The following is a 284672-nucleotide window of genomic DNA, read 5'->3' on the forward strand; positions in this document are numbered from 1 at the left end:
TCCGTCGGCAGCCACACATCGATCTGTTTCCTGTAAGATATAATCGCCTCACTTACCGTCAACGACACTAACATCGATGAATCTAGCATATATCTCAACAACACCGTAGGAACCCAACGGCGCTGGGAGAAATGCTTGCCGAACCAAATGTAGCAAATTTTATGTAGATTTTCAGCAAATTCGAACGACGTAACACAAGCGAATCCTGTCATGACAAAATCAGGTAACGGTCCGTTAATTGCTACCCTTGTCATTTCGCTGGTAGGATGGCCGAATTTAGCAAAATACTCGGCACAATCGCCATATCCAAGAAAACTTCCGGGATAACATGCGCTCATATCAACGGAAATCATGTCTTCGAAATCGTACCTGGTATTCCACAATCCGCCATGGCCATACTCGATACAGCTAAGTTGAATATCAGCGAGAAACTCGTTTCTTGTAGGCCTCCACGAGTTTTTCTCTCTAGCGGCATGAGCGGCCACAGACGGAATTGTAAAGCAATTTGTCAGTAACTGATCGGGATTTGACGAATATTTCACCGCGAGATTTCTCATCGACTCGTGTAATATTTCGTTCCTGTAAATATCGCCGCATGGCAGAATAAATTGATCGTATCTTTCCTCGCTCGAAAATAACCATATCGATATTGGATCAGATGCACTTAATTTTTTAATAAATCTGAACATGTCATCGGAATTATTATTCTCCGTAGAATTTTCCACGGAAAATTCCACAGGATAAAATTTGACCATACGATCCCGTGGAAATATCATTACCGATTGCGACCACGCGTGGGAATTGTGATCGACAATCTCGATTGGTGCTCCTCGGGATCTATACGGCGACGAGTATAATATTTCTCCTGATAACGTTTTCACCGTGATCGGAAATTTTCGTTTTTTACTCAACGCAGCTACGTCGTCCACAGATGCACCATCAACGACAGTCTTCGCCCACGCATTAATTTTATCCAACCTTAATTGTGTCAAACCAGATCCACGTCGAGCGTTTTTCATGTGCTCGATAACACGTTCAGCCACGCAATTTATCATCGGTGATTCTTTCATCGCAGGTAGGTTTTTCACACTCGTATTGTTATTTAGCCGATAAATTCCATAAACGACTGCACTAGCTGGATAAGATCTAGCATAATAAGGACCATCGATTCCCAGTAACAATCCAGGCTTAGAATTCTTATCGAGAATAACATTTTTCTTACCGCCACGCACTGGATCTCGTTTATCGCGAATAATCCAAGTATCGTCAGGCATTTGAGCGATAAATTTTATTCCAAAGATAAATCACTCTTCGGAATGTTTGATCTTTATATGTTCGATTATTTTCTTAGCTCGCTCCAGATTCATCGTAGCATCAATGGAATTTGTTTTCCAGGTCGACCAAGTGTGAACCGCTCCATCGTCGAAAAATTCTTTCTTCGCTCGATCAACCTCAGGTATAATATATTCTGCCTCATCAAGATCAAATACATCCATTGATTATATTTTAGACAAATGTTTAAATTATAATGCATTGCAAGTGGATATTAATCGGTTCAACAAATAATTGTGACAAATCCTGCAGAGGCGATTATTGCGGCGCTCACATACATGCGATTCGGCGTGGCAGTAAAGGACCACAGCGATGTTTAGTTTGCCAAGTTGGCACGCGAGGGAAAACTCGATTGTGTCTGGCTTGTGGAGGAAAGAATTACCGGGAATTACGGCGATATTATGAAAAAAAATCTTCCTCAGTTATAACTTGCGAAGAAGATTATATTAATCGATTTCAAGCTAATAACGATTTAGACAAATAGATTATCTTATAATGAATCCAAAATCAGCTATTCCTGAATCAGAGATTCCAGAGAAAATGATTTCCGAGTTTAAAACTCATCCAACGATCACGGGATACGAGTCGTCGTCCGATGGTATCGTTAGGCATATCAAAACGAAGAATCGGGTCGGTTTTGTTTGTAATTCGGGTTATCTGTTATTTACCATTAACAAAAGCAAAAAACGAAGATGCGCAGGTTATTTCTGTCACAGGTTTGTATTCGAATGCTTCTACGGACTTATTAAGAATAAATTAGTTATCGACCACATTGACGGAAATAAACTCAACAATAAATTATCCAATCTCCGCGAGGTAACTCCGAGTGAAAATTCTAAATTTGGTAATACTGGTGGCGTACGGCGACCAGCTAAGGCGGTTAAATCAATAAATAGAGAAACAAGCGAGGAAATTGTATTCACATCGATGAACGCCGCCGCAAAATATTTTAGTATTAATCCAGCATCGGTGCATCGTGCAACAGAAAAAATAATCAATGCAACATTCTCCCACAAATTCGGCGAGTGGATCGAATTTTATTATATTCCGATAATATCAGATTAAAATCTCAAGATTTTCTAAAATTAAATTGAAGATTACAAATATAATATAAATGAACGAGGAAAACGTAAACAATATCATCGAGGCCATCGAGAATTTGAAAAATAAAAACATAAATTTATCTTCTGATTTGGACGCAGGTAAAATCCGGTCCGAATTTGAGACTATCGTCCAGGGAAAACTCGAATACAGGTATACGCTACCATCCGAATATAAGTTTATAAAGAAAATCCAGATTGCGATGTATCAATCACTCGCGATTGTCAGCGATGATCAAATCGAGGATTTTGTTAAATTATCGACGCTGGTAGAAAAAGTAAGGTCGAGTTTATCAGATGAATATGAATCGAGAAAAATTACTAGCTCGCGCGTCAGGCAGCTAAAAAAGCTGGTCGATGAGAGTAAAATTAGAATCGAAGATTCCTAGAATTAGAATCGAAGATTCTCAAGATTCTTGCCGCCAAAAAAAACCCAAAAATTAAAAAATTTACTAATTTTGAAAAATTTCCTGGTTTTTATTTATTTTTTTGGTCATTTTTTTCTGGCGGGCAGATTTTTAAATCCTGAGAATCAGGAAATCGAAGATTTTTACGATCTCACCAGCAAGTTGATACTCAATGTTTCCCCGCGTATATCAAGCAAATTTCCATTCTGATCCGTCAGTTTGAAATTTATCTTCGATAATAATCGATTGTGACATCGCAGATAAAACGGATTTACTGGTTCTTTTATTATCAAAAAACCCGGAGAGGCGCTAGGTGAAAACGAATATAAGATAAATCCCTGCTGCACCTGTTCTGACGTAGACGCATCTGCGTTGTAGCTACCTTCAACAACGTCCGCGTGAAGATTAATCGCGATAACCTCCGTTATATTAACGATACCCGGCGAGATATGCCGTCCCTGCCCGGCAGGATCATTATTGTGTTTGAGAATCGATTCTGATTGTATTTTTTTAGTCCACGCGGCATGTAATTTCGGAAATAAATCATCGATGGTATCAGTAACGGATTTTCTCATTTCATCAACATCATAATCAGGAAATTTGAAATTTGGTAATGTTTCCTCGGTTAATTTGAATACTGTCATGAATTTTTGTTTTTCTCCTGAATTTTTGATCAACTTAAAGCTGCTAATAGGAAGAACGTAATCGGCAATTGATATATCATCAATTATCGCCCGAATGAACATGTCGTGATAATATTCAATATCATTCGCGAGTTGATTTAAAATCTTCACGCGTTCAATAATTTCGCTGCATGAACCTGATTTATTTAAGATACATTCATGAAAGGATCCCCGCAAATAAATTTAATTGTAATTTATGTTCTTGATTAAATTCGTCGATGGTTTTTCTTATCAAGATGCCGTCTATGGGGGCTATTATCCTGTTAATGTTGGTAGCATCGAATATTTCGACATTTGGGGGGATTTTAGGAAGAGGCAACCACGAGAGAATTCTTTCGTCCCTAAAAGTAAAAGCGAATATTACCAGGTTAAATTTGTAGCTTTTCATGAGGTTGATGGCATTGTGGATTATAGGCTTGTGTCTGATAGTTCCGTACCATCCTTCATCGGTAATAAAATCTGATTTTTTTGGCTCCGGTAGTTCTGGAGGAGCTTCTTCGTGCCAACCTGGAATAATAAAATCTGGTTTTTCTGGTTTTACCAGAGGTGCGATTTCGGGCCAACCTAGAACTGTCCTGATCGATGATTGGTAAATATCGACGATATATGGCAATTTTACCTCGATTATCGATGACAACGTTGGTTCGTGCGCAGATATTTTTATTCCTGGCTTATCATCGCCGGTTATATTCGATATTCTACCAGTAAGTTCCTTATCGATTTGCTCAATTTCGTAACTGCCTGTTGGTATGCCAACGACGATCCAATCGGGAGTTCCATCGGGACGGTTTTTATTGGCAAAAACAAGCGAATTATTCGACGATAATCTACCGAATGATTTCGATCTAATATTGGGCCAGCTGTTATAGACGCGTAACTGTGACAGCTCAATTTCTTTAACGCTAATTGGTATTGGAAAATCGATACTAAATTCTGGCCTGGTTGAGCTTGCCGATATCAGCGTTGTTATCGGCGGCGTTGTGTTTGTCACGATTTGAGTTAGTTCCGACATTATTGATATTCATTCGTTCAATCTCAGAGTAGATATTTACCATCATGGAAAATTCAAGATCGGATATAACACCGTCGTTGAGACTTTCAGAAAGCAGCGATGATAATTTCGAATACGCCTCGTTGACCTGGGATAGTTTACTCGTGTACAGGAATAATTTTTCACTCGTGCATGAGGATATTTGTTTTTGCGATAATATTAAGAACACCCGCGATTGTCGTTGTCGATGATATTATTATCGTTGCTACGATCGGCGCGATTGTTGTTACCGCGGATAAGATTATTCCCGCGCCGGCGATTACTGCGCTTACCGCGTATACGGCAACATCGATGGTAACTAATCTACGCTGATATTTTTTTATTTTTATCTGATACTCGTCGAGGAGTTTTTTTAACGAATCCTGCCACGAACGCGCCTGATTGTATCGATAATCCGATGCGGTCATTTATTAGTTAATTTATCTAACCAATTGTGTGTGTTCCGGATAAATATTCGAAAATTGCAAAATAACTGGTTGGTTCTGTCGTGGTTCTATCTGGTGGTTCTAGCGTAAATGTTTCCGTGTCATTTGCAAGTATCAAAATATTTAAAAATTCGTCGTAGATATTATAATATTTGGTTATTATCTTGAATCTTATCACGGAGATAAAATATATTCGATATATGCCAGTAATTGGCGTGGTAAAACTAAATGTGTTATTCTCGGGTGTCCATGTACCTTTGTGTGTTTTTATAACACAAATGGTACATGACAATTAAGATTTTTTGTTTCTACCTCGGATGGTATATTAATACGCGCTAATTTTTCAAGATTCGCTGACGATATTTTTGTGTTAATATCGTTAATTTTTGTAGTTGCGTCAAGAAGTTTCGCGTTTAAATCTCGAATTTCTCCCTCGTGCGATGATATATCTATCTTTTGACGCGCCAAATCACGTATCGTGGAAATTTCCTCGTTAATTTTAATAATATCCTCATCGATTTTTCTTGTTTTTTCGTCAAGGTAATGGTGCGATGTTTTATCGTTTTTCTGACTCATTACGGTTTTTATTTCGGTAATATCGGCGAAAATGTTAGTAATATCCTTGCTAATTTTTCCTACCTTTTCGCTAAGATCATCGTGCGATTCTTGATCAGCTTTTTTCTTTGCTAGCTCGTGTGCGGCGGATGAATTATCGCCGGATGTTTTTATATCCTCGTCAATTTTTTTGCTAAATTTAGCTAAGGCATCGTCGAGTTTTTTAAGATCGTTATTTAGCCTGTTAAATCTCTTTGTCACTCTGTCCTGAATGTCGTCGTGTGATGTTTTATCGGCCTTCAGAAGCAACGTTGCTGATAACTCGTTGTCTTTTTTTTCCACATCCGCGATATCAGCCTTCAAGGGTAACTTCGCTACAAAATCGGAGATATCAGCGATGGATTTTGATACCGATTCTGATAGGCGAGTAAATTGATCAATACGATCGTTATATTCGTCCCGCCTGATTATATCGGTTATTTTGATATTACTTGTTTGTAATCTTCCTTCTTTATTCTGAAAAATGGCAACTTCGCCAGGATCTATCTCTGACAGCGACAGAACATTATTAATATCATCCCTGGTGGCGAATTTTCATAGATCGACGTCGGCTACTTCCTTCTTCCTGTAGAGGAATCTTCCGTAAATATCAACCATGATACTTATTTACGGCATATTCAAATACGATTCTATGATACGGACCGGATGATTTTGAAATTGCATCAAGGACGTTAATTGATTCAGGACCGCATATTGGTGGATCCATTAGTGTCTGCGTCGGAAGTGTCGAGTACCAAATTGGAATATTTAACTTTGACACGTAATTGATGAATTCTTTTGGTGGCGCTAGTCCGTATGAGTCAAAGTAAACAAGTTCGCGAGGATTAATCGCGTAGGCGACCCAATGTGTGCCAGGTCCAGTATTTGAATCGAGATTTATTATTCCTGTCTCGGTGGAATTTGGCTTTTCTGGTAGTTGATCCCGCATAAATACCCTCTGAAAAATTTTATTTTTTTATTCTTGGCTTCGCTGAATAAATCTAAATTCGAATAGGGCGTGCTAATCTTAGGCCGGATCCGTACGGAGGGCGTCTTAGATAAAGGCCGCTTCCCTTTTTTTACCGTATCGCCCTCCTATTTTTTCTAGTAGTTTTTTACCTGCGTATCCAGCCGCGCTTGATGCTAGACCGGTTGCTATCGATGGAGCAATTGCGGCTAATAATCCGGGAATAGCAGCTAGTAGAGGGAAAAATCCACCTGATTTGACCATGTCTCTGATGGCACCTATACTAAGATTCACATGAACGCCGGAATTCGCTGATTTGGCTTTGGTAAAACGTCCATGTTGATTTTTAGTTAGCGATAGTTTGTTAGGCCCGCCCTGAATTTGATCATTTTTCAGGGTTAATTTCACACCGCATCGCTTTGCTATCGCTGACTGGAGCTTTTTCATCTGACCCGAGGTCAGAGTTACGCTGACGTGTTCGTATGGCATATTAATATCGTTTTAATCTAAATTTAGAAATCTTAAAAATCTTCGATTTTCAATCTTCGATGTTACATTTTTTCGACAGGCGCATCGATGACTCTCATTCTGCCACTGATGCCTTCCAGGATCATCGTTCTATCGCTGAGAATCACCGCGATTGCTTTATATAAATTACCTCCCGTGTTAATTCTGGCTTTGAAATGGATATCAACGACGGATTGTTTTACCAAATCAAGATGCTCCAGGGAAAAGTAATAGATAGGATAAAGTTTATTAAAATCCAGCTGTGATATTTGTAATCCGGTATCGATATTTTGATCGCGACCCATAAAACTTAGTAAGCGATGATACGCGCGAGCCGTAGAATGATTTTCAAAATTAATTGATATTTCCTCGGATGGTTCTTGTTGGCCATTTACTCTCAGTGATACATTTGTTGCTTGAATGCTATCAAATATCATGTGACTGTATAATTGATGATATCTTTCGGTACGCAAAAAAGCGATAAAGATATGCCTAGGTGCAGAAGTACCCTGCTGCGATGCAATGCGCCAGGTAAAATCACCATTAATATCGGTATTTGTGGAATCTGTTGTTGTTGTCAGCCATGACATAACAGATTTACCACCCTGGTTCATGAACGATAATAATTTTTCTTCCTCGATTATTGATGGAGTTATCGCTGGCATCCACAAGGTAAATTTAGCTAATCTTACTATACCGTTATTATTCGCGGCATCATTGGGACCTATTACGCCAGTAGCGTAATCGACAGCACCTTCTCGCCAGATAGCATCGTCACTATTTCCCTTTCTGACAAACGTAACGGTATGTTTTGCTCCGTAGATAATTTTCCTGAAATGTCTGCAAAATCCGAATATATGGGATAGCGGAATAGCACAAGAGAATCTTCTGCGATCTGGTGTTAGCATAGACTTTCGCGTGGCAAATCCGAGATTATAATCAGGATAAGGTTTAATGATCATATCTTCGATACCAGCGGGAACAGCAGGATTGGCGCGATCGTTGGGTTGTCTAATATTGAACGGCCTACTTTCGGGACGATTAGAATTATCTTTGGCAAACATCATGCTAGGGCCAGCTGATCTAGTAAAATCATCCGAGCATCTAGCTAGACCTATAATCGTCGTTGCTAAATCAACATCATTGGTAATCGATTCAATTTCTCTTCCGTCGATCATGTAAGTGGCGTTTTTGAATAATGCCATAATGCCGTTGTTAACAAATCCGACTCTAAAATCTGCTGCATAAGCGGTATTATCCGCCTTAACAACTTCCCCGACAACTTCGATATATGCCTCAGATGGAAGAAAATATCTTGTCGTATCGTGAACTTGAATTTCCAAGCGATTAGGTGTATTTGGTTCAACTGCGTCGTACGAGAAATACTGAAAATCACGCACGGATGTGTCCTTACCTACAGGTTCGTCCATGTCAAATACCTCATTTGACACTTGTGCGAACATTTATTATTAAAATTATCATCTAAAACGAAGACCGCTACCCGATATGAAACTTGTATTTGCAACTTCCTTTGCTAGATCATTTATTTTTTTATTTGCTGCGTCATTTATAACTTTACTGACATCGGTAGGCATTTCGCTGGTGCTAGGTAATTTGACAGGCTGATTTTTTTTACGCATTAAATTTGATATTTTGCTTTTGACAACATCGAAACCTTTACTGGCCAAATTACCAACACCGGAGATAACAGTCTCGCCAATTTTTCCTATTGCTTTTGACGCCATTTGCTTAGCTGTGGGTCCAATTTTAGGTACCACTCTTGTGACGAAACTTTTGACGATGTCGCCGAATCCATTGCCGTGGATGTATTTATATACGGGCAATCGAGAGTTAGCCACGCGGACCTGTCTAGGTCTGCGTTGATGTTTATGAACTATCATGTTATCTAAATGTGATTGTTTTAATCGATGAGTTCATCGACGAGCTCTTTATAAATGTAGGAATTGATAACACCGCCGCGGAATAATCGCTGGCAAATATCGGAGGCTTCGTTGATTATTTCAGAAGAGTTATTTCCGGCTCGTTTTCCTCCGATTAATATTTCAAGGCGAGATACGTCGTTGACAACGCTGTCAGGACAAATGGTATATCCGCTTCCTGTTTTTGGTTCTGGTGATTTTCCAATTAGTTTTTTAAATTCATCGACCTCCTCTAGAAATTTTAAATATCCGTGATCGTACAAATTCATCGGCCTCCTTAAACTACCAAAATAAATTACCGCCGGCCATGTTCCTGGTCCGATTGAATCAACGAAATTTTCTCGCAAGAATGTCCTTCTATTCACTGGAGTATAACTCGAAGCAACTTCCAATCTTGTAAAATTATCTTTGAGCTCATTGAAATGGTCTTTTCTCAAATAATTATCAGCAGATATACTACTAGGATCAGATAATCTTCTTGAAAGAGCTGCAATTTCTTCCTCAGTTAATTCTCGATCTTTCTCGTCCACAGGTGTTTTAGGTAATGCTCCTTCCCTTGGTCTTCTTTTCCGCGGTTGAATTTCTTCTTCCTGTGGTTGAACTTTTTCCGGCAATGATCCTAAATCTTTTCGTTCCATTATTTTTGTTAATCTCTCCATTGTTGTCTGAGGTTGAGCTTTTTCCTCCGGTATTGTTCCTAATTCTTGCGGTCGAATTCTTATTATTTCTGATATCGGTCTTGGGTCGCCCTTATTTTTTTTCTGTCTTATCATTTCTCCTCTTGTCCGAGGTTGACTTCTTTCCTCTGGTATTGGTTCCTGGTCGCTCTTATCTTTTTTCGATTTTTTCAATTTTTTTGATTTTTTTTGATTTTTTCCGAGGTTGACTTCTTTCCTTTGGTCTGGCTCCTAATTCCTGTGGTTGAAATTCTTCTTCCAATTCCTGTGGTTGAAATTCTTCTTCCAATTCCTGTGGTTGAATTTCTTCTTCAAACTCCTGTGGTTGAATTTCTTCTTTTAATTTTGCTTTTCCTCTCTGTGGGGATTCAGGTATTTCTGGTAATTCCGCTGCTCGTTGCTCATTATAATTTCTTCTTCCCTTCGCGGCTACCAAAAATCTCCTAAAAAGCGGATCCGTTTCTTTTGCCTGTGATTGTCCTGAGTAGGCTCTATATAACATTCTATACAATTTTTTTTAACCCTTCTTTTGATAGATATTTTTTTTTACTATTAAAATAATCTTCCGCCTTCTCACCAAATTTATCTATTACATAAAGTGTCGAGAGCGGCTGTGATATTGTTGCCCATCCCTCCTCGGTAAAATTGCTGCGTGTATTCTCGAAAAGAGGCCTCCTCCCTACTCCAGTTTATTTTTTACTTACTTTAAAACCAATTGCTCTTGCTGGTTGTGCTTGACCGTGTTGTTGTGCTAGTATTGCTAGTCGTGCCGGTAATACTCGTGAATGTTCCTCAATTCCTCTCAACACAGGAAGAATTCCACGTTTTCTGATATCAGGATCGTCATCGTCACCAAAAAAGACTCTTTCGGTTACTTCCGTGACTGGCTTTAATAATTTTGACGATAATTCGGTAAATCCCTGTTCTGCGTCTTCGTGCTCACGCACTTTTTTCTTGAATAATTCTTTTGCTGGGATAAGTTTCTTTAATGCCGCTAATTGTTCTCGCGCTATTCTAGCAGAATGCGGCTCTCCAACTGTACTAGTTATCGGACTCATATTATTTTTAATTATGTTATTTTTATGTGACGTAAAATGGACCAAAGCAGCCGGACCATGCAACAAAAAATAATAACCAAAATAATATTCCCGCATAATTTATTTTCCTGTCTTGGATGCTATATTCATTGACACACCCGGCGTGACCACCTGATGCACTAAGTCTGGAATGCGCGAAAATTAGTTCTCGTAGAAGGCTTTATTTTTGAATTCCGAGGCTTCTACGGACAAAGTTCTCGTAGGAGCGTTTATTTTGCTTGGAAAAAATGGTCTGTTAAACTTCCCTGCTGCTGTATGTGTGTGTGTGTGTGTGTGTGTGTGTGTGTGTGTGTGTGTGTGTGTGTGTGTGTGTGTGTGTGTGTGTGTGCCTGTGCCTGTGAGTTCGTGCGTGCATGCGTGCGTGCGTGCGTGTGTGTATGTATGTATGTATGTATGTGTGTGTGTGTCTGTGCGTGCGTGCGTGCGTGCGTGCATGCATGCATGTATGCATGTATGTATGTATGTATGTATGTGTGTGTGTGTATGTATGTATGTATGTATGTATGAATGTATGTAAGCCACCTTTGCAATGCAAAATGCAGAAGCATCGTTTTGTCCAATGTAAATTAGGATTCTTACTGTTTTATTGGTGGTTTGTGTTGGGTCAGTATATATAGTATATTCGTTACGTCTTTTGTTAGTGATGTGTACCTCAAGATTCGCATTACTTAAACACTTGTTTGGCGCAAGAAATATTGTTTTTGATCAATAATACTCACATATTTTGTGTTCAATACATGTCTTATGTTACGTGTTTAGTCTCTACTAAACATTAACAAAAGAAAGATCCAAAACAAAAAGCTTTGAAAAGTTAACATGTAATTATTTTTTCCCTGGGGAAGCAATGTAAAAATGAAAAAATTTCAGCAACTTACGGTTTTTAGAATCAAATACAAAAATAATCAAAGAATAAAAATCCACGAATTAAATTTTAGAAGTTCTAGTAATAACATGTTCTAATGAATTCACGTTCGAGTCCGGACGAAAAATCCAAAATGAAAGGCGATGACGTATACTGTAGTCAGTATAGCACTGATGTGTTTACAATTCTTTGTGAACCGAAAAAAAATAATATTCCGGTGTTTGAATTCCGAAAAAATTGTTAAAAAATGTCTTTGTCCAAGATTTCTGTATGAGCACTCAAATATTTCCAGGAGAATGAATTAATCATTTGCAATCCGAATAATTTGAATAAAAATTAAAATGTAACTCCAAACTGGTCACAAATAAACTCTTTTTCCAGTGTCCAAGGTAAAAGCCCAACTTGAAAAATATCTCTCTAAACATCATTATTAAATCTAACTACTGCACACTTTTTGAAAACCCAGAAACGAGAAATAGAAGCTGTTTACAAACTAAGGTCACACACTCCCAGTATGACTTTGATAAAAACCAATCATTTTGCTCCGAGAATACAATAAAAATACAAAGTTGTTTATTTATCCCAGTGATTTCTGAATTAATTTATGGAACTAAGTTAAAAATAGAAACAATTTTTCTATTATTAGGTGTTTATGAAAAGAGTCAAGTCAAACTTAATTTTGTGGAAAATTTCAAATTCCTGGTAAACTAATTTACATTACTTTGACATGTAGTCAAATTAAAAATATTTTAAAACTTACGAACAGTTAAGTTAAATCAAATATAAATTAAATCAAATATATGTAACACTTTGCCATTGCAAATTTTCCGCTTTTTATTTTTTAAAACGATGGAAATATTTGTCTACTTCTTTTTCTCTAAAAGGGGGCACTAACCTAATGTTCTTTGTAACATCAAAACTTGAATTTGTATGTGAAGTGGGAACATGCATTTCACTTATCAGCTTTATTTATTTTATTCTAAATTTATATTCCCTCTCTCCCTTCTCTTGTTGCATTTGCATTTGCATCTGTTTTCTATATTTTTCTTCCTTATCTAATTGCATTTGTTTCTTATCTTTCTGTAACTGCATTTTATTGTTTTGTAACTGCATTCGTTTGTTTTTTTTATAACTGCATTTGTTTTTCTCTCCCCCCTTCTTCCTTATCTAATTGCTTTAGTTTTCTTTTTCTTAAGAACATATTATTTTTCCTCTTTCTGTAATAACATTTGTTTTTCTTCCTTCTGTAAAAACATTTGCTTTTTCTCTTTCTCCAATTGCAACTGAATTTGTTTTATTCTTTATCTGAAGTTTCAGCTTCCTTAACTCTATGTCCATCTTGGATTTTAATTTTAACTCCTTTTCTTTTATGTCAGAGTCTGATACAGACTTACTGATCGAAACCAAAGCACTTTTATCCAAAACATTCCTCTCCACCAAATACTGGACCAAAATATTTTTTTATTTCTTGCTTCCTTAAGTAAACCTATGTCTCAGAAATGTCATATTTTCTGGCAAGTTGAATCATCTTTTTCTAAAAGGTCTAATTGTTCCCGGGTAGGATTTGATAGAAATATCTCCACTTGTGATGAGATTTAATAAGGCTTGCTAATGTTACTAAAGAGTTCAAAAATGTGAAATAATACTAGGGCTTTAATAAATTTCAAAACCTAGGGAAATTTTAAATTTCAAAAACCAAAGTGTTCTAAAAACTTTTAGCCAAATTTTATATACCCCAAGGACAAGGCCCAAGTTTTCTTGTTACATGTTTCGGTTCTTACAGAACGTAACAAGACAAAAGGGAAGACTACAAGCATTGTAAATTTTAACAGATAATTTATTTTCCTAGAAAAACAAGGTAAACATGAGAAAACGAACAAACAGTTTTAGTACTCAAATCCAAAAATAATCCAGGAATAAAAAAATATAAGCCCTAGTAATAAAAAGTCCTAAATAAAACTGAGTTCAAAGCCCGATAAAATCCAAAAATGGAAGGCCATGACGTATGCTGTGGTCAGTGTCGTACTGACGTGTCAACATTTCTTTGTGAATCACAGACAATAATATTTCAGATTGAATTTTGTATAAACTTTGATAACTGTCTTTGTCCAACAATTAATTTAGAGCAGAAGTATTTCCAAGGGAAAATAATCCTCTGGAAAAACCAGAGTTTGTAATAATTTATATATGTTATTTGATGCGTAGGTTAGATATAGCCTTACTTCTACTTTATGAATCTTATTCTGAGAAAGAATAAAGAGTAATTTTGAAAAGGTTGTTTGCTAGAAACCATCACTGGTTCTGAATGAAGGTTAAGAACTAGGTCAGCATTAGATATAAAGATTCTATTATTAGTTGTTTGCTTTGCAAATAAAAAACAAAACAGAACTGCACTTTCTTCCAGTAAATAAAGTTATATTACAATAGCATGTAATGGAATACAAAAATTAAAACTAACAAACAATTAAATTAAATCAAATTTACATAAGAGCATGATTGTGTCATAAACCTAAGTTTAATCACGCACAATCATAGTCAATTAGAAATCTCACTTATGTCCCGTATAACCGGAGCAAGACCTTGTGATCTTCTCCGCCATCTGTATTTACCAGGATTCTTAAAATCCAGAGCTTCTTGACATTTGTCTCTTAGATATTAAATATGTGCAAAGAACGCCAGTGTACTTTCGAAAACAAGCCCTAAATGATTGGTCTTCTTTACAGCAGAAATATGGAGGAACCCTGGAAAACCCTGGGAATTGAAACCAACACAAGAGAAGCTACTGGCAGGCTTTCACGTACCCACATTAGCCGAGCCTGAGACTCGAACCCAGGCGGAACAACATAAATAAGAGAACCGCGGAGGTAGAGCTTTGAAAGGTTATGAGTTCGTTTTAATAGGCTGGTCTGCATGCAAGCAGTGTTTGATTAAAACAATTAAAAAAAAGTTTCTTCTGCAAATTTCCTAATAATGTAGCGGACGTGCAACAGTATCATCACTGTTTGATCAATAGATGATGTGGTCATATAATGAGCATTCGTTTCCAGTATTAAGGCATTTCATTACGCTGTTAATGCATGTGTTGAATACTGTGATTGACAATCTGTTGCTCTGAGGCACACTGTTAAAGACAATATGCTGCTCTGAGGCATACCCGACTTATAAAGAAAATAAGCTGCTCTGAGGTTCACCCGACTCCTAAAGACAAAATGCTGCTATCAGGCACACCCGACGCCTAGGAACATTATGCTGCACTGAGGCACACCCGACTCCTAGGAACACTATGCTGCACTGAGGCACACCCGACTCATAGGAACATTATGCTGCTACGAGGTACACTCGACTCATAAAGACAATGCTGAGGCACACCCAACTTCTAAAGACAATATGCTCTTCTTTGGTACACCCGACTCCTAAAGATTGCTTTCAGATCGTGGTACCTACCTTATCTCTGGAATTCATATACTTCCAGTTAGGTATGCGGAATTTACGGGCTATCTATGTACATGGGGCAATTCAGCACACCTTAGTTTTTTGTGGTGTCATAGGTTTTCTCCAAGTCCACAAGTTGGCAACTACATGTTTCATCTTTATGAAAGGTTTTCTAGTAAATGATTCAAGTCTGGAACGATGATCTATTATGTCTCTACAGCGTCTAACTGAGAACATAACGTCTGATAGTAATTCCGGGATTAAAGTCCCATATGACAGAAACCCACTGATAAAATGCCCTAGAATAAGTCAATATAGGGTAAGGTAAACGCCCTTTGAACTTTGATATTTCAGTATTATTTATTTTCATTGATTATGTTTATATAACTGTTTATGTATTTGATTGAGATTTTATTTACTTTATTTACTTGCTTATTTATATATCTGTTTATTTTTTTTATCTATTTATTTAAGTATTGTTTAATTTATTTATTTACTATAACTGTAATTAGTATGATGTACAATTAATTGTCCACCTTGTACCCTTTAGTAAATCTGTGTAGTGTCTAATGTAATGTGTATCTTGTGTAATGAAGCAATTTAAAATAATATTTTCTAAATTTCATCTTTTGACACAATAATACATATTTTCATAAATATAAAACAAAATAATCCAACTTTCTTGAACCCATCTGTGTATCTCACACTAAGCTTCAACTCATTGCTACACAAAATAATCCAACCTGCATAATACATCTAAACACATTCGCATAACTATTTTAATACCTAATTAAAGAAATCTTCCAAATTAACAGTTTTAACTGCACATCATATGATGCAATCATGACACAATACAATTAGTATCAATATGCTTTTACTTAAACTGTATAACATAGCCGAGCCCACCTGAGAATGTTGGCAGGTCCTTCATTCGGGTGAAAAAGTCACCTCAGAATTTATACAGCCTCAGTGACATGGCCGGACATGGCTGGATGCAGAGTATAGTGGTCCAAATATTGGGATGGAAGTAGCCAGCACGTTTGTTAAATCCAGAGCTGCAAGACCCATTGAAGTTGTGGATGCTAGCCGATCCATCAATGGATATTTTGACCACACTCCATAGTGCTGGAGGAAACAGTGAAAGACTGCTGCGCGTGCCGACTGAAGTCTGAGCCTCGTCTCCACAAGCACCATTGCGAATACATCTATATCTCCTGTGAAATAAGTGGTACTGACGTAGTTTAACAGAGGGATAACGACATTGGGTTCATTATCACGGAGGTAAACCATCGTCTGCTGGAATATCTTCAATAGCGAGGAAAGTTAGCCCATATATTATGCCTCAGAAGTGTTTGAGCGGTACGAGATCGCGTACTTGAATATTTGTCCAGAACGTTTGGGTCAAATAAAATAAACAACCCTTGGAGTTAACATTGTACCCCTTGGATGGATAAAGGGTTGTATTTACAACACCAATAGCAGCTTTATCGAAGATGATCACAACGTATGTTTCCATGTCCGATCTCTATGCGCCACATTAGTTGCTGGTGGTAGATGCGTTCTTCCTATAAGGTCGTGGTCCTGTTGGACAAGAAAGCATAGACATATGTCACATTGGATTCTCCTCGTGGGGCACTTATTTTGTACAGCTGCTGAAAGGGTCTGGGGCAAATGTAATGGGTATCATCCATGAAGAGTACGGTTGCACTTTCTATTTACTTTGAGAGTTTATATGGTTTCAAACAGCAGTATCTTAGAAGCAGATTCGGAACCGCCGTCAAAAAGCAGGGAAGGGCTAAAATTAGGATTCACCAATAGTGCATAACTCGGAAGGGGCGAATTAATTCGTTGATGTTATCGGAGGATGAGAAGTAACTTAAGGTGGTTGTATAGCCTAATACCACGCTTGACTGTGTCTACGTTGCCCACTTCAGCATGAACCTCTGGTGCTGTGTTCACATGCCCCAATGAGAAAGCTTGCGCTAGGCAGCCACGGCTCTTGTTGACCTGGTCACTGAGGTTGGAACACAGCTTGCTGACGTTTACAACATAAAATCATGATGGTGAGTTCTAGAGCCAAGAGCCTGGGTTTTATATATACAAAATATGTGTATAGGTTTGATAAAATTATTTTACTATTCTTGGAATGGTACTAATAAAACCAAATTAAAAATAAAATACATTTAAATTAGTCTCCTAGTTGGCGATAACCTCTCATTGTTGAGGTTTTGCATTATTTGATATAAAACAGGTTTTGAAGTGTGTGTCTTTAATACAAAACAATATGGTTTGAACAGACGTAGGTGTATGTACATAAAAGAATAAACGTATATTGCACAATGATAGTTTTCTATTGACAGATGTTATTGGAGCAAGCGTACTTCCCCATTATTCCTTATGTAAATTTCAGATTGAATTGCAGTTTATAATGCAGTTCTGATTCATTACACTTCGTTCTCAAACAGAGACAATGGCCCACTTTAGCTGGGATAACTACAATTGTAAACAATTGTTTCAACAAGCCAAAGTGTATAATTATATAATTTTAAATATTAAGAATGTAATAAAAGATTATATTTAACTATTAAGTAACTTCGAAACAAATCATAAATATATGTTATATTTTAATAGATCATTCACAGTTATTGTTTGTTAATATTGCTTTGATTTATAGCGAATAAGTAAAACAAAGAAAACCATTGTACAAAAACAATCTCTTTTCACGAAAGGTAATTTGGGTGACTTTTGTTCTCAGGAGCTTTTATCCTAACCCTGTTATAGGGCTTCTATCCTAAGAAGCTTTTGTCCGTACCCCGTCTAATACTAGTAGTAGTTTGTTGAATTATAGATACATCCGCTCCTTGGTTTTAAACAGATACACGTTAGTTAGTGATATAGGTAAATATATTGCGGTAATTGTGTTTTGTGTCCATTTGAATATAAACGGTGAGAAATTGTAATGAAAATTTGACACAATCCTTCATTTCCTAGAGATTCATCGATTATGGCATACGGACGTAAAAATGAGAGATTTTAGAATTATGTTCATCGGCAGAGAATTAAAATGTATTATATATTTTTTTTTCAATAGATACAATGTTTAAGTTTAATGTTAATTCCGTAGTTTTATAATGTGGATAGTTTGCTATTACTCATATATAATAAACATGGAGTCGTACATAAATTTATGAATACCGAAAAAATGAAGAAGAAAAACTGATTCTTGTTTCATAACAAATATTTTTGATACATTTAAATGCAACCTATCAACAGTAAACCAAAATTAAAAATAGAGTAACTTAAAAGGAGTCTTTTTAAAAGGGGTAACTACATTTCTGTTTGTTATGGATTTATTAATTTTGGATAAGCTTACACAATATTACATCTCTGAGCCTACACTTTTCGAATGCAAGTTCTCAACCATAAATAAAAATTATTTGTTCATCGCACCAAACATTCACACACAAACATCTATGTGTGTGTGTGTGTGTGTGTGTGTGTGTGTGTGTGTGTGTGTATGTGTGTCATATCGCTACGATGTCTGCATTGTGGCAGTTTTAGCAATGTCTAGCACAGGGGCAACATTATCCTGACACCAGGAGGACCAGTCCTATCACTAACCAATATAGGCTGAGCTCCAAGCTGCTAGTATCATTTTTGTAAGTCTTTGGGACAGCTCCGGTGGCCTAGTGGTTCGAACCCCGGCCGATTCATACCAAAGACTTACAAAAATGGTACTAACAGCTACCTCGCTTGGCGCTCAGCATTAAGAGGTTAGTGTTAGGACTGGTCGGCCTGGTGTCAGGATAATGTGGCTGGGTGGGACATCATGCTACGTGTCTGCGGCATGATGCCCCAGTGCTTGATATAAACTGTCACACTGCAGATATCGTTGCGATATGACTGAAATATTGTTAAAGCTACGTTACAAATCCTAATCACACACTCATACACACACATACAAACACACATATGTGTATGTATACACATACATACATACATACATACAGACAGACAGACAGACAGAAATATGTTGACATATTGTAATACACATTTTATTAATATATTTTAAATTACATTGCTGTTCATCAGCATGATGATTCACCGGCACAAGATTGAACAGTCGGCACTTTTCACTAAAAGCAAGAAGCATATCCAAAAGACGCAATGTTGCAAAGATAATTGTTGATCGCAGAAACTGCTAAAAGATCGAAATTACAAAGTTTCCATAAGAAGAAATAACAGTCATATGTCATGAAAAGGACAAATCATTTTTTATATGCATAGCACAAAGGTAGGGATGTGATGAAAGTGGAAAGGAATTTGTAAGCGTATATATTCAAATTAAGGTAGCTCATTGCTCATCAATTCTTACAGTTAAATTATTTTGACCAATGTTACTGGGTTCTGTCTGCGAAGGGTGAATACAATATACTAATACTTGTCATAAAACGCTCTACATTGTCGATAGTTTGGATGCGACATGTTCAAGAAATTATCCGAATAAAGTAAGAATTCGTTTCTGTCTGAGGAATGTTAAGCCTATATGTGAATAATGAATAATAAGTAAAAATAGTAATGTCTTTAATCGGCTTATAAAAAAAATTCCCAATAATATATCCATCTCATGTTATTAAGTTAAAGGTATGCAGAAATTTGTTCTTTTTTACGAAATAGTCATAGTCAAAGTCTCTGAGACATTTTCAGACCAGGCTAGATAGGTTGAAGGCGTTATAACGGTCTTGTCTGCTTGTTGTACTTGAGGGTATATCCTGTGGACCTACCTACACGCGTCCTAAATGTGACTTGAGTTTTGATTTATTTTCGTCATATACGAACATTATTGCATTCGAGTGTCCCTTACAAAATTGTTCTTAATATAAAGATAGTATATTGTTAAGCATTGTACTTTTATCTCCAAAGGTAATTTAGACGAACCTTTACTGGGTCATCATGCGAAGACCTCAGTCCACAAATTGGCTCTGTCCTTAATGGAGTTGGTTTGGGGCCCCGAGTGACGGAGTGGTCTAAAGCGCTCTCCGTTACGGATCACTGCCATCTCACCTCTGTCTGCGTGGGTTCGAGTCTAGGATTCGGCAAATGTGGACATGTGAGAAAGCATGACAGTAGCTTCTCGTGGGTCGGTCGTTCTTCCCGGGGTTTTTCCGGGTTCTTCTTCCACCATTCATACTAGCCGCCATGCATAGCCTATCGTGTGCTGAAAAATGGCGTTAACCCCCACAACAATAACAACAACTTAATGGGGTTATACGTTTACCCGAGACGGGACGGTTATTGCTGCTTTCAACAATACAATGGCTACAGTAACCCGAGGACCCGTGTTTCCGGCGCGAAAAGCTATTACATTTTCCATATGGTTTTCATCAAATGGTATGCTTTATTCTCTATTGCCTGATAGAAATCACGAACTTCTGTTATTAATAAGAAGCCCAAGGACGGCGTTTTATACACTGGAAAAGTTTAGAAACCATTTTATTTGAAGTAATCATTTAGCTTAGCTTAACGACAACATATTTGCACTAAATATTGGGTTTGTTTCATGACAGTATGGAAAGAGTTATGTTTGAATGAGTTTCTGAACCACAATAGATGCCAAAAGTAAACTCACGACTCAAATATCAAAACCAGACATTTGTGTTTGCATGAGGGACTTGCACCTCATGAATTTTACCGTAGTTATTTTAAGCTAAAATAAACACATTATTTAGATCTGTCTTTGTTACCTGGAGAAATTGGCTTGGTGTTTTGCCGGTAATGGTCTTTATTGGCATTTACAGGCCGTCATCGAAAAGATGGAGAAGATCGGAGGGCCTGGGAAGAAGAGAGAAGAGGAAGTAACAGAAGAGTAACGGAGTAACAGAAGAGAGAATTGGACTTTCAGCGCATAAACGCCACCTCGATAAAGATCCAACACATATTTTGCCACTTACAATCAGAAAGAATTATCTCCAAAGTGTTTGCCTTCAGAGACTTAGTCTCCTTTGGAAGTGACACAAGTTTTGCTGTAAACGACAAGTATCACTCTCAATTACAGCTAGTTAATGTCTTGCTGAATTAATCACGTGTTCTCTTTGTCGTGTGACACGTTAATCGTCTGGATCAAACTGTTCAGTTTTCACATTAGGGTTTGATTCCTTCCTACTGAAAGTTGACTCTGTCTCGCAAAGATCCCCATTCATAACCATAGGTAATATTCCTTCCTACTAAAAGTTGACTCTGTCTCGCAAAGATCCCCATTCATAACTATAGGTAATATTCCTTCCTACTAAAAGTTGACTCTGTCTCGCAAAGATCCCCATTCATAACCATAGGTAATAAATGCCAATCTTTTCCATCTTTAATTTATCGGACATCCGAACATCCCGACGGAAAACCATGACACCTGCTGTACTAGACAAACCTGGCATAAATCATGTATATTATCTTCACAATCATATCCAACTTCTACACTTTTTCAATATATATGTAACTGGTAAGTTTATGTTATTCCTGGTCAAGTCTTCTGATATAGTCCTGGTTGGGAACCTGAGATACGTCAAGTCGGGCTGTTACAACGAGAACACGGATTTTGGCATCTCTCTCATAACATGTGTGATAGACATCCTGCGTGATCGTGTACTGAAGGTGTCAACATAGATTCGCATCGGTTGGATCCTCAACCATTTCATAAAACAGCACTAGATACAAGACGATCACTTGCTTTTACTGTTCCTAAATCAGTACGCGTTTTCCAAGAACTAGCCTCAAATATTGAATTTTTTATTATTTGCATATGGGAGGGCCTTTGTAATGTCCACCTCTAACAATCAGCCATCTTGGCTCCCACAAACTGGCGTGTATTATGCAATTCTAATCCCGTTATGATTCAGGTCACAATTATTTATTCCGGTTCGGAAACCAAGAATGTAGCCCCAGTCTATTCAGAGCATTTTACCTCTTTCACTTTGGTGGTGATACAAGAGTTAGATTTAGGCATTTTTGGTATTGCTTTTAAGGTAATTGTTTGTGTATTTCTTAGATGTCTGTGAGTATTTCGACGACCGTGCACAGTAAGTTATGAGGCGTTTATGCTGATCCAAAAGTGAAATGGGTGACCCATTGCACGTTGCTTTGTTTACAAATCAGCCTCTCAAACAAATGCAGGAAAACCTTTATCAAGATGTTTACGATGAATTCATCTTGGAGGGTATTTTATATTAGCATATGATTTATTTGGATTCTGACACAGTGGAAAGTTGAGTATTAAGGAACAAATGTAAAGACCATATAGGAAACATAATTGTCATCTGATGTCGTTAAACATCAAACGGTAGCACTGCTGTTCGTCATGTGAAAATAAGAGAGATACCCACAATAAATAATATATGCTACCCAGCGTTCCTACGCCACATGTGTCATCTGTCTCTTTCAACCTATCGTTGCGTCATATGACGAAGACTCGCTTTCAGTGGTGAGAAAAGAAGACCAATGTGCATTAGCTTACATTCAGAGAGAGTGTTCAGAACCACTGAGGTTTTTAAATCAGACACTGCATATCTACATGACTGGATCAGAGGGAAGAAATTTTGCCTCTAATGCGATTCCACAGCAGCCTTTGGATGGCTACGCACCACACTATTTGCAAAGCGGGCAGGAGCTGCTAATTTTCGGTGTTGGATTCGCACAAATTGCTATAAGGCGTGTCTATCGGTCCCACAAATCGTTCATACGCCACCTATATTTCGGGATGATTTGCCCAAATAAAATCAGTCTTGAAAATTGAATTGTCAGATAAAAATGGCAAGCACTGTATTTAGCCACTGCGATTCTCAGAGGTGGAAAGTATTACGGGACAACGATTAATATTGTGATATGTATTGATTCCAAGAAGGCTTTAATTAAATAAGGCTAAAGATTGATTGTTAAGCTTTAATCTTTAATTAAATAAGGAAGAAACCCGTGGTACTGATTGGCATGGTGGAATTATTCATGCATAATTTATTCCAGACTCAAAGTATATTTGTTCGATACTCAATTTAGGAAGCATACCATTTATCTGGAGAAGTATTCCGTAAGTTACAAATGTTTAGTAATTTAAATCAGCGTTTTTCATTTGGCATGTATCTTTTGTTTCCTATAACACAAAAATAAATGCTTTTGACATCTTTGCAAAAGTATAAAGGAATCAAATTCGTACAAGATGCTCATAAAGAATTGTGCTGAATACATGTATTTTTAATATAAAAATTGTGTTCATTGTACGAGGGATATTTACAACGTTCTGAATGTAAGTGTCGTACAACAAAGTTCTTTGTTACTAAACATGACGATAATGTATCACCTGTAATGCTCCCCATGCACCTCTCTGCAATTTCTCAGTCTGATTTTCTAGTTATTAGGTCATATTTTCGTTTTCACATTACGTATATTATTTATACACTGGAAAGCTGCACTTACAGCTACAAGAATGATTTCAAATCATTTGGAGCTAAAGCAGAGCTGTATGGAGGTCGTGACAAGATTCCCTTACTTTGCTCCTTCGGAAAGTCTCCCACTACAGTGGGATTTGTGTGTGTCGATGCGTTGTCATAGAGTAGACGAATACATCGGTCATCTGTGCACGAACGGCTGGAGGCCGAAAAATGATCAATGACACAAGCAGAGTCAGACAACAGCTTCCAGGATGACCGGGCCATTAGAACTGAAAACAAATGTATGTAAAGCCCTCTTGATAGTCAGACTACGTCGAGCAATTTGTGGACCCTGCTCGTTTTCTCCGATCCAAACGCTATTATGTTTTCTTGAGCTGGGTTCAGAAAGGTAAATCCATGTTTCTGGGACCATGCAAATTGTTAGAAGTAGTCACTAGAGCAAACAAGACAGACCCTGATGGAACCCCGCATTATGAGACGGCAGATCTTTGTCTATGTCTTTTGCAAATGGACTCGACTAATAAGCGCATATATAACAGTTTGTTGTTATTACAAGAATATTTAGCCTTGTATTTGTTCTGCATAATATTATTGTTTTGGTCAATTACTTATAATGATCAAATGCAGAATACGACAATTATTTTGTAAACTGTATTGTATATAACACGGCACGCTAACAACTGAGCCATTGCGGATCCTGCCTCCATTAATTACCTCTTAAGACGCGCAGGAGAGCGCATCGGTTTTTTTTCTACATCCCCAAGCCCGTACCAGGGCAATAAAAATAACAATCATGCTCACTATGTATACCGTCGACATCCGATACCACAATTTTAAACGTCATCTCTGAAAAGGCAACACATCACAATTGCTTACACCTTATTGATTCCACATAGAATGAACCTGTGTTCCTTTGGAAGCCAAACTTACTTTATGGAGTCTTAGTTCATATGCTATCAGTTTTCCCACCATATCGAGCGTGGAATATTATCTCATTTTACGTCAGTCAATATAAAATATGGTAGATCACGTGATTTCTTGACTGACCTGAGTTTAAATGTTATTGATATAGGTTTTATGTAAGTGTCATTGTATACAGTAAAATGTTTGACGTTTCGTTTAACAGGAAATGAATTTGAAATAAACAGCAGACATTTTTCTTTCAGTATCATTTGGTTCATTGTTTTATTCTCATACCTTGGCTGGGATATTGATCCACTATGAGCTGTAACACAGTCAAATCAATTAAGACAATACTAATTAGCGTTTGACATATGCCTTATACCTACTTTGCGCAGATGAAAAACTTTTTGGATGAAACAAATCATGCTTTTGATTTTGCATCATTGTTGTGATTAATGTACGTTCGTGTATATGTGTGGAGTGTTTGTTTATGTATATGTGTGGTGTGTTTGTGTATATGTGTGGGTGTTTGTGTACATGTGTGGGGTGTTTGCTTGTGTATGTTTGTGGGTTGTTTGTTTGTGTATATGTGTGTGGGTGTTTGTTTGTGTATATGTTTGGGGTTGGTCAGTGCTGAAATAATATGACTTATGAAACATAGTAATATATGATTTTTACAAATCTTCGCGGAAAATGTCGATAGATATGTATAGGTTAAGGTAAATACCGTATACTCGATTTTAAAATGAGTCCAACAACAAACTATACCTACCCAGATCAGCCGACACATAATGAGCCATGAGATTTGTGTTTGTCCAGTTTGTTAGGAGTAATTAATAGAACCAACAACATAGACCCTGATCTGCAGGCGCATAATGATACGTCCGATCAGTATTTTTAGTTTGTTTTTCAGTTTGACTCTACTAATAAGGGAGGATATACAAATATACTGACAAATGGATGGACAGTTTATATTTTCTTTTTATTTAAACAGGCTATTACTAATATCATGAAATGGAAAGAAAATAGCATTGAAACATATGAGAGTTTCCCTTATTTTTTTAACACGTTCAGGTTTTCACTTATATTCAATTCGACGAAGTCCATAACAACTCTTATCTTTCTATTCCTATTAGTGTTTAATTGATTCACATACGTGTTTCATTGATTCCTGCTAGTGTTTAATTGACTTATGTTAGCGTTTAATTGAGCCTTTGTGTATGCAGAGACTCAGAATTCAAACACATGCATAAAACAAACACAACACCAAAAAGTAAAACAGAAGAATTTATAACTATTTTTCTCGCCTCGTTTATTGAAGAAATGTATCTTTTATTAAGTTCTTATAAATTTCTCTTGGATCCTAACTTATGGAATAAACAAGATTGTTAAAATATTCATATACGGTAAAATGGGCATTTCCGACACCATTCATATACTTTTTACTTCAGTCTCGTTTCTGTGAAAAACTGAAGTTGTCTTATTAAGTTAAGGTCAATGACGTTGTAAGGCAAACATTAGCAAGTGTGCGTGGGATTATTCGGCCAAACAGTTTGTTTATTTTCCCCAATAGACGCATTTTAGTACGTTGACCGTTCCTATGGAGTCCCCTACTTGTTTGTGCTTTGCAACATCGACGTTTAGAGATGGTGCCATTAAATCACTCTTGTATCTGTATTCGTAAACAAAAAGACCGAGGAAGTGTTTTAATTGAATTCAGTGAAAGCTGGTATGATTAATGAGTGCGGTTCAAGAAAAAAATATTAATATCGGAACTTTCACACAGTTGCCTCGACGACCAATGTTAGGCTACTCTGTGAAGCACCTGCAGTCACGTTAACAGTATTCTGTATCTTCTCCATGAAAATGAAGAACCGGTACTAGTTTGAGCATGAGGTTCAGGGCTGGATCATGCGGTTTGGAGTTCGAATGTTCCCTACTGTTTGTGTTACGTTATTCGCTCTTCGAGTAGGAAGATGGCCATGACATGACTAATTTGTTGTTTGCAGCGAGGACGTGCTCTAGCGTGTTTGCGGCACACTAGACAGGGCATTCCATTTGGGGTTACGTGTTCAACACAGGATGTGCTGCAGTTGCTAAATTTAATTTGCGCTTCTCGCTCTTCAACACTGCCTCTGCAGTTCTCCTCCGTTCGTGATATTTTGGTTGAGGACTCATGGTACTCATTGTATGAAAGAATGGGAACCAGTCATTAAAACAGGTTGAAGAAAAAATGGCTTATAAATGGTGCGTGGACCATGACAGGTTGATCGCCATATGTAAAATTTTAGCAAACAGAGTTTTGTCAAAGATTATTCTATTTTGTAACTTAAAAGTATATTAACAATATTTAGCTGATGGAATTCCAGTCCTTTTGAAGTTAGAGAATACGAAATAATGTTGGCATTATTCTTTTCTCGGTTGAGGTCACAATCCAATACGTGTCAATCAGCCACTAGTCTGGTACCATAACCGTCTTTACTAAGCATCTCTTCATTCGTAATGTACAGGAATGTTATGAAAACGGCAAGGGTACCAGACTAACCAGTCACAACAGGACGGTATGTAAGAATGAATACATTATTAAGTTTCCTTTATACGGTTGGAAGGTATTCTGTTGATCAGCTTTTCAGTCTATAGAATTTTGTAAATTTGTATATAAAAAAACGTATTAGTAAATACTACTAAAAGGTAAAAAAGGGTGTGTCGTAATTTTTTATAATTATCAATTTTTATATATAAATGCAGTGTCCGTACTCTTTACATTGAAAAACGAATAACTCATATAGATAAAGTGGTGATGTCAGAAACGAATACATCAATGTAGAGAGGTATTGTGATTGTTGTATAAAATATATAATCTCCTTATTACCGTAGCTATTAATATGATCCGTTTTGTAGAAGTATAGAAAAATGACATCAGTTTGTACAGCTTTTGCTAAACAGCGTCCAGTTTGTTCGGCAGTTAATAAGATAACGTATGGATTTGGATTTTTTTTAAATTTAGCTTTAACAATTTTTCAGTCATATCGCAACGATGTCTGCAATGTGGCAGTTTATAGTGATGTCTAGCACTGGGGCATCATGCCGCAGACATGTAGCATGATGTCCCACCCAGTCACATTATCCAGACACCGGGCCGACCAGTCCTAACACTAACCTCTTAATGCTGAGCGCCAAGCGAGGCAGCTGTTAGTACCATTTTTGTAAGTCTTTGGTATGTCTCGGAGGAAGCATACCGTATTTTCCTGCTATACATTTGTATATCCTTCCAGTAAAATAATATTATATAGTCTCAGCCCACCCCATACCCACCTGCAAGACTTGTCACTGCACGTTGCCACCATTAAGGTATTGATTATATTTGTTCCTGACCAGAGAAAGACGAAATAAAGAAAGGCGATACACTGATGGTATTTCTGCTGTGCCCGGAGCTGGGTGATAGCATTTTGGTAATAGTAAAATGTCACGTGATATAGTTATGACTGCATCGTTTAAAACCGTAAGGGATATGGTCTATAGGTGCGTACACATAGCTCCTTAGAGCGGTATGTCCAAGAAGTATTTTCTACCTTAATGTCATATGTAGCTTATTCACGTATTCGCTGTTATTCAGAACCCCCGGCCTGTATGGCATAATCACATATAGCCTATGCATGTAGTTGATAAATATATCGAAATCAGTCAAATCGTACCGTACTTAAGCAGATTCACTTACTAATTAAAACTTCTCACTTGAGCGTATTTATGCCAAACACGACAGCCACATGTAAGCATTTGGTGACCACCGTTTGTTGGTTGTTACAAACATAACTTTAAAAATTTAAGGAAAGAATATTACAAAACAGTCGTTACTCGTCTCTGAACTAAAACCCTACATAGGTATGATGGTGCACTGTTAGTAATATGGAGTTAAGATATTTATCGACAGCGAATCGAACTTAGTTAAAACCACAATGTAAACAGACACGAACAACGCAGGTTCAAAACGAGTATCGTACATGTGCAACTTAAATTTGGGTGTAGTCAGTGTATATTCCTAATTGGTTGCTCTATTTCTCGATCAGTCCTTACTTTGTTGGAATAAGTATTTACACTTTTGCAGAACCCGTATGTGCAGTCAAATATGTTTAATCGACATACAAAGATGTTCGCACATACAGATCTTTTCACGTAAGGTTGCCTGCAGAGGATTTTTTGCCCATTTTACGTGGAAGATGGTCAATCAAGCAGTTTATCCTATGTATGACACCAAAATTTTACATTCTTAAACACGGACAGAGTCTAAATCAACTTATAAATTATAAGTATTGATACTGACCGAATCCCTGCATTACGTTCTTTGTATTTTCTATGTATTGTTTGTAATAGTCTTGAGATTAAAAGAATTCATTTCATCTTCTAAACACAATATAAAACCAATATTAAATATGTCAGCATACCACACAAATGGCTCATATGATGTCAGTCGGGATCCATACATTTCCGAGACGCATTCATTCACCGTATAATAAAGTATGGTACTATTTGATTGGCCAGGTCAAAGGTCAAGTGGAAGATCCCATCTTGTAGACAAGGAAATGTGATTTAACAGGTTTTTATATTCCGAGTCATATATTTTTCACCTTTGCATGGTCACTTGACGGAATTAAATAAACTAAATGTCTTTCAAAATAGACTTATTTGAAATAAATGAGCTGTCATTGAGAAAACATAATGTATAGGTATAACAAATGCTTCAACTTCGGCACCTTTGATATAAACAAAAACTGCGTGAGATAAAAATGCTGAAAAGACAATATCTAGTTCGCCCATATTAAAGAATGCATTAACATTCAAGTTGAATCAAATTATGAAACACAATTCAGAAACACGTCATGTATGACGGGACATACGTTCGTCATAATTTAATTAATTTTAAAGGCCATCAATTCAACCAACTCGTCGTATAATTTCAGTCATGTAATAACAGGGGCGAGATCGACTGCCCACTGTAGAAATAAAACGTAAAGTTTTGTTTATTGTACACACATTTGTTTGTTTGCTTGTTTGGTTGTGTGTGTGTGCTTGTGTATGTGTGCATACTTGTTTGTGTGTATATGGGAGAGAGAGAGGGATGGACTTCCTCCGTTTAATGTAGAGTGGATATAAATGATCATAGCAAGTGGTACAAAAGAGTAAACAAATATACTGATTTAAGAATTCTTTTAAAATATAATTTTCCTCCGGCCGAATGATTTCTAAGATAAAGTGTATTTGTTGGTTTTACAAGTTGGCCAATGGTAATTAAAATGACAGTCTTCACATGTCCCAAGAAAGTTAGCTTTCTCTTGTTAATATATTCTTTAATAGGGTTCATACCTAGAAATTGTACTTCTACATCGGAGAGAGAGAGAGAGAGAGAGAGAGAGAGGGAGAGACAGACAGACAGAGACAGTTGTTGTTGTAGGGTTTAACGCCATGTTTCAGCACACGATAGGCTATACATGGCGGTCAGTATTAATGGTGGAGGAAGAACCCGCGAAAACCCTGGAAAGAACCACCGACCCACGAGAAGCTACTGGCAAGCTTTTTAACATACCCACATTTGCTGAATCCGAGACTGGAACCGGCGCAGACAGGTGAGATGACAGTGATCCGTAACGGAGAGCGCTTCAGACCACTCGGCCACTCGGCTACAGACAGAGAGAGACAGACAGAGAGAGAAACACGCACATTTATTTCAAAAGAAATATTATACAAGAACAAGTTCAAAAACATTCAATGTATGAGGACATGTCGCCTTATTGGTATATCTTTAACTAGTTATGAATATTCTTGCACTCTGTCCATAACACTGGTCATATAATTCAACGCATATTCGACATGATGGCAATTGTCTTATGAGACAGCATGTCCTTGTAATGTGTTTATTTAATTATGAAAATGCTTGCACTCTATGCGTGAAACTAGTCATATAACTCAACGCATGTTCTAAAATAGGGTAAATCGATTGTCGTTTCAAAATACAGAGCTTTTTTAAGGTGCACAATCCAACCACTATACAAGCATCAAACATATTTTAGACAGGTGTAACTTAATGTAGCATAACTCAGCAGTCATGCAGCTAAATAAACTTCGATAAATTTTCGCGAACGTTCCTAATTACAAATTGCGTCTTATAAGTAAATGAGAAAGTGGCAGGCAATAGACCTACCTTAATCAATGTTCGAAGCATTTCATCCGGAACACGAAAGGTAACTTACTGAACGACAAGGCTTCATTAATTTCGCGCATCCAAATATAGGACATATGGCTATTGTAACTGCGATATCTCATATCATAATTCATTTGACTCTTCTCGGTTTGTAGTTACGAACTGTATTCATTTTGTCCCGTAGGACGGATAAAAGAATACGTTAGGAATTGGAGGTCTGTGTCCAGCAGTCATCTTCTAGCCAGCCCTGTACAGTAACAGTATCCTATCAGCCATTTTGTTCAAGTTCCAACACCTTTGATATCGTGACAGGATTTGAATCAGGTCCAGTCATTTTATACAGTGAAACACACATACCTATTGCTTTGATACACCAGTAGGTATTTGTCATATGCCTCAAGAATTCTTGTACCATCAGCGTATGAGACTCGATTTTAGATGAATTATCACTGACCAAGTGCGCAAAACGGAAATTAGACTAACGAAAATAATACGAAAAGTCAACAGCGTTTCAGGATGGTGTTGCTGGGGATAATGCCAATAATTTTCATATGTTTCCTCCTGGAACCTGTGTCATCACTTAGCTTTCCTCGTTTAGATGCATTCGATGCTGTTTCAACGGGTAAGTATAAAGTTATAATAATAATAATACATACATACATGCATACATACAAACATACATACATACATACATACATACACGCACACGCACACTCATACAAACATACACACATACATACATATAATGAGGGAGGAAAAAAGGGAATGGGGAAAAGTGAGTAATGGATAAAAGAAAGATGTATTTAGGAATGGATTATAAATTCCTAGAAAGATGAACAGAAAAAAGAATGTTACTGGGGAGGTCTAAAGATATATATTTTCCAAGCATGTTTCCTTATAATAAACGTCTATAATAAAAGTCTTGTGTGAACTTTGTAAAGCAATATGATTTTCAAACCAGTCATTTCACATTGATCTGCTCTTTTAGACTTCTTACTCATGCAAAACTGCTTCGGTGGGCTAAGCGGTTAGAGCACCCGCCTCGGATACGGGACGTCACGGATTTGAATCCTGGCCGAGTCATACCAAAGACTTTTAAAAATGGTACTAGCAGCTGATTCGCTTGGCGCTCAGTATTAAGAATTTAGTGTTAAGACTGATCGGCCTGTTGTCAGGATAATCTGACTGGGTGGGACATGATGCTACATGTCTGCGGCATGCATGATGCCCCAGTGTTAGACATTAATATAAACTGCCACACTACAGACGTCGTAGCGATATGACTGATCTTTTTTAACGCTACCTTATAAATCTAAATCACACACACACAGGCAGACACACTTACAAACACACATGCATCAAAGATTGTGCAATGGGTCTTTATATCTTCATGTATATCTTCACAACTTCAATGAAGTTGTGCTCTGTGTCTTTGTAAATTCACTTACACAGGCATTCAATTGTGTTTTGTGTCTTATAACTTCACTTACACGTGCATTAATATGTGTCTTTGAAGTTTCATTTACACATCAAATTGTGTTCTGGGTCTTTGTAATTATATTTACATATGCATCAATCAGAGTTATTCCGTTTATACTGGCTGTTATTAAGATATTTATTTAAGTAACAACTTGTGCGGGAAACAACAAGTCAGGCAACATGTATTTATTTAATTTTCTTATATAAATGTTTCAACACTCATCTATTAAGACACTTCTTTGCGTACCAAGTTTGTAATTCGTATGATTATTTTCAAGTAAAATGACTATATTATTTTGTGTTCCCCCTCCTCTCGTTAGCCTGAAGACTGTTTCCTATTGACACCCGTAGTAAAGCATTTCTTAAACTTGTTTTTGTATATGGTCAGGTACACGTTACATAGATAAAATTGCCTTTTCTCTTAATCTCACTATATTCCTTTGTATCTTTCACAGCACAGAAAAAATATTACACATTTTAGTAACTTTAATTAATCGATTTGCATATCTTGTGAACACATTTCTTATATTTACTACATATTTTAAAACTTGAGGATGCTTCGGTACACGCTACATTAATCGTCTGATGCACTGTTTTCATCATTTATTAAAGTGTTTTCATTATCGTTTGACAAAACATCTACATAGCTTAAAACACGTTTCCCAATGTTGAGTTTTACCATTTTCATTTTGGGCATGTTTTGAGTTTGTAGTTTTCATTAGTATTGCCTTTATTGCGTCTGAGATGATGTTTAGTATAAATGTAGTTCCTTTATCTGACAGATATGTTTAGAGAAGAACCTTTTTCCTGACAGAGGCTTGGCTGTCAACGTGTACATTTAGCAACTGAAATGTAGAAATTCTGAACTGAAGAATATTTGCTTCCACTGACAGAAGTCTCAATGACTTAGGATATGTACATTCATTACACTGACAGAAGTTTCGGTGACTTAGGATATGTACATTCATTACACTGACAGAAGTCTCGTTGACTTAGGATATGTACATTCATTACACTGACAGAAGTTTCAGTGACTTAGGATATGTACATTCATTACACTGACAGAAGTCTCAGTGACTTAGGATGTGTACATTCATTACACTGACAGAAGTCTCGGTGACTTAGGATATGTACATTTATTACACTGACAGAAGTCTCAGTGACTTAGGATATGTACGTTCATTACACTGACAGAAGTCTCGGTGACTTAGGATATGTACATTTATTACACTGACAGAAGTCTCAGTGACTTAGGATATGTACATTCAGTACACCCATTGAAAACTGTATTATCAACAATAGTAGCCCAACTACCTATTTAAAATTAGTAGTCATTAATACACGGCGTGTAAAAAGCACAAAACAAAATAAAATTAATTTGTTTCATGAAATGTGCAGATTCACTGACTTATTTCACGTAAAATTACAGAGTTGCAATGTTATTATAGCAATCTTGTACAATCCTACACTTAACACAATTCATATTCGATAGATAGACGGACTGACTGCCGGACAAACGGACTACTAAATACAAACAGATAGACATATATAAAAATAAGTAAATAGATACATACTCCATTGTACATAATTATATGCAAAATGTTTAGCTTATTCCGATTATATGCGTATAATCTCCTGTACATACTGAGGACGTTTTATTGAGTAGTATCCATTGGCTACTAGTATTGACACTGGTAATAAAGAGTTTAAGGAAACGACACCCACCCACTATTCTATTTAGGACAGTTCACGCCATGTAGCACCATTTCTGCAGTAGCCCATCGATCCAAAACAGAATAGAATTCTTGGTCATAAACACAGCCAACAGCTCAGAATAATCAAAGACAATATGCCATTATTCTTTTTATGGAACGGAATGGAGACTCAATTACGGATGGCATAATCCGAGAGCACGACCTGTTCTTTTGACTTGTTCTTCCGGATTATTCCAGGGTACAAAATATAGCTTGTTGATTCCACTGAAATAGAAATCGCCAGTTATCTACCATCAATAAGTCTAAATCGCTGAAAATGATTTACACGCATGGATCACTACTGCAGTAGTAATAATAGCAGTATTATTATGGAGGCTTTGGAAATTCATTACTGCTATATATCAATGCCTTCTGTACCTCTTGACTCTATTTTTAAATCACATGCAAGCGCCTGATTCACGCAAGAGCGCGCGAGCTGCTCACCCACAACTCCGTGAGTACCTGTAAACAATATTACTACATTTGTTTCTCTAGTGAAGCCAATGATTCATTATTAATTGTGATTACACTACAGTGCTATGAATTATTGACCATGACTATACTAATTATAACATACTCTACTGATATTTTGCTCTTTTCGTGAGAATATTTTATTTTGATTGTGGCTATTTTTCTATACAAGACTGTTTCCTTTTACTGAGAACACGTTATGTTGGAGAATTACCACAGCATATATTATAGTAATGGCCAAATATTCAGCGAATCGTACTTTGAAAAGAAATTTTAGCATATTCTTTTCAGCGTATTGTATTTTGAAAGGATCTAGGAGCATATTTAATGCGAGATGAATGTTACCGGAACAAATGAACGCTTAGAACGTTAAAGGGAAGATTTAATGGCTATTGCGCTTAAAATGTTCGTATAGTTTTATGAAAGAGGTTCAAAATATGTTTATGATTTGTATAATGCGTATCCGGATCTGATCGATAAATGAACCCAGTTAGCGATCGTATTGGAAGAATAGCGTCTTGGATCTCAACAATCTTATAACACCAAAAACACTCCAGAAATGTATGATATCGTGCAAGGAATCTTCAGATCACGGAGGTTAGCCGAGTCTCCAGTGGGATAACCTAGCGACGGAGACATTGAAGTGAGTAGCGACGACAGTGACATTTAAATGAGCAGTGAAGACAGTGACATTTAAGTGAGCAATGAAGACAGTGACATTTAAATGAGCAGAGTCTCACAAACGTTACGTCTTTGCTCCACATCGAATACAAGCCTCAATGATTGCAACTCAACCATTACGTGCTGAAACTCGCATTGGATTTACGACACGAGTTTTCGTGCGGCCTCACACACATTATGAAGACATGTTTGTCTTATATAACAATTGATATTTAAATTGGCCTTTCAATAAAGGGAATTCTTTGTAATTGACTTCTCTGAGCAGGCAAAGCCCAGATATCCCAAGGACGATGACGTGTTTCAAATTCTGGAATTAATCAATGGCCAGACAAGAAACGGGAAAATGCAACTGCTCTCGATTCTGATCATAGGATATTAATGTGAAATCACCACATGACCTTATCGTACAGAACAAGTTAAATGACTATAATACATATATAATGTCAAACGGCATCAATGTTATTATATCAGTTTATGAAAAGAGAAGCCGAAAATCTGCCCGCAAACACATAGAACTGGTTCGTAATGTTATAGACAGAGGCAAATGTGTCAGAGGATTGTTGTAGTCGCGAGTAGTATATGGGGCCACCCTAGCGACAATGGGAATTAGCATTACAGAACCCCTTGGGCCACTCTAGCGACAAGGGAAATTTAACATGGAGAAAAACCCTGGGTCACTCTAGCGACAAGGGGAATTGAACATGGAAATTGAACATGGGAATGTCACCTGGGGATCAATGGGAATTAAACACTGGTAACGTCATAGGTTTATAGGGTCAAAACCTTTTATAGGGTGAAATGTATTTGTAGGGACAAAGGGTTGATAGGGACAAACATAGACATACAGAAACAAACAAATACACATTGAAACACACAGAAAAGAGGACAGAAATATTCTAAAGAAAGACTCACAGATAGAATAGAGACTCGATAAAGAAAATTCTGTTGTATGGGTTCAAAACATTTATTCAAGTACATATATACATGGGCTCTCTGGCCTGTGCTTTGGTCTAAGCACTATCCATTAAATACATAAACATTTGAACATAAAAGAAACATATTTACGAGTTGTTTAGTTATTGACTCTAGTAAACTAATGTTTAAAATTAACGTTCACTCCTTTCTAAAATCACTTCATATGCAACGAATTTACATTAAATGTTCGTTTATAAGAAAAAGTTAAAACAAAACAAGTAACAAACAATCAAATAAGAGAAAGTTCGTGTTTGTCTCTCTATCCGTTACACACGTTGTTTAAAATCTGGTCAGCTACCACTTGTGTCCCAGCATAGATGTTTCCTATCTCGTATTCCCTGTCAGTCGTAAATCTGCTGTTACGTCCATCGTGCTAGGTACACTTATCGGTAAGCAAATCAAGAGCAGTGATCGTCTTCTTCCCATGGAGGTACAACATATGCCATATGAATAGTCACTTTTCCATCGGTGATGTCAAATTTTTCTCTCACCGACCGCACGTCTTCAATAGCCCTCAAAAGTTTGGAAGAAGTTATTTCTGCAGGTGTGCTAAATCCGAGACATACAGGCGAGTTCAAACTGTCGTGATACATAGATAGGCTCAAACGACCTTCATCTTTGACTTGGCAATGACATTTGAGTTCCTCTAACAGTGAGTCAAGTAGATCCGTAATGAAACCTGATACTTCCTCGGCTGGAACGTCAGACGCGAAGTCTTTAAATTTCACCGTGTAGGTGTAAGTTGTCGTTCTAAATTTTCTCGAGGTCGCTGTCTGGGTCATTTGGATGCTAAAATACTCCTTTAGGTCTATTGAATCCTTTCCCTTCTTGAAGGCACTTTGCTGTGACGGTATGGTGGTGAAAGAGGTCAATGATGTTTGTTCCTTCTCTTTTTTCTTCTGCGTAGAGTTATTCATCTTTCTCGTCGCTTGTCCTCGCAATGAAGTGTCGTTCTTGGAAGTCGTCCCTTTTTATACTGGGTGATATCAGCATGTCCATAAGGTAAAGTTTTGTGGTCTGGAAGTTTCACTGGTTGCACGTAGTTTGTCATGGCATTAGTACATAACAACCAAGATGTGGTATTGCATTGGTGATGTGATCGTGAGGCATAGAATCACACCCGAGTTTCTCGTTGGACTTGAGTCTTACGCTCTATACTTGCTGTTTGAAAGGATTAATTTTTGTCGATTGGTCTTGGTAGTGACAATGAACTATTGGTCTTGGACGTTGTCCCTTTTTATATGCTGACCAATATCGATGTGACCGTACGGCAACGTAAAGTGATTGGGAAGTCTCACTCGCTTCTGGTACACGATTTGATAGATTTTTTCCAGGGGTCGACTGACGATGTGGTGAGTGGGTAAACGTACAATCTTGTTCGGTTGGTGAGTGGTCACTTTAAAGTTTCCATCCTCTCCCGATTGCAAGGCTTCTTTCAATACCCCAAAGTTGACCACTCGACTGGTACGATAATTCAGAGTCAGACCTTTCACTTTGCACTCCGTGTGCACTTCTCCTTGTTTGTCCCGGTATTGGTAGCCGTAATTTTTAGGACCGACACTCGCGAAACTTAGAATCTTGTCGTCGGGGTGTTCGTCTGTCCAGGCTCCTAAACGGTTTTCTTCGATGTTAGGGTGCTGCTGACCCGGTCGATCGATGTAGATGCAACTGTCCGTGTCAAAGTACAGGACGCGTTCCCCTAACAGTTCTAAAGCTTCGTACAATTTTAAGCGAGCATGAGCTGTCACGTAAGCCGCAATGATGACATTTCCAAAAGGGTCGTCTTGTACAAAGTCCAGATCTTCTTCGTAATTGACCAAGATCAAATTCTCTCGAACGACGTCCACGTGTGTCATGTATTTGGTTTTGTCGTGAATCATCTGGAAGTAGCGGGAAGGTTCTGTCAAATATTCCGTCTTGGGTAAACACGGTCGTTGTGCCATTTTACCCCACAAGCAAGTTAACATCACTTTGGCAAACGATCGCCAGCCTTCGTTTTTCTCGATGTGGTCTAAAGAGATGCCTTCTTGTTCATAGTATTTCTCTTTGAATTGTATTTGGTCTTCGGGAGTTTGACACCAGGAAGGATAGCCGCTGGCTTCTTGTTTCAGTTTCAAAAAGGCATCCACGTAGTCAGCGAAAATGCCTTTCTGCGTGGGATCACCCTTGTGGTATTGTTGTGTCTTGGGAAAGTGGCAAATTTCGTACACTTCTAACAGTTCGTATCCCATGTCCAGAGCTTTGAACAATTCTACGCTGACCCAGGTTCCCGTCAAGGCACGTTCTTCCTGGGTGTGCTGACAAGGTTGGTCTTGGTTGCACGTTTCGGCACAAGTACGGCGCAATGGAAACATCAGTTTGCCTTGACAATGGTGAGGTAAGACGGGATGGTATAGGTTCGTGGGAGGCAAAACTTTACACTTGATCAAGCCTTCGTATTGTCGAATGTTTTTCAGGTCGATGTGTTCCGTTAACAATTGCGGGTGCCCTACAGGAAAGCGACAATATTTGCACACGTAGGGATACAGCGAACACACGTCCAAGTATTTGATTTCTTCTCCTTTCTCTTCGTCGGCTTGGTACAGCAAACAGGTGGCATTGGTCCTTCCTCCGTACAAACTATCCCTCGGGTTCAGGGGGTCCATGAACTTGTAACTTTCCACGAGGCGTTTAAGCTCGGGATCGGTTTTCATACGGTGATCGTATTCGTGTTCCCACATTTCCACCACTTGGTATCCTTCCTGTTCTAACTTTAGGCGTCGCTGACAAGTGTCCTGGTACAAGTCTTCCATGGTCCGTTGTAAAAACTGATTTTTAGTGCTACGATCAGGGTAACAGATGGGACATCCGTGAAATAAGCAACCGTTAAACTCGTACACGATCTTTGGGTTTTCTAAGTCCCAGCCATCGACCGAATACGTTCCGATGGTCTTTTCGCCTCCTCCGTTGCGGGCATGCTGAATCCATTTGTCTTCCTTGTCGCACAATTAATGTAACCAACGTAGGGCTTTGACCGAGTATTGACGTTTGACATAGTTGGTCGTTTGAGGGCGATGACAGCCACGGTGTTTTCAGGCATGAATCGTTGTCTGTACACTGAGGAACACGCTTTGGCAATGGTGCAAGCTTCTTTTAAAGGATCGACCCCTCCGTGTTCCATGAACAGTTCTCGAAATTTTCCACAGCAACGCCGTAAAATGTCCACGTCGGAACGACAATACTTTAGCATTTCTTCCTGAAAGTCGAAAGGGTCCGAGGCATGAGCCTGGTACCAAGCGTAGAAAGCTTCTCGTTGTTCGGTACGCATGTTGACGGGGTCGTAATAGTGAGCCTCAGGTAAATGGGGTAGAACGGCGTGTTGATTGGCTTCCGTATTGAAAAAGTGTGGAAAGTACCCTTTAGTCATTTCTGTCATTCCAAACGTTTTAGGCATTCGACTCAAAGGCATGGTCAAATAGCTCATTGAATCTTTAAACTGTACTTGTCCCACTTGCATGAAAATGATTTTGGCTCCGTTCAAAGTCACTTTAGGACGTTCGGTGCCATGTTCCGTATAGTATCTGAGAAGAAACTGTCCATCGTATCCGGAGAAATTGTGAGCCATCGCCGTGGCATGACGATGACAATCTCCGTAACGTTCGATGTCCTCTTGGCTCCACGTCTTGTCGATGTGGTCTAAGACCCATCGAGCGAAATCGGCTAGCGTGTTCGGTCCCCGAAAGATTTTTTCACGTCCTCCAGGAATCTTGCTACAGTGAGGGCAATGACTGAAGATAGGTTCTTGAATGCACTTCTCGCACGCTCGATGAGCCACGCAGAAATTAGGAATGTGAATGCCAGTCTCTTGCATGCATTCGAAATCGAAAAAGATGAAATTGCTTTTCTTCTTGTGACCATCCTCTTTCTCTGGTTGGGGTTGGTATTTTTGAACGTAGCATTCGTGTTTTCAAGTCCACGATGTGATGACAAATGTGACATTTTTTTTTCCTGCACATACGTGTGCCTTGGTACTATTAGTACGTATGCCTTGTCCACACGTAGGGCACAATCTCAGGAGTTGACAAGTACATTTCTGCTGTGAACCTTGCGTCTTCAGATGTTATTGGTAACAGGCAGGGCTGACAAACGTGCGCAGACAAGCATTACAATGCAATGGCTTTTGCCCTTCGCTCAGACAGGGTGGAGAGGCCAAACATCCTGGGCATTTCGATCCACAATGTTTGTGTTGCTCTCGATTATTATAACCACGTCACATTTCTCACAGTAATATCTGTATCCCAGGAATCCGGGGATGGCGGTAATGGTATCCAAATGTTCATCGTGATAATAGACATGAATGTATTTTCCGTCCTTAAAGTCTTGGCCTCGAAACAACAGAGGTCCGCGCACTTCTTGAGGGTACACTTTCAAGGTGTATCGTGGAGCTAGGGCATCTTGCAATTTTTGCATCTCAGGAATGCCACAGGGTGTGTCTTTGGACAGTCCGGCTTGTTGTAACAGGAGTTCTGCTTCAATTCGTTGTTTGGCTCGATCGGATCGTCGAATAGTTTTCCAGGTTCTTTTCCATTCTACCGTGTCGTTCTTGTTGGCATAGGTTCGTCCCACCACGATGGCACGGGCTAAACACATCTGGTCTTGAGGGTTGTTAATTCGGACGAGACTTGTTTTGGTGTTGCGAAGGTCGTCCACCAATAAGACCTTTTTGCGTCCAGTCCCTTGAGGAGGAGAGACGTGGGCCATTTTCAGTGTGGCTTTACCATCGGTGATGTCAAACTGATCATTAGATTGTTGTACGTGTTGAATCTTGTCCATGACTTTGGAAGGGGTTAGTTCTGCGGGTCTGCTAAACTCGATCCAAACAGGGGATTTCAAGCTGTCGTGATCTATGGATAGAGTCAAGAAATCGTCTTCTTTGGGTTGACATTGTCGCTTTAGTGTGGTGAGCAAAGAATCCCACATCTCGGTGACAAACCCTTCTGCTTTCTCCAATGGTACGTCGGACTTGAAATCTTTAAACTTCACCGTGTAGGTGTAAGTCGTGGTTCTGTATTTTCTATAGGGTCGCTTTTCCGTCTCTCGAATGTGATAGTACTTTTCAGGGTTAACTGGTGGACTTTGGTTTGGAGTGGGCTCTCTATGTCTGGTCGCAGACGTGGAAGGTGTTGGTTCAGGTTTGCTCATGTCTTCGTTTTGAGCGAACACTTCTTTTCGTGTGTGAGGCGATACGTCACTTCGCTTCCTCTTACGTTCTTCTTCTCTCTCACTGAAATCGTGCGATCGTTTCATCTCGATTGCTGATTCAGAAATGATTTAACCAAGTTCATTCTCTCCATATATACCCTCTCTACCTCTTGTTGTCACAATGACTTGGTATATTTCACAAGGGCAAGTGAAAGCCAAGCATATAGGAGCCCAACGACAGCGGTGCGTCTTAAACACCTCATGCATCTTGATGACCCTTCGATTCAAACCCTACCACGAAAGAAAAAAGTTGCAAGAAAAAAAACCCAGACAGTTGGTGTCTTCAAGAGAGCTAGAGACGCCGGCACTGTGTCGCTGGGACACGTACGTACTCCAGAAAACTACGCCACTCGACAACGTTGTCTCCTTCTCTCAGTCACTTCTACTTTGTCGCTGAATACATTCTACCAACCCTGTTTTAACACACGTTTCTTCATCTGATATTTTTAAAAAATATACTAAACGCATTTTTAAAAGAACTACCCTTTTTCGACAGCAGTGACGGCGTCTCCTCCTGCTGTTACCACTGTTGCTGCACAAAGATGATCTTTCCTTAAGATCAAAATATGAGACAGAGCAAGTAAGTTGTGAAGTTGAGCGGAGGTGTCTAAACAACAACTGTCAAGCCCCTATGTTCCATTTCTGTTTGTGATAATAACTTGTGATACTTCACATTTTCTAAAATGGAAATCTTTACAAACCGTACAAAAGTTATATGACTTTGGCTTCTGACAGTTGTACAGACTCTTCACTTTATAAGTGTCACGAGAAAATAGTGTATCCAAGTTTTACCATTTTCCAAAACACCCACACACTTGCAACGTGACCAGGATCTGTACTTCTTTATTTGTGGATATCCAACAGACCCGTCCTAGCATATATAGCTGGTTAAGAACTGTAGGAATATCACCTCATTTTTTTCAGAAATATCAAAGCTTTTATGTGTATCTTCCCTGTTCCACCCTTTATTAGTGCTTAGGTATATTCCCTAAAAGGCACAAACAATTTGGAACAAAATTAAATTTTGAATTAAGGTTTCTCTCTGTTTATACATTTTTTTCATGTTGCTGATACATGGCATATGACATCCAAATACTTTCTCAAACTGAGAGGCATTTCTACACATGTCATTGCCTTTGTTAAATTCGGTTTTGTTGGTTAGTCATCGTTAATCTTTAATTCTATTTTTATGATGTATTTCTTTTTTGCTAGAAGATTTAATTTATTTATGTTGTTTAGTCTGTTGCTGAAAAAAAGAAAATGTATGTATCTATAGCAAAGTGTTTAAGTTTGTTCAGTTTTTTATTTCAAGCTCTACAAAAGGTACCAAGTTTGTCTTGCAAGGGGATTGAAACTTTAAGTTACGCGGACGTGAAGGAAAACATACCTTTGTTACTACAATTTGCTGTCTTTGTGTTCGTTCTAATCATGCTTGCCTTATATCTTTTTTTTTTAGGTACATATTTATTCTGATGTAAATACATACATCAATGGATAGACAGCTTGGGTTATCATCCTTGAGGTTCACTGTACTTTTAGTTTCTTTACTTCATACAAACCCCAAAATCACTAGCTTGAAGGGAAAAAAATAACAAAAAACTGACACCTGGTACTGTAACACATCTGTCTCTGTTGATTTGAGTGTGCTTGACAAAATGTTTGAGTAAGATTAAAAATGTTTGTCAGTTTCAAAACTCGAACCAGTACTGTGGCCGTTTAATATTTTCATGTGGCAAGAAGAAATGGTACAATACGCAACAAAGGGATTGTACATTTACACTCCAATCTGTCTGCACTGCAATGGTAACAACGCTCTTGCGTTGACATTATTTTGCCACACTACCTAAGAAGAAACAATTCATCACTCATCATAAACGATTTCATTGGCTATACATATTTTCTTACCGCTTTCGCTTCGAATTGACTTCAGTACCTTTTCGCACAGTGACAAGATCGGACGTGTTTTTTGCTCTCTTTTTTTATTCTGCGGCTGGTCGCTACACTACCTGCTCTGAATTTACAACCAAACATTGTGTTACGCATTGTAAGTGACTTCACTGGGCCAACCGATATTTTACACTTCTGTCTCTATTCATGTGAGTGTGCTTGTCAAAATGTTTGAGTAAGATTAAAAATGTTGTCCTTCTAAGACGAACATTATTACATTTTTTCCTGAATCCATGTTTTGACTTTAGAATTCAGAGTTAACCATAGGCAGGGTTATACAGTGCAATGTCGCTTGCTTCATTCTTGAAAAAGCCGTGTGATTGTCTTTTTTTCTGAAAAACTGTAAATCTAATGTTAGAAGAAAAAAAATTCCGTGACATGTTGCAGTTCCAAAATAGGATAAAGTTAAGATACCAGAATTGTGCAAACTCAAGCTTTTATTTTATCCAAAGATTTACTGATGGAAGAAAAAAAATCGTTCTACAATTTTTTAGAGTGTAAACTTTTGAAAAAAAATAAGATGACAAACGGAACAGTTCGCGTAATTATGGTGACCACTGATCACAATTTTGGAGAGGTATCTTCAAACGGGAACATATTTCATTAGGGTATAAATCAAAACCACAGAGAGAGAGAGAGAGAGAGAGAGAGAGAGAGAGAGAGAGAGAGAAAGCATGTATTCCTACTTTAAAAATATCACGACACGTACGTTTGTTTTTTTACGGTATATTTTCCTTATGAAAGTTTCAAAGAAACACTCATTCCACTTACATAAGATAAGAATTCTTTATTTCAGACTACATAGTCTATACATCTAAATTAAAATACATATATAAAGTAAAATCACTGAAAACATAAAAGAACATATAGAACATAACAATCACATCCATAGAAAAAATACACCCTTTAAAAAATATCACAATAGTGAACTGAAGACGCATGTGATTAAAGAGTGACCACAGAAAAGTACATCCAAACAAGTCGTGATATATTTCGTAACATGACTAACATAATTTCCATGAGTCGCCCATGGCGTGATCATTTGTGTGTTAGTTTTATTGTTTGTGAAGTGACTAATGGTCAGGTACAGAAAAACGCGTCTGATCATCTCGCGGTGCGAATAACAAGTGAAACCAATTTGAAGCTAAGGCGGTAGAAAATATCGACTGACCAATGAAGTCACTTACAATGTGCAACACATTGTTTGGTTGTAAATTCAGGGCAAGTAGAGTAGCGACCAGCCGCAGAATAAAAAAAAAACCAAAACACGTCCGATCTTGTCACTGTGCGAAACGGTACTGAAGTCAATTCGAAGCGAAAGTGGTAAGAAAATAAGTCATCTTGGCATCCGTCCGTCTACGAGAGACGATGGCATAGCTCCAAAGTACGCTTTTGCTTATCCTTCTTTTTAGTTCTCTTTTCAGCTTGCTTTATTCTTCTCTTTTCCTCTGCGTTTTGAGCTCCCTGCCTGACAGCTAGACGCCAGCTGGAACGGTTGTTTGCACAGCTCTCCCAGTCATTGACATTGATGTTTGCTGTCTTCATATTCTTCTTGCAAACATCTTTGTAGCGCAGATTTGGTCGTCCAGTTGGTCGTGCACCTTCTGCTAACTCCCCATATAACAGGTCCTTGGGAATGCGACCTGGGTCCATTCTCTTGACATGGCCGAGCCAGCGAGGGCGCCTCTCGCTGAGTGTGGAGAACATGCTGTTCATGTTGGCGCGTTCTAGAACCTCTGTGTTGGGTACTTTGTCCTGCCACTGGATGTGCAGAATGCGCCGCAGACATCTCAGGTGGAAGCTGTTGAGTTTCTTCTCGTGTCTTGCATAGGTGGTCCATGTTTCGCTGCTGTAGAGAAGTGAGCTGAGCACGCAGGCTTGGTAGACACGCAGTTTGGACTTCTCTGTGAGGTTGGGGTTGTTCCAGACCCTCTGGTTAAGTCTGGCCATCACTGCTGCTGCCTTGGCAATCCTGCCGCCCACCTCAGAATCAATGGAGAGTGAGCTGGAGATGTTAGACCCGAGGTATGTGAAGTTCTCGACAACTTCCAAATTGTACCCATCGATGGAGACAGAGGGAGGGGAGTCTGTGTCCTGTGCCATGACTTTCGTTTTCTTCAAACTGATGGTCAGTCCAAATTCCTTACATGCATGGGAGAGGCAGCATACCAGCTGCTGCAGTCCATCTTCCGTGTGTGATGTCAAGGCTGCATCGTCGGCAAAGAGCAATTCACGGATGAGTACCTCTGTCACTTTAGTCTTAGCACGGAGACGGGCGATGTTGAACAGCTTGCCGTCAGCCCTGGTATGGATGTACACTCCCTCGCTGCAGTCCTTGAATGCGTACTGGAGAAGCATGGAGAAGAAGATGGCAAAGAGCGTCGGTGCAAGGACACAGCCTTGTTTGACTCCGCTAATGACTGAGAATGCTTCAGATGTTGCGCCATTGAAGTACACTGTGCTGTGCATGTTCTCGTGGAACGACATAATGACAGCAAGCAGACGTGGGGGGCAGCCGATCTTCTGCAGGAGTCTGAAGAGTCCACTCCGACTAACCATGTCAAACGCCTTCGTCAGGTCTATGAAGGCAATGTAGAGGGGCATCTGCTGCTCGCGACACTTCTCCTGCAGCTGACGTAGTGAGAAGATCATGTCTACAGTTGACCTGCCGGCTCGAAATCCACACTGGGATTCTGGGTAGACGCGGGAGGCTAGGATCTGCAAGCGCGCCAAGGCAACACGGGCGAAGGCCTTTCCGACGATACTGAGGAGGGAGATGCCCCGATAGTTGTTGCAGTCGCTACGGTCTCCTTTGTTTTTGTACAAAGTGACGATGTTGGCGTCACGCATGTCCTGTGGGATGTATCCCTGTTCCCAGCAAAGGCAGAGGAGTGTGTGTAGGGGCTGAAGCAGTGCTGGTTTTCCGCTCTTGAGGACTTCAGGCGGAATGCCGTCGCTTCCAGGAGCCTTCCCACAGGCAAGGCAATCGATGGCTTTTCCGAGCTCTTCCAGGGTGGGCTGTGTGTCTAGCTCCTCCATGACAGGCAGGTCTGGAATGGCGTCCAGGGCAGTTCCAGTGACATTGTTTTGGGTTGCATATAGCTCGAGATAGTGCTCAACCCATCGCTGCAGTTGTTTCCCCTGGTCTGTGATGACTTCGCCCGTCTTGGACTTGAGGGGGGCGGTCTTGTAGCTGGGGGGGGCCTGTCGCCTTTTTGATACCCTCATACATTCCTCTTGTGTCCCCAGTGTCAGCAGCTGTCTGTATACTGTTGCAAAGGTTCAGACAGTAGGTGTTTGCACAGCGGCGGGCGGTTTTCCGGACGTTATTCCGTGCAATCCTGAGGGCTTGTAGTGTTCTGGGGCTAGGTGCAGCCTTGTATGCCAGGAGGGCTTTCCTCTTTGCCTCAGTCACGGGCTCCATCTCCTCCCAGTTTGCCTCATACCAGTCGACATTCTTTCGCTTCCTCTTCCCGTAAGCTGTGATGGCTGAATTGTACACAGAGGGACGGATATGGGACCACTTGGAATCAATGGTGTCATCAGGTGTCACTTTGGTGAGGGCTTCCTTCAGTTTGCTGATGAACTGCTGTGTTTTCTCTGGGTTGCTTGCACAGCAGGTGTTGATACGTGGGTGACCCTTCTTCTTGGCGTGGTGCAGCTTCTTGGGTAATATTCGCACCTTGCTGGCCACGAGGGAATGGTCCGTGTCACAATCGGCACTGTGGTAGCTGCGGGTAAGGAGGACACTGGCCAGTTCTGCACGCCTGGTGATGACGAGGTCTAGCTGATGTCAGTGGCGTGAACGTAGGTGTCTCCACGACACCTTGTGGATCTCCTTGCATTTGAAGAAAGTGTTGGTCACACATAGGCTGTGGGAGCAGCACATCTCCAGCAGTCGCTGACCATTCTCGTTGATCTTGCCCCTTCCGTAAAAGCCGAGACAGGTGGACCAGGCCTCATGGTCAGCTCCCACTCTAGCATTGAAGTCTCCTAGTAAGTAAAGGCTTTCATTGTTGGGGATACTGGATATTGCCTGATCCAGAGCCTCATAAAACTTGTCTTTCTCCTCGTAGGTGGAGTAGAGGGTTGGGGCGTACACACTGAAGATGTTGACCGGGCCTAAGGATGTTGACAGCCGGAGGGCAAGGATTCTCTCAGTACCTGATGATGGAGGTTCAATGAAGGCGATTAGCGTGTTCTTGACGGCAAAGCCTACACCATGCTGCCTAGGTTCATCCAAGGGCTTCCCCTGCCAAAAGAATGTGTAATTGGCTTCCCTGATGGTGCCGCTGTCAGCCAGTCGGGTCTCCTGGAGGCAGGCAATGTCGATGTTCAGTCGGGAGAGTTCTCTGTCAATGACAGCAGTCTTCCGTGCATCGTCGATCTGCTGTAGGTCAGTGGTCAATCCAGGACACATGGTCCTGATGTTCCAGGTTGCAAAACGAAGAGTTGGAGTCTTTTTATTTCTTCTTTTAGTCTTTCCTGGTGCTTAGTTTTTTGTGGCCCACTTGTCGAGATGGTTCTCTAAGCTCCACGCACCCAGTGAAGCAGACAGGCCATGGCGGGCAGCACCTTGCTGACTGGGGGCTGCCCAGCTTGAGGCGGGCGGTAGCTGTCCAGTGAGACCTGATGATCTCTCCCACCGTCAGAAGTAACCCCTGGCGCCAAGCTCTACGCCAATCGAGCTTTGACTTAGAACCCGTAAACTGCTACTTCTCGTGTTGTGCCGACGCCGTACGACGACGCTGTAGTGTCCTCTCCAGTGGAGCAATGAAGCCTGGGCAGGGTGGTATGGAGAATCAGCTGTTGCCCATGCAGCAGATCCCCCCTCTCCACGCAGCTGGTGTGCCCAAGGGAACGACGAATGCCGATACAGCTTGGCACCAACGGCGTCGCAGGAGTTGCCTGAATGACGTTGAAGTCAATGTCATACTCCTTAGGGACTCCATCTCCGGATTTTCTGTCGGGGTTTACTCCCTTAGCCTTTCCCATGAGTGGGTATAGCCACAAGGCAGCAGAGGTTTGGAATCAGAGTTTTCCTTCTTCTAGATGAGCTACCATCCAAGGTTTACGAGTCCCATCTACCCGAAGCAACTGGTTTTAAGGCGCCAGTGCGCCGCCTTCACCCCTTCTCCTGTTAGTAGAAAACATGGTCTGCCGGGCTTCAAATCTAAGCCACTCGCGAAGGCCAGGAGCTGGATTTTAGTTGACAGAGGTAGTAAGAGACGCAGGCCGTATGGGGCATTTTGGAGGATTGGGGCGCTTGTCTCCCACTCCCACCCCGGGCAATGTCAACCTTAGACCACAATAGACCAAGAAAATAAGTATAGCCAATGAAATCGTTTATGATGAGTAATGCATTGTTTTTTTCTTAGGTAGTGTGGCAAAATAATGCCAACGCAAGAGCGTTGTTGCCATTGCAGTGCAGACAGATTGGAGAGTGTAAACATACAAACCCTTTGATGCGTATTGTACCATTTCTTCTTGCCAGATCAAATACTAAACGGCCACAGTACTGGTTCGAGTTTTGAAACTGACAAACATTTTTAATCTTACTCAAACATTTTGACAAGCACACTCACATGAATAGAGACAGAAGTGTAAAATATCGGTTGGCCCAATGAAGTCACTTACAATGCGTAACACAATGTTTGGTTTTAAATTCAGAGCAAGTAGTGTAACGACCAGCCGCAGAATAAAAAAAAGAGCAAAAAACACGTCCGATCTTGTCACTGTGCGAAAAGGTACTGAAGTCAATTCGAAGCGAAAGCGGTAAGAAAATATGTATAGCCAATGAAATCGTTTATGATGAGTGATGAATTGTTTTTTCTTAGGTAGTGTGGCAAAATAATGTCAACGCAAGAGCGTTGTTACCATTGCAGTGCAGACAGATTGGAGTGTAAATGTACAATCCCTTTGTTGCGTATTGTACCATTTCTTCTTGCCACATGAAAATATTAAACGGCCACAGTACTGGTTCGAGTTTTGAAACTGACAAACATTTTTAATCTTACTCAAACATTTTGTCAAGCACACTCACATCAACAGAGACAGATGTGTTACAGTACCAGGTGTCAGTTTTTTGTTATTTTTTTCCCTTCAAGCTAGTGATTTTGGGGTTTGTATGAAGTAAAGAAACTAAAAGTACAGTGAACCTCAAGGATGATAACCCAAGCTGTCTATCCATTGATGTATGTATTTACATCAGAAGAAATATGATCCTAAAACAAAAAGATATAAGGCAAGCATGATTAGAACGAACACAAAGACAGCAAATTGTAGTAACAAAGGTATGTTTTCCTTCACGTCCGCGTAACTTAAAGTTTCAATCCCCTTGCAAGACAAACTTGGTACCTTTTGTAGAGCTTGAAATAAAAAACTGAACAAACTTAAACACTTTGCTATAGATACATACATTTTCTTTTTTTCAGCAACAGACTAAACAACATAAATAAATTAAATCTTCTAGCAAAAAAGAAATACATCATAAAAATAGAATTAAAGATTAACGATGACTAACCAACAAAACCGAATTTAACAAAGGCAATGACATGTGTAGAAATGCCTCTCAGTTTGAGAAAGTATTTGGATGTCATATGCCATGTATCAGCAACATGAAAAAAATGTATAAACAGAGAGAAACCTTAATTCAAAATTTAATTTTGTTCCAAATTGTTTGTGCCTTTTAGGGAATATACCTAAGCACTAATAAAGGGTGGAACAGGGAAGATACACATAAAAGCTTTGATATTTCTGAAAAAAATGAGGTGATATTCCTACAGTTCTTAACCAGCTATATATGCTGGGACGGGTCTGTTGGATATCCACAAATAAAGAAGTACAGATCCTGGTCACGTTGCAAGTGTGTGGGTGTTTTGGAAAATGGTAAAACTTGGATACACTATTTTCTCGTGACACTTATAAAGTGAAGAGTCTGTACAACTGTCAGAAGCCAAAGTCATATAACTTTTGTACGGTTTGTAAAGATTTCCACTTTAGAAAATGTGAAGTATCACAAGTTATTATCACAAACAGAAATGGAACATAGGGGCTTGACAGTTGTTGTTTAGACACCTCCGCTCAACTTCACAACTTACTTGCTCTGTCTCATATTTTGATCTTAAGGAAAGATCATCTTTGTGCAGCAACAGTGGTAACAGCAGGAGGAGACGCCGTCACTGCTGTCGAAAAAGGGTAGTTCTTTTAAAAATGCGTTTAGTATATTTTTCAAAAATATCAGATGAAGAAACGTGTGTTAAAACAGGATTGGTAGAATGTATTCAGCGACAAAGTAGAAGTGACTGAGAGAAGGAGACAACGTTGTCGAGTGGCGTAGTTTTCTGGAGTACGTACGTGTCCCAGCGACACAGTGCCGGCGTCTCTAGCTCTCTTGAAGACACCAACTGTCTGGGTTTTTTTCTTGCAACTTTTTTCTTTCGTGGTAGGGTTTGAATCGAAGGGTCATCAAGATGCATGAGGTGTTTAAGACGCACCGCTGTCGTTGGGCTCCTATATGCTTGGCTTTCACTTGCCCTTGCAAAATATTCCAAGTCATTGTGACAACAAGAGGTAGAGAGGGTATATATGGAGAGAATGAACTTGGTTAAATCATTTCTGAATCAGCAATCGAGATGAAACGATCGCACGATTTCGGTGAGAGAGAAGAAGAACGTAAGAGGCAGCGAAGTGACGTATCGCCTCACACACGAAAAGAAGTGTTCGCTCAAAACGAAGACATGAGCAAAACCTGAACCAACACCTTCCACGTCTGCGACCAGACATAGAGAGCCCACTCCAAACCAAAGTCCACCAGTTAACCCTGAAAAGTACTATCACATTCGAGATACGGAAAAGCGACCCTATAGAAAGTTTAGAACCACAACTTACACCTACACGGTGAAGTTTAAAGATTTCAAGTCCGACGTACCATTGGAGAAAGCAGAAGGGTTTGTCACCGAGATGTGGGATTCTTTGCTCACCACACTAAAGCGACAATGTCAACCCAAAGAAGACGATTTCTTGACTCTATCCATAGATCACGACAGCTTGAAATCCCCTGTTTGGATCGAGTTTAGCAGACCCGCAGAACTAACCCCTTCCAAAGTCATGGACAAGATTCAACACGTACAACAATCTAATGATCAGTTTGACATCACCGATGGTAAAGCCACACTGAAAATGGCCCACGTCTCTCCTCCTCAAGGGACTGGACGCAAAAAGGTCTTATTGGTGGACGACCTTCGCAACACCAAAACAAGTCTCGTCCGAATTAACAACCCTCAAGACCAGATGTGTTTAGCCCGTGCCATCGTGGTGGGACGAACCTATGCCAACAAGAACGACACGGTAGAATGGAAAAGAACCTGGAAAACTATTCGACGATCCGATCGAGCCAAACAACGAATTGAAGCAGAACTCCTGTTACAACAAGCCGGACTGTCCAAAGACACACCCTGTGGCATTCCTGAGATGCAAAAATTGCAAGATGCCCTAGCTCCACGATACACCTTGAAAGTGTACCCTCAAGAAGTGCGCGGACCTCTGTTGTTTCGAGGCCAAGACTTTAAGGACGGAAAATACATTCATGTCTATTATCACGATGAACATTTGGATACCATTACCGCCATCCCCGGATTCCTGGGATACAGATATTACTGTGAGAAATGTGACCGTGGTTATAATAATCGAGAGCAACACAAACATTGTGGATCGAAATGCCCAGGATGTTTGGCCTCTCCACCCTGTCTGAGCGAAGGGCAAAAGCCATTGCATTGTCCTGCTTGTCTACGCACGTTTGTCAGCCCTGCCTGTTACCAACAACATCTGAAGACGCAAGGTTCACAGCAGAAATGTGCTTGTCAACTCCTGAGATTGTGCCCTACGTGTGGACAAGGCATACGTACCAATAGTACCAAGGCACACGTATGTGCAGGAAAAAAAAATGTCACATTTGTCATCACATCGTGGACTTGAAAACTCCAATGCTACGTGCAAAAATACCAACCCCAACCAGAGAAAGAGGATGGTCACAAGAAGAAAAGCAATTTCATCTTTTTCGATTTCGAATGCATGCAAGAGACTGGCATTCACATTCCTAATTTCTGCGTGGCTCATCGAGCGTGCGAGAAGTGCATTCAAGAACCTATCTTCAGTCATTGCCCTCACTGTAGCAAGATTCCTGGAGGACGTGAAAAAATCTTTCGGGGACCGAACACGCTAGCCGATTTCGCTCGATGGGTCTTAGACCACATCGACAAGACGTGGAGCCAAGAGGACATCGAACGTTACGGAGATTGTCATCGTCATGCCACGGTGATGGCTCACAGTTTCTCCGGATACGACGGACAGTTTCTTCTCAGATACTATACGGAACATGGCACCGAACGTCCTAAAGTGACTTTGAACGGAGCCAAAATCATTTTCATGCAAGTGGGACAAGTACAGTTTAAAGATTCAATGAGCTATTTGACCATGCCTTTGAGTCGAATGCCTAAAACGTTTGGAATGACAGAAATGACTAAAGGGTACTTTCCACACTTTTTCAATACGGAAGCCAATCAACACGCCGTTCTACCCCATTTACCTGAGGCTCACTATTACGACCCCGTCAACATGCGTACCGAACAACGAGAAGCTTTCTACGCTTGGTACCTGGCTCACGCATCGGACCCTTTCGACTTTCAGGAAGAAATGCTAAAGTATTGTCGTTCCGACGTGGACATTTTACGGCGTTGCTGTGGAAAATTTCGAGAACTGTTCATGGAACACGGAGGGGTCGATCCTTTGAAAGAAGCTTGCACCATTGCCAAAGCGTGTTCCTCAGTGTACAGACAACGATTCATGCCTGAAAACACCGTGGCTGTCATCGCCCTCAAACGACCAACTATGTCAAACGTCAATACTCGGTCAAAGCCCTACGTTGGTTACATTACTTGTACGACAAGGAAGACAAATGGATTCAGCATGCCCGCAACGGAGGAGGCGAAAAGACCATCGGAACGTATTCGGTCGATGGCTGGGACTTAGAAAACCCCAAGATCGTGTACGAGTTTAACGGTTGCTTATTTCACGGATGTCCCATCTGTTACCCTGATCGTAGCACTAAAAATCAGTTTTTACAACGGACCATGGAAGACTTGTACCAGGACACTTGTCAGCGACGCCTAAAGTTAGAACAGGAAGGATACCAAGTGGTGGAAATGTGGGAACACGAATACGATCACCGTATGAAAACCGATCCCGAGCTTAAACGCCTCGTGGAAAGTTACAAGTTCATGGACCCCCTGAACCCGAGGGATAGTTTGTACGGAGGAAGGACCAATGCCACCTGTTTGCTGTACCAAGCCGACGAAGAGAAAGGAGAAGAAATCAAATACTTGGACGTGTGTTCGCTGTATCCCTACGTGTGCAAATATTGTCGCTTTCCTGTAGGGCACCCGCAATTGTTAACGGAACACATCGACCTGAAAAACATTCGACAATACGAAGGCTTGATCAAGTGTAAAGTTTTGCCTCCCACGAACCTATACCATCCCGTCTTACCTCACCATTGTCAAGGCAAACTGATGTTTCCATTGTGCCGTACTTGTGCCGAAACGTGCAACCAAGACCAACCTTGTCAGCACACCCAGGAAGAACGTGCCTTGACGGGAACCTGGGTCAGCGTAGAATTGTTCAAAGCTCTGGACATGGGATACGAACTGTTAGAAGTGTACGAAATTTGCCACTTTCCCAAGACACAACAATACCACAAGGGTGATCCCACGCAGAAAGGCATTTTCGCTGACTACGTGGATGCCTTTTTGAAACTGAAACAAGAAGCCAGCGGCTATCCTTCCTGGTGTCACACTCCCGAAGACCAAATACAATTCAAAGAGAAATACTATGAACAAGAAGGCATCTCTTTAGACCACATCGAGAAAAACGAAGGCTGGCGATCGTTTGCCAAAGTGATGTTAACTTGCTTGTGGGGTAAAATGGCACAACGACCGTGTTTACCCAAGACGGAATATTTGACAGAACCTTCCCGCTACTTCCAGATGATTCACGACAAAACCAAATACATGAAACACGTGGACGTCGTTCGAGAGAATTTGATCTTGGTCAATTACGAAGAAGATCTGGACTTTGTACAAGACGACCCTTTTGGAAATGTCATCATTGCGGCTTACGTGACAGCTCATGCTCGCTTAAAATTGTACGAAGCTTTAGAACTGTTAGGGGAACGCGTCCTGTACTTTGACACGGACAGTTGCATCTACATCGATCGACCGGGTCAGCAGCACCCTAACATCGAAGAAAACCGTTTAGGAGCCTGGACAGACGAACACCCCGACGACAAGATTCTAAGTTTCGTCATTGGCGGTCCTAAAAATTACGGCTACCAATACCGGGACAAACAAGGAGAAGTGCACACGGAGTGCAAAGTGAAAGGACTGACTCTGAATTATCGTACCAGTCGAGTGGTCAACTTTGGGGTATTGAAAGAAGCCTTGCAATCGGGAGAGGATGGAAACTTTAAAGTGACCACTCACCAACCGAACAAGATTGTACGTTTACCCACTCACCACATCGTCAGTCGACCCCTGGAAAAAATCTATCAAATCGTGTACCAGAAGCGAGTGAGACTTCCCAATCACTTTACGTTGCCGTACGGTCACATCGATATTGGTCAGCATATAAAAAGGGACAACGTCCAAGACCAATAGTTCATTGTCACTACCAAGACCAATCGACAAAAATTAATCCTTTCAAACAGCAAGTATAGAGCGTAAGACTCAAGTCCAACGAGAAACTCGGGTGTGATTCTATGCCTCACGATCACATCACCAATGCAATACCACATCTTGGTTGTTATGTACTAATGCCATGACAAACTACGTGCAACCAGTGAAACTTCCAGACCACAAAACTTTACCTTATGGACATGCTGATATCACCCAGTATAAAAAGGGACGACTTCCAAGAACGACACTTCATTGCGAGGACAAGCGACGAGAAAGATGAATAACTCTACGCAGAAGAAAAAAGAGAAGGAACAAACATCATTGACCTCTTTCACCACCATACCGTCACAGCAAAGTGCATTCAAGAAGGGAAAGGATTCAATAGACCTAAAGGAGTATTTTAGCATCCAAATGACCCAGACAGCGACCTCGAGAAAATTTAGAACGACAACTTACACCTACACGGTGAAATTTAAAGACTTCGCGTCTGACGTTCCAGCCGAGGAAGTATCAGGTTTCATTACGGATCTACTTGACTCACTGTTAGAGGAACTCAAATGTCATTGCCAAGTCAAAGATGAAGGTCGTTTGAGCCTATCTATGTATTACGACAGTTTGAACTCGCCTGTATGTCTCGGATTTAGCACACCTGCAGAAATAACTTCTTCCAAACTTTTGAGGGCTATTGAAGACGTGCGGTCGGTGAGAGAAAAATTTGACATCACCGATGGAAAAGTGACTATTCATATGGCATATGTTGTACCTCCATGGGAAGAAGACGATCACTGCTCTTGATCTGCTTACCGATAAGTGTACCTAGCACGATGGACGTAACAGCAGATTTACGACTGACAGGGAATACGAGATAGGAAACATCTATGCTGGGACACAAGTGGTAGCTGACCAGATTTTAAACAACGTGTGTAATGGATAGAGAGACAAACACGAACTTTCTCTTATTTGATTGTTTGTTACTTGTCTTGTTTTAACTTTTTCTTATAAACGAACATTTAATGTAAATTCGTTGCATATGAAGTGATTTTAGAAAGGAGTGAACGTTAATTTTAAACATTAGTTTACTAGAGTCAATAACTAAACAACTCGTAAATATGTTTCTTTTATGTTTAAATGTTTATGTATTTAATGGATAGTGCTTAGACCAAAGCACAGGCCAGAGAGCCCATGTATATATGTACTTGAATAAATGTTTTGAACCCATACAACAGACTTTTCTTTATCGAGTCTCTATTCTATCTGTGAGTCTTTCTTTAGAATATTTCTGTACTCTTTTCTGTGTGTTTCAATGTGTATTTGTTTGTTTCTGTATGTCTATGTTTGTCCCTATCAACCCTTTGTCCCTACAAATACATTTCACCCTATAAAAGGTTTTGACCCTATAAACCTATGACGTTACCAGTGTTTAATTCCCATTGATCCCCAGGTGACATTCCCATGTTCAATTTCCATGTTCAATTCCCCTTGTCGCTAGAGTGACCCAGGGTTTTTCTCCATGTTAAATTTCCCTTGTCGCTAGAGTGGCCCAAGGGGTTCTGTAATGCTAATTCCCATTGTCGCTAGGGTGGCCCCATATACTACTGTCGCGACTGTCTGCATGGGAATACCTCATAGTGTGGTTCGAAAAACGTTTTGCACCGCAAATTAAATCAACAAAACCGATTTTAGCTAAGACCACCGCGGAAACAACTGGGAAAGTGGAGAAAGTAGAAGAAACTCCCAAAGTGATGATTGTTACAGAACAACAACCTGGTCCGATCAGGTTTTCGTCAGAACCAATAAAGATAAATTGAACAAAGGTCACAGAGTTTACTTGACAACTTTCTAGAGGCATTTGCGCGTGTCCTACAGTAACAACCATCCGAATACTTATTATAGTAAACACTCTTTGGTATGCAAAATATTAATCAAGAAACACTGAAGGTGATCTTTAATAATCTCCCTTGGTTTTCTGAGAATGTACGTAATGCCAAAGAATTTGTTTTAAAACTAGCTGTTGGAGCCTCAACTACGCAATGAATGACCCGCATGGATTCTCAGGGACTAGACTGGAGTTACAAAAATAAGAAAGGATAATGTTATGTGAAGTTATAAAAATGCTATCGAAGAAAGGATTAAACAATCCAAGAAGATTTTAATTATATATTTAAACTATTTCTTTTGCAAACGTTTTTGTGTTTCATAATCCGGAACCTAACTTGGAAATGCATCCAGAGGAAGAAGAATGTCTCACCCCATGGAAGGGTTCCCCCCTCCATACATCATTCAAGAATGGGAAATATTTCACCCCATGTGCGCCCCCCCCCCCCCCAAACCATTCAAGCATGGGAAATATCTCGGTGGTCGCGAAAGAAGACAGGGCAAAAACAGTGTCATAACAACTAAAGGTTGCATAACACCCAAAGTGTCAATTTTGTATCTGTGGATCAACAACTGATCAATGAAATCATGGATTGATAGGAAACATTCGTGGGATCCGTTCGCGCCTTTAGCAACGCACCATAACTCATTAATGAAGCCGCATCGCTTTGTCAGCGATTGTTCACCAACGACATCATGGACCCAGGGACGATTCGCATGTGAATACATAAAATTATTGAAGACATCGATGATACATATATCACCAAATATATGTACTGATGTGATTCTTAGAGAAATGGTAGCAACGTTGCTGCGTGTCATTGCAATTATAACCCCAAGCATAACATTGATGATCTCGAATATAAAGATCGAATTCTTTTTAGTTTTCTATACACCAGCTACTTTTGGGGAAGTTTGCACACTTGAGATCGTGTTTCCATGTTGAGTGTTCATTACAGTTAGCCTGCTATCCGATCGCTTCCGTTTGAGGTCCTTCCTGTGAATAACTGATTTATGGTTTCTGAAGAGAAAGTCGAAGAACGTACCTGTCAAATTGTTGAAAAGTTCACTCGTGTACGACTTGGAACCGGTCAATGCTGAGATTCGAGTATTGCATGAGACTCTGGTATGTCGGTTGATTTTGTCAGAGGCCACGTCGATAAAAACCCCGCTCATGCCTTCTTAAGTATGAGTAATAAATTCACGGAGAACAATACAAGGCATATTAGCAAACAAAACAAAGGAAACATGATGATGTAGTGAACGCCGACATGTTTTCGCTGTTGTCGTTGATGTTTTGATACACCTAAAACGCACATGTTAAAGATGAGCAAGTCCGGAACATGCTTGTGAATCTTAGCGGGAATTAAAATGTTCGTGGGGTACAATGACAATAGTGGAAAATTATAAGCGGCTTGATAATCTGCAAATAGAACACGTCAATGGTAACGTTGCATAATCTTTCGCATTTATACTAGAAGGGCCATTTGTCGCCGGAAATGAAATTCAGTCTAAAGAAGTCAGCGCATATCGTGATCGGTATTTAACCATATTTGATGTTTGTGTTTTGTGAGATTTGATATTACATATAAGTCATGGATTTTGATTGCGATGACAATGTTGAGGAATTTGCAGACGGGGTATTGGAACAGCTGACGGTGGATGCTAGCATTGATAGCAATTTTGCCCCATCTGTCCACGAAACATATGCTTTGCTTCATTCAGAAACAAATATAAACAACCACAATTTAAAGCGCCTCCTACGCGAGTGTATATGATTTGTTTACAAATCAAAATTGCTGGCGTCCGCGTCCATTGTTTGTTTACAATAGAAATGAGTTCATTTATGCACGTGAATGCAATATGTGTATTTGCACGCGAGTTCAGTATCGGGTAATATTGCACGATTCAGACGATGTAAAGTTGACGGAGAAACAATGAGCATATAATAATGTTGGTTATGTGTCTAAGGAAGGAGCAAGATCGATCATTGAACGGACGTTTTGAGATTTCACCAGAATTATACTATAACATTTCGTTTAAATTTCAAAATGTACACACGTCATCAAATTCAGATAGCTTTACCGAATTCCTACTACACTTTTAAATTGATTTAAGCAAATATTCAAGTGCTCTAAAAATTAACTACTGCACACATTGCCAATTGTTTGGAAATAAGTTATAATTAAATACATGATTTGCTGAAAACCTGTTTAGAAAAAAGGCTAATAAACATATACACATTTTCTCTGTCTAACAGTGATTTTTGATTTCGGCTACATGCTGTTTCATAAATCTTACAAACGTTTTCGGTCCTTTATTCGTAGATGGCTTTGTTGGATTTGCTGTTAACTTAATTAGCTTATACTTCTATATTAAATAACTTATTATAAGTATTACCTATAACATTTTGATGAAAAAACTATTACGTTCTTTTTAATTATTTTCTTATATGTGCATCCTTTCTTGCAATACGCGTAACTTTGATACTGTACAAGGAGTCAGTAATGTATTGCAATTCCTATTAACGTTTGTTGAGATATACTTTGGTATATTTAGCTTTTTTAAAATAGTGATTGTATGGCAATTTCTATTAAAATGTTTTGAGGCATACATTGGTATATACAGCTCTTTTAGATTGCCTGGCTAAAATACCTGTTGAAATAGTTGCAGTTTTGCAGTTTTGTCCAGTTCTGCGTATAGATCTTAAATACTCTATGAAAGCCGTGTATTAAAAGATATATTAATGTATTAAAAGATATATTAATTCCGTAAAAAAAACGCATCTCTTTTCTTCTCTTTAGACTGTACATATTTTCTTTTTCGTGGTATGGAGTGATACATGAAACTATAGATCCTGTAGAACGTGTTTATTTCTTTTGGTTAATTATTTTACACAGTACTATACCCACAATTGGTAGTTTTCGTTTAATTCTGACACGTTGAATACGCGTGACATCATTGGTGCTAAAATAATGTAAATTGTTTTGCCTGCTTGGAAATTTTCGATTAGATATTGCATTTAGTATCTTGTGATTTAGAAAACAAAGTTTTAAAATAAAATAGGAACATAAATCAATGAAGTATGTATGTATGTATGGCTGTATGTATGTATGTATGTATGTATGTATGTATGTAAAAAGAGATTGCTTTCATACATTTACAATATTACATAATATATATGACAATATAGGCTGGCATTATTATACAATATATAAATCATGTCAATACATTTCTCAAGGTACAGGTATTGGCATTAGACTTCTGCATTAAGAATTAAGATTATAACTGTATGCCTAAATTTAAATTATACAGTATCCAGAATGTGCCACACCTGGAAAAATAATGTATACTATATGCAGTACGTACCACAGCTGGAAATTTAAGAGTACAAGCTTCATATTTAACATTTTCAGATTTTTTTTAAACGAACTAAATAAATTTAAATCTAAATATACCGAACACAATCTTACATACACTGTGCAATATATTTTTGGTGTTAAGGAATTATCAGTCACACAAAATTTGATAACACTTTCAATGACATTTCTATTAAACAATGTGGACAAGGATTTAAATGTCGAGCACAGTCATTGACTACCATTCTATGTCAAGCACAGTCATTGACTACGATTCTATATCTAGCACAGTCACTGACTACCATTCAATGTCAAGCACAGTCATTGACTACCATTCAATGTCAAGCGCAGTCACTGACTACCATTCTATGTCTAGCACAGTCATTGACTACCATTCAATGTCAAGCACAGTCATTGACTACCATTCAATGTCAAGCACAGTCATTGACTACCATTCTATATCTAGCACAGTCAGTGACTACCATTCAATGTCGAGCACATTCACTGACTACCATTCAATGTCGAGCAGTCATTGATATCCATTCGATGTCGAATACAGTCACTGACTACCATTCAGTGTCGAATACAGTGACTACCGTTCAATGTCGAGCACATTCATTGACTACCATTCAATGTCGAGCAGTCACTGACTACCATTCGATGTCGAACAATCATTGACTACCATTCAAGCTAACTTTGTACATCACTAAAATAGAGTATAGAAGCTCACGAAAAAGTGAATATTCCAGATCATTCAGCCAAAGCACATTACATAAAAGAAAAGCAACTTATTGAATTGAATTATTGCCAGGCCATTACAGTAACTTCATTCTTATGAAGAAAGAGAGAACTGAATAGCTAGTGAAAAGTTTCAATGGAAGAACATATGAAAAATTTGTCCCTTTATATAGTGCAAAATGAAAAGTTTTTTTCAAATCCGCCAATTAATTCATGTACAAATAGTAAATCATTAGTGTGAAATGAACAGTTTTAATTTATTTCTATATTCAAATAAATAGATTGAAATATTTCACTCCCTCCAAAAGCACAGTAGTAGAAATACTGTCATAGAAACTTATTGACCTGCAGTACAGTTTCTTATTCAATCTAAACGTATATTGCAGGACCTTTGCACGTCTGCTTGATTCATCATTTTCTTGTACAAAGCTTATATAATTATTTGACAATGACACTTTCTATATAAACGCTTCCTACATATAAAGGTGATATGTGTATGTGCGGGGGGGGGGCATGTTTTAAACTTGAACCTAATGTTCAGCCTGAATATGTTTATATTATTATATTATATAAATATAATATAGATGAAACCTTCGAGAATAAGTGAATTGATGTAGGTCTACGATGGATTGATGGATAGATGGTGCACGCAACCATCAATCCTTCCCACCATCCATCCACAAAATAATAGTCACTTGAATAACACCTTTTGATTGTATATTTACTTGACTAACACCTTTTAAAATTACAGTCATTCCATTAGTTCATTTTAAAATTATAGCCATTCAACTAACACCATATAAAATTATAGTCATTTGACAGAGCACCTTTTAAAATTACACCTTTCAAAATTATGATCATTTGACAGCACCTTTCAAATTTACACCTTTTAAATTTTAGTCATTAAAAAACATCCTGCTCTTCTTGGTCGTACTCAAGCGGATATAAATAATGTATTCGGTAGATTATATAAAATATATTCATTAACCTGATCTAGTCTACACGATATTATAAAATATATCCATTAACATGATGTAGTATGTAAGGATATTGTAAAATATATCCAATAACCTGATGTAGTCTGTAAGCATATTGTAAAATATATCAATTAATATTATGTAGCCTGCAAACATGTAAAATATATTCATTATTATGGTGTAGTCTCTGAGTACATTGCAAAAAAATATCCAATAATATGACGTAGCCTGCAAACATGTAAATATATCCATTAATCTGATGTAGCCTGCAAACATGTCAAATATATCCATTAACCCGGTGCAGCCTGCAAACAGGTAAAATATATCCATTAATCTGATCTAGCCTGCAAACATGTAAAAATATATCCTTTAAGCCGACGTAACCTGCAAACATATAAAAAATATTCATTAGCCTGCAAACATTTAAGATATATCCATTAACATGATGTAGTCTACAACCATATTGTAAAATATATGTATAAACTTGATGTAGTATATTGTAAAATATATCCATTAACCCGAAGTAATCTATGCATGTAAGTATATATGTATATATGCATATTTGTATGTATGCATATATGTATGTATGTATATATGTAGTATGCATATACGTATGTATGTATGTATGTATGTATGTATGTACTTGAGCAAGTATGTTTAATTTAATTGTTATTTTATTTTGTATATTGTCAAAATGGCACCAAAGATGTAAAGTTTCTTCCATGCAAATGCAAACCAAATTTAAGTAAAGTTCGTTTTTGACCGTATCTTTTTAACCGTTATCGGGAGACTTCCTACGATGATTTGATCATTGCTGGAAAGTTTATCATCTAAAACAATTCTATGGTTGCAATACTTATTTATTAAATCACTGTAATATCACCTTCTGTTGTAATATATATATATATATATATATATATATATATATATATATATATATATATATATATATATATATATATATATATATATATGGGGGGGGGGTAATTGTCAGCAAAATCACATAGATCTATCCTCTGTTTGACGAATGTGTTTCGAAAAACAGTGTGTTTATGAAAGCATGATTAACTGGCAAGCGCGCAATGACTGTCCTTATTTTGGAAGTGAATAAAACTGTAATCTTCTTTTTACATCTGATGTTTAGCAAGAAGTTGACATTAAGATAAATTATTACCGGTTAATATTAACAATGATGAGCGCTGAATGATGGGCGGCACTTAAATTGACAGCTTGATGAACGTATAAAATTAACATATATATGAAACAAATTGTCAGACACCCGAAACGAATCAAATGATCAAGCAATAAAAATCTCTCGGTGTGTGTTTTAATTTAAACTGCAGAGGAACGTTGTTTAAAAGTCTCAACACATATGTATTATCTTCTTAATTTTAGCAAGATGTTAAATAAGTACTCGTTATTTTCCTTGAGGAAATTTATCATGCCGACAACGTCTGAATTCAAAGCAGTTGTCTGTGCGCTAATAAGTCTCATAATATAAGAAATAAACTGTCTGAAGCAAATAAACTGCAGGAATCATGTCATTTATCTGGCTACCTATTCATGGAGTGGAAACTTGTACTATTGACCTTTGCATCTTTTCAAAGAATCTTCATCCAGCATTGTTCTTCCACCATTCACTATTCAAAATCACTTAAATTTCACTAGTCCTCCTTATCTTTCAGCCGAAAAATTATCACACGACTCGTTTTGGTATTCTGTTGGGAATAATTTCAAAATACATTTTCATTTTGTCAAATATAAATTTCTGAAATTTCAAATTCAGATCTACATGCCAATCAACTAACCTGAAACATGAGTAGACGTCAGTCGATAATTAGAGACAAGAAATGGAACCTAAGACAACCTAAGACAACCTAACACTTGGATCAGATGTACCATGTTTTTCACACGGAAAACATCAGATGAAGCAGCTGTTTGTTTAAATGTTTTGCTCTATTTTCATTCTTTGAAGCTAATGGATCAATCATCACAGCCTATTTTAGAGGAATTTATATATTTAAAAACATTGATTCATTATGTACCCTTAATTCAAAGTCATTTTGAACAGGACATAAATTTCTGAGGCAAAGTGAAGTTTAAAAGTTATTATTTTTAACTTGAAAAATATTCCCGTGTCTGGACTTGCCTCTACTGCAAGTAAACTTTGCGCGAATAATGTTACTGTGAATTACGATTTACATTTTCCTTTAATCGCGTGGTTATACTGCATCAAGGAGATAAAGAAAATTGGTTCTTGGATTAAACTGGAACAATTGTGAGGAATACCCATATTCCTAGAATGAAAGTCAGACCGTGACGAAATCTAGGTACAGTAAATCATATTATGTATGTATTGCAAGAACATCAAACTGCAATATACCAGTATACCTTTGCACCACTAATAGTTCTGACACGCGATTTGATGAGTTGCAGTTGACTGCATCGCATAGTTACGCCATAAGTGCCGTGTACTGAAGGCACACTTTGCACAGGCTTGGCCGATCGACTTTCTTGCTTTAAAATGAAATTTGAACACTGGGTTGACCTCTCTGACCCTGCATATAGCCTGTAAATTATGCAAATGATGCTGGTAACAGAATATATGATATATATAAGGGGTACCAAACAAAACCATTTTCTTGTAGTCTTCTTTCACGCTATCATCAATTTTGTTTGAGGTCGTTCTACATACATACACTCTACTATGTATATACCATGCTTTAGCTCCTTCTCAATTTGTTACAGACCATCAGTTTTTCTGGCATCTTGTTCGGCTCAATAACTAGCATGCTCGGCTCAATAATTAGTATACTCAAACGGTTTTAGTTTGCTTCCCTACATGACGAAGAGACTTACGGCTCTTTCTCGTTTCGGTTTTAATCCGTTTGACAGTAGACTGTAAGTGTTCTTATTTTACAGGGTTTTAATCCGTTTGACAGTAGACTGTAAGTGTTCTTATTTTACAGGGTATTAATCCGTTTGACAGTAGACTGTAAGTGTTCTTATTTTACAGGGTTTTAATCCGTTTGACAGTAGACTGTAAGTGTTCTTATTTTACAGGGTTTTAATCCGTTTGACAGTAGACTGTAAGTGTTCTTATTTTACAGGGTTTTAATCCGTTTGACAGTAGACTGTAAGTGTTCTTATTTTACAGGGTTTTAATCCGTTTGACAGTAGACTGTAAGTGTTCTTATTTTACAGGGTTTTAATCCGTTTGACAGTAGACTGCACGTTTTCTTATTTTGCAGGGTTTTAAACATCTGTTTAAGTACATTTTTGAACTCTAGTTGTTCTTTGTTTTTTGTTGTTTTTTTTTTGTCTTTCCCTTTTCTGTCTAAGTGACGAAAAATGCATATCTGCTACTGCGAATTTAATTGCTCTGTTTCAGTAGGATATTTGCGTTTATTGAGGTTTGAAACACCTCACACATTCCCTCGTGTGATTATAGTAAGGTCATAGTTTGGAAATACCATTGGAATAAGTGGGACAACTGAAGTCACTTTTAGATAGCTACTAAAACTCACTCTCAGACACTAATGGTCATTTTCACCACTTAAATTTATTTGTAGGCATTTGCTTTCGGGCATTAAATGTCACATGGACGCATTCTCTTTCAGGCACTTAACGTCACTTGTAACCAGTCGGTTTCAGTCACTAAATGTCACTTGTAAGGAGTCACTTTCGGTCTCTAAAAGGCACTTGTAAATAGTCGCTTTCAGGCAATTACAATCTTCTTTAGCTCTTTAGGCACTAAATAGCACCAAAAATGGTTTTAAAAAATCATTATTTGTATAGTTTCGAGGCTTAGAAATAGATCGCTGAAATGGATGTTGGTTCCAAGAAAGTGCTCGACGTTAGCAGTGATGAATAGTCATCTTGTATAATGTCAAACTAGCCATCAGACATTTCAATAAACACAACGTAACCTATGAATTGAAGTCAGACTAACCTACAGACATTACAATAAACGCAACGTAACCTATGAATTGAGGTCAGACTAGAATACAGACATTTCAGTAAACACAAGGTAACCTGTGAATTAAAGTCAAACTAACCTACAGACATTTCAATAAACACAACGTAACCTATGAATTGAGGTCAGACTAGAATACAGACATTTCAGTAAACACAAGGTAACCTGTGAATTGAAGTCAAACTAACCTACAGACATTTCAATAAACACAACATAACCTATGAATTGAAGTCAAACTAACCTACAGACAGTACGATAAACACAACAAACCTATGAAATGAAGTCAAACTAACCTACAGACAGTACAATATATGCAACGTAACCTATGAATTGAAGTCAAACTAGCCGACCGACATTTCAATAAACACAACGTAACCTATGAATTGAAGTCAAACTAACCTACAGACATTACTATAAACACAACGTAACCTATGAATTGAAGTCAAACTAGCCGACCGACATTTCAATAAACACAACGTAACCTATGAATTGAAGTCAAACTAACCTACAGACATTACTATAAACACAACGTAACCTATGAATTGAATTCTAACTAACCTACAGACATTTCAATAAACCCAACGTAACCTATGAATTGAAGAAAAGACAAGATAGATGGATGAGATATAAAATAAATACACACAAGTTAAATGCTTCCTGAAATATATAAAATTGGATACTAGGATACAATTTAACTGATAAGTGTAAATATGGAACTTCAATTAAACATTATTAGCTGTGGTGGCATTTCGAATCAAAACGATGTTATAAACGAATATCTGAAGCAAGTTCTACCTTTTAAAATATTTGATAACAATTTTCACTATATAAATTTGAAGATTTATCACTGAAGGATTAATGGACAATACAGTTTGAAATTTCAAGACTGCTAATGCAAATAAAAACATATTTGTATGAACTGAAATTCAAATTAAAAATGTCTAACCATTAGCAAACTCCCAAAACGACAAAATAATGGAAAATTTATAAAGAAACACCAAAACTGAATAAGCCAAAGAATTGATGATGACGCTAAAAGTAAATGAATGGATCAACTTAGAATCATAAGAACACAAAATGGAACACTGACCAAACTGAGCGTCGTGGACAATTACTCAGGCAAGAAATAACTCGGACAATCTGCTACTATCATCGAAAAGAAAACTGTTTGGAGACAAATAACCCAGTTTTTCGGTGGTGTTATCAAAAACGTGTTCGTTGCATTTATTGAGATTTGAAACACCTCACACATTCCCTCGTGTGATTATAGCAAGGTCATAGTTTGGAAATACCAATGGAATAAGTGGGACAACTGAAGTCACTTTTAGATAGCTACTAAAACTCACTCTCAGACACTAATGGTCATTTTCACCACTTAAATTTATTTGTAGGCATTTGCTTTCGGGCATTTTTCAATACACTCGAACTATCTGAACTAACGCCACCTGTCAAGTCATACTGTTCGACTATCAAATCAGCAACTGTAAATTAGATATGCATCCAAGCATTCTTTGCAGTTTGTTTTACAAAATCAGCTATGAACGAATAATCCTCTTTCAAAATTCCATCTCAGAGGATAGAATTCAGTCTTTGAAAAGCGTTCATTTGTTTCATGTTTATACTGAAGCATAAAATGTTAAAAATCTCATTTCATGTTTATGTTCAAATGAGCTATTTTTGTAAAAATGTCTCGCTGTCCTAATAGTAGAGATGTTTAATCACCAATCAAAATTTCACATTAATAACAGTAAAGGAATTTTCTGAAGGCAGCGTATAAATAACTTTAATGTGAATCAAAGCTTTTGATATCTATCTTCAGAGGACGTTCACATTGAAATCTCAGAGCACTTCTTACCAAGCACCAGAGAGAGGCGCTCGTCGTTGCTGTTTCCTGAGAAAATAAGGCTCCAACTAAGATCAAAAAGATTTAGTCCCATTATTACACTCCAGAAAATAATTGATGCTCGGACATGGATCCCTATCCGGTTCCATAATAACGACACCTATGTAAATGAGCCTAACGATGGACGTGAGGTAAGTACGCTTTCCTATACATCATGTATTAGTTTCGTTTTGCTTTTATTGAGTTCTTTTCGAGCCGGTTATGAAAAATATAATTAAAACTTGAACAATGATAAGTTTTAATTAAACTTAAGGTCATTAAAAATATTTCATATTAGCAACATTCAATTTTTCTATCACATGCCATGTATGCATTCGTTTCCGGAGTATGGGTAAAAAAAACTGAATGGATGATGGACAAAATGGCAGACGAAAGGATGAAGTAGGAGACGAATTATGTGATGTGTAGATGATATATAGATGCACGGATGGGTAGAATTATTTGATAAAATATCAATCTTGCTTGAAACCAACGCCCAAAATTAACTTCCTTTATTTGTTATTTTATTAAACTTATAGTCCTATTTTTTCCCCTACACTTTTCTACTCTGACATATTTTCCTGTAAACGTGATCATCTGCATGCATTGAAAAGTATTCTAAAATAAATCAAGATTATTTACGTACACCTCCGCTATTTATTCAAGCAAACTAATTTAATTTGTTTATAGATAAATGCTAATCTTGCCGCTGTGGGCATGCCGTTCTTTTGGGGGGAGATGACTCAGCACAGCTAATCATAACTATGGATCAGAGATGTAAATTAACACCAAATATGGGAAAGTAATAAAATAATAAACGTGATATTTTTTACAGGCAGCACTTTTCGGTCAAATATGATGTCTATTGTCAACCAAACAGCTTGGAAAGTCACGATCGAGATTTCAGACTGGATCATCAACTAATGTTATGCCTAAATAAAGCACACCTTTTAATATTATAATTCAGCTAAAAAACTGTATTTTATGGAAGCCATTGTCTGTGTAGCGTACTAAATATAAGATGAGAATTCGTTATTTTAGAATGTAAAGTCCACACATCGAAAAAAAATTACAATATGAAAGTATTTAAATTTTAAAGATCACTTGTATCTTATGTACGTGTGTACAGACACATCGACAACAAAATAATGTACTCGGAATTGATAAGAATAAACTTATGTAAAACATATGAAAAGTATTTTTTTTCCATCTGTCTATTATTCGAGAATATTAATGAATATCAAAGTTTCACAAGGATTTCAATATACAATTTTTACTAATGGGCATTCTTGTCATCATCAAAAACAAATGCTTTCTCATTAGATCTCAGATAATGTAATTAGTTCATTAAGACTAGCTGGGGCATTACATGCTGAAATAGCATACGCCTCATTAGTATCAGTTTAAACACTGGCAAGGCCTCAAAATGATTTATTTCTCACATGAACGTATGTTTTTTTGGTCATGGCCCCCATCAATATATATTGGTAGCCTACTGATAGTCTTTTACTTAACCTGCTTCTAGAATTAATTTAAATCTAAGTTTACACATTTATTTGCTCATAAAGGTTTTCTTTGCATGTGCAGCTTAACATTAAATTTCGAGCCTTAGTCAGTGTCTTTAGGGTCGACTATCAATATCGTGTTCTCTGTTTGATTAAAACGATTATGACCCATCCGCCATCTTGTACGGAATTCATCATAAATTTATAATCTGTCACCATGTCATCTTCGCTAAGCTTGCAAAGGAATAAAGAAGGTAGGGTACCAGACTACTGATACTGAGGTATATAACGGACTTTTTTCTGCCCATTGCTCTATATACAGACTATTTTTAGATCAGTCTTTTATAAATTCTACCACTGTAATCACAAAGCGCCAGCGCCTCGAGTAAAAAGTGGTCTTAACACTCAAAATGTCGAGAAAACAAGTTGTAGTTAAAGAAAATTAAACATCATTTTATGTTCTTGTCTTATGTGTCCAGCAGTCTTCACGCATACATTCACGGCCAATTCGACATTCTGATAGCTGATGTGGCAACTATTAAATCCATGATGAATCAAGCGTTAAAATCTTGACTTAAGTCTTCCTGAGCATGTGTGTAATCTTAGGGACTTAAGTCTGAGCATGTGTGTAATCTTAGGGACTTAAGTCTGAGCATGTGTGTAGTCTTAGGGACTTAAGTCTGAGTGTACTTGTAGTCTTAGGGACTTAAGTCTGAGTGTACTTGTAGTCTTAGGGACTTAAGTCTGAGTGTACTTGTAGTCTTAGGGACTTAAGTCTGAGAGTAGTGAATAGGGATAGTATAGCCTCAATGGGAATTAGCATTAAAAACACCCCTGGGAACATATAGCCTCAATGGAAATTTAACATGGAGAAAAATCGTGGGAACATATAGCCTCAATGGGAATTTAACATAGAGAAAAATCGTGGGACGATATAGCCTCAAGAGGAATTGAACATGGGAATTGGGACTGTATAGCGTCAAAGGAATTTAAACAGGGTGGGACTGTATAGCGTCAAGGGAAATTGAACATGGGATTTTTTTTTATAAATTTTTTTTAAAAAAAGGGGTAGGCAATTGAAAGGCTATCTCTTTTCGAGAAATATGGCTGGCCCTGAAAAGGGCCTTTGGGTTTTTTCTTCTTCTTTTAACTTCTTAACTTTTTCCACCATCCTCTTATTCTGTTCATCATTCCTTTCTTTTTCTTCTTTTCTGTTTCCGGCATCCAGTCCGGGTGGCCCATGGCCCGGAACTTCTCTTGGATTTTCATCCAGTTTGTGTTCAGTTTTTCTAGTTCATCCTTTTTTTTCTATTTTCTTCTTCTTTTCTTTCCTTTGACCACTTTTCTTTGATCTTCTTGACCTCTTCGGTCAGCACATTCCTCATTAGTTCTTCAGCTTTCTTAAGTTTTTCTAACCCCCACTTCGCGAAACACCAATCTGTCCATTCTGCAATGTCTTCTAGAAAGCACCTTGCACTCGTCACATGATCTATTGCTTCTTTTAACTTACCCACTTTCACATACGGTGGGTTAATTAAACCTCTGATTCTCTTCTCCTCATCCTCTATCATTTCTTTTACAATATTTACGGATAAGTGTAGGCTGTTTACTTGTCTTGAGACGAAGTCTTTTGTCACTGCATACCTCCATTCCTGTTCAACCCTTTCTTCTACACTCAATCCATCCACACCAACTTCCCATAAGATCGTTGTATAAAGCTGAAGCTGCTGGCATCTTCTTGTTTGCTTATTCCGTAGAATGGGCTCCAATGACCAACACTGTTAGTTTTATACTGAAAGCGCGTACGTGAAGGAAAACATCCCCTGAAAACATAAAATTGATCTTACCTCGATCATGACCAAGGAACGCGCGGACGTGAAGGAAAACATCCCCCTACTTTTCTCATTTCATATAATAAAACCCTAACTATACTCTCCACATACGCTAAGAAACCCATAATCTACTATTCACACAAACTTACGTGAACGGTTACAAACAAAAACACACAAACACACAAACACATACACTCTCACTATGAATAAAGAGTTAGTGTTTATATTCACACTACTCTACCTACACACATTCGCAAATTTATCGTTATTTCTTTTCTAGAGTATTGGGTAGCCCTGAAAAGGGCTGTTGGTTTTTTTTGAACTCCAGATGCACCTATCTAATGGTTGCACCTTCCTGGCCTGGCGCCACACACGCATCTTTGACTCCAGTCTCTTTTTACTTTTTGTCTTGAGAGTGCAGAGGCGGGATGATTCGCTTCAACACCCCAGTCCTCTGTCTCGGGAATATTGTACGACATCCTCTCTTCTATTTTCTTTTCCTCTTCTTCCCTCTCTCTTCTCTCCTCCTCTTCTTTCTTTATTCTTGCTTCTTCTACGATAGCCTCCGCTGATAGTTCATTTACTATGCGCCTGGCATATTCCAGGTGCATCTGGAGTTCTAACAGTTTCACAATTCTGGTGTTCATTCTTCTGGTGGTGGTGTTGATCAATCAACAAGGGTAGCTGGACTGTCGAACGAGTTTCAATTTATAGTGAAAGCGCGGACGTGAAGGAAAACATCCCCCTAAAAACATAAAATTGATCTTACCTAGATCATGACCAAAAAACATCAACGCGCGGACCTAAAAGAAACACTCACTCACTTTTTATGCTACCCATTCCAATTCTAAAAAGAAATCACTTCAATAGACTATCCACATACTCAAATCAATCCAATCTAACCCCAAATATACACCTCAAACACCAAAAAGACATCATTTTAATCTACTATCCACACCAGCTTACGTTAGCACCTACAAACACACAAACACATACCCTCACATTTTTTTAAAAAAGAGTTAGTGTTTATATTCACACTACTCTACCTACACACATTGGCAAATCGATCGTTATTTCTTTTCTAGAGTATTGGGTAGCCCTGAAAAGGGCTGTTTTTTTCTGTTTGCTATGGCATTCTTTTTTAGTTTCTAAGAATGCGATGTCCTCTGAGGATAGACTTTCTGGCGATAGGTCTGCTTCTTCGGAAAGAGAAGAAGAACTCTTTGGTGTCGATACGACAATCGACAAAGCCTCTGTCAGCTTCAGGTTGCTGCTGCTGCTGTTGTTGTTGCTGCTGTTGCTGCTGCTGTTGCTGCTGTCTCTGAAGTCTGTACTTCTCTGTCCATTCTTCTTTTTCCCTGTTCATTTCTTCTCTGAAGAGTTCTTCTATCAGATCTTCAGTGATTTTTAACATTCTCACATTTTCGATTTCTTCTGGCTTCGGTATCAGACTGTGTCTGACCCTATGCAAATTCACGTAGGCTTCGTTGAGCTTAGCTAGTTTGGAGCACATCTTCGTAGGAGGATGAGTCGACAATGGATGGTTAGACTGGAAACAACCCCGGTTCTTAAAGTCAAAGCGCGGACGTGAAGGAAAACATCCCCCACACTGTTTTCGAGTCGCAACGTTTAGTGAGTGTCATGAGAGGGATAGTAAGAAATCAAAGAGCATTAATCCAACATTCTTCTAGCTAAACAAAAGACAAAGACATTTTTTTTCAAAACACAACATTTTTTATTCAAAAATCACTTAACACTAAACAACAACTCTAACATTTTTAACAATAATCCAACAATATAACATCAAACAATTTTTTCAATTGACAGTCTACTTTAAACAGGGCTGACAACGTTGTGAATGAAATTGTGATTTCCACTGTTGGAAATCATTAGGCCATTGATGGACACTACGTTTCCTAGCTTGAGACAAAAGATAAGCATAATGGTCACAAAACCATCGATCTACTTTCACATCGTTTCTAGCAGAAGAACGAGGATCAAAATGAGTCACTAAATGTTCTAAGGAATAGCCCAGGCTGCGATGATGCAGAAAATACACACAGTACTGTCCACACACCAAGGAATCTGTGCCTTGTAATTTCACATTATTGAATCGGGTGGTTTGAGCATTTCTTCTCATAAAGTCGATGATATCGTCTTCCAAAGGGGGCAATCCGTACGAATCGAAATATTCCACACATCCTTCTTGAGGAAAGAAGACGGCTACCCAGTGGGTTCCTGGGAGATGACTGTCGTCCGTGTTGATCACGTAAGCTAGATGGTCTTTAGGTTTGCGATGAGGGAGTTCATCTTTAGCACAGACGACAGGATTCCAAGAAGCCGTATACGAACTGTGGTTCAAAAGGTAATAAAGTTCCCAGGTATCCATTTGTGTGGTTTTTTTCTTCACAGGTAATAATAAGTCGTCAATTCGATCCTGACTTTTTGCTTGAAAATGTCTGACGAATAAACGGTTATTCGTTCTGTTTCCTCACTCTGATTCAGGAGAGCTTCGATACGATGGATCTCTTGAGTGGTTAATGGTGGACAAGAATGTTCACGCAAGTCTTTATACCACTGGTGCAACTCGTCTTTGTCCGAGATGAGACTCCAAGCTTCGTCCAGATACTCGTCCAATTTTTCTTCTTGACTCAACATCAGGCATGTATCGTGTTGAATTTGACTGGGATGATCGTTTTGACATCCATAGCAATTTTTCTTGATCAATTCCGTCATTTTGTCGACCAAGTGTTTGGCAAAACAGCAGACTAAATGGGCTTCTTGTTCTGGCCATCTTGACTTCATCATGATCACTTCTTCTTCTTCTTTTTCTACAATCTCCTTACATTCCATGTCCAAAGTTTCTCCACTAGGTAAAGAGGGATAACAGTCTTCCATGACTTCTAGTAATCTAGAATGACTTCTCTCAAAATGTTGATTTCTATCGTATTGTCAAATTCTGCATACAGGATGACGTTCAACGTTGGATCAGCAGGGTCTCGGTTTGCAAACTGAATTTCCACACGAATCTGGCCTGATTTTATAGGGTGGAAATGTCCCTCGTCGCTGCCTTGGTCTGGAGTGAAATCGAAAGCCCACAAAGCATAGCCTCCTGCATAATCGTCGTACGTAATCCCGTGACTGGTGTTGGTCCCTAACTGTCCCGTGGCTTCGTACAGGGACAAGTACGATCTCAAGTAATTGTTCTGGGCAAAGTTAGGCTCAAAGGGTCGGGTACACAAGGTCTTGCCGTCGCGACTGACTTCGATCTTGGACACGCTAGAGTGTCGAAACTCAAAAGGATTTTCGTTGTGAAGTCCATTGAAAGCTGAATTCCTGACGATACCAACGATCAAACGCTTGGGTAACTGTCCTTGGAACAGATGATCTTCGATCATGGATCGCTGTCCAACAGGAATGGTGAACGTTTTCACTTCCACACGTCGTATGGGATACTTGGCGGTCGTTCTGCTCAACGTCTGACTGATGTCGTTTCCCACTTTAGGTAACACTTCCACACGGCGTACGTAAAGTCTGGCTTCTTGGATAACAGTTTTGTATTCGTTGGCATTGGCCATCAAATGGAAAGCGGCAGTGCTACGATTCAGTCTCAGGCGGATATCCACGCCGTTCAGCAAATACTTTTCTTGTAACCACATGTCCAAATGCAAACGATCCATCAGTTCTAAACTTCGCCCTTGCAGAATTTTAGTTCTACGTGTGTTAAACCCCACATTGTGCGGATCGTCATCTGCTGTCAGGACTGTGTCGTTAAACGAGCCTGCCGTGTCAGGTTTCCATACCACGCAAGCATCCAGATGAGTATTCTTGGCTTCTTTTCCGTACGTCAAGAGATTTTCCAGGTAGGCACGATATGGGTAAGTATCCATGCTGCTGCTGACCAGTTTGTTATTCAAGTACAAGTCCATTTCGCTGAACAAGGAATGCATGAAATTGTTAACAGGAGCTACCCTATCATTGGCTCCAGGATTGCTGTTGTCCGTTTTGCTCACTTTGACTTTCAAATACAGGTAACTGCTATTTAGATCGATGTAATCTTCGGGCTGTCCTTTGATTTCAAACTCGATGGGAGCGGAATCGGTCAATGAGGAGACGGGATGAAATTCCACCCACTGGGATTCTTGCATCGTCATCATGGTGGGGGGCATGGCAAACAGATCCAGTTCCGTCTTGGAACAAGCACATGACTCTCGGTGCATCATTTTTTCTGTGTCTCAATAATCGAAAACGTCTAAGTCTCGAACGGTTCTTCTTTTCTTGGCCTTTCTCGCTTGAAGTCTGGTGAAAGGGTGTTTTCTTCGTCGTCTCTTTCTGCCTTGTCCTTGCTGAATGCCTGACTCGGTAGCGTGCAGGGCATTTATAGGTGTGTCTCGTCGGCCTAAAATGTCTTTACCCGTTTGCAGCAAGACATTTTTGCTTGCCCTCATGAAGGCTTCTTTAGGGTTTTGTTTGTCGATGATGACATTTTGGAGAAATTCTTTGCCTTGCGTCAGTGCCGCATCTTTCAAGGCGTGCAATCCGCGTGTCACCATCGGTTTCAAGACTGGGGCCACCGAACGAAAGGCCGATTTTAACATGTCTCCTAAACCGTGTCCTCGCTGTCGAGCAACCCCTCGGTACACTGGATACATGACTTACGAGTCGTGAGAGAACCGTTTTCGAAAATGGAGTTTCACCGTGACTTTTCCTTTGGTGAATGGAATATTTTGTCCCAAATCTCCTTTTATAGTAATGTTGACCGTGTCCAAATACGACTTGCTGACTGGCAAATAGTGAGGATGGACAAATTCGCGGTGGACGTGGTAAGTGTTTCCACCTTCCTCGTCAGCGTTCGCGGCAGAATCCACTTTGAAAGGAATGACACGCAGTAACGGTACGGAGGTGTGTCCCACCACGTTGTATTCCACCACATCGGAATACACGAACATCAAATTCAGTCCTTGGTTCAGTTCTACTTGGGTACGAAATAACTTGCTAAAAGACTCGTTGTCGTAAACGATGGGTAATTCGTTGTTCTTGAGTATGGTCATTCTCATGTTCATGTCTCCGCCCAACATGTCAAACAATTCAGGACAAAATAAAATGGCCATGATTTTACTCCGCTCAAATTTCATCGAGAAGCGACGAGCTACTTTGTGGTACTCCATGGTGACACTTTTGTCGACATTCTCCAAAGCTTTCCCAAACACGCCATTAAACTTGGCAGCTATGGTGTTGACCAAATGTTGACCACTAAAATAATAACCTGGGGGAATGAAAAAGTTGTAGGTCCACGTTTTACTTTTCTCATTATAGGTTTTATTGTCATATATGACTTTCTTATTCAACTCCTGTTGCAATTGCTCGTCATGAACTTCCACCTTAAAAGAATTTTGATTGGGAAGGACATTGAGGACTTGGGTCGGGTGAATCATTTCTACTAAAGCCACTTCCCAATGGGCTTCGTGATCTAAGGGGATGGCTTGAGGTAATTTGGCCGTGTAACAGCACAACGTGTTGTCGGGAAACACCTCCATGGAACTGTCACTGGGTATGGTCAAGTAAAATTGGTTTTGGTGACTCATAATTCTAGAGTTCTGTGGCTGTCCGAGGGGATATTACTGGACGTCAGAGGCGTGTCTCCGCCCAAAATGGGGTTCTGGTTGTGGTTGTTGGAGTGGTGACTGACACTGGCACTGGACACAAGGTTCCCGTTCGAGGAGAATTTCAGGGAGGGATTGGGAAGCAGGTAACCGATGCAACTGCTCAATAAAATGGTCCACAATTGTTTGTCTCCTTGTTGCAAACTCAAATTGGCAATGGCTGCTCCGATGACACAATACACCACGAAGATTTGGCAGAAAAAGACGATTTGCGTTTTAGGCACACGTTCTCCACACCACACCCACAAGGGTTGTTTTTGTAAATCTTGCACAGAAGAACTGGGTGAAGAAGGAGTGGTCGACGTAGCTGCGTCTGATGTGTGAAAGGGCATGATGGTCACTTCTTTTTATAGTCGATGACTTGCGAAGCGTCGATCCAAGAATCGAAACTGGGTGGATATCCTTTCCAACGTACTTTGACTTCTTTGACACGTCGTTTGCCCACTTTACGGGTTCTGCGTTCGAGAATGCTTTCGATGTCGTACACGTCGTCTTCTTTTTTGGTGACACGTTGTAACTCGGGCAAATAAAACGTTCCTTTGAGCACTTCTCCGTTCATGTCTTCCAATTTATAGACTGCAGGATGACGGCCATGCACTCGTCCAGTGACGCGAAACAATTCGGTCGTCCAGTTAGGTAAGTAACCTTTGTCGAAAGTGCGTTTGGTTTTGCCAATGCGCACCCAATCTCCTACGGTGAACTCTCCACTTTTCTTGGGGACAGCCCTCGTCGGGGACGTACCGAACAGGCGCTCAAACACCAGCACTTCGTTGTCGGGAGTCACGTCTTGCGGGGCACGTCCGATGCTTCGATGGTAAGATTGGTTGTACGCTTGCACCAGGTGCGGTAAGATGTCGATGTACTTCAGAGTGTGGTGATGCGTAAAATATTTCCACATGCGTTGTTTCAAAGTCCGTTGAAAACGTTCCACGATGCTGGCTTTGGTTTCGGGATTCTCGGTGGTAAAAAAATGAATGTCACGTTTCTTTAATTCTTTTTGGAAAGCTTGGTTCAGAAATTCGGTGCCTTTGTCCGTTTGCCATCGAAGAGGGTGACGACCGTTTTGTTTCAACACCCGTTGCAGGGCTCGCACTAACTCGCTGCTCGATTTGGAAGTCACGGGTACGACCCAGGCAAATTTGGAAAAGACGTCGATGACACAAAACAAATATTTGTAGCCACGATTGTAGCTGGCCAAATGAGAGACATCGGCTAAATCGGCTTGCCATTGATGATCGATGCCTTCCACTCGGGTGCGACTTCTGGCAAACTTGCGTCGAATGGGTTTGTGTAAAGTGTAGGTAGCTTGTTCTTGTAACCATCGTTGCACTTGAGGTAAACGGAGACTTTTCAGTCGCGTTTTGGCAGCACGATACAATTTTTGAACTCCTGCGTAACCTGCAGGATGCGAGGGATCGTAGTAAATGCTGGCTACGACCTTTTCCATTTTTTGTGTGTTAATAAGTCACCCACTCTTCGGTGATGCTACTTTGGGTTTGTCGAAAGGGTGGTTTGGAAACGGATTTACGTGTCCGATGGGCTACGGGAGTAGAAGTCGAAGGTAGTGGTGGAGGTGGAGGTGGCAATGGAATGGCTTTGGTTTTCTTTTCTTTTTTCACTTCTGGTTTCCCTTGTTTCTTTTTCACTTCTGTCGAAGGAGGCGTGGACATCATCTTTTTAACCCAAGCTTTCATTTCTTCTCGTTGGCGTGTGGGGGACGGGGTCAACAAGGATGCTGCAATCTTACTCGAAATGGGAGCTGCTGACGGTGTTTGAAACACTTCGCGCATCTCTTCTACCTCAGGTCTTTGTGGGGTAGCATCTCTGGTGACCCTTAGGGATGGTAGTGGTGGTGGTAATGATGATGGTGCTGGACTTTTCATCAAGGTCTTAAAATCTTTCAGAGTGGGTAAAGCTGTTTCGTCTAAAGCTTTCTGGTGAAAGTTTTGCAGTCTTTGCAAAAGTTGACCGTACTTTTGAGATTTTTCTGTTTCGGACAAATCTTGGCGATCCATCAAGGACTGCAATTCGTGTTGTAACTGGGACATCTCGCTCAAATTGGGATTGGGAGGTAAATGCGGGGTGCGTTGTTCTTGCCACCGATGGTATTCCATCCATCGTTTGTAAGGCACTAAAGCTAGTTTTCGTCCTTCCATGGGGTTGTCAGGGGTCGATTCAGAGATCTTGGGACTTCCGAGGGTCTTTTTATCTTGCTCCCACCAGTCCTCCCAACATGGTTCCCAAGACTCCTTTCAGTATGGGGCCTAACAAGAGAGGCAAAATGCCTCCACGTTGGACCAACATCTTCTTTTTTTGACGAATGGGAATTTTCTTTCGAACCATTTGGCGAAGAACGTGACGATGTTTGCTTAAGCATTGTTTCTGGTGTTTGGACAAAGGGATCGTGCCTTTCAAAACGTTCAAACAACATTCGCACACGGTATCGATGACCTCTTTGGAGGCCGTTTGAATGAGTTTTTTTCGTAGGGGTGGAGAAGCTTTGGACAGGACAGATAACATGTCCCCATGTTTGGCTAAACGTGGTGGCAGTCCTTTCCTTTTCTTTCCTTGGGGTTTTCTGGAGGGTGACATCTTTGAGTCTTCAGGAGCACCAAAAAAACAGATACCCTACTTGGTCACAGGCCTTTTTTATACTGGAACACGTCGGCACTGATTGTCTTTACGTCGTATTAGTTTGAGGACAGGCATGACACGTCGTGCAGGGTTACGCAACGGGCTAAATAGAGCCAGTTCTTGCTTGGACAAATCTAGTAAACTTTGTAACATGCCCGATCTTTCATGGACTTTGATTTTGGGAGAAGGTACTTTGTGAGCAGCAGCCACTGCCGCTAAATTGGAGGGTCCTGCCACTGGGGAAGTTCTTTTGGGGGTCATCAACGGAGAAGTTCTTGGTGTGATCAACGTCTCCAAGTACTCTTCAGTTCCTGGTGTCATCAACGGAGAAGTGGACAAACGTGAGGATGCCGGAGACGCAGTCACTGCCGTGGCAGGTCGTGGTTTGCGAGTGTAAGGTTGCGTCCTGGCCGAGGTGCCTCTCTTGCGACTAGTTTTCTTCTGTGGACTTTTCTTTTTCTGGGGACTTTTTCTCTGTTTCTTTTTCTGGGGGCTTCTTTTCTTTTTCCGGTGTGGTGGTGGTGTCTGGTCAGAGGAGGGTCCTGCCACTGGAGAAGTTATTCTTTTTGGGGACCTGGTCTTTTTCTTTTTCTTCTTGGGGCTTCGTTGGACTTTTGTCTTGGGTATAACTTTGGGGGCATTAGGATCCCATCTTAAGAGAGAGCGAATGATGACCCCTCCTAGAGTACCGCTCCCTCCAGGTTTCAAAATGATTTGTTTTTTGGTTTGAGTGTCGATGCGGGGATCGGCCAGTTGGACCAAAGCGACTTTGTTTCGATCGAAAAAGCGTTTGGTTTGATGAGGAATCTGAATGATTCCTTGTAGTAATTGACGTGCTATCACCGTGAACCATCGTAAGACTTCTTTGAGACTAGCTTCTATGACACGAGCTCGTGTTTGTGGATTTTTTTCTCGACTGATGCCATACAAGGCACGAATCAGTTTGACGGGAAGATGCGACTGAAGGGACGTCATGTTCACACTGTGTGAGACAGACGAAAAAGGGTCTGAGGTTTTTATAGATTTTTTTATGGGGAGTGAAATGAAGTCGAGGACGGAGACGTGTACAGGACAGGCCCTCCGTCTTGGCACCAGTGGTGAAACAAGTGGGTACGAAATCGCAAATCCTCGGGAGTCGTAGGTTTCAAGTCGACGAGTAAATAGGCGTGTGGCGTTTGAGTGGCATCGTCGTACGCCTGAGTCAGCCAAGGCGTTCCCAAGTGCTTGGCTAAGACTTGCACTTGCGATTTATCTCGAGGGCTTTTAAACAAGACCACGTAATGTGCATTGAGACTGATGGTGCGATGGGCTTTACTTTGTTGAAACAAATTTTGGGTGATGTAAACGACACTGGCATTACGGTGATGCCCTTTGCGCGTGAACCACAGTTTAATTTCTTCTTCGTCTTCTCCTAACATGTCGTCGAAAATGACCAAATGGGTTTGACGGGAGTCAGAGACGATGCCGTCGTCTTCTTTAGGAATGCCTTCCACAAACACGATGGAATCGCCTTGACTTTCTCGCAAGAGGCTGTACGCCGATTGCCACTCTTTGTAACACCACACGATCCGTTGAGGTGGCCGATCGATCAAATGATGTTTATGTTTGATCAAACGTTTGACGAATTCGGTTTTGCCTGAACCGCAAGGTCCGGCAATGAGCATGTTAAAGGGATGGCGAAGATACAAAGCCTCCCAACTGGCACGATCTAAGTGTTCGTCGATGACTTTGACAGTAGAGGAAGAGGGATCAGAGACAGTAGAGGTAGCCATGGTGTGAGAAATGTCACTTGTGACACGAAAACAAACAAGACAAGAGTTTATATACTTTTTCAGAACACGTTTATTAAATGTTTTCTTTTCAAACATGAATACAAAAGACAAAAATACATAAAAGCCAAAGGCTTAAGTACAAGGATAAAAGGCACATGATAACTATGAACGTGGAATAAACACAAGTGTCTGTACAACATGTTTTGGGTAATGTTCTAACCAGTTCTATAGTAGGGAGTAAGGTCACTCAAGTGTCCTCCCGAAAGGGTCTTTCAGGTCTGTCCACGACAGTCCTGTCCTGGGTGACGGGTTCTTCTGGCACCCTCACTAACACGGGTTGAAAAGTAACTTTTTTCCTTGAATAACTCTCGTGCATACTGGGCCACTTCTTGGGTCCAAGCCTCAAAACCCCATTCTTTCCAGGCACGGACATCTGTCCAATGGGGATGTAAGTCACAAGCTACACACACATCGTCATACACGTCTTGGGTAGCTAAAAGTTGACGAATCTTTTTTTCCTGTTGAGGTCGAGAAGTATCCAAATGAAAACGCAAGGCTTTGAGCAAAAGGAGTTTTTCGTGACCATTTAAGGCCATTGAGGTGGTAAGTACTGATCGTAAAGAGTCCACAAAGCATCGGCTGGTAAACGAAATCCCAGAAAACAAGTCACTAAGACACACACCACTTGTCGTCCCAAATTGAATGGATAAAATTCTTGTAATAATTGATGGTAATGATCCACGGTTTTAATATGGTCGTTCAGTTCCTTCCACGGAATCTGTTCGATGACATGTGACATAAACCGTGGCATGGCAGCCTGTTTTTATATTCTCTTTTTTTCGGATGTAATACACGTACTTTCTAGCCAGAGATCTTCGTTCTCCAGTAGGGAATCTAAATCTTGCATACTGTAACCGAAACGTCAGAGTTCGTTTAGAAGTTTCCTCTTCCGCTAAGTAGATTCCACGTAACAAATGTTGGTAATCCTTTAACTTGTCTTCCTCAATGCGTTGCACTAGGTGAATCTCGAAGTAACCATAATTATGAACATGTCGATCATTAGCGACCTCAAAGTTTTGAACAATGTCTGACCATTGAAAGAATTTCTGACGAATCAGTTCTCTTATACCATTCAGGTACCAGTGGTTAAAGATCTGGTGACGTAACGGATGCAATTGTTCTTTACGTTTCACTTGTATTTTCACCAGCTCTCGGTAAATCCTTTCTCTCAACTCCTCAGGCAAGCCCAGAATGTTCTCTTGTAAAGTATCCATAAGTATATACACTGTTTTTGGAATCGTTGGGTGGTGGCCAATAGCCTCGTTTAACTTTGTGCCTAATGTAATATCCACTCATAATCAGTCTTCTTGTACTTTGGAAATTAGCATAATTAAAAAACGGATGAATCACTTTGAGTTTGCGTTTGACTTGTATTTTGACCAGCTCTCGGTAAATGCATTCTCTCAATTCCACAGGCAAAGCACGAATGTTCTCTAGCAAAGTATCCATGAATAGGTCATACTAAATCCTCTTTGGTCTGACACAAGAAATGTACTGTTTGCACAGACATGGTTTCAATTCATTGTCGAATCTAAATCGTTTAGTTACTAATTTACACGTTACAATTCGTTCAGAAGTTTCCTCTTTCACCAAATTGACATTGCGTGAAAGATGTTGGTAATTCGTTAACTCTTCCTCTGGAATTCGATGCAGTACGTTTACAATGTAGTAGATAGAATCGTCCATACCAAACCATTCCTTTTTATAACCAGGAGGTCGTTGATCAATGTCTGTCCAATGGAACACTTTCAACTCAATCAGTCCTTGTATAGCCTGAAGGTACCAGTGGTTCAAACACCGGTGACGTAACGGATGCAATTGTTCTTTACGTTTCACTTGTATTTTGACCAGCTCTCGGTAAATGCGTTCTCTCAACTCCACAGGCAAAGCACAAATGTTCTCTTGTAAAGTATCCATGAACAGATTATGGTAAGAAGTTACTTCAGTGTCTCGGTCCCACTAAGGGTAAGTAATGACAATTCGGTGACCATCGAGCATGTTCTACGTAGGCCGAATCTTGCGGTTCCCAGTGGTTAAGTGACACACCGCAACTGAAGCACTTGACTTTATCTCCTTCGCCCAAGTAGAAAAATCCGGCTCTGGCTAATTCTTCGGGTGTCGGTCCTCCCAGATACTTAGGCCATTTTCCTTTGAACGATTGAACACGATTTTCAAAAGTCGCAGTATTCCGACAAACGCACAGGGAACGAATATTCGTCTTTCACAGGTTCGTTTCGATGAGGGTTGAGTGACATGGGTAGGAGTTTGCTCAGGGCTGGATGACATCCGTAGGGGGGTAGACGTGAAGGTGAACATTCCCCTTTAAAACGAAACCCAGTAAAATGTTCAAGAGGACGAGCGGCATCGCTTTCGGATCCCACAGGTTTGACACGCACAGCATCACTTTCCATGATAGGGGTAGGGACACTAAAGTTCCCATGATGCTTTACGGCATCGCTCAGGTCACAAGGTACAGCATCGTACACATCGCAAGGCTCACAATCGCACTCGTCTGCAAACTCCGTTACGCAATTACAATGGTAACCACATGGACAATCGCAGTTTCCTTCCGAACATTTTCCGTCGCAATGCATGGGTCTTATCCATCCAGTATTAGTCACACTAGAGGAAGATACAACTTTTTTACAATCCCCAAACTGGAACGATGTCTCTTTCAAAGTATTCATCTTGTTCGCTCGGTCTTGGTAGTCACAATGAACTATCGATCTTGGCCATAGCCCCCTTTTTATACTAGTCTCAATGCAGTCTTCAGCTTGTACGTCTTTCCTTTTTTACGTTTTTATGTCCTGTTCTGGAAGGTACCGTCTCTAAGGTACCGTCAACATTGTACCGTAGTGTGATGGGTGGAAAGACCATAGAAAGGTAAGGGCAGTGCGGAGACCATCGAGTATGTTCCAGAATAGCTGAATCTTTATAGATACATAGATCCATTCGTAACTTCAGTCCGCAAGCAAAACACTGTACCTCGTATCCCAATCCTGACTCAGGTCTCAAGTAGACAAATCCTGTTCTAGCTAAAACATGCGAAGAAGGTAATCCTTTCCTATCCGTAGGCCATTTCTGAAACGTGTCCAATCGACGGGCACAATCACAATAGTCAGGTAAGAAGACTGGAAAATGGTAGAGTTTGAACTTGGAGTTCTCATCGGGTTTCTCACTCGATTCTTGCTGTGGCGAAGTCATCCTTCTAGTTTGTGACTATCCTCTTACAACCAATGTTTTATACCAACGTGTCCATACGGTAAGGTGAAATGATTGGGAAGTCGCACTCGCTTCTGGTACACGATTTGATAGACTTTTTCCAAGGGCCGACTGACGATGTGGTGAGTGGGTAAACGTACAATCTTGTTCGGTTGATAGGTGGTCACTTTAAAGTTTCCATCCTCTCCCGATTGCAAGGCTTCTTTCAATACCCCGAAGTTGACCACTCGACTGGTACGATAATTCAGAGTCAGTCCTTTCACTTTGCACGTCGTGTGCACTTCTTCTTGTTTGTCCCGGTATTCGTAGCCGTAATTTTTGGGACCGCCACTGACGAAACTTAGAATCTTGTCGTCGGGATGCTCGTCTGTCCAGGCTCCTAAACGATGTCAGGGTGATGTTGAATCGGGTGATGGATGTAAATGCAACTGTCCGTGTCAAAGTACAGGACGCGTTCCCCTAACAGTTCTAAAGCTTCGTACAATTTTAAGCGAGCATGGGCTGTCACGTAAGCCGCAATGATGACGTTTCCAAAAGGGTCGTCTTGTACAAATTCCAGATCTTCTTCGTAATTGACCAAGATCAAATTCTCTCGAACGACGTCCACGTGTTTCATGTATTTGGTTCTGTCGTGAATCATCTGGAAGTAGCGGGAAGGTTCTGTCAAATATTCCGTCTTGGGTAAACACGGTCGTTGTGCCATTTTACCCCACAAGCAATTTAACATCACTTTGGCAAACGATCGCTTGCCTTCGTTTTTCTCGATGTGGTCTAAAGTGATGCCTTCTTGTTCGTAGTATTTCTCTTTGAATTGTATTTGGTCTTCGGGAGTGTGACACCAGGAAGGATAGCCGCTGGCTTCTTGCTTCAGTTTCAAAAAGGCATCCACGTAGTCTGCGAAAATGCCTTTCTGAGTAGGGTCACCCTTGCGGTATTGTTGTGTCTTGGGAAAGTGACAAATTTCGTACACTTCTAACAGTTGGTATCCCATGTCCAGAGCTTTGAACAATTCTACGCTGACCCAGGTTCCCGTCAAGGCCCGTTCTTCCTGGCTGTGCTGACAAGGTTGGTCTTGGTTGCACGTTTCGGCACAAGTACGGCACAAGGGAAACATCAATTTGCCTTGACAATGGTGAGGTAAGACGGGATGGTATAGGTTCGTGGGAGGCAAAACTTTGCACTTGATCAAGCCTTCGTATTGTCGAATGTTTATCAGGTCGATGTGTTCCGTAAGCAATTGTGGGTGCCCTACATTAAAGCGACAATATTTGCACACGTAGGGATACAGCGAACACACATCCAAGTATTTGATTTCTTCTCCTTTCTCTTCGTCGGCTTGGTACAGCAAACAGGTGGCATTGGTCCTTCCTCCGTACAAACTATCCCTCGGGTTCAGCGGGTCCATGAACTGGTAACTTTCCACGAGGCGTTTAAACTCGGGATCGGTTTTCATACGGTGATCGTACTCGTGTTCCCACATTTCCACCACTTGGTATCCTTGCTATTCTAACTTTAGGCGCCGCTGACAGGTGTCCTGGTACAAGTCTTCCATGGTTCGTTGCAAAAACTGATTTTTAGTGCCACGGTCAGGGTAACAGACGGGACATCCGTGAAATAAGCAACCGTTAAACTCGTACACAATCTTGGGGTTTTCTAAGTCCCAGCCATCGACCGAATACGTTCCGATGGTCTTTTCGCCCCCTCCGTTGCGGGCATGCTGAATCCACTTGTCTTCCTTGTCGCACAAGTAATGTAACCAACGTAGGGCTTTGACCGAGTATTGACGTTTGACAAAGTGGGTCGTTTGAGGACTGATGACAGCCACGGTGTTTTCAGGCATGAATCGTTGTCGATACACTAAGGAACACGCTTTGGCAATAGTGCAAGCTTCTTTCAAAGGATCGACCCCTCCGTGTTCCATGAACAGTTCTCGAAATTTTCCACAGCAACGCCGTAAAATGTCCACGTCGGAACGACAATACTTTAGCATTTCTTCCTGAAAGTCGAAAGGGTCTGAGGCGTGAGCCTGGTACCAAGCGTAGAAGGCTTCTCGTTGTTCGGTACGCATGTTGACGGGGTCGTAATAGTGAGCCTCAGGTAAATGGGGTAGAACGGCGTGTTGATTGGCTTCCGTATTGAAAAAGTGTGGAAAGTACCCTTTAGCCATTTCTGTCATTCCAAACGTTTTAGGCATTCGACTCAAAGGCATGGCCAAATAGCTCATCGAATCTTTAAACTGTACTTGTCCCACTTGCATGAAAATGATTTTGGCTCCGTTCAAAGTCACTTTAGGACGCTCGGTGCCTTGTTCCGTATAGTACCTCAAAAGAAACTGTCCATCGTATCCGGAGAAATTGTGAGCCATCACCGTGGCATGACGATGACAATCTCCGTAACGTTCGATGTCCTCTTGGCTCCACGTCTTGTCGACGGGGTCTAAGACCCATTGGGCAAAATCGGCTAACGTGTTCGGCCCCCGAAAGATTTTTTCACGCCCTCCAGGAATCTTGCTGCAGTGAGGGCAATGACTGAAGATAGGTTCTTGAATGCACTTCTCGCACGCTCGATGAGCCACGCAGAAATTAGGAATGTGAATGCCGGTTTCTTGCATGCATTCGAAATCGAAAAAGATGAAATTGCCTTTCTTCTTGTGACCGTCCTCTTTCTCTGGTGGGGGTTGGTATTTTTGCACGGAACATTGGTGTTCCAAGTCCACGATGTGGTGACAAATGTGACATTTTTTCTTTCCTCGACATACGTGTGCCTTGGCAGCATTGGTACATATGACTTGTTCACACGTAGGGCACAATCTCAGGAGTTGACAAGCACATTTCTTCTGTGAACCTTGCGTTTTCAGATGTTGTTGGTAACAGGTAGGGCTGACAAACGTACGCAGACAAGTTGAACAAGGCACTGGTTCTTCGCTCAGACAGGGTGAAGAGGCCAAACATCCTGAGCATTTCAATCCACAATGCTTGTGTTGCTCTCGATTATTATAACCATGGTCACATTTCTCACAGTAATAACCGTATCCCAGGAATCCGGTGATACTGGTAATGGTATCGAAATGGTCATCGTGATGATAAACATGAATGTATTTTCCGTCCTTAAAATCTTGCCCTCGAAACAACAGAGGCCCGCGCATTTCTTGAGGGTGCACTTTCAAGGTGTATCGTGGAGCTAGGGCATCTTGCAATTTATTCATCTCAGGAATGCCACAGGGTGTGTCTTTGGACAGGCCAGCTTGTTGCAACAGGAGTTCTGCTTCGTTTCGTTGTTTGGCTCTGTCCGATTGTCGAATAGTTTTCCAGGTTCTTTTCCATTGTACCGTGTCGTTCTTGTTGGCATAGGTTCGTCCCACCACGATGGCACGGGCTAAACACATCTGGTCATGAGGATTGTGAATTTGGACAAGGCTACGCTTAATGCTGCGAAGGTCGTTCACGAATAACATCTTTTTGCGTCCGGTCCCTTGAGGAGGAGAGACGTGGGTCATGTCCAATGTGGCTTTTCCATCGGTGATGTCAAACTGGTCATTAGATTTTTGCACGTGTTGAATCTTGTCCATGACTTTGGAAGCGGTCAATTCTGCAGGGCTGCTAAACTCGATCCAAACAGGGGATTTCAAACCGTCGTGTTGTATGGAAAGTCTCAAGCGATCGTCTTGTTTGGGTTGACATTGTCGCTTGAGTGCAGTGAGCAGAGAATCCCACACTCCGGTGATGAACCCTTCTGCTTTCTCTAACGGTACTTCGGACTTGAAATCTTTAAACTTCACCGTGTATTTGTAAGCCGTGGTTCTAAATTTTCTAGAGGAGCGCTTTTCCGTCTCTCGAATGGAATAGTACTTTTCAGGGTTGACTAAGGGTGGTGAACTTGGTTTAGAGGTTTCAAATTCTGGTTCACTCATGTCCTCTTCAAAATCACTGGCATCAATTTGTGCCAAGATTTCAGCCCTGGTTCGAGGCGATAGATCACGTTTCTGCCTCTTACTTTCTTCTTCTTTCTTCTCGAATGAATAGGATCGTTTCATCTTGAGTGCAAAACGTCAAATGACTCAAGTTTAAACACCATAGACTAATTTATAGTCATGGCAGGCCAGCGTATATAAAAGGGTGTGTGTCTTGTCCTTTCACTATTCATTTCACTCTCAAGCCGAGCACAACGATGGAAGAGACTAACCAAATCGAACGTTTCGTCAGAGCTTTGCGAGGGGTCATTAGAAAATTCTCTTCAGACCAGCCGACGGACTACTCTCCTTCCTTTCGAGATAAAAGTCAAGATACTTGCTATATCTGTCAGAAGAAAGGGCATTGGTCTTCAGAGTGTCCAGACCGTCAAAAAAGAAAGAAAACAGAGGCTAAAAAAGACAAAAGTAAAGATACCTGTTATTATTGTAAAGAAAAAGGACATTGGTCTCCAGATTGCCCAAAAAAGAAACAAGAGGAATCAGAAGAAAAGAGGAATTGTTCAGAAGAAGAGAGGGATTCTTCTGAGGAAGAAAGAAGACAGGTGAAGAAAAAGAAACAGGAGAAAAAAAGAAGCAGGGAAGAAAGCGAGGAGGAAGAAGAAGAGGAAAAGAGTGTGACGGTGAAGAAATTCAAAAAACAGAGAGACTAAACAAGGAGAAAAGAAGAAATCAATGAACTTTTAATTAAAGTGTTCTTTGGTGAAGTGTGAATTGGATTGTAACAATGATAAAAGAATAAATTAATGATATAAGGTAAGTGTCTTTGAGTTTTGATTTTAAAATAAGAACGTACACTCACGCACTCATACACAGACACGTACTATAAGGGTAAAATGGGCTGTTTAATATTTTCTTTGAGTTATTGGCAAATTGAAAGGATATCTCTTTTCGAGAAATATGGCTGGCCCTGAAAAGGGCCTTTTTTATTTCGGTGTAGGGGTGAGTTTAACCAATCAACTTTAACTGCCTTATGCCTTTGCCACGGCCAAGGCCTACTTCTGAACTGCGTAATGTTGATGATTGGGTTGAAATCACTAAGGGCGGTACGGTAGGCTTAGTCACAGGGTTGACGTGTTTAGCTCGGGAAGGTCGTATTCTCTTCGGTCGTAATAAAGAAGTCTGATACATTTGTTTCAGACTTCTTAACTCCGCTAAAATGTCCAACAGTACCGTGACCGTTTCATTTTCACCCTCTTGTTTATTTGCTGCTATTTCTTCTTGCTGTTGTTGCTGTTGTTTTTTTCTTACCTCTTCTTCTTGCTGCTGTAGGAGAAAAGCTTGTTCCGCTTCCTTTTGTCGCTGTATAAATTTCTCCAATTCTTCTTTCTGTCTCTGTCTAAAATTCTCCACTTGCGGTAATGAAGAAGGTAACGAAGGTTCCGGAACAAATTCTTGCGAGGAGAGAAAATCCACAAAATCCCAATTCACCTCTTCTGAAAGTAAGTCCGGGTTCCCTTGGGCGGTCTCCCCTGCTGGTGCACCCCATTGGATCGTTTTCTGAGTTTCCGTCATGTTGAATCACTGTCGCATAGATTGACTGCACACAAGCGCTAGCGAATCTATATAGACTACGTGACGTCACAGACTGCTCTCTTCGGATTGGATGGGGGCTGACTGAATTTTGTAACGCGTGTTCGGATTGGTGAATGAACTCAATCCGTTTCAATCCTACCTCTGCCTATAAATAAGCGCAGTTCACTGCATTGATTCACCTGTTCTCGTCGCTTCAAGATGTGGACCAAGTTGAGTCATCCACCCTTGTGTCTTCCATGATGTTTCGGACAGACTTGCTCATGTATGTCCGATCCAAGTGGACCGTTGTCCACAGGACAAACACCAGCCTGTGGATACGTAGGATCTACGTTGAAAGACAAGGATGCCTGAAAAGAGTGCTGATTTACGGACCAACAGTGAGACGCAGCCTAAGGACAAGAAGAAGACCAATGCGGTGCCCTTTATGTTAAGGAATACATTAACTTAAACCCAAAGACCCTTTTCAGGGCCAGCCATATTTCTCGAAAAGAGATAGCCTTTCAATTGCCTACCCCTTTTTTTAAAAAAAATTTAAAAAAAAAAATCCCATGTTCAATTTCCCTTGACGCTATACAGTCCCACCCTGTTTAAATTCCTTTGACGCTATACAGTCCCAATTCCCATGTTCAATTCCTCTTGCGGCTATATCGTCCCACGATTTTTCTCTATGTTAAATTCCCATTGAGGCTATATGTTCCCACGATTTTTCTCCATGTTAAATTTCCATTGAGGCTATATGTTCCCAGGGGTGTTTTTAATGCTAATTCCCATTGAGGCTATACTATCCCTATTCACTACTTCTGAGTGTACTTGTAGTCTTAGGGACTTAAGTCTGAGTGTACTTGTAGTCTTAGAAACTTAAGTCTGAGTGTACTTGTAGTCTTAGGGACTTAAGTCTGAGTGTACTTGTAATATTCGGAAGTTTTCAGCGATGGGGCATATCCATGTAAAATTGCAATGCCTTTGAGAGAATAAGTTTTATGCTTGGATAATTTTCGGTCTTAGCCACATCTTCTCTTGCTTATGAATGAAAAATACATTCAATCCACAGACCGTCTACCAATAAAACGTACTGAAAAGTTACACCATGATTAATGACAGATTTATTTGGCTGCACGTTATGGTCTTAGCAAATCGCTTTCATTTGTGAAGCAGCCTCTGGTATGTCACTGTCTCTTTAAGTAGTAGTTTTCGGAATGTGTTATCATTTAACGAAGAAATGAAAATATCTCTTTATTTTCTTTCTTCACAATACAGCTTTGACATCCATAAATTTTGTGTACCATTGAATATGACACGAATTTATTTGGTTTTTATTACACACCCAAAGACTAAGGCCGTACTTTGTCAACGCCTTGATAGTTAACTGCTCAATTTGTTTGCCACGTTTTTCACAAAGCAATCCAAAGTGTGGCTCAAATTTATAATTCAAAACACAGCGGGTATTTCTTACTGCATCTTCAATCAATCCAGTGTACGAGTGCTTGAAACGGATATTAAATTTACACAAATACAATTACTAATACATTCATATTCTTAGCAAAATTAGATTCCTGATTAAATCAACCTTATTTTATATTGGTCAGTTTAAACGTGACGTCTTTGACAGACTGAATACATACAAGCTTATCAACCATAGGTCTCCTGAGTGTCAGTTCAGCTTGAGACTTCGTTTTGACCAATCACAAAAGACGTAATATTTGAACGTTCGACTTACTGAATGTGGAAGCTATATCTCAAACTATTGATCCATTTATCTTTATATATATATATATATATATATATATATATATATATATATATATATATATATATATATATATATATATATATATATATATATATATATATATCAGATTCGACCACTAAATTGCTTCTATATAAAATGTTTCACATTTCAGTAGTATTTCCACTGAGTAGAACAGTACATTTTAGTGACTGAGTTTTGAATCACTGTCTTCAATTGAAATGTATTACTCAGCCCTGGTTTGAAAAGAACTTTTTATGTGGATAAAATATATTAATTACATTCATTGATATAAGTTATTGAGAAAAGTTGCATGGTAGTGAGGTTTCAGTGAGCAATAAATCATTGTGAAGCTCTGAATCTTCCCTTAATGAGGAACATTCTCGAAAATAATATTTTTCTCGGTTTATCTTCTCTTCAGGAGGCATCCAAAATATACTTTCATTTTGATTCCCCCGCTGTAAGGCAATGCCTGTTGTATTTTTAAGTCATCCATCTTTCAGTGTCTTTGTTTTTCCGTCTGTTCCCTGGTTTGCTTCTGCATCATAACAGCCGTTCCCTACAATCTACAGTTATCAAACTTTGTAGATGGTTTGCAAGTGGGAAAAAAGAAGCCTATTGATTTTGAGCGAAAAGATCAAAAGTCTAAGTCACTCTGACTGTAATAAGAAAAACGGTTTCCACACAGTAGCATTATTTACAGATTATAGACGTCGATCGAACATTGTGCATTCCTTTTTCTTGTGTTATTGACGATGCCTGGGACCAATAATAATAAAAAAACACGATCGCTTTGACTGAAAGAGGAAATTACTTTTCGTACAATGGCTTTAGTGTTACATTAGAGGCCTCCATTAAACTTCATGGATGACATGCAAAATATATATTAATAAATATGTCTGTCGATACTGGTTTGAATATATTCAATTCAAAGTCATTGTCACTGAAGAAATAAAACATGGTTTCTGCACAAAACGCTAACTAGTATATCACGTACTCTCACGAAGGTTTATGGGTGACTTACATGTTGGATTACAAAGAAACCTCTTCATTTCTGGGTCCAATTGTCAAATTTAAAGGTCAATGTGACTGAACCAAAAGATGGTGTTGGCAAAATAACTTTAATTATATAGCATGTACATCGACTAAAGTTTATTAATTGCTTGCAATTAAGATATGGAGGGTGACTGTTGATTTCGGAGTCACAATGTCAAGGGAAAAGGAAATAGCAATTGCAGAATAGTTTTTACCTTAGAGTAAGTTTCTTAACCAAACATTGTGTACTTAAAATTACAAAGAAGCCTTTAGATTCTTGATCTAAAGGTCAAAGGTCACGGTCCAGTGTAATCACCCCTGGAACTTAATATGATTCTAACGTAATGTAATGACCCCATTGGATCTTGACTTAGATAACGCGAGGTATATTTGTCAAAAACTTCTTTCTTTTTGGCATCTTATTCATGCTCTGTCCAGAGGGAGAGGCAGCCTTCTCAAGACTAAAAGTTTTAGTAAAGTTCAGCACGTAATCAACATGTAATTAATTGACATTGACATTTTACGAGCAACTTGCTCGTGTTACGTATATATATATATATATATATATATATATATATATATATGGGTAGATCAAAAAGTACTCCATAAGAAGATGTGTTCTATCAGTGTCTCAAAAAGTACTCGCTACGGAGATGAGTTCTTTGGGTTTATCACAAAGTACTCCCTAAGGAGTTGTGTTCTATAGGTCTCACAAATTACTCCCTACGAAGATGAGTTCTTTGGGTTTTTCAAAACGTACTCCATAATGAGTTGTGTTCTATAGGTGTCAGAAATTACTCCCTACGGAGATGAGTTCTTTGGGTTTATCAAAACGTACTCCATAATGAGTTGTGTTCTATAGGTGTCAGAAATTACTCCCTACGGAGATGAGTTCTTTGGGTAAATCAAAAAGTACTCCATTAGGAGTTGTTTTATATAGGTCTAACAAATTACTCCCTACGAAGATACGTTCTTTGGGTTTATCAAAAGGTACTCCATAAGGAGTTGAGTTCTAAGGATATCTCAAGGTAATCTGTAATTTATAGATCTTAAGAAAATAGGTTTGTGACCCAAACATTTTAAATTCACATCGCAAATAACTAGAATTTGATGGAGCGCGGTGGTATTTATTAAAATTACCTAAGGATTCTAGGACACACACACACACACACACACACACACACAAGTACATGTGTGTGTGTGTGCATTAAAGAGGATGGGACTCGCAACCCTTGCAATGCTGTAATAGTTCTTCATTTCAAAGTATCATTCAGGGAAATTTCTGTTCATCGATATAGCTTAAAGATAGCATAATAATTGTGAAAAGCTATTTAGCCTTTCATATACAACAATATAAGTTCTTCAAATTGGCTTTAACAAATCTTATCTAATACAGTACATTCGCGACGATTTAGGGGGAAATGCTAAACAATCGTATAGATTCATATGTAATATTTCACACAAATGCACAGACACTTTCGTTCGGGTATATGATGACGAGTTAATTCCAGTGATGTTGAAAGAGAAAGGTAAACACATACGAAACCTTTTTAAATGTATCTTCTTCAACTAGGAAAGGAGTAAACATTTAAAAAGAAAATGGGAAAATATCAATCCATAGTATCATATATCATTATGAAAATTGTTTTTATTTTAATTGTGTGGCATTTTGAAATGTTCTAGAAAAACCATTTGTGATAGAGTTAAAAAAAATTGCTATGAAGGAGATTTTATTTTTGGTTGCAGCCGTACCAGACCTATATGGACAACACATACGATGCTTCAGCGTTGGTAACACGTTCCAATGGGCAGTTAGAAGTGGTGAGTGGTTAACGTAGTCTGATTCTTTTTTTCTTGTTACGTTCCATATTTTTGCCTTTCTGAACAAGCAAACTACCTAATGCAAAGTGTGAATATCAAAGGTATCGGTCTACCTTTGCAACCTCTATCTAAATGTGTAAACACTGTCGACAATAGACTTGAAATGAGTCCATTTCTAACAATGCAATTTTAGTGCAGTTGCCGACTCTAAAAGCAATAACAAAATGAAATAATGTCCACGTTTTATGAAGATGCTGGCTACACCTATATCAGTTGCTGTACTATTACCTCTAAAAACCTGTCAGTATTCAAAAAGTTTACTTGTAATCAGTCCTATTTTGAATAACACTATTCATCATCATCATCATCTTTTCTTCTTCTTCTTATTGTTAGTATTATTATTGATGTTTTTATTTAGAAACTACATATATCAATAAGGACTTCATTAACATTTCACTTCTGTGTTGGGTCGAACTGCTAACTGTTGGACTCAATAGGATTAAACTGGCATTTCGTCAGGTATAATCTCAAACTGGCATTTCGTCAGGTATAATCTCAAACTGGAAATTAAGTTGCATTTCCATCACAACACTTAAAAGCTTATCTACAGAAATTAATATGTATATCATGCTAAATGTATGTCTGTATGTATGTATGTATGTATGTATGTATGTATGTATGTGTGTGTGTGTGTATGTGTGTGTGTGTGTATGTATGTATGTATGTGTACGTGTGTATGTATGTATGTATGTATGCGTGCATGTTTATATATATATATATATATATATATATATATATATATATATATATATATATATATATATATATATATATATGTAGCGCTTTGCGGCACTTCAGCACACTAGTGACTATATGTCACCATATGAACGCCGCGCTGTGACTGGTTTTATTATGAGCAGTCGTGTAGTCTCTCTAAGTACTCTGCATGATAGTCATTGTCTGTTATAAATTACAGCTCATTATTAAAAAATATCATGTGGAAAAGAATTATTTCATTTTCGATTTTTGCTTTAAATGAATTTAGAATAATTGCTTGTTAACGATGGCAGATTTCGATAAATTAGGCCAGTCTATGAACAAACGTTTGAGAAAATATACACAAGACTATTGTGGCTAACGGACGTAAAAGTAACTCCTTGCTAAGTAAGTAAATTTAATCATATTTTTTTAATGAGAATCTCCTGTTCGAAGAACATTTACTTCTGCATTTCTCAATACAATAAGGCTAATAGTATATATATATATATATATATATATATATATATATATATATATATATATATATATATATATATATATATATATATATATATATATATATATATATATATACGGTGTGCAATGCATGCATATATATATATATATATATATATATATATATATATATATATATATATATATATATATATATATATATATATATATATATATGCATAGAAAGAGAGAGAGAGATGTCTTCATTTATATAAAGGAATTGATAACATAAGATGAATGAATATCAGAATCAATAACACCCAGACGGATAGTGTAGCCCCTATAGGTCACTTCATAAAAAGCAAGAAAATCATTTGTGTAGAATTCATGCTAAATGAACAAGGCCGTAATCAAGTTTTCTCTTGCATTTTTTAGCTGATGGAATTCTATATTGATGGCAGGCAGTTTTTTGTAGTCACGAAATACGATCCTTCCAACACGGAAGATATTATACACACCTTACTGGAGCCAAGAAATTTGTTTTCCCGGGGAAATGACTATAAACTTGAGGGTAAGCCACCTGTAAAATTGAATTCAAAATAAACGTAACGATCAAGAGGCTGTTTCTTTCATTAAGCGTGAATAAAGAACACTATTAAATGTTTTAACGAGGCGCGTATCTGGAAAGCGGATCTACTAGTGAGCGGTCCTGAAAGTGATGTTCAATAGAAAATGATGGCGACATGTAGCATGACGACGTTTTGATGGCCCAGCAAGATAAAGGCACATGAGTTCTTGTCAACATAGATATATCACATAAAGCCATGTACGCAGTTATCAGTATTTTATCTTTGAAAACAATATTAAAATTACATCCCATTTTATTGATAGACTAATGACATACACTTTTGGATCGTGAATCATACATACCGGGACCCTTATAGTTATTCTATTTACCGCGCTGGGACAACACAGTTGTGATATCGTGCACGTATCTGTTATATTAATGGCAGTAAATAGCAGAATTAAAGACTATGAATAAGTTATATTCCTGATGACAGGTGTGCTATCCTGATGACAGGTGTGCTATTCCTGATGACAGGTGTGCTATTACTGATCATTTTGGTCTATTCACGCAAGATAACAAACATAATTCCCTCATAGTCTGGAACTTCAGCAGCTTCAGCCAATAAAATTGCATGATACTGTATCATTATTTTCAATATAAATGCCATCTTTAATGAACTGAAATTAGTCAGGTACATCTCTCTCTCTCTCTCTCTCTCTCTCTCTCTCTCTCTCTCTTAGGTATGCTGAGTATTTATCTAATTAACCTCGGCAAGAAACATGCGTCGGTATATTTCGACTCACATAATAGTTGTGCATATTACTGCTTATAATAATAATAATAATAATAATAATAATAATAATAATAAAACAGATAGAGCATCATAGCTTAATACCCATATGCTCCTCATGCAAACTACATACGTAAATACATCACTTTAAATAATGATAACATTAATTCAAAATAATAAAAATAGAGGATAATATGTAAATACTTTATAATATGGAGTTTAATGTACATATCATTATCTATTAATCAAAATGCAGTCATTATACAACGACTTGAATTTACAGCCAGAAGTTGAATTTCTGATTTAAATACGAATACCATAATATAACTTTTTATCCGATACTGGGATATTTTTTTAAATATAAAGAACGTGATCGTGGAATAAAACAAGACTGTTTGGAAGAAGAACGAAAATCAATGCACCCTTTTCTAAATTTAGGACCATAGACCAAGTTGTAATTGTATCTGTGTCGCCACAGGTACCGTTGAAAACGTCCCAGAATATGTGTTAAATAACTGCGTACAAGTTGCGTAGCTCGGGGCAATTGTTGTAATATAAATAAAAATATTACCTAATTGTGTAATCCACATTCAATTATGATCTGCTACCAAAAAGATGGACTTTGTGCGTCTGCCTGTCTGTCTCTTTGTTTCTTCCAATGTTATCGACGCTGGAGAGACTTACGTTGCATAAGACTGAAGTTATATATATATATATATATATATATATATATATATATATATATATATATATATATATAGAGAGAGAGAGAGAGAGAGAGAGAGATAGATAGATAGATAGATAGATAGATAGATAGATATTTCATATTAAATTCATCAAGCACAACAGAAGACAAGAAGGGTTGCTTCCCTTGATACAAGTTAGTACCTAGCGCGAGAACACCACGGCTGTTACATCCAAAATGTTAATAACAAAAGAAAGGCTAATGTAATATTTAACGGCATCCATATTATGATCTGATAATCTTGATGATTTTAGCACATGCTCAAGGAATGGAATAAAAACGATTCCTCTTCATGATAACAGTCCACAGTGGAAATGTTTTTACTGTATTTTATTTTAACAAACTTGTATCTGCAAATTCTTCGTGCAAATACGGATCCGTAACTCCTGATAGTTTAAAGAGAAATACTGGATTTCTAAACTGGTTCTAAATTTCAGAATGCTTTGTTTATATCTGCAACTTCTAAAAAAGGATGTCACAATACCCCTTGGAACACGTGCAGAATTTACGCCTCTTTGATTTCCATGTTAGAGGGTACCATTTTCAAGAGTACAGTATAAGTGATGTCAGATAGGTTACGTAGTAACTGGATGGCACATGATATATTTTATTGACATTTTCAGACGAAGCACAAGATTCACAGATAGACCACGAAAGACTGAAAAGAGAAACGACACCAGTCTCAGAAGTGAACAAAATAGAGCTTTTGATCTTCGTAGATTTTTCCCTCTATAAATTGTAAGTGCGTTTTGCCTATTGACCATACAAATTATGCTCACAATATACATGATATATAATAAAATACGAACGGTATACTAGTTTGAAATAGTTGAGTAAAATCTTATTAGAATGGTTATTTTATGTTTTCTACAGACGCAGAGATAAGAACTGCATATATGAACATACGTCGTACCTAGTAAAGCTTGTATAATTTTGGAGGGAAAATATGTATGTTATGTATACGTACTGGACCATAAACTGGCGAAAATGGACAATGCTCTTAAAATAAGTAACAGAAAAGAGTGAAAGACAACAAGCTTTTTAAAATTTAACAAATAATTTATTTCCTGGGAATACAAACTGAAAATGAGGAAAAAAGACCTTACGGTATTGCGAATTAAATACCAAAATAATCAAAGAATTAGATCAGACACAATACCTAGCAATTTAAAGTCCTGAATAAAACTCAGTACAAGTCCCGAAGAGATCCAAAAGTAAAGGCGATGACGTGTTTGTTATAGATTATGGATCGCTGATGTGTCAACAGTCGTTTGTTAAATCACAGTAATATAATTCCAGGTTTTTGAATTCAGTAAAATGTTTAGTGAATTTCTTTATCCAAGATTTTTATCAGAGTACTTTTGTATTTCCAGGAGAAATAATCAATTGAATTCAGTAATTTCAAGAAAATAAAATTCAGCCCTGACTTGTCACAAAATAATATAACTTGAAGGTGATCAAATCCTCACAATCACAAGATTATATAGTTCTCTACTTGACCTCAGGTCACAATTAACATTTTCTTTTTAAAATTAATTACCTAATGGAAAATAACCTTCAAGAATGATCTAATGAATCTTGTTTATTTACAATACAATAACCTGTAAAATTCACTTACTCGGAAACTCCAAAACTCTGAACCAAATCAAAATATTTACTCCTTCTTGTTTACCTGAATAAAAATCCTGACATTATCTTCATAGACATAGAGAATAATGAAGCTAGTATTACCTGTTTAGATAAATGAAAATGGAAAAAAACAAATGTTTTAAAAAACGTCAATCAGGTCAAGCAGAAATTAATTCAGTTTGGACAAAGTCAAGCCCAGCATTCACTGTTACATTACAATCGCATGTAATGAATAATACAAAATTAAACTAACAAACAAGCAATTAAATTAAATATACATAACATAATATAAACTATGAGAGCAAGGTTTGAATTTCACATTTAATGTTTTCAGCTGGAAAGACCTGGCACCCAAAAATGGAACCAACAGAGAGCAATTAGTATTAAAGATGATAGAGCAGTACTATGCCTTCATGGGATCAGCAGTACGTGAGATATTTTTAATAAATGTATTTCCGAGTAGAGATTAAGTAGCTGAGATAGCATATTTCAGAAGACCTCTTGAGGAGGCATTTATTGAAATAAGTAAAGCAATGTTAGCTCAGTCCAGAGGTAAATGTAAACAAAAGAACATGAGACAAAAATCTCATTTGAGTATTTTCAAGAGAAATCACTTCTGAGTAATTTTAAGACAAATCTCTTTGGAGTACTTAATGACTAATTTCTTTTGCGTACTTTTAACGCACGTCTCGTCTGAGTACTTTTAAGACGAATATCTTTTGAGTTCTTGTAAGATAAATCTATTTTGAGTACTTTTAAGAAAAGTCTCTTCTGAGTACTTGTACAAACTAGATAACTTTTTTCCACTAAAAGTATCTAAGGTATTCCAAATTTCATTAGATGTTAACAGTAAATAAAGTAGCTGTCATGGATGGGTCATTCTATTTCGTCATATATTAATGGACATTTAACTATGCTATAAAAAAGGCTCAAGAGAGTAATGACTTATTTGCTAAATCCAACTTTAATGTAAATACTTGTTTTGTGTTTCTTATATGTCATGACCTGTTTTTGCTGAGATTATTTTGAGGCTAGTATTAGCTGTTTACATAAATGAAAATTTAAAAAATAATGTTTTTAAAAACGTCAATCAGGTCAAGCAGAAATTAATTCAGTTTGGACAAAGTCAAGTCCAGCATTCAAAATTAGAACTGAATTGTGTTCCGATCTGCATTTAAACTTATTGTGCTATGTTTTTTTTAACGTGAAATAGATCGGTTGCCTTAAATGATGGACATAATTATCATAGCAACTGCCACTGTATCTAGCAATATAAATTAAATCGTCATGGGTAATTAACATTCGTGCACTGCAAGATTTCACTTATGCACACTTTTTTAAACTCACCAAAACTTTCGGAACTCACCTTCATCAAACAGAGGACGAATCAAACACATTGTATGGACTAATCATATACATTATATGGACTAATCATATGCATTATACGAACTAATCATATAGATGATTAAGACTAATCATATAAATTGTATGGACTAATCATATTCATTATGAGGATTAATCATATACATTATATGGACTAATCATGTACATTATATGGACTAATCATATGAAATATATGGATTAACTGTATACATTATATGAACTAATCATACACATTATTAGACTAATCACTTACATTATTAGGACTAATTATATACATTATATGGACTAATAATATGCATTATACGAACTAATCAGATACATCATTAAGACTATTCATATAAATTGTATGGACTAATCATATTCATTATGAGGACTAATCATATACAGTATTAGGACTAATCATGTATTACCTTACAGCCGTTATTTTTACTTCAGGTCAACCAACGATACCAGAATATTAATGATACAACTTTGAACATTCAAGTGGAGGTTGTCGGCATCATCATTGCACCGGTAAGTTTACTGTGTCTCCAGGTATGTATATCACATATAACGCGCGAAAAAGAAACAAATAGAAAAGCATATAAATATACGCACAAACATACATTCTCAAACACATGCGTATATCTATTCAAGCTCCCATCTACCATCGGTCTTTTCATATATAGATTCTTAGATAAAAGAACTATGGAAATCGATTAGAAAGACAAACCTGTGAGATATTAGATTTATTAACTACATTTATTGTATGCAGAGCCATGAATTACTGGATTTTCCAAACAAATTAAATATGATACTATACTAGAGTGAATTACGATACTTAATTTCACTACCGTATCGAGAACAAGATAATCCTGGAATTCAAAATTATTCTTAAATGCTTACGTGGCCGAGTGGCAAACAAGGCTCGACGACTCGAGTTAAGATCAATTAACGGGCGAATTATAATTATTTTCTTAATGTGCTATGTTACTTTGAATTGGGAAGGAGAATTAAGTAACTGTTTATATTTTCTGTGTGAACAGTTATAAAACAGAGCAGGACATAAACGGTAAACCCGGATATCGCGCGGGATCAAGTAAGAAATGTTTGTTTGATAAGAAGCACAGTAGGCCTACCAGTTTGAGTTGGACTACACAACACAGCGACAGTGTTTACTTTGAAATTTAACATCAAAACTAAACAATACATTGTTGCGATATTTTTGTGAAAAGACTACTGGATGCAGAAATATATATTTACTTTAATGTATTTGTGACCGGATATTTGCAGTATTTGATTTGGAACGCGCGCATGTGTGTGTGTGTGTGATTTGGATTTTTAACGTAGCTTTAACAATGTTTCAGTCATATCGCTACGATGTCTGCAGTGTGGCAGTTTATAGTGATGTCTAGCACTGGGGCATCATGCCGCAAACATGTAGCATGATGTGCCACCCAGTCACATTATCCTGACACCAGGCCGACTAGTACAAAACAGTTTCAGAAATTATATTTTTAAATTGCGTTTCTTTCTTTTAACGGGGTTGGCGGTTGATGGTGCTAGGATCGACAACAACAAACAACAGAGATGATCGGCCGACCAGAAATGCACACGTTTATTGCTGCATCTACGTCTTACATAGGTCTAAGCCTACACCTAACTCACCTTTGTATCTTTCACATCAATGACAAGACGCTGGCACAACACCATTTACTGCAAAATCTATCTCCACGTTAAGAGACCAAAATAATGAAAAGGGTGATAATCGACACATAAATTAATTTTCAAATTTAAGTTACATAAATGATTCCAAAGAACGAAATAGTATTTCAAAATAACGAAATAACATTTCGTTTAAACGAAATAGTATTTCAAAATAACGAAATAGCATTTCGAAATAACGATTTAGTATTTCGTTTAAACGAAATAGTATTTCGCTTAAACGAAACAGCGTTTCGAAATAGTAGTTCGAAATAACCAAATAGTATTTCGTTTAAACGAAATAGAATGGTATTTCGAAATGACGAATTAGTTTTTCGAAATAACGAAATATATTTCGATTAAACGAAATAAAAAATATGCGCATCCATGTCACTTAAGGGGCTCTAAGATTGTACTGAAGACGTAAATACATATCTTTCTGAGTCGGACTTGCATCACATATTAACCGCGTAAATATGATGTGGTGGGATAAAGTTTTGTAAGTTAGGGAGACCGGTTTATGTCAAAATTTTTCCGTGAGCAATGGTGAGTTTATTTACTTCAATAAGTTAACATTTAAACCAGGCTTGTATATCTGGTGGATTCCATGTTACAGATATACCACCCATCCCTCCCTCCCAACACTCGTTACCATCTAACCAATACCGGCAGTTTTACTTATTGTTATTGTTCTTGTCTTTAGCGGTTTTGCCATTTTCATGTTATGTTTTACATGACATAGGAAACCACTTTTGGGGGTAAATTGGCAATATTGAAACAGACGAGACCAGTATTTCCCCATTTGCCTTTCGCGAGTCGAAAAAAATGGCGGCCAAAACTGTTCAATAAAAACAAAACATTCCAGACGGCGGGGTTGAAACAGTTTTCCCACGATCGCAGCCAATCAGTAAAAAGAATAATGCACAATACTTTCATGGGCCTAATTTGGACAAATCACATAAAGTGATATGTTCAATTGTATAATATCAAACATATGAAACTGTACACACTGTAGGCAAAGTGTACCGACTATGTGATACAATTCATTACGTGGGTGAAAAGTTAAATACTGAGTTTACCACCCACTCGATGAAAAATTTCCATTTCAGTCATTTCACGCAAACGTCCTTAATACATTGTCACTTAAGCTGATCGTTGTTGTTGTGTTTGTTGCATTTAACGCAAAATTTCTGCACAGGATATGCTATACATGACGGCCAGTATAAATAGTGGCGGAAGAATCCGGGAAAACCCAAGAAAGAACCACCGACCCACGAGAAGTTACAGGTGATCTTTCTCACATACATACATTGACAGAAACCTAGACTCGAACACACGCAGTCAGAGTGGAGATGGCAATGATCCGCAGTGGTGAGCGTTTTAGACCACTCGGCCACTCGATGCCCCTCAGGTGATCGCACTGACTTGTGAGCAGAAATATGGTAAAGAATTACCGAATATCATTTTGACGTAAAACTCAGCAGAAGTATTTTTATGGTTTAAGCGGAAAATAACACAACAAAAATTTAAAACATAAAAACCCACAAAGGATTATACTACGTCGATATCTCTGGAATACGTAAATGTATTTCCATTGAGTGTTATTATACAAGTACGGGTCAAAACAAATTTCATAACTTAAACTGTTCAATCCTGATTCAAGTGTTTGCTCAAATGCATTGTTTCAAATCCTACATGAAGAGATTCTTTGCAAGAACAAACTTAAAGACCAGTAATGTTTCCTACCTTAAATATTCTCAGCATGTTTTTTATGTTTTCTAATTTCATGGTGTTTGTTTTTGTAATCATATCATTATATGTTTTTTATCTTATAGGTGTTGTCTAATGTTGTAAAGCGCTTAGAGCTTCTAAAGATTAGGCGCTATATAAAGTATTCATTATTATTATTATTGTTATTATTGTTATTATTATTATTATCTCATCTTTTGTTGTTGTTGTTGTTGTTGTTGTGGGGTTTAACGCCATTTTTCAGCACATGATAGGCTATGTATGGCGGCCAGTATTAATGGTGGAGGAAGAACCCGGGAAAACCCCGGGAAGAACCACCGACCCACGAGAAGCTACTGGCAAGCTTTCTCACATATCCACATTGGCCGAATCCTAGACTCGAACCCACGCAGACAGAGGTGAGATGGCAGTGATCAGTAACGGAGAGCGCTTTAGACCATTTTTTAACAAGAATGGTAAATAAGGATCAAACACGCACTCAGTTGCATACTCAATGCTGGGTCCATACCCTAAGTTACAACTTAACATTTCAATTACGTTTGTTTGTTGATGTTGTTATTAAAAGTTTATTCAGTTTAAGGAATCTGAATTTCATACTTATGGTGACATGTAATCGGCTGAACCATCATTTAATTCAGTTTAAGGAGTCTGAATTTCATATCTGCGGTGACATGAAATTGGTTGAACGTTCATATCATTCAGTTTAAGGGGTTTGAATTTCATATTTACGGTGACATGAAATCGGTTAAATATTCAGTATACTCAGTCAAGTAGTCTGCATTTCAGATTCACGCTGACATGAACTCAGTCCATCCTTCAGGTCATTCACCTAAGTAGTCTGCATTTCAGATTAATGGTGACATGAACGCGGTTGAAAATTTAAGAAATTCAGCCTAAGGAGTCTGCATTTTATATTTATGGTTACATGAACTCGGTTGAACATTAAGTTCATTAAACTGAATTAGTCTGAAAGTTCAGATTCATGGTGAAACGAGCTCGTTTGAACATTCAGTTATTTCAGCTTAAGGAGTCTGACGTTCGAATTCATGGTGACATTAACTCGTTTGTAATATGTCAACACAAGCATAAATATGACTTTACAATATTGTTACTTACAGAACGAAGCGGGTTCGCCTTGGACGGAAAAAAGCGGCAATAGTATTGATGCAAATCAGACTCTGGTTGAATTTGGTAACTACATTAAGGCCCATCGTAACTCGCTTATTGGGCATGATCACGCAATGTTACTTACATGGTAAGTTAATAGAATATGTATTGCTGTAAACTCAAATATGTTTGGCTCCAAGACTTGGATAGCTTAAAACTTGTACAATGTTCTCTCTCTCTCTGTCTCTCTATGTATGTCTCTCTGTCTGTCTGTCTCTCTCTCCTGTGAAAGTGCTGTGTAGCGTTAGTTTACAATATGACGTTAGATTGCGTTCGCGTCGTCATAACCAGTATATGACTATACTATCATATATATATATATATATATATATATATATATATATATATATATATATATATATATATATATTATTATTATTATTACGCAATCTAACGTCAAATTGTAAACGTACGCTATACATCATTTTCCCAGGAAATGTCCATACCATTCACGTTGACACATTTTGTAATATGGAAAGAAAATAATTTGCTTTTTGATCCACGTGATACTTTTCCAACCTATTCAGCATCACGGAAAATAGTGTTTGTTTTATATTAAATTACTTAGCGTTGGCCACTTACCAAGATAAATAAGGTTGGGCATGGCACAATAATGCATGAAAGTTTGCTGATCGTAATAGAGAACATAATATTGGTACTATAGGTCATACTGTTGGTATTACAGATCATACTATTGGTACTATAGATCATTATATTGGTATAATAGATCACACTATTGGCATTCTAGCAAACACTATTGGTATTATAGATCATATTGTTGGTACTATATATCATATTATTGGTATTATAGATCACACATTAGGCATCATAGATTGGTATTGCTGATCATAATATTTATAATGATATTGGTACTATACAGCTTAATGTTGGTATTATAGATTATATTATTGGTATTGTAGATCATACTATTGGTATTAAAGATCATACTATTGGTACTATATATCATAATATTGGCATTATAGTTCATACTATTGCTGTTATAGATCATAATACTGTCATTATAGATCATACTGTTGGTATTATAGATCATACTATTGGTATTATTGATCATACTATTGGTATTATAGATCATACTATTGGTATTATAGATCAGAATTTTGACATTATAGATACTACGATTTGTATTGTTGATCATAATATTAATTAATATATTGGTACTATACAGCTTAATGTATGTATTATAGTCTATAATACGGGTATTATGCATTGCACTATTGATATTATTGATTATAATATTGGTATTATACATCCTAATATTGTTATTATGCATTGTACTATATATATTTTAGATTATAATATTGGTATTATCGATCGAGATTGTAACATTGTTATTATAGAGAGAGATAATAATATTGGTATTACAGATCATATAATTTGTATTGTAGATCATAATACTGGTATTATAGATTGTGCTTTTGGTATATATATATATATATATATATATATATATATAGATCACGTTATTGGTATAAACATTATTGTATTTGTATTATAGATCAAATTATTGGTAGTATAAATCATTCTAATTACATTATAGATAATACCAATGGTATTATTAATTTGTATACCATTGATATTTTAGATTATATATAATACTGGATGTTGTGGGCCAGACCGAAGTTAAACGGATCGAGCTTATCACACCTACATGCTTCTGGAGGGCTCACAATATACAAACAATACACTATTAAAATTTAGATTTTATAAACCTTGTCTTTGTTCATAAACAAAATGTATATAATCGACTGTTTCAAATTTTCTTTTTTTTAAATATGAGAATCGTTAAGTCGATCATAAATTTCGTGCATAACAAGACATTTGCTGATGTACATTTAGCGTTATAATGGAATTACTGTGACCTAATGGTACACAGAAACAAACGTATTGGGCTCTACTTGTGCATAACATGACCCATGAAAAACATGACAGCGTCCAGTAAGCTGTATTCTCAAATATAACCGTTATGAAATAATTTCCTCGGTTCGACCAGTCACACCTGTCACTATTAATAAAATTCCGAAAACAATTCCGATTGCTGTACTTTTTGGAGTTGTTGTAATAACAATTCCCGCCACACGCAAGCCATCCGGTGTTGTCTTGGCGAGTACATAATATCATCCACGAAAACACGCGCTCGTTTCTGTGTACTTTGTTGCGCTTAGTTATTTTTTCGCATTGGTAGCTATGATGATCCATCAAGTTCTTCGGTGGAGACGTTGACCTTGTTTAGCGACCCATTATTGCATATATGATATGCATACCGATACATTGTCGTCGTTGTAGAAGAACATTGCGTGAGGGCTTTTTGCGACTTGACCCAGTCCGTCCAATAAGATTTCCTTGTTTTATTCGCACACAGCACGCTATGCGTACACCAACCACCTGCCAGAGTCATTCCGGATGCTTTTCCGACGGCACCATAAGCAGTTGCTTTTGTGACCGCGGGAGATGCTGCCAAACAGTACTGGAAGCGCAGCAAGGAATGGAAATATTCCATCGCTCTGTTGTATTTGCACAACCTCCGGCATCAATAAAATTAATATTACCGAGGTGATGACTCTTAATTTGTCAGCAGCCAGAGTCGCCACGATGAAACACATAGTGGGATATTTCCATTTATCACAGCCGTTAAAACGTTGTTGCCGGATGTGTCTCCTGTGCTTCAAAAGTAGCTGGGTTAGGAGTAGTCGGCACTACATCCAATATGGTTCTGAAAAAGGTGATGATAGTCCGCATAGTGTGTCATGGACGTATGCAAACTACGTTTAATACAATAAGAAATGATTGTTAACATTTACGGATGCAAGGTAGTACCAACCCGACACGCCGATGACATGGATCTGACAACGTTACCCACTAAAGCGGTATTTAACTGAGTTTACCAGTAGGGTTGTTGTTGACGTTGGTCCGGCCAATGATGTGTTTTTCCAAGATCAAACTGCAACAAAATCCAACGTGAACATTCAAGGCCTGCTTTGAAACCGAAAAATGCTGTCGCGAAAACCTTGGCTGAAATCAATGAAAACCGGGGAATTTGAAGTTATGGCGTGCCAATGGCTTTTATCTAAACCTATTCCAGCGATGCTGATGCTGGGATGATAGTAGTCATACCCTCACCAATACGTGTAGTAGTTTTATTTACATGATACATTAGACTGCTGACCAGCAAAGGATAGACATAAACTGGTGACATGGTAACAAATGGTCTACTAGTGTTCACTGACGTGGATAGTTTCGATAATCTTAAAGCTCACACTTCGACGGCGTGCAAGTCCGGATCTTATTTATTTACAGTTACGAACCTCACACTGATCTTCCGAACTCTTTCATACATAAGACATCGGTACTGATGGTTACCAGAGAAGAAAACCAGTTCGAAGTGTTCCACGTCTATTTCTATGGGTACTTAATCGTCATTGGAGCTTGTGTTTAAGATTTATTATTATATGTACGCGATGGATTCTGAATGCAATGATGAAGCTGGTGAATTTAACGACGCAAAGCTGGACCGGGTTATAATCAATGTTAACAAAGATAGAAATTGCATTCCACGCATTGATGAATGTTTGCATGAATACAGTGTTACCGTCACATACACCCAAATAAAATGTATGCGAGAGCCAAAAAGAAATCTACCCTTGGGGCCACCCTGGTGTCACAAAGCCAACTCAAGGCCATCTTAGACTCAATACAACAACACACGAAAAAAAAACTTTCTGGCTCCAGTCGGGAAAACACTCATGGATTGTTTTTAGAATGATAGAGTGTAATTCACGAATAAATTCATCTCAGTAAAAATGAACCACCAACACTGACTCGTCCAGGAAAAGAGCGACCTCGACTTACATTTGCCAAAGACGAACATGTCCGTGTAACAGTTTTTGATAAACAACGATAGCTATTAGGTGCACACAGAAAAGTGTAATACATGTAGTTTTAGGTGAAATTGGCGGTCAGCCCACATACCGTATCATCGCACAGGGGAGATCTGGGTTCATGGTAGTTGTACTATAGAGGTAACTGCCTAGTTTGAAGTGCCTGTCGTGCAATCATACTTCTCGGTGACAAAAAAGTAGAACTACAGTAAGTTCAAAGTGACCGACCCGAGAAAATAATAAAGACGAAACAATAGCTTAGAGATGACATCACCAAGAAAACCGTTTTACTATTGAAATACAAACGTTAGCATAATATCGTTGATGTAGTTTATAGAATTGCGTCGACAGTAGCCGTTTGCATTGTTGTGGAAGGAATCACGACTTTATAAACGGCTACTGGCACAACAAAGATATCGCAGTCCCACTTGGACCACATATTGTTGTTTTGGTGCTGTTTTTATTTTGACCACATAATCAAATATATCAAGTATTAACGCTGGAACAGGCCGGAAAAGATATAGATATAATGTTACCTTGTATATATTGGCTTTACCGTTATATTATTTTATAAACATTTAAACTACTCGATGTTCATGTGGGTCTAACAACTATAAACACACTTAAAACCTTTGTTCATATTAAACGATAATGAGAATATTTAGTTTCTTGAGCTAATTCTAGGTCCGTAATTTAGCGTCCAAATGCCGGTCACCACTGAGTTTTGCACCGCAAGGTGTATTATTCGGATGTTGCTAGATTTGGTTTGAAATCCCTAAAGTAGATAATACAGTTGTAGATATGCGATATACAATACCGAATAATACACTCATGCAAATATACACAAATTAAATATGACAAGTTGTTCATACAATATTGAGCAATATGCTGGATTAACTCTGCAAGTGATTAGTAATATTTGTATAATGCACGTATACCACGTTTAAAATTATTTTAAAATGTTCTGAGGTTTTTTATATTAATGACACATATTTTGCAATTGGAATATTGAAAGTATGCATGACTATTTATCTTTGTAGGTACGACTTACTCGTTAATGGCAATCCGTATGCAGCTGGTAAGGATGCACACATTTGTTGTTCTTCTACGTATCTTATTTGAATGCCACTAAATATTACCGATCATACAGGTGCTCACAGTACTCAGCTGTTTGCATGGTGACAAAATGCAAACTACATTTATACCTTGCTTATTAAGTGGGCAGTGTTCAGAGTTCATTATTCCCGTCCTTCAGTTCGTCGTCTCAGATTGAGCTAGGGTGCTTACACATATTGAGACCAAACTTATACAGACGTGCTTCGTTCTATGAATATGCGTCGCTTACTAAAACTAGGTCACTGTGATAAAATTTTTAACTTGTTTCTAACAGTACTTAAAATTCATACTGGGCTCTAAATCCAACATTTATTTCACAATTGTTGTTGTTGTTGTTGTTCAAATGTTATTGAAGTTCAAATGTTGTTGCAGTTCAAATGTTGTTCTATTTCAAAGCTGAGTGCATCTCGGGATGAACTTATTTTGTGCCAAGTTTAGATGACTCCAACAAAATAATGTGAGTGTTAGTACACATTTATTTCAAACAATCACTTATGCCACAGTTCGCTCAACATTAAGAGGTTAGTGTTATGACTGGCCGGACTGGTGTCAGGATAATGTGACTAGGTGGGACATCATGCTACGTGGCTGCAGCATGATTCCCCACTCCCAGTACTAGACATCACAATAAACTGCCACACTGCAGACATCATCGCGATATGACTGAATATTTTTAAAGTTACGTTAAAAAGTCCAAATCACACACAGACACACACACATACATACACAGACACACACACACACTTATGCTGCAGAAACTGTGGTATTTCGTTGGCCATAGAGGTTAACTGTATTCAGCCACCATCATGCAGTAACTTGCATTATAGTTATTGTGATGTCTGACAGACAAATCATCGCTTCTGCAATATGTATTTAAATTTCTGTTTCAAAAGACGCAACGCGTAATTAAATTATACATTTTAAATGGCCAAACTGAATTTACAACTTAACACATATTTTAAATTGTACATTTAAAATGTGATATTAGCATTTGTAATTTAACATCTTACATTTGTTATGCTATGTTGTGTTTCGATACATAGACAAGATTGTTCAGCATTGTCTAGACATACTATTTAGATAGTTTCCCAATGTTGCCTAATTTGTATTACAGAACGAATTCATACACAGAATTCTCCTGAATAAGAACAAATTTAAATAAGAAAGTTCCCCTGAATATGTTACCATCTACGTCCTGTTTATATATATATATATATATATATATATATATATATATATATATATATATATATATATATATATATATATATATATATATATATATATACGCACAGTCACAACGTAGATAGATAGATAGATACATAGATAGATAGATAGATAGGTAGATAGATAGATAGATAGATAGATAGAGCTTGAATAACATTCTATGACTTATACTTGTTATCATTTAAAGAGACAGGATCCATTCTAGTGTCCGAAAGACCTACTTTAATTATCGAAACAAACTTTGTATATACGTTGAGGTGCTATTTTCCTAGTAAAGCCATCGCTGAGGTCTTCATTTGTCATAAAACAATTTTCTTCTATTTTGGCACATTACACCATAATTTTGTCTAGACTGAGCATTCAACAGCATTAGAATGAAGCATAATTAATGACTTATTTCTTATTGTTGGGGGAGGCGGGATTTGTACTTAAGCCAACAGCACTTCATAATTGCTAGCTTAAAAATGAGATATGAGGAAGGGCTACATTTGACATTCACGAAGAGAGAGAGAGAGAGAGAGAGAAGAAGAAGAGAAGAATAAGAGAAGAAACTAAATATTCACTTACTTTACAGGGTTTGCCTTTTTATCCACCATTTGCCGAGATAACAGTGTATCAGTCGTCGAGGACCATTTTAACTTTGTGTCACTTACTGTTATGACCCATGAAATTGGTCACAGGTAAGTCAAGGCAAGATTTCAGTTTAACTGATTCCATAAAAATATAACATAAAGGCTACATTTTTGTTTGCACTTTGTTTGACTAGTTTTGTTATTCTCTTTAGATTGATTTTTCTATGTTTGTTAATGAATTAAATCTTTTGGGCCTTGGTTCACATTAGCACACTGAGAAAGACAGATGAGGTGTATATATGTGTGTGTGTGTGTGTGTGTGTGTGTGTGTCCGACCAGATATATTACGAACATTTAATTTGTATTGTTTGTTTGTTTTTAAATGTTTTTTTTATTTCATTATGTGCTATTGTAATGTAACATTGTATGTTGGACTAGACCTTATCCAAAATAAAGTTAATTTTTTTTACCTGGCCTGAATTATCGATTATGGTTTTGTAGTTAATATGTTTATCGCTATATGAGTCTTGAGCGTTGGAAATTCCTTTTGAATTGTCGAGTCTGCTTGCTGTTTACTGCACATTCTATGTTATAATTTTAGTAATAGACTGATATTTATAGCAAACGTTTTATTTTCTAAATATTAAGAACTTTCCATTATGTAATAGTTTCTTTTAGAGAATGTGAATTATTTCCTGAGGTGACGTGGAAGACTATACCATCTTTGTTATTAGAATGAGTATTCATTCTTGCTTAACATCTAGCAGAATCAGTATGTGTTATTGTTGTGTCTATTATTAATTTGGGCTGGAATTAATTTTTTCAAATTGTTCAGTGAATGAATTTTCTCTGGAAATGTAGAGTGTTCTTAAAAATAACATTTTTTTAAAGAGCATCTTGCAGATTTTTGTAATACAAATAAAAGGATATATTCTCGGATTGATGAATAGTGTCTCAACAGAAGACTGTTGGCACATAAATACATTACAAGCCCTAACAGGCACATCAACAATTGGATTTCTATTAAAGTTTATTCAGAACTTTAAATTATTAGGACTTGTGTCTGTAATTCTATGATTATTTTGTGGTTTAATTCGCAATACCGCAAGTTATTTTTTCATTTTCACTTTGTATTCTACAAAAATAAATTATTTTTAGAATTTTACAAAGCTTATTGCTTCTCACTGTTACTTATTTTGAGAGCATAGACTCGTAACAACATAAACTTACTACCATGCACAGAAGACTATATATAAAGTGTCCATGCAATTCTCCTTAAATGACAATATTTTTGTATAAATGTTAAAAATCATATTGCAAACAAAACCGGCAAAGACAGATACATGATGTCTTTTATCAGCAGGTGTCTTTATTATAGTCGTGTCCACAAAGGTATATTTCACTTCCCGTTCAGCTAAGTTTAATACTTACGCGTAATGGTAACGAAACCCCAACGAAATAAATCGGTATTTCATTTTGGGTAATGCAATTCTGTGTAAACGTTCAACAAAAGCACGTGGTCATGCATATATGTAAACACATTTTGCCGTTTGGTTTCGGTTTCGGGTCCATTCTTCTATTTTAGAGCGTTAGAGCGTTGGAGAGCCCCAATTGATATTTCCAATATAGTTTTACTTTCTGAGTTCCCGTTGAAAGTTTTTTCTTTTAAATGGCGCCTGTTGTCAGAGCGGAAAAGGACAAATGACGGAATAAAAACATTTTACGACCGGCAGAAAGTATATTTGAATTCCGTCTCCTTCTTTCTTTCAAATCATCAACTCTTATACTTTCTTAAAGCATTACAAGTTCATCAGTTTTAATTTGTTCCTTAATGATAAGATTGAAATTTTCCTGATTGAGATACTAAAGATTCCAGATAAGCGTTTTCCTGATTGAGATACTAAAGATTCCAGATAAGCGTTTTCCTGATTGAGATACTAAAGATTCCAGATAAGCGTTTTCCTGATTGAGATACTAAGAATTCCAGATAAGCGTTTTCCTGATTGAGATACTAAAGATTCCAGAAAAGCGTTTTCATGATTGAGATACTAAAGATTCCAGATAAGCGTTTGCTTGATAACTAATGCACTTATTTACTTAGTTTCTTACGTATTTCTTTAGTTTTATTAAAAACATGCTTCCTTATTGTACTGCTTGTTAGTCTACTTACGCTCAGGTTGATTAAATTACTCTTTTATTTTAGCCTTAGTGCCATCCATGATGGAACCGGTGTCAACACCTGCAATGGATCTTTAGGCTACATTATGGCTAATGTCAACTCTCCAACGACAGGATCCATGGCGTACAATCAGTGGCTATTTTCTGCCTGCTCTAAGACTGAATTCCGGAACTACATTCAAAAATTAGATGAGTAAGTATTATCAAAATTCCCTTTCATCTCGCCTACGTTAATAATTAGGGATAATATATGTTTAACTTGGAACTTGATATTGTTGTTCTTGACGTCAACGGTTTTGGTATACACATGAAAACAAAAGATGGTTTTCGAAATCTGTATTGGTTAATGTAAATATCGAAACATATTGTATGCCCTATGGGCTACAATTAGCAAGATTATTAATTTATAACGTTTTTACATACATCACATTTTTATACATTATGGTAATTTCAGTTGTCTGATCTAAGTAAGTATTCATTAACAACTCGTTAACATTTCCAACCTGTTTCAGAGCAGGATCTTTGCCTCTCTTCTCCAATCTTTGTCAAGGAAAGTTGTATGAATCCTGGCTTATTTTTCAGTATATCTATCCTTTCATTTTTTACAAACATTTTTGTACACTACCATGCATTTTATTACATGAAGAAAATAGACTGATAGATGTATAGATTGTCGGATAGTGAATTCCTCCTATTTGTACAGGACGAGTTCAAACTGTATGAAAAGGGTCGACGGCCTGAATCGTAATAACTATACCGTCATTTTGCCCGGGACCCAGTATACTGCTGACGAACAATGCATAATAATGAGAGATGAGAAGGACTCGTACATGTGCAGGGTATCTCTCTCTCTCTCTCTTTTTTTTTTGAAAACGACGATTCCAAATGAGTAGGCCTACAACAAAAATACAGGTTACGTTGCAAGTGTCCAGTTATCGTTCCAACACTAAATTTTGCTGATTATACATACCGTTGCAACAACACCAGCGTTAAAAATACAGTTCCACAATTAACTTTTAATCCCTGCAATGACAAATAAATCCCGTTTCGTTGACAGAATTAACTTTGCACTAAAATAAATACACAAGCTGCAACAGTACCGGTAATATTACACTTTTAGTGCAAAACATTTGATAAAGGGAAAGAAATACACTATTGGCGTAACCAATCTTGCTACATTTTACATTACTTCATAATTTCTTGTCAAATATCAAATCATTATACAAGCCAGCAAGTTCTAATGTCGCAATAATATTTTTTATAAAAGACAAATGTTCAATTAAAAACTAACGATTTTAATTACAAATACGTCCATAATCAGAGAATTTTAGGTTAAAAGGCATCATAGCCTTGAAAATTTTAAGATTTACTTGAATCGAATATATATAAGATAAGCATCAATTAACCTACTTTTGGATCTGCAACATTGAACATGAATGGGAATTTGGTAATGGGAAGGTCAGTCTTGTCTACAAAGTTTGGACAAAAACCAGTAAAATTTTAAAATGTCAGTTTTTACAATACTTATTAATAGCTTTTAAAAGTATGCGTTTCTCTCTCTCTCTCTCTCTCTCTCTCTCTCTCTCTCTCTATATATATATATATATATATATATATATATATATATATATATATACATATATATATATAATATATATATATATATATATATATATATATATATATATATATATATATATATATATATATATATATATATATATATGTGTGTGTGTGTGTGTGTGTGTGTGTGTGTGTGTGTGTGTGTAAGCTTATTTCCAACACAAAATCTTCGACTTGCTATTTTTTATGGTACTTGAATGAAGAACTATCAACAGTTGCATTTGAAATCGATCAGAATTTGACTTGAATGTTAAACAACAACTTGATCATTAATCAGAACATTTATTACAGACATCCTATATTGTTGATGGAGTCTTCGATTACAGCTCTATTTGCACGGGAATGCTGTGTAGGGTATCTAGCTCGCCTACGTGTAGCATGGCTCTACCTGCCGATGGAACTCCATGTGGATCACAAAAGGTTTATTTGATATTTCTCCTCTTTGGTTCTGCGCGCGTGTGTGTGTGTGTGTGTGTATATATATATATATATATATATATATATATATATATATATATATATATATATATATATTCTACTATGTCATTTCTGTCAATTTGACCATGTATATGCTTGTTTGTCCGTATGTCGCTCTAATTTCTTGGTATAAATTCCAATATCTGACCCAAACATCGCGTTAAGTTAAAGCAAAAATATTTATTAAAATAAGAAACATATCATTTGAGTAAAAGTCAAATATCCCAAACTTCATATTTCTTGATCAGTGCAAGATACTTTGATTCGAACCCACCCATTAGATATATCAGACGAGAACAACTGTTGGATATACAGTTTTAACTGACCACTTGACAGCTAATGGCATCTTTCTATTAATTAGTGTATTCAACTTTGCAACTGATTGCTGACCAATCCAGTCGTTAGCTATACGTGAATCATTACATAAATATATTTGTTCAGTATTTTTACGCTTTCTATTCCCATAAACTTTTCATACTAAAACTATGGGCCGTGTCAATGAATCTTTTCTTTTAATCGGAGGAGGCAATCGCCGATTCCTAAACAAAATAGTATGATAATCAAAGGACGGAACGGTCGTTTTTTTACCTTAAAGAAAAATGAGATGGCTTTGCTGGAACCATTAGTTACGCAATAAATATCTAACCCAAAGTCAAATGAACAAAAAACATCACGATGAGCATCATTGTCCAAATTTAATCTGACCACATCTCAAATTTCTTTCAGTGGTGCATAAATGGCAGATGTGTGCAATCAGACAGTGTTCCTCGTAAGTCTCTCTCTCTCTCTCTCTCTCTCTACTTTTGCAAGTGTCATGGCATGGACTTTCAGCATTAATCTGTATAGAAACAAAACATCTTTAAACTCTAGCTTGGAAATTATGGATAAACGAAGGCGCTACTGTTTTAGTTTCAAGGCTAGATATCTTTCTATGTTATTTACTAAAACATATTTTCGACTGCCGTGTCAAAAACTGAGATTGATAGTATTATTATTATTATTATTATTATTATTATTAAACCATTACATTTCTTCAAAACGAAAGATAAATATTTCGAGGAACATACAATTTTAAATCTTCATCGGTTCCTTCTGATACTTTACACAAGCTGTCGTACAACATTTATTACACAAGCCATCGTGCAACATTTATTACTAAAGCCATCGTGCAACATTTATTACTAAAGCCATCGTGCAACAATTCTTTCCATCATTATAATTGGAGCTATATTTTCTACTACTACTATTACTTCTACTACTACTATCTATCTATCTATCTATCTGTATATAATGTTGCTACTGTTTTATATTCCTCAGCACCAATATTTTGCTGTTGATATTATTATTATTATTATTATTATTACTACTACTATTGTTATTGGCATTATTATTATTACTATTATTTTGTTTTTTATTATGATGATGATTTACTTTTGTTGTTATTATTTCATCAATCAGCTACGTGTATCCATGGTGACCAATTAAACGATGTATATAATGGGACGGGTTGTTCGGCATTAGTGCTTCCATCACGTTATAACTGCAAGGATAGTAATGTACGGGAGATCTGCTGCATGTCATGTCAAAGTAAGTATATATATATATATATATATATATATATATATATATATATATATATATATATATAAATAAGTAGTGAAGTGGGTCACTTTAGCCTCAATGGAAATTAGCATTACAGAGACCCCTGGGTCGTTTTAGCCTCAATGGAAATTTAACATGGAGAAAAATCGTGGGTCGTTTTAGCCTCAAGGGGAATTTAACATGGGGAATAGAGTTTGGGCTTGTCTAGGGACAAGGGGAATTGAACATGGGATTTTTAAAAAAAAAAAAATTTTTTAATTTAAATTTAAATTTAAAAAAGGGGTAGGCAATTGAAAGGCTATCTCTTTTCGAGAAATATGGGTGGCCCTGAAAAGGGCCTTTGGTTTCATCATTATCTTCTTCTTTTATTTCCTCCACTTCTGTAGTCATCTTCTAACTTTTGCCATTATTCCTGTCTTCTTCTTTATTTCTGATTCAGGCATCCTGTCCGGGTGACCCATAGCTCGGAATTTCTCCTGTATTCGTATCCAGTTATTGTTGAGTTTCTCAAAGCTTTCTTTTCTCTTTCTATTTTCTTCTTCTTTTCTTTCCTTAGTCCACTTTTATTTGATGTTCTTTACCTCTTCCGTCATCACTTTCCTCATTACTTCTTCAGTTTTTGTCAGCTGGTCCAACCCCCATTTTACATATCGCCACTCCGTCCAATTCAATATCTTTTCTAAGAAGCACCTGACTTCGATGACATTTTCAAGTGCTTCCTTTAAACTTCCCACTCTTACATAAGGCGGGTCAATCAATCCTCTAAGTCTCTTTTCCTCTTCTTCCATCATTCCTGTTACTATCTCCTTTGCTTCCTTCAAATTATTGAAACAGTCGAGACACTTTTCTAATTTGAATTCTTTCTCTATCGTTTCCATGACAAACGTAACATCTACTATCCAATAATAAATGCCTATCAAATGATTTAGTAACGCTGTTGCTACCACCATTTTCTTTGTCTTTATTCCGTGGAATGGGTTCTAATGGCTAAACTGTTAGCTTTATAGTTAAAGTGCGGACGTGATTGAAAACATCCCCCCAAGACATAAAATTGATCTTACCTTGATCATGACCAAAAACAACAACGCGCGGACGTGAAGGAAAACATCCCCCTACTTTCTAATTTCTTATAATAAAACCCAAACTATACTCTTCACATACGCTAAGAAACAATAAACAAACCCATAATCTACTATTCACACAAACTTACGTGAGCACTTACAAACACACAAACACACATACACTCACACTATGAAAAAAGAGTTAGTGTTTATATTCACACTACTCTACCTACACACATTGGCAAATGGATGGTTATTTCTTTTCTAGAGTATTGGGTAGCCCTTAAAAGGGCTGTTGTTTTTTTAACTCCAGATGCACCTATCTAATGATGGCACCTTCCTGGCCTGGCGCCACACACGCATCTTCTTCCCCAGTCTCCTTTCACCTTTCTTCTTGGGAGTGCAGAGGCAGGATATGTGGCTTCAGAATCCCAATTTTCGGTTTCTGGGATTCTGAAATTTCTTCTTCTCTCCTTTTCCTCCTCCTCTTCTTTGTTTCTTCTCTCCTCCTCTTCTTTTCTTCTTTTTTCCTCCTCCTCCTCCTCCTCCTCCTCTTTCATTCTTGCTTCTTCGACAATGGCCTCCGCGGCCAGTTCATTTAGTATGCGCCTGGCATATTCCAGGTGCATCTGGAGTTCTAGCAGTTTCACAATTCTGGTGTTCATTCTTCTGGTGGTGTTGATCAATCAACAAGGGTAGCTAGACTGCCGAACGAGTTTCAATTTATAGTGAAAGCGCGGAAGTGAAGGAAAACATCCCCTGAAAAACATAAAATTGATCTTACCTAGATCATGACCAAAGAACAACAACGCGCGGACCTAAAAGAAACACTCACTCACTTTTTTATACTGCTCATCACTATTCTAAAAAAAATTTTCATCAATCACTTCAATAGACTATTCACATTACGCAAAGCAATAAAATCAAACCCCCAAATCTACTCTCCCACACCTCAAACACCAAAAAAATCATTTTAATCTACTATCCACATCAACGTACGTGAGCACTTACAAACACATACCCTCACATTTTTTAAAAAAGAGTTAGTGTTTATATTTACACTATTCTACCTACACACATTGGCAAATGGATCGTTATTTCTTTTCTAGAGTATTGGGGTAGCCCTGAAAAGGGCTGTTTTTTGTTTGCTATGGTAATCTTTTTTTAGTTTCTAAGAATGCGATGTCCTCTGAGGATAGACTTTCTGGCGATAGGTCTGCTTCTTCGGAAAGAGAAGAAAAACTCTTTGGTGTCGATACGACAATCGACAAAGCCTCTGTCAGCTTCAGGTTGCTGCTGCTGATGTTGTTGTTGTTGCTGCTGTTGCTGCTGTCTCTGAAGTCTGTACTTCTCTGTCCATTCTTCTTTCTCCCTATTCATTTCTTCTCTGAAGAGCTCTTCTATCAGGTCTTCAGTGACTTTTAACATTCTCACATTCTCTATTTCTTCTGGCTTCGGTATCAGACTGTGTCTGACCCTATGCAAATTCACGTAGGCTTCGTTGAGCTTAGCTAGTTTGGAGCACATCTTCTTAGGAGGATGAGTCGACAATGGATGGTTAGACTGGAAACAACCCCGGTTCTTAAAATCAAAGCGCGGACGTGAAGGAAAACATCCCCACACGGTTTTCGAGCCGCAACGTTCAGTGAGTGTCATGAGAGGGATAGTAAGAAATGAAAGAGTATCAATCCAACATTCTTATAGCTAAACAAAAGACAAAGGCATTTTTTTTTCAAAACACAACATTTTTTATTCAAAAATCACTTAACACTAACCAACAACAACTCTAACATTTTTAACAATAATCCAACAATATAACATCAAACAATTGTTTCAAATCACTAACATTTTTTCTCAATTGACAGTCTACTTTAAACAGGGCTGAAAACGTTGTGAATGAAATTGTGATTTCCACTGTTGGAAATCATTAGGCCATTGATGGACACTACGTTTCCTAGCTTGAGACAAAAGATAAGCATAATGGTCACAAAACCATCGATCTACTTTCACATCGTTTCTAATAGAAGAACGAGGATCAAAATGAGTCACTAAATGTTTTAAGGAATAGTCCAGGCTGCGATGATGCAGAAAATAGACACAGTACTGTCCACACACCAAGGAATCTGTGCCTTGTAATTTCACGTTATTGAATCGGGTGGTCTGAGCATTTCTTCTCATAAAGTCGATGATATCGTCTTCCAAAGGGGGCAATCCGTACGAATCAAAATATTCCACACATCCTTCTTGAGGAAAGTAGACGGCTACCCAGTGGGTTCCTGGGAGATGACTGTCGTCCGTGTTGATCACGTAAGCTTGATGGTCTTTAGGTTTGCGATGAGGGAGTTCATCTTTAGCACAGACGACAGGATTCCAAGAAGCCGTATACGAACTGTGGTTCAAAAGGTAATAAAGTTCCCAGGTATCCATTGATTTGTGTGTTGTTTTCTTCTTCACAGATAATAATAAGTCGTCAATTCGATCCTGACTTTTTGCTTGAAAATGTCTGACAAATAAACGGTTATTCGTTCTGTTTTCTCACTCTGATTCAGGAGAGCTTCGATACGATGGATCTCTTGAGTGGTTAATGGTGGACAAGAATGTTCACGCAAGTCTTTATACCACTGGTGCAACACGTCTTTATCCGAGATGAGACTCCAAGCCTCGTCTAGATACTCGTCCAATTTTTCTTCTTGACTCAACATCAGGCATTTATCGTGTTGAATTTGACTGGGATGATCATTTTGACATCCATAGCAATTTTTCTTGATCAATTCCGTCATTTTTTCCACCAAGTGTTTGGCAAAACAGGAGACTAAATGGGCTTCTTGTTCTGGCCATCTCGATTTCATCATGAGAACTTCTTCGTCTTTGTCTTGAGATTCTTCTCCTTCCACGGTCTCCTCACATTTCATCTCCAAAGTTTCTCCACTAGGTAAAGAGGGATAACAGTCTTCCATGGCTTCTAGTAATCTAGGATGACTTCTCTCAAACTGTTGATTTCTATGGTATTATCGAATTCGGCATACAGGATGACGTTCACTGTCGCTGGCAGTTCTTTTGCAAACTGAAGTTCCACACGAATCTGGCCGGATTTTATAGGGTGGAAATGTCCCTCGTCGCTGCCTTGGTCTGGAGTGAAATCGAAAGCCCACAAAGCATAGCCTCCTGCATACTCGTCGTACGTAATGCCGTGACTGGTGTTGGTTCCTAACTGGCCGGTGGCTTCGTACAGGGACAAGTACGATCTCAAGTAATTTATCTTCTTGTCACTAAAGTCAGGTTCGAAAGGTCGGGTACACAAGGTCTTGCCATCGCGACTGACTTCGATTTTCTTCACGTTGAAGTGTTGAAAGTTGAAAGGATTTTCAGCGAAGGCTCCGTTGAAGGCTGAATTCGAGACCATACCAAGGATTAAACGCTTGGGTAACTGTCCTTGGAACAGATGATCTTCGATCATAGAATGCTGTCCCTTGGGAATGGTGAACGTTTCCACTTCCACACGTCGTATGGGATACTTGGCGGTCGTTCTGCTCAACGTTTGACTGATGTCGTTTCCCACTTTGGGTAACACTCCCACGCGTCGTACGTAGAGTTTGGCCTCTTCGATTTTGCTTTTAGGAGCCTTAGCAGGATCAGCCAGCAAATGGAAAGCGGTACTGCTGCGATTCAGTCTCAAGCGGACATTCACCCCGTTCAGCAAATATTTCTCTTGCAACCACATGTCCAAATGCAAACGATCCATCAGTTCTAAACTCTTCTTATCTATGATTTTGATTTCTCTTTGCTCAAAGCCGGAATTGCTTCCATCCAATGCGTCGAACTTGTTCGCTTCGTCAGGTTCCCATAGCACACAGGCATTGAGATGAGTATCCTTGGCATCTATTCCGTACGTCAAGAGATTTTCCAGGTAGGCACGGTAAGGGTAAGTATCCATGCTGCTGCTGACTAGTTTGTTATTCAAGTACAAATCCACTGAGCTGAACAAGGAATGCATGAAATTGTTGACGGGAGCTATATTCTCAGTGTCTTCTACTCCACCATCATCCTTATCTAGAACTTGGACTTTCAAGTACAAGTAACTGCTATTCAGATCGATGTAATCTTCGGGCTGTCCTTTGATTTCAAACTCGATGGGAGCGGAATCGGTCAATGAGGAGACGGGGTGAAATTCCACCCACTGGGATTCTTGCATGGTCATCATGGTGGGGGGCATGGCAAACAGATCCAGTTCCGTCTTGGAACAAGCGCAATACTCTCGGTGCATCATTTTGTTCTGTTCTTTCTCAATAATCGAAAACGTCTAAGTCTCGAACAGTTCTTCTTTTCTTGACTTTTCTAGCTTGAAGTCTGGTGAAAGGGTGTTTTCTTCGTCGTCTCTTTCTGCCTTGTCCTTGCTGAATGCCTGACTCGGTAGCGTGCAGGGCATTTATAGGTGTGTCTCGTCGGCCTAAAATGTCTTTGCCCGTTTGCAGCAAGACATTTTTGCCAGCCCTCATGAAGGCTTCTTTAGGGTTTTGTTTGTCGATGATGACATTTTGGAGAAATTCTTTGCCTTGCGTCAGTGCCGCATCTTTCAAGGCGTGCAATCCGCGTGTCACCATCGGTTTCAAGACTGGGGCCACCGAACGAAAGGCCGATTTCAGCATATCTCCTAAACCGTGTCCTCGCTGTCGAGCAACCCCTTGGTACACTGGATACATGACTTACGAGTCGTGAGAGAACCGTTTTCGAAAATGGAGTTTCACCGTGACTTTTCCTTTGGTGAATGGAATATTTTGTCCCAAATCTCCTTTTATAGTAATGTTGACCGTATCCAAATACGACTTGCTGACCGGCAAATAGTGAGGATGGACAAATTCGCGGTGGACGTGGTAAGTGTTTCCACCTTCCTCGTCAGCGTTCGTGGCAGAATCCACTTTGAAAGGAATGACACGCAGTAACGGTACGGAGGTGTGTCCCACCACGTTGTACTCCACCACATCGGAATACACAAAGATCAAATTCAGTCCTTGATTCAGTTCTTCCGGGGTACGAAAATACTTGGCAAAAGACTCGTTGTCGTAAATGATTACTTGCTGACCTTTTTGATCAAATTTCTTTCTCATCTCCATGTCTCCGCCCAACATGTCAAACAATTCAGGACAAAATAAAATGGACATGATTTTACTCCGGTCAAATTTCATCGAGAAGCGACGAGCTACTTTGTGGTACTCCATGGTGACACTTTTGTTGTTGACATTCTCAAAAGCTTTCCCAAACATTCCATTAAACCTGGAGGCTATGGCGCTGACCAAATGATGACCACTAAAATAATAGCCTGGGAGAATGGACAAGTGGTAGGTCCACGTTTTAGTTTTCTCATTATAGGTTTTAATGTCAGATATGGTGGCTCTCTTATTCAATTCCTGTTGCAATTGCTCGTCATTAACTTCCACCTTAAAAAAATTTTGATTGGGAAGGACATTGAGGACTTGGGTCGGGTGAATCATTTCTATTAAAGCCACTTCCCAATGGGCTTCGTGATCTAAGGGGATGGCCTGAGGTAATTTGGCCGTGTAACAGCACAACGTGTTGTTGGGAAACACCTCCATGGAACTGTCACTGGGTAAGGTTAAGGAAAATTGGTTTCGGTGACTCATAATTCCAGAGTTCTGTGGGTGTCCGAGGGGTTACTGGACGTCAGAGGCGTGTCTCCGTCTAAAATGGGGTTCTGATTGTGGTTGTTGTTGGAGTGGTGACTGACACTGGCACTGGACACAAGGTTCCCGTTCGAGGAGAATTTCAGGGAGGGATTGGGAAGCAAGTAACCGATGCAACTGCTCAATAAAATGGTCCACAATTGTTTGTCTCCTTGTTGCAAACTCAAATTGGCGATGGCTGCCCCGATGACACAATACACCACGAAGATTTGGCAGAAAAAGACGATTAGCGTTTTAGGCACACGTTCTCCACACCACACCCACAAGGGTTGTTTTTGTAAATCTTGCACAGAAGAACTAGGTGAAGAAGGAGTGGTCGACGTAGCTGCGTCTGCTGTGTGAAAGGGCATGATGGTCACTTCTTTTTATAGTCGATGACTTGCGAAGCGTCGATCCAAGAATCAAAACTGGGCGGATATCCTTTCCAACGTACTTTGACTTCTTTGACACGTCGTTTGCCCACTTTACGGGTTCTGCGTTCGAGAATGCTTTCGATGTCGTACACGTCGTCTTCTTTTTTGGTGACACGTCGTAACTCGGGCATATAAAACGTTCCTTTGAGCACTTCTCCGTTCATGTCTTCCAATTTATAGACGGCAGGATGACGGCCATGCACTCGTCCAGTGACGCGAAACAATTCGGTCGACCAGTTAGGTAAGTAACCTTTGTCGAAAGTGCGTTTGGTTTTGCCAATGCGCACCCAATCTCCTACGGTCAACTCTCCACTTTTCTTGGGGACAGCCCTCGTCGGGGACGTACCAAACAGGCGCTCAAACACCAGCACTTCGTTGTCGGGAGTCACGTCTTGCGGGGCACGTCCGATGCTTCGATGGTAAGATTGGTTGTACGCTTGCACCAGGTGCGGTAAGATGTCGATGTACTTCAGAGTGTGGTGATGCGTAAAATATTTCCACATGCGTTCTTTCAAAGTGCGTTGAAAACGTTCCACGATGCTGGCTTTGGTTTCGGGATTCTCGGTGGTAAAAAAATGAATGTCACGTTTCTTTAATTCTTTTTGGAAAGCTTGGTTCAGAAATTCGGTGCCTTTGTCCGTTTGCCATCGAAGAGGGTGACAACCGCTTTGTTTCAACACCCGTTGCAGGGCTCGCACTAACTCGCTGCTCGATTTGGAAGTCAAGGGCACGACCCAGGCAAATTTGGAAAAGACGTCGATGACACAAAACAAATATTTGTAGCCACGATTGTAGCTGGCCAAATGAGAGACATCGGCTAAATCGGCTTGCCATTGATGATCGATGCCTTCCACTCGGGTGCGACTTCTGGCAAACTTGCGTCGAATGGGTTTGTGTAAAGTGTAGGTAGCTTGTTCTTGTAACCATCGTTGCACTTGAGGTAAACGGAGACTTTTCAGGCGCGTTTTGGCAGCACGATACAATTTTTGAACTCCTGCGTAACCTGCAGGATGGGAGGGATCGTAGTAAATGCTGGCTAAGACTTTTTCCATTTTTTTTGTGTTTGTGTGTTAATAAGGCACCCACTCTTGGAGGATGCTACTCTTTTTCTCTTGGGGTATTTTCTTGGATTGTAATGCTTTGCGTGTGCGACCGGCAATAGGTGTTGAAGAGGAGGATGTCTGAGCGGGGGATATCGGTTCTTGTTTCACTTCTGTCTTCACTTTCTTTTTCTCTTGTGATGAAGAAGGGGTGGCCATCATCTTTTTAATCCATCCAATTCTGGAGGTAGGTGGTGTTGTTAACTTGCGTACTTTTTCTGGTGGAGTTTGAAACCCTTCTTCTTCTTCGTTTCCTTTTTCTGTCTTGGTCACTGGTACTGGTACTGGTACTGGTAATGGTGCTGGACTTTTCATCAAGGTCTTAAAATCTTTCAGAGTGGGTAGAGCTGTTTTGTCCAAAGCTTTCTGGTGAAAGAGTTGCAGTCGTTGCAAGAGTTGACCGTACTTTTGCGATTTTTCTGTTTCGGAAAAATCTTGGCGATCCATCAAGGACTGCAATTCGTGTTGTAACTGGGACATCTCGCTCAAATTGGGATTGGGAGGTAAATGCGGGGTGCGTTGTTCTTGCCACCGATGGTATTCCATCCATCGTTTGTAAGGCACTAAAGCTAGTTTTCGTCCTTCCAAGGGTTGTGAGCGGTCGATTCTGAGATCTTGGGACTTCCGAGGGCCTTTTTATCTTGCTCCCACCAGTCCTCCCAACATGGTTCCCAAGACTCCTTTCAGTATGGGGCCTAACAAGAGAGGCAAAATACCTCCACGTTGCACTAACATCTTCTTTTTTTGACGAATGGGAATTTTCTTTTGAACCATTTGGCGAAGAACGTGACGATGTTTGCCTAAGCATTGTTTCTGGTGTTTGGACAAAGGGATCGTGCCTTTCAAAACGTTCAAACAACATTCGCACACGGTATCAATGACCTCTTTGGAGGCCGTTTGAATGAGCTTTTATCGTAGGGGTGGAGAAGCTTTGGACAGGACAGATAACATGTCCCCATGTTTGGCTAAACGTGGTGGCAGTCCTTTCCTTTTCTTTCCTTGGGGTTTTCTGGAGGGTGACATCTTTGAGTCTTCAGGAGCACCAAAAAAACACTGATACCCTACTCGGTCACAGGCCTTTTTTATACTGGAACGCGTCGCCACTGATTGTCTTCTCGTCGTATCAGTTTGAGGACAGGCATGACACGTCGTGCAGGGGTACGTAACGGACTAAATCGAGCCAGTTCTTGCTTGGACAAATCCAGTAAACTTTGTAACATGCCCGATCTTTCTTGGACTTTGATTTTGGGAGAAGGTACTTTGTGAGCAGCAGCCACTGCCACTAAATTGGAGGGTCCTGCCACTGGGGAAGTTCTTTTGGGGGTCATCAACGGAGAAGTTCTTGGTGACATCAACGTCTCCAAGTACTCTTCAGTTCTGGGTGTCATTAACGGAGAAGTGGATAAACGTGAGGCTGCCGGAGACGCAGTCACCGCTGTGGCAGGTCGTGGTTTGCGAGTGTAAGGTTGCGTCCTGGCCGAAGTACCTCTCTTGCGACTAGTTTTCTTCTGTGGACTTTTCTTTTTCTGGGGACTTTTTTCTGTTTCTTTTTCTGGGGGTTTCTTTTCTTTTTCCGGGGTGGTGTCTGGTAAGAGGAGGGTCCTGCCACTGGAGAAGTTCTCCTTGGGGACCTGGTCTTTTTCTTTTTCTTCTTGGGGCTTCGTTGGACTTTTGTCTTGGGTATAACTTTGGGGGCATTAGGATCCCATCTTAAGAGTGAGCGAATGATGACCCCTCCTAGAGTACCGCTCCCTCCAGGTTTCAAAATGATTTGTTTTTTGGTTTGAGTGTCGATGCGGGGATCGGCCAGTTGGACCAAAGCGACTTTGTTTCGATCGAAAAAGCGTTTGGTTTGATGAGGAATCTGAATGATTCCTTGGAGTATTTGACGTGCCGTCACCGTGAACCATCGTAAGACTTCTTTGAGAGTAGCTTCTAAGACACGGGCTCGTGTTTGTGGATTTTTTTCTCGACTGATGCCATACAAGGCACGAATCAATTTGACGGGAAGATGCGACTGAAGGGACGTCATGTTCACACTGTGTGAGACAGACGAAAAAGGGTCTGAGGTTTTTATAGATTTTTTTATGGGCAGTGAAATGAAGTCGAGGACGGAGACGTGTACAGGACAGGCCCTCCGTCTTGGCACCAGTGGTGAAACAAGTGGGTACGAAATCGCAAATCCTCGGGAGTCGTAGGTTTCAAATCGACGAGTAAATAGGCGTGTGGCGTTTGAGTGGCATCGTCGTACGCCTGAGTCAGCCAAAGCGTTCCTAACTGTTTGGCTAAGACTTGCACTTGCGATTTATCTCGAGGGCTTTTAAACAAGACCACGTAATGCGCATTGAGACTGATGGTGCGATGGGCTTTACTTTGTTGAAACAAATTTTGGGTGATGTAAACGACACTGGCATTACGGTGATGCCCTTTGCGCGTGAACCACAGTTTAATTTCTTCTTCGTCTTCTCCTAACATGTCGTCGAAAATGACCAAATGGGTTTGACGGGAGTCAGAGACGATGCCGTCGTCTTCTTTAGGAATGCCTTCCACAAACACGATGGACTCGCCTTGCCTTTCTCGCAAGAGGTTGTACGCCGATTGCCACTCTTTGTAACACCACACGATCCGTTGAGGTGGCCGATCGATCAAATGATGTTTATGTTCGATCAAACGTTTGACGAATTCGGTTTTGCCTGAACCGCTAGGTCCAGCAATGAGCATGTTAAAGGGATGGCGAAGATACAAAGCCTCCCAACTGGCACGATCTAAGTGTTCGTCGATGACTTTGACAGTAGAGGAAGAGGGAGCAGAGACAGCAGAGGTAGCCATTGTGTGAGAAATGTCACTTGTGACACGAAAAACAAACAAGACAAGAGTTTATATACTTTTTCAGAACACGTTTATTGAATGTTTTTTTTTTCAAACATGAATACGAAAGACAAAAATACATAAAAGCCAAAGGCTTAAGTACAAGAATAAAAGGCATATGATAACCATTAACGTGGAATAAAAACAAGTGTCTGTACAACAACAACATGTTTTGGGTAATGTTCTAACCAGTTCTATAGTAGGGGGTAAGGTCACACAAGTGTCCTCCCGAAAGGGTCTTTCAGGCCTGTCCACGACAGTCCTGTCCTGGGTGACGGGTTCTTCTGGCACCGTCACTAACACGGGTTGAAAAGTAACTTTTTTCCTTGAACAACTCTCGTGCATACTGGGCCACTTCTTGGGTCCAAGCCTCAAAACCCCATTCTTTCCAGGCACGGACATCTGTCCAATGGGGATGTAAGTCACAAGCTACACACACATCGTCATACACGTCTTGGGTAGCTAAAAGTTGACGAATCTTTTTTTCCTGTTGAGGTCGAAAAGTATCGAGATGAAAACGCAAGGCTTTGAGGAAAAGGAGTTTTTCGTGACCATTTAAGGCCATTGAGGTGGTAAGTACTGATCGTAAAGAGTCCACAAAGAATCGGCTGGTAAACGAAATCCCAGAAAACAAGTCACTAAGACACACACCACTTGTCGTCCCAAATTGAATGGATACAGTTCTTGTAATAATTGATGGTAATGATCCACGGTTTGAATATGGTCATTGAGTACCTTCCACGGAATCTGTTCAATAATATGTGACATAATCCGTGGCATGGCAACTTGATTTTATAGTGTCTTTGTTTCGGAAGCAATAAAGGTAATTTCTAACCAAACATGTTCGTTCTCCAGTAGGGAATTTAAATGTTACATACTGTAACTGAAACGTCAGAGTTTGTCTAGATGTTTCGTCTTTTTCTAAGCAGATTCCATGTAACAAATGTTGGTAATCCTTTAACTTGTCTTCCTCAATACGTTGCAGTAAGTGAATCTCGAAGTAACCAAAATTACGAACGTCTGGTCCATCATCATCCCCAAACTGAAAGTGTTCAACAAGGTCTGACCACTGAAAAAATTTCTGACGAATCAGTCCTCTTATACCATTCAGGTACCAGTGGTTAAAGATCTGGTGACGTAACGGATGCAATTGTTCTTTACGTTTCACTTGTATTTTCACCAGCTCTCGGTAAATCCTTTCTCTCAACTCCTCAGGCAAGCCCAAAATGTTCTCTTGTAAAGTATCCATAAGTATATACACTGTTTTTGGAATCGTTGTGTGGTGGCCAATAGCCTCGTTTAACTTTGTGCCTAATGTAATATCCACTCATAATCAGTCTTCTTGTACTTTGGAACAGAGCATAATTTAAAAACGGATGAATCACTTTGAGTTTGCGTTTCACTTGTATTTTGATCAGTTCTCGGTAAATGCGTTCTCTCAACTCCACAGGCAAAGCACGAATGTTCTCTAACAAAGTATCCATGAATAGGTCATACTAAATCCTCTTTGGTCTGACACAAGAAATGTACTGTTTGCACAAACATGGTTTTACTTCAGTGTCGAATTTAAATCCTTTAGTTACTAATTTGCACAATTACAATTCGTTCAGAAGTTTCCTCTTTCACTAAGTTGACATTGTGTTCAAGATGTTGGTAATTCGTTAACTCTTCCTCTGGAATTCGATGCAGTAAGTTTACAATGATGTAGGTAGAATCGTCCATACCAAACCAATCCTTTTTAAAACTAGAGGATCGTTCATCAATGTCTGTCCGATGGAACACTTTCAATTGAATCAATCCTTGTATAGCCTTCAGGTACCAGTGGTTCAAACACCGGTGACGTGACGGATGCAATTGTTCTTTACGTTTCACTTGTATTTTGACCAGCTCTCGGTAAATGCGTTCTCTCAACTCCACAGGCAAAGCACAAATGTTCTCTTGTAAAGTATCCATGAACATATTATGGTAAGTTACTTCAATGTCTCGGTCCCACTAAGGGTAAGTAATGACAATTCGGTGACCATCGAGCATGTTCAACGTAGGCCGAATCTTGCGGTTCCCAGTGGTGAAGTGACACACCGCAACTGAAGCACTTGACTTTATCTCCTTCGCCCAAGTAGAAAAATCCGGCTCTGGCTAATTCTTCGGGGGTCGGTCCTCCCAGATACTTAGGCCATTTTCCTTTGAACGATTGAAGACGATTTTCAAAGTCGCAGTATTCCGACAAACGCACAGGGAACGAATATTCGTCTTTCACAGGTTCGTTTCGATGAGGGTTGAGTGACATGGGCAGGAGTTTGCTCAGGGCTGGATGACATCCGTAGGGGGGTAGACGTGAAGGTGAACATTCCCCTTTAAACCCAGTAAAGTGTCCAAGAGGACGAGCGGCATCACTTTCGCATCCCACAGGTTTGACACGCACAGCATCCCTTTCCATGATAGGGGTAGTGACACTAAAGTTCCCATGATGCTTTACCGCATCGCTCAGGTCACAGCGTACAGCATCGTACCCATCGCAAGGCTCACAATCGCATTCCACTTCCGAAGCCTCACACTTGAATTGTGCCTTTCTAAACAACTTGTTCTGTGTTTCTCTGAAAGTATTCATCTTGTTCGCTCGGTCTTGCTAGTCACAATGAACTATCGATCTTGACCATAGCCCCTTTTTATACTAGTCGCAATGCAGTCTCCAGCTTGTACATCTTTCCTTTTTTACGTTTTTTATGTCCTGTTCTGGAAGGTACCGTCTCTAAGGTACCGTCAACATTGTACCGTAGTGTGATGGGTGGAAAGGCCATAGAACGGTAAGGGCAGTGCGGACACCATCGAGTATGTTCCAGAATAGCTGAATCTTTATAGATACATAGATCCATTCGTAACTTCAGTCCGCAAGCGAAACACTGTACCTCGTATCCCAATCCTGACTCAGGTCCCAAGTAGACAAATCCTGTTCTAGCTAAAACATGCGAAGAAGGTAATCCTTCCCTATCCGTAGGCCATTTCTGAAACGTGTCCAATCGACGGGCACAATCACAATAGTCAGGTAAGAAGACTGGAAAATGGTAGGGTTTGAACTTGGAGTTCTCATCGGGTTTCTCACTCGATTCTTGCTGTGGCGAAGTCATCTTTCTGGTGGGGTAACTATCCTCTTACAACCAATGTGTTATACCATCGAGTCCATACGGTAAGGTGAAATGATTGGGAAGTCGCACTCGCTTCTGGTACACGATTTGATAGACTTTTTCCAAGGGCCGACTGACGATGTGATGAGTGGGTAAACGTAAAATCTTGTTCGGTTGATAGGTGGTCAATTTAAAGTGTCCATCCTCTCCCGATTGCAAGGCTTCTTTCAATACCCCAAAGTTGACCACTCGACTGGTACGATAATTCAGAGTCAGTCCTTTCACTTTGCACTCCGTGTGCACTTCTCCTTGTTTGTCCCGGTATTCGTAGCCGTAATTTTTGGGACCGCCACTGACGAAACTTAGAATCTTGTCGTCGGGATGCTCGTCTGTCCAGGCTCCTAAACGGTCTCCTTCGATGTTAGGGTGCTGTTGACTCGGGTGATGGATGTAAATGCAACTGTCCGTGTCAAAGTACAGGACGCGTTCTTCTAACAGTTCTAAAGCTTCGTACAATTTTAAGCGAGCATGAGCTGTCACGTAAGCCGCAATGATGACATTTCCAAAAGGGTCGTCTTGTACAAAGTCCAGATCTTCTTCGTAATTGACCAAGATCAAATTCTCTCGAACGACGTCCACGTGTTTCATGTATTTGGTTTTGTCGTGAATCATCTGGAAGTAGCGGGAAGGTTCTGTCAAATATTCCGTCTTGGGTAAACACGGTCGTTGTGCCATTTTACCCCACAAGCAATTTAACATCACTTTGGCAAACGATCGCCTGCCTTCGTTTTTCTCGATGTGGTCTAAAGTGATGCCTTCTTGTTCATAGTATTTCTCTTTGAATTGTATTTGGTCTTCGGGAGTGTGACACCAGGAAGGATAGCCGCTGGCTTCTTGTTTCAGTTTCAAAAAGGCATCCACGTAGTCGGCGAAAATGCCTTTCTGACTGGGATCACCCTTGTGGTATTGTTGTGTCTTGGGAAAGTGGCAAATTTCGTACACTTCTAACAGTTGGTATCCCATGTCCAGAGCTTTGAACAATTCTACGCTGACCCAGGTTCCCGTCAAGGCACGTTCTTCCTCGCTGTGCTGACAAGGTTGGCCTTGGTTGCACGTTTCGGCACAAGTACGGCACAATGGAAACATCATTTTGCCTTGACAATGGTGAGGTAAGACGGGATGGTATAGGTTCGTGGGAGGCAAAACTTTACACTTGATCAAGCCTTCGTATTGTCGAATGTTTTTCAGGTCGATGTGTTCCGTCAGCAATTGTAGGTGCCCTACAGGAAAGCGACAATATTTGCATAAGTAGGGATACAGCGAACACACGTCCAAGTATTTGATTTCTTCTCCTTTCTCTTCGTCGGCTTGGTACAGCAAACAGGTGGCATTGGTCCTTCCTCCGTACAAACTATCCCTCGGGTTCAGCGGGTCCATGAACTGGTAACTTTCCACGAGGCGTTTAAACTCGGGATCGGTTTTCATACGGTGATCGTACTCGTGTTCCCACATTTCCACCACTTGGTATCCTTGCTGTTCTAACTTTAGGCGTCGCTGACAAGTGTCCTGGTACAAGTCTTCCATGGTTCGTTGCAAAAACTGATTTCTAGTGCCCCGGTCAGGGTAACAGACGGGACATCCGTGAAATAAGCAACCGTTAAACTCGTACACGATCTTAGGGTTTTCTAAGTCCCAGCCCTCGACTGAATACGTTCCGATGGTCTTTTCACCCCCTCCGTTGCGGGCATGCTGAATCCATTTGTCTTCCTTGTCGCACAAGTAATGTAACCAGCGTAGGGCTTTGACCGAGTATTGACGCTTGACATAGTGGGTCGTTTGTGGGCTGATGACAGCTACGGTTTTTTCAGGCATGAATCGTTGTCGGTACACTAAGGAACACGCTTTGGCAATGGTGCAAGCTTCTTTCAAAGGATCGACCCCTCCGTGTTCCATGAACAGTTCTCGAAATTTTCCACAGCAACGCCGTAAAATGTCCACGTCGGAACGACAATACTTTAGCATTTCTTCCTGAAAGTCGAAAGGGTCGGAGGCGTGAGTCTGGTACCAAGCGTAGAAAGCTTCTCGTTGTTCGGTACGCATGTTGTCGGGGTCGTAATAGTGAGCCTCAGGTAAATGGGGTAGAACGGCGTGTTGATTGGCTTCCGTATTGAAAAAGTGTGGAAAGTACCCTTTAGCCATTTCTGTCATTCCAAACGTTTTAGGCATTCGACTCAAAGGCATGGCCAAGTAACTCATCGAATCTTTAAACTGCACTTGTCCCACTTGCATGACAATGATTTTGGCTCCGTTCAAAGTCACTTTTTAGGACGCTCGGTGCCTTGTTCCGTATAGTATCTCAAAAGAAACTGTCCATCGTATCCGGAAAAATTGTGAGCCATCACCGTGGCATGACGATGACAATCTCCGTAACGTTCGATGTCCTCTTGGCTCCACGTCTTGTCGATGGGGTCTAAGACCCATCGAGCGAACTCGGCTAGCGTGTTCGGTCCCCGAAAGATTTTTTCACGCCCTCCAGGAATCTTGCTGCAGTGAGGGCAATGACTGAAGATAGGTTCTTGAATGCACTTCTCGCACGCTCGATGAGCCACGCAGAAATTAGGAATGTGAATGCCAGTCTCTTGCATGCATTCGAAATCGAAAAAGATGAAATTGCCTTTCTTCTTGTGACCGTCCTCTTTCTCTGGTGGGGGTTGGTATTTTTGCACGTAGCATTCGTGTTCCAAGTCCACGATGTGGTGACAAATGTGACATTTTTTCTTTCCTCGACATACGTGTGCTTTGGCATTATTAGTAAGTATGCCTTGTCCACAGGTAGGGCACAATCTCAGCAGTTGACAAGCACATTTCTTCTGTGAACTTTGCGTCTTCAAATGCTGTTGGTAACAGGTAGGGCTGACAAACGTGCGCAGACAAGTTGAACAAGGCACTGGTTCTTCGCTCAGACAGGGTGGAGAGGCCAAACATCCTGGGCATTTCATTCCACAATGTTTGTGTTGCTCTCGATTGTTATAACCATAATCACATTTCTCACAATAGTAAATACATCCCAGGAATCCGGTGATACTGGTAATGGTATCGAAATGGTCATCGTGATGATAAACATGAATGTATTTTCCGTCCTTAAAGTCTTGGCCTCGAAACAACAGAGGTCCGCGCACTTCTTGAGGGTGCACTTTCAAGGTGTAGCGTGGAGCTAGGACATCTTGCAACTTTTGCATTTCAGGAATGCCACAGGGTGTGTCTTTGGACAGGCCAGCTTGTTGCAACAGGAGTTCTGCTTCGTTTCGTTGTTTGGCTCGGTCCGATTGTCGAATAGTTTTCCAGGCTCTTTTCCATTCTGCCGTGTCGTTCTTGTTGGCATAGGTTCGTCCCACCACGATGGCTCGAGCTAAACACATCTGGTCCTGAGGGTTGTTAATTCGGACGAGACACTTTTTGGTGCTGCGAAGGTCGTCCACCAATGACATCTTTTTGCGTCCAGTCCCTTGAGGAGGAGAGACGTGGGTCATGTCCAGTGTGGCTTTTCCATCGGTGATGTCAAACTGGTCATTAGATTGTTGTACGTGTTGAATCTTGTCCATGACTTTGGAAGCGGTCAATTCTGGAGGGCTGCTAAACTCGATCCAAACAGGGGATTTCAAACCGTCGTGTTGTATGGAAAGTCTCAAGCGATCGTCTTCTTTGGGTTGACATTGTCGCTTGAGTGCAGTGAGCAAAGAATCCCACACCCCAGTGATAAACACTTCTGCTTTCTCTAACGGCACTTCAGCCTTGAAATCTTTAAACTTCACCGTGTATTTGTAAGCCGTGGTTCTAAATTTTCTAGAGGAGCGCTTTTCCGTCTCTCGAATGGAATAGTACTTTTCAGGGTTGACTAAGGGTGGTGAACTTGGTTTAGAGGGTTCTGATTCTGGTTCACTCATGTCCTCTTCAAAATCACTGGCATGCATTTGTGCCAAGATTTCAGCCCTGGTTCGAGGCGATAGATCACGTTTCTGCCTCTTACTTTCTTCTTCTTTCTTCTCGAATGAATAGGATCGTTTCATCTTGAATGGAAAACGTCAAATGACTCAAGTTTAAACACCATAGACTAATTTATAGTCATGGCAGACCAGCGTATATAAAAGGGTGTGCGTCTTGTCCTTTCACTATTCATTTCACTCTCAAGCCGAGCACAACGATGGAAGAGACTAACCAAATCGAACGTTTCGTCAGAGCTTTGCGAGGGGTCATTAGAAAATTCTCTTCAGACCAGCCCACGGACTACTCTCCTTCCTTTCGAGATAAAAGTCAAGATACTTGCTATATCTGTCAGAAGAAAGGGCATTGGTCTTCAGAGTGTCCAGACCGTCAAAAAAGAAAAAAAAAACAAGGGCTAAAAAAGACAAAAGTCAAGATACCTGTTATTATTGTAAAGAAAAAGGACATTGGTCTCCAGATTGCCCAAAAAAGAGACAAGAGGAATCAGAAGAAAAGAGGAATTCTTCAGAAGAAGAGAGGGATTCTTCAGAGGAAGAGAGGGATTCTTCTGAGGAAGAAAGAAGACAGGTGAAGAAAAAGAAACAGGAGAAAAAAAGAAGAAGGGAAGAAAGCGAGGAGGAGTAAGAAGAAGAAGAGGAAAAGAGTGTGACGGTGAAAAAATTCAAAAAACAGAGAGACTATACAAGGAGACAGAAGAAGTCAATGAACCTTTAATTAAAGTGTTGTGTTGTGAATTGTGAATTGGATTGTAACAATGGATAAAAGAATAAATTAATGATATAAGGTAAGTGTCTTTGAGTTGTGATTTTAAAATAAGAAGCTACACTCATGCAGTCATACACAGACACATACTATAAGGGTAAAATGGGTGGGTTTTTTTTTGTGTTATTGGCAAATTGAAATTGTATTTCTTTTCGAGAAATGTGGGTGGCCCTGAAAAGGGCCTTTTTATTTTGGTGTAGGGGTGAGTTTAAGCAATCAACTTTAACTGCCTTAAGCCTTTGCCACGGCCAAGGCCTACTTCTGGACTGCGTAATGTTTGTAACAAGATAACCGGGTGGGATATTTCGGATTAACAACAGAACACGTTTTGACGACACAGATATATGGTTTAATGTGGCGATTTATATGAGTAGTGGATTATGAAGATGTGTGCGTATTTATAATCCAAATATTGGATCTATTTAACAAAAAACGCACAGTTTCAAAGATGAAAAAAATATACAAATAAATTTAGGTCAGTAACCCTAAAACACAGGATAAATGATTTCACAAATGATTCAATAATGGAAAGATGAATATAGTTCACTCAAATAGTAAACAATGTAAGTGTTTACACATAGTAAAAAATGTATTCGCTCAGGTAGCGAAATTATGTCACTAAACAAGAACGGATATACAATCTATCCTTCCAGTCCTGAATAATACACTGGGTCTTACTAACCCAAAATTAGCATACAGCTAAAAATACATGTGTGGAGATGCACTCCGTCACCCGTGCACCTTATCCGCTCCACAGCTCCTCCGAATCAATTTCACAACCAATATAGACTCCGGACCCTCGGAATACTATGATCACTTGAAACATTAGACCCTCCGGACACTTGAAATATTAGACCCTCCGGACCCCCTGTCCTTTAACGGCTCTACAGCTGGGTCACCTTAGTCCCTCTGGACACTCCGGACGCTAGACATTAGACGCTCCGGCACCTTAAACGCTCCGGACACACGGACGTTTCTACCCTCTGATAACACCGGACACCCCGGATATTCCTACCATCAAAACACTCAGCTAACCTTGGTGCTTTGTCAAACGCATCCCTACAGCTGGAGTTGTGCGAATCCTTTTAGCAGGCCGCTTGCTGACAAAACCATTAGTATTGTAAAGGTCCTTTACATGTAGTAACGTATTTATACCTTTAGAATTTTCGTTATTCTTTATCAAAGGCACCTTGCACGTGTGGCACAGGACGAATCGTGCTCACGATTTCGAAATACATAGACCATATTATAATCACCCTCGGGTATCGTTGTACAGAGAAAAGAAACGAAACCCGAGTACATGTATTTAATTAAGAACATTTACACCATTCCGTGACAATACCTCCCCCCTAAAAAAAAGTGGTATCACTTTTAGAACAATCACGGAATGTGAACAATGAATCATTATTAAAACTTCCAATTTTCAGACCGAACGAAATGATTTGCTAATTACACCCTACTTAAAAAATCAGCTCCCACATTTTCTGACCCTCGAATTGCCTCGATTCGAAAACTGTATGGTTGCAAAGACAACGCCCAACGCATCAATCTTGCATTGGTGACCTTTGCTTTATTCAAATATAAAAGCGGCTGATGGTCCGTTTGCAAGGTAAACTCCCTCCCAAAAAGATATGTATGGAATTTTCCTATTCCCCATACTAAACCTAGGCACTCCTTTTCAATCACGGAGTACTTTTCCTCTCTAGGGAGCAATTTCCTACTTGCATAAGCAATGGGCAATTTCATCCCCCCTTGCTCCTGTAGCAAAACAGCCCCAAGACCCGTATCGGACGCATCAGTCCTCAGTACAAAAGGTTTATCTATTTCCGGCAACTTTAAAATTGGTGCACTTACCAGTTTGTGTTTTAGAGTGTTAAACGCTTTTTCCTGGCATACACCCCATGAAACTTTATTCGGTTGCTCCTTCCTAGTCAAATCCGTTAATGGGCTGGCAATAGCCGAAAAGTTGGGGACGAATTTCCTGTAGAACCCGATTAGACCTAGGAAAGACCTTACTTGTTTTTTTGTCTCTGGTCTAGGGGCATCCCTGATTGCTCCTATTTTATCTGGATGAGGTTGCAACTGGCCTAGCCCACTTACCAGATGTCCCAAACATTCCAGACTGGAATACCCTATGCTACACTTAGTAGGCCTAACTGAAAGGTTTGCAATGTGAAGTCTATCGAACAGATCCCGTAATACCTTAACATGTTCATCCCATGTATGCGTGTAAACAAAGATGTCGTCTACGAAGCTGTCGACGTTTTCCGTTCCGTTTAATAATTTGCGCATGAGACGAACGCACGACGCACCGGCGTTGACTAAACCGAAAGGCATAACTTTAAATTGAAACAGTCCTTTGGGAGTCGAGAATGCCGTCAACTCGCGGACATTATCGGCGATGGGTATCTGCCAATATCCCTTGCTTAGATCTAATTTGGAAATGTATTTATGACCTGCCAATTTTGAAAATACACTTTCCATATCTGGCATTGGTTCTGCATCAAATACGGTGATCTTGTTTAATTGCCGAAAGTCGATGCAAAACCGGTTGGTCCCGTCTTTCTTTCTGACTAACACCACGGGGGACGAGTATGGGGAGTTTGAAGGTTCGATCACTCCCTGGTCTAACATTTTCATCACTTCTTCGCTGATTGTCTCCCGTGCATTAAAGGGTATCGGATATCCTTTAATCCTGATAGGCTCAGTGGTATTCAATTTGATCTCGTGTCGAATTAGACCCGTACAGCCTGGTCTGTCCGTGAACACATCTGGATATTTGGACAAAACCTCCATAATCTGTGTACGTTGACCCTCCGATAACTCAGGGCATACATTTATCTGGTCAATACTTTCTTTACCAACGTCCATGGGGTATTCAAGGGGTATTTCTGTGCTGGAGACGAATTCCGCTTCGTCACCAGACCTATCCTCTATCACCGCAACGCATACTACATTCAAAATCCCTTTATCAATCGTTTGTCCAGGTCTCGCTACGTAGAGTTTAAGCATATTGGCATGAAATGTCTTGGACTTCCCCTCCATATCAGTGATATAATCCATTTCGCCTTTCACCTGTCTGACTTCATATGGCCCTTTCCATTGGACTAGCAGCTTGTTGTTATTCGTTGGGAGAAGCACCAACACTTGATCGCCTACGTCAAATTTTTTACTCCGAGTTCCTTGGTTGTAGTACTTGGCGTACCTAAGACTAGATTTCGCGAGTTCGTCTTGCGCCATTTGACAAGTACTTTCTAATCTTTCGCGCAAATCAACTACGTAATGGTATGTGGTCTTAACTTCTTCGTCCGCGACCTCGTCTGTCCACAGTTCACGAAGTATGCGCATAGGACCACGAACTGTCCTACCGTACAATAGTTCAAACGGGGAGAAACCCAAGCTTTCCTGAGGAACCTCACGATATGCGAACAAAAGGGCGTTCATATATCTATCCCAATCCTTCGGTCTTTCCGCACACATTCTCCGCAACATTTGCTTCAATGTGCCGTTGAATTTCTCGACCAATCCATTGCACATAGGATGGTAAGGTGTTGTGCGTAACTGTTTAAGGGACAACAACCTACTAATTTCTGCCATAAGATCTGAGGTGAATTGCGCTCCACAATCCGTAAGAACCTCTTCGGGCACTCCGACCCTGCTGAACATGTCTACGAGCGCTTCGGCTACACGTTCGGTTTCAATTGATGGCAAAGCTATGGCTTCTGGATATCTGGTAGCGTAATCTACCAGTGTCAAGATGTATCGGTTTTTCCGATCTGTATGCGGAAATATTGGTCCTACAATGTCGATGGCTACTCGTTTGAACGGAGTATCTATCAAGGGCATCTGACTTAACGGTACTCTAGTTACCCTGCCCTTAGAGATCGTCTTCTGGCAAACGTCGCACGAGCGACAGAACCGCGCTATGTCGCTATTTACGCCAGGCCAATAAAATTCTCTTAATACCCTATCCGTTGTTTTCTTTACGCCTAAATGACCTGCCATACTCGACTCGTGCGCGACCTTTAGTACATGTGCCCTAAATTTCTGGGGAACCACTAATTGCAAGAACTTCCTATCCGATGTAGAGTATTCCCTGTACATTAAACCCTTTCGAACAAGGAATTTAGAGGAACCCCCGTTCTTACACTTTCTCACGGTACCCGTTAATGCCTTCTCAGAGGTTGCACGTAAAGACGCGTCACGTTTTTGCTCGTTTTGGAATTCTTCGCGGGATATATCAGTAATGGCTTCCGGTACTTTTAACTTACGCAAAGGTTTATTTTCCTCCTTTACCTGAGCCCTAGTTTGCACTGCCTGGATGATAGGGAATCGGAAATCTGCTATGGTTGGGAGTCTAGAACCCGGTACGTTGCCAATCGTCAGTTCATAGATCGGGTTGGCTACGCATAAAGCTTCCACAGTCCCGGTCAAAAAAGGTGTATCTATCATTATCCTTGCAACTGGAACGTGGTCGATTGTCTGGTCAAGCAAAATGCAAGGTGATTTAACCCCAAGCAATTGATCATCGCGGACTAAGCTCCGTTTCACGACTACAGTAGTGCATCCCGTGTCTCGTAGAACGGTGACTTCTTGTCCGTTAACAGTGCCGTTTGCGGTCGGCACCCGTGCCTCTGGAAAAATACACGTGCCGATTGATTGGATCACATCGCCACTGATCTCTGAACGCACCACCGGTTCACGCACCGCTTTCCGCTTAACTTGCTGGGAAACATTAAGTTTTCCATTTACCGATCTTCTGCCTCTAATGGCTACCGCTACTTTCTGGACTTCCTTGCAAATGAAACATTGCATGTCACTCCGCTTCCCCTGGTTACTCCTACCAGATTTTTCAGGTTCCCTGGGTTTTCTGTCGTTGACCTGATTCCCACCTTTGACATCTCGCGTGATGACATTCTGCGAACCTCCCCGAGCTTCGGCGAACAAATCCGCCTGTGTGGCCATTTCATGTACATTTGTGAAGGATCTTTCCTTCAAGAATAAATATAACTCCTTGCCACAAGTTGTTAACAATTGGTCACGAAGCAAGAAATCGACAAGACCCTCAAATGTCTTGACGACTTTACCACATTCCACCCATCGCTGCAAATAATTGCAAGTCCTACTGACGAACTGTGTGAATGTTTCGCCTCTATCTGGTTTACTATACTTAAACTTCTTGCGAAACCCTTGCTCGGTTAGTTCATATTTCTTGAGAAGTGCCTCTTTCAACACCGGGTAATTGAGCGAATCGGCCGTGGATAAACGCGAATACACGTCTAACGCTTTACCTTTCAATAACGCGCTAAGATGGAGCGGCCAATCGTCTTTCTTCCATTTTTGCACCGTAGCATACCTCTCGAACCTATTTAGATAACTATCCATATTATCTTTATCGTCTTCAAATGGGGGCAATTTTGGACCTCTCAGTTTAACATCATGTTCCCCCTCTTTTTTAGCTTGCAATAGCTCAGAATTTCTTAGATGTTCCCTCTGCCGATTTCTATCTTCCCCTTCTAACTTCTCCCTCTCTGCTTCCCTTTCCCATTCTATCCTTTCCCTCTCAGCCTGTTTCTCTAGTTCAATCTTACCCTTCTCTAATTCTATCATTTCCTTCTGGGTTTCCCTTTTTTCCCTTTCTAATTCCCTCTCAAATTCCCTCTCCTTTAATCTTTGGTTCCTCTCCCGGGCTTGTTCTTCACGAACGAAATTTCTAAGGGATTCCCCCTCATAACCAAACTGTTTCCCCAGTTCTACCAGTTCTTTCATAGAAGACATTTCAAAAGTTTGGTGGTGACCAACCTTAAAGTGCAGTTGTATACAAAACACGTAATTACCACAAACAGTATTTTCTTTCACGAAATGCAACAAAAATATTAAATACAAAAAATAAAGTAATATTAGGTATCTACCTAACCTTGGTGCTTTGTCAAACGCATCTGAAACACGCAAAAAGCATACAAATATAATAAAACAATTTCAGTGCTCTGTTATATCCGAAATGATCCCACTTCTGACACCATTTGTAACAAGATAACCGGGTGGGATATTTCGGATTAACAATAGAACACGTTTAGACGACACAGATATATGGTTTAATGTGGCGATTTATATGAGTAGTGGATTATGAAGATGTGTGCGTATTTATAATCCAAATATTGGATCTATTTAACAAAAAACGCACAGTTTCAAAGATGAAAAAAATATACAAATAAATTTAGGTCAGTAACCCTAAAACACAGGATAAATGATTTCACAGATGATTCAATAATGGAAAGATGAATATAGTTCACTCAAATAGTAAACAATGTAAGTGTTTACACATAGTAAAAAATGTATTCGCTCAGGTAGCGAAATTATGTCACTAAACAAGAACGGATATACAATCTATCCTTCCAGTCCTGAATAATACACTGGGTCTTACTAACCCAAAATAAGCATACAGCTAAAAATACATGTGTGGAGATGCACTCCGTCACCCGTGCACCTTATCCGCTCCACAGCTCCTCCGAATCAATTTCACAACCAATATAGACTCCGGACCCTCGGAATACTATGATCACTTGAAACATTAGACCCTCCGGACACTTGAAATATTAGACCCTCCGGACCCCCTGTCCTTTAACGGCTCTACAGCTGGGTCACCTTAGTCCCTCTGGACACTCCGGACGCTAGACATTAGACGCTCCGGCACCTTAAACGCTCCGGACACACGGACGTTTCTACCCTCTGATAACACCGGACACCCCGGATATTCCTACCATCAAAACACTCAGCTAACCTTGGTGCTTTGTCAAACGCATCCCTACAGCTGGAGTTGTGCGAATCCTTTTAGCAGGCCGCTTGCTGACAAAACCATTAGTATTGTAAAGGTCCTTTACATGTAGTAACGTATTTATACCTTTAGAATTTTCGTTATTCTTTATCAAAGGCACCTTGCACGTGTGGCACAGGACGAATCGTACTCACGATTTCGAAATACATAGACCATATTATAATCACCCTCGGGTATCGTTGTACAGAGAAAAGAAACGAAACCCGAGTACATGTATTTAATTAAGAACATTTACACCATTCCGTGACAATATGGTGTATATACATGTTATACATGTTATACAATACTAATGGTTTTGTCAGCCAGCGGCCTGCTTAAAGGATTCGCACAACTCCAGCTGTAGGGCTGTCTGAGGGTAGGAATATCCGGGGTTTCCGGTGTTGTCTGAGGGTGGGAATATCCGGGGCCATTTGTAACAAGATAACCGGGTGGGATATTTCGGATTAACAACAGAACACGTTTTGACGACACAGATATGGTTTAATGTGGCGATTTATATGAGTAGTGGATTATGAAGATGTGTGCGTATTTATAATCCAAATATTGGATCTATTTAACAAAAAACGCACAGTTTCAAAGATGAAAAAAATATACAAATAAATTTAGGTCAGTAACCCTAAAACACAGGATAAATGATTTCACAAATGATTCAATAATGGAAAGATGAATATAGTTCACTCAAATAGTAAACAATGTAAGTATTTACACATAGTAAAAAATGTATTCGCTCAGGTAGCGAAATTATGTCACTAAACAAGAACGGATATACAATCTATCCTTCCAGTCCTGAATAATACACTGGGTCTTACTAACCCAAAATAAGCATACAGCTAAAAATACATGTGTGGAGATGCACTCCGTCACCCGTGCACCTTATCCGCTCCACAGCTCCTCCGAATCAATTTCACAACCAATATAGACTCCGGACCCTCGGAATACTATGATCACTTGAAACATTAGACCCTCCGGACACTTGAAATATTAGACCCTCCGGACCCCCTGTCCTTTGACGGCTCTACAGCTGGGTCACCTTAGTCCCTCTGGACACTCCGGACGCTAGACATTAGACGCTCCGGCACCTTAAACGCTCCGGACACACGGACGTTTCTACCCTCTGATAACACCGGACACCCCGGATATTCCTACCATCAAAACACTCAGCTAACCTTGGTGCTTTGTCAAACGCATCCCTACAGCTGGAGTTGTGCGAATCCTTTTAGCAGGCCGCTTGCTGACAAAACCATTAGTATTGTAAAGGTCCTTTACATGTAGTAACGTATTTATACCTTTAGAATTTTCGTTATTCTTTATCAAAGGCACCTTGCACGTGTGGCACAGGACGAATCGTACTCACGATTTCGAAATACATAGACCATATTATAATCACCCTCGGGCATCGTTGTACAGAGAAAAGAAACGAAACCCGAGTACATGTATTTAATTAAGAACATTTACACCATTCCGTGCTGCGGCGGTTCGAGTCTAAGATTCAGCCAATGTGGGTATGTGAGAAAGCTTGCCAGTAGCTTCTCGTGGGTCGGTGGTTCTTTCCTGGGTTTTCCCAGGTTCTTCCTCCACCATTAATACTGGCCGCCATGTATAGCCAATCAAGTGCTGAAAAATGGCGTTAAACCCCACAACAACAACAACAACAACCATTCCGTGACAATATGGTGTATATACATGTTATACATGTTATACAATACTAATGGTTTTGTCAGCCAGCGGCCTGCTTAAAGGATTCGCACAACTCCAGCTGTAGGGCTGTCTGAGGGTAGGAATATCCGGGGTTTCCGGTGTTGTCTGAGGGTGGGAATATCCGGGGCCATTTGTAACAAGATAACCGGGTGGGATATTTCGGATTAACAACAGAACACGTTTTGACGACACAGATATATGGTTTAATGTGGCGATTTATATGAGTAGTGGATTATGAAGATGTGTGCGTATTTATAATCCAAATATTGGATCTATTTAACAAAAAACGCACAGTTTCAAAGATGAAAAAAATATACAAATAAATTTAGGTCAGTAACCCTAAAACACAGGATAAATGATTTCACAAATGATTCAATAATGGAAAGATGAATATAGTTCACTCAAATAGTAAACAATGTAAGTATTTACACATAGTAAAAAATGTATTCGCTCAGGTAGCGAAATTATGTCACTAAACAAGAACGGATATACAATCTATCCTTCCAGTCCTGAATAATACACTGGGTCTTACTAACCCAAAATAAGCATACAGCTAAAAATACATGTGTGGAGATGCACTCCGTCACCCGTGCACCTTATCCGCTCCACAGCTCCTCCGAATCAATTTCACAACCAATATAGACTCCGGACCCTCGGAATACTATGATCACTTGAAACATTAGACCCTCCGGACACTTGAAATATTAGACCCTCCGGACCCCCTGTCCTTTAACGGCTCTACAGCTGGGTCACCTTAGTCCCTCTGGACACTCCGGACGCTAGACATTAGACGCTCCGGCACCTTAAACGCTCCGGACACACGGACGTTTCTACCCTCTGATAACACCGGACACCCCGGATATTCCTACCATCAAAACACTCAGCTAACCTTGGTGCTTTGTCAAACGCATCCCTACAGCTGGAGTTGTGCGAATCCTTTTAGCAGGCCGCTTGCTGACAAAACCATTAGTATTGTAAAGGTCCTTTACATGTAGTAACGTATTTATACCTTTAGAATTTTCGTTATTCTTTATCAAAGGCACCTTGCACGTGTGGCACAGGACGAATCGTACTCACGATTTCGAAATACATAGACCATATTATAATCACCCTCGGGTATCGTTGTACAGAGAAAAGCAACGAAACCCGAGTACATGTATTTAATTAAGAACATTTAGACCATTCCGTGACAATGTTGATGATGATGATTGGGTTGAAATCACTAAGGGTGGTACGGTAGGCTTAGTCACAGGGTTGACGTGTTTAGCTCGAGAAGGTCGTATTCTCTTCGGTCGTAATAAAGAAGTCTGATACATTTGTTTCAGACTTCTTAACTCTGCTAAAATGTCCAACAGTACCGTGACCGTTTGATTTTCACCCTCTTGTTTCTTTGCTGCTACTTCTTCTTGCTGTTGTTGCTGTTGTTTTTTTCTTACCTCTTCTTCTTGCTGCTGTTGCTGTAGGAGAAAAGCTTGTTCCGCTTCCTTTTGTCGTTGTATAAATTTCTCCAATTCTTCTTTCTGTCTCTGTCTAAAATTCTCCACTTGCGGTAATGAAGAAGGTAACGAAGGTTCCGGAACAAATTCTTGCGAAGAGAGAAAATCCACAAAATCCCAATTCACCTCTTCTGAAAGTAAGTCCGGGTTCCCTTGGGCAGTCTCCCCTGCTGGTGCACCCCAATTGATCGTTTTCTGAATTTCCGTCATGTTGAATCACTGTCGCATAGATTGACTGTACACAAGCACTAGCGAATCTATATAGACCACGTGACGTCACAGACTGCTCTCTTCGTATTGGATGTGGGCTGACTGAATTTTGTAACGCGTGTTCGGATTGGTGAATGAACTCAATCCGTTTCAATCCTTCCCTCTACCTATAAAAATAAGCGCAGTTCACTGCATTGATTCACCTGTTCTCGTCGCTTCAAGATGTGGACCACAGTGGAATCATCCACCCTTGTGTCTTCCATGATGTTTAGGACGGACATGCTCATGTATGTCCGGTCCAAGTGGACCGTTGTCCACAGGACAAACACCAGCCTGTGGATACGTAGGATCTACGTTGAAAGACAAGGATGCCTGAAAAGAGTGCTGATTTACGGGCCAACAGTGAGACGCAGCCTAAGGACAAGAAGAAGACCAATGCGGTGCCCTTTATGTTAATGAATACATTAACATAAACCCAAAGGCCCTTTTCAGGGCCACCCATATTTCTCGAAAAGAGATAGCCTTTCAATTGCCTACCCCTTTTTTAAATTTAAATTTAAATTTAAATTTAAAAATTTTTTTTTTAAAAAAAAATCCCATGTTCAATTCCCCTTGTCCCTAGACAAGCCCAAACTCTATTCCCCATGTTAAATTCCCCTTGAGGCTAAAACGACCCACGATTTTTCTCCATGTTAAATTTCCATTGAGACTAAAACGACCCAGGGGTCTCTGTAATGCTAATTTCCATTGAGGCTAAAGTGACCCACTTCACTACTTATATATATATATATATATATATATATATATATATATATATATATATATATATATATATATATATATATATATATATATACGCTGAGGTTTATCTTGTACTTGCTCACATCAAATTATAAACACTTTAAGTACTGAATGCACTTGTTTGAATCGGGTTTGTAACAACTTTTTTCACACGTATACATTGGTCAATTCCATTTGTTTTTCAAATTATGCCAATGCTTAGACCACATCTACCAATCGCCAAAACTATTATATCATTCAAATGTAATTATTCGAATATTTAACCTTTTTAAAAGTATATTAACTCAGGTGATGATACATTTCGTCAAACTTTGATGCTCGGCCACTATCCTGAGAGAGAGAGAGAGAGGTTATTATGTTATTTTTTAAATTAATTTTTGCAGTTTGCTTGCCTGGGTCTTATCAGCCATCTGTATCATCAGCAATGTGTCTGCCTTGCCCAGCTGGCAGTTACCAAACGATGTCGAATTCTACATCCTGCATACCATGTACACCTGGTACATATCAGAATCAGACTGGTTCCTCTTCTCCGTGCACTCAGTGTCAGGCAGGAACTTTCCAAAATTTGTCCGGTCAAGTGAGCTGTGTATCGTGTCCAGTTGGACATTGTCAACTCAGCAAAGGCTCTCCAACTTGTCTAGCTTGCAATGCCGGATATTATCAACCCCAGACAGGGGCTTCTTCTTGTATTCCGTGTCAGGTTGGATCCTATCAAAATCTCAAGGGTCAAGGTTCCTGCATTGTATGCCCCACTGGTAGAACAACTGATACAACGGGGTCCACATCGGTAGACAACTGTTATCCAGGTAATATCATCATCCGACTGCCTATCTTATTTCTAGAGTAATATTTTCTGTAATCTAATTTAATAATTCATAGTATTCTGTAAACATAGTTTTCTATGTCTGCGAGAGATATTTATCAGTTAAATTAAATAGCTACAGTCTTTTATCTAAATAAATTAAAAGTAAAACATTTAGCGGATCTAAGAAATATAACGGCTGTGAAATAGATTGAAAATAGGAAACTACAAAATTAAAATTACTCGCGAAATGTTTGAACATCAATGTCAACCACATTCGATATACCTACCTTATTTATGAGCACTTGGTAAAACTGGTGCCAAACTATCTTCTTAATTGTCATAAAATGGAGTGAATGCAGCGATTGTTTATCAAGTAAATATTTCGCAAAGTGGATGGCCAAAAATTTTGCGAGATTAGAAGCCGTCAAATGTGACAGCTGCAAAAAAGAGAAGAAAATACAAGGGATGAAAATATGTCAGCAGTGTGTGTATAAACGAATTATTGATCGTGGATATTAGACGGTCTTTTATTACACATAAACTCATTGATAACGAAAATGTTAAAATAAGTACCGTAAGATATAAATGAATAAATACAATTCACTTGACAAACATTGGAAATGAAAATAAACCGAATGTATGTGGATATCAAAAATAAATATATGCAACATGGGGATAAAGAAGCCAAAGAGTAATTAAGCAAACGATTAGAGGACAACGAAGTTGGTAATGAAAGATAAGAGAATAAATGTGCTAAATTTTAAGATTGTGTCACTGTATGAAAAAATTGCAACAATTAAGTAATGAACAACTTTCGATGTGTTTAAAAGTTAATAACCAGTGCACCTTATCCTCTTGCTGAAATTCAGTTTAGTGCTGCAGTTTACCCTAACATTGCATAAATATTTGACAAACTGAAAATCTGCCACGCTCAAAACAATTATATAAAATACACACCAATTAGCAATTCTGATAACTACACACACTATAAGATTTGACAGTGATGATTCGATTGACTTATATAGTGTAATGTGAAAATAGGGCATAATCAATTCAAATTGTCCGTTTGAATTTCAATAACTGAATACGGAATATCGTATTGGCATTTTACAATGTACACCAGAATTAGTGAAATCAGTTTGTAGATTGCAGTGTACGTTCAAATATGAAAATTATTGTCTAACTAAATACTTCTTGATCTTGTGAACATGCATTCACTTCCAATAATAATAACAGCATACCCCCCATATATATATATATATATATATATATATATATATATATATATATATATATATATATATATATACACAATTAGTGTGTATTTTATATAATTGTTTTCAGCGTGGCAGATTTTCAGCTTGTTAAATATTTATGCAATGTTATACATACATACATATATATATATATATATATATATATATATATATATATATATATATATATTGCATTGCATTTGAGATACATAACGGGTGAGAGAAAATTAGCTGCGTTCCAAATGTTAGACTTTGGTGATCTTTGTTATCAACTAACATTGTAAAGAAATTTGATATCAATGTTGGTTACAACAGTAATTTAAAAGAAGTCATAGATAACTTTTAACTTTTAACTGCGACTTAATACTGACACAATTACCTACATGGTAAAAAATTATCCCGGCAGCAGATTTTAAGTCTAAAACAATTCGTCCAGAGACAGATAAGGGCAGAGAAGAAGAGAACGTGGATAAGTTTTATGTAGACAATTATCTCCCTTTGTATGATAGATGCGCTCAGCACCAAGACATTGTTTTCTATACCAAAAAAAAAAAAAAAAAAAGGAAATAAAAAAAAAAAAAAAAAAAAAATTAAACATTATAAAACCATTTCCGGATCAGATCATCTATTCTATGTTCTTCGTTTGTTTGGAACCGTCCCAGTACACAGTCAGTTTATATGTGCCAGACTAAATCAAACAACAGTCTGAATTGTAGAAATAGGAAGTAGTTAAAAGGGTAGCAAAGTAGTTAAGTGGGATACCCTACGGACAATGGAAATTCCAGTCAAAACACCCCTGGGACACTCTACGGACAATGGAAATTTAACATGGCGAAAAATCGTGGGACAATCTACGGACAAGGGGAATTTAACATGGGAATAAATCGTGGGACAATCTACGGACAAGGGGAATTTAACATGGGATTTTTTTTTAAAAATTTTTTTTAAAAAAGGGGTAGGCAATTCAAAGACTATCTCTTTTCGAGAAATATGGCTGGCCCTGAAAAGGGCCTTTGGTTTATGTTAATATGCCCTTAACATAAAGGGCATTTGCGACATCTTCTTGTTCTCAAACTTCGTCTTACAGCAGGGCCATACATCAGAGTCCTCTTGAGGCAACCTTGTCTCTCTATATAGACTCTTCTTATCCACAGGCTGCTGTTGGTCCTGTGGACAACGGTCCACTTGGATCGGACATACATGAGCATGTCCGTCCTGAACATCATTGTTGACACAAGGGTTGAAGATTCAACGTCGGTCCACATGTTGAGGCTCCGAGAATAGGTGAATCAATGCAGTGAACGGCGCTTATTTATAGGGACAGAAAGGATTGAAACGGATTGAGTTCATTCACCAATCCGAACACGCGTTACAGAATTTAGTCAGCCCGCATCCAATCCGAAGAGAGCAGTCTGTGACGTCACGTAGTCAATATAGATTCGCTAGCGCTTGTGTGCAGTCAATCTATGCGACAGTGATTCAACATGACGGAAACTCAGAAAACGATCCAGTGGGGTGCACCAGCAGGGGAGACCGCCCAAGGGAACCCTGACTTACTTTCAGAAGAGGTGAATTGGGATTTTGTGGATTTTCTCTCCTCGCAAGAATTTGTTCCGGAACCTTCGTTACCTTCTTCATTACCACAAGTGGAGAATTTTAGACAGAGACAGAAAGAAGAATTGGAGAAATTTATACAACGACAAAAGGAAGCGGAACAGGCTTTTCTCCTACAGCAACAGCAACAGCAAGAAGAAGAAGAGGTAAGAAAAAAACAACAGCAAGAAGAAGTAGCAGCAAAGAAACAAGAGGATGAAAATCAAACGGTCACGGTACTGTTGGACATTTTAGCGGAGTTAAGAAGTCTGAAACAAATGTATCAGACTTCTTTATCACGACCGAAGAGAATACGACCTTCCCGAGCTAAACACGTTAACCCTGTGACTAAGCCTACCGTACCACCCTTAGTGATTTCAACCCAATCATTATCATCATCAACATTACGCAGTCCAGAAGTAGGCCTTGGCCGTGGCAAAGGCTTAAGGCAGTTAAAGTTGATTGCTTAAACTCACCCCTACACCATAAAGAAAAAAAGGCCCTTTTCAGGGCCACCCACATTTCTCGAAAAGAAATACAATTTCAATTTGCCAATAACTCAAAAAAAACTTACCCATTTTACCCTTATAGTACGTGTCTGTGTATGAGTGCGTGAGTGTAGCTTCTTATTTTAAAATCACAACTCAAAGACACTTACCTTATATCATTCATTTATTCTTTTCTCCATTTTTTACAATCCAATTCACAATTCACAACACAACACTTTAATAAAAAGTTCATTGATTTCTCCTTTTTTAGTCTCTCTGTTTTTTAAATTTCTTCACCGTCACACTCTTTTTATCTTCTTCCTCCTCACTTTCTTCCCTTCTTCTTTTCTTCTCCTGTTTCTTTTTCTTCACCTGTCTGCTTTCTTCCTCAGAAGAATCCCTCTCTTCTTTCAAAGAATCCCTTTCTTCTGAAGAATCCCTCTTTTCTTCTGACTCCTCTTGTTTCTTTTTGGGGCAATCTGGAGACCAATGTCCTTTTTCTTTACAATAATAACAGGTATCTTGACTTTTGTCTTTTTTATCCCCTGTTTTTTTTCGTTTTTCACGGTCTGGACACTCTGAAGACCAATGCCCTTTCTTCTGACAGATATAGCAAGTATCTTGACTTTTATCTCTAAAGGAAGGAGAGTAGTCCGTAGGCTGGTCTGAAGAGAATTTTCTAATGACCCCTCGCAAAGCTCTGACGAAACGTTCCATCTGGTTAGTCTCTTCCATCGTTGTGCTCGGCTTGAGAGTGAAATGAATAGTGAAAGGACAAGACACGCACCCTTTTATATACGCTGGTCTGCTATGACTATAAAGTAGTTTATGGTGTTTGAACTTGAGTCATTTGACTTTTTGCTTTCAAGATGAAACGATCCCATTCATTCGAGAAGAAAGAAGAAGAAGAAAGTAAGAGGCAGAAACGTGATCTATCGCCTCGTACCAGGGCTGAAATCTTGGCACAAATTCATGCCAGTGATTTTGAAGAGGACATGAGTGAACCAGAATCCGAACCCTCTAAACCAAGTTCACCACCCTTAGTCAACCCTGAAAAGTACTATTCCATTCGAGAGACGGAAAAGCGCTCCTCTAGAAAATTTAGAACCACGGCTTACAAATACACGGTGAAGTTTAAAGATTTCAAGTCCGAAGTGCCGTTAGAGAAAGCAGAAGTGTTCATCACCGAGGTGTGGGATTCTTTGCTCACTGCACTCAAGCGACAATGTCAACCCAAAGAAGACGATCGCTTGAGACTTTCCATACAACACGACGGTTTGAAATCCCCTGTTTGGATCGAGTTTAGCACCCCTGCAGAATTGACTGCTTCCAAAGTCATGGACAAGATTCAACACGTACAACAATCCAATGATCAATTTGACATCACCGATGGTAAAGCCACACTGGACATGACCCACGTCTCTCCTCCTCAAGGGACAGGACGCAAAAAGATGTTATTGGTGGACGACCTTCGCAACACCAAAACAAGTCTCGTCCGAATTAACAACCCTCAAGACCAGATGTGTTTAGCCCGTGCCATCGTGGTGGGACGAACCTATGCCAGCAAGAACGACACGGTAGAATGGAAAAGAACCTGGGACACTATTCAACGTTCCGACCGAGCCAAACAACGAAACGAAGCAGAACTCCTGTTACAACAAGCCGGACTGCCCAAAGACACACCCTGTGGCATTCCTGAGATGCAAAAATTGCAAGATGCCCTAGCTCCACGCTACACCTTGAAAGTGCACCCTCAAGAAATGCGCGGGCCTCTATTGTTTCGAGGCCAAGATTTTAAGGACGGAAAATACATTCATGTTTATCATCACGATGACCATTTCGATACCATTACCAGTATCACCGGATTCCTGGGATACGGTTATTACTGTGAGAAATGTGATTATGGTTATAATAATCGAGAGCAACACAAACATTGTGGATGGAAATGCTCAGGATGTTTGGCCTCTCCACCCTGTCTGAGCGAAGAACCAGTGCCTTGTTCCACTTGTCTGCGCACGTTTGTCAGCCCTACCTGTTACCAACAACATTTGAAAACACAAGGTTCACAGAAGAAATGTGCTTGTCAACTCCTGAGATTGTGCTCTACGTGTGGACAAGGCATACTTACCAACAATGCCAAGGCACACGTATGTCGAGGAAAGAAAAAATGTCACATTTGTCACCACATCGTGGACTTGGAACACCAATGTTACGTGCAAAAATACCAACCCCCACCAGAGAAAGAGGACGGTCACAAGAAGAAAGGCAATTTCATCTTTTTCGATTTCGAATGCATGCAAGAGACTGGCATTCACATTCCTAATTTCTGCGTGGCTCATCGAGCGTGCGAGAAGTGCATTCAAGAACCTATCTTCAGTCATTGCCCTCACTGCAGCAAAATTCCTGGAGGACGTGAAAAAATCTTTCGGGGACCGAACACGTTAGCCGATTTTGCCCAATGGGTCTTAGACCCCGTCGACAAGACGTGGAGCCAAGAGGACATCGAACGTTACGGAGATTGTCATCGTCATGCCACGGTGATGGCTCACAATTTTTCCGGATACGATGGACAGTTTCTTTTGAGGTACTATACGGAACATGGCACCGAACGTCCTAAAGTCACTTTGAACGGAGCCAAAATCATTTTCATGCAAGTGGGACAAGTACAGTTTAAAGATTCGATGAGTTACTTGGCCATGCCTTTGAGTCGAATGCCTAAAACGTTTGGAATGACAGAAATGGCTAAAGGGTACTTTCCACACTTTTTCAACACGGAAGCCAATCAACATGCCGTTCTACCCCATTTACCTGAGGCTCACTATTACGACCCCGACAACATGCGTACCGAACAACGAGAAGCTTTCTACGCTTGGTACCAGGCTCATGCCTCGGACCCTTTCGACTTTCAGGAAGAAATGTTAAAGTATTGTCGTTCCGACGTGGACATTTTACGACGTTGCTGTGGAAAATTTCGAGAACTGTTCATGGAACACGGAGGGGTGGATCCTTTGAAAGAAGCTTGCACCATTGCCAAAGCGTGTTCCCTAGTGTATCGACAACGATTCATGCCTGAAAACACCGTGGCTGTCATCAGCCCTCAAACGACCCACTTTGTCAAACGTCAATACTCGGTCAAAGCCCTACGTTGGTTACATTACTTGTGCGACAAGGAAGACAAGTGGATTCAGCATGCCCGCAACGGAGGGGGCGAAAAGACCATCGGAACGTATTCGGTCGATGGTTGGGACTTAGAAAACCCCAAGATCGTGTACGAGTTTAACGGTTGCTTATTTCACGGATGTCCCGTCTGCTACCCTGACCGTGACACTAAAAATCAGTTTTTGCAACGAACCATGGAAGACTTGTACCAGGACACTTGTCAGCGACGCCTAAAGTTAGAACAGCAAGGATACCAAGTGATGGAAATGTGGGAACACGAGTACGATCACCGTATGAAAATCGATCCCGAGTTTAAACGCCTCGTGGAAAGTTACCAGTTCATGGACCCGCTGAACCCGAGGGATAGTTTGTACGGAGGAAGGACCAATGCCACCTGTTTGCTGTACCAAGCCGACGAAGAGAAAGGAGAAGAAATCAAATACTTGGACGTGTGTTCGCTGTATCCCTACGTGTGCAAATATTGTCGCTTTCCTGTAGGGCACCCGCAATTGCTGACGGAACACATCGACCTGAAAAACATTCGACAATACGAAGGCTTGATCAAGTGTAAAGTTTTGCCTCCCACGAACCTATACCATCCCGTCTTACCTCACCATTGTCAAGGCAAACTGATGTTTCCCTTGTGCCGTACTTGTGCCGAAACGTGCAACCAAGACCAACCTTGCCATCACAGCCAGGAAGAACGGACCTTGACGGGAACCTGGGTCAGCGTAGAATTGTTCAAAGCTCTGGACATGGGATACCAACTGTTAGAAGTGTACGAAATTTGCCACTTTCCCAAGACACAACAATACCACAAGGGTGACCCCAGTCAGAAAGGCATTTTCGCCGACTACGTGGATGCCTTTTTGAAACTGAAACAAGAAGCTAGCGGCTATCCTTCCTGGTGTCACACTCCCGAAGACCAAATACAATTCAAAGAGAAATACTACGAACAAGAAGGCATCACTTTAGACCACATCGAGAAAAACGAAGGCAGGCGATCGTTTGCCAAAGTGATGTTAAATTGCTTGTGGGGTAAAATGGCACAACGACCGTGTTTACCCAAGACGGAATATTTGACAGAACCTTCCCGCTACTTCCAGATGATTCACGACAAAACCAAATACATGAAACACGTGAACGTCGTTCGAGAGAATTTGATCTTGGTCAATTACGAAGAAGATCTGGACTTTGTACAAGACGATCCTTTTGGAAATGTCATCATTGCGGCTTACGTGACAGCCCATGCTCGCTTAAAATTGTACGAAGCTTTAGAACTGTTAGAAGAACGCGTCCTGTACTTTGACACGGACAGTTGCATTTACATCCATCACCCGATTCAACATCACCCTAACATCGAAGGAGACCGTTTAGGAGCCTGGACAGACGAGCATCCCGACGACAAGATTCTAAGTTTCGTCAGTGGCGGTCCCAAAAATTACGGCTACGAATACCGGGACACACAAGGAGAAGTGCACACGACGTGCAAAGTGAAAGGACTGACTCTGAATTATCGTACCAGTTGTGTGGTCAACTTTGGGGTATTGAAAGAAGCCTTGCAATCGGGAGAGGATGGAAACTTTAAAGTGACCACCTATCAACCGAACAAGATTGTACGTTTACCCACTCACCACATCGTCAGTCGACCCTTGGAAAAAGTCTATCAAATTGTATACCAGAAGCGAGTTCGACTTCCCAATCATTTCACCTTACCTTACGGTCACGTCGGTATTGGTCTGTATATAAAAAAGGAACCCTAGGCAAGATCGATAGTTCATTGTGACTACCAAGACCGAGCGAACAAGATGAATACTTTGAAAGAGGCATCGTTCCAGTTTGGGGATTGTAAAAAAGTTGTATCTTCCTCTAGTGTGACTAATATTGGATGGATAAGACCCATGCATTGCGACGGAAAATGTTCGGAAGGAAACTGCGATTGTCCATGTGGTTACCATTGTAATTGCGTAACGGAGTTTGCAGACGAGTGCGATTGTGAGCCTTGCGATGGATACGATGCTGTACCTTGTGACCTGAGCGATGCCGTAAAGCATCATGGGAACTTTAGTGCCCCTACCCCTATCATGGAAAGTGATGCTGTGCGTGTCAAACCTGTGGGATGCGAAAGCGATGCTGCTCGTCCTCTTGGACATTTTACTGGGTTTCGTTTTAAAGGGGAATGTTCACCTTCACGTCTACCCCCCTACGGATGTCATCCAGCCCTGAGCAAACTCCTACCCATGTCACTCAACCCTCATCGAAACGAACCTGTGAAAAACGAATATTCTTTTCCTGTGCGTTTGTCGGAATACTGCGACTTTGAAAATCGTCTTCAATCGTTCAAAGGAAAATGGCCAAAGTATCTGGGAGGACCGACCCCCGAAGAATTAGCCAGAGCCGGATTTTTCTACTTGGGCGAAGGAGATAAAGTCAGGTGCTTCAGTTGCGATGTGACACTTCACCACTGGGAACCGCAAGATTCGGCCTACGTAGAACATGCTCGATGGTCACCGAATTGTCATTACTTACCCTTAGTGGGACCGAGACATTGAAGTAACTTCTTACCATAATCATCTGTTCATGGATACTTTACAAGAGAACATTCGTGCTTTGCCTGTGGAGTTGAGAGAACGCATTTACCGAGAGCTGGTCAAAATACAAGTGAAACGTAAAGAACAATTGCATCCGTCACGTCACCGGTGTTTGAACCACTGGTACCTGAAGGCTATACAAGGATTGATTCAATTGAAAGTGTTCCATCGGACAGACATTGATCAACGATCCTCTAGTTTTAAAAAGGATTGGTTTGGTATGGACGATTCTACCTACATCATTGTAAACGTACTGCATCGAATTCCAGAGGAAGAGTTAACGAATTACCAACATCTTGAACACAATGTCAACTTGGTGAAAGAGGAAACTTCTGAACGAATTGTAATGTGTAGATTAGTGACTCAACGATTTAAATTCGACACTGAAGTGAAACCATGTTTGTGCAAAGAGTACATTTCTTGTGTCAGACCAAAGAGGATTTAGTATGACCTATTCATGGATACTTTGCTAGAGAACATTCGTGCTTTGCCTGTGGAGTTGAGAGAACGCATTTACCGAGAGCTGGTGAAAATACAAGTCAAACGTAAAGAACAATTGCATCCGTTACGTCACCAGATCTTTAACCACTGGTACCTGAATGGTATAAGAGAACTGATTCGTCAGAAATTGTTTCAGTGGTCAGACCTTGTTCAACACTTTGAGTTAGTGAATGATCGAAATGTTCATTATTTTGGTTACTTCGAGATTCACCTACAGCAATACATTGAGGAAGACAAGTTAAAGGATTATCAACATATTTTACGTGGAATCTACTTAGAGGAAGAGGAAACTTCTAAACGAACTCTGAAGTTTCGGTTACAGTATGCAAGATTTAGATTCCCTACTGGAGAACGAAGATCTCTGGCTAGAAAGTACGTGTATTGTTTCCGAAACAAAGAGACTATAAAAACAGGCTGCCATGCCACGACTTATGTCACATGTCATCCAACAGATTCCGTGGAAGGAACTCAATGACCATATTCAAACCGTGGATCATTACCATCGATTATTACAAGAACTGTATCCATTCAATTTGGGACGACAAGTGGTGTGTGTCTTAGTGACTTGTTTTTTGGGATTTCGTTTACCAGCCGATTCTTTGTGGACTCTTTACGATCAGTACTTACCACCTCCATGGCCTTAAATGGTCACGAAAAACTCCTTTTGCTCAAAGCCTTGCGTTTTCATCTGGATACTTCTCGACCTCAACAGGAAAAAAAGATTCGTCAACTTTTAGCTACCCAAGACGTGTATGACGATGTGTGTGTAGCTTGTGACTTACATCCCCATTGGACAGATGTCCGTGCCTGGAAAGAATGGGATTTTGAGGCTTGGACCCAAGAAGTGGCCCAGTATGCACGAGAGTTGTTCAAGGAAAAAAGTTACTTTTCAACCCGTGTTAGTGACGGTGCCAGAAGAACCCGTCACCCAAGACAGGACTTTCGTGGACAGACCTGAAAGACCTTTTCGGGAGGACACTTGTGTGACTTTACCCCCTGTTGAACTAGTTAGAACATTACCCAAAACATGTGATTGTTGTACAGACACTTGTGTTTATTCCACGTTCATCGTTATCATGTGCCTCTTATTCTTGTACTTAAGCCTTTGGCTTTTATGTATTTTTGTCTTTCGTATTCATGTTTGATAAAAAACATTCAATAAACGTGTTCTGAAAAAAGTATATAAACTCTTGTCTTGTTCGTTTTCGTGTCACAAGTGACATTTCTCACACCATGGCTACCTCTACTGTCTCTGCTCCCTCTTCCTCTACTGTCAAAGTCATCGACGAACACTTAGATCGTGCCAGTTGGGAGGCTTTGTATCTTCGCCATCCCTTTAACATGCTCATTGCTGGACCTAGCGGTTCAGGCAAAACCGAATTCGTCAAACGTTTGATCGAACATAAACATCATTTGATCGATCGACCCCCTCAACGGATCGTGTGGTGTTACAAAGAGTGGCAATCGGCGTACAGCCTCTTGCGAGAAAGTCAAGGCGATTCCATCGTGTTTGTGGAAGGCATTCCTAAAGAAGACGACGGCATCGTCTCTGACTCCCGTCAAACCCATTTGGTCATTTTCGACGACATGTTAGGAGAAGACGAAGAAGAAATTAAATTGTGGTTCACGCGCAAAGGGCATCACCGTAATGCCAGTGTCATTTACATCACCCAAAATTTGTTTCAACAAAGTAAAGCCCATCGCACCATCAGTCTCAATGCGCATTACGTGGTCTTGTTTAAAAGCCCTCGAGATAAATCGCAAGTGCAAGTCTTAGCCAAACAGTTAGGAACGCCTTGGCTGACTCAGGCGTACGACGATGCCACTCAAACGCCACACGCCTATTTACTCGTCGATTTGAAACCTACGACCCCCGAGGATTTGCGATTTCGTACCCACTTGTTTCACCACTGGTGCCAAGACGGAGGGCCTGTCCTGTACACGTCTCCGTCCTCGACTTCATTTCACTCCCCATCAAAAAATCTATAAAAACCTCAGACCCTTTTTCGTCTGTCTCACACAGTGTGAACATGACGTCCCTTCAGTCGCATCTTCCCGTCAAATTGATTCGTGCCTTGTATGGCATCAGTCGAGAAAAAGATCCACAAACACGAGCTCGTGTCTTAGAAGCTAGTCTCAAAGAAGTCTTACGATGGTTCACGGTGACGGCACGTCAATTACTCCAAGGAATCATTCAGATTCCTCATCAAACCCAACGCTTTTTCGATCGAAACAAAGTCGCTTTGGTCCAACTGGCCGATCCCCGCATCGACACTCAAACCAAAAAACAAATCATTTTGAAACCTGGAGGGAGCGGTACTCTAGGAGGGGTCATCATTCGCTCACTCTTAAGATGGGATCCTAATGCCCCCAAAGTTATCCCTAAGACAAAAGTCCAACGAAGCCCCAAGAAGAAAAAGAAAAAGACCAAGTCCCCAAGAAGAATAACTTCTCCAGTGGCAGGACCCTCCTCTTACCAGACACCACCACCCCGGAAAAAGAAAAGAAGCCCCCAGAAAAAGAAACAGAGAAAAAGTCCCCAGAAAAAGAAAAGTCCACAGAAGAAAACTAGTCGCAAGAGAGGCACTTCGGCCAGGACGCAACCTTACACTCGCAAACCACGACCTGCCACGGCAGTGACTGCGTCTCCGGCATCCTCACGTTCATCCACTTCTCCGTTGATGACACCCAGAACTGAAGAGTACTTGGAGACGTTGATCACACCAAGAACATCTCCGTTGATGACCCCCAAAAGAACTTCCCCAGTGGCAGGACCCTCCAATTTAGTGGCAGTGGCTGCTGCTCACAAAGTACCTTCTCCCAAAATCAAAGTCCAAGAAAGATCGGGCATGTTACAAAGTTTACTGGATTTGTCCAAGCAAGAACTGGCTCGATTTAGTCCGTTGCGTACCCCTGCACGACGTGTCATGCCTGTCCTCAAACTGATAAAACGTAAAGACAATCAGTGGCGACGCGTTCCAGTATAAAAAGAGCCTGTGACCAAGTCGGGGTATCAGTGAACTTGTAAAAAAGATGTCACCTCCAAGAAGCCACAAAAGAAAGAGACAAAGGCAGACGCGTCATCCGACAAAGCGCTTAGCCAAGCATCGACATTACCCTAAGAAAAGACACAGTCGTTCCAAGAAAAAGAGGCGTCAACAAAGGGGAGGATTCCTTGGCGATTTTGGGAAAAACATTGTCACCTTTATGACAAAGCGATAGTCCCAAAAAAAAGATAAAAGGGCGTGCGTTAAGTCATCGACGTTAGTGTCTGTTCGGTGAATGTCCCGGAACCCACAAGCAAAAAATGTCACCCTCCAGAAAACCCCAAGGAAAGAAAAGGAAAGGACTGCCACCACGTTTAGCTAAACATGGGGACCTGTTATCTGTCCTGTCCAAAGCTTCTTCACCCCTACGAAAAAAACTCATTCAAACGGCCTCCAAAGAGGTCATCGATACCGTCTGCGAATGTTGTTTGAACGTTTTGAAAGGCACGATCCCTTTGTCCAAACACCAGAAACAATGCTTAGGAAAACATCGTCACGTTCTTCGCCAAATGGTTCAAAAGAAAATTCCCATTCGTCAAAAAAAGAAGATGTTGGTCCAACGTGGAGGCATTTTACCTCTCTTGTTAGGCCCCATACTGAAAGGAGTCTTGGGAACCATGTTGGGAGGACTGGTGGGAGCAAGATAAAAAGGCCCTCGGAAGTCCCAAGATCTCAGAATCGACCCCTGACAACCCCATGGAAGGACGAAAACTAGCTTTAGTGCCTTACAAACGATGGATGGAATACCATCGGTGGCAAGAACAACACACCCCGCATTTACCTCCCAATCCCCATTTGAGCGAGATGTCCCAGTTACAACACGAATTGCAGTCCTTGATGGATCGCCAAGATTTGTCCGAAACAGAAAAATCGCAAAAGTACGGTCAACTCTTGCAACGACTGCAACTCTTTCACCAGAAAGCTTTAGACGAAACAGCTTTACCCACTCTGAAAGATTTTAAGACCTTGATGAAAAGTCCAGCACCATCATCATCATTACCCCCACCACCACTACCATCCCCAAGGGTCACCAGAGATGCTACCCCACAAAGACCTGAGGAAGAAGAGATGCGCGAAGTGTTTCAAACACCGTCAGCAGCTCCCATTTCGAGTAAGATTGCAGCATCCTTGTTGACCCCGTCCCCCACACCCCAACGAGAAGAAATGAAAGCTTGGGTTAAAAAGATGATGTCCACGCCTCCTTCGACAGAAGTGAAAAAGAAAGAAGGGAAACCAGAAGCGAAAAAAGAAAAGAAGACCAAAGCCATTCCATTGTCACCTCCACCTCCATCACCACTACCTTCGACTTCTACCCCCGTAGCCCATCGGACACGTAAATCCGTTTCCAAACCACCCTTTCGTCCCACCCAAAGTAGCATCACCGAAGAGTGGGTGACTTATTAACACACAAAAAAATGGAAAAAGTCTTAGCCAGCATTTACTACGATCCCTCGCATCCTGCAGGTTACGCAGGAGTTCAAAAATTGTATCGTGCTGCCAAAACGCGACTGAAAAGTCTCCGTTTACCTCAAGTGCAACGATGGTTACAAGAACAAGCTACCTACACTTTACACAAACCCATTCGACGCAAGTTTGCCAGAAGTCGCACCCGAGTGGAAGGCATCGATCATCAATGGCAAGCCGATTTAGCCGATGTCTCTCATTTGACCAGCTACAATCGTGGCTACAAATATTTGTTTTGTGTCATCGACGTCTTTTCCAAATTTGCCTGGGTCGTGCCCTTGTCTTCCAAATCCAGCAGCGAGTTAGTGCGAGCCCTGCAACGAGTGTTGAAACAAAGTGGCCGTCACCCTCTTCGATGGCAAACGGACAAAGGCACCGAATTTCTGAACCAAGCTTTCCAAAAAGAATTAAAGAAACGTGACATTCATTTTTTTACCACCGAGAATCCCGAAACCAAAGCCAGTATCGTGGAACGTTTTCAACGTACTTTGAAAGAACGCATGTGGAAATATTTTACGCATCACCACACTCTGAAGTACATCGACATCTTACCGCACCTGGTGCAAGCGTACAACCAATCTTACCATCGAAGCATCGGACGTGCCCCGCAAGACGTGACTCCCGACAACGAAGTGCTGGTGTTCGAGCGCCTGTTCGGTACGTCCCCGACGAGGGCTGTCCCCAAGAAAAGTGGAGAGTTGACCGTGGGAGATTGGGTGCGCATTGGCAAAACCAAACGCACTTTCGACAAAGGTTACTTACCTAACTGGACGACCGAACTGTTTCGCGTCACTGGACGAGTACATGGCCGTCATCCTGCCGTCTATAAATTGGAAGACATGAACGGAGAAGTACTCAAAGGAACGTTTTATTTGCCCGAGTTACAACGTGTCACCAAAAAAGAAGACGACGTGTACGACATCGAAAGCATTCTCGAACGCAGAACCCGTAAAGTGGGCAAACGACGTGTCAAAGAAGTCAAAGTACGTTGGAAAGGATATCCACCCAGTTTCGATTCTTGGATCGACGCTTCGCAAGTCATCGACTATAAAAAGAAGAAGTGACCATCATGCCCTTTCACACAGCAGCAGACGCAGCTACGTCGACCAGTCCTTCTTCCCCTAGTTCTTCTGTGCAAGATTTACAAAAACAACCCTTGTGGGTGTGGTGTGGAGAACGTGTGCCTAAAACGCAAATCGTCTTTTTCTGCCAAATCTTCGTGGTGTATTGTGTCATCGGGGCAGCCATCGCCAATTTGAGTTTGCAACAAGGAGACAAACAATTGTGGACCATTTTATTGAGCAGTTGCATCGGTTACCTGCTTCCCAATCCCTCCCTGAAATTCTCCTCGAACGGGAACGTTGTGTCCAGTGCCAGTGCCAGTCACCACTCCAACAACCACAACCAGAACCCCATTTTGGGCGGAGACACACCTCTGACATCCACTAATATTCCCTCGGACAGCCACAGAACTCTGGAATTATGAGTCACCAAAACCAATTTTACTTAACCTTACCCAGTGACAGTTCCATGGAGGTGTTTCCCCACAACACGTTGTGCTGTTACACAGCCAAATTACCTCAGGCCATCCCCTTAGATCACGAAGCCCATTGGGAAGTGGCTTTAGTGGAAATCATTCACCCGACCCAAGTCCTCAATGTCATTCCCAATCAAAATTTTTTTAATGTGGAAGTTCATGACGAGTCATTGCAACAGGAGTTGAATAAGAAAGTCACGTATGACAATAAAATCTATAATGAGAAAACTCAAAAATGGACCTACCACTTTTTAATTCCCCCAGGTTATTATTTCAGTGGTCAACATTTGGTCAACGTCATATCTGCCAAGTTTAATGGCGTGTTTGGGAAAGCTTTGGAGCATGCCAAAATAAGTGTCACCATGGAGTACCACAAAGTAGCTCGTCGCTTCTCGATGAAATTTGAGCGGAGTAAAATCATGTCCATTTTATTTTGTCCTGAATTGTTTGACATGTTGGGCGGAGACATGAACCTGAGAATGACCATACTCAAGAACAACGAATTACCCATCGTTTACGACAACGAGTCTTTTAGCAAGTTATTTCGTACCCCAGTAGAACTGAACCAAGGACTGAATTTGATGTTCGTGTACTCCGATGCAGTGGAGTATAACGTGGTGGGACACACCTCCGTACCGTTACTGCGTGTCATTCCTTTCAAAGTGGATTCTGCCGCGAACGCTGACGAGGAAGGTGGAAACACTTACCACGTCCACCGCGAATTTGTCCATCCTCACTATTTGCCAGTCAGCAAGTCGTATTTGGACACGGTCAACATTACTATAAAAGGAGATCTGGGACAAAATATTCCATTTACCAAAGGAAAAGTCACGGTGAAACTCCATTTTAGAAAACGGTTCTCTCACGATTCGTAAGTAAGTCATGTATCCAGTGTACCAAGGGGTTGCACGACAGCGAGGACACGGTTTAGGAGACATGTTAAAATCGGCCTTTCGTTCGGTGGTCCCGGTGTTGAAACCGATGGTGACACGCGGATTGCACGCCTTGAAAGATGCGGCACTGACGCAAGGCAAAGAATTTCTCCAAAATGTCATCATCGACAAACAAAACCCTAAAGAAGCCTCCATGAGGGCAGGCAAAAATGTCCTGCTGCAAACGGGTAAAGACATTTTAGGCCGACGAGACACACCTATAAATGCCCTGCACGCTACCGAGTCAGGCATTCAGCAAGGACAAGGCAGAAAGAGACGACGAAGAAAACACCCTTTCACCAGACTTCAAGCTAGAAAAGCCAAGAAAAGAAGAACCGTTCGAGACTTAGACGTTTTCGATTATTGAGACACAGAAAAAAAATGATGCACCGAGAGTCATGTGCTTGTTCCAAGACGGAACTGGATATGTTTGCCATGCCCCCCACCATGATGACGATGCAAGAATCCCAGTGGGTGGAATTTCATCCCGTCTCCTCTTTGACGGATTCCGCTCCCATCGAGTTCGAAATCAAAGGACAACCCGAAGATTACATCGATCTGAATAGCAGTTACCTGTATTTGAAAGTCAAAGTGATCAAAACTGACAACACCAATCCTGGAGCCAATGATAGGGTAGCGCCCGTCAACAATTTCATGCATTCCTTGTTCAGCGAAGTGGACTTGTACTTGAATAACAAACTGGTCAGCAGCAGCATGGATACTTACCCATATCGTGCCTACTTGGAAAATCTCTTGACGTACGGAAAAGAAGCCAAGAATACTCATCTGGATGCTTGCGTGGTATGGAAACCTGACACGGCAGGTGCAGCCACGTTTAGCGACACAGCCCTGACAGAAGATGACAATCCTCACAATGCGGGGTTTAACACACGTAGAACTAAAATTCTGCAAGGACGTAGTTTAGAACTGATGGATCGTTTGCATTTGGACATGTGGTTACAAGAAAAGTATTTACTGAACGGAGTGGATATTCGCCTGAGACTGAATCGTAGCACTGCCGCTTTCCATTTGATGGCCCATGCCAACGAATACAAAACTGTTATCCAAGAAGCCAGACTTTACGTACGCCGTGTGGAAGTGTTACCTAAAGTGGGAAACGACATCAGTCAAACGTTGAGCAGAACGACCGCCAAGTATCCCATACGACGTGTGGAAGTGAAAACGTTCACCATTCCTGTTGGACAGCGATCCATGATCGAAGATCATCTGTTTCAAGGACAGTTACCCAAGCGTTTGATCGTTGGTATCGTCAGAAATTCAGCTTTCAATGGACTTCACAACGAAAATCCTTTTGAGTTTCGACACTCTAGCGTGTCCAAAATCGAAGTCAGTCGCGACGGCAAGACCTTGTGTACACGACCCTTTGAGCCTAACTTTGCCCAGAACAATTACTTGAGATCGTACTTGTCCCTGTACGAAGCCACCGGTCAGTTAGGAACCAACACCAGTCACGGTATTACGTACGAGGATTATGTAGGAGGCTATGCTTTGTGGGCTTTCGATTTCACTCCAGACCAAGGCAGCGACGAGGGACATTTCCACCCTATAAAATCTGGTCAGATTCGTGTGGAAATTCAGTTTGCAAATCGAGACCCTGCTGATCCAACGTTGAACGTGATCCTGTATGCAGAATTTGACAATACGATAGAAATCAACAGTTTGAGAGAAGTCATTCTAGATTACTAGAAGCCATGGAAGACTGTTATCCCTCTTTACCTAGTGAAGAAACTTTGGACATGAAATGTGAGGAGACCGTGGAAGGAGAATCCCAAGACAAAGACGAAGAAGATATCATGATGAAGTCGAGATGGCCAGAACAAGAAGCCCATTTAGTCTCCTGTTTTGCCAAACACTTGGTCGACAAAATAACGGAATTGATCAAGAAAAATTGTTATGGATGTCAAAACGATCATCCCAGTCAAATTCAACACGATAAATGCCTAATGTTAAGTCAAGAAGAAAAATTGGACGAGTATCTGGACGAAGCTTGGAGCCTCATCTCGAACAAAGACGTGTTGCACCAGTGGTATAAAGACTTGCGTGAACATTCTTGTCCACCATTAACCACTCAAGAGATCCATCGTATCGAAGCTCTCCTGAATCAGAGTGAGGAAACAGAACGAATAACCGTTTATTCGTCAGACATTTTCAAGCAAAAAGTCTGGATCGAATTGACCACTTATCATTACCTGTGAAGAAGAAAAAAAACAAAAAATGGATACCTGGGAACTTTATTACCTTTTGAACCACAGTTCGTATACAGCTTCTTGGAATCCTGTCGTCTGTGCTAAAGATGAACTCCCTCATCGCAAACCTAAAGACCATCAAGCTTACGTGATCAACACGGACGAAAGTCATCTCCCAGGAACCCACTGGGTAGCCGTCTACTTTCCTCAAGAAGGATGTGTGGAATATTTCGATTCGTACGGATTGCCCCCTTTGGAAGACGATATCATTGACTTTATGAGAAGAAATGCTCAAACCACCCGATTCAATAATGTGAAATTACAAGGCACAGATTCCTTGGTGTGTGGACAGTACTGTGTGTATTTTCTGCATCATCGCAGCCTGGGCTATTCCTTAGAACATTTAGTGACTCATTTTGATCCTCGTTCTTCTGCTAGAAACGATGTGAAAGTAGATAGATGGTTTTGTGACCATTATGCTTATCTTTTGTCTCAAGCTAGGAAACGTAGTGTCCATCAATGGCCTAATGATTTCCAACAGTGGAAATCACAATTTCATTCACAACGTTGTCAGCCCTGTTTAAAGTAGATTGTAGATTGAGAAAAAAATGTTTGTGATTTGAAAAAATTGTTTGATGTTATAGTGTTGGATTATTGTTAAAAATGTTAGAGTTGTTGTTTAGTGTTAAGTGATTTTTGAATAAAAAATGTTGTGTTTAGAAAAAAATGCCTTTGTCTTTTGTTTAGCTATAAGAATGTTGAATTGATGCTCTTTCATTTCTTACTATCCCTCTCATGACAATCACTGAACGTTGCGAATCGAAAACCGTGTGGGGGATGTTTTCCTTCACGTCCGCGCTTTCACTTTAAGAACCGGGGTTGTTTCCAGTCTAACCATCCATTGTCGACTCATCCTCCTACGAAGATGTGCTCCAAACTAGCTAAGCTCAACGAAGCCTACGTGAATTTGCATAGGGTCAGACACAATCTGATACCGAAGCCAGAAGAAATAGAGAATGTGAGAATGCTAAAAGTCACTGAAGACCTGATAGAAGAGCTCTTTAGAGAAGAAGTGAACAGGGAGAAAGAAGAATGGACAGAGAAGTACAGACTTCAAAAACAGCAGCAACAGCAACAAGAACAGCAGCAGCAGCAACCTGAACCTGACAGAGGCTTTGTCGATTGCCGTATCGACACCAAAGAGTTCTTCTTCTCTTTCCGAAGAAGCAGACCTATCGCCAGAAAGTCTATCCTCAGAGGACATCGCATTCTTAGAAACTAAAAAAGAATGCCATAGCAAACAAAAAAAACAGCCCTTTTAAGGGCTACCCAATACTCTAGAAAAGAAATAACTATTAATTTGCCAATGTGTGTAGGTGGAGTAGTGTGTATATAAACACTAACACTTTTATAAAAATGTGAGGGTATGTGTTGGTGTGTTTGTGTTTGTAAGAGCTCAAGTAAGTTGGTGTGAATAGTAGATTAAAATGATATCTTTTTTTTGGACTGTTTGAGGTGTATATTTGGGGTTAGATTGGATTGCCTTGAGTATGTGGATAGTCTATTGAAGTGATTTATAAAAAATTTTAAAATAGTGATGGGTAGCATAAAAAGTGAGTGATTGTTTCTTTTAGGTCCGCGCGTTGTTGTTTTTTTGGTCATGATCTAGGTAAGATGAATTTTATGTTATTAGGGGGATGTTTTCCTTCACGTCCGCGCTTTCAGTATAAATTGAAACTCGTTCGGCAGTCCAGCTACCCTTGTTGACTGATCAACACCAAAAAATGAACACGAGACTTGAGAAACTGTTGGAGCTTCATGTGCATCTGGAATATGCCAGGCGCATATTAAATGAACTGGCCGCGGAAGCCATTGTCGAGGAGGGAAGGATAAGAGAGGAGGAAAGAAGAAACAAAGAAGAGGAGGAGAGAAGATATAAAGAAGAAGAAGAAAGAAGATATAAAGAGGAAAGAAGAAACAAAGAAGAGGAGGAGGAAAAGGAGAGAAGAAATTTCAAAATCCCAGAGAGCGAAAATTGGGATTCTGAAGCGACATATCCTGCCTCTGCTCTCTCCCCCCAAAAGGTAAAAAGTAACTGGGGGATAAGATGTGTATGTGGCGCCAGGCCTGGAAGGTGCCACCATTAACCAGGTGCCTATGAAGTTCCAAACAAAACAGCCCTTTTCAGGGCTACCCAATACTCTAGAAAAGAAATAACTATTAATTTGCCAATGTATGTAGGTAGAGTAGTGTGAAAATAAACACTAACTCTTTATTAATAGTGGAAGTGTATGTGTTTGTGTGTTTGTAAGAGCTCAGGTATGTTGGTGTGAATAGTAGATTATGGGTTTCTTAGCAAATGTGGAGAGTATAGTTAGGGTTATATTATATGAAATGAGAAAAGTGGGATGTTTTCCTTCACGTCCGCGCGATGTTCGGTCATCATCTAGGTAAGATCCATTTTATGTTTTAGGGGATGTTTTCCTTCACGTTCGCGCTTTTCGTATAAGAACCCACAGTATTCGTCGTTCAAACCATTCTGCAAAGAATACAAAGAAGATGGCGTCAAACCAAATGGACAAATTACAAACCTTGCAAGACGTTTTAGACAACTTAGGAATAATGGAACAGATGCTATTAAGACTGGTTGAAGACCATTATTCCTATAGTCCCCATCGTGTAAAGATGGAAATTAACAATTTAAGGAAAGCAAAGGACAAGATTAGTGGTGTAATGAAAGAGATCAAGGAGGAGAAGGAGGATGAAGAGGAAAAGATAAGAATAAGAACATGGAACGAAAAAATTGAAAAAGAAGAGGAAAATGAGAAGAGGAAGAAAGAAGAAGAGGAGGAAGAGAAGAAAGAAGAGAAGGAGAAAAAAAAGAAGAGAAAGAGTGTTGGAGATAAAATAAGAAGTTGGTGGAGGAAAAGAAGAAATTAGAAGAAGAAAACCCAAAGGCCCTTTTCAGGGCCAGCCATATTTCTCGAAAAGAGATAGTCTTTGAATTGCCTACCCCTTTTTTAAAAAAAATTTTTAAAAAAAAATCCCATGTTAAATTCCCCTTGTCCGTAGATTGTCCCACGATTTATTCCCATGTTAAATTCCCCTTGTCCGTAGATTGTCCCACGATTTTTCGCCATGTTAAATTTCCATTGTCCGTAGAGTGTCCCAGGGGTGTTTTGACTGGAATTTCCATTGTCCGTAGGGTATCCCACTTAACTACTTAGCAACCTAATTAATGCCTGTTATACACTACTGGCATATTGTATATTGAAAAATGGGAAATCACTACTGGCATATTGTATATTGAATAAGGGGAAATCACTACTGGCATATTGTATATTGAATAATGTGAAATCACTACTGGCATATTGTATATTGAATAAGGGGAAATCACTGCTAATAAAGTACCCATCAATATCTAGAGAAAATGGCTGAAAATCGCCAACCGGAAGACGCAAACTCTGCAAGCATTATTTGTAGCTGTATATAACAAGTGGAATAAAGTGTTCGGACACTTTTGGAACTTCATTGTAGCTCTTTCCCAATCCAATTTAAACATTCGGCTATGTTAGAATCCATGATTTACGTACATAGTTATGATTGTTTATTTTTTAAAATTCTAGAATGGTCTCATTGATGGCCATTAACAACTAAAACTTGCTACAACATTAATAAACGCAATTAAAGAATTGTACTTTTACCAAGAGCTATATTTGATTACCGAATATCACTTTTTATGATCGACCAGTTTCGGTCGCGTTTTAGTCTTTTTGTTTGTCAACTTACATATATTTTACTCATACTGGAAATGACATATGTATTATAGTTGAAGTTATTATATGCGGCTGTAAGACATTTACATCTGGTATCTTTGAACGGATGCTTCTTTAGATAATTATAATGAACAAAAGCCACCAGTGTAGTGCATTTGTGTTAATGAGAGGGACAACATATTGTAGATGTTTCTGGTGACTGCAGTACTGCCAAACTTGCATATGTAGAGACACTCTATCGATGTGGCTGTCTATAGGATTCACGGTACTAATTCAGTTCCCCATAGGAAACCTATTCAAACACCATGATATTAAAAATTCAATAACTTAAAAGATTTGAGTGCTCATGATTAAACCTATACTTATCAGTATAGATGAAACCTGGATGTCAGCTTTTGTGTAGAGGAAAGTATATGAGCCGCTTCATTTTCTGGACATGCATGTATTTGAAACATGTGCTTTCAATTCCGCAGCAAAGAGTCAGGTGCTGATTTTAGTAATGAGTGTTCCAAACTCAAGACTGTTAAAGGACCGAAATTCCATCAATAAAACAATGTCTCTAGTTTTTTCCTCACTTATAATTAAGATAATTAGGATAAGCTCTCAAAAGATTATTTTTTCTAAAACATAACTTACATTATTAACCAATCCTGCTCAGCCAAATCCATATTAACTCTATTTTATGTTTACCCATTTCCAGGATGGTTCCCATTTTTCCATATCATTAGTACCGTGTGTCCTATATCAACCCTTGATTTTCTTGACAGCCCAAGGAATAGTAGTTCAATACATAAGTAAGCAATGTGTATAGTTCTGCTTGTCAGTGATTACAATAGTGAATATTAAATTCTATTGCAAGTTCATGCTCACCTAAACAGCAATGGTACATTTCAGGCAACAGTGAAATATTTGAGCTTTATTTAAGAAAATCAGAAAAATATATTAAAATAAATCTGTCTAATAGGAATCATCTTTTTCAATATCACCATTTATCGCTCTTCAATTTAATATTGCAATATTTTACCAGCCTTGTAATATTATGTAATTAAATGAGTAAAAGGTCAAGGTGACCATCTATGTGTACATGTATTATTATAGAAAAAGAGATTTAAATTTTAAAAAATTACCTAAAATTCCTCTGAGAAGAAATAATTAATAACTAAAGTAAGGTCGACATAATTCTATTAAAATGCAAACTATGAACTTTCAAAACATTCACTGAAAGAAATTAGTGGGATGCAAAGTCATGAAAGATCATCACCATTGAGCATGGTGGAAGAGACCTAAGTAATCATGTCTGAAGCATTATGTTTCAAAACATAACTAGGAAATATCATATTGCTTACTGTAATTACTCTATAAAGAGTAAATCGTCTTAATTGTATATATGTATTGCTTAGATATAAACCAAAGTGCAACACACTCCACCTAACATAGTCAAATCTACGCACTGTTCCCCCTCCGCCTTCTGGCATCTGGTATCTTTGAACGGATGCTTCTTTAGACAAGTACAGTGAACAAAAACCACCAGTGTAGTGCATTTATTTCAGTGAAAGAGACATCATATTGTAACTGTTTGTGGTGACGGCAGTGTTGCCAAACTGGTCTCTGAAATGTAATATCACACAGCCTACACACCGTGAATTATTTATTTTGCTAAAAATGCATTTTCTTTGGTGCATTAATTTATGGATAAGGGAAGGCATTCTATTACTTCCACGTTAGGATCCATTATTAGAGCTATCATTGCATGGATCAGGGAAGCTTCGTATTTTACTGTTTCCACCGAAGGATCCATTTTGTGGGCTTTCAATTCTTGGGTCGAGGAAGGGATTCTTTTGTTTTCACTGAAGGGTCAACAATGTTTATTGAGTCTTTATATTCGAGGCTTGTCGCTTTCACCAAATCCACGACACTTGGGACCTCATAAAAAGACACTGAATTCAAAGTAGTGCATTCGTGTACTTGCAATAGGCATCTGAGCTACAAGAGAAGCAAGCATTCATCCATTGGACCAGAATATGCATTTGGCTGGTTGGACAGCCAGTGTACATCCCTGATTGAATACATTCATCATTATACTTTTGTCAATTTCATCACATTAGATGATGATAAGCACCTAAATCTTTTAGAACATTTACATTTAAGAGTTTTGTTGATAGTTCAGACAAATTATAGGAATCCTCACAATCCTACTATCCAGTTACAATCAAGCTTTACCTGATAAGTTGACGACGTAGAAGTATGAAATCGATGAGCAACTTAAATCAGTAAATCTTCGAGTATAATACATTTCAGATATACAATACGTCCTTAAAGCTTTTGTAACTGTTTCACGCGATGTTGGGAGAAAATATTGTTGAAGATACTTACCTAATTCAGCCAGAAACAAAAAATGTTTCTTGCACGTTATCAGAAGTATTTAAAACCAATGTAGTGGCATAATGGAAGCCTTTATTATAAGTGAGGAAATATCCAGCTATTTTTTTTTTATAAAAAAATCAATCAAGGTGCAGAACAACAACAATAAAATTGCGTTCGGCGTGGTCATTCCTAATTTTGATAAATGACTTAATAGTTTTATTTTAATCGACAAACTGTGTAATACATGTTGATAGTTAGTGTAACCAATGTGTTCTACTACCTGATAATACGGTTCTTCATCATTTAATGACATGGATACAGTACTTCCACACCGCTATTAATTGACAACTAATGGGGACTACGATCGTACGCTAAGAGACTAATATTGTCGTATATTTAAAGGAAGGACTCTTAGCATAAACCGAATTCTTGCTTTCCGCAAAGCATATTTCTATAGTTACAACAAAAACTATATTTGGTGTATTCGTTATACATGCATTGCTAATTCTGTTACAGTGAAAGCTAGTGCGAGAAAAGTAAATCATCATTTTATTCTCTTGTACAAACTGGCGTACATAAGGAAATCATTATTCAAATTAAAGTGCTAAAGTCTAGAGGAAAAAACGTCTGTCTGCTAATATTGTACCAAATACAGATTTGAATTGTGGACAGACTTAAAGCATTAACGGGTAGATGACTTAGAATATTGTCAAATGAAAGCGTCAAGAATAATTCAATAGTTCGATCAGCTGACACCAGTCGAGTTGTGATCTGTTAGTTTCGGACTGTGGTCTGTAGAGGTATATGAGGATAAATCAAATTAGGTTTTTTCAATATACTCTGCCGTGCAAATGATTCATTGACATACAAAATTGTGTTCTACAGATGGATTCGTGATTTTCCGATAAATGGATGTGAGAGTATTGGCTTTGTTTAAAATATTTGCTATAGTCTTGTGCAATACCAACTCCGAGACATTTCCACTTGTATGCGACTATCGCATATTCTTATAACGTATATGGTATGAGACTATTCAAACAAAGAGTCATTGATTCAAAGTGAGATTGTGGAGAGCGAAAAGTCTGATTTAGACCAAATCTTTAACAATATGCAAGTGTTCTTACAGATCTTTAATCATAGACTATCTGAAAGCCTGTGACTATTTGTCTTATAGGATACCAACCTTTGTAAGCAGAGCGTGTGTTCAACATCTTTCAAGATTGTTTTAGGCATGGCATTCGATAGGCCAAGTACATGTTCAATGCTGCCAAAAACCTACATCGTGGGCATTGTATCCTGTGATAAGATATACTAGACTCAACAGACATAAAATATATTGTACTGGCTTCTTTATTCACTCAGAACGACGTAATGTTCATTTTGTGTGTAAGAGAGTGTAAGACTACATAATGTTTTGCTCTTGTTTAAGTGTTAGAACTGATGTACAAATGTGTAAGTGAATTAACCGTGGATTATAATGTCGCATACTTCCCGCATTCACAAAACTCCGCAGCTCAAAAATGTGCCTCTTATAAACATGTCATTGTTTAAAGTTTAATGAAACAAATTTCACGAATTTAATGATAGCATTAATCAATTTTGGTTTCAATGCTTCCAGTCACTCTAAATTAATGTATTTTCGCCATCAGCTACATTAAACTGAGTTTGAGTTTGCATTAAAGTTGAGGATTGTTGCGAATATGGAGCTAGAAGGGTGAATATACCTTAACGTGATATCTGACAATGTTTGTGTATAGCGCATTGGCCAGGGAACTAATTAAATTCTCATAGACCGTAACGGTAATGTTTGGCCAAATCATTTTTACGGTAAGATCGACACATTACGCTTACATCCATTACGAACTGTATGGCAATAAGGATAGAGTCAAAAATGGTTGTTGTTTGTTTGTAGTTGTTTTTGGTTTAACATCATTTTGCGGCGCATTATAGGGCTATACATGGCGGCGAGTATAACTTGTGGATAAAGAAAGCCCCTGTAAGAACCGCGGACCCACCAGAAGCTGCTGGGAAGCTTTCTAACATACCCGCATATGACCAAGCCCAAGACTTGAACCCACGTGGACAGATCGGTGAAGAGAACAGCTCGGCCACCCGGGGCCATTCAAACCTTCTAATAATGCATACAGTTTACCCTAAATCTGACGTCATCTGAACAATTGCATTCATTTTTATTCTGATAATTATTTTGAACCAATTAGCGACCTTTACTTTTGTAGATACGATATTTCTTAAGCTAACGTACATATTCTACTTCCGTAGTTGATTAAAATAAAACTGTTGCAAATGCTCAATCAGTAGTCCCATTTTTGTATCATAGATCATACGTTGTATTCATAACCATAACAGTTGTAATGCTAGTATGAATTAGTATCTATAACTATACAACTTTTAATACTGGTAGGAAGACCTGAAATCATTTATAATGTCAAAGTTCAATAATTCATTTAATTCCTTAAACGCTATCATTTTCTGTAGCAGAATCTTCATGATCATTTCTCTGTTTTGTTTCCTTTTTTGCGAGCCTGCGTTAGAGGTAAGCGAAACAAGGTATGAGCAGTAAATGTTCCTACAGTTACCAACATGTTTTCGATTCTGGAAGCATAAAGATGGAAATAGTGTAGTGAAGATATGAAGTATTTCAGTGCGGTAATGACGACAAGAAGTTGTTATATCCTTACATTGAATCAGTAGAGAGAGAGAGAGAGAAAGAACGTTTGCTGATATACGAAATTTAATATATATTTGCACAGTGTGTTCCGCTGGATCATATCGTCCATCTGGAGTCTCTGATTGCATGACATGCAAAGCAGGCATGTATCAATCGGCAACTGGTCAAAAGTCATGTTTAAACTGCCAACCAGGCACGTACCAGGATCTTACAGGGCAAACGTCTTGCAAATCTTGTGCTGTGGGCACAAACCAAACGAGTTCGGGTTCTACATCCTGCACACCCTGTAAGCCAGGGTATTACCAGCCAAATGAAAGTTCACAGGCATGCATAGCGTGCAGAGCGGGATGGTATCAACCTTCTCCAGGGGCTTCTTCTTGTATTCAGTGTGACATTGGATCTTATCAGAGTCTCCAGGGTCAAGGTTCCTGTATTAAATGTCCAGCTGGTAAAACAACTGATGCAACAGGGTCCACGTCTGCAGACAACTGTTATTCAGGTAATATCATCACACTGCATATCCTGTCTTCAAAACATTGTATTAATTATTGTCTGTCCCCGAATACAAATGATTCAAAGTATTACTGTAAACCTGCTTCTGTTCGAATTTTCTTCGCGGAATTTGCTAGAGCAATCTTCCTACGACACTAAATAGTCGCAAATTTTTATCTTACTAATTGCATGCACGAAAATGAGTATATCCGCGAAATTGTTTAACATCGGGGATCCGCTAAATTAAGTTGGTTGTTAGATTATGGTATCTCCTTATTTGACTATACACATAATAATTTCCGACCAAATGTGCTAAAGTCAATGTTGTGAATTCACCGGTACATTCGTTAAACCAACCTTGATGGTCTCGTGAGAACATGCTGAAACCAAATCGAAGATATCATAGTTGAATCATTATGGCAAACATGAATCCCATGACTGCGATATTTACTTATAGGAATGTGCGATTTTTATTCTTTGCAAGACCTTAATAAGCTACCAATGTTTGAGTTCTTTTGAGAACACGCAAATTTCCTCTGAAAAGGTACTATATTTTATTCCTTTCACGGCCTTAATAAGCAACTGTTGTTTGCCTTTGGGGCAGAAGATAACATTCCTTTGATAACATTATATTTTCTTGTAAGAATCATTGTACTGCTTCTATGTGCGATCTAAGTACGCCATGGTGTTATTTGGATGGTCGTAATATGTTCACTTAATTTGCAGTGAGGGAAGATCATAGCGCTCTTCAGGCACACATTGTATTCTTGTGGGAACATTTTATTTTATGTTTTTTATGGAGGTTTCTGTTTGAAAACCTTAAACAGTTACATATGTGATTCATATAAGAACAAGAGTTGTCTCATATCAACACTATATGTGATCACGGTAACTTGATAATGTATGTGATTGCACAACTTTCATCAGCCACGCTAGCTATAACTTATCGTGCATTATTATCGTGCTGCATTTCATCTGTCTCTCAGCTGTTTATTGTTGCATTTTGCATTGGAATAATCATCACAACTTGTCTTGAAAATCAGCCACAGGTGAAATATTTTGGAAATGTTTTAACTCAACTTTGATACATTTTAGCAGTTGAAAATATTATGTTATGGTTTGCCTCGGAAGCAGTTTGCACGTAAATCATGCTCCACCGACCCACACATCGTGGTTAAGGCACAGTATATTCTTATTAAATTGCATTTGATATTTTTGCTTAACACATATATCAATCTTCGATTCTCTCAGATTAACCATTTTCAACTTGCAGTCGTCCTGCGTAAGGGCAGGTTCATTCATGCTCACCTACGCAAGCATACTTTACATCCAGTAAACAATATCCTGTTTACGGAAATCAGATATCAGGATGGTTACAATCTTAATGATTTCTGGTTGTAACGAATATCACAATATTACTAGAAAAGCTAGAAATCCATTAAACTAATTATTATTCCAGACCAGTTTTCTAGGAAAGCTAACAATCCTTAAACAAATTATTATTCCATGCAAGTTTCATATCGGAATTTATTTTGTTGCTCCTAATTATTTAGGGCGGAAAAAGAATTCCTAGGGAAATGGTAAATATTATTTATACGATTCACTTGTTACTTGTGATGAATAATGCCTGTTTAGTTCTTTAATGGCAAATGAGAAAAACATAGACATGTTTCGCTTTTTATCACAAGAAATTATAATTTAATAAACTAACTTTTGATCTTTGATTACTATAATTACACAAACGTCTGGTAGCCCAAATAAAACAAAATTATGTCTCAAAATTTGTTCAAAGCAAAGACACATCTAAATTTAACAGGAAGGTTCATTTTGATCAACCTTGCGTCGATCGGATAGACCGTACAAGAGTGTAATATTTTATCTGGATAAGACTATGCTAGTCATGTCTGCTTATTTAATGTCTCCCTTAATATCGATATTTCCAACACTAGCAGTGATGGAATAGATGTTATATCAATCATATAATGTATGGAACAAATTGTATAGAAAGTAAATGCAACGGCAGTAAAGAAAGCATACCACTGATAAAGTAAAATCTATCTTGAAGGAAAACGGCTGTGAGAGACCATCTGTTTTGAGAGACCGATTTCTTAACACCACTTGTTTTGAGATACTGATTTCCTAAAGTTCAGATTTATTGATTATGTAGTGTTCTTTTATGTCATAAGAGACAACTAGTCTTGATCATCAATGTGGGAAACAGAGGTTGTCTTTCAATACAAGTTCTAATGTCACAATCATTTAAAATATTGCATACAGAATGCTTGACAATCATAATTGCGTAACGTGTACGGGTTGTCTACCTTTGATATCACATCAGACCATCAGAAAGCCTTTTATTTCTTTAGGATACTTTATTGAATAATATGTTCTCTTCTCAAAACAGTTAAAAGTATTGGGTCCCTATTTCAAGGCATAGATAATGGGTTCTGGAACGAAGTAAAAGAAAACGTGCGAAGGTCAATATTCACTGGTACCATTAGCGTAGTTGAACTGATTTCACATGCGCTCTGCACACTTATGGTACATGTTTCTTCGTGCGAGCCTTGAGCAATATGAAGTGTATTAAATAATCAAACTTGAAACTTAATTTGAAGTAATACTGATTAGTAAGAGAACGTGGTACGATTTAAAGGAAATCACGTGAAATAGAGGAATTACAGCAATCCACTGTTATTGCTTTATGACTTTCTTGTGCAGTGGTTCGCTTTGTTGGCACACTTCAGATCAACCGCGACTACAAAGCAACATACGGGAACAAAAGCAGCACGGATTTCAAAAATTTGGAACAAGAGCTTACAACTGAGGTACAGTAGCATAGTTAGTACTTTTTGATGTGGTAAAATTATTCACTTTTGTCCCCTATTAACTCATTAGTTTCATATCATAATCTAAGAATTTAAATTTCATGAATGGTACAACTCTCCCTAACATTATACATGTGACAGATATCGAAAGAAAATTGCGTTATTTCGTATTTCTAAATATAAGGTTGAAAGTGTTTTAATTTTTTCATTAATTTTACGGTTTCTTTCATTATCTGCTTTACATCATTGCTTTGTTTATCTAAAAATAGTAACTTTAAGAATGTTACAAAAAACATTAGCTATCTTAAATTTATAGAATCAGAAAGCCTTTCCGATATAAAATACTGCCATGACCCTATGATGTCATCTTCTTTCAGTTAGACAAAGCTTGCAGGAATGGGTCCTTGAGAAGTTTCTGCAAATACAGCAAACTGACAAGTACGAGGTAATAAATAAATGTGCATTTTGCCCTTTGAAAACTTGTGTAATAATCAAGTTAACGAGAGGTCTCGGTCTCGCTTTTAATCTGATTCGCTGTCAAAATTTCAAAGGAACACGCCTTTGTCTGGCGTCAGATGGAATGATTCTAACATGTGGTATCTAGACTATTGTTACGTTTCCCCTAGTGACGAAATGTTGCTGGTTGGTAGATATCACCAACATCTGTTTGTGTAATGTAACGATACAAACGTTCGTGTCTAAATGGCACCTATCTTGCCAAATATTGCATATCTTGCTAAGTCAAAGCTTTCTTTTATTTTGCATGTTTACTTTTAGTTCTTAAGCAGACCTTCCTCGGAAAAAAAGAATGTAGAAATGACAGAAGAATTAGTAAAGATGAGGAAATTAAACGTTCAATTCTCGTCTTTTCCAGCAGTTCTAGTTGTCATACTTGATAAATCTATTGTCAAGAATATCAATATATTTTACAATTTGACAATAGCCGGCTAGTGTGATGTACATATTTCTTGAATGTCCATATAATCTGGTTCAGGATTGGATTTTTTCCAACAGAGCATACGAGTATGTCTTGAATAAAGCAAACCGATAGAATGCCTTCAAATCGGACTGAACTTTAGCCTATCAAAATGCTTATTTTTAAAACGAATATATGTCATTTGGTATAAGGCCATCATTATAACCGTAGTGCATCAATGTCGCCACAGCCATTACAAAGTGTCAATGTACTTAAATGTCGCCACAGCCATTACAAAGTGTCAATGTGCTTAAATGTCGCCACAGCCATTACAAAGTGTCAATGTGCTTAAATGTCGCCAGAACCGTTACTAAGTGTCTTTGTTTGTACATGTCACCACAACCATTATAAAATGTCCCACAGCTTAAATTACTATATGTCACCATTTGAAGTTGCTACTTTCCTTCATTTCCATCTTCCTTTTCATCCTTCTAGCAACCTTCTTTCCACCGGCCAAGCGTTTAGAAAAAGAACTAATTCAAGAAGAAAATAAAACAAGCATAAGAAAGCCCTTAAATTACAGAAACAGACTCACAGAAACACACACTACGCACGTATCGAGCTATGTATGCAGTTTGAAAGGGTGGTAACATTTAATATAGAATCGGTGAATTTAAGCAAAGAGACAAGTAACAAGATCGGAGAATTTACGTACTGCATGCCCGAATTTTGTGACATTTAATGATTGGCGACACATAAGCATGTCACAAATAGTTCACCGCTTCAGGAGGAATTTCTCATGAGCAATTAATGAATTGAGAACAACATTGTCGATAGAACACATGAGCCAGCTGGAGGAATAATCTTAGTTCCATTATAGATATTCTTGAGAAATATTTCATTTAAATTTTGATGGATGGTATACCCTTCTCATTTCTGTTACAAAACTTTGATCGATAACGTCGTTTGCCTTGTTTTTATATGTACTAATGTATTTTTTGGTTGAATGTTTAGTATATTCTGCCAGAGCATTCTACTTAACATCTTTCTCTCCATCATTATTTCAGTCATCTATATTTTCTTTGAATTTGGTGCTTTTAAAACAGAAATAACCACACCCTACTTATATGCATAACACAATATATAAAATCAAAGTATTCATTGTTGAATTTGCACAGGCTATACTGTGGCAGTCAGCAAAGGTGACGGACATTAGGCCTTATTGTACCACTGCTAATGCATACGTAAATCTTATGGTATTCAAAGCTTTGCCAGCGATAGTATCATACCTTTTTGGCCGCGCGTCGGGCACTCTAGCCACTGGTCCTTACTGATCACCTCTTATAACGTGAAACAAGGCTCATGGGGCTTATTCTACATTATCAAGCCCGCAGGAGGTTACTCGCTGATGTACTACAAGTTAAATTAACCGAGGCAGGATTAAGAAACTCTTCGTCCAAATTCGAGAGCTCTGTAAAAAATAATAAACCGTTGTCAATATGGTTTTGAAGATGGTTTCATTTCATATAATAAAGATTCGTACAAAAAGACACATGCTTTTATTTCCCATGTATAACTTAAATTCATGAACAAGTAACTTATCATGATATAGTAAAGATATTTACACTCACATTACATCAAGGGATCCGAGGGATTCATGAAAACTACGCCATTATACGCAACAAATATATTTGCGTCAGTGTCTTCCTGTGAATTCGCAGATATGGGATCGTGAGCGTGAACTATTACGGTAGTTCAAAATGAAACATTACACGGTAACTATTAAAATTCCAGCTCGCGGTTAAAATGTCATATAGATTGAATGTATAGTTTCGCCAAGTTACTATGACGCTCTTTTGTTTGAGTTCACAACGGTAGTGTTTTGTAACACATAGGAGTAGCACATGTTAACAGTATAACCTTACTCAGGTCAATACTACGAGAGATTGGGCAATTCAAATTTCCTAACAACCCTAGAAAATCAATGTTTTGTAAAGCATACATAAAATTATTCTTTTTTGGACAGAAATGGAAGCATCGTGGCAGAAACAGAGCTAGGATACCTGGCTAATCCTCTGGTGACAGAAAACTCGGTGACATCATCAATGATGCGGTCCCTCTCCCAGAGTACAAGCTCTATTGCTCAAGCAATAAATACGTCTTTCATAGCATTCAGTCAACTGTCAGGTATTTTTATATGAAAATGTATATATTTGGATATACTTTACAATCTATTTCAATTTGTTTCTTCGCTAAATTCAAATGTATGTCTTTCATGCATTCATTCATGCATACCGATTTTTATTAATATTCTCACCGTGTTTCTGAATCTTTTTATATTTGTAAACCAAAGAAATGGCAACTTCTAAAGTAACTTTTATATTGGAGTTCAACTTTCTTTATCACCTCATTTTTAATTATTTCTTTGTTGATATTTATCTTTATAAATGTATAAAAGTATATCGCTTTAGAATTTCGATATTTGTATTACACACAGAGAGAGAGAGAGAGAGAGAGAGAGAGAGAGAGAGAGAGAGAGATAGCTTGGTTGGTAAGCAAAATTTAATATATTTTGCACAGTGTGTTCGGCTGGATCATATCGTTCGCCTGCAGTCTCCGAGTGTGTGGCCTGCACAGCTGGCAAGTATCAACCGGAGAGTGGTCAAACATCATGTTTACCCTGCCAACCGGGCACGTACCAGAATCTCACAGGGCAAGCCTCTTGCAAATCGTGCACTGTGGGAACCTACCAAACAAATGAAAATTCACAGGTTTGTATAGCTTGCAGTGCTGGATGGTATCAACCTTCTCCAGGTGCGTCTTCTTGTAATCAATGTGAAATTGGATCTTATCAAGGTCTCTCGGGTCAAGGTTCCTGTACTAAATGTCCTAATGGTAAAACAACTGATGCGACAGGATCCACGTCCGTAGACAACTGTTATTCAGGTAATATCATCAGAATGTCTATCCTGACTTCAACACAGTCGCATTCTGTATTTCTGTTTAAACCTGCTCATATTTGGTTGCTATTTATTTTCGCGGAATTTGCTTGAGAAATTGACTTTCGACATTATATAGTCACAATAGATTTGTCCAAGGAATTACAAGTACAAGAGTTTGCATATCCGTGGAGTAATTTGACATCGACAAATCGCGAAATTAAGAAAACACGAATAAGAGTTGGATTGTAGTATATGCTTATTTGAATGTACACTCAAGAGTTTCCGATAAATGGTGCAAAAAGTCAATTTTGGATTTTTTAAACTTGAAAATGAAACTTTATTTATAATAATTAAACACTGCCGTTTACCTTTGGTTTATGTGTGCTCCTTTATTTGACTTCAAACTACCATATGAAGATTCCAGTTGAATTCTTACAATACAAAAAGCTGTATTACATGCATTTAATCTTACATAGTGAATCTAACCTTCGATCCGGAAGGCGATAGAGACAATATATATTTCCTTTGGGAACACAGCCTGATATTTTTACTCTTTGTGACTCCTGAACAATTCATCGTAATTTGATTTTGGAAGCAAGATAACTTTCTTTTTTTTATACACCATATTTTCTTGTGGAAACGTTGTTTTAAAAAAAATGCAAGATAGAATATGCCTTCGTCGCTTGCATTGTAGGAGTAGCATAACCGTCTTTAGGGAACACAGTATTTTCTGTGGGAACATGGTATTTTTTATTTGCTTGACTTTCACCATGTACTTTTGTGCTTCTTACAGGAACAAATTATCATGTAGGAATTTATTCTTTTCGATCTTATCATACCTGTCATTCCAGGACTTATATCAGTCACCGTAGCCATGTGTCCTCATGCATTAGTCGTTTCTCTCTTGGCTATTTATTGTTACAATTTGTATCGAAGTAAATACCATATTTTATCTTGAGAATCAGTGAGGGGCGGAATATTTTAGAAATGTTTTAACTCAACCTTCATATAATGTGGATATTTTATAAATATTGGCACATGCACATTTTTAAGGTAAGCCTGTGTATCATTATGATATGTAATGACGCTCCGCCAACTCATTTCGAAAACTATATTTAGATTTTTGTGACAACGAAGGGGCGTGGTATGATGTAAAGAAATTGGTGTGAATAGAACTATTTTAGCAACTCAGGGGTTATGTGTGATACTGCCTATGAGACTGACGTCTCGCCGAATTGGCAGTACTATTTCTGTGTTTTCGGTGAGTTGCCTTGTCTCTATATTAGAATCATATATTCTTCTTATTAATTCAAATTTTATCCCAAGCAAATGATGAAATCACTCGAGGCTCTTTAATTTACAAGTCATCGATTTACGTCACATGTATATATGGGTATGTTGTTGGTATCTTTCCAATCCATCGTTATTCTTTTATTAAATTTGTATGCAGAGGTTCGCTTTGTTGGCACACTTAAGATTAACCGCGACTACAAAGCAACATACGGGAACAAAAGCAGCACGGATTTCAAAATTTTGGAACAAGAGCTTACAAATGAGGTACAGTAGTTGCTAATTGTAGATGTATGCTAATTGTAGATATGACCAAACTATTCACTTTTATTTCTTATTAACACGTTCTGGCCATATCATAGTCTATAACATTAAGTTGTAAGCATATCACTCCCTTTCCTTCCACATAAGCAAACCAAATCGAAAATTTTTTATGCTATGTCGTATTTCTGAATATGAGGTTGTGACTTTATTTGTACGTTTATTCCCTTTGTCTGCCTTAATGTATTGCTCTCCGTTTGTCTAATCAATTAATTTTAAAACATTTCGTAGCTGCATTGGTTTGTTTCAATCTAAAAGTGTTTCAAATATTAAGTAGTGTCTTGACTCCCTCGTTTATGTTTATATCCTTCTTTCAGTTGGACAAAGCTTGTAGGAATGGATCCTTGAAAAGTTTCTGCAAGAACAGCAAATTGACAAACACGAGGTAATAAAAATACATGTGTATTTGTTACTTGAAACATTTATTCCAATCAAAGTAAATAATAGTTCTCTTTTAATCAGTTATGCTTTGCTGCCACATCTGTAGAAGAACATTCATCTATTACTCTGTCTGTCGCCAGATGGTATGATTCTGATGTGTGATCATGACAATGTTGTTACGCTTTTAAATGTTGCTTGTGCATTTTTGTCGCATGTTCGTAAATGTTACCAAAATCTTGTCACGTGCGTTTACTAAATGTCTCGTCTATATGTCAGCAATATTACTAGACATCGCTTACATTATTTTCCCTTTTGTCTTGCAAAACACTTGTAAACAGAAGAAGGTATAATCCACAGAATAATTAATAATGAATTAACATAAAAAACATTCAATATTCGATTTTCACCAGTTTTTCTTGTCGTACCGGACAAATCTTTTTTATGTCAAGACCATTAATATATTTTAAAATGTTTCAATAGCATTGTTTTCTTTTCAGTTTCGAGTGTGATGCATATATATCTGTAATACCCATAGAATCTGGTTCAGGACTGGAATTTTTCTACAGAATTTTAGATTGGATATTCATTATTTCTTCAATCAAACAATTGGATTATATAAACCTAAAATGTGACTGAAGTTTACTCTGAAGACTTTTAAAACGTATCGATGAGATTAGGACAGGGTCATTATTGTTTCCGTTATGCCTAAATGTCGCCACAATAATGATAAAGTGTCTCTTTGCTTATATGTCGCCACATTCATTACTAGATGTCGCAATTTTTTTGTTCTTCATTTCTTTATCTCTGAATGGCTTAATTATTTCCATCCGTCAATTATTTAGAAAGAACTAATTGAAGACGAAAAGTCTCTCCATCTCTCTGGCTCCCTGTCTCACTATCTCGCTCAATCCATCTATACATCAATCTATCTATATACCTCTCTGTCAGTCTGCTAGTCTGTCTGTCTGCCTCGTGTGTGTGTGTGTGTGTGTGTAGGGAGAAGAGAGTAAACAGTTTCAACTGAAAACTCTCGATAAACTTTAAATTGCATTTAACCACACATTAGCTTTCAAAGAGCAGTGGTTGAAATTGCTATGCTAACTGGTAATACACTGCGTTGGAAATATGTATGGCAGATAGCTTGCGCAATGATACTAATGTTAACAAAACAAAAAGTAAAGTTCACTTTTTCATAAGATTCAAAATGTTTTAAAATGATAACATTTACATCAACGGCGTGTTCTGCTCCAAATGGACTAACGAAGCCGTACTTGTAGCTTGGTCAATCTGTGCAAAATGGCCTGTTTGCGGAACGCTTGATTTCATCCACTCATTGTAGCATGTACATGCCTTGTAATTAATGTTTTTGTTGATTATCGTGAAAGAATGTTCAAGTGATGGTCGAACGTTTTGCTACTTTGTGTACACTATCCTCGCAGTAGAGGTAGAAACAGTCCACGAGTCAAGATAAACGCCACATATCAGGCAGGATATAATTATCTTGCACCTGTGTTCCACATTGGAAAACACGGTCATACACATATAGGAATGTGGGGATCACCACGTCCTACATTCGTCATAGCATGCCGTATCAATTCAAAATATTGTATACTAATACTTACGGCAGGTGATATATTATTATTTTATGACAAATATTTGAATTTTTTATGACGATTTGAATGTATATATTCTGTATAGTAGCGGTCGGAATAGATGACAGACATTGGGCCTAAATGCCCCACAGAGTGCCAATGCTTATGTGAATCGCGTGGTATTACTATACCATTGTGATCGCGAGGGGTGCATGCTAACCGCTAAGCTACAGCGTTCATTGATCGCCTCTTACGACATTTAAGAGAGCGCATAGGTCTTATTCTACTATATCAAGCCATCATGGGGTAATTCCCAACATTATCAACCACACAAAAGATTCATCACTAAGTTGCTTAAGGTTAAATTGACGGAGATGGATTGGTCTTGGTTCGTGGCAATCGAGAGTTCAGCAGAACATAACTATTGCTATTGAAATTTTTTTTCTTCATTTGATAGAATAAAGAAAATTCTATAATTCAACTTACATTATAAACTACTCAATTGACATTACATCAAGGTATGCGAGTATTCCATGAAAGTAAGGATCTGAAATTGATTTAATATTTAATGTATGAATCTCGTTGAATAATGTCCAGCTTTTGCTAGCCTTGGCCAGTTTCATAAACTCAATATTAAATCATTACCTGTTTGAGATAACATTTATCACATAGTTTATATTTTAATGGAAATAGGAAAGAATGAAGGAAAATTATTTCGTTCATTATGACTCAGTAGATGCACCTTTGATATTGTTGCGCATAAAAAGTAGTCCCTGGCTCTATTGGATTTTTGCGTAGTTCTATAACCATTAGTATTTTTACATGATTTACCGAATGTAATTCAAGGAGCAGCTATCCTTCCGAATAAATCGACTATTTGACTCAGATGACATAATTTTTCAACAGAGAATGTCTGCTGCATGTAATTTAAGTACGATGGCACATAGTTTGAATCGAGTTAGATTAGAGTAATGTTTAAAAGCGAAAGTGTCAGCTTCACTATGAAGCATTCCAGTTATTTGATATTCATATGAACTGATTAATAAGGATAGAGATATTACAGATTTACAGTGATGCATTTGTGACCGGACATTTGCATTATTCGATTTGAAACAATAGACGACAAAAGACATAGACACATTTTATTTGGAGTCACACTTGTTTTACATAATAAGAAAAAGACACATTTGATCGTTTGAGCCATTATATGGCGTAAATATGGTCTGGTTGGATAAAGTTATCTAATTTAGAGACAGGTTAATGTCCACATTTTTTTGTTAACAGCTGTGTTTTCTTTTTTTTTTTGCTCCTCTAAACTCACATTGAAATCACTCTTCTATGTATATATTGCGGATTCATCATTACAGATATACCGTCCAGCTCTCTCCCCACTACCGCTATCAATTAACAAAGTTCCTTAGTTGTATTTGTTGTTGTTGTTGTTTTTGTTGTTAGTAGTATATGGGGATACCCTACGGACAATGGGAATTAGCATTACAGAACCCCTTGGGACAATCTACGGACAAGGGAAATTTAACATGGCGAAAAATCGTGGGACAATCTACGGACAAGGGGAATTTAACATGGGAATAAATCGTGGGACAATCTACGGACAAGGGGAATTTAACATGGGAATAAATCGTGGGACAATCTACGGACAAGGGGAATTTAACATGGGAATAAATCGTGGGACAATCTACGGACAAGGGGAATTTAACATGGGATTTTTTTTTAAAAAAATAAAAAAGGGGTAGGCAATTCAAAGACTATCTCTTTTCGAGAAATATGGCTGGCCCTGAAAAGGGCCTTTGGGTTTATGTTAATGTATTCATAAACATAAATGGCACCGCATTGGTCTTCTTCTTCTCCTTAGGCTGCGTCTTACTGTTGGTCCGTACATCAGCACTCTTTTCAGGCATCCTTGTCTTTCGACGTAGATCCTACGTATCCACAGGCTGGTGTTGGTCCTGTGGACAACGGTCCACTTCGATCGGACATACATAAGCAAGTCTGTCCGAAACATCATGGAAGACACAAGGGTGGATGACTCAACTGTAGTCCACATCTTGAAGCGACGAGAATAGGTGAATCAATGCAGTGAACGGCGCTTATTTATAGGGACAGGAGGGATTGAAACGGATTGAGTTCATTCACCAATCCGATCACGCGTTACAGAATTCAGTCAGCCCGCATCCAATCCGAAGAGAGCAGTCTGTGACGTCACGTAGTCAATATAGATTCGCTAACGCTTGTGTGCAGTCAATCTATGCGACAGTGATTCAACATGACGGAAACTCAGAAAACGATCCATTGGGCTGCACCAGCAGGGGAGACTGCCCAAGGGAACTCGGACTTACTTTCAGAAGAAGTGAATTGGGATTTTGTGGATTTTCTCTCCTCGCAAGAATTTGTTCCGGAACCTTCGTTAGCTTCTTCATTACCGCAAGTGGAGAATTTTAGACAGAGACAGAAAGAAGAATTGGAGAAATTTATGCAACGACAAAAGGAAGCGGAACAAGCTTTTCTCCTACAGCAACAGCAACAAGAAGAAGAGGTAAGAAAAAAACAACAGCAGCAACAGCAAGAAGAAGAAGAAGAAGTAGCAGCAAAGAAACAAGAGGGTGAAAATCAAACGGCCACGGTACTGTTGGACATTTTAGCGGAGTTAAGAAGTCTGAAACAAATGTATCAGACTTCTTTATCACGACCGAAGAGAATACGACCTTCCCGAGCTAAACACGTCAACCCTGTGACTAAGCCTACCGTACCACCCTTAGTGATTTCAACCCAATCATCATCAACATTACGCAGTCCAGAAGTAGGCCTTGGCCGTGGCAAAGGCATAAGGCAGTTAAAGTTGATTGCTTAAACTCACCCCTTCACCATGAAGAAAAAAAGGCCCTTTTCAGGGCCACCCACATTTCTCGAAAAGAAATACAATTTCAATTTGCCAATAACTCAAAAAAAAATAACCCACCCATTTTACCCTTATAGTACGTGTCTGTGTATGAGTGCGTGAGTGTATCTTCTTATTTTAAAATCATAACTCAAAGACACTTACCTTATATCATTCATTTATTCTTTTCTCCATTTTTTACAATTCAATTCACAATTCACAACACAACACTTTAATTAAAAGTTCATTGACTTCTTCTTTCTCCTTGTTTAGTCTCTCTCTTTTTTTAATTTCTTCACCGTCTCACTCTTTTCCTCTTCTTCTTCCTCCTCGCTTTCTTCCCTTCTTCTTTTTTTCTCTTGTTTCTTTTTCTTCACCTGTCTTCTTTCTTCCTCAGAAGAATCCCTCTCTTCTTCTGAAGAATTCCTCTTTTCTTCTGACTCCTCTTGTTTCTTTTTTGGGCAATCTGGAGACCAATGTCCTTTTTCTTTACAATAATAACAGGTATCTTGACTTTTGTCTTTTTTATCCCCTGTTTTTTTTCTTTTTTGACGGTCTGGACACTCTGAAGACCAATGCCCTTTCTTCTGACAGATATAGCAAGTATCTTGACTTTTATCTCTAAAGGAAGGAGAGTAGTCCGTAGGCTGGTCTGAAGAGAATTTTCTAATGACCCCTCGCAAAGCTCTGACGAAACGTTCCATCTGGTCAGTCTCTTCCATCGTTGTGTTCGGCTTGAGAGTGAAATGAATAGTGAAAGGACAAGACACACATCCTTTTATATACGCTGGTCTGCTATGACTATAAAGTAGTTTATGGTGTTTGAACTTGAGTCATTTGACTTTTTGCTTTCAAGATGAAACGATCCCATTCATTCGAGAAGAAAGAAGAAGAAAGTAAGAGGCAGAAACGTGATCTATCGCCTCGTACCAGGGCTGAAATCTTGGCACAAATTCATGCCAGTGATTTTGAAGAGGACATGAGTGAACCAGAATCCGAACCCTCTAAACCAAGTTCACCACCCTTAGTCAACCCTGAAAAGTACTATTCCATTCGAGAGACGGAAAAGCGCTCCTCTAGAAAATTTAGAACCACGGCTTACAAATACACGGTGAAGTTTAAAGATTTCAAGGCTGAAGTGCCGTTAGAGAAAGCAGAAGTGTTCATCACCGAGGTGTGGGATTCTTTGCTCACTTCACTCAAGCAGCAATGTCAACCCAAAGAAGACGATCGCTTGAGACTTTCCATACAACACGACGGTTTGAAATCCCCTGTTTGGATCGAGTTTAGCACCCCTGCAGAATTGACTGCTTCCAAAGTCATGGACAAGATTCAACACGTGCAACAATCTAATGACCAGTTTGACATCACCGATGGTAAAGCCACACTGGACATGACCCACGTCTCTCCTCCTCAAGGGACTGGACGCAAAAAGATGTTATTGGTAGACGACCTTCGCAACACCAAAACAAGTCTCGTCCGAATTAACAACCCTCAAGACCAGATGTGTTTAGCCCGTGCCATCGTGGTGGGACGAACCTATGCCAACAAGAACGACACGGTAGAATGGAAAAGAACCTGTGACACTATTCAACGTTCCGACCGAGCCAAACAACGAAACGAAGCAGAACTCTTGTTACAACAAGCCGGATTGCCCAAAGACACACCCTGCGGCATTCCTGAGATGCAAAAATTGCAAGATGTCCTAGCTCCACGCTACACCTTGAAAGTGCACCCTCAAGAAATGCGCGGACCTCTGTTGTTTCGAGGCCAAGATTTTAAGGACGGAAAATACATTCATGTTTATCATCACGATGACCATTTCGATACGATTACCAGTATCACCGGATTTCTGGGATACGGTTATTACTGTGAGAAATGTGACCATGGTTATAATAATCGAGAGCAACACAAGCATTGTGGATGGAAATGCTCAGGATGTTTGGCCTCTTCACCCTGTCTGAGCGAAGAACCAGTGCCTTGTTCCACTTGTCTGCGCACGTTTGTCAGCCCTACCTGTTACCAACAACATCTGAAAACGCAAGGTTCACAGAAGAAATGTGCTTGTCAACTGCTGAGATTGTGCCCCGCGTGTGGACAAGGCATACGTACCAATAGTGTCAAGGCACACGTATGTTCAGGAAAGAAAAAATGTCACATTTGTCACCACATCGTGGACTTGGAACACCAATGCTACGTGCAAAAATACCAACCCCCACCAGAGAAAGAGGACGGTCACAAGAAGAAAGGCAATTTCATCTTTTTCGATTTCGAATGCATGCAAGAGACCGGCATTCACATTCCTAATTTCTGCGTGGCTCATCGAGCGTGCGAGAAGTGCATTCAAGAACCTATCTTCAGTCATTGCCCTCACTGTAGCAAGATACCCGGAGGGCGTGAAAAAATCTTTCGGGGACCAAACACGTTAGCCGATTTTGCCCAATGGGTCTTAGACCCCGTCGACAAGACGTGGAGCCAAGAGGACATCGAACGTTACCGAGATTGTCATTGTCATGCCACGGTGATGGCTCACAATTTCTCCGGATACGATGGACAGTTTCTTTTGAGGTACTATACGGAACAAGGCACCGAGCGTCCTAAAGTGACTTTGAACGGAGCCAAAATCATTTTCATGCAAGTGGGACAAGTACAGTTTAAAGATTCGATGAGCTATTTGGCCATGCCTTTGAGTCGAATGCCTAAAACGTTTGGAATGACAGAAATGGCTAAAGGGTACTTTCCACACTTTTTCAATACGGAAGCCAATCAACATGCCGTTCTACCCCATTTGCCTGAGGCTCACTATTACGACCCCGACAACATGCGTACCGAACAACGAGAAGCTTTCTACGCTTGGTACCAGATTCACGCCTCGGACCCTTTCGACTTTCAGGAAGAAATGCTAAAGTATTGTCGTTCCGACGTGGACATTTTACGGCGTTGCTGTGGAAAATTTCGAGAACTGTTCATGGAACACGGAGGGGTCGATCCTTTGAAAGAAGCTTGCACCATTGCCAAAGCGTGTTCCTTAGTGTACCGCCAACGATTCATGCCTGAAAATACCGTGGCTGTCATCAGTCCTCAAACGACCAACTATGTCAAGCGTCAATACTCGGTCAAAGCCCTACGTTGGTTACATTACTTGTGCGACAAGGAAGACAAATGGATTCAGCATGCCCGCAACGGAGGAGGCGAAAAGACCATTGGAACGTATTCGGTCGATGGCTGGGACTTAGAAAACCCCAAGATCGTGTACGAGTTTAACGGTTGCTTATTTCACGGATGTCCCGTCTGTTACCCTGACCGTGACACTAAAAATCAGTTTTTGCAACGAACCATGGAAGACTTGTACCAGGACACTTGTCAGCGACGCCTAAAGTTAGAACAGCAAGGATACCAAGTGGTGGAAATGTGGGAACACGAGTACGATCACCGTTTGAAAATCGATCCCGAGTTTAAACGCCTCGTGGAAAGTTACCAGTTCATGGACCCGCTGAACCCGAGGGATAGTTTGTACGGAGGAAGGACCAATGCCACCTGTTTGCTGTACCAAGCCGACGAAAAGAAAGGAGAAGAAATCAAATACTTGGACGTGTGTTCGCTGTATCCCTACGTGTGTAAATATTGTCGCTTTCCTGTAGGGCACCCGCAATTGCTGACGGAACACATCGACCTGAAAAACATTCGACAATACGAAGGCTTGATCAAGTGCAAAGTTTTGTCTCCCACGAACCTCTACCATCCCGTCTTACCTCACCATTGTCAAGGCAAACTGATGTTTCCCTTGTGCCGTACTTGTGCCGAAACGTGCAACCAAGATCAGCCTTGTCAGCACAGCCAGGAAGAACGGGCCTTGACGGGAACCTGGGTCAGCGTAGAATTGTTCAAAGCTCTGGACATGGGATACGAACTGTTAGAAGTATACGAGATTTGCCACTTTCCCAAGACACAACAGTACCGCAAGGGTGATCCCAGTCAGAAAGGCATTTTCGCAGACTACGTGGATGCCTTTTTGAAACTGAAGCAAGAAGCCAGCGGCTATCCTTCCTGGTGTCACACTCCCGAAGACCAAATAAAATTCAAAGAGAAATACCTGGAACAAGAAGGCATCACTTTAGACCACATCGAGAAAAACGAAGGCAGGCGATCGTTTGCCAAAGTGATGTTAAATTGCTTGTGGGGTAAAATGGCACAACGACCGTGTTTACCCAAGACGGAATATTTGACAGAACCTTCCCGCTACTTCCAGATGATTCACGACAAAACCAAATACATGAAACACGTGGACGTCGTTCGAGAGAATTTGATCTTGGTCAATTACGAAGAAGATCTGGACTTTGTACAAGACGACCCTTTTGGAAATGTCATCATTGCGGCTTACGTGACAGCCCATGCTCGCTTAAAATTGTACGAAGCTTTAAAACTGTTAGAAGAACGCGTCCTGTACTTTGACACGGACAGTTGCATTTACATCCATCACCCGATTCAACATCACCCTGACATCGAAGGAGACCGTTTAGGAGCCTGGACAGACGAGCATCCCGACGACAAGATTCTAAGTTTCGTCAGTGGCGGTCCCAAAAATTACGGCTACGAATACCGGGACAAACAAGGAGAAGTGCACACGACGTGCAAAGTGAAAGGACTGACTCTGAATTATCGTACCAGTCGAGTGGTCAACTTTGGGGTATTGAAAGAAGCCTTGCAATCGGGAGAGGATGGAAACTTTAAAGTGACCACCTATCAACCTAACAAGATTGTACGTTTACCCACTCACCACATCGTCAGTCGACCCTTGGAAAAAGTCTATCAAATCGTGTACCAGAAGCGAGTTCGACTTCCCAATCATTTCACCTTACCGTATGGACACGTCGGTATAAAACATTGGTTGTAAGAGGATAGCCCCCCCCCCCCCACCAGAAAGATGACTTCGCCACAGCAAGAATCGAGTGAGAAACCCGATGAGAACTCCAAGTTCAAACCCTACCATTTTCCAGTCTTCTTACCTGACTATTGTGATTGTGCCCGTCGATTGGACACGTTTCAGAAATGGCCTACGGATAGGGAAGGATTACTTTCTTCGCATGTTTTAGCTAGAACAGGATTTGTCTACTTGGGACCTGAGTCAGGATTGGGATACGAGGTACAGTGTTTCGCTTGCGGACTGAAGTTACGAATGGATCTATGTATCTATAAAGATTCAGCTATTCTGGAACATACTCGATGGTCTCCGCACTGCCCTTACCTTTCTATGGCCTTTCCACCCATCACACTACGGTACAATGTTGACGGTACCTTAGAGACGGTACCTTCCAGAACAAGACATAAAAAACGTAAAAAAGGAAAGATGTACAAGCTGGAGACTGCATTGCGACTAGTATAAAAAGAGGGCTATGGTCAAGATCGATAGTTCATTGGGACTACCAAGACCGAGCGAACAAGATGAATACTTTGAAAAAGACATCGTTCCAGTTTGGGGATTGTAAAAAAGCTGTATCTTTCTCTACTGGATGGATAAGACCCAGGCATTGCGACGGAAAATGTCCGGAAGGAAACTGCGATTGTCCATGTGGTTACCATTGTAATTGCGTAACGGAGTTTGCAGACGAGTGCGATTGTGAGCCTTGCGATGGGACCGATGCTGTACGTTGTGATCTGAGGGATGCCGTAAAGCATCATGGGAACTTTGTTCTCACTACCCCTGTCATGGAAAGTGATGCTGTGCGTGTCAAACCTGAGGGATGCGAAAGCGATGCCGCTCGTCCTCTTGGACATTTTACTGGGTTTAAAGGGGAATGTCGACCTTCACGTTTACCTCCCTACGGATGTCATCCAGCCCTGAGCAAACTCCTGCCCATGTCACTCAACCCTCATCGAAACGAACCTGTGAAAAACGAATATTCGTTTCCTGTGCGTTCGTCGGAATACTGCGACTTTGAAAATCGTCTTCAATCGTTCAAAGGAAAATGGCCTAAGTATCTGGGAGGACCGACCCCCGAAGAATTAGCCAGAGCCGGATTTTTCTACTTGGGCGAAGGAGATAAAGTCAGGTGCTTCAGTTGCGATGTGACACTTCACCACTGGGAACCGGAAGATTCGGCCTACGTAGAACATGCTCGATGGTCACCGAATTGTCATTACTTACCTTTAGTGGGACCGAGACATTGAAGTAACTTTTTTTACCATAATAATCTGTTCATGAATACTTTACAAGAGAACATTCGTGCTTTGCCTGTGGAGTTGAGAGAACGCATTTACCGAGAGCTGGTCAAAATACAAGTGAAACGTAAAGAACAATTGCATCCGTTACGTCACCGGTGTTTGAACCACTGGTACCTGAAGGCTATACAAGGACTGATTCAATTGAAAGTGTTCCATTGGACAGACATTGATCAACGACCTCCTGGTTATAAAAAGGAATGGTTTGGTATGGACGATTTTATTTACTACATTGTAAACGTACTGCATCGAATTCCAGAGGAAGAGTTAACGAATTACCAACATCTTTCACACAATGTCAACTTGGTGAAAGAGGAAACTTCTGAACGAATTGTAATGTGTAGATTAGTGACTCAACGATTTAAATTCGACACTGAAGTGAAACCATGTTTGTGCAAAGAGTACATTTCTTGTGTCAGACCAAAGAGAATTTAGTATGACCTATTCATGGATACTTTACAAGAGAACATTCGTGCTTTGCCTGTGGAGTTGAGAGAACGCATTTACCGAGAGCTGGTGAAAATACAAGTCAAACGTAAAGAACAATTGCATCCGTTACGTCACCAGATCTTTAACCACTGGTACCTGAATGGTATAAGAGAACTGATTCGTCAGAAATTCTTTCAATGGTCAGACATTGTTCAAAACTTTGAGGTCGCTAATAATCGACATGTTCATGATTATGGTTACTTCGAGATTCACCTACAGCAATACATTGAGGAAGACAAGTTAAAGGATTACCAACATATTTTACGTGGAATCTACTTAGAGGAAGAGGAAACACCTAAACGAACTCTGACGTTTCGGTTACAGTATGCAAGATTTAGATTCCCTACTGGAGAACGAAGATCTCTGGCTAGAAAGTACGTGTATTGCATCCGAAAAAAAGAGAATATAAAAACAGGCTGTCATGCCACGGTTTATGTCACATGTCATCCAACAGATTCCGTGGAAGGAACTCAATGACCATATTCAAACCGTGGATCATTACCATCAATTATTACAAGAACTTTATCCATTCAATTTTGGACGACAAGTGGTGTGTGTCTTAGTGACTTGTTTTCTGGGATTTCGTTTACCAGCCGATTCTTTGTGGACTCTTTACGATCAGTACTTACCACCTCCATGGCCTTAAATGGTCACGAAAAACTCCTTTTGTTCAAAGCCTTGCGTTTTCATCTGGATACTTCTCGACCTCAACAGGAAAAAAAGATTCGTCAACTTTTAGCGACCCAAGACGTGTATGACGATGTGTGTGTAGCTTGTGACTTACACCCTCATTGGACAGATGTTCGTGATTGGAAAAAGGGGGGTTTTGAGGTTTGGACCCAAGAAGTGGCCCAGTATGCACGAGAGTTGTTCAAGGAAAAAAGTTACTTTTCAACCTGTGTTAGTGACGGTGCCAGAAGAACCCGTCACCGAGAACAACCACTCGCTTCAGGACAGGACTGTCATGGACATGCCTGAAAGGTCATTCCGGGAGGACACTTGTGTGACAATACCTCATGTAGAGACTGTAAGAACATTACACACTGTCCCTAGGACATCTTGGTTACCCAAAACATGTTGTACAGACACTTGTTTATATTTCACTTTGATTGTTTTGCTGTGTTTCATATTCCTGTACATCACTATTTGGGTTGTATGTATTTTTGTCTTTCGTGTTCATATTTGAAACATTCAATAAACGTGTTCTGAAAAAGTATATAAACTCTTGTCTTGTTTGTTTTTAGTGTCACAAGTGACATTTCTCACACCATGGCTACCTCTGCTGTCTCTGCTCCCTCTTCCTCTACTGTCAAAGTCATTGACGAACACTTAGATCGTGCCAGTTGGGAGGCTTTGTATCTTCGCCATCCCTTTAACATGCTCATTGCTGGACCTAGCGGTTCAGGCAAAACCGAATTCGTCAAACGTTTGATCGAACATAAACATCATTTGATCGATCGACCCCCTCAACGGATCGTGTGGTGTTACAAAGAGTGGCAATCGGCGTACAGCCTCTTGCGAGAAAGTCAAGGCGATTCCATCGTGTTTGTGGAAGGCATTCCTAAAGAAGACGATGGCATCGTCTCTGACTCCCGTCTAACCCATTTGGTCATTTTCGACGACATGTTAGGAGAAGACGAAGAAGAAATTAAATTGTGGTTTACGCGCAAAGGGCATCACCGTAATGCCAGTGTCGTTTACATCACCCAAAATTTGTTTCAACAAAGTAAAGCCCATCGCACCATCAGTCTCAATGCACATTACGTGGTCTTGTTTAAAAGTCCTCGAGATAAATCGCAAGTGCAAGTCTTAGCCAAACAGTTAGGAACGCCTTGGCTGACTCAGGCGTACGACGATGCCACTCAAACGCCACACGCCTATTTACTCGTCGATTTGAAACCTACGACCCCCGAGGATTTGCGATTTCGTACCCACTTGTTTCACCACTGGTGCCAAGACGGAGGGCCTGTCCTGTACACGTCTCCGTCCTCGACTTCATTTCACTCCCCATGAAAAAAATCTATAAAAACCTCAGACCCTTTTTCGTCTGTCTCACACAGTGTGAACATGACGTCCCTTCAGTCGCATCTTCCCGTCAAATTGATTCGTGCCTTGTATGGCATCAGTCGAGAAAAAGATCCACAAACACGAGCCCGTGTCTTAGAAGCTAGTCTCAAAGAAGTCTTACGATGGTTCACGGTGACGGCACGTCAATTACTCCAAGGAATCATTCAGATTCCTCATCAAACCCAACGCTTTTTCGATCGAAACAAAGTCGCTTTGGTCCAACTGGCCGATCCCCGCATCGACACTCAAACCAAAAAACAAATCATTTTGAAACCTGGAGGGAGCGGTACTCTAGGAGGGGTCATCATTCGCTCACTCTTAAGATGGGATCCTAATGCCCCCAAAGTTATCCCCAAGACAAAAGTCCAACGAAGCCCCAAGAAGAAAAAGAAAAAGACCAGGTCCCCAAGAAGAATAACTTCTCCAGTGGCAGGACCCTCCTCTTACCAGACACCACCCCGAAAAAAGAAAAGAAGCCCCCAGAAAAAGAAACAGAGAAAAAGTCCCCAGAAAAAGAAAAGTCCACAGAAGAAAACTAGTCGCAAGAGAGGCACTTCGGCCAGGACGCAACCTTACACTCGCAAACCACGACCTGCCACGGCAGTGACTGCGTCTCCGGCATCCTCACGTTCATCCACTTCTCCGTTGATGACACCCAGAACTGAAGAGTACTTGGAGACGTTGATCACACCAAGAACATCTCCGTTGATGACCCCCAAAAGAACTTCCCCAGTGGCAGGACCCTCCAATTTAGTGGCAGTGGCTGCTGCTCACAAAGTACCTTCTCCCAAAATCAAAGTCCAAGAAAGATCGGGCATGTTACAAAGTTTACTGGATTTGTCCAAGCAAGAACTGGCTCGATTTAGTCCGTTGCGTACCCCTGCACGACGTGTCATGCCTGTCCTCAAACTGATAAAACGTAAAGACAATCAGTGGCGACGCGTTCCAGTATAAAAAGAGCCTGTGACCAAGTCGGGGTATCAGTGAACTTGTAAAAAAGATGTCACCTCCAAGAAGCCACAAAAGAAAGAGACAAAGGCAGACGCGTCATCCGACAAAGCGCTTAGCCAAGCATCGACATTACCCTAAGAAAAGACACAGTCGTTCCAAGAAAAAGAGGCGTCAACAAAGGGGAGGATTCCTTGGCGATTTTGGGAAAAACATTGTCACCTTTATGACAAAGCGATAGTCCCAAAAAAAGATAAAAGGGTGTGCGTTAAGTCATCGACGTTAGTGTCTGTTCGGTGAATGTCCCGGAACGCACAAGCAAAAATGTCACCCTCCAGAAAACCCCAAGGAAAGAAAAGGAAAGGACTGCCACCACGTTTAGCTAAACATGGGGACCTGTTATCTGTCCTGTCCAAAGCTTCTCCACCCCTACGAAAAAAACTCATTCAAACGGCCTCCAAAGAGGTCATCGATACCGTCTGCGAATGTTGTTTGAACGTTTTGAAAGGCACGATCCCTTTGTCCAAACACCAGAAACAATGCTTAGGCAAACATCGTCACGTTCTTCGCCAAATGGTTCGAAAAAAAATTCCCATTCGTCAAAAAAAGAAGATGTTGGTTCAACGTGGAGGCATTTTGCCTCTCTTGTTAGGCCCCATACTGAAAGGAGTCTTGGGAACCATGTTGGGAGGACTGATGGGAGCAAGATAAAAAGGCCTTCGAAAGTCCCAAGATCTCAGAATCGACCCCTGACAACCCCATGGAAGGACGAAAACTAGCTTTAGTGCCTTACAAACGATGGATGGAATACCATCGGTGGCAAGAACAACGCACCCCGCATTTACCTGCCAATCCCAATTTGAGCGAAATGTCCCAGTTACAACACGAATTGCAATCCTTGATGGATCGCCAAGATTTGTCCGAAACAGAAAAATCGCAAAAGTACGGTCAACTCTTGCAACGATTGCAACTCTTTCACCAGAAAGCTTTAGACGAAACAGCTCTACCCACTCTGAAAGATTTTAAGACCTTGATGAAAAGTCCAGCACCATCACCAGTACCAGTACCAGTACCAGTGGTCAAGACAGAAAAAGGAGAAGAAGAAGAGGAAGGGTTTCTAACTCCACCAGAAAAAGTACGCAAGTTAACAACACCACCTACCTCCAGAATTGGATGGATTAAAAAGATGATGGCCACCCCTTCTTCATCACAAGAGAAAAAGAAAGTGAAGACAGAAGTGAAACAAGAACCCATATCCCCTGCACAGACATCCTCCTCCTCTTCGACACCTATTGCTGGTCGCACACGCAAAGCCTTGCAATCCAAGAAAATACCCCAAGAGAAAAAGAGTAGCCTCTTCCAAGAGTGGGTGCCTTATTAACACATCAACCAACACAAAAAATGGAAAAAGTCTTAGCCAGCATTTACTACGATCCCTCGCATCCTGCAGGTTACGCAGGAGTTCAAAAATTGTATCGTGCTGCCAAAACTCGACTGAAAAGTCTCCGTTTACCTCAAGTGCAACGATGGTTACAAGAACAAGCTACCTACACTTTACACAAACCCATTCGACGCAAGTTTGCCAGAAGTCGCACCCGAGTGGAAGGCATCGATCATCAATGGCAAGCCGATTTAGCCGATGTCTCTCATTTGGCCAGCTACAATCGCGGCTACAAATATTTGTTTTGTGTCATCGACGTCTTTTCCAAATTTGCCTGGGTCGTGCCCTTGACTTCCAAATCGAGCAGCGAGTTAGTGCGAGCCCTGCAACGGGTGTTGAAACAAAGCGGTCGTCGCCCTCTTCGATGGCAAACGGACAAAGGCACCGAATTTCTGAACCAAGCTTTCCAAAAAGAATTAAAGAAACGTGACATTCATTTTTTTACCACCGAGAATCCCGAAACCAAAGCCAGCATCGTGGAACGTTTTCAACGTACTTTGAAAGAACGCATGTGGAAATATTTTACGCATCACCACACTCTGAAGTACATCGACATCTTACCGCACCTGGTGCAAGCGTACAACCAATCTTACCATCGAAGCATCGGACGTGCCCCGCAAGAAGTGACTCCCGACAACGAAGTGCTGGTGTTTGAGCGTCTGTTTGGTACGTCCCCGACGAGGGCTGTCCCCAAGAAAAGTGGAGAGTTGACCGTAGGAGATTGGGTGCGCATTGGCAAAACCAAACGCACTTTCGACAAAGGTTACTTACCTAACTGGACGACCGAATTGTTTCGCGTCACTGGACGAGTGCATGGCCGTCATCCTGCCGTCTATAAATTGGAAGACATGAACGGAGAAGTACTCAAAGGAACGTTTTATTTGCCCGAGTTACAACGTGTCACCAAAAAAGAAGACGACGTGTACGACATCGAAAGCATTCTCGAACGCAGAACCCGTAAAGTGGGCAAACGACGTGTCAAAGAAGTCAAAGTACGTTGGAAAGGATATCCACCCAGTTTCGATTCTTGGATCGACGCTTCGCAAGTCATCGACTATAAAAAGAAGAAGTGACCATCATGCCCTTTCACACAGCAGACGCAGCTACGTCGACCAGTCCTTCTTCCCCTAGTTCTTCTGTGCAAGATTTACAAAAACAACCCTTGTGGGTGTGGTGTGGAGAACGTGTGCCTAAAACGCAAATCGTCTTTTTCTGCCAAATCTTCGTGGTGTATTGTGTCATCGGGGCAGCCATCGCCAATTTGAGTTTGCAACAAGGAGACAAACAATTGTGGACCATTTTATTGAGCAGTTGCATCGGTTACCTGCTTCCCAATCCCTCCCTGAAATTCTCCTCGAACGGAAACGTTGTGTCCAGTGCCAGTGCCAGTCACCACTCCAACCACAACCAGAACCCCATTTTGGGCGGAGACACGCCTCTGACGTCCACTAATATTCCCTCGGACAGCCACAGAACTCTGGAATTATGAGTCACCAAAATCAATTTTACTTAACCTTACCCAGTGACAGTTCCATGGAGGTGTTTCCCCACAACACGTTGTGCTGTTACACGGCCAAATTACCTCAGGCCATCCCCTTAGATCACGAAGCCCATTGGGAAGTGGCTTTAGTGGAAATCATTCACCCGACCCAAGTCCTCAATGTCCTTCCCAATCAAAATTTTTTTCATGTGGAAGTTCATGACGAGTCATTGCAACAGGAGTTGAATAAGAAAGTCATATATGACAATAAAACCTATAATGAGAAAACTCAAAAGTGGACCTACCACTTTTTCATTTCCCCAGGCTATTATTTCAGTGGTCAACATTTGGTCAGCACCATAGCCTCCAGGTTTAATGCCGTGTTTCTGAAAGCTTTGGAGCATGTTAACAAAAGTGTTACCATGGAGTACCACAAAGTAGCTCGTCGCTTCTGGATGAAATTTGAGCGGAGTAAAATCATGTCCATTTTATTTTGTCCTGAATTGTTTGACATGTTGGGCGGAGACATGAACCTGAGAATGAACATACTCAAGAACAACGAATTACCCATCGTTTACGACAACGAGTCTTTTAGCAAGTTATTTCGTACCCCAGTAGAACTGAACCAAGGACTGAATTTGATGTTCGTGTACTCCGATGTGGTGGAGTATAACGTGGTGGGACACACCTCCGTACCGTTACTGCGTGTCATTCCTTTCAAAGTGGATTCTGCCACGCTCGCTGACGAGGAAGGTGGAAACACTTACCACGTCCACCGCGAATTTGTCCATCCTCACTATTTGCCCGTCAGCAAGTCGTATTTGGACACGGTCAACATTACTATAAAAGGAGATCTGGGACAAAATATTCCATTTACCAAAGGAAAAGTCACGGTGAAACTCCATTTTCGAAAACGGTTCTCTCACGATTCGTAAGTAAGTCATGTATCCAGTGTACCAAGGGGTTGCACGACAGCGAGGACACGGTTTAGGAGACATGTTAAAATCGGCCTTTCGTTCGGTGGCCCCGGTGTTGAAACCGATGGTGACACGCGGATTGCACGCCTTGAAAGATGCCGCACTGACGCAAGGCAAAGAATTTCTCCAAAATGTCATCATCGACAAACAAAACCCTAAAGAAGCCTTCATGAGGGCAGGCAAAAATGTCCTGCTGCAAACGGGTAAAGACATTTTAGGCCGACGAGACACACCTATAAATGCCCTGCACGCTACCGAGTCAGGCATTCAGCAAGGACAAGGCAGAAAGAGACGACGAAGAAAACACCCTTTCACCAGACTTCAAGCTAGAAAAACCAAGAAAAGAAGAACCGTTCGAGACTTAGACGTTTTCGATTATTGAGACACAGAAAAAAATGATGCACCGAGAGTCATGTGCTTGTTCCAAGACGGAACTGGATATGTTTGCCATGCCCCCCACCATGATGACGATGCAAGAATCCCAGTGGGTGGAATTTCATCCCGTCTCCTCTTTGACGGATTCCGCTCCCATCGAGTTCGAAATCAAAGGACAACCCGAAGATTACATCGATCTGAATAGCAGTTACCTGTATTTGAAAGTCAAAGTGATCAAAACTGACAACACCAATCCTGGAGCCAATGATAGGGTAGCGCCCGTCAACAATTTCATGCATTCCTTGTTCAGCGAAGTGGACTTGTACTTGAATAACAAACTGGTCAGCAGCAGCATGGATACTTACCCATATCGTGCCTACTTGGAAAATCTCTTGACGTACGGAAAAGAAGCCAAGAATACTCATCTGGATGCTTGCGTGGTATGGAAACCTGACACGGCAGGTGCAGGCACGTTTAGCGACACAGCCCTGACAGAAGATGACAATCCTCACAATGTGGGGTTTAACACACGTAGAACTAAAATTTTGCAAGGACGTAGTTTAGAACTGATGGATCGTTTGCATTTGGACATGTGGTTACAAGAAAAGTATTTACTGAACGGAGTGGATATTCGCCTGAGACTGAATCGTAGCACTGCCGCTTTCCATTTGATGGCCCATGCCAACGAATACAAAACTGTTATCCAAGAAGCCAGACTTTACGTACGCCGTGTGGAAGTGTTACCTAAAGTGGGAAACGACATCAGTCAGACGTTGAGCAGAACGACCGCCAAGTATCCCATACGACGTGTGGAAGTGAAAACGTTCACCATTCCTGTTGGACAGCGATCCATGATCGAAGATCATCTGTTCCAAGGACAGTTACCCAAGCGTTTGATCGTTGGTATCGTCAGGAATTCAGCTTTCAATGGACTTCACAACGAAAATCCTTTTGAGTTTCGACACTCTAGCGTGTCCAAAATCGAAGTCAGTCGCGACGGCAAGACCTTGTGTACACGACCCTTTGAGCCTAACTTTGCCCAGAACAATTACTTGAGATCGTACTTGTCCCTGTACGAAGCCACCGGACAGTTAGGAACCAATACCAGTCACGGTATTACGTACGAAGATTATGCAGGAGGCTACGCTTTGTGGGCTTTCGATTTCACTCCAGACCAAGGCAGCGACGAGGGACATTTCCACCCTATAAAATCTGGTCAGATTCGTGTGGAAATTCAGTTTGCAAATCGAGACCCTGCTGATCCAACGTTGAACGTCATCCTGTATGCAGAATTTGACAATACGATAGAAATCAACAGTTTGAGAGAAGTCATTCTAGATTACTAGAAGCCATGGAAGACTGTTATCCCTCTTTACCTAGTGAAGAAACTTTGGACATGAAATGTGAGGAGACCGTGGAAGGAGAATCCCAAGACAAAGACGAAGAAATTGTCATGATGAAGTCGAGATGGCCAGAACAAGAAGCCCATTTAGTCTCCTGTTTTGCTACAGTCCTGGCAGATATAATGAAAGAATTGATCAAGAAAGAGTGTTATGGATGTCACAACGATCATCCCAGTCAAATTCAACACGACAAATGTCTGATGTTGAGTCAAGAAGAAAAGTTGGACGAATATCTGGACGAAGCTTGGGGTCACATCGAGATAGAATTCGTGTTGAACGAGTGGTATAAAGGGTTGGATAAACATTCTTCTCCTCCATTAACGTCTCTGGAGTGCCGTCGCATCGAATCTCTCTTGGACCAGAGTAAGAAGTCGGATCTAAACGCCTCTTACTTGTCAGACATTTTCAAGCAAAAAGTCAGGATCGAATTGATGACTTATCATTACCTGTGAAGAAGAAAAAAACACAAATCAATGGATACCTGGGAACTTTATTACCTTTTGAACCATAGTTCGTATACGGCTTCTTGGAATCCTGTCGTCTGTGCTAAAGATGAACTCCCTCATCGCAAACCTAAAGACCATCAAGCTTACGTGATCAACACGGACGAAAGTCATCTCCCAGGAACCCACTGGGTAGCCGTCTACTTTCCTCAAGAAGGATGTGTGGAATATTTCGATTCGTACGGATTGCCCCCTTTGGAAGACGATATCATCGACTTTATGAGAAGAAATGCTCAAACCACCCGATTCAATAACGTGAAATTACAAGGCACAGATTCCTTGGTGTGTGGACAGTACTGTGTGTATTTTCTGCATCATCGCAGCCTGGGCTATTCCTTAGAACATTTAGTGACTCATTTCGATCCTCGTTCTTCTGCTAGAAACGATGTGAAAGTAGATCGATGGTTTTGTGACCATTATGCTTATCTTTTGTCTCAAGCTAGGAAACGTAGTGTCCATCAATGGCCTAATGATTTCCAACAGTGGAAATCACAATTTCATTCACAACGTTGTCAGCCCTGTTCTAAGTAGATTGTTAATTGAGAAAAAAATGTTGGATGTTATAGTGTTATATTATTGTTAAAAAATGTTAGAGTTGTTGTTTAGTGTTAAGTGATTTTTGAATAAAAAATGTTGTGTTTTGAAAAAATGCCTTTGTCTTTTGTTTAGCTATAAGAATGTTGAATTGATGCTCTTTCATTTCTTACTATCCCTCTCATGAACGTTGCGGCTCGAAAAAACCGTGTGGGGATGTTTTCCTTCACGTCCGCGCTTTCACTATAATAACCGGGGTTGTTTCCAGTCTAACCATCCATTGTCGACTCATCCTCCTAAGAAGATGTGCTCCAAACTAGCTAAGCTCAACGAAGCCTACGTGAATTTGCATAGGGTCAGACACAGTCTGATACCGAAGCCAGAAGAAATAGAGAATGTGAGAATGTTAAAAATCACTGAAGACCTAATAGAAGAGCTCTTCAGAGAAGAAGTGAACAGGGAAAAAGAAGAATGGACAGAGAAGTACAGACTTCAAAAACAGCAGCAACAGCAACAACAAGAACAGCAGCAGCAGCAGCAGCAGCAGCAACCTGAACCTGACAGAGGCTTTGTAGATTGCCGTATCGACACCAAAGAGTTCTTCTTTTCTTTCCGAAGAAGCAGACCTATTGCCAGAAAGTCTATCCTCAGAGGACATCGCATTCTTAGAAACTAAAAAAGAATGCCATAGCAAAACAAAAAACAGCCCTTTTCAGGGCTACCCCAATACTCTAGAAAAGAAGTAATGATCCATTTGCCAATGTGTGTAGGTAGAGTAGTGTGAAAATAAACACTAACTCTTTCTTAAAAATTTTGAGGGTATGTGTTGGTGTGTTTGTGTTTGTAAGTGATAAAGTAGGTTGGTGTGGATAGTAGATTAAAATGATGTTTGTTTGGTTTTTTTTGGGCTGCTTGAGGTGTATATTTGGGGTTAGATTGGATTGCTTTGAGTATGTGGATAGTCTATTGAAGTGATGGGTAGCATAAAAAAGTGAGCAAGTGTTTCTTTTAGGTCCGCGCGTTGTTGTTGTTTCTTGGTCATGATCTAGGTAAGATGGATTTTATGTTTTTAGGGGATGTTTTCGTTCACGTCCGCGCTTTCAGTATAAATTGAAACTCGTTCGGCAGTCCAGCTACCCTTGTTGATTGATCAACACCAAAAATGAACACGAGACTTGAGAAACTGTTGGAGCTTCATGTGCATCTGGAATATGCCAGGCGCATATTAAATGAACTGGCCGCGGAAGCCATTGTCGAGGAGGGAAGGATAAGAGAGGAGGAAAGAAGAAAAAAAGAAGAAGAAGAAGAAAGAAGATATAAAGAGGAAAGAAGAAACAAAGAAGAGGAGGAGGAAAAGGAGAGAAGAAATTTCAAAATCCCAGAGAGTGAAAATTGGGATTCTGAAGCGACATATCCTGCCTCTGCTCTCTCCCCCAAAAAGGTAAAAAGTAACTGGGGGATAAGATGTGTATGTGGCGCCAGGCCTGGAAGGTGCCACCATTAACCAGGTGCCCATGAAGTTCCAAACAAAACAGCCCTTTTCAGGGCTACCCAATACTCTAGAAAAGAAATAACGATCCATTTGCCAATGTGTGTAGGTAGAGTAGTGTGAAAATAAACACTAACTCTTTATTAATAGTGGAAGTGTATGTGTTTGTGAGTTTGTGTTTGTAAATGATGAAGTAGGTTGGTGTGAATAGTAGATTATGGGTTTCTTTATTGTTTCTTAGAGTATGTGGAGAGTATAGTTAGGGTTTGATTATATGAAATGAGAAAAGTGGGGATGTTTTCCTTCACGTCCGCACGTTGTTAGGTTATGATATAGGTAAGATCCATTTTATGTTTTAGGGGATGTTTTCCATCACGTCCGCGCTTTTTGTATAAGAACCCACAGTATTCGTGGTTCAAACCATTCTGCAAAGAATAAAAAAGAAGATGGCTTCAAACCACCTTAACAAAATGGAAAAATTGCAAAACGTCATGGACAATTTAGGAATGTTTGAGCAAATGTTGGTTAACCTAAACGAGGATCACTACTCATATAGTCCCCATAGAGTGAAGATGGAGATAAACAATTTACGAAAAATGAAGGTAATCATCAGTGATCTGTTAAAAGAAATAAAGGAGGAAAAGGAGGATGAAGAGGAAAGGATAAGGATGAGAGAATGGAATGAAAAAATTGAAAAAGAAGAAGAAAATGAAAAGAGGAAGAAAGAAGAGGAGGAAGAGAAGAAGAAAGAAGAGGAGGAGGAGAAGAAAAAAAAGAAAGAGAAGAAGAGTGTAGGAGATAAAATAAGAAGTTGGTGGAGGAAAAGAAGAAATTAGAAGAAGAAGAAGAAAACCCAAAGGCCCTTTTCAGGGCCAGCCATATTTCTCGAAAAGAGATAGTCTTTGAATTGCCTACCCCTTTTTTATTTTTTAAAAAAAAAATCCCATGTTAAATTCCCCTTGTCCGTAGATTGTCCCACGATTTATTCCCATGTTAAATTCCCCTTGTCCGTAGATTGTCCCACGATTTATTCCCATGTTAAATTCCCCTTGTCCGTAGATTGTCCCACGATTTATTCCCATGTTAAATTCCCCTTGTCCGTAGATTGTCCCACGATTTTTCGCCATGTTAAATTTCCCTTGTCCGTAGATTGTCCCAAGGGGTTCTGTAATGCTAATTCCCATTGTCCGTAGGGTATCCCCATATACTACTGTTGTTATTGTTGTTGTTGTTGGGACTTTAACGCCATTTTTCAGCGCATGAGAATCTCTACATGGTTTTAACGAGCCTCTGTGATGTAAATGAAACATCTACAGACAGACATTACGTTTTTGCCCCAACATCCTTTGGGCAGTTGATTAGAAAATGGCCGCCGAAATACCAATAGTAATGGGAAAAAAAACTTTCCAGAAGGGGGATAATTAAACTTTTCTCACGATCGCAGCCAACCAGTGAAAAGATACTGAGAAAGAATTTCATGTTGTTGGGTTTTTTTGACCCATCAGAATTGAATAAATATATATTTTAACATGTTGTCTAACCGCTCAGGTGGTTTATTGGTTAGAGCATCCTCCCTGGATGCGGGAGGTTGCGGGTTTGAACTCCGGCCGAGGCATACCAAATACTTATAGAAAACGGTACTTACAGCAGCCTCGCTAGGCGCTCAGCATTAATAGGTTAGTGTTAGGACTGGTCGACCTGGTGTCAGGATAATGTGACTGGGTGGGAAATCATGCTACATGTCTGCAGCATGATGCCCCAATGCTAGACATCACTTTAAGCTGCCACACTACAGACATTGTAGCGATATGAGTGGAAAATTGTTTAAGCTATCTTAAAAATCCATATCACAGACACAGATACAGAAATGTTGTCCAACCAAAGATATGAAACTATACGTATTATATGAAAAGTCTATGTGATAATTATATTTACGTCATTGTCTCCCTGTGACGTCACGTGTATGGACTCGTACTGTGATTAACAACTACAAGTATTACAAATGGTCACAGGAAGAAATTAAATAACAAAAATAATCCCAGCTAGCTCTAGTTGAAAATCTCAAATTGATTAAATGTATGATTAAATACAGTATATTTTCTATTGAAGAGCTTGCAACGGCAACATTTTGAAATTCAAGCGTGTAGTTTTAAGTACGTGCACATGTTAACCTTGTCAGAACGCGATAACTATGAACGTTACTCCTACCAGTGCTACCCGCCAATGCTCATTTAACGATGAAATGTAAAACTTGCTTGCTGTTTTGCAAACAGTATGAAAAAGAAATGATTATTTTGCCAGAAATGGAAGCATCTTGGCAGAAACAGAGCTAGGATACATGGCTAATCCTCTGGTGACAGAAAACTCGGTGACATCATCAATGACGAAGGCCCTCTCACAGAGTACAAGTTCTATTGCTCAAGCAATAAATACGTCCTACATGGCATTCAGTCAACTGTCAGGTATTTATGACATGAAAATGTATATATGCGACTACACGTCACACTATATTCCATTCCTTTCTTCGCTAAGTTCAATCTTTATCTCTTTCACGTATTCATTCATTGTGTAAATGCGTGATAAAAATATCTTTAAAAATATTCACCCCAGTACATAATAGTGTCTATAACTATTGTAACTATAACTATTGTAACATTAGAATGTATTCATTCTGTCTTTTTATTGCTGCTTATTTCTTTATTGATCTATTCATCTGTATTTAATGTCAGCAAGTACGTCAGTTTATAATTTTGCTCAGATATGTATGCTGTTGATTAAAACGTTAATGTATAGATCAACTCGCTTTTGGTTTGGATTGGTCTCATTCATTGTGGCGGTCATTATCCTTTGATTTATATATTCGTTTGCATTTTAAGTTGCAATACAAACCAAATAGCGGTTAGCGTATTGTAAGTACATGTACCCATGTACCCATGTATAACAACTTGATGTTGGAGTTTACAAGTCCACAAAGGTGTCATATTGTTGACTGCCTTACAGAGCTGCGACATATAGAGCATGACACAATAAACAGTGATGATTCAAACGTTAGAATGTATTCATACAATTAGTATATTTTTCTGACTGTATCAGTATATAATTTGTAACCAGTCAATGTGCATCTTAATAGTTTTTTTCTATCCTGAGACTAGAAACATAGGTATATATTTTTCGGTGACGAGTGCTATATTGTCAAAAATGATATTTATTTTAATACGCTGTATTAAATGCTTTAAAAGTTGCAAATCTTTAAAATTTGAATTTTTTATTTTAATGTAATGATCAGATAAAAATAATACAAAACAATATTTAACAAAGAAAATATTCTGGTTTTTGATGAATGAGTGCGTACTTTCAGATCCAACAACACCAACATCAGCGAGCAAAGCACCCACATCAACGCCTACGTTTGTTATGGGAAACGAGAAAGGCTTGCCAGGTATATATTGTCGATGTATGAACCGCTAACGTATAGCTGACATCTGCCAGTTAGGAGTATGTTGACTATACAATCGGAGTACAGCTTTTACAGTTTAGTGTTTCCTTCATAGTAACCATTTCGGGCAAACTGAATGAAACACATAGGACTTATGGTAATTTAAACTTGTACATATCATTTAGTGAAATTGGACATGGTGTCAGATCCATGTAATAGTGAACGATGTACTGTATTAATAAATCAATGTTAGCACCTCATGCAATTAATAGCATAGCTCGGCCTGAGATTGGACAGCGATCAAGTGAAATTTAGAATCACCAACAATTTACTAATTAACTAAGATGATATACAGGCGTGACTGTGAATTAGTCCATTGACCAAATTTTGCCCTGTATGTTCTTAGATAAACAAGTCACTTGAAGTTTTCGGGCGTGAGCTGTCTTTCAAGTTGGGCTATCAACATTAAAAAGTCCGTTCGAGAATAGCTTTGCCTTTATACACGTACATATTCGTAGTACATCCAATTAGCAGGATGTTAACAGTTGAGATGGACGCGAGACGTTTTCTCTAGTAAATTGATTAATATACATATACTCTATCAGTTTACAGAGAAAGGTCTCTCCAGATGCCCACTGTAAATCGTCATTATCTGTGGACTGGTCATCTACAAAGTTCCAATATACGCCGATTGAATATTATCTTCCAATACCAATAAAACATTTGTACACTGATCACCTATATAGATCGCTCAAGCTTTTGGGTTTTAACCTTTTACGACTTGGTGATAATAAATAGTATTTGAATTTTCTTTTCATGAAATATACACCAGAGAAATAATTCAAGACAACTAAAGGGGATGTATTTCAATTCTGTTGTAAATTTCCTATGTTTGCCGAAGCATTGCGTGTGGAATTGTTAATGCTTTAGCATTCGCCATAGGGTTCTAAGTGAATAAATAACATGGCAAATTTATTTATGTATTTATTAAAATGGCATATACTTTTTATTTCTCAGAGTGGGTTATACCCGTAGCCGCTAGTATCGGTGGCGCGTTGGTCCTCGGAGTTGTGATTGCCATGTGCTGCTCTTCTTGCAGAAAACAAAAAGAGACCATGGAAGACATAGACTTTCATAATAGACAAGTAAGTATCAATACTGCTCCAGGGGATATTCTCAGATCATTAGGCAGATTGGGCAGAGTGGTGATATATATATATATATATATATATATATATATATATATATATATATATATATATATATATATATATATTGTGTTATATACCGTCTTCGAATGTATTTAATATTTGGCTTGGTTTTTGTTTGAGAGGAACTACTTATTTAAACTATTGGAGTTACAGAGTGTTCATACGACTAAACCACCATCTTTGGATTATTTGGAATTAATTCAAAGACGTTCAGGAAATGCACTTGTGATATATCAAGATTGTTGGTACTTCTTTTGGACTTGTGATAGTATTTCAGCATATCCAAAGATATTGGTACATCAACACATTCAGGTTGTGGAATTATTTCGGAAACCTTGATTGTTTTGGATTTGTGATGGAAACGTTTATTCTTATTTTGGATTTAGTTCACAGCACTGTACGTACCTCTTAAATTTTCATTTTATAACTTACCGAATTAAATTATTTCTCAAGTTTTACAAAACTTGTTGGTTTCGCTTATTTATATTACCATAGAGTCGCATCGCGTATAAAATAAAATTAAGTTGATAAAATGATTCAAGTCTTATAAGAAGTGATCGAGATTGGGACGCTGAGAAATTTATATTTCTTGATTCACAAAGCGTTCGTTAGGTAAAAAAAATGGAATCTTTAAAGCAACCGTGAATACAACAACTTTTAACCTTTTCCGATTGCTAGTTGTTGACATCACGTACCCATTTTCCAAAATGTCAAAACTCATACGAATGTACACAGTTATAACTCTCAGAGCAGACAGACGCTTAATATCAGTACTTTGGTCTTTTCTAAAACATCAACGTGAAGTTGTATGGAGTAACCAGTGCCTGACAAATAGCATAGTCCAATGCCTTGGACCTGTCTAAGTCATGCACGTGACGTGGTATGGAGTAACCAGTGCCCGACAAATAGCATAGTCCAATGTCATGGACCTATTTGAAGTATCCTTAGGTTTATTTCCCTCAGAACTACTTTTCCAAAGATCAGGTTAATATATTTAGAGAATGCGTACAAATAATATTCAAGTAAAGAAGATCTATTCCAGAACCAGGTGATTCTCAAACCCCATATGTCAATGGCCTGTCTACCGAAAACAAATTCAGTGCTAGGTAATTTTCATCCACGGTTTGAGGACATTCTGGGATGTTGTCCATTCTCATTGAAATGTGGAACTCCCTGGGTGTCGTTGTTCTTGGTGGCAGAAGGAAACAAAATACTTTGCATTTCCTCAGCCTACGCACTTTCTAGGTCTGCATATTATAGCACTTTAATACAGAATGGCATACTAAACGGTATCACATTATGTATTATTCATGATTTCCACTGCAGCTAAAATTGTTTTTGAACATCCCAAAGTTTATTTTAAAGAAAGCAATACATATACCATGGAATATTTCTCTAATGTATTACTCGAGCATTATAGACTAACATCATAACCAATGACTAATATAAACACTACAAAATGTGTGAGTGTATGCCAGGATTATGTCAGTTCTATAATTTGAACTACATGTCATGTAGCACATTTTGCTTCTGTAGTATATCCCTTTGACAAAGAGTTCTCTTTTTAGGCCAGCAGTATATTTCCTGTTCTTTGTACGATCCTCTTTGAAACGGTTTTATACATTTTATCACCACTCGCTTCTAAGTAGTTTGTCTTTCAACATTTGTTGTTTTTTTTCCACCACAGTTCAACAGGACATATGCATCTGCCCTCTGTGAGCAACAGTATATCAAGGGCAAACCAGAGACTAAACAACACAAGGGAAAGAAAAATTCAGATCCACATGGCAGACGCTCAAGAGGAGATGAACGTAGCAAACATACAAACAACGATTATGATCCTTATTCTGCACCTCGAATGGGACGTAACAATCGACATAACTCGCATGAGAACCACCATAGCGGACGACCTGTAAAGAATAGAAAAGCCCCATTCTATATAAGTGGAAAAAATGATATCATGTACCCAATCATGGCTGACAATGAAAATGAATATCGTCAGCATATTCCACGCCACCACAAAAAGCATGAAGTTCGTGGCCATCGACAGGAGAATGAGAACGATTGGTAAAAACTGAGATTACCACAGCTACGATGGGCTTCGAAATCGACACGATCTGTTTTTTCGAAAATTGGGGTACCGGGCTCATGATACCACCTAACAACCACCTATCTGAATTTTAATTTAAAAGTTGATATCCGCAGTTGAGTTGTGTCCGAAAGCATTGATTGATTGATTGATTGATTGATTTATTTATTAAGTAGCGTTCAATATCCAGTGAAATCTCTTTGTAAGTTACATTCGAGGACCACACATTTGACCTTCATTTGACCTTTCTGTTGTCTTTGTATTGAGATAAAGTCTAGCTTAAAAATTTAATGGTTTCATAATATCGTCCTCTAAAACCACAAGTCATTTATGCAGACGTTTCCGTTAAAACGGATTTTATTGTAGATTTCTTGAGGCTAATGAAAGGATACGTGTCCTTTGTGATTCCCTTCTTTTCAGATCTCTTTGCGTAAACATATATCTCTTACAACGACAAATCACTAACTCGATAATAAAGTCGATCGAATTAGCACAATCGCCACAAGTCTAAGTCTGGCAAATGCTTAGACTTACTTAATCTAAAGCAAACACATGATCTGTGAGTTTTGAAACACATCCTGTTAAGAAGTTACGGATCACTGCCATCACACATCTGCATTCGTGGGTTCGAGTCTCAGGTTCGGCCAATGTGGGTGTGTGGTGGTTCTTTCTGGGGTTTTCCCAGGTTCTTCCTCCACCATTTATACTGGCTGCCATGTATAGCCTATCTTTTGCTGAAAAATTGCGTTAAACCTTACAACAACAACAACTCTTGACATGTGTGTTTCTTTGTTTTGTTCTCTACAATGTTACCCATACCTGTATAAAGGTGTGATTTTTTCATGGTAACTTCGGAACTTACCATGATATTAATAGACTTATAAATGGGTTCGGAATTCTTAGTGGATGTTTTCCTTCCTAAGTAAACCAACAATATTTCATATCAGAAAAAGGTATTTGTATTTGAGAAATTTCATATTATTCTCCACAAACTCGCGCATTCTCTGAATATCTTTTTTTTTATACTATTCTTCGTATTGAATGCATTCTGGGAAATGCTTATATATTATTTCCCGAAGACACATATGCAAAAAATGAAGTTGTTACTTTTCGTTTTTTAGAGCGTGTTTGTGTGTATACTTCCCAACAAACACGAGCTTGAATAAGGCAGGACCGGGGATGCAGGTTAGATGATGTGAACAAAAAGGTTCAAAGTTTTGTATTAATTAATTTAATACAGTAGATGCTATGATCCAGCCTATATTGTTCGATATGTTTGCTTGGGTTTACAAAGCAAAATGTTCATTCTTTTTTTATTATACATTCGATTTTTAAGTCAACCTGTGTCCCCGATATTATAATGGACTGGCCAAAGCTCTCTGATTTTGTAATCGATATCTATAGATTGCACCCATTACATTTCATACAGCCCTCTCGTACATTCAGTGTATATTAACGGCGACAATCCTGGTAATATTGAAATTCTGTTTTATATTATTTATTAAGTTAATGATATAATTTTGTCCTGAATTTACAACCGCACGCACGTTTTGAATTGACAACACAGTGCCACCTAACTTGTCACCAAAATAGGTACGATTTGATTCTTGCAAACATGATACCGATACATTCCTAAGGAAGGACAATTCTAGATCAGCAACGAATCAGAAAGAAGCTTTAAGCTACATGGTCAACAGTTACTCAACAGCACTTGTTCATTTACTAGGATGATTGAAATGAATTCTCTCTTTCTTTGACACATTGTGAGCTAGTTAACAAGCAAGATTCGTGTTCCATCTTGTCGTGTTGTTCATAATGTTTTATTATACACGCTGAATGTACATGGCTATAATCCCTTAATTCAGATTAAATAGATAAGCTTACTTGAGGACTTGATTCAAATGAAATTGATACAACGAGTTCAACCGTTGCTATCTTAGCGAGCAACGGACTGAAACCATTTGACGAGTTTCATAAATTCCATCTGACCTGAACACAAACGTAAGATCATATTCGTCGTAAGACGAACAATATTGATTTTTTATTCACAACCGCGAATACACATTCAGATGTCTCGGTCGTGACGTCTTTCTTTTGCATGACGTTAAAGATTGATGTATGAATAAGCGTGTTACATATACGAAAACTATTATAAGGGTATATTAATGTAGATAAAGCAGTAGTAGTATGATAAATGAGATTTAGTGCAATCAGGCTTCTGAATCAATCAAATTATATTATCTTTTATGGATTAACAATGCCGTTTCACCTTTTGTAAGTCATTGAAATTCACTGTTTTTATTTTTCATTTTTATACGTTCATGTTTTAATTTTATAATCATTTGTGGTTCCTTCGTATGCCAGCTGTGAGTGCCCTGATAGGATTACCATGCATAAAGATTTGTTCTATTCGAACAAACCTAATGATAGTAATAGGTTACTGCATTTGTATGGGAAAATATGAACGAGTTTTTTGGATTGAATACTGCACGACCTTGGGAGTGTAGTATACCCATCCGACAAAACGAGTTCATATTTTCCCATGCAAATGCAGTAACCTTTTTATTATATGCTCATTTTCTTATCCTACCTAATGCTTAATTACACAAATAAAATACACTACAAGAAACAACGTAAATGAATGTATGCCGTATTCCAAACTAAATACACAAGCGCAGATTCATAATTACACAACAACAACATGATTAACGCGCACATAACTCAGATAAATTTGAACTTGTCGCGCTTGACATAAATTTCAAAAGAAAATGTCGTTTTTGTCTACTTAAAATTGAAATTTGGAGTGATATTGTGTATGAATGCGCATTGCAATAAATTTTCCATTTTATCTGGCATGAATAGATTTTGGTATTTTTGTCGATTCTACGAAATTTCGTGACTATGGACTGGATTCATCTGTGCAAATTGTACATGAAATACATCAGACTGAATCAGCTCGGGAGAAGCGTGTTTACATCTGCAAGTGTGTTTGTTCTGTCATTGACTATTTGAAATCATAATATGGGACAATATGAAGTGTTTCAATTGCAACTATCAAAAAAAACCCCCAAAAAAACAAAAAACAAAAAAACAAACAAACCGCTATTGAATTTAATGTTTCATTTTGAGTGCAGCAAGGAGGATGTAACTGCACTTGGAATATAGTCGAAATTACAGTACACTTTCGAAATGTGTAATCAAGGTTGATAACTCATGACATGCCTCATGTAATTAGGATTTGCAGAACTAAGAAAATACATTTTGAGGAACTTCAGAATGTAAAGCTGCAAGTATGTTTTTTTGCCATTCTTATTACCAGCTGAAGGAGACAGTTTATGCCTTTATAACTTGCATCTTATTTGTAGGTACCAATCAGTTTTATGAAATCTTGCGTCTATCGCCAAAATCCAAAACATTGTATCAAAAAAGTTAACATGGAATGTAGCAAAGCAGCTGGTATGTGGAAGTCCACGAAACATCAGCTTTAATTCAGAAACAAATTTAATCAACCAAAACATAACGCGCCTGCTACACGAGAGTACATGAATTGTTTACAAAGTAGATCCTAATACACTATTCACGTGTCCTGCGCGTGAGTGCAATATGAACGTCTGCATTATCATAAAATACTGAACGATTCTGATAATGTAACATTAACGGAGACAAAAATGAGCATATAATAAAAAAATCATATGGTAATAGATGCCGTCATTACGGCACGTATTCGTCATCATATAGCCAAAAAAATTGCTCAGTATAAAATCTAGTTTGTAGTACAATTCATAATACTCAATTTTGTTACATTCAGGCTGTATGTTGACCTCAATCCCCTGCTTCAATTTACTTAACATAGTTCCCGTATATTCCATGACAGCTGTGTTTGTTTACTCATATTCCATGACAGCTGTGTTTGTTTACTCATATTCCATGACAGCTGTGTTTGTTTACTCATATTCCATGACAGCTGTGTTTGTTTACACTTAGTCATCACAAGAAATCAAAAGATATTAAAGGCAACAATCCTAGTGTTATCAAAATTTAAAACGCAGATGATGATTTAACCATTAGTAACAAGAAAACGATTTTCCTACTTATGTCAGTCCATTTCTATCGTATTTAATTTTAACGCTGACTGATATAAATTCGTGCTAAAATGAAAACAGGCAGATACCAAACTTTTTTCTGTATCAGCTGTCTATAATATATAGACTCACGTTATATATTGATTTTTATAATATATGGACTTTTGTAATGTATGGACTGTTCCTTCAAAGCATACTTTGCTGAATAGAAAAACTCTTACTTTCAAACAAACGATGTCATTTTCACCTTGGTGATGGACAAAATGAGGGTTAGTTCATTTTAATAGTGGCACACAATTGCGTGATTTTTAAAATCGTTTCAAAATATTGATCTGCATTTTCGAATTTTCAGATCAAATTTGGCTTAATAAGTATGTTCCAAAGCAATTGGTTTCCATGTCTGAAAATCTGTCTTCGGCATGGTTTCCATATTCTTTATTGCCCACCAACAAGTCATTGCAATAACCGATCAATAGACCACGTGACGGATTCTGGCTATTGTGTTGTTAGGGTCTAATGGCATTTAACACTGCCCAATTTGATAGTACTTCATTGAAATTCTTGATACTTTGTTGTTTAGAATTGTTAATCAGTAGTATTTCCAGTTACGTTATTGACCACTATAAAAAGACGTTGTTCTTAATTTATGTAAAATTGGATCTGGGAGGAGAACCGAGTTACAACTTACCAAGTAGTTTATAAAACCATAGGACAAGGTCCCTTTTGATTATAACAAGTTTCCGGTCTTTATTTGACTGGTCGAACCAGTCTGTCTGATAATGTGTACACCATATATTCTGTCCGATAAGGTGTGTACCAGTCTGACCGATAAGGTGTGTACCATATATTATCGTATATTTATACCTCTGTTTGCATGATTTTCGCATTGTTCTCATCTTTGCTGACAAATATCGCATTATTATTTAATGTATCCTTTTACTACTATTTAACTGAAAGAATAAAATGTTGTAAACTTCCTTATGGTAATTTGTCAACATACTTTTCTGCATCTTGCTTAACTTACTTTTCTACACATTATATTTGCATCATTTAAACATCGACACCGTAACAGAAACCATGCAATCAAAAGCCGACAGCTGTTCATTTGACGAAATGATTTCCTCTGAGGGTATCTCAAAGTTCTTTCAATTACAATGATAAATTGAAACAGGATAAGCGCGTTTCTTTGTTTTGGGGATAAACTATTGTCGTGAAAGCGATAATGACATTTAACCAATTTTCTTTTACAATTTAGTAACTTGTATATTACTCATATCGACTTTTTAAAAGATGGAGGTTCTAGTAAACGGAATGTTTCCACTTGCAGCGTACCAACACGAATGCTAAACAGTGGACGCAAAGTTCACAGGACACTGGACATTATAACACGAAGTTTAGACTTTGGTTTACAAAACGGTCAATGGTATGCAGTGTTTATACATTATAATCTGTCGTGGAATTCATGACTGTATTTTATAACATAAAAAGAAAAGGGAGAAAACTCGCCCTAAAAATGAAAAATTGGTGCATTTTTAACCTAGACCCAAATTAACAATAACTAAACAGTTTATAAATGGTTTCGACATGAAAATTGTATAAACGTAACAAAATGCAAATTTTTCAATACGTACATTAAGTACCATGTATACTTCTTTATCATCGGTAGCTCATTTTGTAGTATTACAATTATATGGTCTTAAAATAAGCAATAGAAAAGAGTGAGAATTAACTATCTTTCTAGAATACAAAGTGAAAATAGAATAAAGAACTTATGATACTGCGAATTAAATCCTAATATAAACCTAGAATTACAGACACAAGCCTAATACTAAATGTTCTGAGTAATTTTTAGTGGAAATACATATCAAATCCAACGCTAACAATATTGATATATCTGTGGTGGCGTGTATCGTGGTGTTGTTCCAAGAGAAGTAAACAAACATGTGCCAGGATCATCGAGAATAAAACAATCAGCACCGAAATTGGTTGTATACTTTCTTGAGATTCCAAGACTATTTTGTAAATCGGCATGAGATGACGCCAGAATAGCCAGTAAGCTAGATCTGTTTAATTAGGTGCGGATAGTGGGTTGTTTTTATGTCCTGAGGTAAATTAGTACTAGCAGCAGAGAGGGTGAACAGACCACTTGCTTTAAAGTCCATTTATGGACATATAACCTCATACGGAAAAGAACCGAAAACAATAAGGTCAATAATGTCAAACGAAAGCCCTAATTGACCGAGAGTTTCTCTAATTGGGTTACTTTATCTTTGTTGTTCGTGTTTTTCAAAATTTTGTTTATCTGTCGGACACTTATTTGTGGCCACACCCTCTCTGCTTCTGGAATTAAATCATTATTACATCAGTAATGGAATCCTACATTAGTGGATTAGCTAAAGAAAGATTAAAAGCAATCAGAAGATATCTTACTGTTCGTGATGCTCTCAAAAATACCTGCAAGAACGACAAGAAGCACACTTTGAATATGCAGAAGATAAAGAACGATTTTTTAAACCTGCTACAACGGTAACTGAAAGAGTTGCAAAAGTTACTGAAGGTCTTCTTCCAACGTTAAAACAAACGGCTGAGCAAACTGAAAAGATAGCAAGAAGAACCAAACAGACAAGAGAGCTTTTAAGAGATCTTTCAGCTGAAATACCTGCCGCTCAACATCTTGGCAAGGAAGAAGAGATACTTGAAGGTATTGGTGAAATAAAAAAGATCTTGAACCAAAACTAAACCCTAAAGTCAGAAAAGAAAATATTTCATTGATTAAAAACTTAGAGAGGGTGCCGTTGAAGAACTTAGACAAGTTAAGGAGGAAAATTTACCTAATGCTGCAATGGTAGGTTTTCTTTGAAAAAAAGCTTTCAAAACCTGAGTATGCTAGTGTAAATCTTGATATTTTTTAATATGGGTATATGGCATATATTAAAACAAAGGACAAGTTAGAGATGATGACATAATGTATCGTCGGTATATATACATAGATAAATAGATTGCATGCAGAGTCATAAAAGCAACAACCTCCTCAACCTCCTCATGAACTTAAACTACAAGACAAAAGCAACCTAAACCTAAAGTTTCTCTAAGAGATAAATTGACGACGAAAGGTTTTAATGTTATTGAGAATGTAAAAACAGAAGTTTATGATATTGCTGCAATATATCAAAATATAAGTAAATATGCAAGAAAAATATACTGCTGGATCTTGGACAAAAGATGATTGGGTTAGAGATCTATATCTAATTTCTACTAAACAAAGTTCTCTCAAAGCTGATGATCTTAATTTTCAAGAATTTCAAGAAGAAGTAAGAAAAAGAGAACCACAACAAATTGTAACTGAAACTCAACCACAATTTGCTCTTTCTCCTTCACAATCTCCTTCTCCTCGTCGACAACTTCCTACACTTTCTTAGAAGAACAATATAAAAAACAACAACAAGAAAGAGAACAACAAATAATTAAATTTCAAAGTAGATTTACACCTGAGGCTTTATATGAATTAAGATTTACCTTTGGTAATAAATTCACAGATATTGTAGCAAAATTTGATGAAAGAGATAAATATTTAAAACCTGAACATGTTGGATCTTTGTCAGAAAATGATTGGACTAAAGTGTACCTGCTGCTAATGAACCTCTTGCTTCTCTTTATGAAGGAAAGGATGGAGGTATATCTTTTTAAATGTTTTATAATAGTGTAATAAAAAAAAAAAAAAACAAGAATTACAACAAAAGAAGAAGATATAACTGCTCAAGTGCTTAAAGAGATGCAAAGCTCTGAACCGAAAACAGGAAGTGCATTAGAAGCTTGTCCTGACAGTCTTGTTGCCGATGTTGATCGCTTAGAAGTTCTGATCTGAGGAAAACGCGCAGGAAATAATTGTCCAGAAATTATTAATGAAATATGTGATATTTGTCGAAGATTATTTACAAGCGGTGTTATGGATCGTAATGTTTATCATTCTCTGATTAATGAAATTGTCGATGATTATTACAGTGATGAAAGCAATTAATTAATCAACTTGTAAATTTGAAAAATGATAATACACAATGCTCAACGCGTGCCTGAAATGATCAGAGTAGTAAATTCTTGCTTACCAACGTATAAAGTGATTTATGGAGATAGACTTGGTGATATTGTTCAAGGTTTATTCAAGAGGATAGCTCGAAAAGCTGTACCAATTGCAAAACAATTAGGAATGAAAGCTATTGATGCTATTCGCGATACAGGTATCAGTACTGTTGGTAATATTGCCGGTAAAGCATTTTCATCAAACAAAGAAAGATTAGCTTGATTAGTACGAAGACAACCAGAGCCAGTATGATTACCCAGTACTGAAGTTATGCCTGCAAATATCATTAAGATAATATATCAAGCTGCCAATCAAATCCTAACAGAGTTGGCAGTTAATGAAGTTGTTCCTGCAAAGTTGACTTATAAAATTAAGCCAGCAAATACATGTTTTATTTCAGGAAGTGGTCTTCTTTTAATACGATTGAATTATAATAAAAATGTTTAAGGGTATATCTGATCCAGCATTTGATATGGACGCACCAATTCTTATAGATGAATATGTTCGTGATTATCAATATTATTCTTATGAAGCACGTGTATCAAATCCGCTTGGAAGAATTGAAATACAAGTTCAAGATACAAGCAGATATTTCTTACCTACTGAAACATTTATTGAAGTAGACGGAGAACTTGTAACATATATCCCACTTAAAACACCGTATGGAGCTGATGTCATAGTTGGTTTTGTTAACAATGGTAGTATGGCATTGTGTGATAGCACTACATATACGACTGATGGAAGAATTATTGAAATAATTCAAAACGACGTTGATGCTGCTACAACTATTTTAATGTTGGCTATATATTAAGATGAGAGTACAATATCAGCTGGTCCATCAATGATGTTTGCTAAAGATACAACTAATCATCCTGATTCCAGACCACATTTAAAATTACAAGTGGAACGTGATACTGTGACTGATCCACAACCAGCTGGAGCGATAGACGCACCCGGCGCTAATTGTTTGATGATACATAGCACCAACGATATTTATAACCTAGGATTTGTAAATCAATATTAAAAGATAATCGTAGAAGATTTTCATGCGCAATTCCGCTATCACATATTTTTGGATTTTGTAGAAATATCAGAAAAGTTATCTTTGGATCGAAACATACAGTTGTACTTATGAGAAAGGGTAATCATAATGATTCTATTTGGCGATCACCTGCTGCTGCTAATAAAGTAATATTATTTAAAATTTCACTGTGGATGCCAGTAATGACTCCAACAATTGGTGAAGAAGAAACGTTAATTAGTTTTAAGAATTCAGACGGAAAATCATTGTTATTTTGGTTGACAGTAACTACAGATAGCAATCAAGGCAATATTAATACATTATTTACATGGCATATAGCATCACAACAAGGAGTTTCTGCACTGAGGCATATATTTATCGCTTTACAAGATGCTGATCGACTAGATAATCGAGAACGTTGTCATATTTGACATACTTAGTGAAGTCTCTTGACGGATACATGGACCTCAAGAACCATCTGAAGATATAAATTTTGAAACTAACTATGTAGCACGTGCATATCATCGTTTATTGAAATTTATGGGACGTGATCTAAATATAGATACTGGTTTACCAATATCACAGTTCGATTTTACAACACTGTATCAGATCTAGTATTTTTCATTAGAGCATATAAACTTATTCCAACAATCTGTTTTTAATATTCACTTTCGAGGTCGTGTAAATCCCCCACCTGCTATTTCTAATTATAGTGCAATTGCAGTTATACTCAGCGATAAAGCAATGTTAATTGAAGGCACTGGCGGGCGAATGCGAGTTATTGAGACACCGAGAGAAAACATGTAACACTTTCAGTTGAAAATAACATATTACTTATAACAATGTCTTATCTTAGCGTTACTCTGACTCCTGGTCAGATTAATATGCTTTAATCAAATTCAGCAAACAACTATGGAATAAAATTATCACTAAAGCAAGATCAGATCACAGGTGGTCAGAATAGACTATCATTGTCAGAACGCCAACACAGGTATTTTAATGATGCCAAACGATCAAAAACAGGCGTTAAACTAAATCTTTCTGCGACCACCATTAACCGTTCAATCAAGACTGGTGGTATATTTCAACTTCTTGCAGCTATACCAGATTTATTAGCCGCTACAGCCACAGCTGAATCAAAAGCAGTTGCATTTGGTGCTGCTGGAGCTGCTGTTAGATTAGCAGCACAAAAAATATGAGCAGGAAAAGGAATAAATAAGGGTAAGGGGTCTAACATTACCAGGAACCCATTATCGATACGAAAAAGGTCTGAGACTTCCAGGAACACTTCGTTATTTCTTCCTACGTCACATTTTGACTTACTTAATGCTGCTAAAAAATTAATATAACAAAATTTCAGAGGTGTTTTTATGCGTGATCAATTACCAAAACAACCAAACAATATTGAAATTGGTATCATTAATCTCGATAATAGTTCCGGTCCTGGTACTCATTGGATTGCATACGCAATTGATCCATGTGGAATTATTTATTTTGATTCGGATAGACTGGCACCACCAAAAGAATTTTTAAATTACTTAAACAGAGTAAAAACTCGAGTCTAGTATTCAACATTACCAACACAAACAATAACCGATCCGCCAATATGTGGCCGTGAAGTAATTACTGTACTTGACGCTGTGTCATCATCAATGTTACCACCTCATAAAATCGTGTACGATTATACAAGTAGACGCGTCGCTTTAAAAATATCTTAAAGTACAACGGTAGATATTTACGGAAGAGCTTCTTCTAGACAAAAACAAAAAACCGATTAAATAACTCAGGAAAATATAAGTAAACAGATTAGTGATGAAATATCTGGATTATTAAATCTTGCAAGTGTTGATCCAAACGAAGTTACTGTATTTAAAGATAATCAAGGAAAATTAAAAACAAGCAATCTTTCATTGAAAGATGTTATCGCTAAAATTAATGGAATAACTGAAAATAGCAAAGCTGTGTTTGATAGCAATGGAAAAATTAAACCCGGTGTTTTTATGCCAACGATATTTGATAGTATTCGTCGTCGAGTACAAAAATCTGGAGATGCAATGACTGGTTCTCTCACTATGTCTAATAATAAATATATTGGTCTTGGAGAACCAGAAACAATGATTTTGTAACGAAGAAATACATCCTTCCAATGCTGAATTCGTTAGTTTCGGTTAATAATGAAATGACGTCATTTAGAACTGATTATGCTACTCATGTGAACACATTTTTAGGTTTTCGTACAAAAATAAATGGGATTTTTGATGCTTTTTGAGAAAACCACCTGCCATCGATATTAAGCTCTCTGACACAAAATAATTACTAACGATGTAGTATAAAAAGCAGCGTCTGGACAGGTATTATGGTCACCACTTCATGAATCTATCAAACATGAGGTTACCGGTACATACAGGCTCTCAGTACTTGGCGTTATTACATTTACGATATCTACCACAATTTCACGACGTTATCCACTCCTGACTCCGTCAGGTGGATCTCCTGGAAATACGTTAGTGATGTTAGAGCAAAACGACTAGGAAACATTTATCTTGGAACCCGAAGAAACAAAAACTCGACCTGATTTATTTTTGGTGTCTTGAATTAGTCGACAAATTCCCACCTATTAAAATATAATGAGCATTCCAATCAACGTTCAACGTGTAGCGCAACATTACAGATGTAATCAAGCACGTGAATGGCAAAAATACTAAAAAATATCGTTGCGAATATACAGCAAAAATGAAAAAAATTATCGCAGACGTGTCGTTTTTGTTAACATAATTGTTTATTCAGTGTCTGCTTTTATAGCTGGAAGCGGTGTATTATTATCAACAATAATACCATCGCTAGTGATGGCACCAGCAGTTGTAACAATTTGTCTTTCAGCTGCAACAACAATTGCTGGTCTTCTTAATGTCATCGCAAAACAATGCACGTGAACAAACACAAAATTACATGATTATATAACAAAATTAGATACAGCGACACTAGCATACTCCAAATTATCTTCGTTATTATCATCAAGCCTTAGTGATGAAAAAATATCAGATTTTGAGTTCACGGAGATGATTAAAATCTATAAAGAAGCAATGATTGTGATAGAATCCAAGCCTGATTTAAATACTAATAATAATAATAATAATAATAATAATGTCAACGCCGAACGAACTGCTACAACAGATTGTCGTTAATACAACTCCGTCTAAACAACGATGATATCGGTAACCTTATCTAATCCTGAATTTAAAGTTAACTTTCCAACTGCGATTCCAGCGAAATAAATAGCGCTAGCACAAATACGAGTATATTATAGCTGGCTAAATATCCGATCAAAATCATTCGTTGGATTACCGCCAAATAATTCACTTGCATTTGCAAATAAAAATGAAGATGATGGAACTCCCGATTGGCAGGTTGTCTGAATTCAACAGATTGTTATCAAATCGAACAAATCAATCATCAATTCCAGCGCAGAATTAAACAAAGAATCAAAAATAGCTATCACCGTTTACGAACCAACGTTATCATCTGCGATAGAAATATATTCACCAGATAACCTTGTAGATATATATCAATTATCGATCCGATCTGTTTTTGGTTGGCATGAGGTTCCACCAGAATACAAAAAACCACCAGAACCAAACTTAAATGAATTCCTCACAAATGAAAAAAAATTATAACAATTTCAAACTTTTGAGGAAAAGAATCTCTATTACACCCTACTCTTCAATATCTCTATCCTACTTATATGGTCAAACCAGTAGACGGATTTTATGCTGTTGATAAAGAAATATTCAAATCATTAACTAAAAAAATTCGACATGAACGTATAACTATGTCTGCATCATTAGTTTGTCTATTTGAAAATTATATTCTGGAGTATCCTAATGATGATCTAAAAAAGAAAGTCATTGAAACAATACAACATTTAAATCTAGTTGTATGAGACCTTGACTATATTAATCAGAATAGTACTGAGCATATAAGGAAGGCAGAGATTACAATACCACAATATAATAGAATAGAAACGAAACTTATAAAGAAATATTTCTCGATTATTATAGATTAAATGAAGCAGAATTGCCAATGTTTGTAATACCAGGATTCGAAACCGACGGACTAAAAAGAAAACTCAACATCATTATCAGTGAATATTTTCCACAAATTGGTGAGTCATGGAAAAAACACTTTCACCATCAATAATTCTTAAACATAACAATGATCCGTACAGTGGCGGCAGACATATTTCACCAGGAAGTGTAAATATCACATCAACAATCACAGTCAATCTTGTATTCGACGCAATTGATGGCAGCTATCAGATTGATCTTGAAAAATTCAATCAGGCCCAGCAAGGATATATTTTATAAACATTTACACTTCAAGTACCTCCTGGATATTTGATCGTACAAAAGCATATTAATCCTGTTTATCTATGATGTCATAATCCGTTATTATCAAGAATAAATTTCAAACTTACTGACCAGAGCGGACACATTCTTGATTTAAGACAAGATATTGTTAATATTAATTTATATGTAATGTCATAAATCATCAAGTTAATGTATCTTTTACTGATTACAGAAATAACAAAAACTTAAATAAAAAAATGAATAGACAAAGTCAAGGATAAATCTATCCACGACAGGGATCGCAGTTGCCATAAGTTTCATTTTCACTATTTTCAGTTTCAAAATCCCCTTTAACTCTTTCACTTTCATTACTAACTTTGTCACCATTTTTCACGATCTGACATAAACAAAATTAACTGCCTCACGCAAGTGTTCATATTCCTTTCCTTCTCATATTCGTCATCTAATTCTGATCCTATTTTCTCAATCGTGCGTAAAAGAGATACAATTTTTTAAACCTCTGTATCTTTGACCGAATCCAAAGATTGGAATATACTCTATTGGATTTGCTTTATAAATCTTGACTCTGCTGATAGTGTGTATCTATCTTACAACTTTTCTGTTTGCGATGATTCAAAATCAAAAATAATTTTTTCTGGATCAAGCTGAATTTTTATGCCGTCATATTTTAATTTTTAATTGCAGAAATAATATCATTAATATTTTCGTAATTCATTATACAATATGTTATATATATAATTAACAAAACATAAACCGTAATATTCATGGGGTCACTTCATATTAGCTTTTCTACCCTTCCATAGGGTCCTTTTGTGGGATCTTTATTATGGTTTTCTTGGCACAAGGCTTTTCTTTTTGGTTGACATTCTTTCTGAATGTTTTTGTGTGAGATATCCTACAGCGAGATTTAGAGCTCACATCACGCTGCGATATTTTCTGGAGGGCTCCAAACTGCACAGACACCCCACCCCCAGCAAAACGAAACGATATTTTAGAGATCCAGAGGGTTGTCTAGGCTTTTCAATTTCATGTACATATCCCCAATATGAAACCAGGGGGAGAGTGCAAAACAAGCTCACCACGCTGTTTTCACGTGACTTAGAAGTGTACATGAAACTATCGGGGCTATGGAGCCCCCATATTTTTTAAAAATCGCGATTATCAACATCGTCGACAGTCTGTCCAGTCACGGGATCTGAACGCCAACCCTCGAGTATGAGAGTCAGCCGCTCTACCACTGCGCTATGTTCCAATTTTACAGATATATGTTTCAGAAATTATTATGAAGTTACTTTTGCTGGATTTCCTACAAATAACTACAGCGTGGATTTATTTTCCATTTTCCAGAACACATCTAAATCGCGCTAATTACTCACGCAGTAACAAACGGGATAACTAATTAATTACTCTACTAGAGAGAGCTTTTCTTGACAGAGTTACCGTCCTTCATCTGGAGCATTTGTAGATAACACAATCGAGAGGTAATGCAATATTATATTTTATTTATATTTCTTCGAATACGCTGATTTGGTTATATTATTTGCGGAAAGGTATATTGAATGTCACAGAATTAGGCAAAAAATAACTTGGTTTTGCCTTAGAACTATTTGACTATTTTATCTAGGGTGAATAACTGTTTTTCCAGGGAAGCGACTGTATTAACACGTACCTCGCCGGAAATTACTTGTGACGAAGGGACATTAATAACATGATATGCACGGGTATTTTACCCTGACGTTTGCTCACTCTCCTATGGATTTAAGTAAGATCAATTTCTAAAACCGACACTGGTCGTTTTGGATCACGTCAAGGAGTGTACACTCTCCATTGTTCTCCAGCCATAGGGCTGATTGTGACTGTCACTGTGATTGTGACTGTGACTATGACTAGACCTGACTAGAGTTTACTAGAGATGTCTAGAGCTATCTGAAGCTGTTTAGAGTGGTCTGGAGTTTCCAGAGTATTTAAGGCTGCGTGCTGTCGATACGTATGTATGTATGTACGTATGAGCAGCAGAGGGGGCGAATCCGACATTTTGTCCAATCGTCATTTTGCTTAATTATTACTTCTGCACTCAGCGGATCCGGTGTAGTCAGCGCTGGTAAAAAAAAAAACGACGACGTCGTTGGGGGATCGTCGCGTCGTCATTTGGTTTAATTAACACCTTCTGCGCGTCGATCCCCAGCGTCGTCAGCGTCCGGTAAGCACATCGACGACCGCGTCGATGTCATCGCCCCCCTCTGCTGCTAAGTGGTTATTTACAATGATCTTACAAACAGAGTGATCACTAACTCCTCCTCCTGTAGATCAATTAGGTTGTTTGACTGATCGGTGAGTTTAAAATTAATTCTCGTTAAAAACCGATCATGGCATCGCATATAGACCGGATTAATCGGATTCTCAACGATTAAAAATCCCGGAGGGGCTGTTGGTGAAAATGAATAAAGGATATACCCCTGTTGAGCTTGATTTGATTGATTGATATCTACCTGGTAACTCCCTTCGATAACATCACACACTAGATTGATTGCTATCACCGATGCGATATTTACGTTGTATGGAGCAATATGCCTACCACCATCTCCGTTATCGTGTCTGAGGATATAAGTTGATGGACCGAGAAAATCATTAAGAGACTTTCTTAGTTCTGGCGCGTTGTATCCTGGAAACTTGAAATCGGGTAAATCGGCTTCTGTGATATTATACCCGGTTAGGAATTTTTGTTTATTATCATCGCTGCTATCGGATATTGTCTTAACGATTTGCTCATTAATATATTCCATGTCTGATATAAGTTGATTTAACACCTCAACGTGTTTTCGTGCTTTTGTTTTCCGTAGCTGTTCTAGTTGTGATTGGTAATTACGATTAATCTCGGCAAACGCACCAGTGATATCATCTAAACGAACTGTGACCTTGGCTGACAATTCAGGAGTTTTCTTATACGGAAAAAACCATTGCATGGTATTCCTGTCTTGAAATATAAACTCGCTGGGTAATAACGTGTTTCTTATAATAGACAAATCATTCAGATAACTGGGATTAATCTCATGATACGATTGCACATTTGTGTGCAAATCCGCGGGTGGATTCTTAGGCCATCCTAGTATGGTTCTTATTGAACTGTTATAAATATCAACCATATACCCCGGTGTGCTTATTTCAATCGTCGATGATAACGTCGGTTCATGAACCGTAATAGCGATTTTTGATTCCTTTCCTGTGATCGATTTTATTCTGCGTTGAAATTCTTTATTGATTTGCTCTATTTGGTATGACCCAGTTGGTATTGTAACCTCCTCCCAGTCTGGGGTCCCATCGGGTTTATTTTTCCGTGCAAAAACCAGCGAGTTATTAGGTTGTTGTCCGTTAAATGCGTCCGCTCGAATATTAGGCCAACTGTGATATACTCGCAATTTTGCCAGCGCTATTTCCTTCACTGGAACCGGCGACGGGAAGTTCACACTGAATTCGGGTTTCGTTGACGTTATTGATATCATATTTGTTTGTACCGGAGTGGTGTTCTCCGCGATCCGCTGAAGTAATTGAAACCCTTCGGGGTTCAGCGACATTATTATTATTCGTTGTCTTTAGTGTCTAATTTCAGCAACCAGGTGGTTCCGGCTTCCAGTTGAAAATCCTCGATTTTTGACATCGCGGAGCTATACAACTGGACCATTGTGGAGAATTCAACATCGGATACGAACAAATTATCAATTGACAACGAGATCAACCCGGATAATTTCGAGTATGCGTCGGATACTATTTGATGTTTTACTGTATACTCGTTGAGTTTTTTTTGAAAACACGATGATATCTTCTTAGTGATTGCGTTGGCGACTCCAGCAACTGTTGTCATCGCGGAGACAGCGATTGGAACAGCGATCGGGGCTATCGTGGTCATCGTGGTCGCCGTGGATAAAATAACACCGGCGCCAGCTACTATACCCGATACCGAGTACACGACCGCGTCGATGGCGGTTATTTTTCTGCGGTATTTTTTTATTTTTATACGGTATTGTTCGGAAAGCGTTTTCAAATTCGCGGATAATTCTTTTGCGGTATCGAATCGATATTGATGCGACGTCGGTGATACCTCTGATTCAATTTCCTTGGTGGTCATTTTTATTTTAAAAGAACTAGTGTTTTTAATTACTTAGATTCGCTACAAATTCCACATACCATGTAATGTTTGCCCCGGCTAGATTTCTATCAACGGCATAAATTGTAAACTTTTCAGTTGCGTTCTTGTCTATAATTGTTGATATTGTATTGTTAAACCCGGATGAACTCGACGATAATATATTAAACTGCATCATTGAAATCAGTGTCAATTGATAAATACCCTTAACAGTTGCGGTGATATTTACTGTATTCTGTGTAGGAGTCCAATCGAATGATCCATGCCGAATTGTGTATACTGTGTTGATGATGTTCTCATGAGGGATTTTTATTTTTTCAAATTGCTCTGCTACTCTCGGTAGCCCGTCTTTAATCGCTTCAACATCAGTTCTGATTATTCCTACTTCCTGCCAATGCGCGTCTATATTATTCTTGTTCGCTGCAACATTAGTTTTGATTGTTTCTATTTCCCGTGTATTCTCGGTCATACTTTTTTTGTTTGCTGCAACATCAAGTTTGATTGTTCCTATTTCATATGTATGCACGTCTATACCTTTTTTGTTCGCTGCAACATCAGTTTTGATTAATCCTATTCCCCGCCAATACGCGTCTACATTTTTTTTGTTCGCTTCAACATCAGTTTTGATTGTTCCTATTTCCTGTGTATGCGCGTCCACACCCTTTTTGTTCGCTTCAATATCAGTTTTGATTATTCCTATTTCCTGTGTATGCGCGTCTATATTATTTATGATCGTTGTAACATCAGTTTTGATTGTTTCTATTTTCCGTCCATGCGAGTCTACATTATTTATGATCCTTGCAACATTAGCGCCGATTATTTCTATTTCCCGTTCATGCGCGTCTACACCCTTTTTGTTTGTTGCAACATCAGTTTTGATTGTTTCTATTTCCTGTCCATACGCAGTGATATCATTTATAGCTATTGTGATTTCATCCGGCTTGGTATTTTTTTTACCAAGGAATTTATCAAAGTTGTCATCGATCCTGTTAACATTTTTTCGTAACGTGTAAAATTGGCCCGACAGCGTCGTAAACTCCAAAATAGTATTTTTTATTGTTGCAAGATTTGGTTCGAATACTATCGGGTACCCAAAAAATCTATCGATAGTTGTTTTCACATGCCCTTCGAGTTCGATTATTGATCTATTCAACCTTATACCACCGTCTCGGATTAATTCTATCATTCTCTCTATCTCCACTATATTTCGACCCGGTCTGAGTCGTCCGTCGCTGGTATACAGCGCGATAGTGTTCTCGTCGGCATCACGCTGTCGTATTAAAACATCATTCAGTGACACATTACCGGATTTCAATTTACCCTGGCGGTCTTGAAATACAACTATTTCATCTGGGTCAACACTGGTTAAGTTCAACGTATCAGCGATTTCATCCTCAATTAGTTTTTTTATGTCATCGGTGGCGGCTGTTTCCGTGGATTCTTTCAGCGCCGAAACCGATCGTCCCCAAATATCAATCATTATTATTGTAAATGTTATTCTCTAAAATCCGTTGAGCTTCTACGACCCCACTAGTGTATTCGTTTACAACCACATGAGGTGGTTTCCGCGATGATGAAATCGCCGCAAGTACGTTCAATACCTCGCGGCCACATATCGGTGGGTCACTTAATTGCTGTGTTGGCAGCGTGGAATAAAAAACCCGGGCTGAACACGCCGGGGCTGAACACGCCCGGATATACCGCATGAACTCTTTCGGCGGGGCTAACCCGTATGAATCAAAATAGACGATCGCGCGCGGATCAATCGCGTACGCAACCCAATGAGTTCCCGCTCCGGAGGACCCATCGAGGTTAATTATGCCGGTTTCAATATTCCTTGGTGCCGCCGGTAATTGATCCCTCATGAAAACACCTCTGAAGTTTTTTATCGCTAACGCGTTTGCGGCGTCTATTAAATCAAAATTAGACATTGGAGTCATTAACTCAGGAGTCATTGACTCCCGAGTTAATAAACGGTTCCCGGTAGTCTTAGACCCTTTCCCGAGTACCATGAATACGGGGTTCCCGGTAGTCTTAGACCCTTTCCGGCCACGGGTCGTTTTTTTTTGTAGCCTTTCCCGGTTGCCTTCTTCAATGCCATCCCCGCCGCGGTACCAACGGCCCCCAACGCCGCCGCCTTAGCCACTGCTGGTGCGGCCGCGGCAATCAACGCTGGAATCGCAGCTAACAGCGGAAATATCCCACCGGTCTTTTCCATGTTTTTAATTGCTGCGGCTGAAAAATCTATTTGAACACCCTTTTTATTCTTCATCGCATCATTGAAATGTTTTATTTGACGCGCCGTCAACGATATCTTATGATTACCGCCCGCCATCTGCGACGGCTTCAGCGTTATTGTGGTTCCGCATTGTTTAGCCGACTTTGATCGTAATTTCTTGACTTGACCATCAGTCAACTCTACACTGACGACACTATACGACATTTTATTGTAAACGCGTTTGTGTTTTCAATTACATGTTTTCTACTGGTGCATCAATGATTCTCATTCGTCCACCAACACCTTCTAGCAGCATTGATTTATCGCTGAGAATGACAGCAACCGCTCTATAATTAACATTACCCGGGGCTATACGAGCTCGGAAGTGTATATCAACGACGGATTGTCTCGTTAAATCAAGATGTTCCAGCGAAAAGTAATAAATCGGATACAGGTTTTTAAAATCAAGTTGTGATATTTGCAAACCGGTGTCGACGTTTTGATCACGACCCATATATGACAGCAATCGATGATACACACGTGCGATATGGTTGTCACCGTAATTAAGCTGTATATCCTCGGATGGTTCCTGTTGTCCGTTTATTCTCAGCGAAACATCCCTGACTCCTAATTGATCAAATATCATATGGCTGCGTTCTTGATTACCCAATCGATTCCTATTCTGTAGCGCTATGAATATATGACGCGGGGCTGAAACACCCTGTTTTGACGCCAAGTGCCATGTAAACGTATCGGCGACGTTATCCTCTTTAGCATCAGTTGTTACCGCTAGCCAACTCAACAACGATTTCCCTCCCTGTTCCATAAATGCTAACAATCGTGCTTCCGTGGTAACTGATGGAGTCAGCACCGGCATCCACAATGCCATTTTAGTTAAAATGACTTTACCGGCAGCGACGCCAGCAGCACGCCATATTGCATTGTTATCATCACCCCTTCGCGTCAGCGCGATTGTATGCTTAGCCCCATAGATAACCTTCCTGACATTTCTGCAGAATCCAAATATGTGATGGAGTGGAATCGCGCATGAAAACTTTCGGCGTGGTCCTTGCAACATTCCTACTCGTGTTGCGAATCCTAGATTGAAATCATTGTTGGTGCTTTTTATAACAGTGAAATTGTCACCTGGTTTTGCTCTGCGGTCTGGGTTAGCTGCTTCATCCTGGTCAGCTGCGGTATTTCGTGGTGTCAGCACGTTGATGTACTGAATGTGATCAGCATTATCGGCGGCGTCCTTCGCAAACATCATAGATGGGCCCGCCGATCTTGTATAATCATCCGAGTATCTCGCCAACCCAATTATCGTCGTTGCAACATCAACCTCGCGTTCTATTGATTCAATTTCTCGCCCGTCAATAAGATATCTGGCACTCTCAAATAACGCCATGATACCGTTGTTGACGAAACCAACTCGAACACGATGGTCATCTGCGTACGGTGCATTATCGGCAGCATTTGTCACGAGTTCTCCCTCAATTTCGATAAACGCTTCACACGGCAGAAAGTATTTACTGGTATCTTGGACTTGAAGTTCAATTCGCGATCGTAGGTCGGGTTGCGCTGCATAATAAGAATAATATTGATAATCACGGACAGAATCATCCCTGCGCACTGGGGCGTCCATATCAAACGCGGGATCAGCGGTACGCGCAAACATTCTATTATTTATCATGTTGATGTTTTCAATTGCGATTTTTTCGTCGTAGACCACTTCCCGCTATCGCGTTCATGAGCGCGTTGGTTGCCGCATCGGCGGATGGCGAAGTCGCCAACGACGGAGTCGTCGCCAACGACTGAGTCGTCGCCAACGACTCTAATTTTTCTTCCACGGCGTTATCTATTACTTTACTGACATTTGCAGGCATCACTGTCGTTGATGGCATTACCGGTGGTTTCTGTTTTTTTCTCCTGGATTTTACCAACGACATTAGTTTGTCTCGTGCGGCAGAAAACGCCCTTCCGGCAACATCTCCAATGGCACTAATACCCTTATCACGAATAACATCAATAGCCTTCATTCCTAATTGTTTGGCTAACGGCGCTACTTTTGGAGCCATTCTTGTAAATAACCCCGCAATGGTGCTACCGAGACCATCTCCATAGTACGCGCGGTAAATAGGCAATCGCGAGTTTACCACGTAGACGAGTACTGGTTTATCATGGTTGTAGTGTATGATCATCCTTATTAAAAACACCAGTTTTCCAATTAATCATCCACGAGTTCATCTATGAGCGTTCGATATGTATTAATGTCTATGATACCGCCTGCAAATAACCGCTTGCAAATATCAGCAGCCTCATTGATTATTTCCGTAGAGTTATTTCCGGCTCGTTTTCCTCCAATTAATACCTCTAGCCGTGATATATCACTGAGAACACTATTAGGGCAGGTAACACTAGCGTTTTCAACTAGACCACTACCACTTGGATACCCCTCTCCGCTTGTTTTTTTAGAACCAGCTTTTTTTTGACGTTTTTCTCGGACTTCTTCTTTTTGCTGTTGTAGTATTTCTTGTTGTTGTCGTATATCATAATCATCAATTCCTTTTTTAAATTCTTTATATCCCAATTCTTTTGTATCCAAGCGATCAATCTCTTTATTCGTTTTATACAACCAATTAACCCAGTCATCTCGTTTTATATTACTGTTTTTATACTCGTCTTTTAAAAAGTTTTTTCTTGAATGATAGCTTTGAGCGGCAAAATTACCAAAAACCCTATACTCGTCGGATTTCAGTAATTGAGGTCGTTTTATTTGTGCTATAGCCCCTTCAGTGAGTTTATCTATAAAGGGGACTCCTTTTTGAGTGGAAATTTTTTGAAGTTCACCAACATCACCCTATTCAGAATCATCAATATCAGCTAATCGTTCATACTCTCGTTGGGTTTTTATATCACTGGAAAGTTGTTTTATCCGTTGCTGTGTTTGTTCTGTCTCTGCTGCTATCTTTTCAAGTACAGGAAGAAGAGGCGCCTCTTTCCGTTCGCCCTCCTTAGGAATATCCCCGTATATTGCTCGTTCTGTTGCAGCTGTAACATCCTTAGTCGCTTTAGTTACCGGGGCAAAGAGTTGTTCGCTTCCAACAGTAAAATCGGTTTGCATTTGTTGTCGCGTTTGAAGTTTCTCTCTCACTCTGTCTCGTAACGGTATGAACTTTTTAAGCGCTGCTAGCCGCTCTCTGGCTAGCCGAGTAGTAAGTGATTCACCTACCATTATTGTAAATTGATCCGCAATTTTCTAATTTTCCGCCGAGTGTACCATCGGGGGCTCCACGGAGTTTTCGTCTATAATCCTTCTAATGTTTTTGATCTTACTAGAAATCTCCCGGCGTCGTTCATAAACACGTCCGAGTTTTTTTCGTATTATTTCAACGGCAGTGAATAGTCCAATGAATGCATTTGCGTCATTGTGGTACAGGTTCTCATTAATCGTATGTTGTAATCGTTTTATAAAAAAGTACTCGCGGGCCAGGGTAAAACGCCCCCGTTTCGACTGTTCGTTAATAATCTCATAATCGGATAATATTTTTTCACTGTCGAGACCATCAGATAATTCAATTCCTTGATTTTTTAATTTTGAAATCTCAGTTAATATATTATTGATGTCTTCGATATTCATTATTCTTATAAAACATCTTATTTCTAATATCAAAAATTTTAATAAAATTTAATAAAATTATTGGGGGTCATTTTTGACCCCGTTTTTTGTATGGACAGTACAATGCCGTAAATCTCCACTCGAGTGTTGTGGCAGATTACAGGCATACATGGACAGTACAATGCCGTAAATCTCCACTCGAGTGTTGTGGCAGATTACAGGCATACATGGACAGTACAATGCCGTAAATCTCCACTCGAGTGTTGTGGCAGATTACAGGCATATACATATACTTAATTAAGGACATTCACATCTTGGAACCCCAAAGCATACATCTCCGGGAGGGAGGCCTAGGGTGACAAACGTCATCGTAGACCGCCCAGAAGATATGCTTGGGGGACATCACTACATGTACTTAATTAAGGATGAAATGATTGATGGATGATGGGACGGCACAAGACAGCACAAACATAAAACGGCGGGGCGGAACTCTACGGCCAATTCAACCAATCAAAAGCAACCCAATTAAATTAACCCGGTTGCATGATTGTGAACAAAAGACAACCACACGCCCGGGTCAAGAGCGTGGGTTAGTTTTGATTAGTTGAATTGGCTTTCGAAAGCCCCAGGCTTATAACGAGTCATCTTGTATATAAAGTGACTAATACAGCGGCGTCAGTCACAAGGTGTGTGTTAATTTGAATTCCCTTGAATCGTTAAACCCTTAAATACTTATTAATGGTGTTTCACGGCATTTAAATGAAACCAAATATTTGAATAAAACATTAAAAAAAAGAATACAGCTGTTAGATAATAGCGTGTATTTCATTAGTTTTCATCGTAAAATGATTAATTAATCGCAACATTAATTGGACTTCAAGGGACATAACTCTTGTCATGCGACGCTATCACAAAACGAGTTATCTCCCTTTGATGTTATATATGAAAATCGAATTCTATGACCCGTCTTTTTTGAGATCGCTGTTTGATATATTCGTTCTGCAACAAATTGTATTGAGGCGATACAAATGTCAAAATATTTTCCTGCCTCATTCATGGAGTGAAATATTTTTTCCTCGTAAGTTGTTGTATCAAATGACTTTACGGGTTTTGCTTTCTTTGAGTATTTACCAGTTTGGCCTTTTTTACTATTTTCACTCTGAGAGATGGCTTGCAGATTACACAGTCTGTTATTTTGATAATTAGAATCAATGTGATCAATAACGAGACTATCTTTGATCAATCCGTGGAAACATTCATAGATGATTCTGTGACAGAGATATTTTTTCCCTCCAGCAGTAAACATTAAATACCCGTGATTGTTTTTCCATCCAACCGGCTTCTTCAGTCTGCGGTTTCTAACAATACCGTCGCGAGATGCCTCGTAATTGACGAGCAGGGGGTGCGGCTGAAATTCTTGGTCCATTTGTATAATAATACTACTTGTCTAATTTATTATTTGGTTTAATTATGAATCTTTCAACGTAGTCTTGGGGGTTTTTGATGACGGAGTCAGCGGTGGGGTCAATGACGGCGTTTTTAATTCGTTTGTCATAATAGCGTTTTAGTTCCCTGTATCGCTTTCCGCCACAATTAATACACAACTGGGATTTTCCTCTTACACCAACGTGGCAAACCAAGCACGGTAGGGGGCCAAGAGAACCATTACGAACGCTTTGTAAATGATATCCGCAGAATTCACCTCTACATGATTTATTGCACGGGGTTGTCGACCCAATCATCAACCATTTGCAGTGATTCATTATACTATATTCTTTCATTTAAATACTTGTTTTAATTATATGGATGAGTTCGAGAGATTAGCAGCAATTAAGCCCCGGAAAAATATTAAGTTCAATCTCGATAGAGTCCTCAAGGACACACCAAAAGCGTTAATAAACGATAGAACCCTGTTAAATAAAATACGCGATTGTATCAATGAATTCAAACGTGATGGTGCATCTCATAGTTGGTCAACATTTCGAATTGATGGCGTTGTTGATGCTACCATGAACGACAACCGCGCAGCAACGATAATATCACAACTTGACGGTAAAAGGTATTTCTTCAGAGTAAAATTCATTGTCCGGGTGGAATCAGGTGATTGGATCATACGTGATAAATTTGAACCAGTTCTCAGCGACATGAAAACAGTCATTGTTAGCCGCGACTCCAAGCCGGGGTTGTTAACCGGAATTGACAGACCATACTATGAACGAGCGTATCCTGAAACAGCAGTTGTTTATGGAATATACCCGTTAAATAAGAAACCTGATATCGGAAAACTGAAACCAATGAAACAGTCAACGGGGATAAATTGTGTAGCAGAACGAATAATAGAACATTTTACAAATGCATGTCGAGGAAACAAATTGACTGATTTACGACGTAGCAAAATCAACCAGTGGGAACTAACCGTAAAAGAGCGTGGAGCGACCATCAGCGACATAGCGAGATTAGAAACGTCGTTGAGATTTCCAATAACCGTTACAACGATAACCGGTGAAGTATTATACGAATCAAAGTACAAATCAAATGGGGCCCCAATCAAAATTATTGATCATAACGAACACGCATGGACGCCCGCGATCACAATATTTCCACGGGATAGAACAGTAAAGTATATCCCGGGGGAATTTTTAGGAGAGGACGGTTTTCTCGCGGAGAGGAAACTATTTGATGCTATTGCTTGCTTGTGTAAAAATGACCCTGTATCAGTGTGGTTACTTCGCAGCGCTGAAAACGACATGGATACCTTTGATCAGTTTGTAAGACCAAACGGCGAGTTATATCGCACTGAAGCATTTCACAACAGGATGAAAAAAACCGCCATGGAATTTGAAGAGCATGATGAACAACTGCTAACAAATTGTTTTACGATTCCATCGGTTGTAGCTCATGTTGCAGCAAGGAAAAATGCGTGGAGACCAACGCGCAAGGAATTTCTACCGGATGTACAATCCAGTTGTTTGGAATATTATCACGGTGGACTATGGAACACTGAATACAACCGCGACGCTATGATTTCGGTTGATATGGTTGCCTGTTATCCAGCGAGTTTTCTCGGGTATGGATCCGCCGCTGAGTATTTCAAACGATTTGGACACCCCAGACATGAAATGACTCGTGTTGCTATTAATGGACCACTGCCTGATTTTGATTTAACCGGATTCGCTCGCATAGTATCATTTGAATTCGCGGCAGGACTCCATCGCTGTTGTTATATTTGGATCGGTAGACACATGGCTGAAAAGAAGTGGTTGCCAATAGCGCTGCTACGGTATATGATTGATTGTAGCATGCTAGTTTCGTTGATTGTCAGTGACGCGATTATATCATACCGGGCGCAGACTGAAGTCTGGTTACCAGAACCGGAGCGTCTAGATAGCATAATTGACGAGTCCAGAAAAAACATTGATGCCGACGAGGAATATATCATCGAATGGTCCAGGAGGATATTTAACCAACGAAACAGAGAGGCAAAAGATCTCGGTAGAAGAATAATTGGTAAGTTTACACAAGGTGGAAAAAACTGCGATTACAAACGATATTGCTCACGGCTGATTATAGATGACGCAGAATATGATTTCGTAATCAAGGACGCAGTGGCAAAAAATAGATACGTGAACTGCAAAACAGCTTTCTTGTCCAATGGAACAAGGTTGGGTGCAGTTGTTACCTACAGCGACGGAGACAGCCCGGCGTATCCACATTTGAGGGCGTCTATGCTGGGTTATGCCGCTATCAATTTATTCTCGATGATAAATAGATTTCCCGATACCGCGGTTAGAGTAGCCGTTGATTCATTTTATGTTGACGTAGCGTATAAGGAAAACGTAGCCGAGTTTACTAGTCCGGACGAGAGTTGGGGTACATGGAGAATTAAAAATGAAATACGACGCGATTATTCCCCGTCAGCAGATGTCACCGTTGAGAACAACTACTTACGCGGTGATAAATTGTCAGAATGGTCTAATGCACCATCGTGTTCTGATCCAATTTGTAGACACAAGACGGTTTATTTAAGCGGCTGTGGCGGGTCAGGAAAGACGACTCGGGCAATTGAATTATTTCGAACGCGGGCAAGTATAATCGTGCTTACACCGACCCATAGACTAGCGCGAGAGATAAAACAACGAAATGTTGACGCCGTTACTTATCACAGCTTTTTTCGATACAGCGGCGGTGAGTGGACTCCTGATCGAATGGGTGAAAAATTTATTCCCGACATTATCATCTGGGATGAGATATGTACTGTTTCGTTAGATACTTTACAAATGTTTCTTGAGTGGTTGCTGCGCGCGAATACAGCGGTAATCATGTGTGGGGACCATGGCCAACCACCACCATTTGTCGGCGAGGGTCCACATGAGTGGTTGAGCGGGTTCGTAGACTATTATGAAGAAACCGATACTGATTACCGAGCACTTGATGAACAACTGCGCGAGGTTAAAAAACTAATCAGATTACAGCCGGATAGAGTTCAGTGTGAAATAATCCGCGAGGTGATTCCGGAAACGCCGTTGAATGAATTCTGGGAAACATGGAGACCAAACGATTTGATTGTAGCGAGTAGAAAGATAGTCAGAGACACACTTCAGCAAAAGTTGTTTACGTTGCATAAGGAAAAGTTTCCAACGCGTCCAGTGCCGTTATGTTATAGACCCGCGGACACACGGCGGCAGAACATTGAAGTTGAAATTCCAGCCCCGACAGCGTCGGGGACAAAAAAACAAATTCTCGTGCTGAATGATATTGTGCTCGTTGATATCAGCGTCGTCGAGGACGCGCTACGTGCTGATAAATCCCCGTGGACGCTAGGATACGCAACAACAATACATTCCTCGCAGGGACTAACCATCACGGACACAATTGTTTGGATAGTTGATAATCGCATCGAATGGTCGAATCTAGTCTATCTTGCAGTGTCCAGAGTACGAAGGATAAATCAGCTTCGAAGAATTGTTATTGACGAAGCCACCGACGAAGCCGGCGACAAAGTCACCATCGATGCAAGCGTCATTGATAGAAAACTCTCGGGTTACCGCCAACAGGATAAAAAAAAAACAGCGGCGTTTTGATATTGATGCCGAATTAATAATCTCGCTACGACAACAACAGAATAATCACTGCGCGAGTTGCAATTGTATAATGAGTTGGCGTTATTCGGATAAAGACACTCGCCAATTTACCGTGGATAGGATCGATAACAGTCTCGGTCATGTCAAAAACAATGTGAGGTTGACCTGTCTTGAGTGCAATAGACGCAACGGCGCTAGTTAAGACCACGTGGGGGCAATTGAGTATCGTTAGGTATCACTTGTAGTTGCTCGCGTGTAAATCCGCGCTGAGGAGCAGTTGAATCCAGTCTGTAGATCGGTGGTCTACCAGTTGATCGTGTTATCGTTGATATGTTATGTGTGGTAACACTCCAAATAGGATCAGTAGCTCTTTTTTTACCGCCTTCAAGCTCTCCTGGTTCATACAGATATCTGACAGTGACATCGCCGAGAATCGGCTTGGAAACGCTATCTATTTTTGATCTTCCGGGTATATACTCGTATTTAATCGCGTCGCTGGGCTTCATGTTGATTGCTCGGGTAATCTCGTTATTTAACGCTGCAATTACACCTGGCAATCTTTTAACCCATTCACGAGATCGTTTTTCTTGGATGAATTCCTTCGCGTATTGATATCCAAATAACCGTTCAGCGAGAGTCCGATTGAATCGTTCAACAATTGCCTGATCACGATGTAGCGCAGTATGACCTCGTCGTATCGCGACGCTATGATGTTTCAGCGTTGATAAAACAGCGCCGCGAAATTCACTACCGGGATCAACTTGTAATAGATTTGGCCAGCGCAGAGGGCCTCTTCGATAAATTCTTTCAAACGCAGCGGCTACTTCAGTTGCCGACTTTGTTTTTAACGACTCCGCTTGTTTGTATCGACTCGCAACATCAACTACGGTTAGCGCGTATTTGTAACCGTTGTCATGCGGCAAAAATAGTATATCAGCCTGATGAACTTCATTAGGCACGCCGACATCAAAGCGAGAGAAGTTGATTTGTTTAGGCGGTGGTAGATAAATTTGCCATATAGCCTGTTTGGATAACCAATTAGCCGCAGTGGTCTTTGTTACCTTTGCAGCGCTTGCAAGCTTACCAATTGCGGCCTTCCCCTTCCAGTATCCTCTCGGAGAATAATAGATGGAATCCATCGTTTTTCTTGGATGATTGTTATTAATTACCAGCGCCAATCATTAATTTACCTTTCATAGCCGATTTTACCAACCATGAGGCCAATTTTTCTTTCACGGATTTATCAGGAATAGCATTTAGCGCGTGAATTAATTTTACATCCGCGATATGACGCTGTTGCAGATCGCTACTTTTGTAAGCAACATCATGAGCATGACACGCCTTATCGATAGCGTTTATTGGATACTCACCGGGTCGCGGCTGATTTTGATCATCGAGTCTAATATCTAATCGTGTTCCGGGGCCACAGTAGCTATATCCTGGGAGGTGTTTTTCTCCTGGATACTTTGCCCACGGTGTTCCGGGGAGTTTTGCCAATTTGGCTGCAATATCACCTCCTCGCTTTTTTTTAAAACATCCCCGGGTTTAATAGAAATAAATCTAAATTTCTTTGTACCGCATTGTACACACTTACCAGTAAGCGCCGATCTGTTATTTCTTGTTGTAGCGGTTGTCATATCATTTGTGCCAGTACGCACTCTACACTTCACACAATATAGATCCATAATTTATGTATAGAAATATGAATATAATTGATTTTTCGGCGACTAAAACAAGAGAACCAGTTAAGCATGTTGCAGCGTTACCAAACTCGATCCGGATGATTATCATCGGACCATCTGGATCCGGCAAGACGCAATTGTTACTCAATTTAATAATGAGATGGATGAAGTGGGATAAGTTGTATTTGGTTGCTCCTAGCGTAGATGATCAACGATGCTACGAGGTGTTGAAAGATTTCAACGAGAATGCATCAGCGATCGCTAAAAAAAATGTCATCGAGTTTATTACAGATATCAGTGATGCACCGGGTATTGATGATATTGATGGCGACGTTAACAATCTAGTCGTGTACGATGATGTTATGTTAGACAATCAAAAAAACCCAACTAGGATATTTTCCAGAGGCAGGCATAAAAACACTGACGTGATATATGTCACTCAACGATACACTCAGATTCCAAAAGTAATTAGAGACAACTGTAATATTCTTGCTGTGTTCAACGGCGTTGATACACACACGCTACGAAATATTTGGCAGACATGGTGCGGCGGTGACATGGACTTTAATGTTTTTCGAAACTTTTTTAGTCATGCTCAGTCGACCCCACATGGATTCGTAACGATAAATTTACATGATCCTCGGACACGATATCGTATCGGACTTGACCAAATATTCGGTTAGTTGTAAATAATTTTCATTGTAAATAACCACTTAGCAGCAGAGGGGGGCGATGACATCGACGCGGTCGTCGATGTGCTTACCGGACGCTGACGACGCTGGGGATCGACGCGCAGAAGGTGTTAATTAAACCAAATGACGACGCGACGATCCCCCAACGACGTCGTCGTTTTTTTTTTTACCAGCGCTGACTACACCGGATCCGCTGAGTGCAGAAGTAATAATTAAGCAAAATGACGATTGGACAAAATGTCGGATTCGCCCCCTCTGCTGCTGTATGTCTGTGCCACGGACGTAGACGTAGCTAATTCAAAAGGGTGCTGTATGCTGTCTGTACGTGTATGCGTATGACTGTACATGTGGTAGATCCATAAAGGGTGCGAGGGGCCGATAAGAGTGTGGGCCAACCCAAGGAATCGTGCTACTGTACAAGGGGTCTAGAAGCATACGTTTGGTTCAATTGTTGTTCCAATTGCATAGTTGTGTTCATAAGATTATTTTGAATCTTAGTTGTGTTCATAAGATTATTTTGAATCTTAGTTGTGTTCATAAGATAATTTTGAATCTTAGTTGTGTTCAAAGAGATTATGTGAATCTCTCTTATAGTTTATAACATTATTTGGAAACACATTTGAATATCATAAGATTATTTTGAATCTTAATCGGAATTCATACTTGAGATTATGTGAATCTCTCTTGTAGTGTATAATACTGTTTGAAGCGTATCTGCAGTCCATGTACTTCATATTGATTTCATATTTTTGGTTTATTTTCAATGTGTGAATGTTGTGTAGAGTGATTGGGTCAATCGTATGTTGAGAGCGTGAGAGAATCATTGTATTTTTACATCATATATTTTTCTTTATTAATTCATTTTATAAATTTCCATCTTTCTCACATTGTGTTTGTCTTATTCATTTAGTCCAAAACCCCACTCGGTTTCTATTCTTCGACATTGAATATCTGTAAATATCAAAATATTTGCCAGCTGCATATATCGATTGAAATTCTTTTTCTTTTGTGTTGCCTCTATCTGTATTTGTAGATACAACTGCTTTGGCTCTCATATCATTATAGCCAGTCGTAGCAATTTACAATTCTCACTCTGGGTAGTTGCTCGTAAATTACATAATGGGTTATCGAGTTTTTGCCCATTAATATGGTCGATCACATGACTCTTTTCGATTACCTCCCAAAGATATATTTTATTTCCCCCGGTATTACATATAAGATACCCAGTATTAGTGACAGTACCGACTGTTTTTTTAGTCGACAGTGCCTGATTACAACATAACGGGATGCTTCATAATTCTTGATAATAAGATGTTTCACTAATTCATTTTGCTCCATTTATATATAATATTATTTGTATAAATGATTATAGCTAAATAATTATGTTGAAAATCTAGCGATGTAATTTTCTCCATTTCTTATGACCTTGCCATTAATATCAGTATTAAATTTTTATCATAATATCTTTTCAGCTCTCTGTATTTTTACCACTACACTGCACACACAACTGTGTTTTTCCTCTAAATCCAACACCACATTTGAAACACGGTTCAGAGCCTAACCTCCCTCTCTGTACACTTTGTAAGTGAAGTCCACAGAATTCGTTTACGCAAGCTTTGTTTCAGTGGCTTGTAGAGCCTATCACAAGCCAATTGCATGTATTCTTTGTTTGAATAATTATATATATATATATATATATATATATATATATATATATATATATATATATATATATATATATATATATATATATATATATATATATATATATATATATATATATATATATATATATATATATATATATATATATGTGTGTGTGTGTATATGTATGTATGTATGTATGTATGTATGTATGTATATGTATATATATATATATATATATATATATATATATATATATATATATATATATATATATATATATATATATATATATATATATATATATATATATATATATATATGAGTGGTTACGAAACGAATTTGTTTTGTACATTGGTCCTGGTACATACATTTGTTGTTGTTTAACAAATGCTGTGTACTGGAACATACATTCTGTTGTTGCTTTACAAATGCTATGTCCTGGAACATACATTTTGTTGTTGGTTTACAAATGCTGGGTACTGGAACATACATTTTGTTGTTGTTTTGCAAATGCTGTGTCCTGGAACGTATATTCTGTTGTTTTACAAATGCTATTTCCTGGAACATGCATTTTGTTGTTGTTTCGCAAATATTGGTTAAAAGACATGTTACATGTATCTGGAAAATTCAAAATGGCTGACTCCCTACATGATTCATCGTCAGATATAATTTCATTTGGCAAATAATGATAGCGATGATGGTGATGCTTTTTGAACATTATGAAGTAGATTAAATTGATGAAGCTGAGAAATGTTCCTGAAAATGAGTCATTGAATTTTGAGCCCAAAACTGATGTTAATTACATGTCAAGTGTACTTGCTGGCTGGAGAAAAAGAAGTCAGCAAAAGAAATGAATATGGATTTATTTTCTAATATTCCAAGTGTCACAGAATTATGAAAAAAAATAACTTGGTTTTGTCTTAAAACTATTCGACTATTTCTCGTTGTACATGCGTACAACGTTATCTAGGGTGAATGTGTTTTTCCAGGTAAGCGACTGTATTAACATGTACCTAGCCACAGAGATTACTTGTGACGAGGTAACATGACTAACTTGATATGCACTGGTATTATACCCTGACTTGTACTCACTCTCCTATGGATTTAAGTAAGACCAATTTCTAAAACCAGACTGGTTGTTTTTGGATCACGTCAAGGAGTATACACTCTCCATTGTTCTCCAGCCATAGGGACAGGTGTTAAATTTACATTTTCATTTGATATGCGAAGCTTATTCGGTTTGTAATGTCTTATCGCGTAATAATGTATTTATTACAACGCAGATTTAAAGTATTGAATTACAAGTAACTGTTAGAGGTTAAAGTATTATCATATATCTAGAGATTATACAGAAACTATAATTATGAAAAATTTGGTTTTATTGTAGCTGACTGTGTTTGTAGCTGACTGTGTTTGAAGCTCATTCTGACTGTTATTGTAGCTGACTGTTATTGTAGCTGAATGTGACTGTCGCTGTGATTGTGTGTATGAAGTGTGATTGTCAATGTGACTGTGAATATGACTAAAGCGATCTGAAGCTGTCTGAAGCCGTCTAAAGCTGCTAAGAGCTATCTGGAGTTTCCAGAACATTTAATGCTACGTGCTGTCGATACGTATATATGTATGTACGTATGTCTGTGCCACGGACGTAGACGTAGCAAATTAGAAAAAGTGCTGTATGCTGTCTGTACGTGTAACGTATGACTGTACTCGTGGTGGATTCATAAAGGGTGCGAGCGGTCGATAAGAGTGTGAACCAACCCAAGGAATCGTGCGACTGTACAAGGGGTCTAGAAGCATACGTTTGGATCAATTGTTGTTCCATTGCATTTTTTTATATCTATAAGATTATTTTGAATCTTCGTTATGTTCATAAGACTATTTTGAATCTTAGTTGTGTTAAGATTATTTTGAGTCTTAATAGAATTCATATTCGAAATTATGTGAATCTCTTGTTGTGTAAAATACTGTTTGAAGCGTATGTGCAGTCCATGAGGTTTCTTGGATCTGTACTTCATTTTGATTTAATATTTTTGATTTATTTTCGATGTATGAATGTTGTGTAGAGTGATCTGAGTAAATCCTATGTTGAGAGCGTGAGAGATTCATTGTATTTTTACATCATATATTTATCTTTATTAATTCATTCATAAATTTCCATCTTTCTCACATTGTGTTTGTCTTATTCATTTTATCGGCTGAATGATAAACCCAGTGTTCATGATCTAAAACTAATAAAATTTTCGAAAATAAATTCTGTAGCCGAATGAGTAACGGAACATTATCACGATATATGCTTGATGTAAAAATACTGATATCGTTGATTGTAAGTGAAGCAATGCTATCAGAAACATGTTTGGTTACCAAAAAAAATATTCTGATGATGAAAATCCTATTGTAACCGATTTTAAGAAAAAATCGCAAAACATCTTGGCAGAAAAATAATCGGTAAATTCCCCCAAGGAGGATCATATGATCATAAACGACATTGTACAAGATTAATTATGGATGATGATGAACTCGATTTTATAATTGCCGATACAACGAATAGAAAAACGTTTATAAGTCGAAGTAATGTTAACTTAACAGGCGAAACTAAATTAGGTACAATTGTGAGTTAATACTGATGGTGAGTCACCGCAGTTTACTCATTTAAGATCTTCAATGCTCGCGTACGTTTTGATGAATCTATTATCGATGCTAAATAGAGTTTCTGAGTTTGGTGTCAGAGTTGCTACGGATTCATTTTATATCAATAAAAACTCAGGATTGCTAGATCAACTACATATCGGCACTTATGCATCATGGGGCGAAATGGAGAATAAAACAAGAAAATATACTTAATTATTCTGAATCCGCCGACGTTGAAATTAAGGATATTTATTACCCCAAAAAAGTAATATCAAGATAATTTACGGTAGATAGAATTATTGGTAATTTTGGTCATACAGGTGAAAATGTGATGCTGACCTGTCTTGAATGTAATCGACGTCGAGGTACTAGTTTACAAAAGTGAATGCGGTGATGATTGTGTTCTTCAGGAATTACTTGTAATTGTTCACGTACAAATCCCCGTTGAGGAGCAGTTGAATCTAATCTGTAGATTGCAGGTCTACCCGTGGATCTTACCACGCTAGAAATGTTAGGTGTCGTAATACTCCAAATAGGATCAGTCGTTCTTTTTTACCTCCTTCAAGTTCACCAGGTTCATATAAATATCTTACAGTAATATTACCTAGTACTGGTTGTTTTGAAAAGACATGTCGTTGTATTGGTATGTCTTTTTGTAATTGCACTAAAGAGTTTCATAGAAAGTACACTAGTAATGTCATTATTTAACGCAGCTATCACACTTGGTAATCTTGCAACCCACTCTCGAGATCTCATATCTTTCTGAATTATTTCCTTCGCATATTGATATCCAAATAACCGCACACCAATCGTTCGATTAAGTCGTTCAACAATTGCCCGACCACGATGAATTTCGGTATGTCCTCGGCTGATTTTGACATTATGTTTCTTGATGAGAGATGATACTGCACCAAGAAATTCCTTGCCAGGATCAACTTGTAGCATCTGTGGCCATGGAAAGGGTCCTCGTTGATAAATTCGTTCAAAAGCAGATACAACTTCAGCTGCTGTTTTAGTTATATTGGCTCTGTATCCTTATATCTACTTGAAACATCAACGACATTCGATACGTATTTGTATGTACGTGAATGACGTCTACCAATTTTAGCTGTATCGTGTGGTAAAAAAAAATATCTACTTGATGAACTTCATTATGAGTGCTGACATCAAAATGTACATGCGGAATATTTTTAGTTGGTGGTAGATATTTCGGCCATATTGCCTGTCGTGCTAACCAATTTGCTGCAACAGAATGTGTAACATTTTCTGCATCAGTGAGTTTACTAATCGCTGCTCTACCCCTTCAGTATTCTCTTGGGCTATAATAAATCGATTCCATTATTTTATAATAATCGGTTGATTAATTACCGGCTACTAATACTAGTTTACCTTTCATCGCAGATCTTTCAAACTAATTAGCTAATGATTCTCTGAAAGATTTATTTTTTATGGAATTTAATGAATGTCTCAACTTCACATCTGCAACAAGTCTTTGTTGTAAATCTTTACTTTTATAACCTACGTCATGAACGTGAGATGCTTGATCAATAGCATTTACTGGATGCTCTACAGGACCACAATAATTATATGCTGGAAGATGTTTTTTCTTCTGGGTATTTAGCCCATGGATTTCCTGGTAATTATCCTAATAAAGTAGCGGTATCACCGCCTGTTTTCATACGAGACGAAATAAATTTATATTTATTTGTACCACATTTCACCCATTTGCTTGTAAGTGCACGCTTTTAATTTTTTGTTATTGTTGTTAATCAACATGTGGAGGTGGATTGTCTACATCGAACACAATATAAATCCATATTATTTATTATATTTGTATATTATGGATGTTATTGATTTCTCAGCGACACGAAAGCAAGAACCAGTAAAGCATCATCCAGCGCAGCCATATTCTATCGGAGCAATTATCATAGGTCCATCCGGGTCTGATAAGACACAATTATTACATAATCTGATAATGAGATGGTTCAAATGGTATAAGTTGTATTTAGTAGCTCCGTCAGTTGATGATCAGAGATGTTATGAGGTGCTTAAAGATTTTTCGTTTTTTTTTCCGTATCAGGTTTTATGTTCATAAATGGACTTTAAAGCAAGGAGTCTGTTCACCCTCTGCTGCTGTACTTTCTTGCTATATTGCCTTTCATAACAGAAACGTTTACAATAACAGCACAATTCTGTATCCGGCACGCATGATGTAGATAAATCATAGTTCCCGACTATATTGGAGTGTTTTTGTTAACTTCAGGTTTATGTACCAATATTGGTCATTACACCATGTATTTGAACCACATGTCTTCAAATGAGCACATTGCAATTAGCTGTAACTAATATGAATACCTAGATTAAAATATGGTAATTTATATTAGGCAATTATATTTAATAAGCTGTCGCTAGAACATGCAACTATTCATGTTTTCGGTCCATAATGGTCATTCAAACCACTCTGGTCACTCAATCCCCTAACTTCAACTTTTCAAACTACACGTTTAAATAATAAATTAAAAATGATTGGAATTGTTTCGGACTTCGTCAAGTTTTAGTGAAGTTTTTGAAACTATAAAAAAGGATTGTATTTAGAATGAATAGTTGTATCGATTGGTAATTAACAATAATATAGTCAAAAATCTTATATTTTAGATAGATACTCGTATCCGTTAGCATTAAGTTCTACTTTCTACTGTTCTTATGTGGAATCATAAGACCCAGATTCATCGTGTGATGACGAAACGGGAACATCAAACGTAACCCACGAGAAAGGCTGATTATAACACGACAATGGTATACTGAGCACGCACGATGTAAATAGAACATTTTCGCTTTTTCTACATTGTGTAGTTAGAGGGTGTGTGGTGACGACAGAATTTGAAGAGAAACATCGGTTTAAACCAAATGCAAAATGTAATAGAACAAAAAAACCCCAGTAATTTGCCTTTAAAGAAATAATTTCACCTCCTCTTCGGACAGCCTTCTCAAGATAGGTGGATTTTACAGTGCCTTGTCAGATATATTGAACACTATAGGTTGGACAGGAGGGGATGATTGGATTGTCCATTCAAAGACCGATTGGTGGAAAATTTTATTTTGAATTTTAGCGGCGAAATTCGAGACCTTTCGAATATATTTTACTTACACAAAGTACACCAGAATCTTTTAGGTGTGCTTGTACACCAGACTGGATTGTATCGCATGTGCAAAATGTCAATTCGGCGCTAACCAATACAGTCGAGTTATCCATAACTGGTACATTATCATTGAAGTACATTGTCACATTAGCGTAAATATAACATTCGGTGAAAGTTGGTCTTAAAGATCAAAAGACACTATTTTAAAGACAGTCATGAATTTTGATTAATATTTTCAGATTTTAAATTACCTCACTTAGACGGTATATGTAAACAGAGTGGACAGAAACATTTCATACAGTGATGTGATGTGATGTTACGTTATGTTATCTTGTTATGCTTTGTTATCTTATATTATGTTATGTTCCACGGTTTCGCCGGACAGTTGTATAAATGAGAATGAATCGCGATGTGTGCCATCAACTTTGTCATTTATGTTACCACCTGTAAAAAGTGAATTGAGTTTGTGCTTACCTCATTCTTTTGCTCAAGAAAAGCCAGAATTTGCTTTTATTTTTTTTTTTCAGTTATAAGCTTGAAAGAGTGTGTGTGATTTAGATTTTTAACGTAGCTTTATAAAATGTTCAGTCATATCGCTACGATGCCTGCAGTGTGCCAGTTTATGGTGATGTTTAGCACTGGGGCATCATGCTGCAGATATGTATCATGATGTCCCACCCAGTCACATTATCCTTACACCAGGCCGACCAGTCCTAACACTAGCCTCTTAATGCTGGCGCCAAGCAAGGCAGCTGTTAGTACCATTATGAAAGTCTTTGGTATGACTCAGCCGAGACTTTAACCCGCAACCTCTCGCATCCGAGGCGGACGCTTTACCACTAATAAGCTTGAAACAAGGCAAATTATGTAATTTGGATTGGTGTTATAGACGGGAAACACATTAGCTACTCTGCTTCATGTAGTTTTACTTGCTTCCTCTAACAGTCCGACGCACCCATGCTGTTCTTATACAGTAAATAGAATTTGTAATAAACACCAATCAGTTATAGTGATATATGACCACATATAGCGTCATTTAGTAAGAATCTATTGAGGTATTTGATGGCTTGCTAAGACGTGCATGTACTGGTTCCGTTTTCAAATACAACTATTGATTATTTTCTATGAGCTGATCAAATGCACGACCAGTCTCCATGGCAACGTGTTCGTCAATACATACTGTCCAAAAAGAACGATTGCATGATGTGACAAATTTCCCTACAGCGTTACTAAAAGAGGAGTCAAAGCTTGGAACACTGACGGCAGTGTCCTCACCGAATTGTAACCAAGGGTTATCCTTTATTTCTACAGAAGCAAGATGATGGGCACAGGATACCCGATCTTGAATGACCTGAGGATGGGAATATGACGCAGAACCTCCCAGTCAGGAGTCCAATGCCATAATCAATGAACCATATTGGATCTCAAACCAAAGTAAGGTAGCGGACGCGGGTGAGGTCTCATATTTTGTTCATATTCAACCGCTTTTAGCTCTTAAACAAGACTATAGTCCTAAGATATATTTTCATGGTCTCAGCATACACTTTTTGTGGGAGCTCTAAATGAAGTGATTTTAAGACGCATAAAACTCTAATTCAGTGACAGTGTTTGCTTACGTAGGTGAGGATACGCTGCCAAAGATATATATATATATATATATATATATATATATATATATATATATATATATATATATATATATATATATATATATATATATATATATATATATATATATGAGGGTGTACCTTTCTTGAACATTGGCTAGATGAGTCGAATGCCATGCTAGAATGATGATTATAGAGGCTATGCAATCCGTTAGATTCACAGTCTATTAAAGGCTTTAGATTACTAAAACGTAGGGAAAGTAAGAAAATATAAAACTAGTGACAATAACTAGATACATACATTTTGACAGATGCGAATTATTTGCAAAGACGAGTTGGTGTGTTTAACGGAAAACAAACACATGTTCGAGCCCGCACTCATCTGCTTTACAGTCCAAAACGCTAACCGCATACCGCTGAGGCACCGCTGCTTGTAAAGAACATCCAGAAAACCAGCCAATATTTGGTACAAAACACTGTTGTATGAGAAACTTGTATCATACACCTTATTCTGAGTTTAAATATTTGAATGAAACAGATTCGTACAGCATGTATAGATGACACTCTAACTGATTTTGAAATAAAAGTACTGACTTATTTTCACTTTGAAATAAATGCAATGTCTGAATCAGAGTTTTGGCAAAGTATGAATATCGTCTTCATTATTTGTGTGCTATTCCTGTATGTCAGTTTTAATAATCGATAACTTTCATACTAATATGAACACATATTTTATCAGCATACTTTGCTACTGTTATTACTCGTGGGATTTCGCACTCTCACCCCTTTTAGATAACAGATTCTTTGTCACAAAACACTAATGAAGATTCCATCGCCTGAAGTTCATTTAGTCCTTCCTCGTTGTTCTGTTCAGTGGGTGCTTTGTAGAAGAACTGTGCCAGAAAATAGAAAAGTATACTGGAGCCCTTTACTAGACACCACCACACAAACAGTCTGGTTCCCATATCAGTTTTCTCATATATCCAACACGAACCCTTGATACCACATGCATCCTGCCATACTTCGCATGCGCTGTCGATGATATTCCCCAACATTAGCGGACCTGGTGTTGTCCCTGAAAATCGATGAAGAAACGTTTTACATTAAATTGGTTAAGTAAGTTGGTTAGCTGTTTAGCTACAAGATGTTAGTCCGTCAGTACGTCAGTTAGCTTGTCATTTTGAAAAGATGACAAAACACAACCAGAGGGCGCTGTTTGCCTAAACATGAGCACTTTCAGGGAAATTGATGCAACCTCAGACTTTTACGTCAAGGCAGAGAGCAAACTCTCGAATGTATAAGGCGGATTGATATATCCTTTCTAGTGGTACGCAAAACCCACAATTAACACGCAATTCGTGCGCAAAAAAAAAAACACACTGAGTAAACGTTGTTTTATGAATGTATATGGATGAAACGAGAAAAAAACTTTAACACATTCTAACAAAAAAATCAATTATCAACTGAATGTATCTTTTTAAAATCATCAAAACAATCCTTGATCATATAAAAAACAATGTTGTTTTAATCATGTTATCCAGGTACATGATAGGTTCGTTGCCGAAAATTAAATTCAGAATGGCTTCATCACGTTCAGTTTTCAATTATCTTCGCTTGTTGCATTGTTTCTTTGTTTGTTGACAAGTTTTTTTACTTTTGTAAGGCCAAGAATGAACCGGTTGCGCGACCAATACCTCCCTTGCAACTGGTTATGTTCCCTCCTGTGTAGATGGATTTAGCATAGGCATCTGAATTTTCATCCGATTTCTACCAAAATAGCGTGTATCACTTCAAGGAACGACAGCGAGGTCATTCGTGAATCTTAGATGAATATAACAAATGTTGATTAGCGGAGAGAAAACGAAAACATGTAGACAAAACAGGACAACTGAATATCAATTATTTATAGCTGTTTGATATTGTAGCGATAGAAGTCTAAGAGACTACTTACCAACCAGCTTAGGTCATCCAGACCTTTCAGTCTAATGATATATGCGCCTGACTGCGAGAACAGTGACCTAGTTTCAGTTCTTGACGGTAGCAGTTAGCCTTTGTATTACTCCCGTCCTGTTACATTTGGTTACTTATTAACCAACTGAACTGTAAAAATAATTAATGTAGTGGTATGCGCGTCCGACTGCGAAACAAACAAAAAAGTTTTTATTCACGACAGCTATTTAGACTTGATATCCATTCCCGTTATGCATTTGGTCCCACTTTAAACGCGAGTGAATCTGGGTGACATTAGATTAAAAATGTAACAGGAATGGAATGAGCGTATTTTTTTAGGTATATAGCGCAATTAATAACGTTTCTAACTGGTCTTGTTCGATTCCCAAAGGCGACAGGTATTCGTTGGATCTCTTCGTGTACATTGTTATAAAGTTTCATAGCCAAAAGGAATGCATAGAATTACCAGCATAGTAAACAGTTACAGTATCAGAACCAATAACCCCATTCCTATCCCTACCCAACTCCTACTCCTACTCCTACCCCTACCGCACTCGTACCACCACATGTTTAGAAACGAATATCTGCCCATTTTATAGTGTTTTCCATCTTGAGGTTTGATTATCTATTATTATGCAATACATAAGTTTGATTAGATAATAATAACTAATAACCATTATACGAAAACTTTGTATGGGCCAAACTATGTTTACCAGTTTGGTGAGAAAGTAATGAGGAAGGATCACAGAGGGTTCAGTCTGGGCGCGTGTCAGCGAAATTCAGAATCATTAAATGGTTTTAACTCACCAAGCAGCCGAAGAAACAGCCATTGGAAACCAATAGCTAAGGCACGTTGGTTTCCTTGAACACATCTAAATATGAAAATAAATAAATAAATAAATAAATAATAATAATAATAATAAGAAGAAGAAGAATTTAGAAGAAGAAGAAGAATGTGCAGAATAATATGCCTCAGTACATTATCAAAATTTACGCGAAAGGTTTCGTTGCTGATAATACCGTTATCTGATTCACCGTGTCGAAATGTCATTTCTGCTCTTACGATCGAAAGCATGTTCCGCTGCCAGTATCCCAACAATACAATGTCCACAAGAACAACATGCTCAGCAGCAAGACGGTGGAGATAAACGTATAATCGCGACCGAAAATTTAAAAAAAAAAAAAACAATTAGGAAATAAAGTTTTATGAATATAAAACGAATAATTAGAGATAATATGGTTTTTTATACAACAGTAGTTGTTTTCAAATGAGCGCAAAGGCATACATGTATTATTGCATCAATAATTATTCCATATAATAATACCATAATAATCATATAGCAATAATCACTCTAAATCGACCTAGATAATCACATACCCTTGATAATACATCTGCACTTTGTATTAATAGTCAATCACTCTAAATCGATCCAAATAATCGCATACCCTTGAGAATACATCTGCGGACTGCTCAATAATCAAACACTTAAATTGGCATAAATAATTACATATCTTTGAAAATGCGTTGGCACATTGTATTAATAATCAATCGCTAGAAATCGTATTAAATAATCAAGTGCCCTTGAGAACACATCTGTAACTTGTATCAATAATCAATCACTAGAAATCGAACTAAATAATAAAAAAATCCTTGGGAACACATCTGCAGTTTGTATAAATAATCAATCACTGAAAATCGAACAAAATAAACACACACACATTGGAGTACACCTGCAGCTTGTATTGATAATCAATCACTAGATAATGACCTCAATAATTTCATATCCTTGGGAATACATCTGCAGCTTGTATCAGTAATAAATCACTGGAAATCGAACTAAATAATCACACGCCCATGGGAATACATTTGCAACTTTAGAATTCTCTTTCTACTAAACAGGTTTGTGATAACTTTATGGAAAGTTTTTCGCCCTGTCGTTATTCAGCACAGCGTTTGTTGTTCTCATTACCATCTCATATGTCTATGAAAAAATTGAAAACCAAATAGTTAAAGGGCCTTACGATGACAACCAGCTTAGATGCCAGTAACCTGGTAAGTTGGACATTTTAGTAATACCGTATATTGCGTCAGTCTTACATCTTTTGAGTATTGATCAAAGTTGTCGCAAAACTTCCCAAAGCATATCCCGTGAATTTGACTAGTGATTACAGTTGTCGCAACATTTCCCAAAGCATATCCCGTGAATTTGACTAGTGATTACAGTTGTCGCAACATTTCCCAAAGCATATCCCGTGAATTTGACTAGTGATTACAGTTGTCGCAACATTTCCCACAGCATATCCCGTGAATTTGACTAGTGATTACAGTTGTCGCAACATTTCCCAAAGCATATCCCGTGAATTTGACTAGTGATTACAGTTGTAGCAACATTTCCCACAGCATATCGTGTGCATCGAATAGCATGAAGACCCAATGTACATGGACTTTCTTAAAGTTCTGAATGGAACGTATACTAATATAACAAGGTCTCGAAAATATGTATGCGGGACATAATGTAAGCCATGTCTTTGCACTGAGTAAGTAAATTTCATAATTTCGTATCGTACATTTTTCTATAGGCATGCGAAATTTATATTATGTGGGTGTTTTCTAGATATAATATTGAATTTAGAATTTATGTAACAGAGCTTGAGTTTGTTTCTCAATTTAGCGTTTATTTGGTAAAGATTGCTTTTATTACTCAAACATATCGAGAACACATGACCTAATGATTTTGCCAATATTTTAGAGTAGAAACCTCCATTTAACACTCACACGTACACATGCACACACACAATAGCACACTGAGACACACGTCATTACAGTATATAAGGGGATTGAAGTAAAGAAAATTGCAATTTATGGAAAGAAAGACCACCATGAAAGTGTTCTTACCTCAGAGTGGCAGTTTGTGTTGGTGACACCGTAGTGAATGTCATGAACATCCCTAGGAATAACAGCGGTGCCACAATGTAAAGCAACATACAGTCCGACATACATATTCCCTGGAAAGCGCCTGTAGTTGACATTGACAAATTGGTGACGTTGAACGTTGGCTCCACTGTAGTCGGCACCAGAATGCCTGAAGACAGAGCGGCTATGGTGCTTTCGTCTAGTTCTGTTTCAACTGTGGTGTTGCTTAGGTGCTGTAATCTGGCCACGACACAACTACAATTCTTGTACATCTTAAAAAGGAAGAAACACAACTGCATTTCTTGTACATTTTAGAAAGGAAGAGACACAACTGCAATTCTTGTATATCTTAAAAAGGAAGAGACACAGCTGCAATTCTTGTACATCTTAAAAAGGAAGAGACACAACTGCAATTCTTGTACATCTTAAAAAAGAAGAGATTTTAAAATAATTCGTACGGAAACATTCTCTATCAAGGGATAATACTTTTAAAAAGAACCTTTGCATTTATTTCCAATTCAGAATATATTTTCTATGTTGAAAATGGTCTCATTGGAAGCACATTTAATACCATATACAGTGTATAAACAAACTAATTATATGAATGTACGTATATGCATATTAAATTGTCATCGTCACTTTTTCAGAAAGAAATTAGAATAAAAGGACGAAGAAAAAGGAAATAGGTAGATAGAACCGATGATCAACTTATGATCGTGACTATGAGGCAAATGTGTCTCGACATGCAATTACTGGACATATAAACTTAATTTTAAAAAAAAAACTGTCTTGCAATCTCTCATTGGAACAATTATATTCCCTCAAAATATCGCATCGATAACGCGCTCGGTTGGCATATATGCTATCCCCTGTTTGATACATAGCATTGTCATAAGTGACATTAAAATTAATTACTTATCGATATTATTCATTTTCTTTGGGCTTTCTAATTTCATCCAGTTTCATATTTAAGGCTACGTATCGCTATAATCGACGCCGTTAATCATAAGTTTTTTTGACTGCTGTAATTTACTTTACAATCCGTTTATTAAAATTTTGTGTGCATGGTGGTGGTGGTAGGACTACCTTGAAAGGTCCCATCGGTCCTTCCATTATCTGAAATTCTTTCGAGCAACCAGCATGACATGGAGTGAAGTATATAACACCATCCATACCGCAAACAGGCTCATAGGTCATTGAGGAACAACCACAACCGGCATTACACTCATCCTCAAGGAGTGGTGGCTCGTCCCAGACACTGATAATAAATAGACAGATCGATAGAAAAAGGGATAAACGTGTAATGTAATTAAATACGTAAGTGGGTAGATAAATGTGAAACTACGTAGGTATGCTGATAAATCTATAGGTATATATTTGAAGGGGAACTAAGTAAGAACACAAATAACCAAAGTATGTACAATCTACTGGAACATTTTAGTTATTCTATATTTTCCGTGTGATTTTATAATGCACATTTGGGGAAATCGCATTATTTCTAATTTGCAAATATATAAAAGCCCATCCACCCGCTAGAATATGGCACATTATGCTGAATAATATATTGCTTAAAATAAATTAGGCCCTAGATAATGGTATTTCTCCTGAACCCACCCATCCCAACATAAAAAATTAACAACAGTAGCACAGTCAAAATCGAGCAGGATATATTTTATGACATAGTAAACAAAATTAATAATGTAATAATATTGTTTAGGTATTCAATGTATCTGTGTGGACCGTGTGGACCTTTGAACTAAATATTATGCTTGCTTTTCTTTGCTAAACATTCCTTTATGTTGCTTCTATATGATCAACAGATACTTTATAAATGATGTTTTCGTTCACAATGAGAAGATTTAATATCAGATTTATACAAATATTTTATTCCACATTATATATAACGACATGACAAATACAGTGAACTAAATTAGAATTTTATATAAAAAAGAAACAGAAACGAAACATAATTCTGAGAGCTGAAATTCGCACCTTGTAGCGACGTAAGGAGTGGTGACGCCTGCTATAGTTTGCGTCGAACATTGCAGCAGGAAAATACATCCAAAAAGTAGCGCAATGACATCAGCTAGAAGGTTCATTCGAATAATGTTGACACATTTCAATTTCAGGCGTTTCACAATGTAACCACCAAGTAACATGCCACCACCTGCTCCAGGGACCGATATTATACCTGAAATTAAATTGAATTTAAATGTACCAAAAATAAAAATAGGTTTTTGTTGTTATTCTTGCTTTAAGTTTTACAAGTTTTCATTTTATATCTTCATATAATATTGTCTAAAATAAGTCTTATATCAGCTAAAGAAATTAATCTTATTTGAACCTTTATTTTTCATTGGGTGATTAGGTAAAGAAGAATAAATGATGTCTAGGATGTTTGTTTTCTCTTTTTTTGTGTGGAGAATTTAGCAATGACCATAAATACAACTGTCGTGTAGAATTATTGTTTCATCTGTTAATGCGATTTTGCTTTGATCTTTTCTTTATTAGCTCTAAATATCAGTTAAATCTTATATATAATTACCGATTACGAAGCTTGCAAGCGCAGCTGGTAAATTGAATTTCTCCTGAAGAAATTTGGCGCCAAAAGTAGCGATTCCACTGACAAGCATGCCCTCTGTTGACACGCTAAAAGACAGGAAAATGTAGGTCGGATTCTGAACCTGCAAAGATGTAAAATTTTGTTAAAATATTTTAAGGTATTTTTACACATACATATAGAATACAGATGAAAACGTGCGTTCGTAGATATCGAAAAACAAACAGACATGGACAGAAAGTAAAACAAGAATTGATGTTTAACTGCATTGATTGACTGATTGATCAATTTTTCAAAAGCATTAATTGATAAATATTTGTTAAATCAAGGTTATAAGCATTCCACGTAAAGATGGAACAGGAAGCAAAGCATATTCATTTGCATGAAAGAAGTGCTTATTTATGAGGTTTCCATCATTTGCTACATTAAATTAATATACAATGTCATTACCAAATTCCAAATCGCTTTTGGAAAGTCCCTCCAACTTTTACCAAATGTCTCACTCTGAACCAAGGAATCTGTTGCATTTCCACATGCCTCTGATTTCCTCTCCGCCTGGAGTTTTGCACTTCCTGCCAATAAATCAATAAGTAATAAAGTGAACTGAAACTTAATCCTCGAATTTGTGTTTTGCTCCGTTATGTTCTCATGTCGGAATGACAAGGAGCAAGACAGAGTTACTGCCCCTTGCTGGATTAATTGCCAGTGTATTATGTGTTATCTACGATTATTTACAATGCACATTTCCTCTGACAGCGGAGTTAAATGGACCAGTCGTCTCAGATAGCTGGTTTGAATAGACCAATCTCCTCAGAGAGTGGGTTAAATGAACAAATCGGGTTAATTCCAGGGTATAACAATTATATTATGAATTAAAGGGTCTAGAGAGACACCTTTAGTAAGCATATAGCAACATTTGTCACAACGAACACAATGGATTGCAATGCCATCGTCTATTTTCCACATTAAAGTACAAAGGTTTAATTGACGACTCTCAGTTTCAACCATTTTCGCAGACACGGAGAGTTGTTTTTCATTAAATACGCAGACTCTTACGTTAGCTGGTAGCTCACTTGTGAATTAATGTCAACGGTAACGCAAAGCACTGGAAATTTGAGTATTGTGTATGCAAATGTGAGAACAAATTATAATACCTAATCCATTTCCTGGTTACAACGTCAGAGAAGGATTGTAAAATCGTAACGTTGATAACATGTGTTGATATTATTCAGTAAACCTTACGGTATTTTAAGTAATCTCTTAATTCATCGGATGTTATGCGATATCTTAGCGCATGCGCATGTGTCTTAAACAAATATCTGTTGACAATGCATAAACAATGTCATGTGAATGCACGTTAAACTTTTATAAAAATGAAACTCATGTAAGAATCCACAAACCACGGATGGTTGACACGTTCGGAATAAAATTTAGGACACCTGTCGTTGAAAGTGAACTTTCTTGCGTAATACTAAACAATAACAGTTATATACAGAAAACGAATTTGTAACGGGCACTCAGTCTGTTATTTGTTGATTGTGGACATGTGACATAAGGGCGAAATATGTGATCGAAATAAGTCAGCTTAAGAAAATGGGTTAATAAATTTCGCCTTGTACTAGCAAATGTTTTCAATAAGAATATGTCCACCAAGGTAAGTTTCACAGAAAATGGTAAAATTATTTTTATTCATGTTATAATCGATTTAACTCTCTTGGATGAGAGACAGAAAATTTATAACAATCTAATTACTCAACGTTGAAAACGTAGGCAAATTGAAAATTCCTCTTGAACAATATTTCTTATTACGTTCGGTAATGACATTCTCTATAAATCATTCCATAAAAACATACTGACATAACCAACCTCGTCATATACTATTCAAATTTATAATTGTCTTGTTCAAGCAGACTTTCGGGTGACTCCGTGAGATCCTAGGCATACTTATGTCAAATGAATGCACGTGAATTTTTATCAAACGAATTGCATGTTCTAGTATTTTGACTACGAATTTCTGCCACAAAAACATTCATTATTAAGCATTAGGATGTTTGTCACAGAAAGTAAGCAACCTATAGGCAGTGTAAGTTTTCTAAGTACCGTTGCTATCCAGCTTACCTGGCAGACGCTTTGGGTAAGCTACCATAGGGATGGCAATCAGGAACATCAAAGTGCCACTGACAATAAATGCGATCCACCAAGCGCCTACCCAACGTGGATCACTTGGAGTAATCGTTACACTGTAATACAAGGGCAAACGTAGCTACAACCTTGAAATTAACAAACGCCGTCTTCATTTTTTCAGAAAATATATGACGAGGCGAAGTGCACAAAATTATTGTTCAGAACAAATCGTATGGCTTAAATTTGTCAGAAACATATTTGTGTGGCAAATTATAAGGTTAATGTAAGCAGGTAAAGTATAAGGGTAATGTATAAAACAACAGTAGAATACCCCTCCCCCTCCAATGAAAAACCAATCAAAGAATGGGCTTTTTTTCTTCCACAAACGCTAAACACTTCAGTTATTGTTACGATGATAGTGGAAAAAGTGTTAATAAATATTTATAGATCATATCCTATTATATGGAACAATCTCCACTAATTACTTTTTGCAAAATTGCTGGGTAGGACCATCGAGGCAAGATTGACAAAGTTACACCTACCTATTTATGTCTACTTTGTCTACATCTGTGTATATATTGAGAAGCTGACCTCCTCCCATATAACCCGCCGCCACTCCTATTGACGCTGCAGCGTATAGGAAACCTGCATAGATGATAGATAGATAGATAGGCAGATACATACATACATACATACATACATACAAATACATTCGTACATACATACATACATACACACACATACATACAAATACACTCGTACATACATACATACATACATACATGCATACCCACCTACCTACCTACCTACATATATACATACATACATTCATCCTTACATACATACATACATTCACTCTCTCTCACACACACACACACACGCAGACATACATACATACATACATACATACATACATACATACATACATACTTACATACATACATACATATACACTCGTACATACATACATACATACTTACATACATACATACATACATACATACATACATACATACATACATACATACATATACACTCGTACATACATACATACATACATACATACATATACACTCGTACATACATACATACATACATTCACTCTCACACACACACACACACACACACACACGCAGACATACATACATACATACATTCACTCTCACACACACACACACACACACGCAGACATACATACATACATACATACATACATACATACATACATACATACATACATACATACATACATACATGCATACATACATACATACATACACACATACATACTTACATACATACATACATACATACATTCATACATACATACATACATACATACATACATACATACATACATACATGCATGCATGCATGCATGCATACATACATACATACATACATACTTACATGCATGCATGCATGCATGCATGCATACATACGTACATACATACATACATACATACATACATACATACTTACATACATACATACATACTTCCGTATGTTTTATTCTCGGTTTGTTAAAGATCTACCATTTTGACTCCAGAAATATCCAGAAATTCACAGATTCGAGGGATTTTATTGATAACTATTTAATTGAAATAAATCTACTGCGTGTGTTATAGTTTCAAAACCACTTGTCAAGACATGACTAACATACAAGGAGAGTTAATATATACGTGTATGATATTCTCAACAGAGCTTGTAAATTATAACCACTTTATTCGAGAAGTCTGCAAAGGTGTCATTATAGCCGCAAATTCCTGACATCAATCATTAAATACCCCATTTGGTAGGGAAAGAAAACGTAGTAATTTTTTTAGTTTCTAATGACAATAATTTTACGACTTATCTTTCAACATGATGCATGCTTAAAAACAGTGACATTCTACTTAGACCGTCAAACAACAGCATATACATGAACACATTTTTTATTATAATGTGTGTGTGTGCGGGGGGGGGGGGGTACATATCTTGCAAGCGTTTGCTATACTTTTATTCTAATGTGTGTGTGTGTTTGGGGGGGGGTACACCTCTTGCAAGCGTGTGCTATACTTGCCTAGATATAATGGGGTCATCTCAGCCGGACTGTTTTCATCGATAAAGGTCGTTCCGAGAGTAAACATAGGTGTAGACCCTATCCCATGGAGGGCATTGCCCAGCATAAACAGATACAAAAAGTTACTCAGTCGGGATGTCTCAACTTTTTTTCCCGTACTGCAAGTATCTGCTCTTGTTTCGTTTCTCGTATGGCATACATTTTCGAAATCATCCAAATCTAAATATATAACAATTAGATAAACTACATATTTATAACAAATAGATAAATTAATCTATCAATATTTATTTATTGATTTATTTAAAATGATTGTAGAATGTAAGATTCTTAAGCACGAAAGCATTCGTGTCGTCTGGTAGAGCATGCATAAGATTGATAAGATTGTATTCGAACTTCTTTTAAGTTTCATTGGTAAAGTAAATTTTGTTCTAATAGATTTTTTTTAAAGGCACAATTTCCTCTCATTTATCGTTTGGCTCTAAAAAGAAGATATTCTCATTTGGATAACTGTAATAGTACGTATTACATGATACTGTTCGATTTACCTCCCGGTGGTATCCTGTAATATCAGCTCTGATAACATGAACTCAAGGTGGCACAATGGAAGAATTATTATCATATCACACTTACTCAGTTTTTGTCCAATGAACTTGGTTACTTGAATTTGTTTTTTTCTTTTAGGGCACTCTTAACACATTACTGGCTAAGTATTGTCGAGGATGCTGGGATTGTCTTTACTAAAGACGAACCGAGGCAGCAGAGCCGGGCCTACCTGCCTGGAAAGGCATCTGCGAGCCTTGAATTACTAAGCCAATTTAACTGAGCTGTTTTCTTTGTGTGATGGAAAACAATAAAAGAAACAAATTTTAAAGGACACCCAATGAGCCACGCTATTTGTCTACTGTGTACAGCTTATATCAGGATGAACTATGTGAACCAGGTTAAGTAAGCTTAAGGAAAGGGGTTCATAAATGTCGCCTTTTAGTAACAGGTGTCCTCGATATGGATGTGTTTGTATAAACATACATTCTTTAATTCACTACAGAACCAAAAGCAGTCTTCTGTGTTTCTCTATAAAAGTGCAGTCATATCTGGAGAAAACAACACACACCCAATACCATAGTCCGCTCGCAAGTTTCACACTACTTCTGTTTCTGTGTATTATTAGCTAGACTGGATCACACCGTGTTCAAACAATAATAGGTCAACCAGGCTAATTAGTGATTCATTTTAGAATCAGCGCGAACTGACATTGCATCATATATAATCATATTGATAAGTGATTTTCAGGACTTTGTGGGATTTATAATGAACATTGTAACTACAGCAAAATTTAAAGAATGTATTATTTATTTGGAAACAAAACAGACCTAAAATCTTGAGTATTGAACAGAATTCAAGTGAAAATTTTATAAATCGATTGATTATGCTTGTAGCATTTTCATATTATCGAACATTTTTTATTGCTACCATATCATTTTGTTTTGGAATCTTTGCTGAGAAATTTTAAAAGTACTTGATGTACATAAGTCATTACAGTATTGATTATATGATGACGAGGTGGGAGATTCTGGGCTCGATTCGATAGTGATATAAACACCATAGCAAAATTAATCCTTTCTGGAAAATCTTTAAAACAGAAAATAGTAAGAATTATATATAATTTTATTTTAACACGCATTAAATCTGTAACTATATATAATAATGAAGTCATCTTTGGTCAGCTTTATGCTCGGCAGATAGGAGTTACCGAAAACTATGGTCAGCATCATACTTAGTAAATACGATTGAACGAAATTTTGGTCACTTTATGCATGGTAAATAAAACGTAACGAAAACTTTGATCAGCTTGTCGCTTGGCAAATGTGAGTTAATGAGACTAGGGGAAGAGTGATATTTGCCATGTTGAAATTTCAAGGCAGGAACTAAAACTGAAGTCAGTATTTCATTGGACTTATGTATACTATATCAGACGTTGTTTAATTGGTCATAGATACAATGTATAAGTTATTATTGAATAGGACATGTATACAATGTATCAGTCATTATTGAATAAGACATATATACAATGTATAAGTCATTATTGAATACGACATATATACAATGCATAAGCTATTACTGAATAGGACATATATACAATGTATCAGTCATTACTTAATAGGACATATATACAATGTATCAGTCATTATTGAATAGGACTTAGATACAATGTATAAGTCATTACTGAATAGGACATAGATACAATGTATCAGTCATTATTGAATAGGACATAGATACAATGTATAAGTCATTACTGAATAGGACAAAGATACAATGTATAAGTCATTACTGAATAGGACATAGATACAATGTATAAGTCATTACTGGATAGGACATAGATACAATGCATAAGTCATTACTGAATAGGACATAATATACAATGTATAAGTCATTACTGAATAGGAAATAGATACAATGTATAAGTCATTACTGAATAGGACTTATATACAATGTATCAGTCATTACTGAATAGGACATAGATACATTGTATAAGTCATTACTGAATAGGACTTATATATAATGTATCAGTCAGTATTGAATAGGACATAGATACAATGTATCAGTCAGTATTATGATGGACATACAACTCATATGGATACCTATTTTAGAAATAACGTATTAGTCATTATTTACCATATGAAAGAAATTTCAAATTGTTATATTTTGTTCTCTGCAATGTTTCTTCGCACTGCTAAAATTTCGTGATAATACATTGTAACCCATTTTTCCTCGATATGGATGTGCTCTTTGTGACTTGCTCTACTTTTCTGTTGTGATTAGTTAACAGTAACATCGCTTTTCTTAGGATTTTCTGCTAGCATTTTTTTTCCTTCTTGCTTTTATGTATTCTGCATTTTAGCTGTTTTTAGTATGTGTGCATTTTAACATGTTGGTGGAAATATATGTAATGTAATGGTTCTGTCTCATGATCATTAAAATGTACATCCACATGATTTTAGTAGTAAGTAGATCTTTACCAATCAAGCTGCTGCTTTCTGCATAAGATGATACGGGTAAAACTCACAAACAAAGCGTTATTGTTTGGCGCGTGACCTTGACAGCAAGGTCAAAAGGATGAGCAAGCATGTCACAGGATACATCATCGTAGCATGATAATGGTTCTTCCAGAGCAATCGAAAACTCATCTAGATGATATTTTCTTTTCCTAAGTTAATACGGGATATATTTCATCGTGTTGTGCAAGTCAGAAATGAAATATATCAGGTAGTTATGGAGACGAAGAAAATGTTATTTCGTTATATAAATTAAAAAAATCCAGAATTGAAGCATAGAAGATTTAACCCACTCGTCAGCACAACACAATACCCCCACCGAACCCCCTTTCGTAATTTCACTTCACTTTCAGAAAATAATCATATTCATATCAGGGATAATCTTCTGCTGTACAATTCATTTTTTTATTTTTTATATATTTTTTATATATTTTTTATATTTTTTTAAATATATTTTTTTATATTTTTTTATATTTTGCAAGTCCGATTCAGCAGATATAACTTATAATATATGTACACGGCATCGCATGGCATGATGGGAAACCTGATATTTTCACACGTAAGGCTATGTTTCCCACATGTGAAAATACAGGATTGAGAAAGTATAAAAATTCTTTCACAAAACTGGTTTCTATATTTCACACTTAAGTATATAATACATTCGCTTAGACGATGTTTTAACAAAGCTGTAAACGTTTACGGAATGAAGAATTTCCCACATATAGCCTAGCCATATGTGTACAAGACTTTGGAACAAAGCACAACATGTGCAACTATCTATTATATACGAATATTATGAACCTCATGTCATTATATATATATATATATATATATATATATATATATATATATATATATATATATATATATATATATATATATATATATATATAGACTAAATCTGCTTGAATTTAATCTTATGCAACTCGTATCTAATGAACACTAGTTTCAGATCTCATTGTAAAAAGAATGACATCGCAAATATTGCAGCTTTATATTTATAAAGACAATCAAAACCAGCTGCATACCTGACGCTTTATAATTGTAGACACCGGCTGCAAAGTGCGGAATGGAAAATATACAAGAACCAAGTCCTAGAACGATGATTCCGATTCCAATCAATAAAGGCTTGTTTCGTCTGCCGCCATAATAACTGATACCCAAGACGAAAAAGAAAGCTAGGAAATCATTGGACGATGCAATCAATCCAGACCTTGAGCTTGGCAATTCAAATCTCTTTTCTAGTGTGCTGATGACGGCGTTGAGAACGCCATTTACAATGAAACCTTGGAGAAAACTAAACAAACAAGTCCAGAAGACGTACCATCCAATACGATTGAAAATCTGACACCATCTGAAACAAAAAAAAAAAAAAAACATCAGACATATATAAATCTGCCATAAAATCAACTATATTAACATACTAGCTTCCACACAAGTTGTGATGTCATTGCAGTTATAACATGAATGCATCTATCACTGAGATAGTTTATTGCACTAGCTATGTTACTGACCTACCGGCTTCTAATTTCTTGGGATTTTAAACCATTTCTGTTTCTAGCCGTGCGTGTCTAAAGAGTGTTTGAGTCTTTCATTCAGTAACGTTTCAATTATTATGTTTTTGGCGAGGACTTGGGAAACTATGTACATTTTGTTTACAGAGAGGAACGTAGTTCTCTTTCCTCGAACATTTAACACTGCTCCTTGGCAAAAAGCTGTACAATTAGAATTAAGCAGCGTAGTTGCATATGTCCATGGTATTCTCAAATATGTTTAAGCCCCAAACCACAAAAGTATCACATAATACAAGAGTCCACCCTTCGAAGAAGATTACAATGCTTAAAAGTGCGGAATAACTGCCAAATATCTATACTATATCCGAAGGACACAAGTGTTTTTATTGACCGTTTAGGACAATGGAGCAAAACGGAAACAATATCTTCTGGACATACTAATTTACTTTGTTGCGAAACTACATTTGCTCTCATATACCATGTTATGACTTTGCGCAAATAAACTTGCATTTTCTAAACTTCATTTTGTACAGAGCAATCACGGTGTGTTATTGCAAGGTATGATATTTACCTTGGACGCCATTTACCCCATCCGTATCTGAGGAGCTCTTGTTCCTCTACTTCGTCTGTTTCATACCCTGCGTATTTCTTCCGGTAGCCATTTAGGTCCGACCCATGCTCATCAAACACTACTTTTCCATCATTCTTCTCGTTGTGAAGGAGGAGAGAAGTGTCGCCAGAAAGGACATTTTTTATAATTTCGAGATCCTCTTTACTTCTCTTTACAAAAATTTCATCAAGGTTCAGAGTGCCTTCATTTGACATGGTGGTCTTTGAGTAAAACTGAATAGAAAATCAAACGATTGTTAAAAAAGGTAGCAGTAATCCTCAGTCATGGACGGGCAGACATCTGTCATAGTTTAACGAGTTTGGATGTTGTGTAAATGTTAGGTAATCGTTCCTTAAATGATAAACCTATGTAAATGTGTTGGGTATTGCCCAACTACTCGTGTCAAAAACGAATTCCGTTCGGATTGCAACGGCCAACTGATCTGGCGGCTATTACTACAACTGCTATTACTATTATTATTATTACTACTACTACTACTACTCATACTACTACTACTACTACTAATAATAATAATAATAATAATAAAATACTATTAAGTAGTAGCATATTCATGATTAAAACGATTTATTATCATTGCCACAAATGGTAGAAACAGAACAAAGATAGAAAACAACATATGAGCCTTCTAGGTTGTTATTATGTACAATAAGGACTCATTTAAGGTTAAAACTTCAAACCACCGTAATTGACACTGCCTGCATGCGTCTCTTGGTCGTAAAAGTACCAGGTAAACGCTCGCCTTACCAATCATTGCTATCTCAGCGATGTCTGCGTGGGTTTGAGTTCGGGCTCAGCCAATGTGGATATGTGAGAAAGCTGCCAGTGGCTTCACATGGATCGGTGGTTCCGAATCGGTGTTTTCTCGGGTTCTTCCTCCACCACTTATGATGGCGGACATGTATAGCGTATCCTGAGCTGAGAAATGACGTTAAACCCAAAATGAACAACAACAACAACTACAACAAGAACAAGATTGTCCTCAAAGATACAAATAACAGAACTGTTGATGTAATATCGTTACAAATGGTCCATCCTTGTATCCCCAGTTCTCCGTTCAATAGATAGGAATGGGTTTAATCTCAATATGGTAAGTCCGGTTTTCAAACTTCTTAAGTGCACCACTGTTCATAAAACAATTAACCATTTTGACAGTAAGACCTTGTATTAAACGAATGAGCTATAACGTGTCTAACTATTCTTGTAATTCTATATATAAAAAAGTGTCAGTAACAATACACATGTCGTCGTCAGCATACAGCAAAAGAATTGTAGTTTGTAATTCATTATTAACAGAGATTTAAGCTCCACCGTTTGTTTTCATAATTGGTAATTTCAACTAAAAAACAAAGGATAGTACAAACTTGAATCGCTTATCTTTAGACTATTAACCCAATTGATCGTTAGAAGTCTTTAATGTTTTATTACAACACACACATTATATATATATATATATATATATATATATATATATATATATATATATATATATATATATATATATATATATATATTGTTACCCTGCATCCTATCCCTGAGCTAAATTGACAGCTTCTATATCGATGAGCAAGACGTTTCTGACATTTGTTACGTCATGAGTTATATTGGACCTCTCCTTGATTTAAGTGCAGTTGCAAATTAAGTATTGTTAATTCTCCATCCATGTAACATTTAGCATTTCTCACAGTTAAACAGCATTGTCGCACAAACTCGATTTGCTGCACAAAAGACTTGGAAAGTAATTCTCTCTTGCTATAAACTGGATGAGTATTGCTTTTTGCAACATTATTATTTTGCATGGGCTACATACATACATACATATCTACCTACCTACCTACCTCACTACCTACCTACCTACCCAAATATACACATTGCTAGTAAAAAAGAGAGCAATCTGGTGAACTGTTACCGACCTTATGACAATAAAATCGGGGGCCCCGAGTGGCCGAGTGGTCTCCGTTACGGATCACCTCTGTCTGCGTGGGTTCGAGTCTCGGATTCGGCTAATGTGGGTATGTGAGCAAGCTTGCAAGTAGCTTATCGTTGGTTGGTGGTTCTTTCAGGGGTTTTCCCGGGTTCTTCCTCCACCATTAATACTGGCCGCCATGTATAGCCTATCGTGTACTGGAAAAAAAATGGCGTTAAACCCCACAACAACAACAACAATAAAATCGTACTAGTTGTGGTAGGAGATCACATTCAGGCCCGATGGAATTTTTATATTGCTGGAATAGACAGAGGTACTGTCGTGGACCTTAATGTCCTTTAATAAAATGAAATAGCTGATACATTTGCAAATGTTATGAAATATGAATTCAGTAGAGTTTTATATCACTGTGATTATTGGTAGTATTGTTATTATACTTAGTTCACAGACAAAATTAAAACATCCTTGGAAAAACGAACCTTTATAGAGATCTGCATAAACAAGTTCATTTATGGATAATACTTTGAATTTAAAGAATCTAAAATGGTGCACTGCATCAACTTATATACCGATTTATATGAGTCTTGGAGTGTCATTGTATTCACCTTGCAAAGATTATGAATGTAGGCCGACATATTGATATCGGTCTTAACAAAGCACCGATACATGCTTGATTTCGGTTTCAACAAAGTGCTGATGCACCGCTTGACATCGGTCGCGACATAGCTCATAGCTCGCTTCTAATCTGAAGGGTTCATGAGATAAACTATTAAGTTGACAGCAAAGGGCGAGTGCAAGATATACGTTATTAGGACAGATGGATAGACTGCAGATATATGCGAAGTCATTTGGGATGTCCGTATCTCTTTCCAATGCAAATGTTCTAGCAACGATCTTCTGAACTAGTTTCTAAGGTAATGTCTGATGATTCTTTTATATTAAAATACAAGTTTTGGCTGAGGTGTGTCCAGCTATATGTATGAAGGTACGTGGTTGTTATGTCATTTAGGTTTTTTAGGTTATTATGACTTAATAACAACCACGGGTTGGAGAGCATATCAAAATGGTAACTATTTATATCTGAGCTGCTTTTCTAGAATGCTACCGCAAAGGCCGAGATCGTTCTGATTGATGAAAAGTATCAAATGAAACGGTGGGTAGCTCCTTGACCTTAGACTAAAAATCTTGAACCATTAGAGGTCTCCGTCTCTTCTGTTTTGTCCTTCGCAACTTTCAAAAAGATAATAGTAACTCTCTTGCATTAATCTCTTTTTTACAGTTAATGAAAATATGATTCAGTAAAATCACAAAAAGATGAGTAGAAGAATACAGACTGTTTTTCTCACCTCGTTCGAATTAAAGCTTACCAAATGCTTGGCCTCTGAAGTGAGGGCTATCATAATGCATCGTATGTATTGGTGTGTGATATAAATTAATCTTAACAAAGAGGCAAATTTTTTTGTCAAATTCTGATCCTGAGTGCAACATTTTCCTACCTCGCACCAGCGCATATGATGGATTATTAGGTTTTTTTTTATAAATGTCTAATTAAAACAAAAACTGTCGGGGGAAAAGGCGGATCGTTGTTATGAGTATACCTATAAACAGACCGTACTTCAAAGCGCATACCAAATTTAGTTTACACTAACATGTCCCTTTTTATACGCAGAAAAATGCGAATTTTCAGTATTAACAATGCTAGACACATTGCAGATTTTCATAGCTTCATAAGAATAATAATGTTATTTATGATGCCACTGACTGTACTCATGTGTGATAGTATTTTCCCACATACCTAATTAGTATACATAGAGATTTTCTAGGAGATCGCTTTATTGGTGTGGTCCGTCTTAGAATTCCATCATTTGACGGACACCCTAGTTCCGAAAATTAAAGGATTTTATCTCTGTTTTGTTTTTTCCCCTTTAGTATGCATGTTTGTTTTATATAATTAAAATTTCATTTGAATACATTTTGATATAGGGTTTATATACCGCCCTAACTAGTGTATCTCTACTCCTTTACCCTGGCTGGTTTAGGAGTTATTTACAGAAGTGATCCAGGACACTGGATCATTTGTTTCCAATGAATGCTATGTGTATCTTTCTATATTGTATTATGCATTTCCCCTTATATTATGCTCGGACTGGCCTTATATACATCTAATTTCTTTCGAGGATTTATTTATCTATCAATATTACATTTAGGGAAGCAGTTTAGTGTATGTATAGAATTGGTATAAATGTATTTATTTTGTGTAGATAGTAGTACAAAGCTAAAGAGTTCCTGAAAATGCACAATGCACGGGCAACTCTTAATTCAAAGAGTCAAATTAGATGGTACTAATTAAAGTTCAGATTATAACATTATTAATCAATGGCTATTAATATAAGTATTAAACTCAATAGGTTCCAGTTCAAGTTATAGCGTCACTGATAATAGTAGATATGCATAAGTATTAATTTGAGAAATTCAATTAGTAGTATATAGATCTGTATATTAATTCAAGAGTTCTATCAAATTAGAGCATGGATAGCAGTATGATATTGCTTAGTGCATAAGTTCAGTTCAAAGTCAATTAGTTAAAGCACGGGCAGCATTGGTTCCGGCATGAGCCAGTAGACACTGCTAGGATATCTTGTGCTGCATGCTTTTGTCCTGATGATCTCAGAGTAATTTGTAGGAATTATTTTGAGATAATGTAATTTTGGTAATCTTGGAAGCAATTCTTTAAGATAAATAGTTGATATTTCTAATAAATTCCATATTCAAATGTGTCCATTTTTGTGAAATTTCCCAATGTTCTTTGTATTAAACGATAGTTCATTTCAAGTCTAATCATTGTTCACTTCGTTTTGTAGACATACATTTTTGGATACTCATAAATTCTGGTTCTGTATAAGGACTTCGGGAAAAGATGTTCGCAAAATTCAAGAATAGTCGCATATTCATCTTTATTTCCACAGAAGAGACACTTTCCCGATCCATAGAGACTTCAGACGAAGATACTCGCAAAACGGTCGAGGGTACTCGCATATCCATCTCTATTTTCACAGTAGTCAATATTTCTTGGTTCATAAGATTTCAGACGAAAATACTCACAAATTTCCCATTAATTTCATCAGAAGTCTGATTCTGTCAATATTCTAAAATCAATAGTCTCTCGATTCGTTTTGTAGACATACATTTTTGTAGTCTTATCAATGAATGTTCTGTATAGGGACTTCGGACGAAGGTATTCGCAAAATTTGAGAATAGTCGTATATTCATCTTTATTTCCACAGGAGACACTTTCCTGATCCATAGGGACGCCAAGGCAGAAACCACTGGACTGATCTTTGTTTTGGATCTGAGCCATAGTGTACGCATGCTTATGCTGAACAGAGGAGGGCATTTGGGGGTGTCACAAAGTCATGGGCTTGAACAAGTTTAATGAATTGATGAAAATAAGTGCAAAAATAAAAACAAATGCTGAAAAAATTGAAGGCAAGCACACTGAATGCATATGTATTCGTACGCTTTAATCCAAATCCTGCCTGATCACCAGGTGTCTAACATATTACTGGCCTTTGAAAATATTTAATCTCTGAACACCTAACGCCACCAAAAGGATCCGTAATTAGCACCCTCTTCATCATTGGATGCGAAATCTGGCTCCTGCCTAAATTAATGTCATCCTACGAACACGCAAAACAATTAAATTATGCATCAACATGTCACGACTTTATTTTTATGAAGAATATCTGAAATTTCAACAATAAACTTAAAAATCGTGAAACAGCATCTAAACCACTCTTTATTACGCTATTCATTCTCCTTCATTCGTATAACAAGCCCCAATCTATCAATGGAAAGTTAATCAGAATTATTCGACCCTTATGTACGCTCATGTTATTATTCGAATTAATCCAACTTTTGGACAAAAAGACGCTCTTAGACACCAGCAAAGTTACAGCATTACTTCTTTCAATAGTTCACCCGTTACCTAGACATTTGACATCCTCACCAATGGAATCTCCACAAGATACACCAAGTACCAGAATTTTTTTACTCTTCTTGGTTTATGGAATGTCATTACGACCCACCAATTACCCGGACTTTTCTCTCACAATGGCCTATGGACCATTTTCAGAACTTGCAAGCACAGAAACCAAAGTTCGGTAAAAGTATATTATGGAAAAGTCATATCATTATGTAGAAACTATATACCACATGACATGGCTTTGACAAAGTGATAGTACACCACTCAACATTGGCTTAGACAAAGCACTAATACTCCATTTCAAGGCTATGACAGGACTGTTTGCTCATTAGCACAGTTTATGCTATTGGAATTTAATTGGAACACCAATGAAATTCATTCGGAATATTGTACACTTATGGACTTGTATTATACGTTTTAGCAATATTATGTATTTAATTCACAAACAGTTAGTTCTTTTTATATTTTCATGTTGCATTAATATGATATAAATTATTTGTTGAATTTTTCACAACGTGTTGGTTTCGCTATTTTCTGTAACTTAGTTTAAGCCTACAGAGTCTTAACAATGTATGCATGAATGTGTATCCCCCTCCCTCTCTCTCTGTTTGTGTTTATATATATATATATATATATATATATATATATATATATATATATATATATATATATATATATATATATATATAATTTAGGGCTGAGTTCAGTACCGAGCACTGTCTTATGCATGATAATTTAGGGCAGAGGTCCGTACCGAGCACTATCTTATACATAATAATTTAGGGCTGAGTTCCGTACCGAACACTGTCTTATACATGATAATTTGGGGCTGTGGTCCGTACCGATCACTGTCTTATACATGATAATTTAGGGCTGAGGTCCGTACCGAGCACTGTCTTATGCATGATAATTTAGGGCTGAGTCAGCACCGAGGACTGTCTTATACGTGATAATTTAGGGATGAGTTCAGTACCGAGCACTGTTTTGTACCTGATAATTTAGGGCTGAGGTCCGTACCGAGCACTGTCTTATGCATAATAATTTAGGGCTGAGGTCCGTACCGAGCACTGTCTTATACATGATAATTTAGGGCTGAGGTCCGTACCGAACACTGTCTTACACATGATAATTTAGGGCTGAGTTCAGTACCGAACACTGTCTTATACATGATAATTTAGGGCTACGGTCCACACCGTGACTGTCTTATGCTGAGCTTCATAAAATATGTTCGATCAACTTTTTTAAAAATTAATTTATTATCAGGGGTAAAAGTTAATGGTTTTGAAATGAAAAAAATATTCAATTTCGTACCTGGTATTTTCACTATGATTTTAAGTGGGGATAGAAACATATCATGGTGCGTGAATTTGAATTCTTTTCTATATTTGTTTATATAATTTATGTACTTCCTTGAAAACAAAATATCATAAACAAATTCGTAATGTGAATGTAAAATGAAATATTGCCATAAAAAGTCAATAACCGACCTTGAAACTGTTACATGAGACCTTTCTAAAATAACGTCATTTACCAGGTCAAATATTCAGAGATCGTAAGAAGTACAAGCTATCATGTAAGAGCAGGTGAGCGACTTATGGGTCCATTTAAGTGATAAGTTCTCAAGTTTATCGTCACTTACAAGGTGGTTAAAAAACCACTCAGCTTCGCTCACAGATAGGAGGGCGATATCTGTCTGTTACAAAAATAAACCCAAGGCTGTCTTAAAACTGCATTTTACTTCGTATTTATTCTTTTCTTAAGACATGCACTTATATTCGTAAGCATATTCGTACATATTTTTGATATATTCGTACATATTACATGATATATTCGTACATATTTTTGATATATTGGTACATATTTTATGATCTATTCGTACATATTATATGATATATTCGTACATATTATATGATATATTCGTAATAATTATATGATATATTCGTACGTATTATATGATATATTCGTACGTATTATATGATATATTCGTACGTATTATATGATATATTCGTACATATTATATGAGATGTTCGTACGTATTATATGATATATTTATAGGTTACTGCATTTGTATGGGAAAATATGAACGAGTTTTCAGATGGATACTGCACGAACTTGTGAGTGCAGTATATCCTTCTGACAAAACGAGTTCATATTTTCCCATACAAATGCAGTAACCTTTTTATTATATGACCATTTTTTTTATTCTACCTAAGGTTTAATTATATAAACAAAATACACTACAAGAAACAACGTAAATGAATTAATGCCGTATTCCAAACTAAATACACAAGCGCAGATTTGACAGTACAAAATGACATCATTATTAATGCGCACATAGCTCCGCCCAGATAAATTTGAACTTTGTCGCGCGGTCGACATAACTTTCGAAAGAAAATAGCGTGTCTAGTTAAAATTGAAATTTGCAGTCATATTGTGAATGAATGCGCATTGCAACGACTTTTCCATTTGATTTGGAGTGAATATATTTTGGTATTTTGTTTCGATTCGACGAAAGTTTGTGATTTTGGACTGGATTCATCTGTGCAAATTATACATGAAATACATCGGATTGAAGTGGCGCGGGAGAAGCGTGTTTACGTCTGCAAATGTGTTTCTGTTTCTGTCATTGAATGTTTGAAATCATAACGTGGGGAAAATATGAAGTCTTTCAATTGTAATTTTCAAAAAGACGCAAATGAATTTAATGTGTATTTCATTCTGAGTGCAGTAAGGAGGATGCAATTGCACTTATCATCAAAATTACAGCACACTTTCGAAATGTCTAATCCAGATTGAAAACCTATCACATAGCTCATGTAATTCGGATTTGCAATATTAAGAAAAAAACATTTTGAGGAAATTCAGGATGTAAAACTGTAAGTATATTTTATTTTGTCATTCATATTACAAGATAAAGAAGACATTATATTCTTTGTCACTTGCATGTAATTTGTAAGGACATTATCGTCCGCCTTTTATATAATGTAGCTAGCTTAAATCCGTAACATTGTATCAACGCGGAATGTGCCAAAACAGCTGGGGTTTTCTTTTGCAGTCCACGAAACGTGTTTTAGTTCATTCAGAAACAAATTTAAATAACCACAACGTAAAGAGCCTCTTATGCGAGTGTGTATGATTTGTTTACAAATCAAAAGTGCTGGTGTCTGCGTCATTGTTTGTTTACAATAGAAAGTAGTTCCTTCATTCACGTGAATGCTATATGTGTATTGTTTTGCGCGTTCAGTATCGGGGAATATTGAACGATTCTGACAATGTAAAGTTAACGGGGAAAAAAATGAGCATATAATAATCGTACGTATTATATGATATATTCTAGCATATTATATGATATATTCGTACGTATTATATTATAATATATATTCGTACGTATTATATGATATATTCGTACATATTATATGATATATTCGTATAAATTATATGATATATTTGTACATATTATATGCTATATTCGTATGTTTTATCTGATATATTCGTACATATTACATGATATAGTCGTACATATTATATGATATATGAAGAATATGAAGAACTGCATGCTTGTTATTGTTGTTTATGTGGCAGTGTTGTCTAAATCATATGTAATTACAATAATGCGCATCCGGTCCTTGAACACATCGTGGCTTTAAAATAATACTTTTCCGATCATCCGTATGTAATGTTAAGGACAGTATCAATATCAATATGCTGAAGTTAAGGTTCTTGGTTTGCATTAGTTACGGTTCTTGGTTTGAAGTAGTTACGGTTATTAGTTTGCGGTTGTTACGGTTCTTGGTTTGAAGTAGTTACGGTTCGTGGCTGGAAGCAGTTACGGTTATTAGTTTGCTGTTGTTACTGTTCTTGGTTTGAAGTAGTTACGGTTCGTGGCTGGAAGTAGTTACGGCTATTAGTTTGCGGTTGTTACTGTTCTTGGTTTGAAGTAGTTACGGTTCGCGGCTGGAAGTAGTTACGGTTATTAGTTTGCTGTTGTTACTGTTCTTGGTTTATAGTAGTTATGGATCATGGTTTGCAGTAGTTACGGTTCTTGGTTTGCAGTATTTAAGGTTCTTGGTTTGCAATAGTTAATGTTCTTGGTTTAACTAGGTTAGAATCTTGTTTTGTAGTAGTTAAGGATATTGTTTTGCTTTGATAAATAAACTCTCTCAGCAGAAGAAACGGAATGCGATCCAAAACTTCAAACCTGTTAAATTAAAGTCAAAACTTAAAGATATCAGTAATATTTTTAATACGATGCAATGTATCTGTCAACATGCCAATAGTGTACAAGGTTCAAAATATTAATTAATATCAACTAACATTCTCATATTTAATATGAGAACAAGAAGATGTTAGAGCACATTTAATCCAAGAATCTCGTTGTATTCAATGTGAAGTTCCCACCAGCTTTATTAATCTAAGAATTATTTCTATATAAGTTAATGTTTTGCACCCGCCACCATTCCTGACACTGAGTCCGTAATGCTTACCCACTGTAACAATTTAAGTCCATACTGGCTTTGAGTCCACACCCTATCATACTCTAACGATATCTTTGTAGGAAATCCAAGGTTCTAACCTTGTATTATAAGCCATGTAACAAATTGCATCAACTCTAAGGTTTTCTTTCGCTATGATATCCTAAGAATAAGTTCGTACTAAATATAATGTTATAGCCTATTGTTATAATCTATTATTTTCTTTGCATTCAAGCTAGTATGATCTAAGAGAGTATTTGTATTAAAATCAATGGTCTCAACTGTTAATATAAATTAAATAGGTCTTATTATTATATCCAATGTTCTAATCCTTAAGTATCATCCAAAACTTTCTTTGACTTAGATTTAATGTTCTAACCCCCTATTATAATTTAAAATTGGTCTTTGTATTGTAATGAGAAAATACATGGGCAGTAGTTTTGTTTCGTTGAAGTATAAGTTTTGATTTTAAATGTTAGCGCGCTTTGCATCACCATCTACCATCTTAGTTTTTGGTCACCTAATTCCACCTGTTTCGTATATATATATATATATATATATATATATATATATATATATATATATATATATATATATATATATATACGGGCCAACTGTGGGTGCAATGGTGCTTTGTCGTGTGAAGACTTCGCTTCCAAGTGAAGTAGTATAACCACCTAGCCTGAGCAAACACATTTGGCCGTAGTTCACCGAACAGGAAAGGGCCAGACCCGGGAATCTCAAAAGGATGGGGACTAGGTCTTTCGTCGACCAGAATATAAGCTCTACAAGGTTAGTTCAAGAAGTACGGAAATCTTCTTTTCAAGACCTTGCAAGAATACAGGTAGTAAATGAATATCTCTTTCTTCTCTCTTCATTTCGCCCTATTCGTTTCTCTGCCGATCTTCAGTGAGTGACCCAGAAGTCGACTCAGTCTGAGATCCAGAAGACGACTCAGTAAACTCAGTAAACGATAGGAATGGCGACCAGGCGGCGATAGGAAGCCAGGAATACGACGGTATCTCGCTGGGGTAGAAATCTGTCACACTCTGGAGCACCAGTCCTCAGACAGATACAGGTGGATATCATTCCTATATAAGGACCTATGCTAAACCATCAGAGATTGCGAAACTTGTGGTAGTGTTGCTAAATGAGTTCTTCTACGGTATTATATATATTGTTCTCACCCGATATTACAATCAACGAGTCTCTTACTAAATTTGAGATTCATGCCGACCGTTATAATCTAAAACTCTCTATTAAATCTAGGTTTTCCATCTAGGTTTTAAAACCTGAAAATAATTTTGTGATAAACTAAGTTATCACTCCACTATTGTATTATAAGAATATCATTGCAGGTATCACAAAATACAAAAAACGCTAAATATTTTGTAGATAATGAGTTAGGTAGAATATTAATACACGTAGTAAGGTATGGTCGATTTCTCGTTTAAAACTATTTGAATTGACTGATGATAGATTCCCGGAACAAAGCTATAATCTACAATTGATATGGGGCAAACACTGTGATCGTTGATTAAAAGAGGTCAAGATTCTACTATTTTCATACGGTCTTTCATAATATACTGTACGAATATCATTTTCTTCCATTTATATATCTCAATATCCCATTATGACATATCTAGTCGTCGATATCATCATCTTATTCTTGTTATCATTTTCATCATGAAAAACACATATTTATACATCGTTTCCACATTACCATTACTATAGTTTGTTGACACTTTCATCTAACCAATACATTTTACATGCTATTAAAATGGTAGAGTATCTTTGTATTGAATATAATGTTATCACCTGCTACTAACAGCTACACATATCCTTGTATTATGCACTAAGGTTCTCACCAGGGACTATAGAACAGAACTGTATTGATTTGCGTTAGGACTGCATTTTTTACATTAGTTTTTTGTTGTTGAAATAATTGTTATAGTTGATGCACACTTGGTTTCTGCCAAAAACTTAGGAACAACATAAGATCTTCCAAGTCATATGTCAGACGTATACATTGCAAATTCAGACATAACAGTATTCATCATGCACATATTTATTTACACAAAGTTCACATTTCGTTTCATGTCGTCCGATTCCTACATGTCTACCCGTCTTTGACTGTCATTGGCAGTTACTTTAAGATAAGAAACTGTTTGGAAGATATATTTGCATATGTATGAAGGTTTCCGTTGAACATTGTAGATCAGTAGTATTATTCAAAAGGTACGATACTTGCATTGACAGCAATGATATCTATAGTAAATCGTCCTAATTAATTAAAATATCCACACTGTCCTGAAACATATATCCCTTCTTAAATAAAACGTCTAAATGTTAAATTATTTTGTGAGAAATCAGAGCCTGTGTGTTATCAATATTTAGAAATATATTCCATCTTATTCCGTGTAAATGTAACTTATCAGGGATGGTTGCAGACTGTCTGCTGTCGAAAAATATCACTGTATTATCAGCAAACAATAGAAGATATAAACAAAATTCCTCTTTAATGATATCATCATATATATTTCAATTTAATATCATTTTTCGACTATTAAGTAGAGGCGAAAATC

At 38.7% G+C, this 284672-nt stretch overlaps 2 protein-coding genes across 2 annotated transcripts in view; one reads left to right on the plus strand and one right to left on the minus strand.

Moving 5' to 3' along the window:
* The first annotated feature begins 30680 nt into the window (after positions 1-30680).
* On the plus strand, positions 30681-219954 carry LOC149791073 (uncharacterized). The gene is made up of 27 exons (XM_089973000.1): positions 30681-31227; positions 67627-67841; positions 94409-94483; positions 96134-96269; positions 98425-98539; positions 99765-99855; positions 101249-101326; positions 105364-105500; positions 110349-110386; positions 112226-112331; positions 114427-114594; positions 115105-115240; positions 116316-116444; positions 117228-117270; positions 117960-118088; positions 148554-148976; positions 176662-177078; positions 179790-179896; positions 180274-180341; positions 182839-182999; positions 183393-183758; positions 185205-185311; positions 185683-185750; positions 210461-210621; positions 211518-211598; positions 212613-212740; positions 214494-219954. Exons 1-27 carry the CDS (start codon positions 31122-31124, stop codon positions 214875-214877), a joined length of 4173 nt encoding a protein of 1390 aa, XP_089829126.1. The 5' UTR covers positions 30681-31121; the 3' UTR covers positions 214878-219954.
* A 35295-nt stretch (positions 219955-255249) lies between these two features.
* LOC149791074 (solute carrier organic anion transporter family member 4A1-like) overlaps positions 255250-284672 on the minus strand; it is a 30770-nt gene continuing 1347 nt past the window's right edge. The window contains exons 2-13 of the mRNA XM_089971460.1: positions 271650-271921; positions 270593-270918; positions 266512-266730; positions 264992-265094; positions 264444-264565; positions 262776-262897; positions 262311-262449; positions 261758-261956; positions 260852-261023; positions 259748-260037; positions 257659-257723; positions 255250-255976 (exon numbers count right to left, since the gene is read on the minus strand). Of these exons, the coding sequence (XP_089827586.1) occupies positions 255690-255976; positions 257659-257723; positions 259748-260037; positions 260852-261023; positions 261758-261956; positions 262311-262449; positions 262776-262897; positions 264444-264565; positions 264992-265094; positions 266512-266730; positions 270593-270918; positions 271650-271903 (2298 nt within the window). The 5' untranslated portion in view covers positions 271904-271921 and the 3' untranslated portion in view covers positions 255250-255689. The remainder of the gene's footprint in view (positions 255977-257658; positions 257724-259747; positions 260038-260851; positions 261024-261757; positions 261957-262310; positions 262450-262775; positions 262898-264443; positions 264566-264991; positions 265095-266511; positions 266731-270592; positions 270919-271649; positions 271922-284672) is intronic.

The sequence above is a fragment of the Sinohyriopsis cumingii genome, chromosome 10 (assembly GCF_028554795.1).
Source record: "Sinohyriopsis cumingii isolate HCF-2022 chromosome 10, ASM2855479v2, whole genome shotgun sequence".
NCBI classification, from domain to species: Eukaryota; Metazoa; Mollusca; class Bivalvia; order Unionida; family Unionidae; genus Sinohyriopsis; species Sinohyriopsis cumingii.

Bases quoted from the DNA above. Each gene is read 5' to 3' on its own strand.
- LOC149791073 (XM_089973000.1), top strand. From the start codon at position 31,122: ATGGTGTTGCTGGGGATAATGCCAATAATTTTCATATGTTTCCTCCTG. The intron at 31,228-67,626 runs GTAAGTATAAAG...ATCTATCTTCAG, and splicing joins ATTCGATGCTGTTTCAACGG to AGGACGTTCACATTGAAATC. The intron at 96,270-98,424 runs GTAAGCCACCTG...TGACATTTTCAG, and splicing joins AAATGACTATAAACTTGAGG to ACGAAGCACAAGATTCACAG.